Source organism: Chamaea fasciata, unplaced genomic scaffold (genome assembly GCF_029207755.1).
Source record: "Chamaea fasciata isolate MVZ Bird 193981 ecotype frontalis unplaced genomic scaffold, bChaFas1.0.hap1 SCAF_27, whole genome shotgun sequence".
NCBI lineage: Eukaryota > Metazoa > Chordata > Aves > Passeriformes > Sylviidae > Chamaea > Chamaea fasciata.
In genome coordinates this window covers 1,071,594-1,291,112 of record NW_027094112.1, presented here as the reverse complement: position 1 = coordinate 1,291,112, position 219,519 = coordinate 1,071,594, and the positions used below count along the sequence as shown (strand labels likewise).

At 51.9% G+C, this 219,519-nt stretch overlaps 4 protein-coding genes across 5 annotated transcripts; 1 reads left to right on the top strand and 3 right to left on the bottom strand.

The window, feature by feature from the left end:
• Positions 1-27,728: 27,728 nt before the first annotated feature.
• On the bottom strand, positions 27,729-28,838 carry LOC136301908 (histone H2B-like). 2 transcript variants are annotated; one of them, XM_066205159.1, is made up of 3 exons: positions 28,744-28,838; positions 28,302-28,510; positions 27,729-28,013 (listed from the first exon to the last, which is right to left on the bottom strand). In XM_066205159.1, the coding sequence occupies exons 2-3, from the start codon at positions 28,467-28,469 to the stop codon at positions 27,813-27,815; spliced, it is 369 nt and encodes a 122-aa protein (XP_066061256.1). In that variant the 5' UTR covers positions 28,470-28,510; positions 28,744-28,838; the 3' UTR covers positions 27,729-27,812. The 2 variants fall into 2 exon arrangements, with proteins under 2 accessions (XP_066061256.1, XP_066061257.1); XM_066205160.1 differs by having other exon boundaries at positions 28,302-28,513; positions 28,744-28,816.
• Positions 28,839-31,953: 3,115 nt separating this feature from the next.
• MYO1D (myosin ID) lies at positions 31,954-189,511 on the top strand. Its single transcript, XM_066205256.1, has 22 exons — positions 31,954-32,128; positions 67,454-67,662; positions 68,500-68,593; positions 69,427-69,592; positions 71,310-71,363; positions 72,235-72,330; positions 73,431-73,547; positions 74,721-74,924; positions 76,084-76,229; positions 76,312-76,426; positions 77,053-77,223; positions 81,770-81,840; positions 83,659-83,733; positions 85,175-85,307; positions 95,567-95,733; positions 100,548-100,755; positions 116,021-116,244; positions 117,448-117,592; positions 118,059-118,163; positions 125,108-125,221; positions 131,250-131,404; positions 187,108-189,511. Exons 1-22 carry the CDS (start codon positions 32,034-32,036, stop codon positions 187,262-187,264), a joined length of 3,021 nt encoding a protein of 1,006 aa, XP_066061353.1. The 5' UTR covers positions 31,954-32,033; the 3' UTR covers positions 187,265-189,511.
• Positions 189,512-189,782: 271 nt separating this feature from the next.
• On the bottom strand, positions 189,783-192,201 carry CDK5R1 (cyclin dependent kinase 5 regulatory subunit 1). Its single transcript, XM_066205257.1, has one exon. The coding sequence runs from the start codon at positions 192,127-192,129 to the stop codon at positions 191,236-191,238; it is 894 nt and encodes a 297-aa protein (XP_066061354.1). The 5' UTR covers positions 192,130-192,201; the 3' UTR covers positions 189,783-191,235.
• A 2,769-nt stretch (positions 192,202-194,970) lies between these two features.
• Positions 194,971-214,179, bottom strand: PSMD11 (proteasome 26S subunit, non-ATPase 11). Its single transcript, XM_066205121.1, has 14 exons — positions 214,046-214,179; positions 212,233-212,334; positions 207,164-207,288; positions 205,000-205,071; positions 204,632-204,689; positions 202,571-202,765; positions 201,940-202,084; positions 201,643-201,703; positions 200,043-200,105; positions 199,340-199,465; positions 198,771-198,806; positions 197,464-197,515; positions 196,336-196,478; positions 194,971-196,212 (listed from the first exon to the last, which is right to left on the bottom strand). Exons 1-13 carry the CDS (start codon positions 214,134-214,136, stop codon positions 196,336-196,338), a joined length of 1,269 nt encoding a protein of 422 aa, XP_066061218.1. The 5' UTR covers positions 214,137-214,179; the 3' UTR covers positions 194,971-196,212.
• Positions 214,180-219,519: the final 5,340 nt, after the last annotated feature.

Sequence of the window (219,519 nt, the reverse complement as noted above, 5' to 3'; positions counted from 1 at the left end):
GCATGCGCGTTCGGTCGCGGGGGGCGGGGTGGGGAGTGGCCGCCGGTTCCCTCACGATCGTCCGCCATGTTGGCCGTGACTCTAGCCGGTGCCGGGCCCCGCAGGGTCCCTCGGTTCCTTCGGGCAGGGGGCGACAGACGTGTTGAGATCACCTCGGAGTCACCTCGGAGGTACCTCGGTGCCGCAGTAGCGCGTTTTCCCTGTCAGCAGCCGCTCCAGAGACACGCCCATTACGTTGCCACTGCCTCCCGAAGCTGAGACTTGCTGCTGATTTTATTTTTTTTCCTTGTCTAAGACTCCATCGCCCTTTCCGGTGAAATGGCAAGGGAAGAGCCGCAGGAGCCATGCCGGCGCTCCTCCCGGTGATAGGGAGTGGGAGGTGGCAGACCTGCTATGGGGAGGTTTTCGAGCAGTATAAGTTTATGGTACCTTAACTCTAATCTCCCCAATAAACGACACTTTATTATTCGGGTCCTGCTTTGCCCAAGTACGGTTATGTTTTGCTTTGACACTAAAGGAAGGGGTGGGTGTGGATGACTCGGTCCTTGACTCAGTGAGCTGGGGGAGCCATGGGAAGTAGATAATTTCAGAGATAGTTTCAGAGCTTTCAAGAAAGGATTCTAATGAACTTAGAGAACCATAGAAACATGGGATGGATTTGATTGGAAGGGACCCTAAAGCTCATCCAGTCCCAGCCCCTGCCATGGGCAGGGACACCTTCACTATCCCAGCTTGCCCGAAGCCCTGGCCAGCCTGGCTTGGACACTTCCAGGAGCAGGCACAGCTTCTCTGGGCACCCTGTGCCAGGGCTTCACTGCCCTCACAGGGAAGAATTTTTTCCAGTGCTTATTCCTTTTGGATTTGGATTCCTTGTGTGGCACACGAGCAGGGAATGATTCACAGCTCTGGCAGAGTCTGTGTGTGAGAACCACAGGGATGGTGCTTGGAGCAGCCTTGGAATGGGCAGTAGTGGCAAGACCCCACATCCCTCACCTTCAGCACACACTGGCTCTGCACAGGGGCCTTGTGCTCAAACTCCTTGAATAGTTTGGACAGAAATTTTAATTCCCAACAGCTCTTTCATAGTACTGTGTCAGTTGATTGAGTGTTGGTTGTACTCAGTGATCTTAGAGGTTGTTTCCAACCAGGATGATTGTATGCTTCTGCCCTTTGTTGGAGAACGGTCCCGTGTTGCCTGTTTAACTCTGGGTATGAACCCTGAGTTAACAGAACTCATCACAGTAGGTTACTGTCACTCCTTGTGTGTTGTAGTTGGCCGGATTTTCTGCAGGTTTCTCCAGAACTTGTGGAATTGGTTAAAGTGTGCATGGAAAATATGGAGAGTGGGGTTGCTGTCATCAGGTCAGCCCTCCAAGGAGAGAGCCAGTGGATGAAGGTGGGTTTCAGTCCTCCCTGGAGCAGCTCTGGGTTGGGTGTATGGAGAGAGCTGAGTTTTGGGTTCGTGTTCCGTGTGCTCTCATGTTTGGGCAGAGCATGTTAGAGTCACAGAGCCTGGGATCCACACTACCTCCAACATCTCCGAGTAAAGAATCATCCTTATGGAGTCAGAGACTGGTTTGGGTGGGAAGGGACGTGACAGTTCCTCTGCCTTGGGCAGGGACACCTTCCACTACCCCAGGGTGCTCCAAGTTCCATCCAGCCTGGCTTTGGACAATTCCAAGGATCCAGGGGCAGCCAGAGCTTCTCTGAGCACCCTGTGCCAGGGCCTCACCTCCCTCCCAGGGGAGCATTTCTTCCTAATTCAAGCTGAAAGAAACCTTGAAGTGGGGCAGGAGTTATGATAATAGCTGGTCACAACATTTGACACCATTTGCCTTTAGTAGTCTGAGGTAATTTTTGGCAGAGTAGTTGAGGTGATTGTGGTGTTGCATTTAGGGGTATTTATGACTAATTTATGATATTTTTATCACAGTGGAGAGAGAAAAGCAAACAAAGCTTTTGACAAAATATAAAAGACCTTAATACCCATGTTGTGGGTTTGAGCAGGCCACACTTTCCATTGGAGTTATGTTCTGTAGTTGTTGGAGAAGAAGGAAGACAGGAGGTGGACAGGACTGAGAAAAACACATGTGGAGCTTGTCACAAGCCCAGGTTCAACACTAAAATCCAGAGCACTCTGCTTTTCTCTTGTGGTTAAATTGTGCGAAATGAATCAGTGGTCTCAGTGATACTGGCAGAGAAGTTTGTCACTCTTGGAGCTGTAAAGAACGTCTTGAAGGCATGAATGAAGTTTGATGGGTGTAACAATGAAGCTGCAGTCAGCCAGCCACGGTGGCAGCACAGGTGCAGCTCAGAGATGGGAAGAGCTCTTTAGCTGGGAGCGGCAGGAGCATGTCCGGATCACTCGGGGCTCCCGGCTCTGCAGCCCCAGCAGTGCTTGGAGCAGGGCGAGAGCCCCGCCTGTCCCACCCACCGAAGCAGGAGCAGCACTGGGCCCGGCTCTGCCGTGTCCCTGCCGGCTCTGCCGTGCCCCTCCCGGCTCTGCTGTGTCCCTCCCGGCTCTGCTCTGCCTCTCCGTCCTGGTTCCACGGGCTCCTGTGGCCAGCTTGGGTTTCTCTTGTGGCAATCAAACCCACAAGTAGCTCTGAGCACCAGCACACATGGAGAGAAAGCAAATACAGCTGTGCTGCTGTTTATGGAAATAGCACAGGGCGTATCTGTACTTGGTTTGGAGAGTTAGCACAAATAGCTGCATTAATAATTGCTGTGAAATATGCAGTGTCCTCCTTTTGGGTGCCCCAGCAGTGTCAAGACCTGTGATTAAAGTTACAGTTCAGAGAGCACCCAGAGCCTCACAGAAACCTTTTGTTCCTGCCTGGATTGATTATGATGATCCACTCTGGCACCACTGGTCAGGAAAAAACTCTTAGCTGGGAGTTCCTGATCTGTTGCTCCACGTTTGGTGCTCATTGCATGTGTGTGAGCCAAGAGCAGCATGTTACAATACAAGGACTCGAGCTAGGCAGGGCTTTGGCAGCTTCAGTCCGGATCCAGACATGGAGACAGCTCATTCTACCTTGGCTCATCTCCAGCATCATCCCACCAAATCCCAGTGACATGGCACCATTTTAACAAGGGACAATTCTGACCACTTTGCTCCCCTGCCACTCCAGTCCATGCTCTCTTGTCCTAATCCCTCACCTAGAAGCTGAGGGCCAGCCCTCATTGGTGCTGCTGGGCTTGGAGCACAGGAGGGGTGGGGGCCCTATGCCTTATGTGCTGGCGTTCCCAGAGTCTCTGTTGTTGGGTCAAGGTCTCCCCTCCTTCAGGTTGTGTTGGAGTTTGGTTTGTGGCCACGGCAGCTACACTGGAGAATCTGTGTGGAGGGTGACCCTCACAGGGAGCACTGGGAGCCGTGTCTGTGGGCAGAGCTCCTCCACCAGCACTGTGGTGATGATGGCAGGGCAGTGGACATGGGAGTGACATGCCAGCTGCACAAACCCTCCCTGCGAGTGGGCACTGGCACTGGCAGAGCCGAGGTGGCCCCATTCAGACCCCGCTGCTCTCACTGGGACATTTGGAGCCGCCTCGAGCCAGAGTGACAAACGGGGTGTCGGCTGTTCCGTTCTTCAGAACTTCATCCTGAAGCAACTGCTTGAAAACTTCACCATTCAAAAGTTTCACTTCCCAAATAGTGCTGTGCTATAAATACCCTGTGCAGGGGGATATGACATTTACTCCCACACGAGACACAGCGGGCTTTGTGACTTGCAGACTCCTTAACCCTTGAGTGAACACAAGGTAAGGAGCCTGTGGGACGGACTCGTGTTGCAGCCTGTGAGCTGCTGTGGGCTGCTGGAGAGGAACCAGGAGGGGAATTGCACACAGAGTTACTGCAGTTAGACTGGAAAAACTCACTTCTTCCAGCTGTTTGGACATCACGAAGTGAAGATGGTGCTTTAGGAATATTAGTGCTTTATTCCACTCTTATCAACTGATCTCAGAGCACTTTCCTGTCCAAACCAAAGTACTTAAGTTAGTTTAATATCTGATTCTGCAACTGATTTATGATCCTTGACAAATTTCTTAGTTCCTTGGTTTCATTTCCATATAAAACAAATGGTAAGTGCTTTTCTCTTGTTCTTTACATGTTTTGTATATATATCATGGAATGGTCTGGGATGGAAACCCAAAATAAGATGGAAAGCCCATCCAGTCCCCCATCCTGCCATGTACAGGGACATCTTCCACTATCCCGGGGTGCTCCACGCCCTGTCCAGCCTTGCCTCAGACACTTCCAGGGATCCAGGGGCAGCCGCAGCTGCTCTGGGCCCCCTGTGCCAGAGCCTCCCCACAGGGAACAATTTCTTTCTTATCAGAGAATGGTTTGGCATGGAAAGGACCTTAAAGATCAGATATATATGAGATAGATAGATAGATAGATAGATAGATAGATAGATAGATAGATAGAATAAAGATATATACTAGAAATTCAATCATTAGGCTCTGTAGGGTGCACTGACTGAAGTGCTGGGGTGTTGGTGTTTTATAAATATACCATAGAAATATATAAATATACTCTCTCTCTGTATACATATGTCTCAATAGGCACAGGTTTGTAATGTTTGTATCTTTCCTATTGAGAAAGAGCTGAAGTCACCTAGATGGGTAGATTTTAAAATTAGTGGGTCATCTTATCTCATCCTCTTGCATAACCTCACCTCAAGCAAGGTGTGTCAGGGCAAGTCAAGAGTGTGATTTTCAGAGCAGCCCAGTGCTGCTGCTGCTCCTCCGCAGGTAATGCAGCCCAAGGTTTTAAAAGTGTGTGATGTTGGCATGTGAGTGTTTGTCTGGTGCTTAAAAGACTTTGCATAAAGGGTTGATGTGAAGCTGTGTCTGGGAGGTTTAGGTCAGAGATCAGGAGAAGCTTTTTCCCCCCACAGGGTGCTGGGCATTGCCCAGGCTCCCCAGAAAATGGTCGTGGTCCCAAGGCCAGAGCGTTTGGACACTGCTCCCAGGGATGCCCAGGATGGGTTTGCTGGGGTGTCTGTGCCGGGCCAGGGGTTGGATGGATGGTCCTTAGGGGTCCCTTCCCACTTGGGGTATTCCACGATTCTATGGGAATGTCTTGGGATATTTATGGCTTTGTAAGAGAACTGAATCCTAGCATTAGAAATGGGCTGGTTTCATCTCCCTGGGGTGGGGGATACAAAAACTAAACAAATTCAGGCCTTTGTAGAATGGGTTTGATTCAGATTCTAATCTCAGTTACATGACAGAGATGTGATCCCTCCCAAGTGCTTGTGCCAGTGAAAATGCCTCAATGGCTTCCCAAAGTTTTTCATCAGCTCTTCTGAATGCCAAGCAGTTCCAATTAATCAGAGATTGGTCCTGCAGGGAATACGCTGCTGCACAGCTTCCTCTTGTCTTTGCCAAGGCACAATCCAGCCGCTTGTGTTCCTGCTGAAGTTCTGCTTTGGGCTCTCGCTGCGGAGCTATCACCAGGAAACATACGGCAGGACTCTCCCTCGGCACGTCCTGTCAGGAGCCACAGCGGGCACAGGAGCGGGGCCACAGCTCCTTGAGGGTGCTCATTTGTGGGCAGGACGATCAGTAAACATTGATTTTCCCTCTCTGCTGCGATCTCAGCTGGGGATTTCAGTGCTCCTCTGACCAACCTGTGTGGAGCTGAGTCTTGGTCCGGTTCTGCTGCAGTGGCACCGGCACTGCCCTTGTCAAAGAGGAAATGAGCACTGGGAAGACAAAGCTGAGATTATTAAAAGTAGCCTCTTATTTTGGGTCGTGCGTGCTCAGTTTAAGAAAATTTGAATGTTCTTTTTCTTGTAGATTATAGGATTTCCCTGGTTGTGATCATTCCTTAAAGACTGTCCAAACTCAGCTCCCCAGAAATCCCTTTTCTGGGAATCACAGGTTGCATCAGAAACAGATGTAACTTACCTCAGGTATTTAGGAATATATGAGAAAGTAAGCCCCAAGACTTTGTCAGAATATTACAATAGACATGTGGTGGTTTTCTTTTTAAGCCCCAGCTCTGATAATTAAGCAGTAGGTGAAAAATTCAAATACTGCTTTTTGAAAAGTAATTGTTAATATATAGTTTGTAGAGATCAGGCTCGTAAATTGTGAGAAGTCAAGAGGCTGATATTTCTATTTGATTGAATACTCTTTGGTTTAACTGATGACTATTAATCCAAAATGAGCAATACGTTCCTTCCAGGGAGCTGGTTCTAATTGAACTCCTTGTAGTCATTTGTCAAAAATATGTCTCAGCTACAACCTGTACTCATTGTCACTTGGATCTACGTATCCGTCCATTTGGGAGGGAAAAGTGTGCTGGATTTTGTGACCAACATCTCAAGGGATTTTGTCTTTGCTGAAGAGATCAGGAATGGGAAGTCAGTGGAGATTCCTGTGCACATTATTTATGGAGTTTTCATACTCCATGGAGTATTTCAGCAGCAGGAGGGGCCAGTGCTGACATTCCCTATAGGTTTGGTCTGTGTACAAAGAGGACTTTGTCCCTAGATAGCTGCTCTGGTCACATCCCACTGTGGTTTCACTTTGAGCAGATAAAAAGTTTGCTGTTAATGTCGCATGCAGCTGAGCTGAGAAGTGCCAGGAAGAGTCCAAAAGCCACCCTGGCTTGCTGGGATTCCAAGCTGAGGTGTGCAGGTCATTCCAAAATAACCCACGGCTTGCTGCAAGCAAGACACCTGAAAAAAGGAATTTGGCTTTATGTTTCAGCTGAGTGAGCTGGTGGCTGAGCTTCCACTGCAGGGTTATGGCAGCACTTCACAAAATCCCAGAATCATTCATGTCAGAAAAGACCTTTAGGATCATCGAGTCCAGCTATCAACCCCACACCACCACCACGGTCACCACTAAACCGTGGCATTAAGTGCCACATCCACACACTTTTCGAACACTCTGGGGATGGTGACTCCACCACTGTCCTGGGCAGGTGGTGCCAAGGCTGGACAACCCTTTCTGGGAATAGCAACCTAAACCTCCCCTAGCACAACCTGAGACCATTCCTCTTGTCCCATCACTTGTTACCTGGGAGCAGAGACTGATCCTTACCTGGCTGCAGCCTCCCAGTTTTGCAGGGCTCCTTGTGTTGGACAGCACTGTGTTTATTCCCTACATCTGTCTTGTCCCTTCCACAGCACAACACAGCACTCACTGGGCAGGCTGGGTACAATGGGCACATTGGATTGCAAGAATCAATCCAGTTAGCGATTTTTAAAGGCCACAGGACAAGGACACAAACTGAGTGGCTTACTTGGGTTTCAAAGTTTCCTCTTCCCCAAATTGCAGTAGTCTATAAAATCATAGAATGGAATGGTTTGTGTTGGAAGGGACCTTAAAAACCATCTCATTCCAACCCCTGCTATGGGCAGAGACACTTCCCAGGTTGCTCCAAGCCCCATCCAACCTTCCAGAGAACTATAATATATGAATAAATGGTTATTTATATGAGTAATGTGACTATGTATTTATACATGTCCAAATATGACGATTTATATGAATACATATGACCAATAATGACACAACATATTAATAAACTACCATTTTCATGTCCATTTCTCTCCTTCCTCAGTGCAGAGGGAGGGCAGGAAGGTGAACAACATCACATCTGTGCTCCTGCATCTTAGACAAGACTTTGTCATCATGCTGTGACTGATTGTTGCTGGACAATGAAGCCAAGGGCTGGGACACTTCTGCTAGGAGGACAGGCTGAGAGAGCTGTGGCTCAGCCTGAAGAGGAAAAGGCTCCAGGGAGGCCTCAGAGCCCCTTCCAGTGCCTAAAGGGGCTCCAAGAGAGCTGGAGAGGGGCTTGGGGTAACAGCTTGGATTGACAGGACAAGGGGGAATGGCTTCCCACTGCCAGGGGATATCCCAGGGGGCAGGGATAGATGGGATACTGGGAAGGAATTCCTCCCTGTGAGGGTGCTGAGGCCCTGGCCCAGGTTGCCCAGAGCAGCTGTGGCTGCCCCTGGATCCCTGGAAGTGTCCAAGGCCAGGTTAATGGGGCTTGGAGCGACCTGGGATAGTGAAAAGTGTCCCTGCCCATGGCTGGGCGTGGGACTGGGTGGTGTTTTAGTTCCCTTCCCACCCAAACCATTCTGGGATTTTGTGGTTGGCAGGATCCCAGGGACAGGTGTGCAGGGCGTGTGTTACCTGGCGCAAAGCCCCAGCACAGGGGCTGAGGGAGGCAGCTTTGGGCAGTGTGGGGTGACTGGGGTGTCAGACCCGGCTGTGTCTGTGGGGCAGGGCAGGGGGGCTGCCCTGGGCTGGGCTTTAGGCACCGTGACCAGAGCCCACCATCCCTGTCACTGCTGTTCCCTTCCTGGTCAGGCTGAGCTCAGCCCTCACTCATCCCCTGCTCACACCGGTGAAGCAGCAGGGCTGGCTCCGGGACAGGACGTTGGGAACCCCTCTGCTCCCAGCCCTGCAGATGTGGACTTTGGAGCAAATCTCAGATGGACAAACAGCGCGGGAGTGAGCCCACGCAGCTCCAGACATTTCAGCTCTGCAGTCGCTGTCGAGTGCCAGAATGTGGGATCTTGTTGCGAAACATCCTGAGTTCGGTGTCTGCCAGGTGTGCGGGATGCCCGGCGTGTGCACAGCCTCTCACCTTGTCGGGGAAACCTGCCCCAGGTTCCTGGAATCCCTGCTCAGCTTCCTGCGAGGCTGGGATGCTCCGAGCGCTCACACACGGTGGGCAGCAGGACACGCTCCCTGCGCCGGGCACGACCCCAGCGAAGTGGAACAAGAGCAGAGGAAATCCCGAGAGCGCCGGCACAGGGAGCCCTGCGGGGGCTCAGCTGTCGGCAGCTGCTGTTGTGCGGCCTCCCTTCTGGAATGTCCCCTTTCATCCCAGCCTCTGGCCTCCACTTGAACCGTCTGAAATCCCGAGCAACCGAGAAGCTCTTTGCTCTTACAGGCATTCAGATGGTCTCAGCTGAACCCTAGCAGCTGCTGCCTGTGTGAGGAACTTCTCCGCCGTTTCTGCCCCGTGCTCGTCCCCTGCCTTGGGAGGAGGTCGGCACATCTTTGTGTTCCCTGCCCGCACCTCCTCCGAGCCCCTCCCGGAGCTGCAGGAGGGGCGAGGAGCTGCCATGCTCGGTATCCTCCGAGCAGATTTCTTTACCTGGCTGCTGCATCCCGTTCCCAAGAGATGTCACCTCCCTGAACACCTCTGCCTCCACCTGGGACCTCACTAGCACCGTTTACAGTTCTAATGCCAGTCATTCATTTTCTCTGATTGGAAATACGAGAAAATGTTGGAAATACAAATTTTCTCCTGTTGCTTATCTGTGGTGGGAAGGACTAATGAGAAACAAACAAAAAAAAAGGCAGAGGCTTTTCCCTTCCTCCCAACTACAGTCCTGCTAGAGACATTCCAGCTCCAGAGCTTGAGTCAGTGTTGACTCTGAGTATCCTGTCCCTCTCCTGATGTCCCCAGCCTCCCACACAGCTCCTTTGTCCGGTGACACCTCCCTTGGTGCTCTCTCCATGCTCTCTCCCATAGCTCTGCTGATCTCCTGCTGGTAAAGTCTTAGGTCCATTCATCATCCATCCATCCATCCATCCATCCATCCATCCATCCATGCATCTGTCTCTCCCTCCCTTTATTTCCCAGTGACCTCCCTGCCCATAGACAGAATGCCCTCACAAACCTCAGAGCTTTAACTCCTTGTGATTCATTTTTAACTTCCCAGGAGAAGGATGATCTTGGTGGAGGGAGCACAGCTTGGCATGGTCCTCATTTCTGCTGTCACGTGTGAAGAGAGATGGAGAGAAATACATCCAGAGGCCCAGAGCTGGGCCACAGAGCTGGAACACAGGCAGCATGTCCAAAGTAATCTCATCTGCAGGAGCCTACAAGAAGCCATACCTTCTCGAGCCTAAAAAGGAGAATGATTTCCTTCACCAGGTTTGACAGCAAGATGGGAGGTCACTGGGGAAATATCCACAGACAGATCCATCAGGGCCGAAGGCAGAACCACAATTAATACTAGGTTGCAAAACCCAACACCTGGAGAATCTTTGCTTTCCTAACACCAAAAATGTCCCTTTACCAAAGAGCCTGAGAGCTTACAGGCAGCATTATCTGGGCTGAGAAATGCAGGGCCTGTGAGGCACCTTCAGCTGCTGTGACAGTAAATCCTGGTGAGAACAATTCAGCAGAAGCCTGGTCAGCCAGAGGCCAGGATGGAGCAGGGGCATGGCACAAAGTCAGTTTTACACAGACCCCTACAGCAGCAGTTCTCCAGCAATAGCAGCCAGTTCAGCCTTGGCTTTGGGAGTTTATTAAGATAAATCAAGTCTTAGAGACTGCAATTTCTAATGAAATTGAACTAGACTGTAAAAAATGTGTAAAAATAGAAATGGGCTAAAAATGCCATCAGATATTTGATATTAATCCAACAGACAAATTCATGTGATGCTTTAAAGGGGATTAAATAATAATCTGGTCAAAATAACAAAGCCTTTAAAGCATCCTGTGGGATGGGGATTCTGTTTGGAGTGGGATCTGTAGGGAGATGAAGAGGAAATTCAGCTAAACGGCAAAGGTAGCATGGAGCCACCTCCCTGTGATTGCCCCTCTGGGACTGCCTGCCCACACCTGGGCTCCCACTGCCCCACACCTGGGCTCCCACAGCCCCTCACCTGGGCTCCCACAGCCCCACACCTGGGCTCCCACAGCCCCACACCTGGGCTCCCACAGCCCCACACCTGGGCTCCCACAGCCCCTCACCTGGGCTCCCACAACCCCACACCTGGGCTCCCACAGCCCCACACCTGGGCTCCCACAGCCCCTCACCTGGGCTCCCACAGCCCCACACCTGGGCTCCCACAGCCCCACACCTGGGCTCCCACAGCCCCTCACCTGGGCTCCCACAACCCCACACCTGGGCTCCCACAGCCCCACACCTGGGCTCCCACAGCCCCTCACCTGGGCTCCCACAGCCCCACACCTGGGCTCCCACAGCCCCACACCTGGGCTCCCACAGCCCCTCACCTGGGCTCCCACAACCCCACACCTGGGCTCCCACAGCCCCACACCTGGGCTCCCACAGCCCCTCACCTGGGTTCCCACAGCCCCACACCTGGGCTCCCACCGCCCCACACCTGGGCTCCCACAGCCCCACACCTGGGCTCCCACCGCCCCACACCTGGGCTCCCACAGCCCCACACCTGGGCTCCCACCGCCCCACTCCTGGGCTCCCACAACCCCACTCCTGGGTTCCTGCAGCACTGGCACAGGGTGCCCAGAGAAGCTGTGGCTGCTCCATCCCTGGCAGTGTCCAAGGCCAGGTTGGACAGGGCTTGGAGCAGCCTGGGACAGTGGAAGGTGTCTCTGCCCGTGGCAGGGGGATGGAACTGGGTGGTGTTTAAGGTCTTTTCCCACCGAAACCATTCCATGATTCTATTCTATGATTCTCATGCAGTTGAAGTTGTCCCTGCTCTTTTCAGGGGGTTGGGTCCTGCCTGTGGTGGGTTGGCCCTTGGCTGGACACTGGGGTCCCCAAAGCCACTCTGTTGCTCCCCTCAGCTGGACAGGAGAGAGAAAATAGAGCTAAAGGCTCATGGGTGCAGATAAGGACAGGGAGGTGTCACTCAGCAAGGACCACCATGGGCAAAACAGACTTGACTTGGGGAAATGAGTTTAATTTGTTACAAATCAAATCAGAAATAAAAGCAAATCATAAAGCACCTTCCCCTCACCATTCCCTTCTTCTCAGGCTCTACTTCACTCCTCAATTCTCCATCTCCTCCCCTCCAGCAGCGCAGGGGGATGGCGAGTGGGGGTTACAGTCAGGTCATCACACGTTGCTTCTGCTGCTCCCTCCTCCACAGGGGCAAGATTTCTCACACTCTTCTCCTGCTCCTGTGTGAGTCCCTGCCACAGGAGACAATCCTACAGGAAGGTCACTTGCTCTCTGGAGCTCATGTGTGACATTCTGACCTTGACGTTGGTAGAACGGATGAGAGCTGGTGGTGGGAGCAGTGTGTGCGCCGGAGAGGTGATTCCAGGACCTGTCATGCTTCCAGGGAAGCTCGGGGCTGGGTGTGCCTCTGAAGAGTCCTGCAATCACAGAATGGTTTGGCTTGGAAAGGACCATAAAGTCCACGCCCCTAATGGGTTAAAGCTGCAGCATTCCAGCCCACAGTTCCAGTCCAGCCCAGCAGGGCTTTGCCCAGACTACAGTTGTTGATTTCCCACAGCACGCTCAGGTGAAGTCACACCTTTCCCTCTGTTCCCAGCTTCGCAAAGCCGGGGTGTTTGTGTTCACAGGCTGTGCTGCTCACCCAAGGAATCCAGTAGCAAGAGCAACAGAACAGTAATGGGCTGGAAAAACACAACAAGGACCCCTGTGGTGAATCTGCTGGGTCTCCGGACAAACAAATTCACACTCGGCACAGGACAGAGCGTCGGCTCCAGGGCTAAACCAGCCCGCTCCAGGGCTTCTGCTGTCCTAAACCCATGTCCTTCTGCTTAGACACTCCTCCCCTCCCCAGGGAGCTCTTGGTCAGAAAAATATTTCCATCTGTCATCGGGAGGTTGCCTGAATTGTTGGTTACTTAATAAATGCAGGGAAGAGTCAGCTCAGACTGTTACAAATCTGAACTCTTCAAGTATGGAGCCAGGCTGGGAGAGCTGGGGGTGTTCAGCTGGAGAAGAGGAGGCTCCAGGGAGAGCTCAGAGCCCCCTCCAGTGCCTAAAGGGACTCCAGGAGAGCTGGAGAGGGACTTTGGACAAAGGCCTGGATTGGCAGAACAAGGGAGAATGGTTTCCCACTGTCAGGGTAGATGGGATATTGGGGTGAAATTAGTGGGCAGGCCCTGGCACAGGGTGCCCAGAGCAGCTGTGGCTGCCCCTGGATCCCTGGCAGTGCTCAAGGCAGGAGTGGAAGGTGTTGCTGCCCATGGCAGGGAGTGGGAACAAGATGATCTTTAAGGTCCCTTCCAGCCAAACCATCCTATGATTCTAGGCTGAGTTCAACTAAGAAAAGGTTAAGCAGTGACTTGATCATGTTCTCCAGTGGAGATTCTGATGTTAGAGGACATTTATTTTAACAACAGAAACACCAGTGCCAACAGCCAGCAGGATGAAGGAGGCAAATCCAGGGTGGCACAAAGAGCAGGAAAGGCTCATTGAATCCACTTTGACTCCATCAGTGAACCAAAATTAAGGGTCTGTCTCAGCTTGACAACCTCCCACAGTAATTCCTGCATTAAAATAAACAGCTCCTGCCACAACATGGAATCGCAGCGCAGGATAAGCTCACGGTTGTGTCCCTTCCCCACCCGTGTCGTGTTACACTGTCACTGGTTTGACTCAGAGACGAACTCTCCAGTTCGGCTCATGTAACACCAGACACAAAAAGAGCTCATTCATCAACGGGATCCCAAGATGCTCTTGCAACATCACGGGGAAAAGCTGCTGCTTTGCCAAGTTTAGTCGGGGACCTGATTCTCTTCTCTGTGCACCAGGCTCAGACATGTCTTAACAGATCAAAGAATTGTCATAGATAAGAACAGACACTCTTGTATTGGATAGAAGCAGCTCCTACCCTGTGAGGCTAAGGAAAAGGTTCTTCTTTTTTTTTTTTAATGTAAATGCACACTTAAAAAATCACTTCTAAAAAAAAAAAAAAAAGAAATCAATGTCTTTCTTAAGAAAAACGGGTGTGAGGAGAATCTTTCATCCCCTCCTGCTCATAGGACACTCAATTCTCCCCCCCTTCCAGAGGCGTTTGTAGACAGCTGGGTAAGGAGCCTGGACAGGGCTGTGTCATCTGGAGCCACATGCATTGTCCCATGTTCCTTGAGCAGGATACAAAATTTCTCTGCCTGTCTCACCAAAGTTGCACAGGCGATTTTCCAAAATTCAAAGATCACTTTTGCCAGTGATACCATTTTTAGGACTGTACCCTCAGCTCCTGGGCACTGGGAACAGCATCTCTGTTACCAGGTCTGTATTTGCCCAGTTAAGAGTGAGCAGTTCAGCAAATACCTGCAAACAGCTGCAGCCATCAGGATGGATCCTCTTCCCAGCCTCCTGCAGCATCATCCACCGGGATGTGTTCGATTCATGAGCTGGTCTGGGAGCCTGACCTTTGAATCACCTGTGCTGTGACCATTCCAACCTGCACGTGGCATAAGGATTTGTCCAAGGGTTATCTTGAGTTTTCCTCAAAGAACTGTAGAGGGTTCATCTTCCAGGGAAGGCTTTCAGAGAAAGGAACAGAACTGGGGAAGGGTCTGGAGCACAAGGAGTGGCTGAGGGAGCTGGGAAAGGGGCTGAGCCTGGAGACAAGGAGGCTCGGGGGGGACCTTGTGGCTCTGCACAACTCCCTGACAGGAGGGGACAGCCGGGGGGGTCGGGCTCTGCTCCCAGGGAACAGGGACAGGAAAAAAAGAAACAGCCTCAGGCTGTGCCAGGGAAGGGTCAGGTTGGATGTTGGGGAAATATTCATCATGGAAAAGTTGTCCAGCCCTGGTACAGTCTGCCCAAGGCAGGGGCACAGTCACCATGCCTGGAGTGACTTAAATGTGTGTGAATGTGGCATATGGGGACATGGGTTAGTGGTGGCCCTGGCAGTGCTGGGTGAACACTTGGACTCAGAGGCCTTTTCCAACTGAAACGTTCCTACGATTCTGTGATCCTTAAGGAAGATTTGGGCAGGAGGTGCTGGAAAATCTGCGCGAGCTTCTGAGATTGTTTCCACCCCAGCTCTCAACCACAGGTCAGCTGGAGCTGGCAGGGCTAATTCAGCTACTGCAGGTTTGTTTGGTGGCTGGATAATGAATTTCTGGACACTGTAATGGCTCTGGCTCTGGGCCAGAGAGAGGTGAAGGATGGCTGGTGGCTGTCCTGGACATGCTTCCCTATGTCACATCTCAAGCAGGCGAGGACAAACCCATCCAAATACCCTGGGAGCTGTGGGCAGAGATGGATGGGGGGCTGTGCCCCAGTTCATATTCTTTGACATTAAAATGCTCATTAATGAGGCAGCTTGAACCAGATCCATTAATGGGGTAGATCAGTGATCATCTCACAAAGCATCTTGGCACCAATGGGCATCAGAGCAAGGACTCCCCAGCAGAACCTGGAGCTGAAGTCACTTCTGGAGCTGCTGTCCCTGGACTGGTGCTGCCCCCAGGGTAGCTCCTGCTTTGGGGACAAGTGCACAGAGGGGACTCATAGGTCACTGTGACCCCCACAGGGGGGTTACCCCTGTGGCTCTGCACCCACCAGTCCCTCTCAGCCATTTCTGTAGGAATTATTGATGCTGCAAATGAGTATTTGGATATCTGCACCCAGCAGTGCCTGGGGGTGGCCGGGCTGGTCCTGGGCACTCTTGCCCCTGCCCCACATCCCAGTGTGCCTGACAAAGCAGCAAACCCAACCAGCGCCCAGGTCTCTTCCAAAAACAATTACCTCATGTTGAAGCCATCGAGCATGTGATTTCCCAGCCCGACACTGAGAGCCTCCCTCCTCCAGAGGGAGAGGAGCTGTGCAGGAGCCAGCCGGGATTCAGCAGGAAAGGCTTTATCCGCTCTCCAAGGACATGGTGTCCAAGTAGGACTCTGCCCAGGAGATGGGACTGCCAAGGCTCCATGCAGGAAGCAGACTGCACCTTCAGAGAAGGAAAGCCCTTAAAACTTCAAATCTCTCTGAATTTTGAGCACCTTAAATCTACAGACCTGCCGGGATTTTGAGCACCTTAAATCTACAAATCTGCCAGGATTTTGAGTTCATTTCCTGGGGAATTGGCTTATTTCTCTCAGAGCTGTAAAGATGTGAATGGATATTTCCAAAGAGGGAGTTTGAACTGGGGCAGAGGGGCTGCACCTGCCTGATTTGGCACACTGAGGTGGGGGAATGTGAGGAAATCTCGCCTTGGTGAGCCCCAAACTCCATACAGCGCCTAGCACCTGGCTCTGATGGGGACAGGCAGTGTGGCTGAGCTCCATAGCAGCAGGATCAGGCTTTGTTCTGCTGCCAGGTTCTCGCCAGCACCTCATTCGTTGTCCCATTTTCCCTCAGCCTCGTGATTTGGGGAGGGAAGGGGGGAGCAGCTCTGCTCGGTCATTGAGCTCCTGGCCCAGCTCAGGTCCCACGTGGATGTCTCACAAGGATCCCCTTTGATCCCAGCACAGCCAGGAGGCTCCAGGAACGAGGACAGAGGCCACGCGCACTGCAGAATAATTAATCCAAGAGAGGGAACCTACTGGGAACTGCTCTCTGAGACAAATCCCAGTCTCGGGAGTCTCAGGTGTGCTTCTTCAGCCGGGACAGGCAAGTTTGTGACTCGCAGAGCCTGGCTGGGAGCAGAGTTTCCCTGAAACCCTCAAGCTTCTCTTTCCTGAAAGCTCCTCTCTGCAGATTAGCAGATGTCTTTGTTGGAGCCCTGGGTCCCTGCCAAGGATTACTGTAAACACTTGGCGAGGTGCAGCCTCTTGGCACCCGCTCCGTGTGGGGGGAGCACAGGTCACCTCTCAGTGGCACTTGTGTGTTCACACTCACACAGAAGCTGTTGACTGCAAACAGCCCAGGCAGGGCCAACACAGCTTCAACTTGCATCCCTGAAACAACACCAATATTTTGGTTTTCCCACCTTTCTTACCAGGGAGGAGTGAAAGGGTTAACTGGGAGATGCTGTTCCCACACCTGTGAATTCCAAATACTCGATGGCCACCGGGGTAAAGACAAAGTCTGCTGGTGCCAGGTGTAAGACATGCGAAAGACCACAATAGAAACTGGTGTATGATCAAGGGTCAGTCCAGGCCTGAGTGGCCAAGAGTTCCTGCTGTGGCACTGGGAGCTGCTGTGTGCGGTCAGGAGAGGGAGGTGAGAGAAGACCCAACCTGTCGTGGGATCCCAGAGCAGTCTGGGTGGGAAGGAGCCTTAAAGCCCACCCAGTGCCACCCCTGCCATGGGCAGGGACACCGTCCTCTATGCCAGGCTGCTCCGAGCCCTATCCAACCTGGCCATGGACACTTCCAGGGATCCCGGGGCAGCCACAGCTGCTCTGGGCACCCTGTGCCAGGGCCTGCCCACCCTCCCAGGGAACAGTTCCTGCCCAATCTCCCACCCAGCCCTGCCCTCTGGCAGGAGGAAGCCATACCCTGAGTCCTGTCCCTCCATCCCTTGCCCTCTCCAGCTCTCTTGGAGCCCCTTTTGGCATTGGAAGGGGCTTCAAGTTCTTCCTGGATCCTTCCCTTCTCCAGGCTGGACACCCCCAACTCTCCCAGCCTGTTACTGGGTAAGGATTCAATTGCAACCACACAGGGACTAAGTGAGCGCTCCAGAGGATTCCCTCACTTAGAGATGGAGTTTGCCCAGAAGTCATCACTGGAGGACCCTGCCCTCCCAGGTGTGACACCTTCAGGACCATCATGGTCAGCTCTAACTCCCCAGCTCCTAAGGCCACGCTTCAACCCAGCATTCCAACACAGGACTGACTCTGAAGAAAACATTGAGTGATGCAGGAGGACATTGAAATGACTCATTTGAAGAAAAACCTTATAGCAAAGGCCTGGAGCCCCAGTTGTGACTGTTAGTACTGAGTCTGCCAATGCCTTAATGAGCAGCTCCAACAATTAATTACCTCCCCTGTAAAGAATGTGCTGTTTCCCAGTTCCACATGTCTCTGTTGGCCAACAGCTCTGGCGTGTGCTCTTCCTTCTCCCTGCCGGATGGAAGAACCCTCCCATGTCAAACTTCTGCTCCCCCATGGGAACTTCCAGGGCTCCAGTCTTTCCTGAGCCGTGGGTGGCACCACAGGTGTGGGATCCCAGTTTTGCTCCAGGTTTCCCAACCTACTGACGTGAGCTCCCTGAGGCCGGCTGTGGTACCTCATCCCATTTCTGGCTCCTGATTTTCCCATCCTAAGGCAAATTCATAACTCTGATCCTATACATAGGAACTGTGTGCAGTTCTGGGTCCCAGCATTTGAGAAGGATGGGAAACCCCTGGAATGTGTCCAGAGGAGGAGAACCAAGCTGGTGATGAGCTGGAAGACATGGAGAGAAGGGGGCTGAGGGGTGACCTCGTGGCTCTTTGCAGCTTCCCGAGGAGAGGGCGTGGAGATGGAGGTGCTGAGCTCTCCTCCTTGGGATCCAGGGATAGGATGCCTGGGAATGGCTCAAAGCTGCACAGAGAGAGGCTCGGACTGGACATTGGGAAGCATCTTTACTGAGGGGGTGGTCAGGCACTGGGATGGGCTTCCTGTAGAGGTGGTCGGTGCCCCAAACCTGTCAGTGTTGAGGCATTTGGACAGTGCCTTAACAATGTACTGTAACTTCTGGTCATCCCTGAGGTAGTCAGGCAGTTGGAGTAGATGGTCACTGTAGATCCTTCAAACTGTCCTAGCCTAGCCTTGCCTAGCCTAATCTTCTTTCCTGAGCTACAAAAACATGTGTAACCCTCTCAAACACTTTCTCTTCATTCACATCCAGCTCCCAGAGTGACAGCAGTGGCACTGGTCTCATGCACAGCCTCTGGCTGCCTCCCAGCATGGATTCAAACACAGCCCCAGGCATCCCCATCCCCACCGGCCCATCCTGCCCTGGGCTGCAGCCCCCTCACTGGGGCTGAGCTGGAGGACATCCCAGGGTAGGACCCCAGCCCCATTCCCTGGTGGAGCAACTCTATCCTGTGCCATCCTTAGCCAGGTGGGACAGCATGAACCCAGCCCTGCCCCAGTGCTGGTGTCAGGGTGGGGTGGCCACGCCAAGGCCTGGAGTCAGGCCAGGACATTCAGCACCTCATCCCCTCAGAAGGTCCCACTATCCATGATTTCTACCCCTGCAGGCATCAGGGGTGTCAGAGCAAACTGGTGCCAAGGAAGAGGCTGCACAAGCCTGTCCTGACCCTTTCAGTGAGGATGAAGGCCACCAGCCCTGCAGGATGCTCTCCTGGCTTCCCTGAGCATGGAAGAGTGTAGGGAGAGGAGATCAGAATGCTGTGGAGCAGTGCGGGGGGGTCTGAACCTTTTCCAGTCGTTGCTGCCTGGTGGCACCAGGAGAAAGGGGACAGCAGGAGGAAATAACCTGAGGAGAAACTTCCTGTGTGTTTGTGTTGGGAGTTAAAGCCTTCCTGAGCTCCTTGGGTGGCCTTGCACTGACCAGAGCAAGGCTGTAGGCAGTGAGCAGGGATGGGGACACCAGGAAGAAGTCACTGGTGGCAGGGCACTGCAGTGTCAGCTGCCCATCCTGCCGGTCCTGCCACCAGAGCTCGGCAGATCCCAGCCCTGTAACCCCAAACACCCGTGGGAGTCACAGGGAGGTTGCAGGAGCTGCTGGCTGAGCCACCAAACGCTTGAATGGGTCTGGCTTTGTTTGGAGACCAGCAAGTCAGTACCTGCCTCTTGACTCCTTCCACCTTAAACATCTACCTGCTGCCCTTCCCCCTGTGCTTCCTGCTGGGAATATCTCTTCATTAATGATCTGGAGATGGGACAGAGCATTTGCCACTGAAACAAATCTGGGTGAGCCACAGATGGAGCAGAGGGTTGTGCTGCCATCCAGAGGGACCCGAGGAAATGAGCTGGCAGGAACTTTGTGCAATTCAACATCTTTTATTTTCGTCTGGCCCTTGGGTTCTTCCAGGTCAGACTCACCGTCCTTGTGTCTTTTCTGTGCCACACTGTTCTTGCTTAACCTTACTTCAGCAAGCTCTGGCTGCCTCATGCACATAGAGACCTGGGGAGGTTGAGCCCAGCTCCCTCTCAAACAACCGCCCTCCATCACTTCACTTTAAATCCACAAAACTCTTTTCTGCCTGGGCCCATCAAATATTTGCTGTTCATGAATTCTGGTAGCGGGAAGTAAAGTCAGACAAGTCATGGACTTCAGGGTCCAGGCAAAACCCTTTCCAGCCAAGCTGATTGGAAACCACTCAAGAGGTCAGCCAGGACCTCTGCTTGGCTGTTCTATTTCTTTAGAATCTCTGCTGAGCTCTGCCCACAGAATCCCAGAATGATCTGAGCTGGAAGAGACCTTAAGGATCAGCAGTTCCAGCCCCTGCCATGAGCAGGGACACCTTCCACTAGACCAGATCAGTCAAAGGCCCGTCCAGCCTGGCCTTGAACACTTCCAGGGATCCAGGGTCAGCCACAGCTGCTCTGGGCACCCTGTGCCAGGGCCTCCCCACTGTGGATGCCACACGATGCCACACACCACCCTTGATCTTGGGGTTTTTTGGCCCTTCTGCACAGCCATTGACGGTTTTCCCAGGAACTGGAGCACAGAAGAACTGAAGGTTCCGGTGCACTTGGCCATGTTCAGCTCCTGTCTGGGACTGTTCTCAAACAGCCAGGAGAGCCCCAGGCCCTGGATGCTGCACTGAGGTGGCTGGGAAGAGTTTTTTAACATTTGCAACACATTTTTTAGTGTCTGATCGGGAAAGTTCATGCCCGCAGGAGTCCTTTGGCTCAGATAACACGGTGTTGGATGACGAACGGATGGTTGTCACACTGAGTTCTGCTCATATCACACAGCTGAGCTCAGGGCGCCAGTTTGTGTTAGATCCAGGGATTTTGAAGATTTTGAGATAAAGAAAATGCCTATGTAGATTTTTTACATTCTTTTGGCATTGGGAGCCCAGGTGTCTGTGAGGGATTTTCCCAAGCATTTCACTGCATCTTAGATAGCTGGAAACCTGCCCCTTAAATTAGCATTCCCACTTGGAATGGCACATCATTGCAGCTGGCCTAACCTGGGATGGGATGGAACAGAACAGAATTAAATAGAAGAGAAATAGAGAAGAGTAAAATTAAAATTAAAATTAAAATAGAATAGAATAGAATAACTTTCAGGGGGAAAAAAAGCAATACAGGGAGACTATAATTATTCTTGACCTTTTTACCGATAGATAAATTAGGAGCTGATTTTTTTTGTTTATGGTCACGATAAGCAGCATCATATCCAGAGGCCATGGTGTGGTCTGGCACCTCCTCCCTTGGCTCAGGGGAGGGCAGGGAATGTGGAGGCTGCTGCAGGTGAAGGTGTTCTCTGTTATTGCTTGAGGCATCTGCAGAAGTAAGAGAGCTGATGGAAAAGGAAGACCTAATAAATCACCTATTCCATGAAAACCACCAAGCTCAGAATCCTTTGGGACACATTGGTAGGGGTAAGGAATTCTGGATATTTATATGATGCAATATTCTTGGTTTCTGAAGCTTGGACAAAGGTGGTTGGTCCTTCCAGAACTGCTTTGCTGCCTTTGCTTCCCATTGTGTGCTTTTCCAAGCCTCACACAATGCCAGGTGGGTCCGGAATTCCTCAGTAGATCCCAATGCAGATCCCACCTCCAAGCACTGGGATGGGAACTTGCTCCTTCCTTCTTACAACCTATCCTGAAAAACCTCCCTTGTCTTCCTAGCAGTGAGGATTAGAGGAAATCTAGAAAATGTGATCTCTGAGGGAAGAGTGAAAGATTTGGGTTGTTTGGTGCAGAGGAGCAGAGCCTGGGACAGCTGGGGCTGAGCTGACCTCCTGCCTCCCCTTTGCAGCTGCACTTCCTGCCCTTCTGGGATAACCCTCCTCCAATAAATAAAAGGCTGCCATGGAAAAGAAGGGAATAAACTGCTCTGTGTCTTCCTGGAGAGGATGAGGAAACACAGAGTGAGGCTGCAGTGAGAGCTTTAGTCAGACATTGGGGACTGGCCGAGTGTAAACACAGCACTGGGCCAGGACAGAGCGGCTGCACCAGGGTTCCGTCAGTGAGAGTTTTAGGAGGGAAGAGCACAGATTAAACAAACATCCATCACGAGGGGTTTAAGCTGCACTTACCCTGCACTGGATCGGGGTGAGCAGCAATTGCTCCAGGCACCTCTCCAGCTCTGCTGCTGTTCCCAACAGTCTCGTGGCTCCAGGCAGGTGAAAGCTGCCCCCGGCCTGGAACCGGATCCTCCTCTCCAAGCCTGGATGTTTGGAGAAGGAGTTTGCTCCCATCCCTGTGACCTTCCAGCTGCCTGGATGCAGGAGCAGCACTGCTGGGCCGCCTCAGGCCCACGGCAGGTGGGGAAGGACGAAGAACCATGCTGGGGACAGTGAGGAGAGACCAATAGAGCTGGGTGAGTGTTGTCAAAGATCTTCACACTATAAAAACTTCCTTTTTGTTCCTTTAAGGAATTTTAATGGATGTTACGCACTGGGCTAACAGGGTAACAACTCTTCAACACTCTGCTGTGAAGCCAGAGTACAGGAGCCTGAGATTTCAGTGGTCAGCCTGGGCTTCCATCCCTTGTCACAGAATCCCAGGATGGTGAGGGTTGAAAGGGACCTGGAAGATGATCCAGTCCCATCCCCTTGTCATGGGCAGGGACAGCTTCCACTATCCCAGGTGGCCCCAAGCCCCATCCAGCCTGGCCTTGGGCACTGCCAGGGATCCAGGGGCAGCCACAGCTGCTCTGGGCACCCTGTGCCAGGGCCTGCCCGCCCTCACAGGAAACTATTTATCCCAATATCCCACCTGAGCCTGCTCTCTGGCAGTGAGAAGCTTTTGTCCTAGCACTCCATCCCTTGTCCAAATTCCCTCTCCAGTTTTCCTGGAGCCCCCTTAGGCACTGGAAGGGGTTTCTAAGGTCAGCCCGGAGCCCTTTTCTCCTGAACAGCCTGTTTTCTGCTGGTTTGGGCTGGCCATGGCTCAGCACCACATCTCCAGGAGAGCAGGGATGGATTTTTATCCAGGAAGCTGCAGAATCAGCTGCAGTCAGACCTGGTGAACATCTCAAGATGTTTCCCTTCTGTTCAACTGAGTCTGGTGGTTTTGGCTGGACTCCCAGCCCTCCTCAGCCTGGGGAATCACAGATGTAAATAGAAGTGGCTCATAGTGAAGCTTTGCCATGGGGCAATTCCTTCCTTGAGAGGAAACAAAGCTGTGGGATGCTGCAGAGGGACATGGCAGCTCCACAGCCCTGCATGCTGCCTCAGGCTCCTCCACCCTCTGCTCCCAGGAAGACAAACATCCTCAAGAGGATTCCCAGGAACAACCTTGGGAAAGATTTTCCCTTATGAGAAGCAAAGGCCTTGGGGACTCTGCTTCATCTGGGTTCTTGCACAGGGTGTGTGGCTCTGCACACACTGACCTCAGAGGGGATGTTAATGTTCTCCCACTGTAAATGTTCATGTCTTTGTGCAACAGGCACATTGCAGTCTTGGGAAGGCTCGTTTCGGTCTTCATAAAACTTCCTGGAAAACTCCATAAAAGAAAACACCGCAGCCACTTGAATTACAAAAGCCTGGGAAGTGAATATTCAGTTTGTTTACAGTTTGACATCCTCCTCCTTGGCTCGAGACCATAACAGCCATGTGTGTGCGTTGGGCTGGAAATTTTGATGTGTTGTCTAATTTTCTTTATTACTTCCCTTTTTGAAAAAACAGAGAAGAGGGAAGGGCACAGTTATCCCCTCACAAACGGTTACTGCTGGGGCAGCCCACAGGGCCATTTACCAGCAGGGGAATTGTGGAAAGGAGGAAGAGGCCCTGCCTCATGAAATAGAAATACCAGAGGAAGCTAAGAAAGAAGAAATGAAGAATCAATAGAAGCGACCAAAAGCAAAATTCATGTTTTTGAAGAGAGACCAGGCAGATGAGCAGTTAAAGCATCAGAGAACAACCTGGTAAAATCTCAGCATGGTTTGGGTTGGAAGGAACCTTAAAGCCCACCCAGTGCCAACCCCTGCCATGGGCAGGGAAACTTCCCACTGTCCCAGGCTGCTCCAAGGCCTGTCCAACCTGGCCTTGGACACTTCCAGGGCTGGGGCAGCCTCAGCTTCTCTGGGCAGGCTGAACCCCCTCAGCTCTCCCAGCCGGTCTCCAGAGCAGAGAAGCTCCAGCCCTCAGAGCATTTTTCAGAAAAATCTCTGTGTTTATCTGTTTTGTCCTTGCTTCCACTATTCCATCCCAGGCAGAAGCTACACCCCAGAGATGTCTGTGCAAACCTCGTGCTCCAGAGCTGTGATTTGGAGGTGGCCAGACCCAGCTGGCTGGCCCTAGTGGCCGATGTCCCCCTGAACTCGGGCACACCCTGGCACAGAGCTGCCATCATGTGCCCAGCCCTGTGCTGCTGCAGGGCCCTGCTCAGCCCTACCAGCACCTGAACCTGGTCTGGGGGGTTTCAGTGATGAGAGTCGGGGGGATGCTGGAGCCCCCACAGCCCTCCTTCGGGCACACACAATGGGGACAGGGTGCCCTGGCTGAGCCAGGCTCCCATTTCCATTGCCGGGACATCAGCCGTGTCCCTTTTGCTCTCCTCAGTGACCTTCTGGCCGTGCCACGGCTCTGTGCCACACCTGGAGCTGGCATATGGCCAGCACATCCCCTCCACACTGACCTGCTCTGGCTCCCAGAGCAAGCCCAGCCCCAACCCCACCCCACTGTTTTTGGGATCAGGTAAAGCTCAATCCAACAGCTAACAGCAAGCCCTCGAGGATTTGGACACCTGGCAGGTGTCCTGCCCGGGCACAGGGACATTCTCCACAGCCCATTTTCAGTTCATCACTGGCAGCACCCCATCGAGAGGAGAGCTGCTCATCCCTCCTCACACCTGGGACAAGAAGCAGCAGCTTCTAACGGGCTTTTCCTCCAGTTTGCACAAAGCAGCTCCACTCCTTGTTTTCCAAAAGCTTTTAGGATTGTGTACTACAAAGTCTCCAGCCAGAGCCATAAATCCCACACTTGTGTCCTGCAGATGAGAGACTTGGTTTGGGTTCAGATTTGGGGTTTAGAAAGGCCAGGAAGGAAGATTCCTTCGGAGGGGAACAGCACCCTGAGCACAGGCAACAGGAATGGCACAAGTCCAGCCTTGAGGACAGCAGACTGAGAGCCCTGGTCCTCCTCCAGGGCTCCCAAAGGAGCTGGGAAGTCTTTGGTTTATTCTGGATCCACAGACTGATAAAAGCACCAACCCTTCCACTTCCTCCGCCTGTCTGGGCTTCTATCTTCTATTTCCAAGAGAGCTAAAAAAGACAGTAGAAGAAATGAACAAAAAATTAAATCATCCTGAAAAGCCCTTTCAGGCCCAGCTGCTTGTGGGTTCATCCTCCTGCTTCTGCCAAAGCTGCCTTTTGGGGTGACAGATGAAAGCAGTTTTTTTGAAGGGTATCCACATGGTGTGTGCAGCCTCAACAGGCACTTCCCCTCTGGGAATAAATCACCATTTTTAGTTTTTTAACCCGGGATTTTAAGCCAGGTGTTTCCCATAGGTTGGAGGAAGAGGTTGAAATTGTGAACAGAAAGTGCAAGTGCTAAAGAAACAACAAACACAGACTTTTATGGGGGCCTGGCACAGGGGCTCCTGCCCGTCCCTGTGTGTGTCAGGAGGTGCACAGTCATAAGAAATTCATGCTCCACTGATCCTGTGGCAACAGATTTCCCTCTTCCCCCAGACTGGACTCTAGAAAACCTTTTGAGAGGTCACTCGATTCTTCTTGTGCTTCAGATCCTTATTTAGTAACATTTAGATTGCAAAAGCCCTCTGAGATATCAGGTCCAGCCATTCCCCGTGGCACTGCCAAGGCCACCACTGACCCATGTCCCCAGGTGCCACATCCACAGGGCTTTCAAAACCTTCTAAGGACTCCTTCACCACCCTGGGAACAGGATATTTCTTGCACAAGAACTCTCAATTCCAAAATCAGTAGGACTATCAGGATAAAATAAAGGGGAGAGGCAGGGGATGTGCGGGGAAGGAAGGACGAGATAAACGGGAAAAAAGACCAAATAAAGATACTGAAGAAAAGATTCTGGGGAGCTGAGGGTCCACTGAGTCAGTGGTGGGGCAAAGTAAGATCAAGCAGAGATGCGCCTGAGACACCAGAGAAGCCCAGCAGGGTTTGGGTTGGAAAGGCCTTTAAAACCCACCCAGTGCCACTCCCTGCCATGCCAGGGACACCTTCTACTATCCCAGGCTGCTCCCAGCCCCGTCCAGCCTGGCCTTGGACCCTGCCAGGGATCCAGGGGCAGCCACAGCTGCTCTGGGCACCCTGTGCCAATATTTTGCCTCCCTAGAGTGCAGTTAAGCTACAAGTTTTCAGGTAGGAAAAGGTCCAGTAATAACACCAAATCTCCTGCCCCGGTGATCTCTCCCAGCACCTCCTCTGCTCCAGCTGCTTCCCCTGAGAGCTAGTGATGGCTCCAGGCTCAGTTTCCCTTCCAGGCAGTGATCCCACACAATTACTGCAGGGGTTAAGAGGTCAGACAGCCACACTACACAAGAGCAGCTCCACATGTCACCCTCTCAGCAGCAACTGGGGCTCCAAATACAGAAATAAAGAGGAGAGAAGGAAGAGGTCAATGGCTTCAGGCTGTCTGCAGGGACGAGAAGCACTGAATGAATGCTCTTCTTGGTTTTTTCTTGCTGTAACACAAGAGAAAACACTGTCAGGATGATGAAGCTCCCAACCAGATATATCAGAGGCACAGAACCCTCCTCTTGTCCTCCCCCTGGGCTTTTGGGGCAGGTTGAACAGAGCCCAGCCAGGAATGCTGGAGGTGAAAACATCACCTGTTCCTGTGCAGGAGCCTGGGTGTGTCCTCAGGTTCAGCTGCAGCTCTTATTTCCACAAAGGCTAGGACTTTCCTGTAGGATTTGGCTCCAAACCCATAGATTTGAACCAATCCTAATCAACCTAAAGAGTCAGGGCTACCAGAAGAGGGACTGGACCGAGCTGAAGCTCCTCAGCAGGGGGTGTGACAATGGGGCAGTGCAGGTGTCAGGGACATCAAAACTCAACCCTCAGTCCTTGGGCAGGACTTGCTCCTTGAGGGCAGCCGTTATCCTGATATTTAACAGGGAAACAGCCAAAGGACACTGGGAGGTGACAGTCCAAGCACTGTACGGGTCTTGGGTACACCCAGGAGAGCAGAGAGAGCAAACAGGAGCACCTTGGGGACACAGCCAGAGCCACCAACAGCTGCAGCCAGGAGCTGCTTCCCACCAGCGACAGCCACGGTACCTGTGTGGGTGTCACTGGAGAGTCACTGTACCACATCTGCCACCACATGGTCCAGCAAGTCCCCCCAAAGCCCAGTGGTGCCCACCAGGTGAGGCAGCCACCAGGGTGGGCAGAGCTGTCACCTCTGAAGGTCCCCTCACAGCTTTCAGCTCATACCAACATTACACGGCCCAACCCCTGTGGAAGGATCCATCCCTTCTCCAGCCTCCTGCCCGTGCTCCTGGGAGGGGAGGGCTGCAGCTGGAGAGGCTGCCCCTCCTTGGGTGTCCCAGTGCCGCCAGGAGCTGCTGGCACTTCACTGGACTGAGAATCCTCTCTGGGAAGGCGGGTGGCTGGGCACTGCCACGTACCCTGCCCGTCCCCATGGCAGCATTTGGAGCTGAGGACACTGGAGCCATCCCTGGGACTGGCACGTGCAGGGGCTCCATGGAGAGCCTGGAAACAAAACGGGTCATTCAGTGCCAACACCTGGCACAGCATCAGCAGGAACGCTGCTGGCTCTAAGGCTGCCATTCCCCCAGGGCTCGGAATAACATCCACCTTTCCTCCTCCTGCTTTTCTTGGCTAAAGAGGGTGCAAAGACACACCCAGCTGCCCGCTCCTCCAGGGCAGCCTAGGCTGACAGAGCCAGGAGACTGCCCTGGGAGCGTTTCTTGAGGCAGGTGTGTGTGACCACCCTCATCCTGCACCCCTTCCTGGGGCACACGGGCACCCAGCCCTGCACCTGCTGCTCTCACTGCCAGCCCAGGGAGGAGGCTCCACTAAACAACGCCAAAAAACCACTTTATTTACTAAAACCACATTAAAATACTATGAAGACTGTCCCATCATGCTTCAGCTCACGGCTCAAGATCCTGGAGGAGGCTTGTAGAGCTCACGCAGCAGCACCAGCTTTGTGGCCAGCAGGACTTCACGGTGGCCAAGGTGGCTCCTCCTGCCGTAGTGGGACAGGCGGGAGGCCTCCAGGGCCACGTCCCCGAGGAGCTGGGGGCTGCCCAGCCAGGCCAGCACAGCTGGCACCAGGCAGGAATCCCCGGTGGAACACCTCTGTGGGGAGAGCAACCAAAAGCATCAGCACAGCAAGGCTGGCACTGCCCAGCCCCAGCTTCAGTTTGGGGTCACAGAATCGTTCAGGTCAGAAAAACCCATAAAGATCAAACCCAAACATCCCTCCAGCACTGCCAAGGACATCATCAACCTGCCACATCCACACACGTTTTAAACCCCTCCAGGGATGGGGCCACCACTGCTCAGCCACCACCTAGGGCCCAGCCGGGGGTACACAGGTGGGACTTGGGAAGCAGGAGGCTGTTCCCCAGCCCAGTGAGGACTCACCCGGTTTAGGAGCTTGCAGATGTGAGCAGAGTAAGCCACTTTCTTCTTCTGCCTGGGGAGACGGAGGCAGCAGAGGCTCTGCCAGGCACGTCCCCCTGCTGCCTTCGGGGCCTCAGGGAGGGCAGGAGGATCCGAGGGGCTGTGCAGGGCAGGGGGTCCCGGCTCCATCGCTGCTGGGGTCACACACACTCCCCGTGGCTACAAAGCCTCTGCTGAGAGAGAACCAAGCAGGAGCTGAACACGCTGCTGCCCGCACTCTGTCTTTGCCAGGGCGCTAATTAGCGTCAGGCAGATTAGACACAGTAACACCAATGCCATTCAGCACATTGCACAAACAAGGCCAGAAGCCACCCCCACCTGCAAAGCTAAACACTTCAGAAAAGCAAAGCACAAATAAAGCATCTTAAGAGGTTTTGTTTTTTCTTTCTTCTTTCCAGCTCACCTCTGAGAGCTCCTCTAGCCTTGTCCTCCCCCAGGAACAGAGAGAGAGCTGGGATCTGCTGCCTATAACCAGGGGGATCATTGCCTTCAGCTGGAGGGGAGGGGCAGCTGCGCAGGTGGGGATGGAGGCGAGACACCCTGTCTCCTACACCCAAACCAGCCAGTCTTGCCCAAAATTATTCTAGATGAGGCTGCATTTGCTCCCAGGTCCCCCACCAGCCCCATAGCCCGAATTAGTATCATTAATAATTAGCCCATGATGCTGGATTTGGGGGGACTTTCTGTGTGGTGGTTTATTCTGCATTAATTTGAGGGGATTACAGGGTTTCACCGAGCACCAGAGTGAGCAGGGTTTGGGGGACAGCGGGGGATGCTGGGGGCAGGACCTGACCCTGCTGGGTGGGGCCCTGGGGTGGGGTCACCGTGGGTGCAGGATCTGCCTTCTGCTCACTGTCCTGGTGGGGTCTCAGTGCAGAACCCTCTTCTGTGGTGTTTGTGACATCGGGGTACAGCGAAAGGGGGTCAGTGTCTTCTGGATGTGGCCCCATCCTCAGGGAGATGAGTTTTTGAAGGAGAGATCCCTCAGGTGCGGTGTCACCCCGCAAAGTGTTTGTGGGGAGTCCCTGGGGTGCAGCATCTTCTCCTGCAGGATCTGGGGTGGGGCTGGGTGTCCCTGCAGGACACTGGGGAGAGGGGTGGGGAGTCCTGGGATACAGGATCTGTCCTGGAGGGAAGGGATGGAGAAGGTGTCCCCTGAGTGCAGGATCCAGCCCTGCTCTGGGCTGGAGATTCCATGGGGCGCAGGATGTGGCCCTGTGGCACATCCCAGTGCAGGCCCTGCCCCTGAAGTAGGAAGGGGGAGTCTCTCCAGATGAAGAATGAAGACCCCTTAGCACCCTGTGAGTGGGCTGTGGGGTCTCCCCTGGGTGCAGAATACACCCTAGGAAGGAAGATTCCTCCGGGGGGGACAGCAGCACCCTGCAGCCTCTTGTCCTGGTGCAGAATGTGGGCCCTTAGCACCCTGTGCCGTGTGAGGGGGCCTCTCCTGAGGTGCGGATGTGACACTTTCAGAGGCTGTGTTGGAGAGGGGACGCTCCTGGGTCCAGGATACATCCCGGGAAGAAATTGTTCCCCTCCCAATCCCATCCTCCCCTCCCTGGAGCACGGTGCAGCCCCCCGCCCTGGGGGTGTCCCCGTGTGCAGAGCAATGGACGTAGCCCAAGGCTGCCTCTGGTTCTGGGGTGCCCGGGTGTTGCAGGGGGACTTCTCATGTGGTTTATTCTGCATTAATTTGGCAGCGTTCTGGGGTTTCAGTAAACGCTGGCGGGAGCAGGGTCTGGGGGGCCACCCACGGGGGTGGGAGCAGGACTGACCCTGCCGAGTGTGGTCATGGGGTGGGGTGTCCCTTGGGTGCAGGATCTGCTTTCTCCCCGCCCTCCCGGCAGGGCGTAGAGAGCACCCTGTATTTGGGGTGTGAGCGGGGGCTCCTCTGGGTGCAGGACACACCCCAGGCAGCGCAGAGCGCACATCCCCATCCTGGGGCTCCCGATCCCGCTGTCCCGGGGATCCCGATCTCCTATCCCGGAGCTCCCGATCCCGCTATCCCGGGGCTCCCGATCCCGCTATCCCGGGGCTCCCGATCCCACTATCCCGGGGCTCCCCATCCCGCTATCCCGGGGCTCCCGATCCCCCTATCCCGAAGCTCCCGATCCCGCTGTCCCAGAGCTCCCGATCCCGCTGTCCCGGGGCTCCCGATCCCGCTATCCCGGGGCTCCCGATCCCGCTATCCCGGAGCTCCCGATCCCGCTATCCCGGGGCTCCCGATCCCGCTGTCCCGATGCTCCCGATCCCGCTGTCCCGGGGCTCCCGATCCCGCTGTCCCGGGGCTCCCGATCCCGCTGTCCCGGGGCTCCCGATCCCGCTGTCCCGGGGCTCCCGATCCCGCTGTCCCGGGGCTCCCGATCCCGCTGTCCCGATGCTCCCGATCCCGCTGTCCCGGGGCTCCCGATCCCGCTATCCCGGGGCTCCCGATCCCGCTGTCCCGGGGCTCCCCATCCCGCTGTCCCGGGGCTCCCGATCCCCCTATCCCGAAGCTCCCGATCCCGCGGTCCCGGAGCTCCCGATCCCGCTATCCCGGAGCTCCCGATCCCGCTATCCCGGGGCTCCCGATCCCGCTATCCCGGAGCTCCCGATCCCGCTATCCCGGGGCTCCCGATCCCGCTGTCCCGATGCTCCCGATCCCGCTGTCCCGGGGCTCCCGATCCCGCTGTCCCGGGGCTCCCGATCCCGCTGTCCCGGGGCTCCCGATCCCGCTGTCCCGGGGCTCCCGATCCCGCTGTCCCGGGGCTCCCGATCCCGCTGTCCCGATGCTCCCGATCCCGCTGTCCCGGGGCTCCCGATCCCGCTATCCCGGGGCTCCCGATCCCGCTGTCCCGGGGCTCCCCATCCCGCTGTCCCGGGGCTCCCGATCCCCCTATCCCGAAGCTCCCGATCCCGCGGTCCCGGAGCTCCCGATCCCGCTATCCCGGAGCTCCCGATCCCGCTATCCCGGGGCTCCCGATCCCGCTGTCCCGATGCTCCCGATCCCGCTGTCCCGGGGATCCCGATCCCGCTATCCCGGAGCTCCCGATCCCGCTGTCCCGGGGCTCCCGATCCCCCTATCCCGAAGCTCCCGATCCCGTTGTCCCGGGGCTCCCGATCCCGCTATCCCGGGGCTCCCGATCCCGCTCTCCCGGGGCTCCCGATCCCGCTATCCCGGAGCTCCCGATCCCGTTGTCCCGGGGCTCCCGATCCCGCTCTCCCGGGGCTCCCGATCCCGCTCTCCCGGGGCTCCCGATCCCGTTATCCCGGAGCTCCCGATCCCGTTGTCCCGGGGCTCCCGATCCCGCTCTCCCGGGGCTCCCGATCCCGCTCTCCCGGGGCTCCCGATCCCGCTATCCCGGAGCTCCCGATCCCGTTGTCCCGGGGCTCCCGATCCCGCTATCCCGGGATTCCCGATCCCGCTATCCCGGGGCTCCCCCTCAGTCGTGCCGCGATCCCCGCCTGCAGCGCGCGGCTCCCGCCGCCAGGGGGCGCTGGCGGCCCGCCCCGGGCCGGGGGCGCGGGGCCCGGCGCGGCCGGCAGGGGGCGCTGCGGGAGGCGGCCCCGGCCCCGCCCCGCCGCAGGTGACACCCCCACACCCCGGCCGGGGAGCGGCGGGAGCGCTCCCGGTCCCGGTCCGTGCTCCGCTCCAGTCCCGATCCCGCTCCTAGCCCGGCCCACATCCCGGTCCCGGCCGTGCCAGTGGCCGCCATGGCGGAGCAGGAGAGTTTGGAGTTCGGCAAAGCCGACTTCGTGCTGATGGACGCCGTCACCATGCCCGAGTTCATGGCGAACCTCCGGCTGCGGTGAGTGAGGGGCGGGCGGCGCGGCGCCCGGCCCGGGGCTCGGCGGGTCTTCCCCTCACACACGGCCCGGCTGGGATGGAGTCTGAGGGGGGCGAAGGAACCGAAACCCTCCCTGAGCCTCCTCCGCCTGCTGCCCCTCCCTGCCCGAGCAAACCCGCACAAAAGTGTGGATTTTTCTATGAAATTGAAGAGTCGGGTAAAGATGAGGGTGCTCAGCGTGCACCAAGCCCTGGGGGCTGCGGGGGCTTTCCGTGCCCCCTCTGGAAAACCTCCCTCCGGAGTCACCTGCCTCCGTGCCACCTCTTTCATTGGATCGTGGAATGGTTTAGGAGCGAAGGGACTTTAAGGACTTTCCTTTAGAACAATAAGTTGTTGATCTTCCCCTGTATCACAGAAACACAGCGTGGGTTGGGTTGGGAAGGGACCTTAAAGCCCACCCAGGGCCACCCCTGCCATGGGCAGGGTCACCTTCTTGTCCCAGGCTGCTCCGAGCCCTGTCCAACTTCCAGGGATCCAGGGGCAGCCACAGCTTCTCTGGGCAGCCTGTCCCGCTCCCCCTGCCAGGTTTCTCGCCTATGCTGACCTTCTGCAAAGTTGCTTTGGAGAAAAAAATTTTAAAAAGAGCAATAAAAGTCACCAAGTCCAAGGTTGCTCCATCCCGTGGGGGGCATTGCAGCCGCTCGCTGGCGTGGATTTGCTGTGTTAACATTTCGTGATTTTTATGGTTTTATTTCCCTTGTAGACGTGGTGGGTGCTGGGAAGATCCACATTTCCTGCCTGTTCCTCTCAAGCACAACTAAATCCTGGGCAGCACTGATAGAGGACAGCCGGGGGACCCTAAGTCTGCAGCTGCTTTTCACTTTCCGTTATAAAACATTCATGGGAGCTCCTCCTGATAAACTCGTATGCCCCTGCTTGTGCAAGGATTTGATAATTGCCAAAGGGGGAAGCCTTTGGCATAAAAACGTGACTTCTTGGCTGTGTCCCACCCCTGTTCTGCTCAGGTTTTCCCGCCTGTTCACTTGTGTTCTGTTGATGTTGGAATCAGTCACTTGTCAGGCCCCTGGTGTTGTTGGATGCACCCGAGAGTGGCTCTGGCAATTAGATGGGAGGTGTGCTAAGTTCCCTCAGCAGGATTCAAACTATTGAGGAAGGTGAATACTAAACTTTTTCAGATAGTTGCGTTGCCTCCTCTGGATGAAATCTGCAGATTTTGAGATCTGGCTGCTTCAGCCACTGAGTGCTCGGGAATTCCTGTGCTACACCGCTACAGGGTGTCCCTGTGCCCTGAGATGCTGCAGGGTGAGGGCTCAGATCCTGTGGGGTGTAATAACAGCCAGCATACTTTATGGTTTTTCCCTTTTATATTTTGGATTTCTGTTTGGGCAGAGAGAGCATTTGTGTTTGAATATAAGAAAATTGCAATGAGAATGGTTGAGCTTTGAAGGTGATTTCAGATTAAAATGGATTTTGTAATACCTCTGAAAGTTTAAATTTGTTTCTCATTTGTACACTCCATGACATTGTAATTGTATTAGAAAGGGCTTGCATGCAGTATGGTTGTAATTAGCAGGAAACCTGTGTGTCATGGTTTATTCTTGGGGTTTTATTCTTTGGATAATGTATACTAGAAATCTAAATGAAGTACTGGAAATGGATTGACAGATTAAAAATCAATGTGGCATGTTGGTTGCCTCCAGGAATCCATTGAGAGATGCCTTGCAGAGACAGACTTTGCTAATTTTCTATGAAGGGATGAGAAGAACAAGCCAGCAGTCCTGGCTCCTTACAATAAATGTGCAACTTCTTTTTTTCCTCTCTGCGGTTGCTGGTGGCACCTGAGGGTGTTGCCAGGACATCCCTGCTGTGTCTGATACACCGTGGAGGCCCCATTTAACTGCAGTGCCTTGGTCACTGGCACTCAAACCTACCCAGACCCAGGCTTATCCACTGACAACAGCTCAGACTTGAGTTCTTCTCACCCGGCCGAGAGCTCTGCCTGAGCTTCAAGGTCATCTGGTGTCTGTGCTGTGGGCAGAACAAGCTTTTGTCAAAAGCTAATTGATACTGTTAATTTTTCTAACCCTGGTGCTGTCATCCCCTGCCTCTAGGTCTGTCTGCACTGGGACATTTGGGAAAGCTGATGTGAATTTCCCAAAGGTGTGGCCTGTCAGCAAAGCTGCTGAGCTCTGCTGGTGCTGGGCGCTGTGTGGTGGCCCTGGGCTGCTGCCCCGGCCCCGCTGCTGGTGTTTTACAACACTCAGGCAACACCTGCTGCTCACATTTTACTGCTCTGGAGAGGACAATTGACTCTCGGGGCTGACACGTGAGACCTGCGTGAGACCCAGCTGAGGCCCTGCCCAAGGGTTGGTTGTGTCACTGTGAGATGGCAGAGTCCCCTTTGTGCTGGTCGTGTGCTGAGCAGAGGGAAGGAGCTGCTGCTCCTCCGTCCCTGAGTGCCTGTGGAGGGTTTGTTCAGTTTACACTTGGATGGGCTCCACCCTATTCCATAAATCCAGCTTTCTGCCAGAGCTATTTTTGTTTGGGGTCACTGGCTGACCCAAGACGGGCTGTGCTGGATTTAGTTCCCAAGTGAGCCCAGATGTGGGTGGAATTGAAATCATACCAGTTTCGGTGCATGCAAGGATATTTCCCCGAGGATGTCTCCAGTGGGAAAAAGAGGAATGGTGAAGCTGCACTTTTCATTAGTGTAGTGTTTGAATTTAGTGGTGTTGACATGGGCCAGACGAGTGTGCCTGGGTAGGTGGGTGGATGCAGCGTGAATTTACTACCTCATCTCCCTGCCCCAGTGCTCGTGCCTGGTTATTTGTAGATTTGGGTGATGATTCAGCAGGGATATCACCGTGTCTGTACCTTTTCATGGCTGTTTCTTACAGCTACTTAATGAATGTTTCTTTGGACACTCAGCAGTTACTGTGTGTTATGCTTCATTGTAAATAAAAATCGTCCTGTCCTTGAATTCCTTAGTCTTGAGTGCGCTTCATCCAAATGTCTGGTTGTGATTCTTAGTCATCAGAATAATTAAAAAAAAATAAAGCAGGACTATGGGAATGGTCTGTGTGGACTCAGTAGCTTTGTTTCTTTATAATAACCTCCAAAACTGTAACAGACAATTGTTTCTGGAACGCTCATAAATCGCAATTATTAAACCAGCTGTACTTGCGTGGTTTGTGTGTCAATTGGCCATCATCCTTTCAGTGAGTGCCTGCTCGTCGCTGCACTGCTGCAGGAGTAACTGGCAATTCCAGTCCCAGGACATCACATTAATTGAAGGACTCCTTAAAACAGGGAATCTTTTTGTGTCCAGCAACTCTCAGGTCCTGTCACTGGCAGACAGGTATTTATCTGTAGTCAAGTGTTACCTGCTGTAAATGATGGGAGAACACTCTGGACTTGGTAAATTCTTTATTTCACTGCTTTTGACTTAACATGACCATGCCTGTTCCATGACAGGTGGAGTGAGATGGTGCTTATGGAAAAGGAGTGTTGGTCTGGCCAGAGCTGCTCAGCTTTTGCAGAAATTGTGGTGTAGATGAAACTGTTGAGTAAGAGAAGCAGGAAACTGCACCGCCTCATTTTCTTCATGCCATAGTGAAAATTTCAAGTAATAAAAGTTACAATTTTTAATTTACTTCCTCATAAGGAAGCCTATTTTTCAGAAGCATGAAATATTCTGGTTTATCAGGCGGTGTCTTGTATTACACTGCAAAGACGACTCAGTTCTGTGCAGCTTGCATTTGTCTTGACAAACAGATCAAACCTCAGAGTGTTAAAAGTAGGATCTGTGGAATGCAAAGAGGGAGTTTTTGAATTATCTGTTGTGCAGCCTTAGCGATGCTTTTGGGTAACTTTGGCAGAGCAGTTACTCCTCCCAGGGTCTCAGGTGTGTGCCGGGACAGTCAGATGTGACCCATCCACCCTGTGCTGGGCAGTAGGATCCTGTGGGGGCAAACCCAGCACCCCTGAACCACTGGGAGTGGGAAACCACATGGAAATGCAGGGAAAAGCCAGCAATTACACAGGACAGCATCAGGGCAGTTTGGGGTGGTCTGATGTGAGCTGTGTGCCCGTGGTGTTTGTGTTCCCACATCTGCATCGTGAGCAGGTGTTACCTGACTCATCCTCTGCTGATTTCTTGTGAGTTGCTCATTTTTCATGAGCATTGTGCAAATCCCCCTGGGAACACAATAGATCTGTGTCACCGATATTAAAGAATTCAAGGATGTGTGAAAGGAAGACAGCGAGAGCACCTGGCGACGTGTAATGATTGTAAAATGAATTTGGGGGTGTTTTCCTCTTCTTTTAAGTACTTTCAGCATGAAACCAGCTGTACTTGCTACTCAGATAGTTCCTGGTCATCCCAGCCCACCTGAGCCTGGAGTAGTACAAAGAACTGTGGGTTAATAGTCCTTGCAGTTGTCTCGCTGTGCACGTGGTGACTTCTGGCATTTCATAAAAACACAGTTCTGTATTCACTTAAAAACACATAAAAGTGATTTTTCTACTGTTTCTCAACTATCTCACTAACCCAAGCACTTTCAGATTAAGGCAACAGTTCTTGATCTGTATTTATTGCAGGTCCATTTGAAACACAGATATTTCCTATGATTATTAATAGTTTTGGCATCAAGAATCTGTACTGAAATCTGGTTCTCCTGAGAATGTGCTGAAAGTGTTTGGTGCTGAGGGAAGTGTTTGCTGTGCAGGCAGGGCTGAGGCGTGTGCTGGAGTCCTAGAAAAAGGTTGGAGCAAACCGAATGGGGAATTGGGCTTTAAATGCTGCAGAGGGACATCTCAAAGGGGTTTTCTTGAGGTAGTTGTGTGGAGGTTGTACCTTTTGGTCCTCTGTCAAAAAAACTCTGTTGTTTTTCTGGATGATGTGGCGAGTTGAGGTCATTCTTTAGAATCCTAAAATCACAGAATAGTTTGGGTTGGAAGGGACCCTTAAGTTCATCTGGTTCCACCCCCATGTCCCTTCCACTGGAGAAGGTTGCCTCAAGCCCCTGGCCTAGGACACATCCAGGGAAGAACTTGAAGTTCTGAAAGACCAAACTTCTGCTCTGCCATTCAGTATCCCCTAGATCTGCAGACTGGCTTGTTTTTGTTTTTCAGGTCTGGAAAAGCAAGCACAAGTTTTGGGGTTGAACAAATGCTTTACTTTGTCCCTATCTTCAGGAAATGGAAGTCCCTGTGACCCATTAGGAACAATTCTTAGCCCAGCTGTGGGTCCCATTTGTTCTTGCCCGGTGCCATGCCCTTTCTGCTCTTCCCCTGATGAACCTCAGTTGCAGTTTTGGAGGGAAGGGCGCTGTCTGTATTACACTGATGTTTTTGCATTGTCTTCCTTATCTTTTGAGCACCATCTTAAACATTCAGATTTGGGTTTGAAATTGCGGTGGGAGAGGTTTGGCTTCCCATGAGGTAATACACTGTATTTAATGACAGCAGAGGAAATATTATGTGAATGCTTGGTTTCATTTGTGCTTTTCCTAATAAAATATTCATGCTTCATAAACAAGCTTTCATGCCTTTAAGCCATTTTAATTTCCTCATTTTAAATAGTTATAAATATTTGAATTGTTCATGTGGTGTTGGATCAAAGAGCTGCTGGGAGGAGGCTGCTTTCTCCCTGGAGAGGGGCATCTGCCTCTGGGTGCTGCAGGACACTCCTTGCTCTACTCAGGCCAGCAGCAGTTGAGTCTCATCAGCCCTTCTTGGCTTCCTCAGAGTTGCTCAACCTGCAGAAGCCGTCTCGTGTCACAGTTGGGAATGAATGGAATGAAAATTCCCCTTAGTCCATCAAAATTCGACTTATGAGCTTGGCCTGGGGCCAGCCTGATCTTCAGGGATGGAAAAGGCCATCGATCTCACTTAAAAAGCAAATCCCAACCAGACAAGTAGCAAAGGGAGAATCCAGGCCAGCTCCCTGACTCCACAGGGACTCTTCAGCCCATGGACACCTGGAGCTTTTGCAAGTGTGCTCCAAGATTCCTGACCGGAATTCCCATGAACCAGGCTTTGAATGCGGTGATGTCCAGCCTGGAGTTTGTTTGGCCTCCAGATGTGCTGAGTTTATCTGGTTTCACTGGACCTTCCTTAGCACATGTGCCCTCCCTGCCTGATGAAAGCCTCCTTAGAGGGAAGTTTTACAGGAGTCTTTTTATAGCGGCTGGGTGGGGGGAGTGTTTAATAATTTTAGCACCTGGGTGTTGAATAATATATGAGGTTAGATTTATGAATGAGATCAGTCTTTCAGAGTGCCTTGTACTTCTAAATTCTGGGGCTGCTGATGCTGTGCCCCAGACCTGCTGGTCCTTCCTCCGGCTGCCTGTGGTCCTTGCCAGAGCACAGATGACAACATTTAATTGTGAGTGGGTTCCAGCAGCTTGGGGAGGGACATGCATGGCACATGGCATCAGGTGTGTAACAAAAAGCTGATAGAATCAATCAGGACTATGGGGGATTATCTCAATGGGAAATGCTCTTTCTTGCATTTTTAAAGTCGTTTTTCCTGCTGTTTACACAAAGTATATCTACAAAAGTCAGCTGGTAATTTAGGAATTCCTCAGCAGCCTTTTGGCTTTCATCCTTACTCTGCAATAATTTTGTAGATTCTGATGAAGTGCTGTGGGTCCTGAAGCTCCTCAGAGTTGCAGTGCATCTGTTTGGGATGCTGTCAAGTGGAATCCTGTTCTGGTTTTTGACTACCCCATGTTTGAGGTGGCTTGTGTAACCTGCATCATCTTAACTGAAGTGATTTGTCATCACCTGCTGAGTTTCACCGGCTGCACGTTCACTCCAAGATCTGCTAAACTCCTACAGTAAATATTTGCTAATACTTCCAATAAGTCTTGTGGCCTCCTTTAGTCAAGAGTCCTTTGCATTGACTTCTGTTCAAAAATCTGCCTCTCCAGGTGGCTTTGCTGACCCAACCCTCACCGAGCCCTTGCATTTCTTTGACTCTTTGCATTTCTTCTGGCTGAGCAGGCTTTGACACCACCTGAACTTAGTGGTATTTACTGGAATTCCTTTGAAGATGCAGATCTCACGAAGTATTTGGGGTTATACCATCTCTCTCCGCGTCACTTGGTCATCATTGCATCTTTTTATGGAATGAAGCAATTCTGAGGAGGGGAGAAGGAAACAGATGTCTGCATATAGTTTTGCCTTGTAAGTGTGAAGCAGGGGAGCTGTGTGTCACCTGGTGGCAAATGCTCATTTCCAGTTCTTTGAAGCAAAAATACAATGCGTAAAGAAGATTTCTGTTTCTTTAACAGCTTTTTTTGTGAGATGTGAGATCTCAGCTCCCGATGCTGCTGTCACATGCTGATTTTCCTGTATTAAACCAGGTGCAAAAGTGTTCTGTTGTGCTGTTTTCAAGTTCTGAAGGAACAACCTGGCTGTGAGGCTGTTCTGTCCTTGGGAGTGAAAAAGGAGCACTAGATAGACTTAACTTTTGTGAAAAAGCTTCATTTTTCTTCAAATCTAAGCCATTAAACTGTTCCTGAGGTGATCTTTGTCTCTGGCTTAGAATGAGGTTTTTCTGGTCTCTGAGATGTTGTGTGTGGCACCCAGAGCTGTTCCTTTGGGTGGTGGTTTAGATGGACACCAGCTACTGTCCTGTCAGAGCCCAGCTGAGGTAGGAGGAGAGAGATACTTTGGAAAGACTTTTTAAATAAAACAGCTGTTAATGATAAGCCAGAGGACCCACTGCTGGTCTTGCAGTGCCCAACTTCTCAGGCTCAACAGCAGAACTGCTTAGGACATAGCAAGCCTGCTCTCGCTCTAACTCTTGTTGGTGGTGGTATTTTCCATTCTGCCCACAACAGTTTCTGAGCATTTTTCTGCGCAGACTTCAAAATTTCTCCTTGAACAGTGCTGGAATATTTGTTCATAAATTCTGTCGTGCTCTGCTGAAGCTGCCCATGTTTCCTGGCTGCCGGGATGCTGCTGACCTTCCCTTCTGGGTTTAAAAATTGCACTGACCTGCCCTATGGCTGCCACTTGCCCAGTGACACTTCAGAGAACAGTTTCTGTGTGACTGTTGGGCTGGTCAGATCCAGAGCTCTATTTCCAAAAAAATGTACCATTGGGTGAAAATGTGGCATTAAACCAGTTCCATGTCCCTGGGCAGCCACGGTGTCATTTCTCAGCCTTGGATGTTTCTTGCTCTACTCTGGCATGTCAGGCACTGACTCCCACTGTCCCTCCGAGAAGTGTTGTCCCACCTGACCTTCCTTTCTCCTGCTGCCTTCCCATATTTCTGTAACTGCAGTACCCTCCTGTCATCCTGAGTGACTCCTCTCTCCTCTCTCAGTACCTTCTGTGTGGACACCTCTGCCCAGCTTTCCCCCTTGCTGTTGATGTCCCTTCAGCTCCCCAGTGTCGTGTCTGCTCTTGGGCTGATCTTCCCAGCCTTGCCCTGCCTGTCAGCCAAAATTCCCTGGGGCTGGAGTGAGTGAGCTCCTCTGGACGGCAGCTCCCTTGTTCCACCTGCACTGTTGGACTCGGTCCTTCCCAGGCTTTTGCATCCCAAGTCAGGTGTTGTTATTCCCCTGTGGTGTGTCAGGCCCAAGCCTGAGCCATACACAGAGCCCAGTCTTGCCCAGAGTCACCTCACACTGATTTTTGTACTCATTCCTTCCCTTGTGCCTTGACAAACCCCCTTTCCCACAGAGCTTGTTCAGAATTATCTACAAAGATTGCTTTTGCTGTCAGTTTTATCTCCTTCACCTATCTCCTTGGCTCCTTCCTGTTCCACCTCAGAACGCAGCTTATCTCCTCGCCGTGTTTATCAGTTTCTCCCACAGAACTGATCTGTGCCATGTCTATCTGAGACCTTCCTGACCAGCATTCCTGTGCTTTTCCCTCAGATGCTCCTTTTGGCATGCAGGAAACATAACTTCCAGCAAAGACACTGCCTCCTCCTTCCATGTGTAATTTATGGAGCCCACACAAAGTGTGCCATGGCAGGAGGTTTGGAGTGCTGCAATCACCGATTATCGTGTTCATCTGCTCAAGTAATTTCCTGGCTCCACGCTGGATCCCAGCCCACTGGAGTTCTTTTTCTCTTGGGTCTGGACAGAGCCTGCCCCGATGTTATCCTGCCTGAGGTTGTTCAGGTAGAAAATTATCTAATCGGAGTATCTTGATATGTTCCTGTTTAGGGTTGATGTAACTTAACTTGGGAAACCTGAACGCTCATGACATCTTCCTGGGAAATGGAAACTGCAGGTCTGTGGCAGGACTCTGCAGTATGTGGGGGGTGTGTGCTGCTGGGGCTGGATGTGCTGTTTGGGGTGGTGGGCTTAACTCCATCTCCAGACACAAAGGATTCTTGCCCTTGCCCCTGCATCTGTATTCATATCAAGCCGACTCAAGCCGTGTTTCACTGGAAGTTCTGACAGAATTAATCCCTTTGTTCGGGGGCCCCTGACAAGAAGGTTTTACGTCCCATTCTGATGGAGAGCGGGTGTGCATGGCTACTCCTCAAATGAATTATGCTTTGAGGCACCAGCTGAAACTTTCAGGGCAGGTTTCCTTTCAGTATCTGCCTCCCATTACAGCATCGGTGCCTTCATCGTTGTCCTGGGGTTTGTTTATGGTGCCCGGGACAAACTCCCAGCAGGGGAACTAAAGGGAACTCCAGCACTTCACTGCAGTGCAGGGAATTCAACAGCCGGGTAGGAATGAGAACCCATTTTTTAACAGCTACTGGATGGCAGCAAAGGCTGTCTCACCATGAATAGCAAAGAAAAACAAACTGAAAAAAAAAAATCCCCTTTCCCACTGTAGGAGCTGCACGGCTTTCTGTGGGGAGAGCTCCTCCGTGGCATTTGGAGGGGTAAAAACCGCGGTGGCTGTGAAAGCCTTCACACCACGGCCATCAAGGGCACAATGAAGCTTTCATTCTCCACATCACATCACCGAGATGTTTACACTAAAACTTTTGCTGAAATTCAGATTGCTAAGCTGCAGCTAAACAGGTTATTTTGTTTACAAGAATGAATGATAAAGTAAATTTCACCTTCAAAAGAAAACTCCAGCTATGGTTCTTTGGAGGCCTCCCCTCCCCTGCACTGTTTATAAAGGAACTGGATATGGAGTTTATAAACTTCCGAGGCGGGAAATGGTGCCTCGCACTGCTCCTTAATACCAGCTTCTTTGTGTGTTGTTGCTTCTTGATCCCGGGTGAACAGACCAGGGGAGTGAATGAAAACAGGCCCAAAGAGCTGTAAATACATTTTAGGCCCCAGAGGAATCCCAAACCACCAGACCTGGAGTACCGGAGTCTTCCAGTGAACTTGCTTAGAAAAATTGTTGCCCCTGCACCGTACAGAGAGTGTTCTCCCTTGTTTGCTTCTCAGACTGTCAGAAGGACACCGTGCTGCTTTTCCTTGTGCTTCCAGGGACAGAAGAACCCCCAGATTCTTTTAAAGCTGGATGTAAACACCTCCTTGGAACAGTAGCTGTTAAACTTTGTTGAAAAGTGCTTAGCAATGACAAAAAAATGTTATTTCCGAAAGGATCTCTGTAGCATTGAGGAGGTTTTTTTTTTGCAAATGAAAGTCCAAATTTACCACAAAAATGTCCCTGTAACCTCTTATAATTCAAAACATATTCCTTGCTTTTCAAAAGCACAGGCAAATTACCAGGGAGCCTTTCTAAAATAAGCCCGAGGTTGGATGTTTGACTTTGCGGACAGTGCTGCTTGATAATCAGCGTTTCCTTTTTTGAGTTTGCCTGTGTCGCAGTCAGAAAGGAGCTTTGCTTTGTGTGGTTTCTGACCTGTTCCAGGTGAGGAGAACACAAACAATGCCTGTGCTGCAGCACTGAGATCGAAACAGGAGTATCCCTTTCCCTTATTTTCCTGATAAATGTAGCGTTTGTGTCTCCAGCAAAACAAACAGTGGAAATCTTGTCTTTGTTCTTGTTTTTTGGGCCGTGCTGCATCCTGGCTTTCAAGGATGCAGACATTCCTGAGCTCGACATCTCCAGTGTCTGGCAGCTGGTTCTCTGACTTCGCGTTGGTTACGGAACTTAAACCCCTCTGAGGAAACGCCAGGGAAAAGCAGATCTGTGTGAAGTGTAAAGCTTTTAAACCTGGTATGAAACCCAGAGAGCTGGGCTTGGTAGGAAACTGAAGGAAACCTAAACAATTTTGAAATTATTGGGACTATTTGGCTTCATTTTCCCAATCAGTCGATAGGAAACATGTTTTCCATTACGGACTTACATTTTTGGAGACTTCAAGGGGGCGCTGCTTGTTGTCAAAACAAGTTTTGTTTTTCACCAAATATCTCGGCTGTCTGGTTTGATTTTTGATGCTGTCCCTGCATCCCTGCAGGCAGTGGGGGGCAGCTGGTGCCAGGCTGTCACCTGGAATGCTGGAATCATGGGTGCTGTGGAGTTTGGATAAGAGTGCTTTGTGCCCTGAGGAGCAGTGCCAAGCTCCACAGGGCTGGCAGGAGTGGGAAAGCCAGGGAAGAGTGATGTGGGACACCCAGCTCCTAAAAGATGCTACGTGTATCATGTCCTGCCATGCAGGAAACCTCAAATCTTTCATAAACCTAAAGAATGCCTGATTGTTTCTGTCCTGGTTTTCTGCTGGGTCGCTGGATCTTGGATGCTCTCCTGGAGGAGCCAAGGTGGCACCCGCTGCCCTCTGGATGAGCCGTTGGAGCAGGAAGATGTTCACTCTTCCCAGGGCTGCTCTGAGGGGATAACGTGGGTTTGGGGATCTGCTCTCACACCACAGGCTGTGATTGACTTCAGGGCCAGCCCAGATGTGTTGTTACTAAATTTAGGGAGAAAACTTGTGTCAGCCTTGGTCTTCTCCCAGGAGTTCTGTCCCTAACTGATTGGTAATTGGCTGCTCAGCTGCTTTCCTGAAACGCTGTTTATGAAAGTTAGTGAGCAGACCCAGTGCAGATGGACAGATCACTTGTTCTAGTGGACAAACAAAAATGTGTTGTGTTGCAAACTTTGTAGCTGAATCATGGAAACTGTAGAATTGGGACATAATATTTCAAAATATTAAATTCCATCTGACACATTTTAACCGTCTGCCTTCCCGGACTGTCCTTGTACCCAGAAAAAATGACAGAAGTTAAATACAGTAAACTTGATGAATTTTGAAGGGGTTCTGTGGCACCTTGACCAAATGAAAGGAATAATTTGCTAGGGTTACATTTATTAATGTGGACTTAAACCACGATAAAAAAGGAGGGATAAGTGAACAGGTTCTCACAGAAAGACTGGCTCGGTCAGTGTCAGGTTTGTGTTGTACAAGGGATGTGGGAAGATCAAACAGTTAAGTACTCGGATAGTATTTGTTGGTGGTTTTTTTATCATGACAGCTTTGCTGCCTTTTTTGAAGGCTCCTCTTTACCTGTCCCTGGTTGTGTGACATAAATCTTGTGCTGGCAGTAATTCCAACAGCACCTTCCCATCCTTTGTGCCGAGCCAAAGGATGTTTCAGCTCAAGTGCCAAATTCTCTCGAGTCTTGATGAGCAGGGTAAGCCCCAGAACCAATCTGGGAAAGCTTTCAGGGGAAAATATCCCCACCTCCTACCTTTCATATGTAGATGTACTGGCTGGCCTTGTTTAAGACAAACTGAGCAGCCTCTGTTTATCCTAATGAGGTACTTGATGTGGAAACTGATAGCACTAATGGCCAGATCCCAAATAATTTGCTGTGTAGGAAAATTGCCCAATTGTGCCCACCCATCTGGTCATCCCTGGCTGTCACGTGGAGAGTGGGAGCCTTTGATTCATTCCCTGAGTAAGGGAGTGCGCTGGATATTTTGTAAACTGAAAGTTTCTATCACTGAGGACAGAGATTTCTTTGTGTTTCGACCTGGGTTTTGATGCTCTTTGTACCCTCCACTGCTGTGAGTGCCAAATAGTTTCTTTTTTTCATCGAGGGAGAAAGCGACTTGAAAAAACATCGAATCCCACATCAGCTACAAACCATCCATTTTTCCATGAGGGCAGGGGAGGAACAGTGTGATGGAGCAGCATGGGCACGTGCAAGCATTTCATGGTTTTGTTCTGCTCTCTGGTGTTTAAACCTTTCAGATATTCTCTGGTTGCTTCCAAATTCACAGTGATGAATGCTAAAAACCCCTTTATGAGGGTGAGGGTGGTTGTATTCTTTTTACTCTAACAGAGTGTATTTTAAGAAAAAACAATAGTTATCATGATACACATGGAATACATCACAAGTGGTGAAATTTATTTCTCAGACTTGTTTTTCCCTCCCTGCTCAGTGTTGCTGCCACTGCCACTGTCCCCTTGAGTTGTTTGGGATTAACTTCTTCTGCCATGCAGTTTCTACACCAAGGATTTTGACTCTGAAATTGCATCTTTCACTCAGAGTGGAAAAGTGGAGTAGTTTTCATTCTCACGGAAATTTGGAATGAACACTGAGAAAGTAATGGCAGCAGATGGGTTGTTATGGAGTGGGGAATATCAGAATTGCCTTTCACGGGAATTGTATTGTCACACAAGAACTGAGGGGTTTCAGGAGGGATGTCCCTGCCCTTAGGTGCTTTCAGGTGCTGGTGTTAATGCCTGGGAACTGACTTGCCTGGAGGAAGAATCCAGAGTTGGGGAATCCACAACCTCCCTGGGCAGCCTGTTCCAGTGTCTCATTATCCGCAAATAAAAAAAGTCTTCCTAATATCTAACCTGAATTTCTCTTTTTTCAATTTGTACCCATTCTGCCTTGTCCTGTGACTGCAGTTCATGACAAAGAGTCTCTCTCCAGCTTCTCAGTAGCCCCTTCAGACACAGGAAGGTGTTGTGAGGTCTCCACACAACCATCCTTTCCCCAGGCTGTGTTAATTGTGTTCAAGTTTCCTTTCCAGCATGATTTTCTTGGTTCAGCCTTGGAGGGCTGAAGGGCCCTGCTCTCAGCCAGCCTCTGCTCCTCTGGGAGCCAGAGAGACCCACCAGTCTTACCCCAGTGCCAGTCCTTGCTGTGCTGTTCCATTCTATAATTATGCTCAGGATTAATCACTTTCTGGTGCCGCTTCTGGATGCCGCTGCAGTGTTTGTCACTCATTTGCTTCGGGGGTTTCACATTTGCAGTTTAACTGGCCACTCTTAAATGTGCCTTGGATTTTTCTTGTTAGATTTGCCTTGCGTGGCATCACAGAGAAGTTGAAATAGCAATAAAAACCACTTCCTATTGAGTGGATACCATCTTGTCTCGCTGTGCCTTGCTTTCCTACCAAGTGTATCGTGGGATCTCACGGAAACTCATCTGGTAGATCACATTTAGGAAGATACTTTAGGTGCTTTGTTCCTGTAATTCCAAATGTAATCGTCCTGTGATCTTAATCAACATTTGCTTTATATTTTTCCAGCTGGAAATTACCTCCCTGGCAAATTTGGCCAACACCAGTGGCAATGTGAAGGTGGCTTTTTTTTTTGGTTATGGACTTAGTTCCTTATTTTCTGTGTACAGATATGACTGGTAGGGGAGCACTTTGAGATTTCCTCCCAAGGTGATTCATGTTGGTCAGATCCACCTATAGCAAAAATAAGCCAGGCCATTATAGTGTGTACTCTTTAGGCTACTGAATATTTTATCCAGTAGTCTGAACTTTCCCTGGTAGCCTCTCTGGGTTAGTTTGCCTTTCTTCACTATTTGTCCACCAAAGAGCATCAAAACCCCGGTGTGAGGGTGGAGGGTGTCTCGGTTCCAAGTTTTGAGGCTCCCCTGCCCTCCCTTCTGCCTTGGTTTTGTAACTGGGAGTGGAAATTGCCCAAGGTCACCTTTGAGAAAGCAGCGCTGTTATTGCTGCCAGTCCTCTGCCTCCTGCCTTGTTTCTGTAGGCCCCGGACTCCTGCTCGCAGCAGCCTGTGGGAATCCTGGTGGTTAATGAGTGTTAATTTCCTAGATAGTGCCGAGTTATCTCCAGTGAGAGTTTCGCCTTGCAAAACCTCAGCTGCAGCGAGGAGCTGGTTGTGGGCGGTGAACTGGTGGTGGTTGCGTTTCACAGGAGCCGTGGAGCTGGTGGGATGGGACTGACAGAACCGGGGGAAACGCTCTCAGTCTGCAGTCTGTGCAGGGTGGATTCCCCAGAGAGCGAGAACTGCTCGGATCAGGGGCAGACAAGTGTCCCCAGCTAATTAGCACTGCCACCTTCTCTGAGAGGACATCTCCTGAGGCACGCAGAGGTGGGGGCAAAGGTCCTCATGCCTTACCCAAAGCAAGATCTTCCTGCAGAAGCTTCGTCACAGTAGCAGCATCTGCAGTTGGGCCTGGGGTGGCAGCTGTCAAATACTGCTGTGATGAACCTCACACAGCTGGAATAGAAGTTGAAAAGATTTGTAGCTGCAATTTTTTTTTTTCAGCTCAAGACACTCTTTCCGCTATTTCCACTCTTTTCTATTCACCAGCATTTTGTTGCTGACATCTTTGTCCACCGGCCTCTGGCCCTTTTTAAACAGTGTGTGTGCAGCCAGGAGCAGTTGCTTTGCCGTGTCTGTATCACGGCTGTTTACGGAGTTCCTTTTGCAATAAAGGCAAGGTTAAATGGAAGACAGTTGTCTCCATATGTGGATTCTGTGGGTGAAGTTAAACACTTGGATCTAAACAAAAGCGTGAGCTATGCATTTCCCAGGATGAAATTGCCCTGGTTATGGTGCTTTTTTTTGCTTCCCCCCTCCTCCCCCCCGCCAATTTATAGAGTTACTTCCTAATATTTACAGATATTACTTCCTAAAAGGCGATTGTTATCAATGCTTTAGTGCCCCCTCAGGGCTGCAGCAACAGGGTGACCTGACTGGGTTCATTCCTCCCAGTTTAAATTCCTTCTGTCGAAACAGCAATAATTCCTTGGCTAGGGAAACGTTCCTAGCAGGATCCCACCTGCCCGGCGGTGGTCCGGCTTCCCCGGGCTGCGGTGGCGGAGTGCCGGGGAGGGAGAAGCTCTGCAGCCCTGGCACCGAGCTCCACTCCACCCTTGGAAGCTCCGGCTCCTGCCGCTGCCCTTCCCTGGCGCTGGCAGGGCCGGCTGGGTTGTGTAACGTCCTGCAGGAGAACCGGCTCCGGGACACAGCTCCGCGGCAGTGATTAATCGGGGAAACATCCAACAACCTTAAATGGCAGCAAATTTATTTTGGCAGGTGGAGACTGAGAAAAGTCCCCGCTCCACGGAGGGAGCGTTGCTCTGAAGCGCTCGGATCACATTTTGTTTGTCCTAACACTTTCTCCGGTCTCAAACTTCTGCCACTGCACTGAAGTCTCCTTTTTACACATCTTTGTGCCATGGTCAGGGGTGACGTTTTTTCAGGCCCTCAGTGAACAGCAGAAGTGCCATTGCTTCTTGCCCCAGAGAAGGCAGCGCTCGTAGCTGTGTGTGAGGGGTGAAGTGTCCCTCGGCAGTGATGTGGGCACAGCCACAGCTCTGTGCTCGGGGTTGTCTCTCCAAGCCTCATGAACTGGCACTGCAGATAATCCCCGATGTCCTCTGGGAGACCGGGCAGGATGAAGTCACATACCAGCCTGCCAGACCAAATATTTCAAATATTCTTGTTACAGTCTTTCTGAAGGTGAATAAGTAACTGGGTTCATCTGAGAGAGTTGTTTAGGAGTGCCCTGGATTAAGATTGGGGTTTGGATTTAGTGAGATAATAACCCACCTTTGAAAGATCTTTGATAAGGCAGTGATAAGGGAGAATTGATTACTCTGAAAATTTTAATAAAACTCAATATGTGAATTATTTTTTTATTCAAAAGCTCCAAATTCTCAGCACTTTTTCTGTATGTTTTGAATTGGAATTTAGCTTTGACTTGAGGAAGAGTTTGCTGGATTTTTTCTTCTTTAATCTCGTTGGCCAACATGAGTTTTGTTGGTGTACCCATAAATTTCATGGAAGTTTGTTTATTTTACTGAGGCTCTGTTCAGGGCAGAAAGTACATACCTAAACCCTAATTTTATATGCTCTAGAAAACTTTCAGCCTCTCTTTCAGATTGCAGTGGTTAGGTAGGACTAAAAATGGCTGTTTCTATCATTCTGCTATTGCTCAAGATGTCATTGGCTGCACTGGCTGTGGTTATGGGGGTGTTCTTAATTATTAAATTAATTTTCTCTTTGCCAGCAGGAGTGGTAGTGGTATTGTTTGCTTCCAAGCCTGTGCTAAAGCAAAGACCTCAGCAGGCAGGAACTGCACACCACCGAAAACCCTGTGCTGGTGTTTGCCTTTAAAAAACCCAGCAGCACAGATTTGAGACAGTCAATCTCTCTGCACACAGACGAGCTGTTAGTCTGGCAGGATGTAATTCCATTTTCCTGAGTAGTTTGATTTCCTTTTGGCCTGTCTGCGCTTCAGCTCGTCACTGCTCTTGCGCTGAATTGATATTGACTCTAACGTTGTTTTCTGAGTAATTCGAGCAAACGGTATTTGTGAAAAGATTGTGATTTGCTTTTATCTATAGCAAGTACATGCTATCAAGAGAACTTATAAATGCTAAACTTCTAGGCCCATCTGTACATAATTCTCCAAGTCACATTTTATGGCTGCACATGATGGCTGCAGCTCCTAGTGCAGAGAACCAGCTGGCAGACACTGTTGCTTGGTTTTTAATAGGGTATGGAGGCACAGCCCACGTCTGACACAGCCCACAGACTGTCATGGCTTAAGAGTTCATTCAGTTTACTTAAAATCCTATGACAAGTCTAATTTCAGGCATGTTGATTTCCTCAGAAAGCTTTTGTTAGTTTGGCTAGTGGCCACATTATGTAAGATATAATTATTTGGCCTCAAAGCAGTGATTTCAGCAAGGGAACGGTGTAAAGCTGGCTGTGGGCTGTGTCGTGGCAGCAGCATTGCAAGTGACACAGGTGAGGTGTGGCCATAAAGGCTCTGGCTCCTTGGTGTCTGGATCCTATTCCCCTTCAGGTGCCTGTGATTGTTCCCAGTGCAACCAGGGAAATCAGAAAACAACCAGGAAAACCTTTTTTCGTGTTTTCTGAAGGGCTTTGTGGCTGCAGCTGCTAACTCCCATGCAACTCTTCTTCTCATGGTCTTGCTCCAAGAGGTGCCACAGCCAGGGTTGACTCCAGAGCAGCCCCTGGGGAATGTCCTGGGTGGCTTTGCCACCCTTTTGTCTGGGTCTCACCAAAGCTGTCTTCAGAGAATCAAGCACTCTGGTTCTGCTGGCACAGTAGTCACAGCTGAGGTGTTTTTAAATCTGTTTTCCTGATACTGAAAATAACTATTAAGAGCCTCCTTAAATTCCCTTTAAGCAGCTACTTCATTTTCCTTGGGTTTTTTTTCCTTTGCCCTAGATGGAGTCAGTCGAGGCAGTCTGGAATAATGTGTGTGGAATCGACAGGCCATGTTCTGTCACACACAGCTTTCCTTTGAGATGACCTTTAAGCCTTGCATTAGTTGCATTTCCATTTAGGGAATCCTTCAGCTATTGGATATTATTGTGGGGGGGGGAAGGCTGAGATAGAATCAGAAATTTCAGTGTTTGTTTTCTGATAGTAAATTGCCTTCTTGCGTGTCATCCAAGAGTTCACACAACTGGTACTCCAAAGTGGGCCGCTCTCAGAGGTGACAGCTCTGAGAGGAGCTGTGTGGGGCAGAGCAGGGACACCCTGAGCACAGTGACAGGACACAGGAGCGGTGCCCTGCTCACGCCCTGCTCAGGCTCTGGAGAAGGCAGGTCCCTGTTGGGTCATTCTGTCCCTCTCCCTCAAACATGGAACTCTGGGACAGCAGAGCTTGGCAGGAGCTTGATTTTGTCGGGAGCTTTGGCCTGTGCTTGTCAGTGCAACTCCGAGTTTCACTTTAGTGTCTAATCCTGTTTTGGAAACTCACTTCCTTTTCCTCCTCTTGTGCCATTTTATGGTTTAGACGCACTGTTCTCATGATGTTTCACTACTGTGTTGAGAATAAACTGTGGTTTCCTCTGAGTTCTCCAGCGTTCACATCCATAGCAGTGAACAGGGATGGTCCTGGGGCCCAGTGCTGCTCTCCCTGCAGCTCCTCTCAGCCAACCCCTCCTGCCCCTGCACCTTCCTCCCTGGCTCTCCTGGCAGGAACAGTCCCGGGGGATGCTCTGGCACAAAGATCCCTCTGTCCTAACAACAAAGAACAGTCCTGCATTCCTGGATGAACGTTTGAAGCTTCTTGGTCCTAAGACAAAGCAGGGGATGTTACCAACAGTGCAGGAATTAACTTGCTTTAAAGTGTTTTTCCCGTCTGAAGTGTTTATGGCTCTGGGAGGTGGCATCAGCTCTCGTTTTGGGAAAGCTCAGATTAGTATTATGTGGTCTAAATACTTTGCATGTATTTACTACTGATTCCTCAGGTACTGTAGGGATGAACCAAACCAGTGACTGCTGCCAGACCACCCTGGCCAAAGTGGCTGAGGGGTTAATTTTCAAAGTCACATCCCTTTATTGAAGGTACCAGCCTGACACTTCTTTTGCAGTGGAGGAAGGTGCAGGTCTTTCTGCTGGAGGGTTTCGTGGTCACAAGTCACTGAACATAGTTTTCAGCTATTTTTATTGTCTTCGTTTCCTTCAGATCTATACAGGATGTTTGTGCACTTAACGTCCTAGTTTTTGTTGTGATTCTGCGAGTGCCAGCTGTGAGGGTGGCACTGCTGTAATTGCAGCTCTGCCTGGGGGTGCCAGCGCCTTGTGTCCTGCTGCCGTGTCAACCTCTCTGTTTGGAACAGGCCCTTGTTTGGATGCCTCCCGGAATGATCTGTCAATAGCTGAAATAATACCTTGATCCCAGAGCGAGTGGTGCTGCCAGAAATGCCTCTCCTGGCCTGGCCGGCCCTGTGTCACAGCTAATAAATCACCTGTCCCGGGGCTCGCAAACTGCCCTCCCCGCGCCTTCAGAGGGCCGGTGGTTCCCTCTGCTGGGGTGGGCACAAACCGCGGCTTCATGGTGGACCACCAGCACACACAGCGGCCCAAAGTCTGGCTGACTGTGGTTAAAATCGTGGCCTAGCTGGACTGCTCTCTTCGTGGCTGTCAGCTGTGGTGTGAAGACAGTTGTCTCTAACCATTTTCCTTTTTTTTTTTCTTTTTTTTTCCTTTTAATTAAGCTTGGGTACAATGTGAAAGAGGCGGGAACATGAGGGGGCCACGAAGCAATTCAGGGTTCAAGAAGCAGCAATAAAAGTGCTATTATGAATGAGCAATGGCTTGTAAAGGGCTCCAATCTGCTAATGTAGGTTACTGGGTTGATACCATTGCTTTAATAACGGTTCTTTAGTCTGCTTAGATGTTTTGACAGTCCTTTCAGCTTGACTGTGAGGGATTGGTCCCTTGTGAATTTTGGATTATTTCTCCAGGTCACTTTTCTAGTTGTAGAACCTGTGCAATAACACTGAGCTTCAGAGCACACTCCTGTGCACACTGGGACGATCACAAGCTCAGTAATTGCAGTGGTGTTGATGTAATTATCACCCAACGAGCTGTAATTTGAAAATGGGCCCCACTGCTTGGCCAATGTGGTGCTGTAGTTTGGAAGCTTTTAAAATACTGATCCCTTTGTTTTGTTATACGCTGCTTATATCTGCTCAGCCTGTGATGAAAACCTCCCACGTGCCCTTTGCCTTGTAATTACACATTTACAAACATTACAAACAATCGATGCTGTGGGGAAAGTGCAGCAGGAGGCTGTGTTTAAATAAGCAGTCCCGCACTCGGTGCAGTTTCTGCACGTGCCATATGTGTGTGCTGGGCTGTGTATCAGCAGCTGGTCAGTGTTTTATGAAGTGCTGTCCCAGCACTCAGGGGTTTTCCCTGTGGAGGCTGCTGGAAACAGAAGGAAAAAGGACTTCGATGCCTTTGGGGACACAAATGTTGCACAGCCAGGGCAGTCTCACCTTGCTGCTCATACCAGAGCATCTTAGGTACCTGTTCTCCCAGGTCTCTTTGGAAACAGGGTTCAAACAGGTGATCAGGAAGGACTTTGGGAGCAAAACAATCTGAACCCACCCAGTTAAACCAGGGATACGAGTCCTGCCCTGCCCCTTGAAGCAGTGATCGGTATGTGAGGAGGCAATAACTGATGAAAAAGGATCCCGCTTTTCTGCAAGTCCCCCTGTTCATGGAGCCGATGGTTTATGTTGTGTGTGTCATTACATGCTTGAAACTGAAATGGTGTTTTACATTCTCAGTAACACCTGGGTGTCAGCACTCTCTTCTTTCCTGACTTAGTGAGGAAGCTGAGGGGCTTAAAACAAGATAGTCCAGCAGCAAGTTAATGTTTAGTTGTAGTAAAATCTGGTTTATTTCCTCTACATTTAATCCTCAGCTGCCCTGGAGTGGGTGTTCTGGTTGCAGATTAACCACAGTGCTGATAAAGGTGCACGTGAGCTCCATTCAGAGGCAGCTGGGTCCTGGCAAGGCGCAGCAGCCCAGGTGTGGAGCTGGGAGAACCTGCCTGTGCTGCTTGCTGGTGGGAGCTTCTTCCTCAGCCTGGGGAGCTCCAGCTCATGAGGTTGCAGAGCTGAGGGGGCTCTAGGCAGAGGTTTTGGCCTTTTGCCACTATATTCCCTGAGCAGGAACCCTGGAGAAGAAGCTGCAGAAATCTGTCAGGAGGTGATTCCCACTTCTGCAGTGCGGGCACTGTACAGGAGTTACTGGTGTTAAAATCTCTTTATCCAGTCAGTGGGAACCTGGTCAGTTCAGGTGATGAATCAACCCCAGTATTTCAGCTGCCTGAATGCAGGTACCCCAGGGAGGGTTTGTGGCTGGTGAGCCAGGGGCAGGGCTGGCAGCTGGGAATGCAGGGACTCAGCAGAGGTTTGGTAAACCAGCTGTGGCCTGCAGGGCTGCTCAAAGGGCAGAGATGTAACCTGGCCTACACCGGTACCCTGTGGGAGCAGAGTGTGAACAGAGCTCTCCAACAGATCCCTGTCGAGGACTGCTCCAGGTGCTGGGCAGTGGCTGCTGAAACCTCTTCTGGGCCGGGGGCTGGTCAGGACACTGGGCTTGTGGGGAGAACAGGAACCTCCTGCAGCGATCACAAAGCTGAGACAGCTTTTGTAAAAACAAGGCTCACAGCATCAGCGGTGCCCCTGGCGAAGATGCTGGATCCCAGTGGATGCAACTCAATTATCCAGAACGCTGAGCCATTCATTTCCAGCTGAGTAATGGGCTGTGAATGGCAGGGTCATGGATCAGCGCAGAGGGTGATGAGAGGACACCGCAGGAACTGTGTGACACCAGGCACCAGCTCAGGGAGCTGCATGAGGTGCCTGGATGCTCTGGGAGGAGATGCAGTCAAAAAAGTGGAGGAAATGTTGCTATGACTTCACAAGATACAGGCAGGTTTTGTTAGAATAACTATAAACAGGTTTGTGTCTCTGTATTTAATACAGGATAAACGAGAAGAAATGGAGATGGTTAATGGGGTGGACAGTTAGGAGTGGTTTGTGGAGGACAGTAAATCGAGTCTGAATTAATAAACTAAAAGTGGAAGTAAACCCCCAAACCTGAGCTGATGGAATTACACCCTGTCTGTTATCTCCTCTCCCCCAGCCTTCCTTCTCTCCCCACTTCTGCTCCCTCCCCGTATCCCCACCAAAAAAAGGAAGGAGAAAGAATTTAAGGCCTAACACTGGTGAAGCAGCATTGGGTGAGAGAGGGGAAACGCTCAGCTCTCCTTGCTGGCTGGGTGCACAGGTGGGTTGGTTGTTTGGACAGACTGACCCTGTGTCCTGGGGCTTCCACTCAGTGCTTGCAGAGGCCACACAGGATTCCTTCATCCTCGGCTAGTGAGGATCTGTTGTTCTCTTCTCTGGAGCTGGATGAGCCACAGCCCAGATGAGATAGTTCCAGAGTCCTCTTCGAGTGGTCTTAAACTGTTTTGGATCCCTGGTCTGTCTTGCTTGAGGTTACATCAACAGATCTGGACTAAGGGAAGGATTTTTCTTGTCTCAGGTTACTGGACAGTTTAGGAGGGTTTTTGCATGGCCCATTTCCTGAAACTGTTGGCATTTCCACTGCTGAACTGCGGTTATTTTAGGACTGAGACAGACATTTCACTCGTCAAGCAAATACCTTCAAAAGATGACTCATGCTTGCATGAGAGAGAAGGAGGAGGGACAGTTAGCTGGGTTTTACCTCCCCTGGCCTGGGACTTTGAAAGAAGTGTAGATAAGGTGATAGTAACTGTCCTTATCAGCATAACAACCTGTGCAGCTTATCAAAGCTGCTGATTTTCTATATGTAGGAGCATTTCTGTGTCAGTGTCAGTGCCACTCTGTACCCAGCTAGAGGCCAAAGAATGGTGTTTAAGATCAGTGTAGATATGAAGTGTCAAATTCCTTTGTTCTCCTGCTCAAAGGACAGAGATGTGAACAGGAAATAACTGAGCTTTATTTCTTTTCCTGTAAGTCTCTCTTAAATATATTTAGGAGGAAAAGAGTAATTTCATAAATACATTCCACTCTCCTTTTGACAAAACCAGGATTTGTAGTAATTTTATTGGCACTGCATGAAAGTGCTGTGACTGAAACACTTGAACCCTGTCTTTATCTGCAGGTCCATCAGGCCGTGCCATTGGATCCAAAGCTACACATGCATTTTCTGACTGGATTTTTTTCAGTGACCATTTTATTCCTCAGATTCAGTCAGAAGAGCGTGGACAATATTTGTTAGGAGGAGCCTTGTGTAAATGTAAACATTTAAAGTTAATTTTACATACATATATCAAAAATAAAGAATCATGGATTCACAGGATGCTTTGGGCTGGAAGGGACCTTAAAGCCCATCCTGTGCCACCCTTGCCATGGGCAGGGACACCTCCCACTATCTCAGGGTGCTCCAAACCTGTCCAGCGTGGCCTTGGACACTTCCAGGGATCCAGGGGCAGCCACAGCTGCTCTGGGCACCCTGTGCCAGGGCCTCACCTCCCTCATAGGGAGGAATTTCCTTCTTTCCATCTAACCCTGCCCTCCTTTACCTTATAGCCAAGGCTACATTAAACAAAAAGAACATGAAAATACTATAATCCTTGAGGATTGGGATGTGTGAGGGAGCCATGTATAAGTGACTGCTGCATTACATTTTATGCAATATCTAAAATTGCAAGCAGTAAGAGTTCTGTGTATTGTGGGTTCAAATTCTTGCATTCGAAGCAGAATTTCTTAAGTTCACCAAAGGCTGCTTTGGGGTGAGGGTGGCAGGTTTTTGCTGGTCATGGATAATCATGGATAAGCTGATATCATGATGTGTGTGCTGATACATAATGATTAGCAGTTGTATTCCACTGTGGGTTGCCACCTAAATGTATGGATTGTCAGTGCTTTCCCACTGACACAGCAAAATATTCTGAGAAACCTGGAGCACTCCATTGTTTCCAGAAGTCCTTGGAAAACTGGCTGTGGAGCCATTCCTCTCATTTGCTATTGCCTACTGGAGGCTGACCACTGAGTGTGTGAGGAGCTGATAGTGACCCTTCCTATATTTATATTTATTGGTAATTCAAGAAGATCTTGATTATTCCAATGACATTAGTATGGGTGAGATATCCATTCATCTTTTGTGCAGCAGGGATGAGTGTGAGAAAGGTAACATAAACCTCTTAACTTAAAAAAAAAACAACTTAGAAAATAACGTAGAAAATATGTTTTCCATCTAGTAGAGTACTTTCACTGTTTGTAAAAGGTGTAAAGAGATTAACAGTTTGTGACTGCCAGACTTGTTGATTCCAAGTGGTTTCTTGTGTTTCATGCTATTCTGTGAGGACTCAGCAGCTGATTGCTCAGGGGAGGGAAGGAGGGAGGGAGATAACTGTGTTTGGAGGAGGATGTGTCGGCTCTGAACTGTTAATTAGGCTAATTTCTTTTTAAAAAAAATCTAAATAAAGCGGATAGCAAAATTAATTTAAAAACCTGTGCTGTTCTTCCTGGAGATGGCAGTTCTGTTCAGCTGTCACCCGAAGGTGCCCGTGTGTGTCAGAGCTTGGCGGGGGCTGTTGGGGAGCCCCAGGGGAGGCTCCGGTGCCCGGCCCTGCGCGGCTGCTCCGGGGATGTGTCACAGGGATGTGATCGCCCTGCACAGGAGCAGCAGCTTCACTCCGTGCTGCTCTCGGTGTGTAACTGGGTCTGCTAAAGCTGAGGGTCGCTTCACCACCACCCCAGGCTAAATCAGTGCTTTCACTAAATAATTAGTGGCCGAAATATCTTTATTAAACTTCTTGATAAACTGTGGCACTGATCTGACTTTGGAGATTGTCATTAACTAATGCTCATTACCTGGCAATTGATACATCACAGAAGTAGACGCCTGCCTGAATCCTTGGGCTGATTTGTCCTTCAGAAGATCCTGTTTTAAATAATTCCACGAGGCTCTGAATTCCGCTGGCCTGGGATTAAAAATTTGATGGTGTGGTCAAAGCCAGCTTGACTTGTGGCAGATAAATTGAAGATGCTTTTCAGGTTAGCTGTAAGTTAATTCTGATTTGTGTGGTATTTGTGCTGTCTCACATTATTATTACTAGAATAGTCTTTCAGCTTTTGAGTGGGAGCTGTCTTTGACAGAAAAAAATATGTCAAATGTAAGGGAAGTAAATGAACCCAATCTTTCCGGTGATAATTTGAGCCGATAAACCAAGCAGCATGTAAATCAAGTAATCTGTTTTACTAATCAAACCTTTTAAGTCCTTTTCCATCTTGCTAATGTTCCCCTGGGTTATCTGTGTACAGTTGCCATTTAGGAATTCACTCCTTTTGCAGTGGATGATGAATGCATAAATAGCAGCTCTCTTGCTGTTCAGCTGCTTTTCCATGCAAAGAATGTAAAGTGAGGTACTTGAGGCCACTGTGCAAATTCATTTGCTTATCTTGCCAGTTCTGCCCTGCACTTCCATACCCCACAGGGGTGTTTGAAGCATTCCCTGAGTTGTTCCTTCTCTTTTTGCCCTTTTGAAATTGACTTTCAGTGAGGGGGAGAAAGATCCTGATACTGAATCTGCCAGCTCAGTCACACTCATGAATTTAAGTGAACCCACTGCACCCTTTTGTTTCCCACCCAAACTTTCTGTGTAAGACTAGTTGCTCTTCAATTGGAAGAACAAACCTTCTGTGTTTACTGGGCCTTTTCACACTGACATGATCTGGTCCCTTACAGAGCCTGAGGTTTTGTCTTCCAGGGCTCCTTTCTTGGTGATGTGGCAGACTTGGGGATGGAGAGGAGGGGTTTTGATGCTGTTCTGTTCAGGTCTCCATTAGGCACATGAAGCTTTTGCAGTACAAAACAGAAAATACTTGAAAGAAAGCCCCAGAACAAACCTGAGCCAAATCCGTATCCAAACTGGGAAGCTTTTCCTGACTAGCCATGCTTTCAAGGGAGCACGAGGAAAAGTCCTTTCAGCCTGAGCAGTTCATGGACATCTTGTTGAAACGTACTTGCTTTGTGATTTGCAAACTTAATTTTCCCCTCCACTGCTTGTGATTCTTTGTCCACGTGCTCTGGCTGAGACCGTTGGTGTCTGAAAGGAGTTGGTGGCAATCTGGGAGTGGCCGAGGTCACAGCTGTCCCTCATTGTCCCCGCAGCAGACGTGGCAGAAGGGATTCTTTGCCTGAGGGGCAGGATGGGCAGCTGGAGGTGGAATGTCCTCATCTGCTGCTTGGAGACTCCGTGGTTTGTCCAGCAGAGCCCTTGGCTGGCACTGGAAGGGCTGGGACAGCTTGTGGGCCAGACCACGGAGCTGAGTCACCACCACGTGCTGTAGAAGCCGGGGTGCCTGGAGAAGCCCAGTGTGACATCCCAGTGTCACAGCCAGTGTGACATCCCAGTGTCACAGCCCAGTGCGACATCCCAGTGTCACAGCCCAGTGCCACTCACAGCCCGGTGTCACAGCCAGGCTACACACAGGCCTGTGTAAGGAGTGTCACTGTTTGTTTTGGGGTGCCATGGTGCAGATCACTGTAACAACTCCAAAGGAAGCCACAGTGCAGAAGCATGAGTCATTATTTGCATGTTTTGCATTATTATTTTTGCCTAGTTTGTGTGGCCTGTGTTTGTATAAATAAGGCACCTAGTTTTATTTTAAATGTAACGTTACCAGAGCACGGAGCCATTCTTTTGGAGTGCTGGCAGATGGGCTTCTGTATCTTAATGCTGCAAGATGATTCTTGAGTTTTCTGAGCCCTGTCCCAAACAATGCTGCATTCAGGGGCTCCAGTAGCATCCACGGATCAGCAGTGGCCACGAGCTTAACAAATCAGAATATTCCTTCCCAGCAGAACAATGAAGCAGCTGAACATCAGCAGCTCCCAGCCAGCTGACTGCTAAAGGAGTCTCCAGGCATTTCCAAAAACATGTGGAATCCTGCGACTGTACCTTGGCACTTGGGCTTGTGGAGTGAGAAGGGGTGTAGTTATTACAAGGTTCTGTTAATTGAGCAACGCTCCAAGGGCTCGAGGGACAACAGGAGGAGAAGGGGCTGAATCTGTCCACGGCTTCATGCGGTGCCCTCCCCACCACACAAATCCATTCCTCCTTCACCTGCCCGCCATGGCTTGTCCCTCCCTTTCTCTACAGCTTGGTTCTTACTGCAGCTGAAGACCTGTCTGGGTTTCCCCTTCATCCCCTCTAAACCAGATAGTTTAAAACCAAACACTCCTTCCCCAGTTCAGCCAGAGTGTGGACAGAGCTGGGGAAGTGCCACACCAGGTATGTGTTAGAGCATGGCTTAGAAAATAAGGTTGTAAATCATCAGTACAGGGGCTGATGCAGTTTCAGGTGATGTTATTTGTGAATGGTCGTTGTTTCCTGAGTTACCGGAGAGTTGGGAGCAAGGGATAGGGACTCAGTCATGGACTTTGTTTTTATGCATGTTTCTGGCTCTTTCTGCTGGTTTGAAGAATTTTATAGCCCTCCCAGCATCCTTCACAAGAAGGTTATTTAGAAGCATCAGCTTGCCTGGACACCACTGGGACAAAGCCACAGCTGCAGAATTCACACCCCACTGAACCAAGCTGAGGGAATCAGTCAGGATCTTCCTCATGGTGCAAATCTATCCATCCAGCAGGCAGTGCCCTGGTGTTTGCCTTTTGGGCAGGTGTTTTTGCAGTTTTGTCCCCTGAAATGCCTGAAGGTCGCAAATCCTTTAACACAAGGGTGTACAGTCCAACGTGCAAAGCTGAATTCCCAACATTGGAGGCTGGGATAACCGTGATGTGGCAGCTTGCAGTTAATATGGACATGGGGTTTGGAAAGAGGAGGTGAATGGAGGTAAAATGTCCTTTTAAAGTAGCTGAGTGCTGTAACATCAGAGTGGAAGGAACATAACGGATCATGAAGTCAGTTGTTGGTCAGTGCAGGAGGCCAAATCCTCTAAACACATCCATAAAATAAGCTCAGCCATATCCATCAGGGCTCCCTGGTCCTTGCAGCTGCCACTGATCTGCTCTGCAGCTTCCACTGAACAGTCTCCAGCCTGTGTTGGCCAGGGTCCTCCATTCCCATTTTCCCTTTGTACGGGCCTGTGTTGTGTTTAATATTTTCTTCCGGCTGCCTGGCAGGGTGATTCTCATCTCCCCAGGGATTTATAGGTGATCACTTCCACTTTTTCCTCCTCCTCAGTAGTTTTGTGAGTCTCATTTCAATGAGTTCCTCTGCATGACAGGCTCAGTGCTCCAGCTGGCTCAGGGTGTGATGGGAGCAGAGAGGAGAACCTACCTGACTGCTGAGCTTTCTTTTGCTTTTTACTGTCCCTTTAGAGGTTATGTGCTTTTATTTGGCAGATAAAAAGCTAGAGATTCTGGGCAGATGGCAGCCTCTTGTTTGCTGCTCTCCCAAGCCTGTTCTGCCCCTTCCTGGTTAGATCTGGGCTCCCAGGACAATTCCCCCTCAGGACAGCGCTCAGGGCACTGTCCTGCCCAGAGCACAGCATTGTGCTTACTGCACTCAGACTTTCCCATGTCCCAGGCAGATTTTCACGTGGAAACTGGGAGTGTTTTACTGCTCCACACGCAGGGAGCAAACTGCTTCCCTTACCTGTGCTGGCAGCGACTTCCTCCCTTGTGAGGGTTGGAATAAACCACAAAGCATTGTGTGGAGGCTTTTCAAAGAACTTCCCTTTGACTCCTTATCCATCTGGAGTCTGTTTGTGCCTTCTGCTGTGCTCCAGAGCTGGGAAAGGAGTGTGCAGGGCTCCCCTGCTGCAGAGGGAGCTCGGACGTCTGACGCAAATAGAAATGAAAGTTCAGTGACTCCTGTGTTTAGTGGTTTGGCATTTTTTCAACGCAAGGTTAGCATTTTGTACTTAAGGAGAGGGATTTTAATATTATTCCTGGTCCTACATCTCCTAGTTTCAGACTTTTTTCAGTGTTCATTAGGACTGGCTTATCATCCATCTCCCATTTTCCTTCCCCTGACCTTACCCAGTGGGTTTGCAGAGCTGGTGGATGACTCAAGGGTCAGCTGGGTTGGAGCTGAATCAGTCCCATCAAATTACAGACAAGTTGCTGGAACCTTGGTTTGTTGAGGAAGATGTGGCAGTGGTCACTCGTAGTTTGCTAATTTTATTTAGAAAAAGGTGACATCATTACAAAGAACTCTTTTAACCTAATTTCCAAGCTGGCTGGAGGCTGCAGATGAATGGAGTATTCCTCACCCTGCCCTGTCTGCTTCCTCCATACAGGAAAGGAGTGGTGCAGAACACATTCCAAATGGCATTTCCTATTTTGTTCAACTGGCAGCATCTGAACACCAAGTCCATGCAAGCCAGCTGCAAGCAAAAACCTCACCTGCACCCGACACGAATTTAATTGCAGTTTTTCTGGCCCTCAGGGTGGATCAGAGCCTTGTAGACATGCTTATTTTGAATACTGTAGACATGCATATTCATGATCAGGACAGACTTGGATCGTTTTCCTGGTGCAGGGAGGTTATACTGACTGGACAGTTTTTTGGTCTGTTTTTCCAAGAGCAGCAGGAATATTTTAGCCATAGTTCTGCCAGCGCAAATCCTGTTTATCTGACTGCTCTTGTGAGAGGCTGATCTGCTGTGAGACACTTTGTGAACAATTTACTGAAAGACTTGAAGTCCTGCTTGACAGCTGAGTTCATTTTGAGATTTACATAAAATAAAGTCTTTAAGCAGCACTGAACTCTCAGCAGAGAGACCTGGTATCACACAGCAAAGGCCCAAGTACCTGAGGCACAGCGTGAACTTTGCTTTAGGAATGTCACTCACTTCCCAAAGCACGAGGAGAACGGGGTTGTTCCCTTGGGTGAGTACAGGCTACTCATTCTTGCACTTACAAACCAGGTAAATATGGTTTCACTGCCAGAAGTCTGCTTAAATTCCCTTCCTTAGTGAGCACATTCTAAAGGCCCATCCTTTGCCCGTCGTGAACACAGGTTTTAATTAAATGTCTCCGTGCAGGTTTGCGAAGAGAATGGACTCAAAGCCTGCAGTCATGGATTTTTAATGTATATATTTAATGGAAAAAAATAACTGAGCCTTGTTACCCCATTTGGGGGAGTAACCCAAACCACGTGGGGTTTTTACAAGGGGAAAAGAAATTGTCCCTGCTCCACATTCTAGAGGTGTGCAGCTCCTGGATCATTCTTCCCAAGCACAGAGGAGGAAGAAAAAGCTGTGTGCTCGTACTCAGTATTTTGCTTTGTGCTTTGGAGTTCACAAATAAGCTGGAAATAGGGTATAGTTTGAAGCCATCAGTTTTGATTCTCTTAATCTTCAGTGGGACTAGCTTTGCTGCTGACTAGCACAGCCGAGGCTGCTGTACCACTCTGGATTCTGTCCTGAATTATTTGCTTTTCCTTAACATTTCCTGTCTTTTAAGGCACTGCTGCACAGCCAAACTGAAAGCCCGTCTCAATGGGTGTCTGTGACTGAGCAGGGTCTGTCCTGGGGGGCCTGTGGAGCATCAGGAAGGGCTGAGCCCACGGAGCTTCAGGGCGCAGCTGCTAATGGGTAAAGCTTTGGTGTGCCTGTAAAGCAGAATGTGCTGCCAGTGTATGAGCAGAGCTGAGAACGGAGCAGTTCAGGACCGGAGAAAGGCTTTTTCCAGTAGAAAATGATGCAGAATACCAATTCCTACACTTCGGCTCTCCTAAAGGAGCAGCAAACCGGCGAGTGGCCGTGTTTCTCCAGCAGAAGCTGTGTCTGAATGTTGGACAGATGGGCATGGAGGGGCAGAGTGGGTTAGTGAGGAGCCGTTTGCCCAGCTCAGGGCTGGCAGTGCTCCCCCCAGGGCTCTTTGGCTTGTGGAGCAGAGGAGTTACATGTCAGTGATTAATTAGGAATTCCCTGTCTGATGTGAGTGCCGGAGCGGGTGGCCTGGAGCGGGTGGCCTGGTGGGGTGTCTTTGTGCAACGGTCCCGTCCTGCAGGTCCTGCAGATGTTGTTTGGGAGTGTGGCTTCCAAGTCTTGCCAACTAACTTTTCTTTATTTGTACTGAGTGCATTTGAAGTTGCATCATTTCCTCGGTAAGAAGTTTTATTTTTGACTGGAGTTTTTGTCAGGTGGGGGAAATCCTAAATGTGAGTGCTCTCTGGTGGTGGAGATTTCTGCTTCAGTGTTCCCATTTCTGCAGTGTATTTTCCAGGAGCAACTGCATGTGAATATACCTTGTCTGGACTTTAAGGTACTTTGTTTTTTTCAACTCCTTTCCCTAAAAATAAAAACTACAAAACAAAGTAAAAGCTTTTTTCTTGCCTTAGTGGACTTTTTTCCTAGAGAAGAATTTGTCTCCCTTAAAATGATTTATATTCTGTGACTCACTGGTTTTTATTTTCTCATTATCAATTGATGTTTTAATGAGGTAATAAAAACTTCTCATGAAAGAGTTGTGATGTTCCTTCTCAAAATAACCCACAAGGATTAAATACTGTGAATTGCTTTTTGGCTGCTGAGCTATTGGAGAGAGGGGACTGAGGGGAGACTCAGTGGGGCTGCCGCTCCTCCCCAGGGGCAACTCCAAACTCTGCTCCCTGTGACAGGGACAGTGAATGGCTGGAGTTATGTCAGAGAGATTTGGTTGGGTGTCAGGGGAAGGTTGTTCCCCCAGAGGGTGCTGGGCACTGCCCAGGCTCCCCAGGGAATGGTCCCAGCCCGAGGCTGCCAGAGCTCCAGGAGCGTTTGGACAGCGCTGCCAGGGATGCCCAGGGTGGGTTGTTGGGGAGTCTGTGCAGGCCCAGGGGTGGGACTGGGTGATCCTGGGGTTCCCTTCCAGCTCAGGATATTCCAGGATTCTGTGACATTGATACCAAAATGATTGAAAGGGAACTATTGCAGGGAAATGTTTTGTTGCAGCACAAGCTGATGTTACTTCCACGGGATACGAAGCAAGGTTTGAGCATAGGGGTGTCGCCCCCAGAGCGGACCCTGGGGTGACTTTTGTTAAGGAACTTTTTTTGTTCAAGGAACTTCATTGTTGTTGCTTTGAGTAAGGAAACCCCAGTTCTGCGTGTTACACCTCAGCACTAAAATGCCTGTGCTGGCTGTGAAAAGCACCAAATGGATCAGTGGTCTTGTTCTGTGACGTTCCCCTGCAGAGGAATCGTGGGTTTAACACAGCTCAAAGCTCCCCATTTGCACTGCCTTCGTGGGTTGTTTTCTTAAGCTTTCCTGAGCTCTCCATGGGCAAGGCAAACGCAGCTCTCCCAGCAGAGCTGTGCAGCCAGAGAGGCCCTGCTGTTCTTGGCCTGCTGCTGTGCTGAGCCACGCTCAGGGATGAAAAGGGGCTTTATCAGCAACGAAGGGCGAGGAGCTGGAGCTCCTGGTGGGAACATCTGAGCACAGCTCTGCAGTTTGAACTCTGGTGCTCGGAAGTAGAGAAAAATGAACTGAACTGTAAATGGGGGCGTCACTTGTTCAGAAACTCTATCCCCAAAGGCAGGCTGGAGTGGTGCCCTTTTGTCAAGCCTGGAGACAGATCCTTCTTCCCCCTCATCTCCATCTGCCTTTTGCCACAGAGCTGAAGACACAGCTTATCAGAGCCCAGTGAAACCTTTCAGAACTTGGCTTGGAGGCCCAGTGTGGGATCTGCCATCTGAGCTGAGCTGTGGGGAAATGGCAGGCAGGATGTGAGCCTGCTGCCTGTGCCAGCATCCCAGCTGGAACCCCTCTGGAGCGGGGGCTCTGCAGGGACAGGCTGGCAGGGCCAGATCTGAAGGTTCTGCTTGGAGGCCGAGGGTGCTGGGCACTGCCCAGGTTCCCCAGGGAATGGTCCCAGCCCGAGGCTGCCAGAGCTCCAGGAGCCTTTGGACAGCGCTGCCAGGGATGCCCAGGGTGGGATTGTTGGGATGTCTGGGCAGGCCAGGGGTGGGACTGGGTGATCCCTGGGGTTTTTTCCCACTCGGGACATTCCCTCATTCTATGATTCACTCAGGGACACTGAACTGTCACGGGAGGAAACTTAAACTGGGCTCTGGTAATGCAAGTTTACATAATTCATTACTTAAGGAAGAGGTCAGAGTATTGGGTGCTGTGATGGTGGCTTGGCACGACACTGCAGCAGGAATGGCCTTTATTTCTTTATTTCTCCTCAGCCCAAACAACCCCCCTCACCCTCTCTGTGGCCATGAACCCTCCAGCTGCTCATGGGGCTTAAAACCTCATCCACAGTCTGCTGGATCTTTATTTTCAGCATCAGCAGTGCCTTGAGCAGCAGTTCTGTGCTGCTGGGCAGGGCCTTGGGAGAGCAGGCTCGGTGTTCTCCATTGGGTAACTCCCCTTTTTCGGGTGTCCATCTCCAGAAAGGGGAAATGATTCTGCTCGTTGTGATGTCCTTGTGGTTTCCATTACATGTTGATGTCCCGGTGTGACTTGATCTCCTTAATACCAACAGTGTTGTGTGGGTTTGTTTTTTCAAGCTCTCCTCTGTGGATGCAGAGTCCCTCATGGGCTCCCAGCCTGGTATCCGATCCCTTTGCACTTCTATCTGTTCAGGATCTAGCAAAAAATTAAAATTAGGCGTATTGGTATTGCTAATTATGTTGATCTTATCTTTTCTCAAACATTACTGGTACCTTTCAAACAGCATATATCTCAAAAATGTAAAATATCTTTGCATTTTAAGCTCATTATTGTTTAGGGAAATGTGTATCAGGACACTTTCAGTTCAAAGTGATGTAGGAACAGGAGGATGTTTTGCAAGTCTTGTGTCTTCCCAGTGCAGTGTTCTAGGAGGAAGCTGGAGTGGGAGGCACCAACACTTCTAGAAGGTGGAATGCTGGTTGCTGGATGATATTTCTTGAGTTTTATTACACCTGCTAAAAACTGACGCTGCCGAGATGCTGCAGAAGATTCTCAAATGAACAATAGAAAATGTTAGGGCTGTCACCACATGGGGGTGGTAATAAATTCAATAAAATAATGCTGGAGTTTGTGCCGGAGTCCGTCAGGATTCGAGGCTCCCGGGCTCTATGGAGGGGTTCTGGTGCCATCTAACGTCTTGAGGTTTAAATACAGCTGCACACGGGGATTGGCTCTATAAATCCAGGGTTTGTGTATTGATCCCTAAACCTGTTGTCCTTTCTCCTCCTGACAAGCAAATGCTGTGTGAATTCCTCAGCCATTAATCTGGAATTACTCTGAGTTCTCCTCATAGGTAACTTTCAATAAAATGGGCGTTTGTTTGGAAACATCCTCTAACTTAAACTTTTTTTTTTTTAAACTAACTTTAAGTTATTTTCTGTCTTGTTTCCAGAAAAAATTGAAGAGCCAGGTATGGATCAGAATGTAGTTTAGGGTTGTTTGCACACATTCTTAAAAATTTTTCCTCTCTGGTGTGGCAGCTGTGATGATACCAAAGTGCCTTCCAGCAAAAGGACTCATTGCTAGAGCTGAGAGGCTGCAATTCCCTCCTGGGCTGCTGTCTTTGTTTCCTTTCAAGAGTGATTAGACCTCTCAGTGAGGGCTTCAGAACTTCTGCTCCTCTGGCCCGAGCTGGGCCACGGGCAACTACAGAATGTGAAAAAAGATTTTGCCTGTACATCCCCTTCAGGAAGCGGGTTAGATTTGCTCCTCACTCTCGTGTTCACTTCCTGTCAGTTGTAGAAACTGTAAATTCCACAGCACGAATCTGGAAGTGAAAGAGAGATAAAATGGCCTTTGTAGGTGGTGGAACTGCAGGCCAGCCCTGGGTCGTTGTCGTTGTACCCTCAGGTCTCTGCTGCTGTGCCATCCGTGCTCGGGGCATGTCCAGAGCCAGGGTTTTATTGTCCTCTTTCCATAGGGTGATGGATGGAAGAGTTCAGCCCCTGGTCTGGGCAGTCCTGAACCTCTGCATTTGTCTGATCTCTGCCTTTTGTCTCCTCTGCACAGGTTCGAGAAGGGCCGGATTTACACCTTTATCGGGGAGGTGGTTGTTTCCATGAATCCTTACAAGAACTTGAACATCTACGGGCGGGACACCATCGAGCAGTACCGGGGCAGGGAGCTCTACGAGAGGCCTCCCCACCTCTTTGCCATCGCTGATGCTGCTTACAAAGCCATGAAGAGACGATCCAAAGACACCTGCATTGTCATCTCAGGTAGGCTGGGAGGGCTCTGCATGGTGATGAGCACTTGATCTGTGTGAAATTCCAGGCGGAAGGAGAATAATGGTTTGGCTAATGACAGCGTTTTATAAAAGAAACTTCATTAATCTTAAAGCTGCTCATTTGCATTTGAATCCATACGTGGAGACCGGCACAATTATTTCTTATCTCATTCAAGAGCTGGTGCCAGCCAGGAGCTGGATCTGTGCCTGCAGAGGGATAATGTGAGCAGAAGCCCTGTGTCTGCTCCAGAGAATGACCTGGGCTCAGGAGAGCTGCGATCAGGAGAGATTGGGATCAGCAGAGCTGGACTCGACTCTCCTCAGGAGTTGCTGATTTTTGCCGCTGCCCTGACTGTCCGCTGCTTGTTCCCTGCTCCCCTGGAAAGGCCATGGCTCCCGCAGTGGGAGCAGGGCTGGTACCAGAGTGAACCCTGGCTGGATCCTGGCACTTTGTTTCCTTGATGTCCCCGTGCTCGGGCAGCTCTGAAAGGAGAGAGCCCCGGGCTGGGGTGCTGAACAGTGGCCCCTTGTGCTGCTGCAGGCCGGGCTTTCTCCTCTAACAATATTCCTTTGATCCTCTGTGTGCCAGCCCTTTTCCCGACCTGTGGAATCTCACAGCACAATTGCTCAAAGTCAGCCCAGCAGCAGCAGCAGCCGGGCAGGGTTATGGCTGTGTTTAGAAAACGTCCCAAGTGCACACAAAGATTGCTTTAAAAAGAAAAAAAATCAAACCGCCCAGGCACTGTTGGGGTAGAATTGAGGTCTTCTGTCCAATGATTTGTTTTGCTTTTTAAAGTCTGTGTGGTCACCGTGGTGTTTCTGCCCCCAGGTGAAAGCGGGGCTGGGAAAACTGAGGCCAGTAAATACATAATGCAGTACATAGCAGCCATCACCAACCCTGGGCAGAGGGCTGAGGTGGAGAGGTAAGGCCTGGGCTGGAAAAGAAGGGAAATTCTCCTGCTTGTGGATCTCTTTCTGTGGGCTCTGTAGATCCACTTTATCAGATGGTCTCTTGTACATGCTGATTGATACTTAACTTTTTCAGGTACTGCTGGTACTTTGGGAATTTTGCAGTATTACTTGCTGAAACCACATTGAAAAGTTTATTTTGAAAGTTCAAACTTTCATAATCAAAACAGCATCTAGAGTTCTCATCCAGCCAGTATCAACCATCTAATGGCAGGACTCAATGATCTTAGAGGTCTTTGCCAACCTAAATGATTCTAAATTGCTTTTCCTGGGGCAAATTGCCTGAAATTTGGGTGGGCTAGAACACACCATGTGGAATGCAAGGAGTGTATTCCATGACCTTCCAGGATCACATGATTCTGAATTGCAAAATGTCCTTCTCTGTCCTGGAGTAGAAGTTTTAGAGCAAAGAATGTGGATTTCTGCAGAAACAGACTTTTAAACCTACCCCGAATGAACTTCTGAAAATTACTTGAAAAAGGGTTTAGAAAATTGGTTTCAGAAATCAAATGTGTATAGAAACTGAATTTCTGATGCTGATTTCAGGGTGGGGGTCTGGTCTTTGTACCAAAGAGCATTTGCTTCCTCTGAGGAGCGTTGCTGACAGCTCCCAGCTGATTTCCCATGGGATTGCTGATGTCATCCACATCTGCCCAAATCTGCCATCAAAGAGCATCACTGCTGTCATTGAATTTTTCTGAGAAATGGCTGTGAAAAAAAAAATCCCGTGGTGTGAGTGTCGAAGTCTTATCCTGCTCCCTTTTCAATCCATCCATCCCTGCTGCAGAGTGAAGAACATCCTACTGAAATCCAACTGTGTGTTGGAGGCCTTTGGCAACGCCAAAACAAACCGCAACGACAATTCCAGCCGGTTTGGAAAATACATGGACATCAACTTTGATTTCAAGGGAGACCCCATAGGTGGGCACATCAATAATTACCTGCTGGAAAAGGTAAGGCACTCTCCCTTCCGCGGTTACAACCTTTGCTGGAGTTACTTTTGCAGTCTAGGGTTTGCCAGTAGAAAGTTTTCCGTTCAAACATGTACAGCAGGTGAGGTATGAGGGCATGGAAAATAAATCCAGAGCTTAATTTTCTCTCAGGAGTCAGGAAAGGCACTGCAGTGCTGGCAGCACCTTGCTCCTGGAGCACCACGACTTCCAGAGCTCGCCAGCAATGGAGCTGTGTTACCCAAAGGATTTTTCGTGTGTGGGTGTGTGAAGTTTAATCTCAGTTTTTCTTTTGGATACAATTTACCCTCTGCACAGCTCCTGCTTTGTAATTCCTGCACTGAGCTCCCCCTGGAGAAGATCTCCAAGGCTGTAGGGAGCAAGTGTGCTTGAGAAGTGTTATTTTGGAATGACGCCAAAGCCTTGGGTGAGCTGTTGGTAGCATTGTTTTTATATATTCTGAGTGATCCTGAGCATAATTATTTTTTTCGTGTCATTAAGTGGTGTCTGAAAACATTGGAATATGCAAAACTGGAGAACTCAGGCGTGAACCATTAACAGTTCTGCTGTGTGAGACACGTCTGGCTTTGATTATGTGTTTGACCACATCTGCCAACACCCTTTTTTGTTTGTGTTTCTTTTTTACTTCTCCCGTTATTTCCCTGAAGTCTATTTTCAGAATAAACACTTTATTTTAAAAAACAAAACAACAAACCCAAACATTTAACTTGGGATACTTTGATGTAAAAAGAGGACTGGGACTGCAGCTGCAGTGACTTAAATCCTGATGATTTATTTATCCTGATTGTATATTTCATATTCTTGACTTCTCCCAAGTTAAATTTGTTTCCATTTGAAAGCAGTGGAGACTCTGGCCCAAGTACAAGTGGTAACAGACAGTGACTTTGCAGCAGGAACACATCAAATCATGGAATATCCCGGGCTGGAAGGGACCTACCAGGATCACCCAGTCCCACCCCTGGCCCTGCACAGACGCCCCAACAACCCCACCCTGGGCATCCCTGGCAGCGCTGTCCAAACACTCCTGGAGCTCTGGCAGCCTCGGGCTGGGACCATTCCCTGGGGAACCTGGGCAGTGCCCAGCACCCTCTGGGGGAACAACCTTTCCCTGAGATCCAACCTCAACCCCACCAACACAGCTTTGTTCCTCATCACTCTTCATAGTTCAAACTTGTAGCATAAAATAAGGACACGTTCATTGTTGACTGAATGTCTGCTGCATTTAACCCTTTCTTGTGCTGTTTTACTCTGGAATGAAGCTACAGCTCCCTAAAACAAGGCCCTTGTGTCAGAGCAGCGCATCCCCTTGTACAGCTGGCTGCTGTGGGCAGCCTGTCCTGGGGGTGTAGGAGTGGTGACCACCAGGCCCTGAGCATTTATTTGTAGTCACAGAGTCATGGTTTTCATTTCCAGTGATGAAATCATTCTAAAACTAAAGTGATGTTTTATTTGACTCTTCCATGAAAGCAACCCTGTGGTTCCCACGTGGGATTCCTGGGTGGAAGTAGGACATTGCAGCTGTTACACAAGCTGGTGCTTTTGACTGTAGACATCAAGCTCCGGGGTCACACGTGTGTGATGGTGTTCCCAAGAGCCTGAGTCTGGGATGGGATGGGTTTGGGGTGTCCTGGTGATGTGGGTGTCTGAGGGGAGGTGCTGATGTCCCACTAACACCCAGCTCTGTGCTTTGTTCCCCCAGTCCCGTGTGATTGTGCAGCAGCCTGGGGAACGAAGCTTCCACTCCTTCTACCAGGTTTGTGTTCCTTTGCTGGAGCAGTGACTTGTCCCCAGTTTCCCAGACACTTTGGGCAGGGCACTCAGGGCTTTCACCCTCTCATGTGTTTTGCAGAGAATTCCCTTTTGCAGCATCTTGGGTGATCTTGGGCTCTTCAGTTCTCTGCGGGGGCCTGGGCTGGGAGGGAGCCTGGGAAGATGGATTGTTTGCTGTCCTCCAGTCCCATATTAACACATTTCTAAACTTAAAGGGAGGCTGACTAAACAAATATGGTAGGACATTGGACTTTGACTCACTGTTTTATTTGTAGCAAGTCTAATCCCTCTATTTTCTCTTGAGGCCTTTAGGCCATATGGAAGTAATTTTATGACACCAAGTTGACTTTTTTTTGGTTTTTTGGATGTTCTTTAATGTCTTCCACATTGTGTGGTGGTTCCCTGTGTGTCCTTTGGGGGATATGGTCAGCCAATTAGTGTAACCTTGATTCTGCACTGAGGGAGGGGGAGGTTTGTTTATTTTTTTCCCACTTTTTCAGTACTCCCCGATGGCATGTTAACACTTTCCTCACGGATGTGTCATTTCCAGGAGGAAAAGTCTCTGTGTGGGCAGTGTGCTTTGCCAAGGCACAGCTGTGGCCTGGCACAGGTGTGACCAGGTGTGTGAGGGATTCAGGCTGGTTTTTATACAGTGGTTACTATAAAGGACAGTGATTTGCGGTGGCAGAGCCCTGCACCAGTGCAGGCCCTGCATCTTGCACATTGTGCTCCAGATACTGCAGCAGTAAGTAATATTCTCATTATTTTGCTTGTCAAGCAGGTGAATAAGAGACAGAAAAAAAGAAGGATTTTATATTTTTCAGTCACCATTTCTTAAAACTCTCTTCACGCAGCTCCTGCAGGGAGGTTCTGAGCAGCTCCTGCGTTCCCTGCACCTCCAGAAGGATCCATCAGCCTACAGCTACATCTGCCCTGGGGCACAGCTCAAGGTGAGGGGTCTGAGGGACCCAGGGACAGCTTAACATTGGAAGTGCCGCTGGGAATGCTCCAAGCACTGCTGAGCTAGGAGAAGTTGAGATCAGTGGGGATGAATATGGAAAGGTGACACTGGTGTGCTGTTTGTAATGAAGTTCCTGGCACTACAAGATAAAGCATGAGTGTACTTAGAATCATAGAAAAGGTATACCTCTATGCTGCTTAAAATATACAAATGTACCTGTGCATGCTCTATGTGTCTGCTTAGAAACAGCCATAAAATGTTCCAATGATAAACGCAGGTGTGGATATTTGACCCATTATGAGTGGCAGAAATTCCATGCTCCATAATGGGTACCTTAAACTGCCTTCTGGAGCAAAAAGCCAGAAGGACTCATTTTTTTCCATCAGGATCTTTGAGTTACTGAAGCGCTGAGTCTTCATGTCTGACTTGTCCTCAAGGAGGAACTCTGAGTAGGAAAGAAGGGAGCAAACCCATAAAGTTTTAGACAACAAGATCCTGAATACTTCAGATACACCTGGAGTTGTCCCTGGTGTTGTCCCTTTGAAGCAGGGTCCAGACCAAAGGCTCCTTGGTTCCCTAGGTGCTTTTGTGAGATGCACTTGGGTACAAAAACCCAGAGACCTTCTCCCATGGCAGATGATTCTTCCATGAGAGAGAAAAATGTGCATTGAAAAGAAACCCAGGAGGCTGCAGGGAGGGAGGGAGGGAGAGGCTGATCTTGAGAGAGGTGGAGAACAGAGATTTCCTGCTGGTGTTCTGCAGCCTCTGCTCAGAGGGTCTGTGACTGCATAGATTGTCCCTGTTCTTCTGGGATTTTTTAATGAACTCTTTCTCAGCAAATTCCACTGGGAAATTTATTGTGCTGTGGTGGATTTCTGTGTCTCCTGCTGCCAGAATATGTGTGTGCAATGCAGGGTTCAGTGTCCAAGCATGCAAGATGGCATTGGAATAACCTGGGAAACCTCATGACAGTGTCTTGCCTCTAAGAAACATCAAAGGGCATCTGTTTCCCATGGGCTTGTGAAATCCTTGCATCCTCACAGCTGACTTCCATTAAACCCCCCATCCCAAACTTCTCTCTCCCCTCAGTGTTCCATCAATGATGGGGCTGAGTTCAAGGCTGTCGCTGATGCCATGAAGGTGATTGGCTTCAAGCAGGAGGAGATCCAGACTGTCTACAAAATCGTGGCAGCCATTCTGCACCTGGTAAGCTCCCTGCCCATGGAAATCCATCCCTGAACCTGTCCCTGGGCTGTTCCTCAGGACGGCTTGTACAGCCAGCAGCTCTGATTTTCCTGCAGCTGAAGCCCTTGGAAGCTCTGGTGGCAGGGAAGTGTGTCCAGTTCACGGCTCCAGTGGTCAGGGAAGGTCCTTGCTGGAGCAGGGCACTGCAGTGATGATCACATGTATTCCTGCATGTTCCAGATCCCAAAACAGGCACAGCACTGAGTACTGGGAGCTGTTGAACGTTCTGAAGAAGGAACTGTTGGGGTTTGGCAGTGAGGGGATAGGGAGCTTCTGTCTCTTTGTGGCCTCACAGTCTTCTTCACCACAGTGATTCTGCTTCACTTCATGGTGAGGGCTGAGCACAGGAAACACAGGAGACCTCTTAGATCTTTGTATTCTGAGGCTAAGGAGATCCTTCCTTCTCGTGGATCTTCCTGGAAGCCACAGAGCCTCCTTCCCTGCACAATGTCTCTGTAGCTCAGCTCTCGTGGTTCCCTGGGGAAAGAGGTGGGCAGGAGGAGCATGCCAAAGAACAACTTTGTTCCAGCTCCTTGTCCTTGGGATGGCAGTTCTGGGAAGGAAGAGAGCCAGAGCAGAGTGGGGCCATGCAGGCAGGCTGGGGGACAACCCTCTGCTGTGGATCACCAAGGGGTGCCACTGCTTAATCCTGGCACAGAAGGTTCCCAGGAGCAGAGCTGTGGTGCTGGGGTGCTGCCGGTCCAGTCTCACTGGCACTGACCTCTCAGCTTCCCCATGTCATTCCCATTCCCTCTGTGGCAGCAGCACTGTCAGGGGAACTGCAGCCAGTGGTTTCATGGTGAACTGCAGTGAAGAGAAATGCTACATCCAGCCTTTGCATACATGGTGCAATTCCCTGTCCCTGGACTCTGAATCCTGGGATGGTGTTTGATTGAACCTCGGGAAGTCGTTCGTCCCAAAAGCTGAGCTGAACACTGAGCAGGAATGCTTTGCTTTGAGAAAGCCTTTGCTGCTGCCACTGACGTTGGAGGTTTGAGGGTGTGGATATGCACGACTCACCTTCCAGTGTGGCAGGAGATTTCCAGCCTGGAATAGCAGGTAGAAAATGGATGGACTTGGGGTGTGCTGATCCCTGTTAGTAAAGGGCAGACGGAGAAATGCTGCTGATTGCAGGGGAACCTGAAGTTCTCTGTGGATGGAGACACTCCCATCATCGAGAACAGCAAGGTGGTGTCGGTCATCGCTGACCTCCTGTCCACCAAGGCCGAGCTGGTGGAGAAGGCGCTGCTGTTCCGGACGGTGGCCACGGGCAGGGACGTCATCGACAAACAGCACACGGAGCAGGAGGCCACCTACGGCAGAGACGCCTTCGCCAAGGTCAGTTCAGTCGCCTTCCTGTGCCCAGGTGTGTCACACCCACCCAGACACTTCTCTGCTGCCTTGGCCCGTGGGTTGAGGTGTGCGGCAAAGAACGGCCGTGCCCAAGGGAGCCTTTGCTGCCAGAACGCATGTTTTGCAGTGCTCAGTCCCAGGAGGATTCCTGGGTGGGTCAATGAGCACAGGGCTTGCTGTGCATCCTGCAGATTTCTCTCTGAACCTACGTGCTCCTGAGTTCTGTAGGGGTCTGTGGCACCTCCCTAGCACCTTCCAGCAGGGATCCACTCGCACAGCCAGCAGTGCCAGGCACACCGAGGAGGGGACGGGCTGCAGGCTGGGCTGGCACCTGCAGATTGGTTATACAGGGAGGGATTTGCTGTGAAATGGGATCCTCAACTTCATTTTGAAGTTAAATTCAAAGAGCGGAGAGTGGAGCTGTAACATCTAGAATTCAGGTTGAAAACACAAAGTGTTATTTTTTAATTTTTTTTTTTAAGAATTATAGAATGGTTTGGGTTGAAGGGACTTTAAAGACTATCTTGTTCCAACCCCCTGCCATGGGCAGGGTCACCTTCCACGGGAAAAGTGAGTGCTGGTGGCAGGATTGACAATTGTTCCTCCTCTGCTAAGAAATCAAATTGTAAGGGAGGAATGGATGAAGTGATGAAGGTCACTGATTATTAACTTGACTTCTTTTCCTGAGATCATGTATTTATCCAGCTTCACAGCACATTTTGAACATGAAGACTTTGAAGACACCTCTGCCTACAGAACATGATCTTTGTGAAAGGTGAACAGGATTATTTTCCTGTCATTGTGTTCAGTTGTTGGGTTTCTGTGACTGATCTCTCTCTTGCTCTTCACTATTGTTAAATAATTCTTAGGAATGGTACTTGTTAGGCAGCTGAAAAGCTGACTGGAATCAAATTAGGGAACTGCTGCACCCAGTGACCTCACTGGGATTTCTACTTGGGATAAATGAGTTTTGGAAGAAAGAAAAGAAATACTTCCATAGAATATTTTCTGCAGTCAGTAGCTGCTGATTTTCAGCAGAACACGACCTGCAGCTTTGGTGGAGGCCTGGAGTGAGCTGTGTTGAATTTCCTGGGAAGAGCTGAGGCAGGTACAGGCAGGAGCCCTCAGTCTGTGTTCCCTGCAGGCCATTTACGAGCGTCTCTTCTGCTGGATTGTGACACACATCAACGATGTCATCGAGGTGAAGAACTACGACACCACAGTGCATGGCAAGAACACAGTCATCGGGGTCCTGGACATCTATGGCTTCGAGATATTTGACAATAACAGGTGAACCACCTTCTAAAGCCCAGTGTTGTGCCCTTGACTTTCCTAGGACACTCATCACCTTTTCTTCTCATGTTTTTTGCAGTTTTGAACAATTCTGCATTAATTACTGCAACGAAAAGCTGCAGCAGCTCTTCATTCAACTGGTTCTAAAGCAGGAGCAGGAGGAGTACCAGCGAGAGGGAATTCCCTGGAAGCATGTGAGTGCTTTGGCAGGGGAGGGAGAGGTCGGTGCGAGGTCAGTGTAGCAGCACAAGTCCCAGATCTGAAGTTGCTGCACATGCACGCTCCAGTCGTTGGGACATCCGTGTTCCTGCCAGGCCTGGGATCAGGCTGGAGCAGGAGCTCCCCAGTCACCTCACCACGTGTCTCCTTGGGAAAATAAGGGACTCCAGGACTGAGATGAAACCTATTGTGGCACCTCTGTGATGACACACACGTAACTGCGTTTTTGTGCTGAGTGCTTATGGATTTTTCTAGTTGTTGATAGTAACACGTAAAAATCTTGACTTCTCCTGTTCTACTCTCTTCAGAATGCCAAGGACAGGATGTGCAGTGTCACTGTGGTGACTGCACTCAGCTGAATTTTAAAAGACATTTTAAAGGGCATTCTGCAGCAGAGGTCTTGAGATGTATCTGACAGGTTTGAAAAATCACTTTCTTTGCTGTTCAGTGTAGGAGAGCAGCCTGCTTTATCAGGAATCAGAGATGTGCACACTCAGAGCTGATTGCTCCTCGCTGTCACCCTGGCTGCTATGACCAGCACTGGTACCCTCCCATTTCTGCAGCCAAGGTCACCAGCACCCCTGTCCTTTGTTTCCTGCAGATTGATTACTTCAACAACCAGGTTATCGTGGACCTGGTGGAGCAGCAGCACAAAGGGATCATTGCCATTCTGGACGATGCCTGCATGAACGTGGGGAAAGTCACAGATGAGATGTTCCTCGAGGCCCTCAACAGCAAACTGGGGAAGCACGCACACTTCTCCAGCAGGAAGGTAACCCACAGAACCTGCTGTGCTCTGCCATCCCTTCCGCACGTCCTGAGGTGGAATGGAGTGAGGAAAAGGGGCTTAGGGGTGGCTGGAATCACTGCAACTGAGTGTGAGATGAGGAGCCCGGAGCAGCTCCGGGCGCAGAGGAGCCCGGCAGAGGGAGCTCCAGCACATCCAGTGCCTCATCCCTTTTATTCCGGGATAAAAGGAGCCTGAGCTCGTGCCTTGACATACCATGATGTCATCTGGAACCAATCGATGCGCCGACTCGGCCCACGTGTTGTTCTTCCCAGGCTGCTCTAATACATAGTGACAGTGAAATTATTCACACTCCTGCATTATTACAGCGCTGTGATTTGGGCTTTTTTCATCGTCATTGGCTGCAGAACGTGCTCGTCTCCCACTGCACCTCAGAGCACCCAGGCCCCTCGCCTGGCTTTGTCTGGGCTACAATGGGCGAATTAAAAGGCTTCATTTATTCCTCACTTGGCAGCAGATTGCAAAATGGTCACCAGCCTGATTAATCTGAGAATCTTTCACACTGAGTAATCAAATAAGGGCCTTTAGTTTATTGGTGTCTCTCTACTCAGAAACATTGTCTGAAATGTATGGCTCAGAGTGCAGCTTCCCCCTGCTCCCTCCCACCCCATCACAATATTTTATGTAGGTCAGAAATACCAAATTAGCCTGGTTGTGTAAGATATGTGCTAAAGGCTGCCTCCGGGAGGCCTGGGATAAACAATAGATCTGGCTGGGGCTGTCTGAGAAGAGGCCAGGAGGAAAGTAAACCAGTACCACTTTTTTCTCCCAGATGTTGCTTTCCTTAAATGCCCTTTTGCTGCAGCACACCTGATGTCTCACCTGCCACGTGCACCCGAGCTCAGGGAGGGGGACAGGGAGCTTGATTCCAGTGTTGACCCAGATTTCATGTGCCCAAGCAGTGACATGGAACACTGTGAGAAAACCCACCTGAAAACAAGTGTGAGGCCTGGCCTGGGTTTCTGTTTGAATGCAAACTGCTTCCTTCAGTGCTAGTACTCGTGGGCTGGAGTCTGGGATCCTCTGCAGTGGGGTGCTGGGGGAGTGGTCCAGTTTCTGGGGCTGGCTGGTCAGTGGATGTGGAGAGAGGAGTTTGGTTTCTGTTCTGTCTTTGCTCCCACATCTGCCCAGGGGAAGGGGCTGTGCCACAGAGGGAGCAGGTGGTCCTTTAGTACAGTGGCAGAAGGGGATGGAATTTCAGGAGGTGCTTTGGGAGGCTATAAAATGAACATTTAAAAATAAAATCTGCTCGAGTCTTTGCCTTCAGGAGTCCCCTCCCAGCAAGGAGACATTAAAGGGCAGCATTGCCAGCTGCAGCGTTCCTCAGCAGGAGGTGGCGTTGTCAGAAACTGCCTGCACAGGCTAAGAGGGAGACAAGGAATCCTGCTATAAATAATGTATATGGAGGGGCTGATGGATCTGCCTGGCTTACTAATTTCTAGTTAAATCAATAGAGCCTCGAAAACACTGACCCATAAACCTCTCAGCATAATTATTATTTTTTCTCCCCGTGGCATCTCTGCAGACGTCCCAGCACCTCAGAGCTCTTCCTCAGTCCCACTCAGAACTGCTGTGGGAAGCCTGAGCCTTCTGAGCCAGCTCTTCTAACTTGGATTAAAACAAAGGGCTTGATTCCATCTCGTGCCCTGCCTTTGCAGACTGCAGTGGTTCCATGCAGATCCTGTGAAGTTCCACACAGACAGGAGCTGCTCCCGAAGAGTTAAAGCGCGTGTGTTGGGAGCAGCTCTCGTCCCTCAGCCCAGTTCATGCTCCACTGCTCCCTGCAGAGCCTGCTGCACACAGGCTCCATGTGGAGAAGCTCTAGGGGGCTGTGGTGCCCTAAATAGTCGTGTCCTACTTTGTGTACTCCGCGCTGCCGGCGCCCTTGTCCTGGGGAAGGCCAAATGAGCCCAGGGAATGCTGGTGAACACTTCCACCAGCAGAATTTGTGGCACAATGTTGTGTTCCTGGAGCCTGGGGTGTCCTCCTTGGGTTTGTCGAATGCCAATCTGGATGTGCAGATGTGCCAGCTGTTCTGGTGGCCTTTCCCAACATCACCATTTGTATCCTCAACCTCTCCAAGTTCCATTTCTTTTCTGTTGATATTATACTTTGGAAGGATCAAGTGCAGTGACAGACAGTCTATGAATGCCTCAATCTTCAAGTTGTGGAGAGCATCAATCTCAACAAACTGGTTGTGAAAGGAAGAGTATCAGAAGGTCTGTTCCAGTCCACCTGATGTTGTGTCTCCCAAGACACTGGACAGTGGTGAATGCCCAAGTGAGAGCCCCATATGGACAGATGTGTACTGTTAACTGTACATGCTCCCTTTCTCCAGGGACCTGCAGCCCAGGAACCTCCTGGTCTCCTTAATAAGTTTTTTTTTTTTTGCGTGGTCTTAGTTTTCAAATCGACAAAGAATTCCACAGCTCAAATATTCAAGTGAAGAACTCCTTCCTCCCTGCTTGCCTCCCTCCTCCCTTTTCCATTTTAGATTACACCTCTCACCTCCTAATTTTTAAATGGCAGAACACAGTTCTCTTTGTCTTCCACTACATCATCTCCACTTCTTTTGCCATCATCCCTGTGCATTTCTTTCCTGCCCTGGGGAAGCTGAGTTCGTTGGCCCATCCTCCCGGGGCAGTCCGTCAGCAGGGGATGGGTTTTGCCCTTTTAGCCTCTCCCAGTTCTCCATGTCCTTTTTGAGATGAAGGAGGGTAGTTAAGATCTCTGTTGCGTCAGGAAGGGAAGGTTTGGGGCCCATCAGTTCCTGTGAACTTTGCCCTTTCTCAGTGGGGATCCCTGCCCTGCTGGGGAGTTTCATTTGCTCTGCTTTGCCCTCATTTAGCTCTTCCCAGCCAGCCCTCAGTGATTAAGTGCCCCCACCCAGCCCCACGACCTTCCCATTGCCCTCAGATTATGGCTCATTTCAGATGCTGTGAAAGCACAGACTCAGGGCAGGCTCCCACAGGATTCCCATCTTTCCAACACCTTTCTCCTGTCTTTACTCGAATACTGTGAGCTCTCAGTGAGGAGCCTGTGGAAGGGCTCAGCAGATGATCCAATGGACTTGCTGGTCTTTTTTTTCACTAATATCAACTGCTTTGTCCAGGAAACACGAGGTTTGGAGAGAATCAGTCCTTTGGAAGACGCCAAACCAGCAAAGAACAAAATCCCTGGTTGTTGTGTTACGGCTCCTTCCAGCCTCTCCAGAGCTGTGTGACCTTTAGGAGGAGCTTGTGCTGCCAGCTGCGCCCTGGCTGGTAGCGCAGACACATTTCTTTTGCCATTTGGTATTTACCCCTTTCATTGACTTGTTGGTTTGAGCTGTGTGTTTGGGTGGCTGAAAAAGGCACTCCCCAGCCCTGTGCTGGGAACAAAGCTGCAGCAAGAAAAATGGCTTTGTTCTCCTGGTATTGCCTCGTTTCTTCATTTTCTCTGTGTTCTGCTGCACCTTGGTCATCCATCAGCTCTGCAGCTCCTGGTGCTCCCTGCTCCTGCCATGCTGGACTTTGCACACCTCTGGGACCTCCTGGGGACCTTGGTGCTCACACTCCTTGGGTTCCTCCTTGTGATTAGTTTTGTGTAAAATAAATTCTGTTTTTTTCACCTGTTCTTACAGTTCGAGCCAATCTATTTTGTGTTCTTGGACACAGGTGAACTTTTGGAGTGTATCTCTCTGCTCCTAATCATTCCTCCTGCTCTGCATTTCAACCATGCTAATTTCCTCTTTTATTTCTCCAAGACCTTTTGTGGATAGCAGATATCTGCTTATTGCCCTTGATGTTGTTAAATGCTGCTTGCAAAGACTTAATTCATCTCCTGCTCCTTTTGCCTAAAACAAAATCCTCATTCTTATCTCATACACTCTTTTTAATTAAGCCAACCCTGATGGATTTTTTGGCTCCTGCTACTCCTGAAGGGATGAGTGTGTTACAGCCACTGCTGCTGAACAGCTGCCACGTGGGCACTGGACATCTTCTGTTGTACAGAAGGAATGGGATGGGAATTTGAGCCTGGAGCAGTGGATCTGCAGAGGGGTCCCTGTTTGAGGAGTGTCAGATGACCAGGAGGGATCTGGGACCGAACAAGCCTTGCTGTTGTCACAGCAGTTGGCCCATTTCTCTGCAGAGGAGTTACACTGCAATGGCAAAAAAAACATAAAGGAAGACTTAAAAAAAGTCATCAATTAACTCGTGGGTGCAGTGTTTCTCTACAGGCATGAGTATTCTTTTTGCATAATGGTGTTTCTGAGATAATATCAATTTCTTCATTAAATTATAGGCTCTTGCTGCTTCATTTGTACAAGCACATGTTCTTACAGTGCATCCATGAAAACATTTTCCAGCAGTGGGTTTCACACCAGCACACGCACATAGAAAGTGGAGTTCCTGTCGTTCCCAGTGCTATTTTGAGGGCACGTTGCTCTTCCATGGAGCTTGTAAATCCAGGGGTGATGTTTTAATATCAATCCATGGGTGGTATTTTAATGTATGTGAATTTATTTCAGCTTTGTGCCACGGACAAAACGCTGGAGTTCGACAGAGACTTCCGGATCAAGCACTACGCTGGGGATGTGATGTGAGTTTCCTTCAGAAATAAAGTTGTGCCTTCTATTTTTGTCTTCCCAGCAGCTCTGAAGTGGTACAATATTCTGATTTACTGCTGCTTCTGGTGCAAGCCAGAATAGCTGTCACACACAATTACAGAGTGCAGCCCTTGCTTATCAATTAAATCTTCTGCTGGTGCCTTGCTCTACAGAGTGGGAATTTGTACTTGGAGTGAAACAAAAGGAGAGCGAGGCGTGGGGGGTGAGGGGAGAGCAGTGCTCCAGGGGAAAAAAAAAGGGTAAAAAGGCATCAGTGTTTATGCAAGAAAGCTACACTGAGCTAATAAAATCTGGTGTAGACATCTGTTTGGTGTGATTATATAACTCTGGCTTTAAATTCTCCAATCAGTTGGAGCAGGCTGGAAGCACAGGGGAGTGATAACCTGCAGGAGGGATCAGGGCAGGAGGCTTGGGAAGTGCTTGCCTGGAGCCTGCAGGAACAAGTGCAGGAGGTGACAGCAGTGGGAAGGGAGAGTGAGTGGAAATGAAGGATGCACATGGTAGAAACCATTTGCTTTAAAGCTGTTGTGTGGAATATCACTGGAGTCATTTATAGGTTTAGGATTTGTGTAACTTCCCATGTCAGAAGAAAGGGAGTTACTGAGGGAATAATTCATGGGGGTTTTTTAACCTTGGGGTTAATTTTACCTTTAATTTCCAAGGACAACTAATGTGATCAGACTGGAGCCCCTGTAGCACAAACAGGTTATCTTCTGGAGTCTTTGCTGAGCAATTCCTGACAGACATCCCTTATTTCAGGGGGTTTTGGAGGAGAAAATAAAAGATGCTCTCTTAGTGGTTGAACCTTCTGAACTGCCAGTGGCTGACAAAGGATGTAAAAGAAAACTGAAATGTGAAAGGAATCACAGATAGTTCAGGCTCATATCTTAGATGGAGCCCTAAGACTTGAGAGTAGGGAGGCCCTCCCCTGGCACAGGATGCCCACAGAAGCTGTGGCTGTCCCGGCCCTGGAAGCGTCCAGGGGCTTGGAGCAGCCTGGGGTAGGGGAAGGTGTCCCTGCCATGCCAGGGAGTGGAATTGGATGCCTTTTAAAAGATGCTATTCCGTGACTCTGTGATTTGAGGGTGGCTCTGTGCAGGGATTTGCAGCTTGTGCGTTGATCCCAGACAACTTCCAGGGTGGGATCTGAAGCTCAGGAAGCATCTGTGTGGGAGTCACTGAATGGGGAGATTTTGGACCTTTTCTGTGAGGACAGAGCACTGCCTGCCTTGAGATTTGGAGAAGAGATGAGACCCTAAAACGCTGACCTCCTGGAGTGGTGTTCCTGCGGGAATAGAGGAAGAAAGGAATCTAAAGTGTGTGTTTTCTGTGTGTGTTGATTTCCAGGGGAGCTCCCCAGTCACTACTCAGAAGCTGCTCAGGAATTCAGACTCTCTCCACCAAGAGAGGGGCAGACTGCACAGATTGTAAAACAAACCTGAATTTCTCTAGCATTTAACACACACACACACACAATCAGTTTGGAGACTGAGTGTAACTCCTGAATTTGGGCCATCCACCCCCTGTCCAGGTGCTGTGAGGTGTCTCAGCCAGCACCTGGAGCTCTCTGAAGCCAAGTGTGCTGCTCCTGTGCTGGAGGTGGGAGCTGGGCCCAAGGATCCAAGTCTCACACTCTGCTCCTGCAGCAATTAGTGATAGGCTGCGAGCAGGGCTGGATTAGCATCTGCTGTGTCTGTAGGAGGGCAGGGATGCTGATTCCACAGTTACCAGCAGCTCACAGAGGGACTTTGCTACTTTGCAATTAACTCTGTTTTTCCTTTATTTTTTAGTTACTCGGTCACTGGATTTATAGACAAAAACAAGGACACTTTATTTCAAGACTTCAAACGCCTCATGTACAACAGGTAAGAATATTAATGAGGTGAATTTTAGTCTGATTTGTCAGAATCCTTTTTTGTGGAGTGATGCTGTCAGAGACTCAGGTTTTCAGTGATTCTGTCTTCAGCGTGTGTGAATAAACACATTGCTTTGGGATTTGATCTTTGTACATCTCCCATGACCCAGAGGTTGTTAGTTGGATTTTTCAGGTTAAAGTCCCTACTCTGTACGTGTTGTTTCTGTTCTGATGCAGCCTTTAATTGAACAGAATTTAAAGTGTTTTTTTTGAAACCAACTGATTGTGCAATCAAGATAGTGCAGAGCTTGCTTGTGCTGCCTGATTTGTCATTAACCCATTGCAGATTTACCATCACTGCTCTGTCTGTAATCAGTGCTAAAGATATTGGGGAGTTTTGGTCAACAACAGATATCCTTGGCCTCGCCTAAAACACCCTGTTTAGAAAGAAAATGGGAAGGGAGATAGGTTTGAATTCTTTCATGTCTGCAGTGATGTGAGAAGTGCAAACCATGAGGTCACGTGTTGGGCAAGCAAAAGTTGCCTTGAGAAGCAAATTTGGAATCCTATCAGAATGTGGGTGGAAGTGCCCACGGAGCTGTTTCTCGTCACCTGGCATTAAACACGTCCTCATTTTGTAATCTGCAGCTTTCAGGGGCTCTGCTCAGAGGGCAGTGGGCACAGACACCCTGCAGTGGTGGGCACTGTTGACCTGTGCAGGTGTTAAATTGGTCTGCAGTCCCCTGGGTTGACTGGCTGTGCTCCTCTGAGTAGTCCCACTGTTCCTGTTTTCAACCCTTCCCGTTGACCAGAAACCTTGCAAAATATTTGCTGTGTGGTTTTATCAAATTTAGCCTGTTTTCTGTGAAGTCTCTGGAAAATCCTGTTCCCAAACACCACTGCCAGCACATTAAAGCCTGTGACAGATTGGCCATTGGATTGCTGTAAATGTGCTCATTTTTTGTCTGTTCCTGAACTCTTGCCATCCATCAGGGCCAGTTTACCTCAGCCTGAAACCTTCAAAAGTACAGGCTAAAGTGTATAAATTACTTTATATATCAAGAAAGGTGGAGAAATGCTGGTGGAACACAGGTGACAGGTTCTAAGGGAGGGTGGTGTGGGTCTCTCTCTCCTCTGTGTTGATTAAATTCTTTCTGTTGTGCCAGTGAGGCAGCCCCTGCCTCTGATGCATCACTCTGGGGGATTTTCACTGTCCTATTCCTGCACACCCTGATCTGAAGGGAGAATGTGCTGGTTGTTTTTCCAGAGTGTTCAGTTGTAAGCTTGGATTTGCTCCTAAGAGCATGAAATGTTGTGCCCAGGAGTGTCGCCCTGGCTTGGGTGATGCCCCGTGAGCTGGAAGCTGCAGTGGGCCTGGGTAGAAACCAACTGTTGGATGGTCAGTGGGGTGGAAATGCTGGGAGACTGCAATTAAAGAGACTCTCTTGTAGCTCCAACCCTGTGTTGAAGATGATGTGGCCTGAAGGGAAACTGAGCATCACTGAGGTCACCAAGAGACCTCTGACAGCAGCTACTCTGTTCAAGAACTCCATGATTGCACTGGTGGACAACCTGACACTGAAGGTAAAGATTCCAGTTTCAAAATTGCCTTTGACTTCTGAGGAGAAGAGTGTGGCTTCTCCCTGGAGAGATTCCCACCTTCCCATTGCTGCCATCCATCAGGAGCTGAGCTGATCAAAGGCTGAGGAGCCTTGTCTGTGCCAGACAAGCTTTTGGCTGGGCAGGACTCGAGGGAGGGTCACCTCCATCCCCCATGAAGAAGGTGGATTTCTGGTTCCTCCATCACCAGTGCATCTTTCACTCATAGGAAAGCCAGTCTGTCTTAGGTAATAATTATTGCATCAAATCACCTTTAGCAAAGCTCCTTGGGCAGAGGGCCCAGAGGATGCTGTTCATGGTGGAGAGATTCTCTCTGGCTTTCCATGCCAATGGGAACACAGTACAGACACACTTGTGTGAGTTCCTTCTTTCCTCCTCATTGCTGTGCCAGAGGGTGAGGAGGGAAAGCTTTTATTTCACCAAATATTTCAGTTTTATGGTGGGAAGGCACTGCTTGGGCACGCACCACATTGTGTGATGGAAGGTGGGAAGGGAGTGCTCTGGGAAGGGGCTGTTGGAGCAGCACACCCAAAAAAAAAGTGAGCACTGGGATCCCTCATGTGAGCTGAGATCCCTGAGGAATATTGGGGTGGAGCTGGGTGGCCTTGCTGGAGTCCTGGCTCTGGGGTACAGCCCACAGGAGATGAACAGAGAGCCCAGGGTGCTGGGGTGTGGTCACACTCAGAATAATTGAGCAATAGAGAGCGAAGTGCTCTGAGTGTCTGCTCGGGAGGTGTGGGAGCAAAGGAAATAGGTCAGAGCGTGGCCACCCAGTGCTGGCTGTGCACAGGGAGAGAGCTGCCCTCACTTCTTGTTTCCAGAGTTAGGACATAAAATCACACCTGGTTTGCAGGGTCTCCCCAGAGGGTGCTGGGCACTGCCCAGGCTCCCCAGGGAATGGTCCCAGCCCGAGGCTGCCAGAGCTCCAGGAGAAGTTGGACAGTGCTCCCAGGGATGCCCAGGGTGGGATTGTTGGGGGGTCTGTGCAGAGCCAGGATTTGGACCGGATGATCTCTGGGGGTCCTCCCAACTAAGGATATTCTGTGATTCCATGATTCTGTGTTTTTGCACTCCTGTACTGGGTGGGTTTGGTCTGAGCTCTGCAGGAGGGTCTGGGACCCCCCAAAGCTGCCTGAAGGTGCCAGCTGAGCCACCCCAGTGGGGAGTGGAACCCCAGGGATCCCCACAGAATGTTTGGCCTCGGAGCACGCGAGAAGATGCCCCTGTGAGTCCAGCCCAAGGCCAGGCCTTGCTAAAACAGGCACCAGTAGTCAAAATTGAGAGAGTGCCTGTGTAGGCAGAGAGGAGCTTTCCTGAATGGCAAATCATGAGCTGTTGGAGCTGGGAAGGTGGCTGTGACCCTGTGGGGATGGGGACAGACTTCAGTCTGCTTCCCAAGGAGTCAAGATTGATCTGATCAGTCCAGATTATCAGGAGTCAGGATTATCTTCCAAATAATCTGCTGGCTGGCCCTGACCTGACTCTGGTACAGGTGTCAGGAGCTGCCAGGAACCCAGGGACCTGCCTTGTGTTGTGAGGGGAGCAGTTGTGGAAGGAGAAGTTTCTCCTTGGTGCTGCTGGCTGTGTCATTGCAGGTCTGGTCCTGCAGCGGCACAGTGTGGGGAGCCTGAGGCAGCCCAGGAGGGGGTTCAGGAGAGCAAGAATCACTGGGAGTGTTGTGGGGAGGGCTGTGATCAGGGCACAGCAGGGAGCTGGGAGTGGGCAGGTTCAGCAGGCATCTGTGGAAAAACTTTCTTTCCTTGTTTATTGGAAAAATTAATCCAGGCCACCTGGCAGGTGTAAAAATAGGAAAGTCCAGAGAATGCTGTGCACTGTGGTGGTTTGAACAATCCCTGCAGCTCCCAGCAGGGCATGGAGAGTTTAAATCCCACCTTATCCATCTTGAATCAGTGGGGTACCAGCATTGCTCACTAAAGGCTGCCTGGCTTGGGTGGAATTAATTTACTTCAGTCCATTTATCATCAGCATCTCCATCACAAATACCAGCCTTTTCCAGGGGTAGGCACAAGCAGGAGCTGTTTCCAAGTCAAATTCACTGGGAGGTTCCTGTATGAGTCTGTGTAGTCCTTTCCCGTTCTTTACCTGTCCTAAACTTTCGTTGAGAAACTTGTATTGAAGCTGTTGGTGTTTTCCTGATTTTCCATTGAATAGCAACAGTGAAAAGAAGATTTCACTGGAATTGAGATATCAGTGCTGATAGGCATGATTTAAACTCATCATGCTCCAAAACCAGATTTCATGAAGTCACAGAATTGTTCAGGCTGGAAAAGCTCTCTGAGATCATCGAATCCAGCTGATCCCCAGCGTGGCCAAGGCCACCACTGACCCCTGTCCCCAATTCACACCTTTTTTGGACACTTCCAGGAATGAGGACTCCACCGCTCCCCTGGGCAGCCTCTTCCAGGGCTTGACAAACCTTTCCATGAAGAAATTTTCCCGGTATCCAACCCGAGCCTCCCCTGGCCCAGGCTGAGGCCGTTCCCTCTCCTCCTGTCCCTGTTCCCTGGGAGCAGAGCCCGACCCCCCTGGCTGTCCCCTCCTGGCAGGGAGTTGTGTTGGTGAGACCCATCCTGCAGCCAGGCTTGTGGCACTTTAAAGGTTCTAAATTTTGGGGAGGCTCCTTAGATAAGGCTCCTGAACACAACCTTTGTGTACTTCAAGCAGTAAATCAGAGTGCAGAGAGCCTCTGTCTGGCTGCTCCACCCAGAGCATCTCTGTGAGGTGAGTTTTGGGACAGTTAATGATATGCAGATGTCATTAGCAAGCCAATAATTGGGTATTCAGGCCACGCCAGCAAGATGCTGGTTATGCACAAAGAGCTGGATGCTCTGCCTCAGGTCACTGCCAGTTGGGATACTTGGCTCTTCCTTCTGCTGGGCTGGAAGCACTGCTAGTGAAGCCACTCTGTGTTTTGGGGACATCATCACTGCAGTTCCAGGCGCTCTCATTCTTCCCTGGGGCTGTTACTCCTTTTTCCTGTGCTGAATTTGGGAATGAAGTTGCACTAGTGGGGAATCAGCAGTAACGCTCTGTGTGTCTTGGCTGTGGCTTGGACCCTGCAGGACTTTTTTGGGAAGCCTGTGGTCACAGCTGGTGGAAACAGCTCTGAACACAGGGTTGCACAAACTGCTGAGATCTAAGGGATGTTAGAGGAGTTAGGTTCCTTAGGGGAGGTAACGCCAGGTCATGTTATTCTCAGCTGTTTCTCAAAAAACCAAGTTGTAAGATAGGCTCGAGTTTTGTGCAGCTTGAGCTGATGGTTTATTGACATCGCCCGGTGTGCCCAGTGCAGTCAGTGCTCCTTGTCTCACCTGGGCTGTTCTGTCTCAGTGCTTCTCTGAAGACTCCTTCAGACCACATTCATGTGCTCAGTTTCTGTAGTCCTCAAACAGGATGCAGCCCAAGAGCTCCTCTATTGATTCCCATGCTTGGCCTCCCTGGAAAGCTGCAGGGTTTGTGGCTGTAACAAGAGTATCTTTAAACCTGTTCTTTGGGGGAATAGCCTCCAAAAGTGCCAGTTTGGTGGGCAGGAATAACAATAATCTTGGAATTTTAGAATTGTTAAGGCTCAAAAAGACATTTAATTAAGATCATTGAGTTCAACCATCAGCCCAGCACCACCAGAATATCAAAGTCTGTGGCTACAGTGGCTGCAGCATTAGTGATTATTTAACTTTCCTGCTGTATAAAATGACAACCTTTAAAATTCTCTTTTGTTGCAACTCTGGTTTAAACCTGGAATTTGGTGGTGAAGCAGAGCTCTGCAGTCTCTGAGGGTAGGGGCAGAGGTTGTGGTTACTGGGATGTCTCAGGAGCTTCCCTAGGGTCAGTGCCATGGCACTGGTGTTGTTAACAGTGCAGGGGCTGTTCTCAAATCTGCTTTTAATTTCAGCTTCTGTGAACACATGTCTGTGTGGAGACACTGAAAGTGTGGCTGGAAATGCCACACCTCCAGTCCTGGGGCAGTTTAGGGGCTCCCATAACAACAGAAACATTGAGGGGCTGGAGGGTGCCCAGAGAAGGGAATGGAGCTGGGAAAGGGCTGGAGCCCCAGGAGGGGCTGAGGGAGCTCAGCCTGGAGACAAGGAGGCTCGGGGGGGACCTGGTGGCTCTGCACAACTCCCTGCCAGGAGGGGACAGCCGGGGGGGTCGGGCTCTGCTCCCAGGGAACAGGGACAGGAGGAGAGGGAACGGCCTCAGCCTGGGCCAGGGGAGGCTCGGGTTGGATACTGGCAAAATTTCTTCATGGAGAAGGGTGTCCAGCCCTGGAAGAGGCTGCCCAGGGCAGTGGTGGAGTTCCCATCCCTGCAGGGATTTAAAAGCTGTGTGGATGTGGCACTTGGGGACAGGGGTCAGTGGTGGCCTTGGCCACGCTGGGGATCAGCTGGATTCGATGATCTCAGAGAGCTTTTCCAGCCTAAACAGTTCTGTGACTCCATGAAATCTGGTTTTGGAGCACGCTGAGTTTAAATTGCACTTATCAACACTGGTGTCTCAGTGCTACTGAAATCCTCCAGATTCCCGGAATCTTTTAGGCAAAAACTTCCCATAGGTGGAAAGAAGTGCTGTGTTTTTTTCCAAAACCAAACCACTCTAAACAAAAACTGGCTTTTCCAGTTGCTATGTCCCATTTCTCAAGAACACGTTTTACTGCCCAAGCTCTTTTCTCTGTGGTGGATTATTTTGGGTGGCCGTTTTGTAAATCCTGACAGGGGAAGCCCTGTGGCTGCCCCAGCTGTGACTGATGATCTTCTCTGGGAACTCTCTGGACATGCATCTCCTCCTTGATTGTTTCCTTTTTTTTCCTCCTCCTCTGTAACTCCTTTTGTTTGACTCTTCCTTCCACCTCTCCCCTCCCCTATCCAGGCTGACAGGCTTCACCTCTGCTGAGTTACAATGTCACCACTGTGACGGATTGGACACATCCAGCACAGATTTGTCAGTCCTGTCCCATCCCTTCTCTCATGTAAGGAACTATAAAGGACAGAAAAGAAACCCCTCAAGAAAGAATTTGTTTAGCTTGCTATGGTTTAAAACTGGTTTGGTTTCTTTCTAACACTTAAAAATCTAAAAATCGCTCAGCTTGACTGAAAAAAAAATAAAATTAGCTGCAATTAGACATCTAAAGAGCTTTCAAAGCTGGGGCCTTTGTGTCTCTGCGTTTCAGTTCTTCCCTTTACAAAGTGCAGTTCTCTGACAGCAAGAATGGGAGCTGCATAATTATCCCCCTGAAGAGCTGGGGCTGGGGGGATTGGAAGCATGGAATAATCTACTTTAGAATTTACTCCAGGAGCTGTCGTTTCTGAGAGGCTTTAATTACACTGTAATTGCTCTGATAGATGATCTCCTGTCTGTGCAGGCACTTCCAATTCCTGCTTTCCAAAGGATTTCTGCCTTTTTATATCAAATGCAGGCACAGTCAGTGCCCTTTGTGCTGGACCTGAAGTCACAAATTTCAGGGGGTTTGAGGGGTTTTGCATTTTTGAGTGGCAGAGCTGTGCCTGACAGCCCAGCCTGTGCTGGGGGGTTCCGTGGCAGCACCGAGGAACAGCTGAGAACCGGCTACTGTCAGCAGTGAACCATTGACACTGCCTGGAATTCATGCTCCCAGTGACATGTCCAGAGAAGCTGTGGCTGCCCTGTCCCTGGAAGTGTCCAGGGGGGTTTGAAGCCACCTGGGATTGTGGAAGGTGTTCTTTCCCATGGCAAGGGGTGGCTCTGGGTGATCTTCACAGTCCCTTCCAACCCAAACCATTCCATGGTTCCTTAATTTGGGTGCTCTGTTCCCAAGGCAGTGCAGTTCTGTGGATTAAATGTGGAATATTTGTGATATCAACCCCCTGAAGGGATTTAGATGATTTATATTCATCATGTCACCAGATGCAGCACAGGGCGGGTCTGATCTGGCCTGGCACCATCTGGTGTTGGTGACCCTGCTCCTGACATGGGGAGAGGTTTGTCCCTCATGGTGTGGATGGGGAAATGGCCCAGGGTGAAGATCAACAGGAGGGGAAGGAGAAAAGTGCTGCCCATTCACATTCACAGCTCTGGCCTCTTTCCCAGCATCCAGGTCCAGGTGTATTTCCCACATTTCCCTAACCAGCTCATTCCCAGTCAAATGGGAGCCAGGTTTTAGCAGATCAGGGCAGCCACACACACAGCAAGTTCTGAGAGCTGCCAGGAGACTCTTGAATGAATGAAGAGCCTTGGGAACCTTCTCACCTTCCGTGCAAAGAGGATTTCCAGCAGAAAGCCAAAAAAGTGAACATGGAAATATCTTAGATCTCTTAAAATGGTACCACCTTATTATGTGTCACCTTTCCTTAAGGAAAGGAGAACAAGTGTCACTGGGATGGGCTGAGTGGAAAAGAATGATCTCTGCAACTCCCTGACAGGAGAGTGCAGCCAGGTGGGGGTCGGGCTCTTCTCCCAGGGAACAAGTGACAGGAGAAAAGGAAACAGCCTCAAGTTGTGCCAGGAGAAGTTTAGATTGGATATCAGGAGAACTTTTTTACTGGAAGGGTTGTCCAGCCTTGGCACAGCTGCCCAGTGGTGGAGTCACCAACCCTGGAAGTGTTCAATGTGTGCATGTGGGACATGAGGACATGGTTTTGTGGTGAACTGATGGTGTGTGGGAAGGAGATTTGTAGAGAAGTCTCAAAGCCTGACAGAAGGCTCACATAAAATGTATCTGTATGCAAACTCTGAGATAAAATATGCTGACTTAGAAAGGCCTTGGACTAGGACTGACATTGTTGAGAGAGAAATGGAACTGTAAACAAGTTTCAAATGATGGCCTTGCAAATAAGACCAGATACTTTGGAGAAACAGAACTATGAAAGATGCATTGTAGTAGGACCCACGAGGGGTGATTTTAGATGTTTGGCTTTAAGGCATTTACAGCATTGTGTGGCAAAAGCTGATTGGCCAAGAAACGTTTATAATGTAATTAGGAAATAGTTTGACTTCTGATTGTGATGGCGTGAATTGTAGCACCTGCACTGTCTCACCCTTCACATGAGACTAAAAATGGAATAAGAGTCTTTAAAACTCCTCTCCAGAGCCCCATCTCTGGGTCAGAAAAAGGGATAATCCAACAGTGGTGGTGCTGGGTGAGCAGTTGAATTTGATGATCTTAAGGGTCTTTTCCAACGTTAATGATTCTGTGAGTCTGTGGATTGCCATGGCAGAGGAAAGTGCTCAGTGGTGGTGACCTTGGAGATGACCTTGCACAAAATGGAGCTGTCCCTCAGCTGCCTGGTGTCACGTCAGGGAATCATCATGGAATGGTTTGGGTCGGAAGGGACCTCAAAGCTCATCTCGGGCTCAGCTGGGAGCTGGGCACTGCCTCCCTGCGTGAGGGACAGGAGCCAGACAAGGCTGGGATGAGCAGGTCTTGGGGAGCGCTGGAGTCGCTGGGAGAAGGGAGCTGGTGCAGGAAGGAGATGTGTGTGATGCTGCCCGCACATCCTGCTGTTCCTCCCGCACTCCTCACACCCATCCCTGCTCTGGGCTGCTGCCGGGAGGGTGGGCACTGCCAGGATGCTGCCAACTCCTTGTGGGTGCTTGGCTCAGCTTCCAGGACAGGAGGCTCTGCTTTCCAAGGCCTCCCTCTCTTGGCCTGTTCATGGCTCACACTCATCCCTGGGCTGGTCCATGGTGCTGCAAAGCTTCAGGTTGTGTCAGGACTAGCCAGGAGAGGCACGGATGATCCTGTTCCCTCAGCATTACTGAAGGGAAATGGCAATTTGGGGCCTTTCATATTATCCTGACATTGGATAAGTGACCTCAAATCACAGAAATAAGGCTGAATAGACAAAGCATAGAAAATAGGGCTGGGGGGGACCTTGGGAGTGCACCTAATTCACCTCCTGTTGGAGGATTCCTCTGCCTGTATCTTCCTTTTGCAGGCTCTTCTCCCCACTGATGGATGTTCCCTCCTTCCCACGGGCATTCTGTTCCCACTCCTTGTTTTCCTGGAGCTTAATTTGAATGTTTATACCATGGCTAAAGCCATGGCTTCTTTGTCCTAAAGGTGCATGTTTGCATTCCTCATATCTATCCTTTAAATACACGAATTCTTCCACCAGGGGGGTTCTGTGCCTCCTTGGTCCTTCTAGGCTAAACCCACAGCTCCTCTGAGTCACCTTTGCTGGATTTTTTTGATCTTTCTTCTTCTTTCTTGCCCTGATTCACATTCCCACTTGAACGGCAGTGCCCTGGCTGCATGAGGTGCTCAGAGAACTAGAAATGTGTTGGGTTTTTTTGTCTTACAAGTTTCCTGTTCCTGTGCCCTTTCCTAGAAAAACATGGAAACATCAGTTGGAGCTCCTGGATCTCTTTAGCACCCGGGTCAAATCAGTTTTTCATTCCTTATTAGCCAACTATTTCTGCTGAATGTGGAACTTTGCATTTGTTCTCACTAAATTAATCTATTTTTCCCCTCCAGACCATTCCTCCCCTTTGTTACCACTGTGGGTTCTTGAGGCCATCCAGGTGTGCTGGAACAGACCAGGCTCCTCTGGAGAATTCCTGGGCTTTCCCTTTCGGGATCCCTCAGGTTCCTCAGAGCAGTGTTAGAGGTTTCACAGCCATTTGCTGAAAGGTCATTGCTGGTTATCAGTTGTGGTTATCAAAGGTCACATTTTGTCACCTTAAGATGTCACCCAGGCTGTTTCTCTCCCTTTATTCCCCATGTCAGAACTGCCTTTGGAATGCTGCATTTGTGTGTATCTGTGATGTCCTCTGGGGGTCTCTGGCCATACTGGGATCTTCTGAGCTCACTGGGATCCTCTTGGAGTTCTGCCGGAGGCTGGGTGGGCTCTGCCAGCCTGCAGGATGTGCCACTCCTTTTGCAAGGGCTACTTAAAAAGTTGTATCTATTAATGTTAGAAGAATACAATTTGAAAAGTTATGGTGGGTTTTGGATGATGCTGTGCCAGGGCAGGTTTAGGTTGGGTCTCAGGGGAAGGTTGTTCCCCCAGAGGGTGCTGGGCACTGCACAGCCTCCCCAGGGAATGGTCCCAGCCCGAGGCCGCCAGAGCTCCAGGAGTGTTTGGACAGCGCTGCCAGGGATGCCCAGAGTGGGATTGTTGGGGAGTCTGTGCAGGAGTTGGACTGGACAATCTTTGGGGTCTAACTCCAAGTGTTTTGTGATTCTCTGATTATTAATTGCTTTTCCACATACCAACGAAGGTAGAAGTGGGATAGCAAAGGCGGGTCATGAAGGGGAAAAAAACGAATGAATTCCAAAAGCCAGTGGGATGAAAATACAAAAGTTTAAAGGCTTTGTAGCCACTCCTTACCCGCTGGTGCTGGTTACATATCATATTGGCCTAAACAAAAACTACCTTTAACCTCATAAAAATGAAAGGAAATGTCAAAATGCTCCAACAGACCTGTGTGGGGCTTATCTGAGTGTGCAGGAGGGCTGGCAGGGAAAGGAGTGTGACCCCGTGGGACTCACCTGGACATCCAGGGTCAGCCCCAGCCACGCCGGGCAGGACCTCTGCAGGGTGGAGTAAAGCCACCCATCCCCATTCCACCTTCCCTGTCCCCGGCAAGCCCAGATGGTGCAGAAAGAGGAACCCACGTGCTGGTGGCCTATGTTTGTTCTGAGGAAAGGGTGGGCTGGAGGCAGCTGTGTTTGGGGCTCCATCATTTCCATCATTCAGCCATGTTGGAATTGGGGGTGTTTGACTTGGCTCAGCACAGGTAAAAGTGATGGAGTGACCAGACTGCCTTCGGAGGTGCTGCAGGCAAAGCCATATCCAACAGAGCAGTGAATTCCATGAATTCCACAGGTTTGATATCTTCTCTGAGGACTGATGTGGTTATCCTCACAGTAGGGGAGGAGGGGCATGTAGTGCTGGGTGGGTGAGCTCCGGTGGGGATCATGTGGCCCCTGTAAGGAGTGATGGCAGGGTGTGAAGGGGGAGAACGCTGAATCACAGAATCAGCCAGGGTGGAGAAGACCTTTGAGATCATGGAATGCAACCTGTGACCTAACATCACCTTGTCACCCAGACCCTGGCACTGAGGGCCACACCCAGGCTTCCCTTAAACACTGTCATTGTCACTTCTGTTTTAACCTTGTGATTCCTGCTGAGCAGCCAGGCCTGGTGGGCTGGGCTCCCAGCAGTGCAGGAAGGCTTGCGTCTGCAGTGTCGTGCCGGGGTGACAGTGCTGTGATCTGTCCCCAGGAGCCCTACTACGTGCGCTGCATCAAGCCCAACGACAAGAAGTCCCCGCAGCTGTTTGACGAGGAGCGGTGCCGGCACCAGGTCGAGTACCTGGGGCTGCTGGAGAACGTGCGCGTGCGCCGCGCCGGCTTCGCCTACCGCCAGACCTACGAGAAGTTCCTGCACAGGTGAGAGGCTGCCAGGCCCTGCCCAGCTCCTGGATAAGCTGAAACAGATCCCGCAGGACCCTGGATGCTCTGGTTCACCTGTGTGCCAAGGTGGCTGCTCTGGTTCAGCTGTGCTGAGGTGCTTGCGCTGCTCAGGCTCAACTCCTTGTCTGCTGAAACTCACTGGCTGCGTTACTCTGCAGCAGGAATGTGTAATGAGGAGCTTCCCCTGGGTATCACCCTAAAACCTGAGCTAATTAACTGGTGTTTTCTCTCTGAATTGTCTAATTGTTGCAGCAAGACGTGGTGTGTCTGGGGGAGCACGTGATGGCACACGGTGACATTGTGTGGGAAAAATCCCTGGACTTTAAAACTGGAAGTCTGAAAAGGGGGATGGTATCATGACCCCATTTAATGTGTTTTTGATTCTTCTTGCCCTCTTAATTCCTACCAGACTTGTGACAAATGACATGTTTTAGACTGAAATTTGTCTTAAGGCTTCACTAAATTGACGTGGGCCCTGTGAGTTCAATCTGCTCTGATGGAACAGTGAATGGAGTTTTTGTTCTGTTATTGAACCAGGTGAGAAAAGGGCTGTGAGAGTAGAAAAAAATTAAACTATCCAAGCAGATGGGATGTGTTAGAAACAAAGTGCTGGTGAAAGATCTTTTACTGTTCACAGTGGAGATTGGCCTGGATATATCGTAATACCCAAGGTGGAATGAAAGGCTCTGGCTTCTTAAATCCAGTCTGCAGCGCTGGGGATCAGTTTCCTGGACCAGTGGATAGAGTGTACTTTCACCTCACATGTGGAATTCATTACAATTTACTCTCAAGATTTGTGTAATCTCTATTAATATAAACAACTGCTTTGTTTTTAATGAATGTTTGATGAGCTCCTGTGAGCTCCAGCCCCACAGAGTTTGCAGCCAGGGAACCAAATCAGCACATGGCAACTGCTTCAGCTTTTGGGCTGCTGGAGCAGAAGTTCTGCCCAGCCCTGGAGTGGGATTTGACATCCAGAGTGAGGGATCAGACACTGTTTGTGTGTGTGGTGTTGCTCCAAGCCTGGTCTGCAATGGCTTTTCTAAATTAAAAAAAAAAAAGGAGAAAAATAAAACCAGAAAAATAACTTCTCTTTCTGCAGGAGAGGAGTTTGTTGATATTTAGCCCTAAATCCTGTATGGTAGTTGATATCTCCTCTCTCTCAGTAGGGAATGAAGTGAAGCACAGTTAAGACCATTATAAATGTCCCCCTCAAGCTTTCCTTGGATAAAGAAAACCTTCATTTGAGCTCTGTGCAAGCCAAGCTGCCCTTTCCAATTTGAAATATTTTCTGTTGGACCAGGAGAAGTTGTCCCTTCATGTGGTGATGGCAGCGTCCAGTTGGGTGACACACATGGCACTTACACAGATGGGATGCATTCTCTTGGTTTAATGTATAAATTACCATCAAAAAAAAGCTGATTGGGTTTCAGGAAAGGGTTTGTGAGTGTAATCCAACCCTTTCCACATGGAGGTATCCATATGCCTATCCCAGGCCATGTCAAATATAGCATGGAATCAACACTGAGAGCTGTGAACAGCAGGCTGCGAAGGGACCGTGGGGCCCAGCTGCAGCTGAACACCCAATACTGTTCATTAAAGCTTCACCATTTAGTGGCTTGCAGAAATCTTGGTCCTTAGAAGAGCTGGAGTGGGAAATGTTAACTCCAGGAGCAGCCTCATCCCTGTTGGGTGTTTCCATAGGAGGGTACAGAGGGGAAAGAGACACAAAGGTGTGTGGAAGGGGGTGTTCCATGTCTGAGTGACCTTGGAAGCTGTGGGGGTTCGCAGGCAGGGGAAGGGTAGGGCTGTGGTGTCAGGGAGCAGTTTTATTCCAGGCTCTGCCTGGCTATAATTAACACCAGGCCAGGACTGTGAGTGGCTGTGGCATCCAGGCCGTGCCCTGTGCCGCGGGGAAGGAGTTGGTGGCATTGTGTGACACGTGTGAGGACAACGGGAACAGCCGGACAGCTGGGATATTCCACCTGCTGTGGCTGGGAGGGAGGGGGGCATCAGCACTGGGGTGTCCGTAATGCCTCTGGAAAAGAGCAGGGGGGTTTAACATCTGGGGCAAGCTTTTGGTGCTATGACACCCCTTCTCTCCTGAGCTCCTTGGTGGGGCAGGCCTGATCCATAGCCTGATCCCAGTCTGATCCATAGCCTGGATCCCAGTCTGATCCATAGCCTGATCCCACTCTGATCCATAGCCTGGATCCCAGCCTGATCCATAGCCTGATCCCACTCTGATCCATAGCCTGATCCCAGCCTGATCCATAGCCTGATCCCACTCTGATCCATAGCCTGATCCCAGCCTGATCCATAGCCTGATCCCACTCTGATCCATAGCCTGATCCCAGCCTGATCCATGGCCTGATCCCAGTCTGATCCATAGCCTGGATCCCATTCTGATCCATAGCCTGGTCCCAGTCTGATCCATAGCCTGATCCCAGCCTGATCCATAGCCTGATCCCAGTCTGATCCATAGCCTGGATCCCAGCCTGATCCATAGCCTGATCCCAGTCTGATCCATAGCCTGATCCCAGTTGGTCCATAGCCTGGATCCCAGCCTGATCCGTAGCCTGATCCCAGTCTGATCCATAGCCTGATCCCACTCTGATCCATAGCCTGATCCCAGTTGATCCATAGCCTGATCCCAGTCTGATCCATAGCCTGATCCCACTCTGATCCATGGCCTGATCCCAGTCTGATCCATAGCCTGGATCCCAGCCTGATCCCAGCCTGATCCATAGTCTGGATCCCACTCTGATCCATAGCCTGATCCCAGCGTGATCCATAGCCTGGATCCCAGCCTGATCCATAGCCTGGATCCCAGTCTGATCCATAGCCTGATCCCAGCGTGATCCATAGCCTGGATCCCAGCCTGGTCCATAGCCTGATCCCAGTCTGATCCATAGCCTGATCCCAGCCTGATCCATAGCCTGGATCCCAGCCTGGTCCATAGCCTGATCCCACTCTGATCCATAGCCTGATCCCAGCCTGATCCATAGCCTGGATCCCATTCTGATCCATAGCCTGGTCCCAGTCTGATCCATAGCCTGATCCCAGCCTGATCCATAGCCTGATCCCAGTCTGATCCATAGCCTGGATCCCAGCCTGATCCATAGCCTGGATCCCACTCTGATCCATAGCCTGATCCCAGCGTGATCCATAGCCTGATCCCAGCGTGATCCATAGCCTGGATCCCAGCCTGATCCATAGCCTGATCCCAGTCTGATCCATAGCCTGGATCCCAGCCTGATCCATAGCCTTGTTCCCAGCCTGATCCATAGCCTGGATCCCAGCCTGATCCATAGCCTGATCCCAGCCTGATCCATAGCCTGATCCCGGCCTTGTTCTCACCTTGAGGGGTTGCACTGCCACCGCTTTGCTCTTTTATTTTTTCTTTTTCCTAACATAACTGTCTCGCAGTGAGCGATATCTCCCCGCGAGTGAATTCCTGCAGGAGCCTTTTCCTGATGAGAACAGGGAGGAGAATCCAGTGGGCAGCCCTGATGTCTCGTGTGTCCGTGTGGGTGAGAGCAGGAATGCTTTTGCCAGCACGTGCTAAATCTTCTCCTGGGAGTCTGAAGGGAAGTTTTTAATCCTGTTTATTTGTCAGTGAGTTCCCTGTAACCCCCGGGATGGTGTTCCCTGCTTAGGCACAGTGTGCACCTCCATTTTCTCCATTCTCCCCCTCTTCCACAGCGTTTTCCAAAGGCTGATTTGATGAATGAACGTGCTGGGCTGTGTTTCCATTCAGGCTCTTTGAGGCTGTTCCGAGCCTCCTGCGGTGCCGCTGCTCCCAGGAAAAGGGTGTTTGTGAGGCCGTTTAAGTGTGACTGAGAGTGTCTGAAGCTTTGAGATTGATGCCTGCCTTGGCTGGGGGCTTTGAAGTACGAAGTGGCTGAGCTCGCTGAGTGCTTGTTTTATTTAGAACACGGAGCTGCGGGTTCCATTCCGGGGGAAACGTCTATTTCAGCTCTTATTATGTCCATAAATCTTCTGCAGAAAATTCACTGTTGCTTTTTGCAAGCGCCTGTTCCCCTAATCAGCATTTGCTGGGTTGGTAAATCTTACAGAGCTCGGGCTGATCGCGGTACTTCGGGTTTGATTTGTAGATGTCTTAGTTCCAGTCTACATTTCTCTGTAGTGGAAAACGGAGTTTGGGTAGTGAGCATGGGAGGAATGGCTGGCCCACAGTTGCAGGCAGCGTTTGCAGACTGGGGCAGCCAAAGCTCTGCTGTGCAGGGAAGAGACAGAGTTTGTTAGAAATTACTCCCAAAGTGTTGCATGAGGAAAAAAATATTTGTAGAATTTTTAAATCCAGGTTTTCTGACAAAGCAATTGGTTGCGGGTGGCTTCTCATGCAGAATGTGAACAAAACAAAGCTTTCCTTCCTTACAAAAAAAAAACAAAACCCAAACCAAAACAAACAAACAAACCCCTAGCAAACAAATAAAAATCAAAATTGGATACTGGAGGTGTGACAAATGGAACAGACAAATCTGCAGGAGGCCGTTGCTGAGTTTGTCCCCTTGCATCACTTCAGTGCTGATGAATTGAGCTCCTCCCAATATTCTTTTGCAGCATCTCACAAAATCATGCATCTCCTTTAGTCATTTTCCTTGTATTTGGAGGATCACGATTCCTCCAGAGGACATCATCAGACGCTTCCATCTCAATTTTATTACAATTTAGTTGATATTTTTTTCTAAAACCAGTTGAAATTTGGCCTTCTCGGGCACCTTGGTGTCAAGTTCACATTTGTAAACGGTACCTTTTAATTCCAGGTACAAGATGATCTCTGAGTTCACTTGGCCCAACCACGACCTCCCCTCAGACAAGGAGGCTGTGAAGAAGCTCATCGAGTGCCACGGCTTCCAGCACGACGTGGCCTACGGCAAGACCAAGCTCTTCATCCGCACGCCGCGGACTCTCTTCACCCTGGAGGAGCTGCACGCCAAGATGCTCGTCAGGATCGTCCTCTTCCTGCAGAAGGTAAAGCTTCCACTGCCTCAGAAACTCAGCTCAAGCTCCTTAAAAACCACCCTTGCTCTCCTTTCTGGCTCACTTGCTGCACAGATCCCGGACTTCCTGCAGTTTGGTCTCTGCTGGATATTTTCAGGGCTCTTCCCGTGGTGCTCTCTGTAGCCTTGGTGTGATGGGAGCTGTAGCACCTAAAAAGTTCTTCATCGCTGTTTCAAAACTTGCTCTTTTCTCAGTGGAATGAGGATGCCCAGGAGCTTGGGGACTTTCATGGCTGAAGGGTGGAATCACAGAATTGCAGTCTGGTTTGGATCAGGAAGGGACCTTAAAGCCCAGCCCCACCACGCCCTGGCACAGGATACCTAGAGAAGCTGTGGCTGCTGTCCCTGGAAGTGTCCAAGGCCAGGCTGGACGGGGTCAAGTGGAGAGGTCAAGTGGAAGGTGTCCCTGCCCATGGTAGGGGATGGGGCTGGGGGAGCTTTCAGGTTCCTTTTTACTCAAACCATCCCATGATTCTGTGTGTCAGCATTTGCTGAAAACTGCGTCTGTACCAGCGAGATCTGTCTGGAAAAGAGCAGAAATGGTGGGGCTGACTTGGCCCTGTCAGGCAAAGTGGATTAGTTCAAGATTATTAGAAACAAGTTTCTTAAAATGCTTATCCTGTGAAGTTCTTGGAACCTGGGAGAGAGCAACCTCTGAACCCATTCCTGTCCCTCACAAATAGAAACTGTTGACAGATGGGTATAAAAACTCGACAGAGCAAAAGCTCTGCAGGGAACACAGGTTTGCACAAACTCTCCAAACCTGGTGGACTGAATGGGGAAGAGCCTGAAGGAGAAGTTCTCCCCTGGAAGCTCTGAGTTCTGTGGAACACTCACATTTGTGGTGTTCCCCTTCCTGGAAATCCAGCCAGTTTCACCAGTGTGGGAGCAGAAAGTGTCGAGTCTAGGTTTGGTCTCCTGGTGTTTGTTGTGCTGAGTGGTTTGTCTTTAGTATAGAATTCTGCAGCTTTTGTGTGCAGTGAGTTTTCCTGGAAAGGCCAAGCTCAGGCTGTGGAGGATGCAGGCCCTGCCTTTCTCTGAGCTTTGTGATTGAGTTTTGTTCCCTGTTCTGAGCATGTCCTGCTGCTGAGATTCCTTGGACTACTCAACATCTTCTCCTACCTTCCTTCCCTGGAAAGGGGAGCACTTTTCCAGAAGCTCCATCTGGCTTATTCTCTTGGGCTAATCTGTGGGGGCCCCACGCCCCCTGGGAGGTGTTCCTGGATCCTTAGCTGTGCTTCCCCCCTTGCTCACCAAGGTTCTGGGGAGGAATCTCCTGCCTGGAGCCACTTTGGTGCTTTTGGGGTGGTCACAGCTCTAACCCAGGGTCTCTTTCTTCCCGAGAAGGGGTGAGCTAATGAGCTTCTTGTGGAATAAAGCTGCAGGGGGGACTGCTTGCTCCCAGGTGACTCCAACTTTCATATTAAACCAGGGAGCAATTGAGGGGTGGCCTTTTTGCAAGGTGCAGCTACTGGAGAATAATTTCAGAACCCCAGGCTGTGTTGCTGTGGGAGCAGATCATGGCTCGGTGAACTCCAAACTCCTGCTTCAGATAAATCCGGTGAGAGGCACAATTTTAACAGCAACTTGGCAGTTTTGTGAGTTTGCTGCCAGCTCCAGAATTACATTGTCTGGGCTGGGATCTGGAGTGGGCTCAGCATCAAAGACAGCAGAGCAAAGGATTTCTTTGCTCCTGGAAGGTAAATACCTGCTTAGGTGTAATGGATCAACTCCTTTGCTCCAGGAAGGGTTTTGCTGCAGTGAGTTTGTGTGGCATCAGGTGTAGAATAACTGTGGTGCTTCTGGGGGTTTCCTTGATGCCACAGTCAGCAAAAGTGATAGAAATTAAAATGCTGGTGCACGTGGCCCTGTGGCTTCACAAACCTCCCTGCCCTGGTTCTGCTCTCCCTGGGGTGGGGAGGAACCAACATGAGTCTGCCTGAGGACTGAAGCAGGCATATTTTTGTTGTTTTTCTGTGAGAAATCTTCAGGGAGTTCTAACTTACCTCATAAAGGATTTGTGGGGAAAAGACAAACTCCTTCTCCAGTGCTCAAGGTACTGGGGACTCTGGAGAAATCTGGATGTCCTGCAGGAGCTCCTTTCCTGTAGCTGAGCCCTCTCTGCTTTCACTCACTGGAGGTTCTTCAACCGTGCAGAGAAGCTTTTCAGAGTCCTGGAACTTGCAGCTAAACCAAGAAACGCTCAATGAATCATTAAATGCTTATTAAGCAGCCCATCAGCTAAAGAGCAGGTGTTGAGCTGGTGTCTATGGGTATGGATTAGAGACCTTGTACAGTGTTAATCTACCTGGAAAAAGCTTGACTTTGTCTCTATTTTCAGTGTTCCTCTTGTTTCCTGTTAACTCTGCTGCCAGCCCTGGCTGGGATCCCTCCCGTGCTCTGCTGCCGGCAGATGGGGCCGGTGGAGTCGGGCAGTGCTGGAAAAGGTACAGTCAGCAATCAAAAATCAAACCAGAGGAGGGATCTGATGAGGCCTTCTCTGAGCTCTGAAAGCATCAAGGCAATTTTGCCTGTCATTTCTCTTCTCAACTTGCTTTCAATTGTTCGTTAACAACTCACAGGGAAATTTAATTCTTGCTCTTTTTTCTTTCTGTAGTTTTGCCTGTGAGCATCAAAGGCTGAGGGAGGCAAACTGTGAGCACATCTAGAAGGATTTGATTTTCTTTTAAATAACTGAACCTTCTCTTGCATTGGAGCTCCTCAAATTTGTATTTAGGAAAAGGGAAAGACAAGAGGAGGTGAAATGTGGTGTTGTAACAGTGGGCACTGGTGTGACACAAGCTGAGGCAGATATGAGGGGCAGCCTTAGGGCAGCTGATCCCAGCCTGGGGCCCAGGGGTGTTCTCCTCTGCACAGGAATGAGTGTAAGTGAAAGAATCCACATTTAGCAGTTCTTTTTCTAATGATGTGTATTCTGTGGCTTATTGCTCTCCTGCAAATCACGAGGCTTTCCAGGAGGGATTAAGTAATTATCTGGAGAGCTTCATCATCCAGTGACCCTTAACCCCCCAAACAGTGCTGCTGCCTTTGTGTAATGGTGCTCACGACTTTGGTCAAATTGAATTAAAACTGACTTCTAGTTTAAATAGATAATTTTACTTTCTTTTGTTCCACATCTCTGGGTGTCTTCACCTTTAGATTTATCTTTCACGCCTCTTTTTTTTTGCCATGATAAAATGTCAGTGAGATTCCAGGCTGTAATTTTCCTTCTGCCCCAACGCGGTCGGTGAGCAGATGTGATGTGATTTAACCGTGGCAACTTGCTGGCTCCAGGAGAATCCAGCAAGTGAGAGCTGTGTCCAGTGTCACAATCCCCGTATGGCAGCAGGGACATCACACCAAAGGGTCACTCCAGAAGCCCCAGCTGAGGTTGCTTCGCGTGGTGCTTTAGGGTTTATTTGCTGTACCTGTGCTCCTGCCAGCTCTGTGATTGTCACCCTGAATGCAAATGGAGCAGCTCTAATGTTAATCATGCAAATAAAAATAATAAAAAAAAAAAGCGCTGCCGTGAAGCTCTGCTGCTTTTGCTGCCCTTGGAAAGGCTCCCAGAGGCTCATTAGCTGTGCAGAGCAGAGCTTTGTTCGGGGAAGAAAGCCCGGGCAGCCGGCACGTGCGGGCTGCGCAGATGATGGCTCCTGTCACTGTAATTTACTGCACTATTTCGGTGTCATTTTATCAGGCCGGCACAGCTGCGTATGGAAATCGCTCCCGAAATCTTCCCGCCTGGCACGGAGGCAGCAGGAATGTCCTTGAGTGCAGCCTGGCCCCTCCTGGGACACAGCCCCGCAGCGGCAGCGGGGGGAGCCCGGGGGGAGTGGGGCTGGGAGGGGCAGTGCCGGCCCCGGGACGTGCCCTGGGCATCCCAAGGTGTCCTCGGGCATCCCAGCGTGTCTGTGGAGCCCGGCTGAGCTCTGCAGAGGCTCAGGAGCTGCCATCACCATGGCAACATTCCCCAGCCCGCAGGGAGAGCGGCACACAGCCGTGGCTGATGTGTCATCATTCGGTGTCATCGTTTCACCTTCCTGCTCCAGCCCCGCCAGCCCTGGGAGCCCGGGACACAGGGGAGCTCCTCCATGGACACGGGAGGTATTTCCTGTCAGGTTATGGAGGGAGAGAAGCAATCCAGTGGGGGCTTGGGCCAGTGACCCAGATAAAAGGGATGCAATGGATTTGCCTCTGCACTCCAGGCTTTTTCCATCCCTGTTTGTGCATGCCCCAGCTATCAGCGGGAGCAGGTCTCTAATGACATGTGGATTTGTATCCTGCACCCAGGCTTTAATCTGGAGAGGCTCTGGCAGGGAGGAGCTGTGACAGGAGATGCTGTGGCTCCTTCCTGAGGAGCAGGGGCTGGGAGCTGCCAGGACCAGGTGGAGGGAAGGAGGAAGAGCTGGCTCTGTCCCCTGCACTAACACTGACTGATCCCACAGCTCTTCGTGTGCTGCTCCCCTTCCCTGGGCCAGGAGCATCCCTGTCTGCTTCCAGTGAAAGCATTGAGGCAAAAAATCCACCCTGCCCACCCCAGAAAATGCCAAAGCATTTTAAAAATGCTTTTCCTCTTACCAAAAAAACTGAAAGAAAAGGAATTTTCTGGTAGTTTAGCCCCACAACGGCTCAGCTGCCTTCAGAGGAATGGTCATGCTGGCAAGAACTGGGGACTCGCCTGTGGGGGAAAAGCAGGAGAGCTGGATCCTGCCCTTTCAGCAGCAGGTGCCTGGAGACACCTGGATACCTTCTTGATGTCCTTCTGCTCCAGGAAAAGCTGTGGAAACGCTCTGTAACCTAAACAAGTGTAAATATCCATTCTTGCTGAACAAGAGAGGAGGAGAGAGGGTGCTGAGAGTGTGCACCACTGTGTAAGATATGGTCCAGCAGATTATGGAGAGCAGGGAAACAGCCTGTTCCAGGGTCTGGTGTCCCACCTTGGACACCTGGAGCTTCATGGCTGTTGGGGTCACCTTAAAGCTTGGCTTATTATTTCCAATACAGGTGGAGGAAAACAAAACACAAAGAAAACCCCGAGCTCTTCCCTGAGCACGTTGCCACTATCAGAGAGAACGTTTATGCTCTGATGAGTTGGCTAAAGCAACCTTTGGTGGCTCTGATCTTGTAAGTCATTCCAGGTTCTATCTCTGCCTTTCACAGTTGGAGAGGATTTTTCCCATGCTCATCCACGTGTACCACAGGCAAATCGGGAGGAGCAGATCCAGCCATTGCTGCTGATGCTTCCACATCGTTATCATGGGAGGGAATGAGCTTTTGTTGTGCCTGAGCTTTCCACCTTTTCAAAGGCTCTGATCTGCTGTACCTCAAGGTGTCTTTAAGCCTGTTTTGGGCTGTGGCAGAGTTGCCAGTGTGGTGTAAAAAAGGGCAAAAAGCACAATTAGGGGTCACTGACCTGAACTTGGGAAAGATCTGGACTCCAGGGGATAGCAAAAATACCAGGGTCACATGAGGGGGATCTGTAACAAGATCATTTCTCTGTGGTTCTTCATTCCCGACAGGACACTTAGGGATAAATCACAGTCACTGCAAGGGAGTTTGTCACTTGTGCTCATTATGGGGCTTTGAGGGAAAAATAAGTGTGTAGTGCTTGATCTGTGTTTGCTGAAGTGTTCCAGGGGGGTTGGACTGCATGATCTCCAGAAGGCCCTTCCAACCCCAGCTGTTCTGGGATTCTGAGGGTTTCATTTCTTTTTCCCCATGACTCAAACTGCTGTCCCCAGCAGCAGAGCGTGTCTTCGTGGTGTTTGTGTAACATTCCCCAGGTCTTTGCATGGTTGATTTCCCTGTGTTCGCTTTGTTCTGGAAAAGCTCTCCTCAGAGCAGGGCTGCCACTGCTCCAGAGGTGGAGCTGAATCCTCAACTGCTTCACTCAGGGCTGTTTTCACTTAGGAGATGTAGGGTTTGGTTTTCTCTCTCAATAGATGTAGGGTTTTTCCCTCAACAGATAGAGGGCTTTCTTTTTCTCCCTCAACAGATGTTTGGTTTGATTTTTCCCCTCAGTAGATACAGGGTTTTCCCCTCAATACATGTGTGGTTTTTCCCTAAATAGATGTAGGGTTTTTCCCTCGATGAATGAGGGTTTTTCCTTCAGTAGATGTAGGATTTTCCCCTCAGTGGGTGAGGGTTTTTCCCGCAGTACACGCAGGTTTTAGGCTGCTGCAGCTGCTGTCAGATGGATGGTCCATGGACACCATGGTTGTGTCTCCAAGAGGGACAACCAGGCTGTGCCTTAAGAGCAGCAGGGCCAGGGTGCACCATCTCTCCTGAGCACTTCCTCAGTCCCACTGGGTATTTGGGTTTGGGATAACGTGAGCTGGGGATGGGTTTTTCCATTCAACGACACCCCCTGGATTTCTCTTTGCCATGACCTTGCGGATGTGTGCCACCAGGTTTTAGGTTTTGCAGCCACGTTTAGCAAGCTCAGCTGGACACTGCAGGGTGGGCCCTGGCTGTGTTTGGGTCCCTGCAGGCACCAGCCTCACGTGACACCTGCTCAGTCCTGCACCAGCACAGCAGGATTCCACTCAGGACTGGAAGCTGTGAAGGAGAGGGGAGGTGGAGAGGGATGTCCAGCTTCACTCCCGCTGTGAAGCTGGAAAGGGCCTTTTTGCAAGAGCGGGGAGTGACAGGGCAAGAGGGAATGGCTTTGAGCTGAAAGAGAGAAGAATTATATTGGACGTCAGAAAGAAATTCCTCTCTGTGAAGGTGGGGACACGCCCTGGCACAGGGTGCCCAGAGAAGCTGTGGCTGCCCCTGGGTCCCTGGAAATGTCCAAGGCCAGGTTGGACAAGGCCTGGAGTAACCTGGGACAGTTGAAGTTGTGCTTACCTGTGGAACTGGGTGGCCTTTCGTGTCCGTTCTAACCCAAACCATTTTGTGATTCCATGTCTCTGTGGACATCTCTAACATCCCTTCTCAGTCCTCTCTGCCCGTGAGAAGTGTTCCAGGTGATTTAATTTCTCCAAGTTTGGAGGTTGTTCTGTGCTTCTGGTTGTCCCTGCAGCCTTTACCAGCACTTAACACTGAAGGTGAGGAAATGGCCCATAGTTCAATACCTTCAACAGGAAAAGCTCCCCCTTGAATTTTCAGGGGATGAGAGAATGTTCCTGCCTCATTTTAGTGGCAGCAGCTTTGTTCTGGTGATTGGAAACTTCTCTGCTTCCCTGACACTGGAGCTTTGGCAATTCCCATAATCTGTTGATGTAAAGTTGTCTTCTCCTTCCCCTGGCAGGGAGGAGCTGTGACAGGAGATGCTGTGACTCCTTCCTGAGGAGCAGGGGCTGGGAGCTGCCAGGACCAGGTGGAGGGAAGGAGGAAGAGCTGGCTCTGTCCCCTGCACTAACACTGACTGATCCCACGGCTCCTCCTGTGCTGCTCCCCTTCCCTGGGCCAGGAGCATCCCTGTCTGCTTCCAGTGAAAGCATTGAGGCAAAAAATCCACCGCATTTTCCTTCCTTGGAGCAGAAGTGGTCACAGCCCCAAGGCTGCCAGAGCTCCAGGAGCAGTTGGACAACACTCAGGGATGCACAGGGTGTGATTGTTGGGGTGTCTGTGCAGGGTTGGATGATCCCTGTGGGCTCCTTCAGGAGTTTCTGTGATTCCTGGTCTTGCCAGAGGCAGGAAATCCTGCAGGGTGCAGCCAGAATTAATGAAGTGCCCTGTCAGGCCCATGGGACACCACAAAGAGCACCCATGGACCAGCAGCTCCATGTGGAGGGATGGTTGGGAGCTTTCCCAGGGTTAGGAATCTCATCCCTGTCCCAGAGCACAGGGGGTGTTTGCTGCGGCTGGGGCTGAACTGCAGAAGGAGCTGCAGGAGGAACCTGGAGCTGAGATGTGGCTGCATCCCACACCTGGGACCTGCTGAAGCATGGCTCCTTTGGCGATTTTTGTGTTCGTTCTTGAACACGCTCTTGTTAGTGCCCGCTAATTAATCTTGGAGTGGACCCTTCTCCAGTTCCAGCCTGTGCAGTATTGTTGCTATTAAGCAAAGCAACAGAATGAACATTATTCTGCTGACTTCTGTGAAAAGAGAAAACAGCTCTCAGCAAATGCAGCAGCTCTTGCCCCTCGCTGCTCTCTGAGGTGACCTGGGAGAACAGGGAGCCTTTGATTTAAACCCTTTACCTCAAACCTTTATGGGATCCTCGTTTACTCAAAGTGGGAGAAGGCAGATCACAAGCTGGGGCTGTGAGTGAGGTCTGAGCCGCTCCATCACAGCCCTGCTCTGTGAGGAGGTGACCCTTTGGAGCAGTCAGGACTGAGATCACTCAAGATGGGAACGTTTCTCGAGGCCCCGTGGCCGCCACGTGTGGGGCTCCCCTGCACTGGCACATAAATATTTCATAACCTGGCCCATGTGAGAGCCTTCAGAGCTGAGCAGGGAGCTTCGTGCCTGCCTGAATTATGGGGTTTGTTTGATTCTCACCAGTTGGGCTGCCTGGAGGGCAAACCACGGGCTGGAGCACATGGAATATTGATCACGGAGCAGTCCAGGCTGGGCCGAAGGAGGGTGGTGGGAGGAGGTGTTCGTGGTGCAGCCGGGATGGAGGAGTTTTCCAAGGTTTGTTTCCTTGCAGAACTGCTCCAAAATAAAACTCTGGGGTTTAATATAGCCAAGCTGGGTTTGTTTGCTGCATCCTGGGCATTTGTTTGCTCGCTCATGTGTTTGGATTGGGAGCTGTGTGGGTTTTCTTCTGCACTCGCAGGGATTGCAGCATCTAGGTCAAATCTAGATTATCCCTTTTTCCATGGGAGATGGACAGGCAAGGCGCTCGCTGCATCCTGGGCCCACCCTGGCTGCTCTGCTGCCTTTCTCTCTTCTCTGCAAGGCCCATTTAACTGTTTTCCTTTCTTTTCTTCTTTTTTCTTTGTCTTTTTTTTAATGGCACATTCAGAGCAAGGAACAGCCTGCAGACAAGGCTGTAATGCATAGATTGGTGTGGAGGATTTACGTTCTGCTGAGGTGATGGATGTGATCTGGGTGAGGTTTCTTTAATCTTAGAAACTCCGTTGGAAGCTCAACGAGGTTATTTAGATACAGTCTAAAGGTGTGTTCAGATCTCCCCTGCCATTCAGCTGAGCTTTAATTTATTAAATTTTAATCAAAAAACACGTGAATTAAACATTCTTTAGAAAAAAAAATCAGTGCATCCCTTAAGCTAGGTTGTGTCTCCTGCTTTGGCTGAATGCTGTTTGTGCAAGTCCCTGTTTTAGAAGCTGCCAAAGCAGCTGCTGCACTGGGAGTAGTGGGGTCACGCCTCGGAGCACTGCTGGGATCGCTGAACCCAGGGCTGTGCAGGAGGAGGGCCCTTGGGCTGGAGCTTTTCATGTCCCCAGGGGTCACTTCCACCTTTGGGGTGGCCTTAACTGAGGGAATAAAAGGGGCTGGAAGAAAGCTGTGGCTGCCCCAACCCTGGGAGTGTCCGGGGCTGGGCTGGACGGGGCTTGGAACAGCCTGGGATAGTGGAAGCTGCCCATGGCAGGGGTGGGACTGGATGGGCTTGAAGGTCCCTTCAACTGGGGTTTGGGTTTCCATGGTTGATGCTTCTATGAAACATCTCATTTAAAAGGCTGTGGAATTGGTAGAGGTCTCTGGAGAGTGAAGAAAAAATAGCAAGGAACTCCCTCACTGGGAGCAGCTGTAGAAATAAATATTCTTTGTAATGGTCAGGAGTTTGAGCTGTGTTCAGATTTTGTTTTTCCAACCTTTTCCTTTCTCTCTATCCCTCTCTTAGCCCTTTAGTCCTGATTTCAATTTCCCTCTTAATTTTTCCTCCCCTGAAATTTAGGAGGACAAAGCATAGAGAAGGCAAAAGTATTGGAAGAGGTGAGGAGAGACCATGGGTGGGGGCTGGATGGGGGAATGTTTGGTTTGTTGTTTGGTTTTTGGTGCTCTTTGGGGGCTTTTTTAAGCCAAAAAAAACCCTCATTTTCTTTCCATTTTCAGCACAATCATCATTATGTCTCTGCTCTTGTCCGTGGTGTGCTCGTGGGCCCTTCCCTGCCTGCTCACACTGAGGAATCAGCACATGCTGCTGGTTATTCCCCTCCCCTGCCCTGTCTCCCTGGGCTCTCCTCGCAGGGACAGTCCGTCCCATGTCCTGTCCCTCTGCTCCTGCTCAGTCCCTGGGCTGGGTTCTGATCCATGGCACAATCAGCTGCCTTGCAGTCTGCTCCAGAGGGGTCACTTGCAAAACTGTCATCAGACAGGTTTTTTGGGAGCCGTGGCATCCTCCGCCCCGTCCCTTGTGCCCCACACACATTTCCACCTCCTCATCCCTCTGGAAAGCTGCCAGACCCTCCTGGGCTCCTCTGCCTGTGGTGCTTGGCTGGCAGTCGGTGGCTCTGTGTCTGCTGGTTGGGATTTGGGATCTGGGGAGGCAGATGGCTCTGGAACTGGAGCTGAAGCCGTTCCAGCAATGTCACTCTGATTTCAGGCTCCTTCTGCCCTGTGGCTGATTTTTCCCGAAAGATAAAGGGACTTTGCCTCTTGGAGGCTCCTGCTCCTCTGTCAGCTTGGGTGGGGGCTGGCTCAGGATTCAGGAGCTGTCAGGGCAATCTCAGGAGGTCAGGCAGGGACAAGGTGATCTTCAGTCTCATTCCCATGGGAAATCAGGTTAACCAGCAGGGAAAGCCACAGCAGGGGGGGAAAGGGAAGTATGGATTTATTGCTGCCTGTGGGAGGGATGACACCGGCCTCTGCCATCCCAGGCTGGTTTACTCTGCCTGTAAGGACTCTCTAAATGCCAGTTCTGAAGCCCCCAGCTGGCTGGGATGTGGCTGGACTGAAGTGGGATTTAGGAGGTGCCTGTGGCTGTCAGGTCTCAGAGGGATGATCTGCTGCATCCCTTTGGAACTGGGCATGAAAATCCCCTGGATCTTACCTTCGGTGCAGAGGCATAAAGGAGAGAAACAGAACCCTGGTTGCACAAATGCTGCCGTTGGGGTTTGGCCCTCCTTGGCCCCCAACACACAACTGAGCAGTCCCTTTGCAACAGGAGAATCTGTTACAGGCCATGTGAACTTCCCTCTGGAAATTTGATGTGTTCAGTTTCATTTTACAGGGCTCAGTGTTCTTGAGTTATGAACTGGAGGTGGGGGAGAATTGAAAAGTGCATTGGGTAGAGCTCTCCCCGTATTCAAACCTGAGGAAGGTGTGAGTTGGCAGGAGCACTCCAGCATCCTGGAACTGCTTGTTCTGGAAATGCACTGGCACAGGGTGCCCAGAGCAGCTGTGGCTGCCCCTGGATCCCTGGAGGTGTCCAGGGCCAGGCTGGATGGGGCTCGGAGCCACCTGGGGTAGTGGAAGATTGCCCAAGGCAGAGGGTTGGAACTGGATGATTTTTAAGGTCCCTCCAGCCCAAACCATCCTGTGATTCCAAGATTCTGTGATCCTTGTTTGTCTGGTCTATGTCATGCTGCTCGCAGCTACACAGAGTACCTGCCCAGCAGGGAACTTCCTGCTTTGACACCTCCTCTTATCCCTAGGATTGACCATTCCGTGTTTCTGGAAGGCTCCAGGAGTCCGTCAGCCGCGTCACCGTGGCAGCTCAGCATTAATGAGGGGCCGCTTTGAGCTGCAATAAGCCCTGCAGTGGAAAACAAAACCACCAAGCCAGAAAAACAGTTAATTAAAAAAAAATTATCCCTCATTCCCTGGGAGAAGTTTGTCCTTCCCCTTGACTGTTTCCTCACTTTTGAGGCGCTGCCGTGGTGCCGTGGAAGGTCCTCACTGGCAGGGGGTTCTCCAGTTATGACAACTCGATTTGAGAACATGCTTTTCATTAATAGTTTGCTGTGTGTGTAGCCAGGGGCATGCCTGGGCTGGATAATTGGATTTGGGAGGCCAGTGTTTGTACAATTGTGACACCTCTTGCTCTGAAGCCAATTTCTGCAGTGATGCAGCTGATACAACATCGGGGCAATCTGTTCCAGCCTTTGTTCCAGGGATGTCTGACTGGTGGAAAAAGTAACCACAGCGAGAGACTTCCCTCAGCAGCATGTGTGCTTCTTGCCCAAGGAAGCAAAATCAAGAGCTTGTTCTGTGTCTCAGATGGTCCAGGGAACAGCTGACAGAAGTGAAGCTCTGCAAAATCTTGAGCAGCTTACATGGATTTACTGTGCGTGTTCTTTTCTTGAGATCCTCTGTAATGCCCAAGGACTGTTTCACTGTGGCCTGGAGCCCTTTGATCCTCATTTCTGTTCTTACTAAATTCAAAAACGAGAAGTTGGCAGTAGGGTTTTGCCCAGGTGATTTTGTCTGTTGTCCATACGTCCCTTACATGTACATTTTATGCCTCTTCAGTCTATGCTTAACTATCTCAAGCAATCCAAACCTTCTTTGCTTTCCTTTAAAAAAACAAAAATTCCCCAGAACTCTTTGGATGCTCAGTTTTTGGATCTTAGCTGGTGATTCTGTCAAATTCAGAGTTCAGAGCCTGCTGTGCCCCCAGACAAGGAAATGTCAGCGTTAATCCAGCCTTACGCACTTTGGGTGAAATCCAGGCCTTGTGCAAGCCTGGTTTAGAAAGGAAGCTTTGAGCCTTGAGCTTCCCAGCAGCTCTGGGGTCCTCTGCGTGGCTAGAGCTGCCCTGGATCTGAGCTGAAACCACCGTGGTCACCGAGTGTGGTGGCAGTGACTGCTGAGCACAACACGTGTGCAGGGGCTGCTGCCTTCTCCCTGCCTAATAGCCTCAAGGAATAAATAAGGAACGTGTTGTTCATTATTTTATCTGCACACAGGGATGAGATTCTCAGTCCCAGCTCCTGGGTTTGCTTGGTGTGCTCAGTCCAGCGCTGCTGGTTTCTGCTGTGGTTTTGTGCTTCCTGCTCTTGCCTTTCCCATCACTGAGCCATGTCATGCCTTGCTTCCCCAGCTCTTCCCTCAGCCACTGAAATGCTCTCTATTCCCACACCCTCGCTGGGAGAGTGGCCCTGGCAGGGGCTGGGGCTGGGGCTGGGGCTGGCATGGAGCTCATTGCCTTCAGTCACCTTGGGTGTGTTGGGTTGTTCTCAGAATGCCAGAGTGGTTTGGGTTGGAAGGGACAGTAGAAACCATCCAGTCCCACCCCTTTCCATGGGCAGGGACAGCTTCCACTAGAAGGGATGTTCAGACTAGAGAAGGGGGGATTCCAGGGAGAGCTCAGAGCCCTTCCAGGGCCTAAAGGGGCTCCAGAAGAGCTGGAGAGGGAATTGGGACAAGGGATGGAGGGACACAACACAGGGAATGGCTTCCCACTGCCAGAGGGCAGGGCTGGATGGGAGATTGGGAACTGGGAATTGTTCCCTGGGAGGGTGGGCAGGCCCTGGCACAGGGTGCCCAGAGCAGCTGTGGCTGCCCCTGGATCCCTGGAAGTGTCCAAGGCCAGGTTGGATGGGGCTTGGCAAAATCTGGGATAGTGGGAGGTGTCCCTGCCCATGGCAGGGGGCGGATCTGGAGGATCTTTCAGGTCTTTCCCAACCCAAATCATTCTATACTGCTGTGATTCTATGTGGGCAGGATTGTGCAGGGTCTGGGCTCTGTCCTGGTGTGTGAGAGCAGAAATGGGCTCCACTGATGATGCTCCATAAAGTGCTGGGTGCTCGAGCCCAGGCTCTGCCAGAGCTCCATGGGTTGGGTCTGTAGGGAATGGGAGACGTTCCCCACAGGAACAGCACAAGGCCAAAGGAGAGCAAGAGGAGATAACTCTGACAGAGGTTGAAAGACGAGAGTTCTCTGCTTTTGAGGGGTTTGGGACCCAAAATCTCTGCACTGCTCATTCTTTGGAATGTCTGAAGAGGAGCAGCCCCTCACAGCTCTGCACTGGTTGCTGTTTGAGCTTTTCTTGGCTCCATAGCAGGATTGTCAGTGAAGCTGTCAGGAGAACCTCTGACATCAGCTTCACAAAGCAACTGTGGTGTTGAAAACTGCCTTAGGTAATTAATTAATCCTTCTGTAAATAGAAGGCTTGATGTGCACCAGCAGTGCTGTGGGATCTTTCTCAGAGGAAAATAAAGTCTGTGACAGGATCGTGGTGAGCAGGGAGGCTCTTGGCAGGTGCAGCAGACTCGTTATCCTTCCAGTTAAATTCTGCAAGGAAAAAAAATGCAGTCTTCTGCTTGGTGGGTTGTGTTGGAGGGTGAGTGTAGGTGGGGAGGAATCCCTGGGGAAGATGCTTGGGAATGCCCATTGCTCTGGGAACAGGATGGAAGCAGCACCTGCCTCCTTCCTCCTGCCTGGGGCTCCTCCTTGGGAGCTGGGGCTGTGCACTGTCACAGTCACTGCAGCAGCCTTCCAGCACCACTTCCCAGAGTGTCCCCTGGCAGGGCGTGCCAGGAGAAGCCCAGGAGCTGCTGTGTGTTCTGTTTGTGGTGCTCTCCAGGCATTCACACAACTCATTGTGACACTGGAGAACCTGGGCCCCATCCCAGAAGTTTGGGGGACATCCTCTGGTTTGCATATTTGGTTGTTTTTCCACACGTGACCAGAATCGATATTCCCCAGGATATTTTCAGAGCAATCTTTTTTTTAATCAGAGTTAAAATTGTTTCTCAGTAATTTTTCTCAATTAGCACAGGGTTGTGGAATGCTTTGGGTTGGAAGAGACTTTAAAACCCATCCAGATCCGCCCCCTGCCATGGCAGGGACACCCTCCACTATGCCAGGCTGCTCCAAGCCCTGTCCAGCCTGGCCTTGGGCACTGCCAGGGATCCCGGGGCAGCCACAGCTGCTCTGGGCACCCCGTGCCAGGGCCTGCCCACCCTCCCAGGGAACAATTCCTGCCCAATCCCCCATCCAGCCCTGCCCTCTGGCAGTGGGAAGCCATTCCCTGTGTCCTGTCCCTCCATCCCTTGTCCCAAGTCCTCTCCAGCTCTTCTGGAGCCCCTTTAGGCCCTGGAAGGGCTCTGAGATCTCCCCGATCTTCTTCTCTCCAGATGAACATTCCCAGCTCTCCCAGCCTGGCTCCATGGCAGAGGGGAGCCAGAGCAGCCATTTGATCATTCCCATGGCCTCCTCTGGATTTGCTCCAACAGGTCCATGCCTTTCTCATGTGGGGACCTCAGTCATAAACACAAAGTTTTTCAGTCGTGTTCTACCTGGATTTGATTGGCGCTGGGAAGTCCCTTCCCTGGCAATAAAATTACGAACCCATGTAGCACAGGAAGGGTCTGGCAAACGAGCAGCCGTGCTGCCGTCCGTGCTGAAGGCCGTGCTGTGTGTCCTGGCACAGGTGTGGAGGGGCACGCTGGCCCGGCTGCGCTACCGGCGGACGAGGGCGGCGCTGACCATCGTGCGGCACTACCGGCGCCACAAGGTGCGCGCGTACCTGCGCGAGGTGCTGCGGCGCTTCCGCGACGTGCGCCTGCTGCCCGACCGCGGCCGCAGCATCCCCTGGCCCGCCCCGCCCAAGGTGCTGCACCGCTTCGAGGAGGCTCTGCAGGACATCTACCGCAGGTACTGCCCCGTGTCACACCCGCTGCTCGGCCCAGGGCCGTGATCTGCGTGTCGCTGGCTTTGTGAGCTTGGCCCTGCAGATAATTCCGGTCCGGAGATTTATTGCTCAATCACCAGGATGGTTTGGATCTTAAAGCCCATCCAGTTCCATCCCGGATCCCCAGGATGGTTTGGATCTTAAAGCCCATCCAGTTCCACCTCGTGCCATGGGCAAGGGCACCTTCTACCAGACCAGGCTGTTCCATTGTGGTAAACATTGTGTTTCCTCCCTTGGCCCCTTCCTGGCCTCTCTGGCCGGTTTTGAAAAGAAAGAGCAGCTGCTCTTGGATGAGGGGGAGGAGAAAAAGAACCTTCTTGATTTCCTTAAGACTTCTCATAGTATGCTAGTGTTTTTCTGCAGTATAGTGAGCGATGTTTCCCTTGTCACCCATGTTCTGTGTGCAGAACAGGTGTTTGTACCTTCATTAAACCTTCCAGTATCTAAAGGATGGTGATTTTTTTTTTCTCTGGGAAGCTTTAGGCAAACTAGTTACAGTTCCAGTTTGAGAAATGATGACGTCTGAAAGTGACGGAAGAAGAGAAATGTTGGCTGGAGGGGCTTTCAGAGACCTCCTGTCCAGCCATCAGTTTACAGGATGGTTCCAGCAGCTCTAGATCAAGTCAGCTTTGTTATTTTCCCCAGCTGTCTCTTTCAGGAGAGACATCCATCCACCCACAGCCTGTCTGGGGAGAGAGTCCTGCTTTCAGAATTAGCTCCATTATCAGAACTACAGAATTTTAGTTGCTAAAAAGTCTTTGTGTAGCATTAATCCTGGAGCTCTGGGGCTGCTGCTGAAGGCTGGGGTGGGGAGCAATGGATGGGCTGCCCTGCAGTCTTCCATGGTGCAGCTGGAACTGAGGGGCCAAATTCAGCAGTTAGAGGAGAATGGTGCTGTAAATGAGCCCAAAAATCGGCTTGCAAACGCTTTCTTGGAAACAGATGCACCAGTGGTTGACTCGTGGGTGTGGGATGGGGAGTGTGGCACCCAGACTTGCCAGGGTTGTAGGTAAGATGTGACTTTAAACCATCAACTGACCTTCGCAGCTTTGGGAATGCCCAGGCAGGACTCGGAGGGTGCCCTTGTGGTGCTGCCCTGGCAGCAAGAGTCCTTCCTGGGCGAGCTCCAGGCTGTGGGGCTGAGCCGGGCCTTGCTTTGCTGGCAGGTGGAGAGCGGCTGAGCTCATCCGGAGCGTGCCCCCAGAAGTGCTACCTCAGCTGAGGGCCAAGGTCGCTGCCATGGAGCTGCTGAAGGGCCACAGGGCTGACATTGGCCTCCAGAGAGCTTGGCAGGGGAACTACATCGCACTGGTGAGTGAAGGGGACCTGGGCTGCGGGTGCTCAGAGGGGGAAATTTGGGAAAATGAGTGTTGGTTCCGTGGGAGGAGAAGTACTTGGAAAATTCCTCTGTTTATGTGGGTTCAAACCCTTGACTTCCACTGCACTAGAAGGGATTTTTGTGAGTCCTGAGCAGCACCAGCAGCATTAAAGCAGTGCCATCAGCTGGCTCTGCAAACAGGCAGAGCCAGACTTCACTGGGAGACGAAAATGCTGGGTAGAATGGAAAACAGCAGAGACTGAACAGGAGCAAAGAAATTCTCCTTAGGCAGGTTTGATTGCTTCCCTTTGCTCCATCCTTCCTTGGAGGTTTTTGGTGCGTCAAGGTTTGGATTCCCAAAGCACAGACGGGTGGAGGGAGCCATGTCCCAGCCATGCCTCTGCCAGCCCCTCTTCCTTCAGCCCGACGAGAGTCCTGAGCCTGTCTCTGCTCTTCCAGAAACCAGACAGCCCCCAGAGCTCAGGCTCCTTCACCCCTGTGGCCAACGAGCTGAAGCGCAAGGACAAGTACATGAGCATCCTCTTCTCCTGCCACGTGCGCAAGGTAACGGGGCTGTGGGGGCCTGGCTGTCCAGGACCAGGAGGTGACCCTGGGGATGCTTGGGCAGCAGTTCAGAGCACTTCCAAGGAGCTGCATCGGGGAATTTTGGGTGGAGCAAGGTTGGGTGGCTGCTGGGGCCTCATTGTGTCGGAGGCACAAATAAATTGTAGAGTCCCTGCCCATGCAGAGTGTTGGCACTGAATGGTCTTTAAGGACCCTTCAACCCAAAGCATTCCATGAATTCGTGATAAAATCACTTCATTCTGCATAACTGGTTTGGGTCTGACATTTTTCGTAGCAGAATTGGATTTTTTGTTAATTTGGTTGGAAGGTGTAAGCAACTAATTAAAAAAACAGGCTTGCTTAATTGTTGTGGGTAGCTCCTAATGATGCTGGTTTGAAATATCTGTCAGAGAGGGATATTTTGAATTTTACAAAGCCAACAGACAAACCCAATTTTAGTGGCAGGCCACCACTGTGGGTGTTCAGGCATTTTTAAACTGTATATTCTTTTTATTTGTAAATATTGCAGTTGGTCCCCACATGCACAGTTACTCCTTATCATTCTGCAGATCTACACAATTCATTCTGCAGCACAAAATCTCACTTCATAATAAAACTTTGCAAGTGGTAGTGAGTTGTATTGTTTATTCAGCAGTGATTCGTGTTCATAAAAATAGAAATCTCTAATTGCTTTCCAAGCAAAAATATTTCAGTGGAGTTTGGTGTTGCTGTGATCACGTTCTCTGTGAGGATGGGGCTCACTGCTGCAGTGGGTGGTTTGGGTGAGTGGTGGTGTCAGGATTAAAGGAGGAGCAGGGGAGTCTGAATCCAAACTTCCTCTTTACAACCTCACTGCACTTGGGCTGAACCTCCCTGAGGGACAGGGAAATGCAGAATTCCTCTAGCTTATTTCAGGTTAGACTGAAAACAAAGTAAATCCTCTTCTAAGTCATTTAATGAACTGATACCAGTTGCAGTTTCTGGCTAAACTGGGATAACTGTAGAAAGGACAGTATTCAGTTTTTAGAGATGTGATGATGGGAGTGGTGGGTTTGGATGGGAATGGAATGATGGAACGAGGGGAATCACTGGGGGTCTGTGTGTGGTGGACACTGTGGGAGTTTTATCTTGTTCACTGTTATTCAGCTCTCCAGCCTTTAAGTCCTTGTGTTTCTCTGGCTCCTGGTTCAGCTCTCAAGGACAATCTCCTGTGCAAGCACAGGGCAAAGCAGATTCACAGATCCACACTTTATCCTGTTCCCTAACCACCAGGACAGAGCTCCTGCCTTCAGACAAGTGCCAGAGCAGCGTTTGTTGGCTTTGGTGTATGGAGGAATCCCTGAGCATTCCAACAGGCCATGTTTCTATACTGTGACTGTGCTGGGAAAATCCCATTTTTGTGGGGTTTGTTGCATTGAGATGCCAGCACTTCAGTGGTAGAAGCAGAATGGGGATGGAGTAGGTGTTACCCACCATAAGGTGGATTCCTCCTGAGCCTGAAGGGCTTTCAGTGCTTTCAGAGGCAAAGCTTTAGTTGACTGTGGGTGCATTACAGGGGCAGCTCCGCTGAAATCACAGATATTGCAGGGTTATAGACTTGCAGCCTTGTGGGTTTAAAATGATCTTTTAACTTCTTTTAACTTCTGAAAGGTTAAAATGTTGTTGCTTTCTTCTGTGGAGAGGCAGGACTTGATCCCGTGCTGGCCTGCTCAGTTAGGGATTCCTGGCATGGCTTTGGAGCCATCACCTCCCATCCCTGGAAGTGTCCAAGGCCAGGCTGGATGGGTCTTGGGGCACCCTGGCACGGTGGAAAGTGTCCCTGCTCATGGCAGGGGTGGCACTGGGTGGTCTCTAAGATCCCTCCAAACACAAACCACTCCATGATTCCATGGCCTCAGCACTGCTGAGGACAAGACTGCAGCGCTGTGCCATCCTCGAGGATGTGTGAGCCTGGTGATTCCAGGGCATCTCCAACAAATGCAAACAATCCCATCCGAACCCACTCTGGGATGTCACCCCTCCCTTTGTCTTCCTGCTTGTACAGCCAGGAAATGTCCGAGTGAGCCTGACGTGAACAGAGCAGGGAGCACAAACACTGCTGAAATTTGAAGGTTAACAGGACAAAGATTTGACATTTGAGAATTTAGCATTTCCTTTTCCAGGCAAGGCACTTCCTCAGGTCACCTCTTCTGGCTTGAACACTGGATTGCAGACTGAGCACCAGTGAGAGCTGTTGGACCGGGGCGGTGACTCCGTGCTCTGACCGCAGCAGCACAGGCTGGGAACAGCCTCAGCCTCCCTTTGCCCTTCCCAGCAAACAATTCCCATCCTAAGCTGTTTAAAGTGAGGGTGTTTCTTGTCAGAAATAGAAGTTTTGGCATCGTGACTCTTATCCCAGAGTAAGGGGTGACCCTCAGTGCTGAGGCAGAGGGAATCTCTCCTCGTTGCTGCATTCTTCCCTTTGAATTTTTAACAAACAAATCATCAGGTTTCCTCTCTTCAGCCTTGATTTCCCCATGTCCTAACAAACCTTACTGGCCCAGGGTGGCACCGGGTGCTGCCTCGTGCAGCCTGGCCCTGGGCTCAGGGTAGATCTGTCACAACTCTCGTTAAACCTGGTTCCTTGTGGGTTTGCAGGTTGTGTTTGTTCTCTGCTGAAAATTGGTTCACGTGAAGCTTTAACAGGGGCCTGAAGTGTGAATTATAGAAATGCAATTGTAATTATCAGGTGATTTCATCACTTCCCTTAAATAATTCTCCTGAACAAAGCAGTAATTCACAAAAAAAAAAAGCTGCTCAAGTTCATCCCTGGCGTGTTTTCATGATTCAGCTTATTTGAGGATTCTTGAGCCAAAACTGTGCTGCTGCTGCTCTTCCCTGAGGCAGGAAGGTGTTAGTGGGAAGGTGTTAAAGGGCACTTTGGTGAGCTGGGCTGAATGGTTTATTTCTGAAGCAGCATCAGCCTTCCTTTGTGGCTTCCTTCAGGTACTGAGTCACCAAACCACATGTGAACAGCAATGTCAGGTGTCAGCTCTTGGAAATGTTCAGTCTAATGTGCTTCTTTCTTCACACAGAAAACACATTTAAAGCATAAATACTGGGCAACTTGATTAGACACAGGTTGAGCCCAGAGCTCACCTATTTGAACACATTTATGAGTAGAGCACACCCTGTGACCTGTCAGATATTGGTTCATTAAATGTGTTGAGACAGATTTTTTTTTTTTTTTAAGCTGATGACTGTCATTGATCTAATGAATTCTTCAGGAGGAATTTAGAAGATTCTAGATCAGGAAGAACTTCTTCCTGGGAAGGGTGATCAGGCCTTGGCAGGGGCTGCCCAGGGAGGTTTGGAGTGCCCATCCCTGCAGGTGCCCAGGGAACACCTGGATGTGGCACTCAGTGCTCTGGGCTGGTGGCAAGGTGGGCTTTGGGCACAGGTTGGACTCAATGGGCTGGGAGGGCTTTTCCAACCTCAAGAACTTTTATGTTTCTAAGTCTAAGAAGTAAATTTATTCCAGGAACTGCCCTCCAAGTTTTGAGCTGCTGGTAAAGTTTTCTTTGCCTGTGTAGGGGCCCGATTTCAGCAGCTTGAGCTGAATACCAATGGGGGGCTCTGTTTGGAGCAGTTTTTACAGAAGGGCTGTGAAGAGGCTTTGAAGCCTCTGTGGGGAGGGGAATGGACTGTGTGGTTGCTTCCCTGCAGTAGGTACAGGTAGAAGCAGGTCATTCCTGCCTACGGAAAAATCCATCTTTTCTGAGCACTGTGCTGCTCTTCACTTTTTCAAAGGAAATTTTCAAGATTTTTGCCTTAGGAGAAACCAAATTCATATTTCATGCAAACCTCCAGATTTTGTTGGATCACCTAGGAAACAACTCTCTCTCTTTATTTTCTTTAGAATAAGGCTTTTCTTCCCACTTTTCCCTTGTCACCTGTGGCACCAAGCTCCCTTGAGAGGCTCATCTCTTCCAAAAGCCAGTGCCCTGCAGTGTCCAGAGGCCACTGACAGAGACCTGAAAAACTGCCTTGAAGATTTTTCAGCTCTAGGCCAGACCTTCATTTCTCCCACGAGCTTGTCAGGAAGCTAAATTAGGACTGATTCACATTTGGATCAACAACATATAAATACAGAATGCCCAGAAGGTGCAGAGAACACAATGCTGGGAAGGGCTGTTCTCCACCAGGGAGTGAGCTGTAGCTGAGAACAGGCGGCCTGTCCTTACTCCTACAAGGCCAGCAGTGGGATTTGCACTGGTGTGAGTCCCTTCTGTCCCTGCTCCCCACTGGGGCAGTTTTTACTTTATCCCACAGCAGGCATTGTTTACATAAATGCACTGTAGGTGCACAAGGCACCTGAAGTCTCTTTTGCTTGGAAAGAGCTGGAAGGACGTGAGAATTTGCTCCTCAGGTGAGGTGAAGTGCTGGGCCTGTCCTTTGGTACATTTCTTTTAGGTGAATTTTAATACTAAAACCAGAGGGGAGCCATGAGAAAGAAGTGGAATTTAAAACATGCCTGGAGAACTCCCACAATATTCCATTGGCTTGAAGTACACCTTTGGGGTGCTGGTCAGCAGCGGCTGAAGGTGAGCCCAGGTTGCCAGAGGCCGAGGACACGTGGCTTGGATCAGCAGTGCTGTGGCAGCAGGAGCAGGGCAGTGACTGTCCCCTGAGCTGGCACTGCCGGGGCACCTCCCGTCCTGGGATCAGTTCTGGGCACCTCATGATAAGGACACTGGGGGGCTGGAGCGTGCCCAGGGAAGGGAATGGAGCTGGGAATGGGCTGGAGCCCCAGGAGAGGCTGAGGAGCTGGGCAAGGGGCTGAGCCTGGAGACAAGGAGGCTCAGGGGGGACCTGGTGGCTCTGCACAACTCCCTGCCAGGAGGGGACAGCCGGGGGGGTCGGGCTCTGCCCCAGGGAACAGGGACAGGAGGAGAGGGAACGGCCTCAGCCTGGGCCAGGGGAGGCTCAGGGTGGACATTGGGGAAAATTTCTTCACAGCAAGAGTGGTCAGGCATTGGCACAGCTGCTCAGGGCAGGGCTGGAGTCCCCATCCCTGGAGGGTTTCAAAGCCATGTGGCACCTGGGGACAGGGCTCAGTGGAGGAACAGTTGGACTCTGTGATCTCAGGGACCGTTTCCAGCCTTTCTGACTCTGTGAAAGCTGAGTGTGCTTCCCATGTCTGCTTCCCAGGCAGCAGCCACAGCACCTCCTGTCCTGGGGTGGCTCTGGTGTCACAGCACCAGAAATCTGCTCCCTTTGTCACCGGGGGCTCGGGGCTGGGGGTGAGCGTGGACAGCAGCCAGGCAGGGTCATGGCAGTGCACAGGGAGTGTTCACTGTGTCAGACCTCAAACAAATCACAGTAAATCAATGTCCCCAGCATTGATCTGAGCTCTGAGGGGCAGATCCAGCCCCAGGGACTGGACTTTGGTTAAACTCCCAGGACCTGGAGCTTGGAGAGCCCAGAGCCTCCCCAGGTCCTGGCTGAGGAGCCGGTGCTGCTCCAGCACCCGACATGTGGCACCAGGCACTCCTAACCCACTTTCTCTGGGCCATTCAGTGTTTCCTGGCCTTTAGGCTTTTTCTCCCATTCATCTGCTTCCTAAAATAATCCTGGTTACTCAGCATCTCTTCCTGTGAAACTTCCCAGGCCCTCAATCATGTTCTTCACCTTCTCTGAACCCCCGGAGTCTCCTTCACACTCACTGTGGTCCTCCACAGACTGTTCCAGGTGATCCCTTGGCTCCCAGGATGTTATTCCCATGTTATTCCTTGCCTACGCCAACATTCTGCTTTTTCCGAGCTGCCTCGTGTCGTTGTGCCAAGATCTCTCCAGAGCTGTCTGAAATCATCCTCGGTTCCTTTTTCTGAGTCAGTGCCGTTAATGTAAAGCTGTCACAGAGCTCCCCAATTTGCATTTTTTGCCTTTATCTGCTCTGAACTTTGTCACTCTGCTGCCTCCTGACTGAGGATATTTAAGTTCTCCTGTTGTCTCCTGATTTCACCCTGGAAAATCCTATTTATGTTCATCCTCCTCGTCACGTCTTACCCTTGCCTCCCCTTCTCAGTTGATTAATAAATATCTCAGTGATTGTGATACACCGATGACTCTGGTTTTGCCTCAGCAAGAAACTATTTCCACTTTGCGTCCTACTTTCTTTTGCACTTCTGACAAAACTTTGCATCCTTCCTCATGAGTGTTTAGTGCTCAGGGACATCCAACAGCCTGGGTGAGGTGGAGCTGCTGGAGCTCTCCCAGGCTGGGAGAGCTGGGGCTGCTCACCTGGAGAGGAGAAGCTCCAGGGAGAGCTCAGAGCCCCTGGCAGGGCCTAAAGGGGCTCCAGGAGAGCTGGAGAGGGACTGGGGACAAGGGACGGAGGGACAGAACCCAGCACAAGGATGCCCAAAGCCTCAGGTCTGGACTGTGCCAGCCCGTGGTGCAGCCTGGCTCTGCAGGGCAGGGATTCTCCGTGGCACCTTTGGGGTGCCAAAGGCTCAGGGATAATGTGGGCACAACAACCTGGGATTGGGCTCCACTTGGACAGGGCTTGAATGTGGCTGGGGGAAGCATCTGACCTTGCTTTGAGTGAAGCCCTGGAGTTTCCCAGGGTGCCACAGCTCTGCTGGATGCCTGGGAATGTTTTGCTTCTCTGTCACTGTTTGTAAAATGGGATTACAGGGACCATGTTCCCTTTTCACTGGTCCAGGACCTGAGGAGAAAACCTGTTTAGGAGCTGTATGGGTTTGGGGTATTTTTGTGTGAGTTTGGGGTATTTGTTAGTTTAGGGTGTTTGTTTTGTGACTTTGGGGTATCTTTGTACGAGTTTGCAGTACTGTTGTGTAAGTTTGGGGCGGTTTTGTGTGAGTCTGGCACTCAGCACTGCACAGTTTGGTTTCCTGTGTTCCTGCAGGGATCAGTGGGGCTGACAGGGTGTTTCTCTGCAGGTGAATCGCTTTAACAAGGTGGAGGACAGAGCCATTTTCATCACTGACAGACACCTGTACAAGATGGACCCCATGAAGCAGTACAAGGTGATGAAGACCATCCCCCTCTACAACGTGAGTACAGCACTGGAGATCCTCATCTGGGCTCTTTCAGGGCAGTGTCTTTACTCTGTAGCTCCATTTTCATATCCATAAAATGGAGAAAGTCCTTGGGTTGCAGTTTCTAATATATTTAATGTCTTTATAACAGTCACAGTGCAGTTATTGCAACACCAAAGTATCGGGGTGGGAATTTTGGGGTGTCCTGGACAGGGTCAGGAGTTGGACTGGATGATGCTGGTGGTCCCTTCCAGCTCAGGATTCCATGGTTCTATGATTCTATGATCATATTAGCTTTTAATTTTGGTGCATAAAATAAAAGCTAAACCCCAAACTGCCTCTTACACTTCTCTGCTCCCTCCCTGTTTCAGTTTTTTTTTGCTGTGTGCAGGATCTTGGCCCTGGAAGGGGTTGGCATCTCACAGCAGCTCATGGCACTATTCCTGTGTCTCTGAGGGTTTGTTTGATCCTTCAGGTCATGCTTGAATGTATTTTTTTTTTTATTTTTTTTTAATATTTGTTCATGTTTAATGTAAATCTTGCCAAAGCTAAACTCAGAATTACGGTGAGGTCTGGCCTTGGGGGTAGCAGGGTAGAGCTGCCAGTGGATTATCAGGGAGGAAGGGGGTGGGCAGCACCTCAGCTTTGCTCCCCAGCATCCTGGAGCAGGGATTCAGCTGCCTGCTCCTCTCCTTCAGCCCGAGGTGACAGTGCTCTGGTTATCTCCAAGCTCCAGAGCCTGCCTGGCTGCTGGGAAATGCCCAGCACGTATTTATTGGGATGTTTGCATTTGGAGAAATGACAAACCTAGCATTTCTGTACTGCTGGGAGGGCAGGCATGGGATTAGGGCGAGGGTGAAATCTCATCTGCAGATGTGGAGGGGATGATTAGCTCTGGCTGCATCCATAATGTTGGGTTGAGAGTCTGCTCCTTCCCTCCTTGCTGGGCATCAGCCTCAGCTGGGCAGCCAGCACAGCGTATCCATGGAGTAGCTACTCCCAGTAGGAATCCTGGCTACAACAGGCAGTGTCTCCATGGCAGTGCCTCTTGTTTTGAAAGGAAGCTGCCCTGAGCAGCTGCAGGAGCTTTTCCCGGCTGCTGTTCTGTCCCAGCACTGGTGTCTCCGTGCTCACAGGGGCTGGCAGCACATCCTACTGTGTGCCCAGGGGCTGTGTGCCCATGCAAGGCAGGGTGCAAACACCCCCAGCCTGGTGAAAACCGGGGTGCAAACACCCCCAGCCTCCCAGCAGAGCTCAGACACCCACACACTCACAGCCCTTTAGCAGAGCAGTTTTCCACACCTGATTTTCCAGGTGTTCCTAGACAGGTGACGTGGACAAGGTGGGATTTTGTCCATCAGGATTTCTCACTATTGGTTTCTCGACCCTTCCCTTAACCCAGAGTGTCCAGGTCACTGAAATTCGCTGACTGCAGGGCTAATGAGAGATAAATCTGTGTTTATCACAGGTTTAGAACCATGTCTGCTTTACCTGTGTGCCTGATGGGTGTAAAGGTGCAGATTGTACGTCTACAACAGCACAAGAACAGATCATTTGTTGGTCACCTGAACATTTCCCTCTGAAATCCTTAATGCCTTAAAAATCAGCGGTGAGCAAGTCAGGTACCATTTCAGGTTTCTCATAGAGTGAAATGTCGGTTACTGTTGCTTTTTCAGCAATAAAAGGTGTGTCTAAAATAGAATATCCATTCCTACAGAGACCCCTAGGGCAGGCTCTGGGGTGCTCCTGTGTTGGCTGTTTTGGCTGTATTTTGGCTTAGTGTTGGTTGTATTTTTGGCTCAATGTTTGTTGTATTTTTGGCTGTATTTTGGCTCTGTGTTGGCCGTGTGGCTGCTTTGCAGTTCCTCAGGACAAGAGCAGTTAACGGTCTGTGCAGATAGGTCTCTTGCTCTGAGAATTCTCACATTTCTGCAGCTATAAATCAGTTTTATTGGTAGATCTGCAGTTACTCCCTTCAGTAACCTACCACAGGGATTCTTGGCCAGACAGTTTCTTCAACCTGAGCAGGAGTCCTTGAGATTCCGGGGCTCTTGGAGTGCTTGGCACAGGAGGGATGGGTCCAGGAGATCCTCTGCTGACCCATACAGGTTGTCAAGGTAACATTCCAGGATGGAAATTTGATTAAAACAAGCTTTGGTAGATTCTGTGGTGTAAAATTGCAGCTCTGTTGGCCGCAGCCTCTCCCTGCACCTGCCCTGTGTCCTGAGGAAGAGCCCCGGCCCTGCCCGTCCCCAGCTGGGCTGCTCCAGGGCTGGGGTGGGCACTGATCCTGCTGATGGATCCAGAGCCCCCTGAGCTGCAGGAAGGGGACAGGAGGAGACTGTGGGGTGGCTTTGATTTATACACAGGACACAAAATATTTCATAGAATAATGGGATTGAGTTTGGATTGGAAAGGCTCTTAGAGCCCATCCAGGGCCTCCCCACCCTCACAGGGAAGAATTTTTTCCTAATATCCAATCTAAACCTACTCTCTTCCAGTTTGAAGCCACTCCATTTGTATTTCTCTTGCCAGGATTTCTCAGATATAGCTCTGGCAAACAGTCAATCCTATCGAGCGGTTGTTTATTCCTTGTTGTGGTTATGTTGTATATTTGTTACCTGCTATTTATATTTGTGTTGTCTTTCCACTCCTGAACTGCCTTCCACACTCTTCCCATTTTTCTGTGCCTGATCCCTCCTTTCAGGGAAGCCCTTCCACCATGTGAGAGAGACAGTGGAAGGAGTTGATCAATGGTACAGAAATTCCTTCTCTTTTGGGAAAAGAACAATGGTTTGAAATCCTCTGAAGGTTTTTTGAGGAGCAAATGGACAGTAATGGCACCAGTAGTGATGACTATCCATGGTGCAGCCCTGTCCTACGTGTGGATGAGCGTTCTGTGGGAAGAGGCATCATCCTCCCCATGCACAGAGGTGAACTGGGCTGGAATCCTGTGCCTGCTCCCTCTGCTGCTCCCTGTCAGCGTTCCAGAAGCACCCTGTCAACACAGCAGCATCCTCAGGGGTGGTGTTTCCATGGAGACCTCATGGAGACAGTCAGCTGATGGCTGCTACAGACACAAACTTGTTTACTTGTTTTCAGCCAAGGAAATCACTCCCCATCTTCCACAGCCAGGTTTGCCTGGCCATGGTTGGAGTCCTTCCTGTCCCTGCACTGCGACAGGGGGAAGGACTGGCAACTAAACCACGTTTGATTTGGCTCAGATGGAAGGAAAGAGGTTTTTACAGTGAGGGTGGTCCTGGCACAGGGTGCCCAGAGCAGCTGTGGCTGCCCCTGGATCCCTGGCAGTGTCCAAGGCCAGGCTGGATGGGGCTTGGAGCAACCTGGGACAGTGGAAGGTGTCCCTGCCCATGGCAGGGGTGGCACTGGGTGATCCTTAAGGTCCCTTCCACCCAAAGCATCCCATGGCTCTGGGTGAGGAATGTGTCATTCCCTACACAACCTGACAAACAACAGCTTCCCTGTCAGCCCTGCTGGTTTCTCCGTGTGGAGATGCTGCTTTGGGGGATTCTGTGTGGATTTCTCATCTGCCAGCACTCTGACATTGCCTCAGAGTGCCAATGCACAGTGACCTTTTTGTTCTTATCCGAATTAAAACCGAACAGGTAATGGCTGAGGGGAATTAAAAGGCACCCAAGCAGCAGAAAGACTCTTGCAGCCACGTCTCCCCTGCAGTGGTGAACGTAATAAAGGATGTTCTGCAGAAGCTGAGGATTTTTTCCTGCTCTTCAAGCAGGGCCAGTATTAATGTTGGTAAATACTGAGATAAGCACCTTCTCTGAAATGATTTCTTTTGTGTTGCACTTATTCGCTCACAGAGTCTTTGCTCACTGTGGGGAGGGGTGAAATGGGAAGATTTTGAAGGGCTCTTGGCCTCCTAACAGGGTTCTGTTGAATAATTAATGTTTAAATTGCCTTTTCAAATCCGACACTGCGACTTGTTCATCTTTCACACTGGCTGCACATTTAAAACCTTGATGGCAGCGGTCCCTGTGGTGCTATTGTGCTCACAGGAGGGTATTTAAGCATGCAAATTAATTTTAAGGGACACTATAAAGCCAGGCAGCTGTTAATGCCTGTGCATGAGGTGGAGCTTGTTTGGAAAGCATTTCATAACCCCAGAATAGCCTGAACAGGGAATAAACTCCACCTGTGCTGGTGCAACTGGTAGCAGAAGGGCCCTGCCCGGGGTTCCAGGATCAGCAGCTGCTGTCCTTCAGTTCCTGGGGTAACAAACCAACAAAATCCCAGGGACTGGACCCTGTGTAGAGCCTCATCCCGAAAATAGAGCGCAGACCACACTGCTGCGGGCTGGGCTTTTCTGGGATGTGTGAGGCCTCCAGAGCTGCTGGAACAGCTTCCTTGGGAATAACACGTTGTGACTGCTGAAGCAAACTCAGGGAGCAGCCTGAGCCCCCAGGATCTGTGGGCTGACAGGAGTCAGGAATCTCCAGCTGGATTGGTGCTCACACAGCTCTGGGGGGACACTGGAACCTTTGCCCCTAAACAAGGGATTAATGAGACTTTAATTTCAATAAAATGGTTTGTGGGTGCCTCTCACTTGTAGGGTAATGGGGCTTCCCTCTGCAAATCCCTGGGTGGCTCAAAGGAACCTGTTAATGGACAGGGAAAGTCCTCTGTGTTCTCTCTGTACTCATCGTTCTTTCACCTTTCTTGTTCTGTTTTATTTTATCCCATTTATTATATTCTGTTTACTTTATTTTATTCTATTTATTTTGTCCCATGTATTATATTCTGTGTATTTTATCCCGTTTATTATATTCTGTTTGTTTTATTCTATTTTCCTTTCTCTGTTTTGCTGTACTTGCCTTTTAAAGCGTTTTTTGCCCTCCTTACACTTTGTTTCCCGAGCACAGATCCTCTTTTTGCTTTCTCTTACATTCATCTGAGTAACCTGTGGTCCCAGATTGCCACTCCTAAAACTTCCTTTTTTTTCCTTTGTGAGATGACGACAAAGCTTTTGATGAGCCAAGTACAGTTACTTAACAGACAAAAAGAAAATGCAGAAAATTAAAAAAACAAGGAAAAAAAAAAACCAAACCTTTGCAACTTTTTGTCAGAACAGCCAGCCCTTTATCCATGCCTAAACATGGTAATCATTGTGGCTTTGCAACTCAAATTCTTCCTAAATTCTTGTGTTACCTGCACATCACAGGGGCACAGAGTTATTCAGGTGGAAAAAGACGTGTAAAATCATCAAGCCCAGCAGCAGCATCACCAAACCACATCCTCCAGTGCCACATCCACACATTTTTTGGACACTTCCAGGGATGGAGACTCCACCCCTGCCCTGGGCTGCTGTGCCAGGCCTGGACACCCCTTTCAGGGAAGAAATTCTCCCAGTCTCCCCCCTGACCCTCTCCTGGCACAGCCTGAGGCTGTCAGACCCCTTTGGTGACCCAGCACGTGTGGGTTTGAAGATGCTGTTGGGCAGACTCCTGATGAATGTGGGGTTAGGTGGTGTCATCCAGGGGAGGTTTTGGGGACAGCTTTTACCTGGGGCTGTTGGGAAAGCAGCTGGTGCCATCCTTGGTGGGTGCCCCATGGCCCTGGGGAGGGAGAGGGGCACAGCAGGGACACAGGAGCTGCTGGGAGCCAGCTCAGGCTGGGGGTGACACATCCAGGCTGGGTGGGGACACTCCCTCCCACCTCCCGGGCTGCTGAATTCCGCAGAGCCGCTGTTGTTTCACCTTGCTCAGGTGCTGGGGAGCAGCCACCCACTGCCACCCCTCAGCTCCATGGTGGAGGTTGGGAGCGTCCTGGGGAGGAGAGAACCAGCCTGGCAGTGGCAAAGGCACAGGGAATCATGGAATCATGGAATGGTTTGGGTTGGGAGCACCTTAAAGCCCATCCAGTGCCAACCCTGCCATGGGCAGGGACACCTCTCACTATCCCGGGGTGCTCCAAGCCCTGGCCAGCCTGGCCTGCGACACTTCCAGGGATGGGGCATCAACATTTTTATATCAGCACACCCAGCACTGTTCCCCCTTTCTCTCCACAGCTGGTGGGGCTGAGTGTCTCCAATGGGAAGGACCAGCTCGTGGTGTTCCACACCAAGGACAACAAGGATCTCATTGTTTGCCTCTTCAGTAACGACCCCTCCAACGACAGCAGGATCGGGGAGCTCGTGGGAGTCCTGGCCAGTCACTTCAAGAGGTCAGTGCTGGGGCTGGGGCTGCTGGACACCCATTCCAAAGTGCCTGGAGTCACTGGTGCTGGGCTCCAGCTGGAGCTGGGGTGCTCCACTGCAGCCCTGGGATACCAGAGTGGCCTTTCTTCCTGCCATTTTTGGGACACACTTTTTCCCTACAGCACTTTGTTGCCTCTTCTGCCTTCCCTGTATGTGTGTGACAGCCACAGGTGTTCGGGGGACAAATACCACTGAAGGTGCACTTGGAGTGTGTCACAGTGGCTCCCGAGGGTTTCCTACAGCAAACTCTTCATTTTTAAAATTAGGAACCCAGACTTCTTTGCTCAGATTGCCCCCCTGCTCCAGTAAAGCAGGTGGTTTGTTGCTTGAGCTGTGCAATGTCACCTCTGCTCCCTGAAGTCTGTCTGTCTTGTAAATCCCTGAGCCAAAGCTGGTGATTGGGTATGGGGATATCTGGGATCGAGCTCCTGGAGCAGCAAGAGTCACCTGGATCCCAGGGTTGAATTCCAGGCTGCCCACACCAGCACCTGGCAGTGGCTGCACTGCAACCACAGAAAGGAACTCCAGGGAGAAACAGGGTGTGGAGTGAGCAGACCTCTGGGTTGTTCCCTGGCTCCTCCAGAGGAGATTCCCAGCAGGAATGAAGCTGCTCAGCACGTGCAGCCTTGGCTTTGCTGTTCCCAAGCTCCAGAGGAGTGATAATGTGGAGTTTTTATAGGTAGATCTTCATACAGAGCTGTGAGTGGCAGCAAAATGAGAGGGGATTTTGGTCACTTTACGTCCCTGGGTACTTTTCCATGAATTGGAGAAGATTGTGCTGGTCCAGCCCCCTCTCACCACCGTGGTGTGAAGTTCAGGACTGGCTGAGCTTCCAGAGGCAAGGGCTGAGTCCATGGAAATGAATTCTCAGCATTGGTGTAATTTGTTTGGGGAAATTCAGCACTGCAAAGCAACAGAAAACATTCTCTGGTTTTGCTTTTACCGAAATATCATTTCGTGTCAAAGGCAGCTGCTCTTGCAGGCTCAGGAGGTTCTGTAATGCAATGCACTTTATTTGGGAATCCTGGAAGTCCCTGCAGTTCTTCAGGTGGCTGATGCTCCTCGGGGCCTTGGCAGGTCTCTGATGTGGGGACAGGCTGTGACACTGTTGGTGACGCTCCAGCTCCCATGTTCAGTGTCCAAATACACAAAATTGCTTTTCCTTGTGCTCAGGTGGGTCCCCCAAGCACCAGCCCTGGTGTCCCCTGGCAGAGGGGCTTCATTTTAACCAAGGATGTTGTGACCATCAGCCTGAAACATTGCGCCGTGCCCCTAAAGGTGGAAAAACGCTGATTTCAAGTTTCTTACACTGATGTTAACAATGACATTTCTATCTTTAAAAAGATTTAGGTTTAATCTAATGACTCTGTAGGAGAATGGAACTTAAATACGTGTCTGTGCTGATCAGCTCCACTTAACACAATATTAGTATTATTTTAGTGCTTCAAATGACAAATCTCAGCACAGCTGGGTAAATGGGAGAGCTGGTGCAGAAACCCGTTTTTCTCCAACACCCAATAAAAGTTCCTGGACCAAGGGCAATGCACAGGACAACTTGCGTTTAGTTTCCCAAATATATAAATGTCACGGTTTCTCTCTTCAGAGCAATAGCTGTAAATCAAACCGTTCAGGGATATATTCACGTTTTCCATCACGTTCCATTTTCCTAGCGTCGAAAGCTCCTGTCAGTGAATGGGATGAGCTGACCCCTCGCTGGAGAGGCGCCGGGGGGATCCCTCGTTAGGCGGGTTAGCCGCGGGCCGGGTGCTCTGTCCTGCCGCAGGAGGTGCTCGCTGTGAGCTAAGACCGGAGCCGGCAGGAAAATCTCGAGCCTGAAAGTTCAATGGTTTGGAGGATCCCACCCATGGTGGGGTTTAAAAGCTCTGCCCCACCCGGGGTGTGGGAGCAGCTCCCGTGGGTTCCAGGATCCTCTCTGAATATTCAGAGCAATTTGCATCGATCTCAGCACTCATCCTGAATCTCTGCTGGGAGGTTTCAGCAGGGCTGAGGTGTCCCAGGCACCTGTGGTTGTGTGGGGGGAGGCAATGATCCTTTTACCGTCTGTGTAATAAAATCGTGTGTGTTCAGAGCCTTCTGTGTTGGAGGAAAGGGGAGGGGGAGGCTGCTGGTGTCACCTGAGCTGGGGACACCCAAACCTTCTCACTCAGATGCCTTCTATCAGCTTTTATTTTTTTTTATTCCAAACTCTTTGAACTAGGAACTTCAGTGCTGACACATCTATTTGGGAATTTCAGACATTTTTGGCAGGAAATAGCTTGGACATTTTAGAGCAATTATAGAGGTGACATCTCTCAGTGCTGCATTCTGCACCTGCTTTTGGCACAAAGGCACCAAACATTTGGGAATGTTTTGTCTGAGTTCACGTTTCTTCGCATCACACATGAAAGCTTCATGAAGCTGTGTCTTTTTAAAGTTATTCCTCATAGGAATTGTCTTACTTTGAGATTGTGGTTCACAAATAAGTGTTTTACAGGGGAAAACTCACACGAGGCTTCTGTGGCTGTAACATTTTTAATGGAGTGAACAGGAGTTCAAGTCACACTGCTACTGAGTCAGCTGGATTTGGGGGTTTTTTACAGTGCAGCTGAATTCCCAATAGAAATGAGGGGGAGCTGGATGAGGTGTTGATGTAGTGGCCACAGTAAGTTCATGTCTGCCCCCTGGGCGTTTCCTGGCTGTCCCCACCTCAGGGATGAGCATCTCCTGCCAGAGCCCGGGAGAGCTGGGATGCAGTGAGTGCCTGCAGTAGCTGGGAAGACCCAGTGGTCCCTTGCAGGAGCAGGTGTGTGAAATCTGGAGCCTGTTCCTGCCCCTGGTGCCCAGCAGGAAGCCGAGGTGCTGTGCAGTAACTCAGAGCTCAGTGGTCCTTGGGTTACCAAGGCGGGGAGCTCGGGGTGTGGCCACGGCCTCCCTGCCGCCGCTGGGGCTCGGGAGAAAGGGATTGCCCCTTTCCATTCGACATCCTCACGGCCCCTGAGGCTCCAGAAGATGTCTGGAGTGATCAGTGCAGGGCACTGAGGACTTTCTGGGTGCCCTTCACCTGAGATGACCCAACCATGGTCACCTGCCTGTGCTTTCTCCGTGCCCTGGCTCCCACCTGTGTCAGGTCCTCCCCGTGTGGGTGATCTGAACCCTGGGGGTGCTCGGGCTGCTCACGTGTCCCCAGGGAGGGTGCCCAGGGCCCATGCTGTTCCCAGGGGTCATTCCCTGCCCGGGGGAGCAGGCAGGGTTTGTTCTCTCTGGCTGCCCACGCCTTGGGATCAGGGAGTCGCTGCCCTGCTCTCCAGTGCTCTCTGTTCCCTACTCCTCACACTGTCTGCAGCCACAGCCCTTGGGCTCCTTCCAGGATTCCTGGAGGGAACAGGGAGTTAAAAGAGCAGTCAAAAGCAATCCCTGCGGAACTCCAGCAGAAAATCACTTGCCTGAGGATAATTTTATATTTTCCATTGCGCTTTGGGTCCTGTCAGCCAATTTTAATCATTAGTGTGCCCTGGATTCGTTTTCCTTAGTTCTGGGGCCTTACCCTGGAGCGTTGGCTCTGGTACTGATGGAGCAGGAATTCCCACAGAGGGATCTCGGACTGCCCCAGGGGCTGTGGCTGCAGGTCCCGCAGCACACGGGGCTCCTGGTGATCCTCAGCAGGATCACATTCCTCCTGCCCTAAGTGCTGTCCTTGTGCTCCATCCCTGCATCTCACTGCATGAGTGAGGAGGCAGCAGTTTGTCTGTTTGGGGAAGGGGAGAGGTTGGGGTGTTGGATTTGGTGTCACCTGCACGTGTGTCACTGTAACAGGAATGTGGCTGTGCAGGTGGAATTAATACGTAAATTACAGACGTAACTTGGGGAAAACCCATGTATATACACAGGCAGGCACATATCCCAGAATCCTGGCGTGGTTTGGGTGGAAGGCACCTCAAAGCCCATGCAGTTCAGCCCCCTGCCATGGGCAGGCACACCTTTCACTGTCCCAGTGTGCTCCAAACCCCATCCAACCTGGCCTTGGACACTTCCAGGGATCCAGGGGCAGCCACAGCTGCTCTGGGCACCCTGTGCCAGCGCCCAGAATATCTGCAACAATTGGGAGAAAGATGTTTATAAATGTAGGAAATTCTATGTATGTACATCTATGTACAGAGGTGTAAGAAAACCTGGGGGAAATCTGTGCCCTCAGCCTTTCCAAACCAGGTGGAACAGGCCCAAGCTTGCTGGAAGGTGCCCAGCTTTCCCAGGCTTCCCTTCCAAGCCAGACTTGCCTGGGGAAGCACATCCCAAAACACCTCTGTGCCTCCCTCAGCACGCGGGGATACAACTGAGGTTAAAGCTTTTTCTGCTCAATTCTGAGCAGAGCAGGAGCCTGGGAGGGGAGAAGCGAGGTCACACCTCGGTGGGGTCACACCTTGGTGGGGTCACCAGAGGCTGCTCTTCCCTTGGGGTGAGTGTAGGGAAAGCCAAGGCTGAGCTGAGGCTGGAGGAGACACCTCAGGACAATCAGAAAAGCCTTTTTTTAGGGGAAAAAAAAAAATAAAGAGCACTTTCACTGCTTCCCTGGCATTCAAAACTTCAGCCACAGAGCTGGAGCTGCTGCAGACTGGGGATGAAGCGTTATTCCCCTCACACCCTGAGCTGCAGAAGTCACTGTCAGGTAAATCCTCCCCAGAACTGCAGCACTTTGGGGAGGTCGGATCTGTTTGGTACAAAGAGGAGAACTCATGGATGTTTTTTTCTGGTGTTTTGCTCTTTGCACCAGTGGTGGCAAACAAATCTTCTGCAAACACAGTGAAGTGTGAGGGTTTAAATGTTGCCATTATCTCGGAGGTGGTGTTTGGGGTGATTTTGTTATTTAGTCTGAAAGCAGAGGGGTTTGTCGGGGAGATGGAGACAAACAGCCCATAAATACCCATTTCTGGGGGTTTGTCAGGGAGATGGAGACAAACAGCCCATAAATACCCATTTTCAGCCCACTGTGCAAGAGCAGGAGCATTTGGTACATTTTTGGTCTGTAAACAAAGCCAGAGGAGATTCAACTTCGGGTGATTTTGATTGTTTAGAAAAAAAAAAAAAGCTCAGCTCAGTGATGAGCCTGGTCTGGAACACAAATCATTTGATTAAAATAGATTCAAGATTCTTTATTTGATTTTTTTTTTCCACTGATGTGGAGGAGACAAACCTTTGGCACAGGCCCAGGAATCCGGTGATCAGGGGTTAAACCTTGAATTTGTTATATAACGGTTCTTTTTATTAAAATTGGGCCGATTTTAATCAGTTTCAGATTGTGCCTTTCTTTTAAAGCAGTTTACCTTTCTCTGGTAGGAACCTTGATTAGCTGCTGAGATTCAGGGAGCTAAGCCAGGAGCATCTTCTGGACCATGGGGATATTAATGATGGATTTTTGGGACAAAGGAAGGAGGAGGAGCCCAAACTGGTTCAGGAGGACACGAGCTCCCGAAGCCTCTCCCTGAGGAAATATCCATGTCCTGGAGCACAGCCTGCCCTCAGAGGAGGGGGGGCATCCCTGGCATCACATGAATCTGTCACTTAAGCTTTGAGGAGATCCCTGAGCTGATGGGGTCACAGCCGGGGCTGAGGGCTCGTTTTTAATCATAATCCATTTTTAGGCAAGTTCTGCTGGGTTTTGGGGGGAGCCTGAACCCCCAGGTAGCAGCTTTTAAGCACCAAGTACTTGACCCTGCAGAAGGGCAGTGGCAAAGGGAAAAGTTTCCTTAGACAGAACAAATGGGGAAATAAACAAACTGGGGAAAATGGCCTAATTCTCTTGGCTTGTCTTCGTGACTTCAAAACAATTTCTAGGCTTTAGCTAAGATTTCCCTTTGATCTATGGTGTTTATAGAGTTGGACAGGGCTTGGAGCCACCTGGGATGGTGGAAGGTGTCCCTGCCCATGGCAGGGGGTGGCACTGGGTGATCCTTAAGGTCCCTTCCAAGCCAAACCATTCCATGATTCCCCAGTAATCATCTCTGGGAATTCTTCTGTCAACCTCACAGTTGTAACTTGGGTTACAGAAGTGAGAGAAATGAGAAATGAGTTTTCCTTGGAAAAACAAATTAAAGATTTGTTGTTTTGAGTGACTCCAGGGCACAAAGAGGTGGAATTACAGCACCCTGATGAGACTCTGTTATGGTTTAATTCTTTTACATCCTGGAAAACTCTCGTTGCAACTGAGTTTTTCCAAACACTTGTCCTGTGGAAGGGAACTCATTAAGGAACTTGGAAGAGGATCATTCTCTTCCTTAAAACTCTTCTTCCCACTGCTGCTGCTGCACATCCTCCTTCTCTGAGTGGGTCCCTGGCCAGGGAAGCCTCCCCAGCTCACGTTCCTGTGGAAAAGTAGTTTTTGTTACACTTCTCACTGTGTTCCTGACATGGAAATAAAAATTTGTCTCCCTCAGTCCTGGATTTGTGATGCTGAGAACACAGTGAGCCCAAGGGAGGGCTTTGGGCTCTCACCAGGCCGATGAGTTTGTGTGAATCCTTTATTTGAATTCCAGCCTCGGCATCTACAAGTCAATTCTTGTGTCTGATAACAGAAACAGTAACAATTAATTGTATTTCCTGGCCTTCCTTTGAGTCCAGAGAGGTTTATTGGTCAGTTTTCCTTCCCTAATCTGCCCGTGCCCTGCTACCGTTGTGTGTCAGCACCAATTTTGTCCAAAACCCTCTGGAAAGAGGATTTTGTTTGATTCCTTTTCATCTTTTATTCCAGCATCCCTGTGTAACTTTGGTGCTTTACCTTCTCTAAGCAGCTTCTGGATGCTAAAGCTCCACGTCCAGGGTCCTCCTGGGAGGGAGTTCTTGATAAAAATGAAGTTACTGGGGCTTGAGGTGCTGGAGGAGCTTGATATTCCCGTGGGGTCACATGGGGTGTCCTGGAATTGTTTTGTGTTCAGAAGTCTTCCCCAGGGCACTTCAAAATCGTGGATTACTTCGGGAACTTGGACCCAGTTTTCCTCAGTGACTGTAATTCCTGGGAAATAGATCTCCAGTGACCCCAAAATCCTCTTCAGTGACCAGAGGTGCTCTCCAGTATCCAAAGGTGCCCCCCAGAGATGCAGAAGTCCCCTCCAGCCCACCACCCCAGTGTGATATGATACAGATGATGTTTGCTCTCGCTGACCTTTTGCAGAGTTGAGTTTCTCCGTTCATTCCCTGGCTCTGTCTAAAGGATCTGCTGGGTTGAACAGGTGAATCCTTTCTGTCCTTGGACAAGCTGAAGCACTAGGGTGAAACTGGATTTTTTTGTGGATCTAGGGGGGGAAAAAAGCATTTAGACTGTTGGAAGAGGTGAGACAGTCCTAGAGTAGAAAATTCAAAGCCTCCTGCTCCTCCTCCTCCTCCTCCTCTTGCTCCTCCCTCGGGGTTTCAGAAGCCTCAGACCCCTAAATATGAACCTTTTATTTTTAGAGCCCTCAACATTTTCTGTGTCATTTTATGAGGCTCTGTCCAGCTCCCTGCTCTCCTTGAGACATTTATGATCAGCAATTAAAGCAATCAAGGTAATCACCCCCAAGGATCTGGAATTCCTGCGTCCTGCATCCCACAGCCGCCCGTCCCAATCCAGCTTCCCTTCTGGTCTGGGAACTGGGGATTTCCTCCAGCACAGGCAGTGATGTGGGCATAGGAGAATGGAAGTTTCTCATATTACAACCCTCTTTCTTACTCTGGGCTCTGTTCACTCTATTTATTCATTATCACTAATTATTATTTTCGATCTTGAGCCGCAGCTCTCGGCACTCATTCGACACTTGGAAAGTTTGACACGAATCCACACTTTTTTCTTTTCCTGGAAATGTTCAAAAGCCACGTGGATGTGGCACTTGACTGATGAACAGGGTGGTGGTGCTGGATTGACAGTTGGACTTGATGATCTTGAAGGTCTTTTCCAGCTTTAATGATTCCGTGATTCCATGAACCATCACCCCGCCCACATTAACAACCTGACAGAAGCAGGAAGTGTCTCCTAGAAAGTGTTGGATGGTACAAACACAGCCTCAAATCCTCTGCTGCATCCCAAAATCACAGAATCCCAGAATGGTTTGGGTTGGAAGGGACCTTAAAGCCCATCCATTCCCACCCCTGCCATGGCAGGGACACCTTCCACTGCCCCAGGCTGCTCCAAACCCCAACCAACCTGGCCTTGGACACTTCCAGGGATCCAGGGGCAGCCACAGCTGCTCTGGGCACCCTGTGCCAGGGCCTCCCCACCCTCCCAGGGAACAATTCCTCCCCACTATCCCATCCAGCCCTGCCCTCTGGCAGTTTGAAGCCATTCCCTGTGTCCTGTCCCTCCAGGCTCTTGCCGTCTCTCTCCATGTTTGCTGTTGGCTCCCTCAGGCCCTGCAAGGCCACACTGAGGTCACCCCCGGTCTCCTCTCCAGGTGATCAATCCCGGCTGTCCCAGCCTTTCCTCCCAGCAGAGCTGCTCCATCCCTGGGATCACCCTGGAGCCTCCTCTGGGCTCTCTCCAGCAGCTCCAGGTCCCTCCTGTGCTGTGCCCAGGGCTGGGGCAGCTCTGCAGGTGAGATCTCACCTGGGCAGGGCGCAGTCCCTGTCCCCTGGTGCCCAGGCTGCGGGGTCAGCCCAGGACAGGGTTTCTGGGCAGGGCCATGCCCAGCTGTGCCCCAGCAGCGCCCGGGGTGGGCTCTGCGTGCGGCTGCCCCAGTGAGGGGTGTCCGTGGGGCTCATCTTGGCCTTTGGTTTGTTCTCTCCAGCCCAGCTATGGGGCCTCTCCCTGAGCACATGGCCCTGCCCTGGCTGTCCTGCCCTGCCCTGCCTTGCCTGGGCTCTGGTTGCAGCCTTGCCAGGCTGGCGTAGCCCGGCTGGCACCACGGGCTGGGCACTGGGAGCAGCCCAAAGCTCAGCCACACGTGGACGTTCTGGGTTGATTCGGGGAGGGGGTTGAGGTTCCTGCCATGTGCCCCCTGTGCTGAAGCAGGGGGATGTTGAGCTGGGAAGCAGCTCCTGGAGAGGGGTAATCCCCCCTGGCAGCAGTCTGGGTGTGCAGCCCTGAGCTGCTGCTGCAAACAGCCAGGTTTGAACCCAAAACGGACACAGGAGGATTTTGGTGTCAACACAAAGATCCCAACTTGTGCGGCTTCTGCTGTGTTCAGTGCTCAGCACCTCTGCTGCCACTGCTGTGGGATCCCAACCCAGACCTGTTCCTGTGTCCTCCCTGGGGCATGGGAAGGGGCTGGGCTGGGCTGGCAGCACCAGGAGCTGCTCACAAAGCTTCAGGCACAAAAAAAAATGGCTCATGAGTGATGCTCAAATATTACCAGGAGTTGTGCAGCGCCTTTGTTCCCAGCGAGACACTCCAGGCTGGGTTTCCCACCTTGGCTTCCCACCTTGGCTCTCATTATTCCCCATAAAGGTCTTGGTGTGCTCCAAGGGTCAGAGCCTGAGCCAAGCTTAGGAAAAGCTTTGCCTTTAACTGCGCTCCTCCAGTCTGGGGAGAGCTCTCGGTATCAGTCCCAAAGAGGTTTCTGTAAAAACGAGGTCAGCAATGGTTTTCAAGGCCTTAATATTTTTAGGGACGTGGAAATTTAATAAAATAAAGAGGATCAGTAGGTTGGTCATGTTTGAAACAATAAGGAAATGATGCATTTTTCTCTTTAATATTCAAGGGAATATTAAATGTTGATATTAATTAATATATTGGATGTTTGATCCAGCCGCTTTTTACATTCCTACATAAAACAAAGTCTCATGAAAATACGCATTAACAATTGTTAAGCTTTCCTGCTCTTCTGCTCTGTGGCATCTTCAGCAGAGCCAAAACTGCTCTTTTCAGCTTCCTTTCCTCCCATTCTCCCCTGGCCCAGCTCATTGCATCTCCTGAGCTCAGCTTTGAGTTGTTCTCCAAAAGGCATTGGTGTTTCTGTGACTGCTCTGTCAGAAGTCATTGGGATCCCAGAAAATTATTCCATTTAATGACTTCAGTCTATTTAGTGGTTCTAATCAGTGATTTTTCACATGACTGAAGTGTTGTGCTGAGAGGGGAGGTTTGGGTTTGGGTTTTTTTCTGGATGGTGTGGAGGATCTCACTGATAAAATCTGAATGTGCTGAAGACCCCGAGCTTGGGGCTTGGCATTTGTAGAAATGCCTGAGGACCTTTTTAATCAGATACTAAATATTTGGCAAAAATACTGGCTTCTAGCAATTCCTTCTGAAGATCAGGTCAAACTGAGAATTTAAATGTGGCTGTACCGGAAAAACAAAGCAAAACCATTTATTGCTTGTCAGATTTTAGAGCTTTTATTTTGATTTTGCTACAGATAAAGAACTGAATCTGTGAGCTAAAGGTTTAAGGCTCGTGCAGGCTGGAAAAAAAATCATATTCCTGTAAACTGAACAGGAAGGTGTAAAAACTGAAGTAGATCAACTGAATCTACTGAGCCTGGAGTGCTGCTCTCTGTACAAATCCTCCTACACCAGGTTGTCATTTCTCACCCAGATTTCTGCGTGTGTTTGGTCCATGGCTCTCCTCTTTCCCCTTTGCTCTGCCAAATTCCTAAATTAAGCTGTGTTGGGTTTTTGATGTAATATAAGAAAGATTTGCATAAGTGCAGTTATGGTAATTTCGTGGTGAGTTTTAATGTGTTGGCTTCATTTCAGCCCTTCAGATCCTTAAATCACTTTTGATTTGCTGTTGCTTAAACATTGCTTTTTCCCCTCTTTTGAAAACAGATGCATTGAGGATGAGCCGAGGCAAATTTCTTGTAAATCTGCTTTGTTCCTGGAGTCGGGCTGAGAGCCTTTGCTCCTGCCCAGAGCTGGGGAGCTGGCTGTAATAATTTATTATCCAAATATGATGTTTTAGTGCTGAATTAAGTGAGGGGAGAAAAATAACAAAGGGGAGTGCTGGTGTGGAAAACCCAATTTTCCCCCCAGTTTTTTCCCCAAGTAAAGAAGCTTTTTACAGTGAGGGTGGGGAGGCCCTGGCACAGCTGTGGCTGCCCCTGGATCCCTGGCAGTGCCCAAGGCCGGGTTGGATGGGGCTTGGAGCAGCCTGGGACAGTGGGAGGTGTCCCTGCCATGGCAGGGGTGGCACTGGGTGGGTTTAAGGTCCCTTCCCATCCTGGGATTCTGGGATAATTCCCACTCAGAGCAGCCAATTGGAGTCATCTTCCTCTCCCCACCAGATGTTGTGGCAGGATCCTGATGGTGCTGTCTGTGCCACTCAGACAGGAAAAGCTCTGGGAACTCTGTTATTCCTGGTTTCTGCACCATGCTGGGCTGAGCTCTGGGATCCCTTCAAGGTGGTTTAAAGAAAAAAAATAAAAACAATTCCATGGTGGAAAATGTCACCTGAAAGGATCTGGCCTGGAAAAGTGCTGCTGGCACCAGGCTGAGGGCCAGGGCAGGGCTGGGAGTGATCCAAGTGCCAGCACAACAGGCTCAGACCTGAGCTGCTGCCAGGAGGTGCCACATCCACATCCTGGTGTTTGGTGTGGCTGCAGCGCTCATCTCCTCACCCAGCCCCATCTCCTGCTCTGGGGCAGCTCCCTGGTGTCCTCTGGGCACACAGGGACAACCTGCCTTCTCCTGGGGGTCCCTGTGGGGTTCCTGCAATCAGAGATGCTTCCAGCACCTCCAGGGTGCTCAGCCCTCAGCTCCTCCCCAGGGGAGAACAATGAGCCATTTTCTCTGTGCCACGGTCACTGGGTTGATAAGTAGTTGGCAAAAGGAAATTCTTGGGGTCACAGAATCCCAGAATATCCTGAACTGGACCCAGGAGGATCATCAGGTCCAACTCCTTGTGGAGTTTAAGGTTTGTTGCCCGTGCAGGCACAGGTATGAGTTTATTTGAGGGCCCCTCACCTCCCCACAGTCTGTGGCTGGAATGGGTGTGGGTGGAGGGAGTAGCTTTCATTGCAGATTTCATCCCATTTCAGTTCATCCCTTCCTTCAAGGATTTCATTTGGGAGCTGCAGTGCTGAGAGGGAAATGTAATTCCAGTGATAGAAACCAACTTAGGAAAAGCCCAAAGAGCACCTGGTGCTTCCACGTTCGGATCCATCCAGCCTGGGCTCTGCCTCGGAGGTGGATGTGGTTTTGTGTTGTCAGTGGCCGGTTTTCCTTCCCACCAGTGGGGAATGCTGGGGTGGAGAGAGCTCTGGATATGCACCAGGTGTGGAGAACAGCCAGATGTTCCAGAAAACTCCTGAAATACTCCAGCTTTCCAGCAGCATCACTTTCTGAAGGTCCATCTCTGCTTGTGTCCCTGAGGGCCAGCACGGGGCTGTTCACAGGCTCCTCCAGCCAAGGCTTGGAAGCAAAGAGCTGGTTGTGTTTTCAGGGCAGGATTAAGTGGGTTTAACTGGGGGTATCAAACAGCAACACGTGACAGTGACACCGAGCTGGTGTCCCCTTGCTGCTCCCTTTGTCCCCCCTTCTGTCCCCTCTGGAGGTCGTGCTCCAGCTGAGCCGTGTCAGGGCTGGGGGCAGTGACCCAGATGTGGGACCAGAGCAGCTGGGGATGGGGGTCCTGCTTTGGGGCCGGTGGGATCCTGTGCCACACGTGGAGCGTTTGGATCCAGGAGTGCAGGGGGCAGGGCAGGGGATGGGCTTTGGGAATGGGGCACTGCCCTGCTGGGGCTCTCTGCTCTGGTGGCACCCTGCTGCCCTTGGCCATCCCTCCCTTGGCCTTGCCTCCCACACAGGCATCTTCCCTCTCCCTCTGCCAGCTCTGTCCCATCCCTACACAGCACACGATGCTCCCCAGAGCTCCAAAGGGCAGCTTTTTCCTTCCTTCCTTCCTTCCTTCCTTCCTTCCTTCCTTCCTTCCTTCCTTCCTTCCTTCCTTCCTTCCTTCCTTCCTTCCTTCCTTCCTTCCTTCCTTCCTTCCTTCCTTCCTTCCTTCCTTCCTTCCTTCCTTCCTTCCTTCCTTCCTTCCTTCCTTCCTTCCCTCCCTCCCTCCCTCCCTCCCTCCCTGAGCAGGGAATCACTGGGGTGGGTGCTTTGAGGTCGATTTCCTCACCACAAAAATCCTGAGAGATGGGAAAAGGAATCTGAAAGGAAAGGGGATAATGCTCTGATTCCATTAAATCCCTGAGCCTTAAAATCCCAACCTGAATTTTCCCACTGTCCTTATCCTTCCTCTGAACACCCAGTTCCATACTGGGAGCCCAGAGCTGCTCTGTGTGGTGCTGATCCCAGGAGTACACAGCTGCTTTCAGGGAGCTGCCACACATTTTCCCCTGGAATTCTGCCCATCTCACTGCTGTTCCATCGTTTCTTTCCTTCTCCAGCATTTCCCTCAGTTAAGGGCCCCAGTGACTGACAGCAAACAAAAAAACAACAACAACAAAAAAAGCTCCATCATGATCATATTTACCGGTGACCTACTTAAAATGCTCTTTCCTCCTGCTTTGGTGTGTGCTGCAGTGCTGCTGGCTCGAGTCTCCAGGGAATTGCTGCTGGAATGATAATGAATGCACGACGTGGCCCCTCGCTTGTTTAACTGGAGTCTCTCAAAGACATGGTTTATTTTTTATTGCATCATGTAGACTTCCCTTTTCTCCCCCACTTGTGATGTATTATTCCCATTTTTGGTCTCCCTGCTTCGTGCTCTGACTGCAGGCAGTGCTATTGTTTGAAGTGATGCCATTAAATCAAGGGATGCCTTCATCTTTTGATAATTTTTCTGTTTGTTTTTCAGGAAAATGAGGCTCTTAGCTCTCTCCTGGAGAGTCTGGGCTGTGTTGTCAAAGGCTTGTGTTGAGCATTGGTTTTTTTTCTGGTGAAAATACTCTAGCAGAGGTGATTATTTATTTAACAAACCCTTTACACCTACTCTGGTATATTTTTGTAGGGTTGTTGTAAATGGGTTTGCAGTGCAGGATGGGAAGTCATCAGCATTTTGCATATTCATAGAATCATGGAGTGATTAGGGAGGGAAGGGAATTTAAAGCCCATCCATTCCCACCCCTGCCATAGGTAGGGACACCTCCCACTATCCCAGGCTGCTTCTTGGGCACTGCCAGGGATCCAGGGGCAGCCACAGCTGCTCTGGGCACCCTGTGCCAGGGCCTGCCCACCCTCCCAGGGAACAATTCCTGCCCAATCTCCCATCCAGCCCTGCCCTGTGGCAGTTTGAAGCCATTCCCTGTGTCCTGTCCCTCCGTCCCTTGTCCCCAGTTCCTCTCCCGCTCTCCTGGAGCCCCTTTAGGCCCTGGAAGGGGCTCTGAGCTCTTCCTGGATCCTTCTCCTCTCCAGGTGAGCACCCCTAGCTCTCCCAGCCTGGCTCCAGAGCAGAGGGGCTCCAGCCCTTGAGGCAGATTTGTCATCTCACCTGGACTCCAGCTTTTTAATTGCACCTCTCAAATCTTCCAGGTTTTCCTCTTTACCAATTCATTTAGAGGAAGGTTTGTATGTTCCTACTCACTCCCCAGTGCCCTGCACTGCTGTGGTTGGGAAGGACAGGGCTGTGTTGGCTCTAATTTGGGAATTTAGGATTGAGTGTGTCCATGGAATGGTAAATTAATCCTACCTTTGTTAAGAATATCATGCCCCTGGATCCCTGGCAGTGCCCAAGGCCAGGCTGGATGGGGTTTGGAGCAGCCTGGGACAGTGGGAGGTGTCCCTGCCCATGGCAGGGGTGGCACTGGATGGGCTTTAAGGTCACTCCCAACCCAAACCATTCCATGGTTCTGTAATTCCATGAATATCAGGATGCAGGAATGCACTGAACCCATGGAGAAGGGCTCACACCTGAAATGTTCTTTTCTGGTGACTCCAGAATCCTTCTGGGTTTATGCCCCTGTCATATGGAGCTGTGTTTCTGTGCCAGCCTAAATTCCCTGACCACGAATCCAAGCAGAATTCCTAAACACGTGGATAGAAATAAAATAAACTCTTCTTCATGTCTTCTGCATTTCCTGGCACCCAAGAACTGTGCTATTAGAGCCAAGCCCTGAGTTTAGGTGTAAAAAACTCAGGTTCTTGAAGTCCACAAGGATCACAGATTCAGGTTGGAAAATCCTCCAAGGTGTGAGTCCAGCTGTTCCCCCAGCACTGCCGAGGCCACCACTGACCCATGTCCCCAGGTGCCACATCCACAGGGCTTTTAAACCCCTCCTTGGATGGGGACTCCAGCCCTGCCCTGGGCAGCCCGTTCAGATATTCTCCAGGGAGTTCAGAGAATTCCTGTTCTCTCATCAAACACTCCTACCTCGGGGGTTATTTTCACAGGCTGGCCAGGGGATTGGAGGTGCTGAGGGAACATTTGCCACCCCCTCCCAGCCAGCTCGGGGTGACAGCCCTGTGCTCCCTCCCCAGGGCAGGGCTTTGGCCTGTGTCGTCCCCACGGAGGTGACAGTAATCACGGCGGAGGCAGGGCAAGAGGGGATCAGCTCCACTGTGAAACCACTGTGGAAATGAATTCAGTCTCTGGCTCCAGGGCACTGGCTCCAAATGAGGCTGTAAGTCATGTTGAGTTCTCCAAGTGATGAGGAGGAGCTGGTCAGGAGCATGATCATGGGAACAGCTCAGTGCTGCTTCAGGAGGAGGAATTCATCCCTGCTGTCTCCTCAGTCCATGGCCACGGGGTCTCCTCCAGCTGGGAAAACTCCGCGGTGACGGCTGAGCTTTGTAAAGTGAGCGTGGAGCCTTTGGAGTGGGTGTTGGTGCCTCCCTGGGGAGACTGGGGTGTGTGTGCCGTCCTCAGGCATGACAGCCCTCAGCCCTCGTCCCTCACTAACCACAGAAATAAACTGGGATTGGCTGCAGGAGCTGCCAGAGAAGTTCTCGCCGCAAAATGTGGCTCTCTGGCAGGAAGTTGGGATTACAGAGAGGAATATTGTCTGGCCAGGTCTGTGTCCATGGGAGTTCATCTGGGAGCAGTAAATGGAATATTTGGATGGACAGAGAGCAAGCAGGGGAAGGAAACCACGACAGTGTTGTTGTCCAGAGAATCTCTGTCACAGTCAGTGGATTTTAATGCCACCATCTCCACGCGTCCCTGCTGTCCCTGAGCTCCAGGGGCTGATTCCCCCTTACAAAGCACCCAGAGCCCGTTCCTCAGTTTCAGATATTGATCAGGGCTTGTGTCTTATCTCCTCATCTGCTTTAATTTCAGTTCATCCACCAGAGCCTGTGGTATAAATTAATATTCCCAGGCCACAGGGTGCCTTCCATAAAGCATTTTTACATCCAAATGGCACCATACATCCTGTAACAGAGCTGTGATTCATGGGCTGTTGCATGGCAAAGCTGAGGTGAAGCCAGCTGACTAATTTATGCCGAGTAATTAGATTCTGAATTAATGCACAAAAGATGATTTTATTTTTTTTTTCCCCTTCATGCTTTTCCTTGTGTGAACTCAGATGAGCTGATACTGGAGAAGGAAAGGTGGTTTTCATTCTGCATCACCCCAGCCTGAAGGGCAGTTATGGAAGATTTCCGGGGATGGCTCCATCCCTGTGCCACCTCCTGGGAATGTTCACGGGCCAGGCTCCCTTCCAGGAATCCCAGTTTGCAGCCAGGCCTTCCTTCAGCCACGACTGTGTTTGTGTTTGTGCTTGCAGGGATGGAGCACTCTGACAGTGATGTTTCCTTGATGTACAGCTAGAGAACAGCCGAGCAATCAAATAACCCCATCTGTGCTGATCATGGATCAGGGAATGGTTTTTGGCTTGGAAGGGACCTTAAGCCCATCCATTTCCACCCCCTGCCATGGGCAGGGACACTGTCCCAGGTGGCTCCAAGGCCCGTCCAGCCTGGCCTTGGACACTTTCAGGGATCCAGGGGCAGCCCCAGCTGCTCTGGTCAGCCTCTCCTTAGCCCACCTCAGTCCCCCCAGTCCCCCATCCCCTGGCACAGGAGTCATTCCTTTGCTCCTGTCCTCACGGAGATGCTTTTGGGAGCAGATTTGCAGAAGCTGAGCTGTGGATGCAGCAGGATCTGGGCTGTCACCTCCCCCAGGTCCCCCCAGGTCCTCTGCTGGTGGCACCTCTGCTTGTGTCCAGCTCCTGCCTGGGGGCTCCAGCCCCACAGAGCCGCTGCAAGTCGAGCCTGGCCCAGGGATGGTTCCCGGTCCTGCTGCGTCCCCAGGGAAGCTGGAGGGGCTGAGCTCTCCCTGGCCAGGCAGGAGGGTCGTTCTCCACCGTGTTCCACAGGGACAGCAGGGGTTTCCACAGGGCCCTCAGCACCGGGGGCAGCAGGGGGATGTTGGACCCTGGTGCCATCTCCAGTGCAGCCCCCAAAGCCCCGGCCCGGGCCCCCTCAGCCAGCCCCGCTATTCTTAGCCTGGTTTCCCAGGGAAACGGGGCTTTATGTGGCTGCTGTATCCTGAGATCTGACAGTGAGGGAGAGAGGTAGTGAAGATCATTCTCTGTGAGACTTTTTTTGTGAAAATTGCTCGTTTTGATTAAAGAGACAAGCCCTGAAATCTTCAGCCATCCAGGGGGTTTCAGTGTCCCCAGCCCTTGGGCTGTCACTGCCTTGCTGCTTCCTCAGCCCGAGAGGAGAGGAGAGGAGAGGAGAGGAGAGGAGAGGAGAGGAGAGGAGAGGAGAGGAGAGGAGAGGAGAGGAGAGGAGAGGAGAGGAGAGGAGAGGAGAGGAGAGGAGAGGAGAGGAGAGGAGAGGAGAGGAGAGGAGAGGAGAGGAGAGGAGAGGAGAGGAGAGGAGAGGAGAGGAGAGGAGAGGAGAGGAGAGGAGAGGAGAGGAGAGGAGAGGAGAGGAGAGGAGAGGAGAGGAGAGGAGAGGAGAGGAGAGGAGAGGAGAGGAGAGGGTGCTGAGGGACAGGGCAGGAGTGCCAGGAGTGATTTTTTGGGTTAAGTTTTTTGGGAAAGCACAGTGTAGTCCTTCCTCCACTCTAGAACATCTCGTGGGATGCTCTTCATGGAAGGATAAAAGATGCTTCTGTGGAGCCTCCAGCCATGTGCAGGATCCAGCAGCATCTGCTGAATGAATCCTTTGCCTTTTTTTGATGTGGAAAAGAGGAAGGCAAAGCTCTTTCAGTGCCTGAGCCCTGTGACCCTGGGCTGCTGCAAACTTTTCAGCCACACGCACACACACACTTGGGCTTGGTGTTCACATCCAAATCCAGGTGGTGACATTTCCTTCCCAGGAACTTTTGAAGAGAGTGAAATGGGTGATTAAAACACTTACTCATGAATTTATCACCTCAAAGACCAGCGCATGTTGTGTTTTGCCTTGCTCAGCATCAGCTGGAGAGCGAGGCAGGACAGGATCCTGTTTTCCAGAGCCAAGGAACATAAGGTGCATCCCCACGGCGGGCATGACTCGTGTGGAGGGAGGCTTTAAGTAAACTGAAGCAGGGGAGGTGATTTTTAAATCCCTTGTGGTGTGTCAGGAACCTGCCAGGGGCTGTGGGGGGGACATGCAGGAACCTCCTGCCCCCTGCAGTGACAGCTGGGGACAAGGGGTGTCCCCAGGGTCTCTGAAATGCCACCCGAGCTCTGTGTTCAGGACCTTCATTCCACCATCCACCTTCAGAGCAGAGCAGGAGATGTCTCCAGCAGCTGACGGGTCCCATTTCGGGGCAGGTGGGACTGGGGTGCCAATTCCCAGAGCCTTCATCCCTGCCTGGGTCTGCCTGAGCTGTACATTTGCAGTGTGAGGAACGTGTTTGCCCAGCTGCTCGTCAGGGCTGGGTTTGGCTCAGGCTGGAATTAAATTTGCTTTCTAATAAGGAATTATATGAAGACTTTTGAATGTTCATAATCCTCCTGTGCCTCGCTGACAGCTCCACTGGTGCTGTACCCTGCAAATTGGCCAGGAGAGTCCTGAACAAGAGAAAGGAACAGGAGGAGGATGAGCTGGGAACAGGGCAGAAAGCACAGTGAGAGAGAGAGCTTTAAAGGAGGCTCAGGCTGGTGCAGCCCTCACACCTGAGTGACTCAAGGAGAGTTTAGCGCCTGGTGTAGCTCACACCCCCCTGCAGCAGGAGGTGTTGGGATGTGTCACCTCACAGTGACAGCGACAGGATCACCCACTGCTGGGAGGGACCTGAGGAAGTGCAGGGGGAGGGATCAGTGCTGGTGACTCCTCTCTGCTGGGGGCTTCAGCATGAGGGTTCTCATCACTGAACGATAAAATCGAGGTTGGAAAAGGCCTCTGAGATGGAGTTCAGCCACTCCCCCAGCACTGCCGAGGCCACCACTGACCCACGTCCCCAGGTGCCACATCCACAGGGCTTTTAAACCCCTCCAGGGATGGGGACTCCAGCCCTGCCCTGGGCAGCTGTGCCAGGGATGGGCAACCCTTTCCGTGAAGAAATTTTCCCCAAATCCACCCTGAGCCTCCCCTGGCCCAGCCTAAGGCCATTCCCTCTCCTCCTGTCCCTGTTCCCTGGGAGCAGAGCCCGACCCCCCAGCTGTCCCCTCCTGTCAGGGAGTTGTGCAGAGCCACCAGGTCCCCCCTGAGCCTCCTTTTCTCCAACAACCAACAGTCCAGCTCTGCCAGCCTGAGCAGCCAAACAGGCTTGTTCAGTGCCAGCTCAGGGAGCCACAGGGCACACCGGAGGGGGAGGAGTGGTGTCAGTGTGACAGACCTCGGGGAGACACTGAGGTGAGCAAGGCTGCCTCATCGCTGTTATTCCTGTCTAGGCTGTGGCCACATTATTTACTTTGAATAATTTGGAAGGGCCGTTGTGTTCATGGAACCTGAGGCACCTGCTGTGATTGATGGCTTTGCGGTTACACCCCAAAGTGTTCCACCTCCTTTAGGTGGCACTGCCAGACCTGAGCTGCCTCAACTTCCCATGGGCAAATCTCCTTGGAATGACCTTGGTGCTCCTGATCCAACCCCCACCAGGGGAGCAGCAGTGACCGTGCTCAGCTGGGCTAGAGGGACTTTGGATTGACAGGACACAGGGAATGGCTTCCCACTGCCAGAGGACAGGGATGAATGGGATACAGGGGAGCAATTCCCTCCTGTGAGGATGGTCAGGCGCTGGCACAGGGTGCCCAGAGAAGCTGTAGCTATCCCTGGATCCCTGGAAATGTCCCAGGCCAGGTTGGACAGGGCTTGGAGAAGTCTGGGACAGTGGAAGGTGTCCCTGCCCATGGCAGGGGGTGGAACAGCATGGCCTTCAAGGTCCCTTCCCACCCAAACCATTCCATGATCTTGCCCACAGGATTAGAGGTGGGGTTTGTTTATATTTACGTGGAAAAAAACAGCAAAATGAATGACTGAACACAGAGGGGTCGGTGCTGCTGGCCCAGTGTCCATCAACTCCCGGGATTCTGGGTTCCTCGTGTGGGGTCATGCAAGCCTCATGTCAGTTGTGATCACACATCTCCTGTAGCTCGTAGCAATGTTGTGTTGTGGTTGTAGCTGGAGCTAAAAATAGAGTGGGAAAGGGCAGGATGGCCACCACTGACCTAGTTCTGGGGTTTGCTGTGCTTGGCTTTCTAAAAGTCAAAGAGATAAAAGCTGTCTGCCTGTCAACTTAGCTTCCAGTGGATGCTCTGTTTGCAGGAGATTGTTCCCTGGTCAGGTAACTTCCTCCAGGTTTGGTTGAAGATTTCAGCCACGTTTAGCTCAATGCAAACCTGGCTGCAGACAAGAAGGAAATCCCTGAGAGCTTTAGTGGTCTTCTGTCCTAGCCCCAGTTCTGCTTTGTTGTCACTGCTGGGGACAGGCTGAGCCTCTCTGAGACAGCCAGAATGTGCAGGACCCCACAGACAGCCCTGTGACCCCCAGCTGGGCACTTGCCCATCAGGGGCTGCTCACACTGGGAGCCTTGGAAGCTTGCAGTCAATTAACTTCCAACTGCAAAGCTTATTAACCCAGAGGAAAACATCTTCAGTCCTGGCTCAGAGGTGGATTTGAGGGAGGAGAGGAGGGATTCAGATGCAATCTGGAGAAGGCACGGGGCAGGTTGGGGTTAGATTTGTTTTGCTCTCCAGCAGAGCATCCCTCGCTCCCAGCAGCAGGGGATGGATGAAAGCACCTTGCCTGAGGATCGGATCCTTTTCTTCTAAAAACCACCCTTGGCACAGCAGCTGATTCCTCCTCCCGCTGGAGCTTCCTAGGGAAGAGTTGGTGCGTTTGCATTCTGTGGTCAGTGCAGAGAAATTCATATGTGACAGGAGCCACGAGCTGGGTTTGATCTGCCTTCCCCCCGAGAGGGGTTTATTTGGCTATCCTGGCACTGCATTTTGCATTTGTTTTCTTTATTAATGTTCTCTCTGTCTGTGAGGTTTGGGGGTGGAGTGGGGACAGCAGAGGGAACCAGGCTGAAATGCACCTCTCTTTTCAGAAGACAGAATTCTATTTCTGCCTTCAGTCCCAAATAGCAACCATCAGCAGAGGAAGTTTGGGGTGGCAGAGGTTAAGTCTACATCAGCCTTGTGGTTTTTACCAAGAACTTATTTTTAACCATAAACTTTCCAGGGGAAGGTTCTTGACTTTCCTCTGCACTTAATAAAGGTCACCCCTCCTGTCCCAGGCTGTGAATCCACTGCAGAGTCCTCCTCCCAGCTGGAGCCTTCACCAGCCTTGTAGCTGCCCTTGACTTTTGGGGCAGCCTGCGGGTGAATTCCCAGGGGTTAAACTGAATTCCTGCCCATTAGGCCTTGCCTTACTGCAGTTTTCTCTGTGCTTTGAAGATCCTGTCACTCACAGCTTATCTCCTTTTCTCAGAGCAGAGATCTGACAGGGACTGGGCCTCCAGGCTGGGATTCCATGTGACTTAGCAGGTGTAAATGTCAGGGGAGCTGGAGGCTGGAAGCTATGGGGTGGAAGGGGACAACAACCACCCCTCTCCCTAGCTCCATCTCTCACCCTTCTTTCTCTTCTTGCCCTTTATCTCTGAGGACAGGTGTTGAACCCCACATCTCCCTCCTCCTCTCCAAAAAGCTCTGCCAGTGCAGCTGTGTCTGGATCAAAGTCTTTTCTCAGCACGGCTTCGGTCCCTTCCCACCCCTTGCTGAGAGCTCTTCCTGGGAAAGTTTGTCTTTAGCCTGAGCCTTCCTGAGCTGGTGCCTCCATGGGTTCTGCTGGTTCCAGGTTGAATAAACCTGTTTTTTGTGTCTAGACAGGTGAGTGGGGTGGGTTTCAGTGTGAGGGCAGTGGGTGAAGGACCTGCCTGCAGCTCTGTGCGGTGACAGCCTCGCCGCGGCTCCTTTGAGCTGTGCCCTGCTTCAGCCAGGCCCTGCTGACACAGCCCACGTGGGCTGGCTTTGCTTGTTTCTCCTAAAGCCCTGTCATCCTCCTTGTTTTGTTTCCAGCAGACTCAGAACTGCTTTTTCAAGGTACTTGCCCAGCTGGAATATCCCTAAATATGCTTCGAGTCCCAAGCCACATCTCTGCAATCCCTGCAAGCAAAGCACGAGGGTTGTTTAAGCAGGGCCTGTATAAATTTTTAAACAGAGGTAACAAGCCAAGGAAGAGGTGGCAGGTGATGAAATGAAGGTGAGCAAAGAATCAAAGAGATCCCTGATGTGTGAGTGCGCCTTCTCCAGGTCTGAGGCACCCTCAGCGCTAATGAGCCAGTGTTGTTTTCTGTGTCACCCCGGTGCTGACTGTGGGCACTGCTGCTGCTGCAGGGAGGGCTGGGCTCTGCTCACCCCTCAGGTGTGGGCAGGGGACTGTGCAGAGCAGCTCTGCTGTTTAGCCAAGTCATGAATTTCAGACAGGGAAATAAAGAGGAGATTTTCTGCAGAGTGGTTGAAAGGAAAATGGCTTTTTCCAGGCACGCCTTCCTGCACACCTCCTTCCCAGACTGGCCATTGATCCTGGGGAGTGAGCCAGGCTGACTCTCCTCCTGCAGCTCCAGGGCAGGTCATGCCAAGTCACGGTTGCCCATCTGGAAGCGTCCAAGGCCAGGCTGGACAGGGCTTGGAGCAGCCTGGTTCAGTGGAAAGTGTCCCTGCTCATTGCATGGAGTGGGGATGGATGATCTTTAAGGTGACTTTCAACCCAGACCAGTCTGGGATTCCATGATTAAATGGTCTTGGACTTGAAGACCAATCTCTAATCCCATGTCTTTTCCCAGAATGCAGGACAGTTTTGGCACCACTGTGGGTTCCTGTTGGTCTGTGATACACAGTTCAGACCAGAGGGGCACAAGGACAGTGTCACAGGGAGGAGGTTTCTGCACAATTCCATGGGCCTGGCTGGGCCTGCAGGGCTCGCCCTGAGGTGCAGAGAGAGCAGTGGGGCCAGTTCTGCAGTGATTCAGAAATTGCTTTTCAACAGTGGCTGTTCGTCTCACAGGGTGTTGGAGTGGTTTGAGTGGGAAGGGACCTGAAGAATCACCCAGTGCCACCCCTGTCATGGGCAGGGACACCTTCAAATATCCCAGATTTCTCTAAGCCTGGTCCAGCCAGGCCTTGGAGACTTCCAGGGATCCAGGGGCAGCCACAGCTGCTCTGGGCACCCTGTGCCAGGGCCTGCCCACTCTCCCAGGGAACAATTCCTGCCCAATCTCCATCTATCCCTGCCTTCTGGCAGTGGGAAATCATTCCCTGTGTCCTGTCCCTTCAGGCCCATGTGAAATGTTCCTCTCCGGCCTTTTTGTAGGTGAGGATACAGAATACCAATAAATCTGATTATCAAATTCAGAAGCTCTTTTCCAAAGAACGAGGAGGGGATGCAAAGGAGAGTGCCTGGAATGCAGGGATGGTGTGAGGTTCCCCATGGCAGCAGCCTCATGGACAGACTGACACTGGATCAGCACTCCTGAAATCTTCCTCCATGTAGGCTGGGAAATTCCACCATCATCAGCTCGTCCCTCTGCAGCTCACCCAGGACTCATCCCTTTTGGCATCCCTTCGAGGTCGGCTGCCAGTGATTTGTTACTGCATCTCCTGCTTGAGTTCAAAGGAATTGGGTTAATGAGCAGAAAGTCAGCCATCAAATTACACTGACGCTTGCTTGCTGCCTCCTGGATTTCCCACTGCAGCCCCTTTGATCCCTGGGATGCAGGCAATTAAATACAGCAGCATTAAACACAAACCACCTCACACGCTGCTGCCTTTAGTCCCTTGCTTTTGTGTAACGTGGTCTGCAGATGAGGCTGAAACAGGGTGAGAGTGAGGAGGTAGGGGAGGGAGGAGAGCACAAATTAGCGGAAAACCTTTTGTCTTGAGAAAGAAAATGGATCTGCAGACAGGCTGTAATATCTTTAAATCCTCAGGTACTTCAGCAGGCTGGGGAAAGGCAGCAGCCCAGCCTGGAGGAGGAGCAGCAGCTCGGGAAAGGACAAATCCATCAGGAATGACTGGAACTGAGGCTGGAGATTCCACAGTGCTGAGGGAGATCCAGGACTGGGCTCACCCAAGGTGCTGGAGAGAGGATCAGGGGAGCAGCATCAGGCTGGAGAAGGAGCTTCTCTGGGTGGCTGCTGTTGCAGTGTGTGGCTGCTGGCACAGGCCTTTGGGCAGGAAGGGATGCTCCCTCGGTCTGTTGCTGGAATAACAATCACAGCAGTACAGACCCGACCCGGGAATCAATCCTGGGCTTTCCAGGGCTTTAAATATTCGTTTGAAGAGGGTCCTCCCCCAGGAGCTGGGAGCGAGGCACAGATCCCTCTGGGAGCTCAGGCCAGCAGCAGCATCCTCGGGCAAAGAGCCCTGCAGCATTGCTGTGCTGAAAGGGGCCGTTCAGTCAGCGAGTGCCCAAATTCAGTGTGCAGAGAGAGCCAGGCTGAGGCCAGGCTGCTGCCAGCTCCTGCCTTGGGCTGGGGAGGGGCTGTCACCACCCTGGACAGCAGCACAGTGACCCCGGGCCCTGCCACATCTCAACGTTCCCTCCTGAACACCAACCTCTGAGGAATCCTGGGGTTTTTTTTCATTTCACCTGCTGACAGCAGCCACATCCTGCTGGGTTTGCTGAGTGTTGTCAGCTGAGCTTGAGAGAGCAGGAACTGGAGGTCAAGGCCTGCCTGACAGTGAGGATTAGGAATGAGGGCATCCTAATCCTAACTCCAGATCTAGTGATTCCTTTCAGCATCATTAAAAATATTCAGGGAGCTTGTGGAGTCGGGCACATCCTGTAACTGCATGTGTTGGGGAAATATATTTTTGCGAAAAAAGGCTGTTCTGTTCTGCCATGACTCAGGCCTGGGGACTGGGAGCACAAATAGGAATGATCCAGCCAGGAGAGGACGTTCCCGTGGTGAGGAGGGTGGCAGAGGGGGCGTGCTGCAGCTCCACAGCCTCGCACAGCAAAGGAGAACATTTTTAGCTCATGCGAATGTTTCACTTCCTCCTCATATGGTGACTTCACCGAGGCCGGCACCGGAGATGGTTCTGTGAGCAGCTCCTCAGATCCACTCACCGAGATGCCATGTGCCCTTGAGCTCTGGGAATAATCCTGGCAGGCTCTGGAGCTGTAGCCTGGCGTGGGGCTGGCTCCTTTGGTGTCCAAGAGACAGACAAAACACCTTCTTTTCATGCAACAAATAGCACCACTTTATTGTTCACATTTATATTGATGTGGCTTCTAAAAGCACCGTGTTTAATTCTAATTGGTTAGTAACTTTTTGCTGCTGAGTTCATTGGTTAGTAGTTGCTCAGGTATGTGCTTGCTAAAGATTTTCTGTTTTGAAGGTGTTTACATCCTTGTCTCGTGGTACAGAATCAGTTCTCACAGGTACCAGTCCCTTTTCACACAGGCTCCCTAAGGAGCAGGCTGATATGCGGGCTGCTGCTCAGGAGTACAGGCTGATCAAGTGCAGGTTCCTTGTGTCTGTGAGGCCTCCAGGCCAGCTGTTAGCTGTCACACAGTGTGTAAGGGCTGGGGATAGCCCCTGCAGGTGGGATCTGCTCTTCCTCTCTTGTGCCGAATTGTCTCTCACAGCCTTGACTCAGCTCAGAGACGGGAGCTGGGCAGGGGATGGGATGGAGCAGCTGCAGCCTGGCTCAGGCCCTGCCTGTCCCTACCTGTCCCTGCCTGTCCTGCCTGCACTGCCTGCAGTGTCCCTGCCTGTCCCTGCCTGTCCTGCCTGCACTGCCAGCAGTGTCCCTGCCTGTCCTGCCTGCACTGCCAGCAGTGTCCCTGCCTGTCCCTGCCTGTCCTACCTGCTCTGCCTGCAGTGTCCCTGCCTGTCCCTGCCTGTCCCTGCCTGTCCTACCTGCACTGCCAGCAGTGTCCCTGCCTGTCCTGCCTGCACTGCCAGCAGTGTCCCTGCCTGTCCTACCTGCACTGCCAGCAGTGTCCCTGCCTGTCCTGCCTGCACTGCCAGCAGTGTCCCTGCCTGTCCTGCCTGTCCTGCCTGTCCTGCCTGCAGTGTCCCTGCCTGTCCTGCCTGTCCTGCCTGTCCTGCCTGCAGTGTCCCTGCCTGTCCCTGCCTGTCCCTGCCTGTCCTGCCTGTCCTGCCTGCAGTGTCCCTGCCTGTCCTGCCTGTCCTGCCTGTCCTGCCTGTCCTGCCTGCAGTGTCCCTGCCTGTCCCTGCCTGTCCCTGCCTGTCCTGCCTGTCCTGCCTGCAGTGTCCCTGCCTGTCCCTGCCTGTCCTGCCTGCACTGCCTGCAGTGTCCCTGCCTGTCTCTGCCTGTCCTGCCTGTCCTGCCAGCAGTGTCCCTGCCTGTCCTGCCTGCACTGCCTGCAGTGTCCCTGCCTGTCTCTGCCTGTCCTGCCTGTCCTGCCTGCAGTGTCCCTGCCTGTCTCTGCCTGTCCTGCCTGTCCTGCCTGTCCTGCCTGCAGTGTCCCTGCCTGTCCTGCCTGTCCTGTCTGCACTGCCTGCAGTGTCCCTGCCTGTCCCTGCCTGTCCTGCCTGTCCTGCCAGCAGTGTCCCTGCCTGTCCTGCCTGTCCTGCCTGCACTGCCAGCAGTGTCCCTGCCTGTCCCTGCCTGCACTGCCAGCAGTGTCCCTGCCTGTCCCTGCCTGTCCCTGCCTGTCCTGCCTGTCCTGCCTGCAGTGTCCCTGCCTGTCCCTGCCTGTCCTGCCTGCACTGCCTGCAGTGTCCCTGCCTGTCCCTGCCTGTCCTGCCTGCACTGCCTGCAGTGTCCCTGCCTGTCCCTGCCTGTCCTGCCTGCAGTGTCCCTGCCTGTCCCTGCCTGTCCTGCCTGCACTGTATGCAGTGTCCCTGCCTGTCCTGCCTGCACTGCCAGCAGTGTCCCTGCCTGTCCCTGCCTGTCCTGCCTGCACTGCCAGCAGTGTCCCTGCCTGTCCCTGCTGTCCTGCCTGCAGCGTGCCTGGCTCTGGCCCTGCCTGTCCTGCCCAGCTCAGTCTCCTCTCCAGTGTAACCATTCCAGCATTTTTCCTTTCCCCTACCCACAGGGATGTGTTGGAATGGCCACAGCATCCCAGCACAGTCCAGGGGAGCTCAGGTTCATTGAGGTGACTCAGTTAAGGGTCCCTTAAGTGTAAAGACAAATTCAAGTTGTGCTTGGTTGTTTGGGTTTGTTTTTTTTAAAGCTTAGTATTGTGGAATATTTGAACCAGCTTTCCTGACTCTGCAGACACAGGAGATCTGGCCATGCCAGTTAAAACTCAGGATGTTTTCCTCCAGGTAGCCCAGTGGGTCAGATGGCTGCTGGTGGCCTTGGGGGTGACCCTGTCACTTGGGCCAAGGGTGATGCCCTGCAGGGATCTCCTGTGACAGCCAAAGCAGCTTTTGTTTCAACCTTTCTAGGAAACAGCTGGAGCAGAGCCAGGGAGGACGGGATGGGAGAGGGGACAGGGAGGGACAGCGGGGCTGGGGGTGCAGATCTGCTTCTCCCGTGGCAAAGAGGAGGGGAAATGGGATCCTTTGTGCAGCACACGGTGACAGGGGTGCCTGTGAGGACTGGTGGGGATTTTGGGGTCCCCAGAGCAGGCACAGTCACCATGGCAACAGCAGCAGCATCCCAGGCAGCCTCTGTCACACCACCTGGGTGGTTGAATGAGTTCATCTCCAAATCCTTAACAGCAGCAATGATAACAATAATAATATGGAAATGCTTGGTGGGCAAGGGGCTGGGGCATCGCTGCAGCCCCTTAATCCATGGGGAACCACACATGGGATTCCTAGAGCAGGGAGGAGGAAGAAGAGGAGGAGGAGGAGGAGGAGGAGGAGGTGGTGGGTGTCCTCCTGCATCCTCATGGGCTTCAAGGGAGGGCATTGTCCCTCATTTTTAGCTCCACGTGCTCAGCATGGAGAGAAACCCTGAGCATGCAGATTGCTCAGTGCTCTGCAAACTCCCCTCAGCAGAAATGGGGGAACAGCCCCAAAAAGCCCATTTCTGACAAGTCCCAATGATCTGGGGAGGGCTTTGTGGTGTGTGATTTAACAACAAAAGTAATTTTGCTTTTCAGCCCCCTGCCAAGCTTTAGCCATGGCTCAGGCTGTGCAGCACCACAGTGGGACAGGTGAGGAGGGATTTTTGGTACAGAAAATTTTCCAAATTGAAAAAAGAACCCTCTCTTATCACGAGGGTGAAGCATCCTTTCCAATTACTGTGTTCCCCCCCCTTATCTCCTGTATTTTCTCTCCCTTGCTGGCCACATCTACAGCAGGGGAAGCAAATCCATCTCTGCGTCTATAAAAGTTGAATTTTTTATAGACAACTAAATATTTTAACACATGGAGACAATAACACTCTCCTGTTAAAAATAAGCGAGCTCCTCCGCCTTAGTTATGTGGCAGTTCCCAAAAAATAACATCCACTGGAGCACTCAGCTGCAATTTAAAAGTAAAATTAAAATTTCGTGGTGTTTGTCTGGTTTGACAAGATTTATTGCAATCTCTCATTATGCGGCAGGTTCAAGGGAACCTCTCCAGAGGACACAGAACAATTTAGAAAATGAAAGCCTGAAACAGTTTATTATTAGAAGGTGGGTTGGAGTTTGTAGGGCTCCTACACGGAGTTATTTCATCTGGTACATTGGAGATATTTTTGCTGAAGCCATTAAACCCTTGGCACACAAACCTGTTATTAAAACTGATTTAGGCTAAGACAGGATAAATACTTTGAACTCTGTTTAATTGACTTATTTCACTTCAGAATTCAGTCTCAGGCCTAAGACTAAAGAGATTTTAATTCACAAATTTCCCCTTCCTGCCTGTTTGTGGGTGCCAGCTCCAGGACCCCAGTGTCCCCTGCCATGGCCCAGACCTCACAGCACGTTGCATTGTCGGAATATTTCTCTTTTTCACTTGGATTCTGAGTTTCAGGGTGGAAATATTTTCCTCCCTGTGTTGCTGCTGCTTCATTCCATACATGTGATGCCCTTGCTTAGGACTCAGAGTGCTCCCTGCCCTCCCCCAGGGAACAGCTCTGCCCAAGGTCTCGCTCAGTGGGAGCTTTGTGTCCATGAGCAGCAGGAAACATGGGCCAGGAGGAAACTGCTGCTCAGATAAACAGAGATCAGGCTGCCCAGGGAATGGTCACAGCTCCAGGGGACTCCAGGAGCCTTTGGACAGTGCTCTCAGGTGGGATTGTTGGGGTGTCTGTGCAGGGCCAGGACTTAGACTGGATGATCCTGATGGGTCCCTTCCAGCTCAGGATATTCTGTTCTGTGAGATTAAAATCTGCTTTTATATAGTCCATATTATGTCTCTACTGTCCTGGTTTTCCTCCTGCTCATGGCTGGGGAGCTGGGGAGCTCTCTCTACATGATTTTCATGTCTGATGACAGTTCTGCCTCTGTCTCTCAGCCCTGGCCAAGCACTGCTTTTTCCTGGGTGATTTTCTGTGTCCCTGCAATTACCTCGGCGTGTTTGCTTGGACCTGAGGTCTGACATGAAAGCAGGCAGGGTTTGCTGGAGGGGAAGGGATGCACCTGGGATGCATCCTAATTCCTGCCTGGAACACTTGGAGCTGCAGGTCTGGGCACGTCCTATGGGGAGACACAGGACAGGCTGGGCTGCCTCAGACGTGGCTACAGTGGCCCTTTGGCCAGGCCAGGGCCAGGGGACGGCTCTTGGTGGAAGGTCCTTCCCCAGCAGAGTGTTCTGTGTCCCCTAAAGCTGAGCCAAGTTCTCTTTTTTTTTGTGGTTTTTCTCCTTCGTGGGCAGTGCTCGTTCCCCTCCATCACTGTGATCTCTCTGCAGCTGTGCCCTGCTTTGGGTTTATTTTCTCCCAGGAAGGATTTTGGTGGGACTGTTCCTGTGTGCTCCTGCTCTGGAGCCTCCCTCCTGGCACAGCCCTGGGGTTTGTCCTTGTCCCTGGCACAGCTGCACTGCCAGGATGAGCCTCACCTTGTGTGTGAGGAGCACCAGGGGCCACCATCGTGTTCCAGAGCAAAATGTCCCTTTGAGAAACCCCCAAAATGAAATGGTTTGAGACACCAGCGGCCAAAATCTGTTTGGTTGCTTGCCAGTGGAGTAAGGCTTAAAAAAACCACAATAAATTATTTTATCTTGGATATTTCGTTATTTGCTTAGCAACAACTCACATGAATGTGTAAAAATGACTGAGTGTCGCAGAATCAGAGAACAGTTTGGGTTGGAAAGGACCTTAAAGCTCATCCATTGCCAGCCCTGCCATGGGCAGGAGCACCTTCCACTATCCCGGGCTGCTCCAAGCCCTGTCCAGCCTGGCTTGGGACTCTTCCAGTGTCCATTTGTTGTTGCAAACAGGAGCTCAGCTGGTCGAAACAGGATCCTGAGCTTCCCAAAGAGCTCCCAAAGTGTGCTCACACTCCCACCTTCCCCAGATCCTGCCTGGGGGAGTTGTGGATGTGCAGTGTTCGGAGCTGGGGTTGCTCGGGCAGCTCAGAAAAGGCTGAAATTCATTTCACATCCTCAATTCTGAATTTCTGCTGGAAACAAACCCAGGCTGTTTGCAGGGTACACAACAGTCCCGGCTTGGATTAGCTGGGATCGAGGTTGGAGGTTTCCTCTTCCAAAATCCCGTGTGGGTGGTTCAGGGGTATCGTCAGGGCGACTCCACAGGGAGCTGCTGCTGGAACAACCTCAGCTCCTGGCACTGGAGGTGGTTGTTTGAGCTGAAGCAAAACATGGCAGAGAGGTTCTCTGCAGTTAATATGATACATATTAATTATCAGCATCAAACAGGAAGATAGGATAATAGATCCCCACTTTATAATCCCGCAGCATTGGGAGAGACACGTCCAGGAAGTGGTTTCCTCTCTCCAGTTTCTTCATAAATTCCAATTTCTCAGGTAACTAAGTGGGATAAGTTCCATCTTTGGGATGATGGAAATTAAAATCCATATACATAAAATATATAAAATACACAAAATCCTCCCAGGTTGGGCTGAGAGCCTGGTGAGCTGTCCCTGGTGGTGCAATCAGTGCAGAGTTTGTGGTACGGAAACTTCCCGGTAAATTAGAAGAGGAAAGGCTGAAAAATCCCAGCTGATGGGGGCTTTTTGTTCCTGTCCTGCAACTCTTCTCAAACAAATGGTAAACTCTGATATCAGACTGCTGGTGTTCCCACCAGGAGTTATTGCTTCAGCATCCCATCCCTGGAAATAGATGTGTTGGGGATGCTTGGGAAACATCTGGGCTTGGAGGAGTGTTTGCTGTACGTTGGAAAAACCCCTCCAGACTCCTTTGCCTCCAGAATTCTAACTGGGCTCCTCCAGGACTGAGCTTTCACAGTTCTGCTTTTCAGCCAAAATCTTTTCTCTGGAGTTTCCAAATTCTTTTTTATCAACTACATAAAAATCAGGAGCAAGTGTGGAGGTGGCTCCACAGGCATCAGGAAGAAGCAGCTGAGATCCTCTCCCAGGGGTCTTCCAGGCCAGAGAAGCTGCTGGAAGCATTCACAGGTGATTTCCATGGGGGAAATCTGCTCCCAGGCTGTGTTAAGACCCAGACTAAGGTGGTGGATGGTGCTGAGGTCCTTTCCCTGGTGCTGAGCTCCTTTCCCTGGTGCTGAGGTCCCTTCCCTGGTGCTGAGCTCCTTTCCCTGGTGCTGAGCTCCTTTCCCTGGTGCTGAGCTCCTTTCCCTGGTGCTGAGGTCCCTTCCCTGGTGCTGAGCTCCTTTCCCTGGTGCTGAGGTCCTTTCCCTGGTGCTGAGGTCCCTCCCTGGTGCTGAGGTCCCTTCCCTGGTGCTGAGCTCCTTTCCCTGGTGCTGAGCTCCTTTCCCTGGTGCTGAGCTCCTTTCCCTGGTGCCAGTCCCCTGCAGCCCCTGGCTTTGGTCACTCGTGTCCCTCAGCTCGGGGTGGTTCATATCCCATGTGTGGAGGTGATTCAGGGTGTGCAGGAACCCAGGCCCTGGACTGGGTAACAAAAGCTTCCCGTGGTTCAAGCAAAGCCCTTCCAGCGTCCTTGGCCTCCATCCTCTGCTAAAGCTTCAGCTCCTTGAAAAGCTGAGCCCCAGCCAAGGCCTTCAGAAGCAGCTCCTGCCTCATTCTCAGGCTGATTTCATCAAATTCTAAACCTGCCTGAGTCAGGGCTTGTGAGGGGGAACCTCTCGGGGCTGTCTGGAGGCAACCCTGAATCGCTCTCCAGGATCACAGGAGGATGTTAAGTAGAACATCTCCTTGAAGCATGTGCTGTTTGCAAGGATAAAACCAGGGAGGTGCTGCCAACAGAGCTGCAAGAACTTGAACACATTATCCAGAGAGATCCCATCAGAGAAAGATAATTCTGGGAAGATGTGTGGTTTGGGAAGCCCTTGGTAATCGTCAGAGAGGAAAATGGTGGCAAGTCAGAGATCAGTGATCTCTCAAACCAGCAATTCCCCATCACAGCGTTGTGCCCGTGCAACTTCAGGGTGCAAAAAAGGGTCTCCTGACAACATGACCAAAGAAATTCTGCATACTCATGGAAGGGGGCTTTTTCAGAGTATTTGATCCCAGTAACGTTTCCTAGAGGATGGGACTGACTGCTGCTCTTCATAGAGCGACACAGAAAAGGATGTGATGAAAATGCTTTCACAGAAGAGCTGCAAAAGTGATTTCAAATGCAGAAAACCAACCCATGTTAGCACTTGGTCAGGTCAGTCTGTCAGTTTATGGCTTCCTCTCCCAGCTGGGCTGAATATAATCTGTGAGCACACGAAAACATCCTCCCCTTTTGTCCAATATTTGTCACCATTTCTTCAGGGCCGTGGTAGAAACTTCGACACAAAGTCAAGACATTTTTGTTCACTTCCCAGTCTTCCAACCTCAAACCATCCCATGTCCCGTTTGTCCCACATGTGTGCTGCTGCTGTTGAGGTGGAGAAGGGCTTGGGAATGCCAGGGAATGCCAGACAGCCCCAGCAGTGAGGATCACCCTGCTGAACCTTGGGGCCAGACTCCAGCAGAATTTTTTTTCAGTTCATTCAGGTAAAATCTGCCTGAAATGCTGAGGGATGGTGACAAAGGAAGGGTCTTAGAAGTTTCCAGGGGGTGCCTGGCTCTGGAACAGGCACCAAGAGCCAGGAGGTGCTGCCTCACCAAACCTCCCCTGGCTTGTGTTTGAAACGGGGCTGTGGGGAAGAGCCATCACTGCAGGAGAGGTGGGATGGGGGGAGCAGAAGCTGATGGAGCTTCACAGCTTTGGAGAATAGGGATAAAACTGTCCCTTTTTTCTTCCCTGGTGCCATCTGAGCGGTTCCACAGGAGCTGAGGGTGAATTACTCTGGCCCTGCACCCATCAGGACGGCAGAGGGGGAGGATGTGGGGTGGAGCCCACCCAGGTGTCCCCCTGTCCCTCTTCCCCTCCTTCCCACCACACTCCCACTGCTCCATCTCTTGCTGGCCAACAGCCACGTCCACTCTTTTCTTTAAAACCCTGTTTGTTTTGTGAGTGTTTGCCGCACTGGCCTGGGCTGGCAGGAGCACAGATGGACCTGAGCAGTGTCGGGGCTTGGCTCTGTGCCTGCTTTCATTTTCACTCCGTGGAGGAGCTCCTTGGGCAAAGCTCTTAAGCCACGGCAGCGCTTTAGCACTGCCCAGAGCAGACTCTGGCCACAGGCTGGATTGGTGCTTGGCTTGAGCAGCTCTGGGCAGAGCCAAACACGAGCCTGGCCCTCTCACCTGTGAGCTGTCACCTGAGGCTTTGCTCACCTGAGCAGGGTTCGTTTGGCTCCCGGGCAGCACCATGGAGTTTTCCAGCAGGAAAGGAGTGGAGCAGTTAAATGTTCCTGCCCCATGGGGTGTATCCCTGGGAGCACTGGCTGCACCATCCCCTCCCAGTACCCCCAGCAGGGTTTGGGTGAAGCCATCCCAGACCCACGTGCCGAGAACCCCGTAATTCCACTGGGTTTCTGGCAGAGCAGATGGGTAGAAATCGTGCAAAGAAAAAAGCTGCCTGCTCCCCCCCTTCCTTCAGCCAGGGGGATCAATCCCCGTTGCTACAGCAACTGATTATTGACATTTATTAACAAAAAAAACCCACTTATGACTTGAAAGTGCTTATTCACAAAATCTGTTTGCACTTAAGATTATATAAGGAGGCACAGTCTGCGCTGCCTGACATTATCCAAACCCAACAACTCATTAAATTCAACCAGAGCTTGGGCAGAGCTGTGTCAGAGCCCTTTCCACTCCCGACCTGCCAAGCCCTGCTGGGGCTGATGACCCCAGTTTTCAGCTCTAAATATCCACTTACTCATTTAATTTCTCCTGACTGCTGGCACAAGGGCAGAGGGGCTGGAACAGATTGTTTGGAAGATGATTTTTCTGGACTGTTGATTTACCAAAGGCTTTTTGCACCAGATAATGAGCATTAAACTTTCACAGAGCCACAGGGGGTGGGAAAGACCTCCAAGATCATGGAGTCCAACCATTGGTTTGGTCTCTGCTTTAAAGGATATTCCCCTTATTTTGAGCATTTTCTGGTTTTCCAAAGTAAAAGCAGAAATGTTAAAAGAATGACTTGAGGTGGGATTTCAGCTGCATTGTTTCTAGGCTGAGTTCAGCCTGTAAATATAGTTCCCAAACACTAAATATAACTGCCAACACTTTGTAATTGTTCTTGTTAATACTTTGTGAGCTGCCAGTGATTTTACTAAATCAAGTCATTGATTTAATAATCAAAGTAACGACAGTGCTTCAAAATTCTTTTAATTTGAAGTCACTTTGGATGCTGCAGAGTTAAGGAATAATGCTGGAAGTTTATTGCCAGTGGAGCTTTCTACAGACTTATCATTTTCAAACCCACCATTTTGAGTTTGTGTTAGTGAAATGGTAGAAAAAGGCCAGTAAATCTCTATGGCAAATTGGAAATGTTATTTTGGATTTTGAGAACAATGGAAATGGGGAGTATTGACTAGGCCTACGTTTAATTTAGGTTTTAATTATCATTTTTGTGTAAGTAGTCTTTAAATCCTTCCTACAAAGCAATCAACACTCCAGAGGTAAAATTCCACCCCTAGGAATTGAGGAGGAGGCAGCTCAAAATAGCACAGCACCCTCTTCTCCCTTTTCTCCATGTCCTTGTGCAAGCAGACAGCTCATCCCTGGTTTTTCTCTCCTTTGGATGCTGCAGATGAGGAGAAAAGGGTGAGGAGGAGAGGCAGGAGCAGCCCCGGGCCAGAGTTCCACAGGCAGGAGGTGCCACAATCCTGTCCCAGCAGCACCATCCCATCCCCTGCAGTGCTCCTGGAGCCAGAGGCTCTGCCCTGGGGTTTGGAACCAGGGCCATTCCCTGCCCCTGCTCTTCCTGCTGCTCTTGCTTCAAGAGGAGCTCAGGGCATCAGGAATGAGCACTGGCACCTCCCTGGCTCAGCAGTAAATCCATCAACCATTTCCATGTTCCCAGTCTCTGCTGTTCCCTGTGTCCCAGGACTGGGATGTGGGAGGTGCTGCCCTGCACAGCTGACCACAGTCCCAGGTGCAGTGGGGTGTTCCTGGAGCTTTTCTCTCCATTCTGATTCCAGCATTTGTGGGGCTGTAGATATCTCGTGGTCCTGTGCCTGGAAGCCTCTAGGAAAATCTTAAATTCATCTGGATTAGGATTAACATCTCCTTGTCCCTAAAGGCATCTCACAGGCAACAACTGCCCTTCAGGAGCTGCATTCAGACACAAAAGTCAGAATTTTGGGAAAATCCTTTTCAAAGTTGTCATTCTGTTCATGGCCAAACCATCCCATCCTTTGCCTTCTGGCTTTCCCTCGTCAAATAAACCTGAGGAGGAAAAGCAGGTGGAGGCAGTTACAGTCGGAAGCAGCAGGAGTTTGACCAGCTCACATCTGTAGTGGGGTGATGGTGATAAGTGAGAGCGATAGTGCAGTGTTCACATCTGTAGTGATGGGACAAGGGAATGGCTTCCCACTGCCCAGGACAGGGCTGGATGGAGATTGGGCAGGAATTCCACCCTGGGGGGGTGGGCAGGCCCTGGCACAGGGTGCCCAGAGCAGCTGTGGCTGCCCCTGGATCCCTGGCAGTGTCCCAGGCCAGGCTGGACAGGGCTTGGAGCAGCCTGGGACAGTGGGAGGTGTCCCTGCCCATGGCAGGGGTGGCACTGGGTGGGCTTTAAGGTCCCTTCAAGCTCAAAGCATTCCATGATCTCACAGTGCTCCTGTACAGAAACACACCCAGACAGTGACATTTTGGGAAGGTGGGACCGAGCTGCCTCCAGAGGCTGCAGCCTGCGAGTCCATGGCCAGGGCTGGATCTGGGTTGTGGTTTCCTGTGTGAAAGGGGACACAGAGGTGCTGCTCGAGGGGACAGGAGCTGCTGTGCAGCTTCTCCAGGTAAAGCTGTGCAGCGTGGGAGGCTCCAGTTCTCCTCTCAGACTCAGCTTGGTCAGCAGGGAACATTGGGGATTTTCCAACAGCCCAGGAGAGAGCGATGGGGATGGTTCTGGCTGAGTAGGAGAGCACAGGGACCTTTCAGGCCGAGACGAGCTTGCCGCACCCTCCTGCACTCCCTGATGCTGTTAAATGCCGGTGGGAGCTGAAGGGAAGCCTGAGGTCCGTGCAGAGCCCAGTGCTGTGTGACAGCTCGGGGGGGCCTTCCTGCCCCTGGCTGTGAATTTGAGACAGGCACCAGGATAATTCCACGGGGAAATCCTGCCTGCTTTGGGAGCTTCCCATTCCCAAACAGCAACTGGCTGCGTTTGAAATCGATAGTGCATGGAAAGAGGGGCTTTGCATAAAGTGAGTTTTCTCATCCTGCCTTCTGGGGAACGGTTGGGTGGGGGGCTGGGGGCTCTCAGACCTGTCTCTGGGGCAGAGGGGCTCTGAGTTAACCAGTAAGGTACCTGTGAGTTCCCTGTAAATTAGCAGTAAGGTGACTTTTCTTTCCTCTGCTCCCTTATTTCACTGCCTTACACGATCCGATGGGATCGCAGATGGGAACGGCAGCCCGGCCTCTCCTGCTGCCCAGCCCCATTCCAGCCAGGATGCCTTTGAAATTCAATACACCCCTTAAATGTGCTTCCTGACCCTGTTGTTAACAGCTGCTCCAACTGTTGGGTCTGCGGGCTCCTAGTGCGGTGTGTAAATCCCGGGACACCACGCTGCCGCTTGGATTTCCATGTGCGGCTGTTAATCAGCTCCTGTTACCACTTGCTGCTTTATCTCAAGTGGGAGTTATCTCCGGAGCAGATCTGGAGTGCTCAGGGTTCAGCTGCACCGTTTGTCTTTGGAAGGGGAAATGTGATAATTAGCCAGCGGTTACCCAAGGGGCAGAGCAAAATCACAGAGTCCTTCAGCTTGGAAAAGTCCTTTAAAATCATCAAGAGCAACCATGAAATCCTCAGGGAGAGCCTCCTCCTCCCCTCACATCTCTGCTTTCAAATGCCTAATCCCAATAATGGGAAGAGTTCGGATGTGTGACTCGTCCTCTTGGCACAAGAGCATCGAGTACCCGATGGATTGGAGTTGGATGGATTTGGAGCCACAGGACTGATTTGGTGTCACAGGACATGGTATTTATGGGGTGAGGCAGAAGTACCTGCAGACAGTGAAGTGAAAACATCAGTGACTGCAGTGATTGACTCAGGCTGGGGAGCTTTTCCCTGTGTGCACAGCAGAGGTTAAAATCAGGACTCGGTATTAAGTTAAATATCATATTAAGAAGAAAACCCAAGCTTTTTAAAGTCATAAACATACTTGCAGGCTGCTGAGTGTTGGCTGCAGCCTTGCTCCATGGCATCCCAACATTCCCAGGTCCTGCTCCTACATCCCCAGGTCTTCCCCTAGGACCGAACTCTGCTCTCATCCCTGCAGCAGCACACGAGGGTCACACTTCCAGAGAGCTCACAGGCGATGGAGGATGTGAAACATCACAGATTTATTCTGGTTGGAAAAGACCCCCCAAGATCAGGGAAGTCCTTGCAAAGGTTTCAGCACAGAAGTGCAGATTAATTATCCTCAATTACTCCGCCTTTTGCTGGCAGCAGCTCAGCTCTTGTGGAAGGGACAGAAAGAGCCAAGAGCAGCTCCAGTGAGTGACCTCAGTGTTTGCTCTGCCCAAGGAGCTCAGAGTTACCTGTCAGCAGCTCCTTTCTCCTGGTCACAGTGTTTACACGTGGAGCCAGTAATTCCAGCTGTTCCCCTCTCATGCTGCAGGAATTCTGCAATAATTACAGACAGCAATTTAAGGGTAGCTGGTTCTTCCCTGAGTGGAGTCATGGGAAGATGCATCCACCCAGAGAGTCAGGTGACTGTCATCACCTTTGGGAAAGGCTGGTCCAAAAAGATGCAGTGACAGGACACAGGGAATGGCTTCCAACTGCCAGAGGGCAGGGACAGATGTGATACTGGGAAGAAAATCTTCCATGTCAGGGTGGTGAGACCGTGGCACGAGATGCCAAGAGCAGCTGTGGCTACCTCTGGATCCCTGGAAGTGTCCAAGGCCCGGTTGGAGCAACCTGGGCCAGTGCAGGTGTCCCTGCCATGGCAGGGGTGGGAATGGATGGGCTCTAAGGTCCCTTCCAACCCAAACCATTGAGGGATTCTGTGATCTCCTTCCAGCATCTGCTGCAAGGACGATGCTGCACCACAGGTGTGACCTCCCTGTGAGGCTGCGGGGCAGCGTCTCACCAAAGCCCAGGAGGGATTTCTAAGCTTCCAGGTCACTCTCAGGTGGGTTTTTCAGAGCCTGGCTCACTGAGCAGCTCGCCTGGGCTGGCAGCAGGAGGTTTCTGTGCCCTCTGTTCCTCAGGAATCCCAAGAAGCTATTGGCTCTTGGGTCTGGGACAGGATTTTAGCACTGGAGAAATCTGCATGACTTAAGGAGGGTTTTCCTGGCTCTCAGGGTCTGGCCGACTCTCTCTAAGCATCTGAACAAATCATTTGCCCTGCCAAGCCGTGGAGGTTCACCCAGCAAGGCGGAGCATTGCTTAATTCCCAACTCGTGGTGTAACAGAACCTCACTCCGAGTGTTTGGCAAGAGCAGGATCTGTGCCAAGAGAGCACTGCCCTGCGAGGCTCACACCTGGGCTCGCTCCCTTTGATCCTCTGCCCTTTCCCACTGGGTTTTTTGTTTCCATGCCCTGTGCTCGTGTGTGTGACAGGTCTGAGCGTGATGTCACCGTGTCCCCGTGTCCCCTGCTCCGGGGTGTCGTCAGCTCTTCTCCCATCACTGAGTTCTGCCTTTGGAGCTGCCAGCAGAGAAGCTCTGGGCTGCCAAGGGGAAGAGGTCACTTCACTGTGCTGCACACAGGAAGAGAGTCATGAGACAGAACCGTTTCGCAAAAAGATTGGGTTTATCTTTATGTTTTTGGGAAAAAACAAAAACATCAGCCACCTCTGTCTGCACCGAAAAACGCGAGGTGTGAAAGGCCGAGATCCTGAGGTGCAGTGGTTCAGCTGGACTGAGGAATGCTCCATGTCTGCGATGTCAGTGGGAAGTGTTTGGAAGAGCTGTGATGGGAGGAAGATGCTCCCCATGCAGGTTGTGTCCAGCTGAAGGGTTAATTTGGCATTTGGCCCCCCCAGCTCTGCAGCCCCCTCAGCCCCGTCGGGGCAGAGCCCTCAGGCAGCAGGGATGGCTCTTTCCCCAGAGATTATTTCACAGTGGGGGCGTTTTACCTTGTCACTGCAAAGGCTCTTCAGAAAACATATAGGGAGCAGATGAACTGACGTGACAGCCTTGGAACAAAGAGTTCATCTGCTTCTGGGGGAAACATTTGCTCCACAACTCCTTTGTCCCTGTCCACAGCTCAATTTCTCAAGTTTTCAGGAGCAGTGTGAAAGATTTAACTGTGGTCAGCCTGGAGGAGGATGGAGGCTGATTAGGAACTGGGGTAGAGGGAGATGTTTTGCTCAGCTGGAATGACTGCAGCAAAATAAATTCATGCTGAATGCCCGAGCCGTGATGTTTGATTTGTTAATGGCTTTGGCTTTGCAGGCATTTGGTTTATGTAGCAAATTTCTCGGTGCCATGTGCAGAAGTGCTGATTTCTCCCAGCAGTGCTTCAAAATATGGAAGCAGAAATAGTGATAATTCTGCCTGCTGAGAGATGGAGCTGCTGATGGGTACCAGCAACTACGGACAAGATCCAACACCGCTCGGGATTGTTGTCACTGTCCTTGCCACAGCCCTGGGAAGTGGCCAGTGTCCCTCTTGGTCTGGAAACCTTCAGGATATATCCTGCCATGTCGTATTCTTAGATAAATTTATCTGTGTGTGGAGGAATTGATACAGGAGCATAGAACCCTGCACATCACCAAGTCCATTTTCTTGCAACCTTGGCAGCAGCGCCGAATCCCTGTGAGGTGTTAGGGAAAGGAGTGGGATGAATCCAGAGGGATTAATCCAGAGGGCCAGAGGGTCCCAGGTTGTTTGGGATGATGCCCGTGCTGTTGGAGTTGCAGCAGTGGCACTGCCAGGAATCACAGCCTTGACTCTGATCCACAAGGAGCAGCAGGTCCCGTGTGGGAAGGGAAGAGGCTCAAAAATAGCATTTCAGGGAAAACTTGCCCTCCCTGCAATCAGAGATAGGAAGAAGGATCAATTCTCCTGCAGCTGAGGATGCAAACTGTGCCAGACAGTCATTAAAGGCATTTTCCTGTGCCTGGTGACGTGGCTCTGCTCTCAAGCTGCATCCCAAGCCTGCTCAGGAGCTGTCTGTGGTTATCCCAGGGACATGGAGGATCCAGTGGCCTCACTGCCAGGTCACAGGCAGTCACCAGCCCTTCACTGTCCCTCTCCCTTCAGGCTGAACCCTTCTAGCACCTTCCTGAGGCATCACCTGGCCCCAAATTGGATTAAATTCTCCTTAGATCATTAAAACCCTGTCTGATAGGGCAGGGATGTGGATCCAGCCCGTGATCTCCAGCACAAGATCAGCTGCCTGCTGAGCCAGCTGGGTCTGGGGCAGATCCTGTGGGATTGGCTGTGATTCCAGGAGGGGCAGCTGGTGACAGACATGTGGGTGTTGTGTGTCCACGCTGTGTTTATGGAGCTGTTGTTCTGCAGTGACACCTCAACGTGAAAATTAAAATGTTGTGCAAATGCTGAGAGCTGGGGGTGCTCACCTGGAGAAGGGAAAGCTCCAGGGAGAGCTCAGAGCCCCTTCCAGGCCCTAAAGGGGCTCCAGGAGAGTTGAAGAGGGAGTGGGGACAAGGGATGGAGGGACAGGACACAGGGAATGGCTTCCCCAGGGTTAGATGGGAGATTGGGCAGGAATTGTTCCCTGGGAGGGTGGGCAGGCCCTGGCACGGGGTGCCCAGAGCAGCTGTGACTGCCCCTGGATCCCTGGAAGTGCCCAAGGCCCGGCTGGATGGGGTTTAGAGCAGCCTTGGATAGAGGAAGGTGTCCCTGCCATGGCAGGGGTGGGAATGGATGGGCTCTAAGGTCCCTTCCCAGCATTCTGTGACGGTGGGCACCAGGCTGGCAATGTGCATTTCCTCTCCAAACTCTGCACTTCCTTAAGCAAGAATCTCTTTGGTTATGCACCTGTTTTTCATGCCAGCTTTGCCACAGGGAAGAGCATTTTTCACACGATCCGACACACTTTTTCAGCTATTTCTGCAAATCCAGACTCCTCGTGGAGTGAGGCAAAGGAAAAGTAGAAATAGGTCAGGTATTTAAATAAGACGTAGTTGTCTCTCTTCACAGCAAGTTGCCTTTTTTCCTGCCTGTGTGAATTGTGCTAATGTATCAGGGAATAAAGAGAACAAAGGGAAGCAGAAGTGCCAGCGTTTTCATTCTGGGATTGCAGCTTCAGAGCCCTTTACTTTGCAGAAGTGATACTGAGACCACTCTGGAACATCTCAGCAAATGCTCCTGAAATAATAACCCCCAAATTGTCTGCTCAACCTCTCTGAATACACAAAATCCACTTAAAATCCTGCCTGTCATTCTGCTGTCACATAAAAAAATTGATTTCCTGGCTCCGAGCCTCATCCTTGGTGCCTTGCAGTGTTGTGAATGCATAATATGAAGAAAACAGGGAAATTTGGGTGCTCTCAGGAATTATCTGGCTTGAAATGCAGAGAACAGGCTGCCCTTGGCTGTTTGAGGTGGATTTGGATTTCTCAGCTTGGGTCTTTGTTCCAGGAGTGCCTGTGGCTGGTGCCACCCTCCTGCCACGCCGGCTGTCACCTCAGCTTAGGCTGATCTTACTGCTCCTGCTCCTTGGAGAGGACATTAGGAATCCACAATGAAATTCACCTTTTTAAATGTCTGCACTAATGGCAGGGCTTGGTTCCTTGACTTTGAAGTTTTGTGTTGGAAGGAAAATCTTCCCTACAAAACTGCCCCAGCCCCTGTTCTCCCCAGGCTTTGTGTCTTTATCCTGACTCACCCCAGTGCTCCCAAGCGGAACAGGGATGGTTTCCATCATGCTTGAGATTTGATTAGACTCCAAGTGTGTCATTGGGGTGCTGTAATGCTGATCCAGAGGTGATGTCAGTGCTGGTTCGAGCTGGGCTTTCCTTCATGGACAGTTTTACCTGGTGGAGGAAGCAACTTTTCCTTTCATTATAGGACCAGGGACTGTGCAGCTCAGTCATCCTCACTCTTCCTTCCTGCCCTTCCTGAAATCCCCCCTTTCCTCCTTAACCCACCCATGTCTTCACTCCCTGCTGCAGTTACTGCTCCTCTTCTCTTTTCTGCCGTGGGATTCTCCTTAACGACCGGCCATCCCCATCCTCTGTGTTGGGAAGGAGGCCAGATTTCCTCAGGACTGTTTACAAGCCAGCACTGTTGGGGAAGTTTGGTGTAGATGAGATTCATCAGCCTCCAACACCCTGAGAACAGACAGCTGTAACCTCTTCAGACATTATCCCTAAAACACCATCCCACGAGCAGCCAAACCCAGGTGCTCTGAGTCACCTCAAGATCTGGGTTCTTGTTCCTGAGACCCCTGGGCTCTGCTCAGGGACTTTTCAGCAGCACCAACCTCAGTCCGAGCTGCTCCTTGGCTTTCTTCTGACCTCCTAGTGTGTTTAACCCCCTTTTCAAGCCCTGCCCATCTGCTGTGTCTCTTCAGGCTTCTCCGCAGGGCCCTGGGTGTGCTCTTGCCCCAGGGATCAGAGGGAAGCAGCAGCAGGTTCAGAACTAAACCCTGGCTGCGATGATGGAGCAATGAGAAGTCTGCCCTGAGTCACCCTGAGTGCGCTGCTTCCCCTTCCTGTCCTGACCCTTCCCTGCCCTGTTCCGCAGGGTTGGGGCCGTGTTTTTGGCTGCCCTTGCTTTGCCAGGACAGTGTGTTTGCAGGGAGCACGGAGCTGCCTGCAGCGTCCCTGCTGCCGCGTCCTTCCCATCACACGGCTCCCGGGAGGGACGGCACAAATCCCAGGGGTGGAACAGTCCCTGTGTCCCAGCAATTCTCCTTCTGGCCGCGGCGAGGGGCGTTTTTAAGAGGAGAGACCTCAGCGAGGCTCCTCAACATCAGGTTAAAAGCCTGTCATTAATTGAAGGATGATTCAGCTCCCTCAGCAGAAGTGTCACCGTGTGGATGCTGGGAGAGGAGGAGGAGGAGGAGGAGGAGCCGCCTTCCTCGCTGGCACCGAGCCACGAGCACCCCCTCCCTCTGCGCTCCCATTCCGCAAGGATCCGTGGGTTAACACCCAGGGACGAGCTGGGGGTCGCGGGCAGGGTGGCCCCAAAGCCGTGGGGAAATGCCCGTGCGTGTCACCGTGTTCCCGTGGGCGGTGACCCTGTGCCGGGGTGGCTGTGACCGGAGTCGCGCTGCTCACGGGGAGGGGGCGCGGGGACGGAGCCGCTCTCTGGAAAAAGCCGCAGCAGGGCTCAGCACAACGGCCGGCTCTGTTTTCCCGTCGTTTCTGTGCCCCCTGAAGCTTTAGCTAATTTCTCTCTCCATTAGCAAAGGAGAAAAATCTGGGTTTTCAGATCACTCTGGAAACAGAGGCAGGAGCCAGCGCAGCTGTTCCAGGCCAGCGGAGGGGAGACGCGTCCCGTGCTGACAGAGCAAGGTTACCCCGGCGGCCGGAGGCGCCTCCTGGGCGGAACGTGCCCCGGGGCCCGCATTAGCTCAGCCCCGCTGCCGGACACAGCGGTGCCGGGGGCCGCGGAGCCGCTGGCCTTTGGACATGATGTCACCGCGTCCTGCGTTAAGTAGGTCACGGTGACAGTCGGCCGAAAGCGCCCGCGCCAGCGCTCTGCCGCTGCCGGGAGGGCCGCCCCCAGGGCACGTGAGAAACCCCTCCGAGAGGGGAGTTCGTGCAGGACTGTGCTTGTGCAGGGGTTAGCCGGGTGCGGGGAGCAGCGATGGGCGGCAGGAAATGAACCCATCCCGCTGCTCTGCAGCAGCCCCGCTTGGCTGGCGGCGACGAGGCATCAGATGGGATGAGGGATATCCAGGTTGCTATAGCGACCGGGAGCTGCGGCGCTGGGAGCAGCGGCTCTCCGTCATCCTCCTAGAGCCCTTCCTGCAGCCCCGAGCAGCCCTCATCACCGCCACGTCCAGCACACACGGCCGGCCCGTGCCCACCCTCCGGGCCCTGGATGTTCCCCAGGATGGCGGAGCCCTCCCGGCACGCTCCCAGCGCCTCCTTTAACGAGCTCAGCAGGGATGTGCATGGGATATGAGAGACCTGAGCTGTTTGCCCCGGCTCGGCACGGGAGCACGGCCAGGGACAGCGCCGGCCTGATCCCCGCACAGGCGCCCCGTGAGCTGGCGCCCAGCCGGAGCTGTGGCTGGGATGTGACAACCCTGCTCCCCATCCCCTCTGCCTGGCCACAGCCCTGCTGCTGTTGTCCCCGTGGCTCCCAGCCCCTGGAGCCAGGCAAGCCAAGCTGGTGACTTCACCATAGCAAATTGTCCTCTCTCTGCTGCTTCCCAGCAGTTTCACTGGCTCAGGTCGATCCCAAGGAATAATGAGGAAAAAACCAGAGAGCTTCAAAAGTGTCCGTGCTGTTTGTTCTCCTGTCGTGATTTTGGGTGATCTCTGGGAAGCTCAATGGCAGCTTCCCCCTTGTTGTGGCTCCAGACCTCTGCCAGGCTCTAAAAATACCCACAGCCCTGCAGTGGGAAAAGCAGAGCTGCTCATCCCTCGGGATGGCTGGAGGTTTTCTCTGTACCAAAGCACAGAGAGCAGAGCTTCTCTGTGCTGTCTTTTTCCAGTGTAAAGCATCCATCAGCTGTTCCAACCACTCCTTGCTACTCCAAAATTGTTGCCCCTTGTAAATTTGAGTGGAAAACAGACAAATAATCCCACACCTTTGTCCTCTCCATCAGCCCCCTGTACCTCACAGTCTTGCAGATGTTGAACAAACACATCCCAGATGCCTGAAAGGTGCTGGATTCCCTTTAAAGTATTTTGGAGGGGGAGGAATTTCTACCTTCCTTAAACTTCAGCTAGCAGAATTTGATCAGCAGCTGCTGTACAGGGTGGGAGCATCTTTTGAGGGGAAGTCTTTGCAAATGTGCCCCAATAAACGTGGGGTTGGTGAACTCATTCCCCCAGCTGGGCCGTGGCAAGGACCAGCCCCGGGAAGAGAATACAAGGAAAGACTTTTGCTGCTTCTCAACCTGCCCAGGAATTGAGTCCGTGATGTCCCAAACAGGAGGCGGCTCTGTGTTCATCTTCCTAAGTGCTCTTATTTTATTTATGTGCTGGTGCATTTCTAATGCCAGGCTCTTGGCATCACCCCCCTGTGCTGCTTTCCTCTGCTCCAGCCAAGGACTCGGAATCATATTTTTGGCATGGTGGTTTTTATAAAATATGTAACACTCCAGCATCTTGCGGCCGCAGTAGAGCCGGGAGCCGGATGAGCTCTGACTCCCCAAAGCTTTGCCAGGCTCAGAATAGCTCTGAAATGTGACTTAATTGGAGGCTGCAGAAGAAGCTGCAGTTTATCCCTGGTGCTGTCTGTGCTGAGGGCAGGGTGGGGTTGGGGAGGTGGAGGGGAGCAGCATGTGCTGCTGGACTGTGACGTGTCCCCTCATCCTCCCTGCTGTCACTGGGAGCCACAGGCCCCACGTGCCCTGGCCCAACTCTGCCCACCCTTTTCCTTCCCTTCGAAAATTCAAATTGCATCGAATTCTGAATGAATTTAATGGAACAGTTTGGATTGGAAGGGACCTTAAAGGTCATTTAATCCAATCCCCATTCCTGTGGTATGACAGGGATCAGGGAAGGAGCACTTTGTGGCTTTTAGAGTCCCTTCCAGAGGGGCATGTGGCAGGTTGGGGTCCTCTGCCAGGATGTTCCGTCCATCATCCATAAACCCTGGCTGCCATGGGGGCTGGGAGCTGCCTCCACCTCAGGGGATTGGGAATTTTTTGTTTTGCCTGCTGGAGGAAATGAAATATTTAACACACTATTGGTGCTTTTTTACTGGGTTTTTTTGAAGCTCCTTCGTTACTGCGGGTTCCTGGGAAATGCCCTGTTGAGTGAGCGTGTGTTTTTCCTCCACAAAACCCCTGACCAGCTTTAGGGAGTGCTCATGGGGGATAAATGGCATCTGGCACTGGAAGCTGATGGCACAAGGGGTGGGAAAACCTGAGACTTCTCTCCTTGGACGACAAAGATGAATTCCCAGCTCCCAAAGGAGCAGAACCTGGAGCCTCCTGTGCTGGGGTGGGCAGGGAAGGGGTAAATTTATACATGGAATGGTTTGGGTTGGGAGGGGCCTTGAAGAGCATCTCACCTTGGGCAGGGACACCTCCCACCAGACCAGGCTGCTCCCACCCTGTGCAGTCTGGCCTAGGATGAATTAATTAACCAGAAGGGTAACGAGGTCCAGGCATGGTTTCAACTGAGCTCAGGGCTTCCCATGCATCGCTCCCACCCCAAACCCCAGCAGGGCCAGCTCGGGGCCGGGGATTCAGGCAGGGAGGGCTGGCCCCGGTTCAGGAGGATGGAGCTTGGGTGGGGCTGTGATCCCTCTCGTGGATGTCACATGATAGGAGCAGTGACGTTCCCTTTGTATTTCCACACGTCCCAGGCTGGAGGAAGAGGAGCAGGGACACACCATGCAGTGACATACAGAGTGATGTCTCGAGCCACTTTTGGGGCTTCCCCACCATAAAATATTGCTTTGGGGTGCAGCCCCATAGCTGGAACCCGCCCCACCGAGCTGCCCTTGGGCTCTCCGGGTGTTCTACAGTAACCTGGCTGTTGGCCCAAGCTCCCAAAGCAGGAGAGCAGCTCTGGGAAGGGGAGGGGAGGAGCAGCCCCTGCCCCATCACCTCAGGATCCCCTGCCCAGGAGCACCTAAACCAAAGGGGTTTGCTGAAAGAGACAGAAATATTTCCCAGCTCGCTGGCATTCCCAGCTCTCCGTGGAGAATGGAGGAGGGATGCACAAACACCCCAGGTCCTAAATCAGTGAGGAAGGAAGTGCAGCTCACTGGCTGCTCTGGGACCTCCCAGCCTTGGGATCAATGGGAATAAATGCAATTTAAGAATGAGAGAGCCAAATACTTAATGGACTGGGTTTGCATCTCAGCCAGAGGGGAAGGGATACACCTGGATGTGCTGCAGACACATCATGGAAAAGGCCCAGCAGTGTTGTGGCAGCTGCTGTCGTCTCAGCAAAGTGGCTTTAATGGCTCAGACACAACTCAAAGGAACCACCTCAGTGCAGCTGGCTTGGCTCTGCCTTGCCCTGTGCCATGGGACATGTGTGACGCTCTGCACTGGGAAGAGATACATATTAACAATTCTTGCTGCTCATTAAAAGGGCAAAACCAGCGTTGTTGTCACAGCTCAGCAGCGTGATGATGAAATATGTGTCACTGAGCAGTTCCCAAAACCAGGCTGTGCTTTGCTCTGGTAATTCAGTGTCAGCGTGAGCTGCACTGACAACACATGGGCAAGGCTGAGCCAGAAAGGCTTGAAAGCCACTTCTTAAGTGGAGGGGCTGAGTTCTCAGGTCACAGTTTAGCCTGGTGCTTCTCCTGCACATTACCAAATTGCTTCTGAAGAGGTGATTTGCCTGAGCAGAACAACGAGGCACAAAAGAAATGTACTGTAAATATTTGCTGGGTTTGAAGATGGAAAAAATAAAATTCAGTGTCTCAACTGTCACTTGACTGCAGATAATTGTGAAAAATCACACGGTGAGGAAGGACCTGGCAGCTGTGTTCAGCTCAGTGACCTTTCCTAGCATCAAAATGCCTGGAGCACTTGGTCTGACCTTTGACTATGGAAATTCTCCTTTTGATCCTGACTTGAGATCTCCTTGATTTGTGTCTGACTTTCTTTGTAGTCTCTTTTCCATCACTTTGATCCATCTTAATGTCTGATCTCTGCCAAGGCCACCTGGCTCTGAGGAGCTCGACAAGCCCAGAGCTCCGAGAAGCCAGTGACGCTCAGAAAAACATCCTGTGAGCCCTGAGAGGCTTTCACAAGGCAGGTTTTGCAAAGCTCTTGTGGTTTCAAATGTTTTCATCTCCCTCACGGCACGTGTGAGTCACAGACTGCCTGTGTCTCTGTGTGTGTGTGTGTGCATCCCCTGCCTCCTCCAGAGGGGACAGATCTGCCCCCCAAAAGGGCTCCTGCTCCATCTCCTCCCCTCCCCAGGAAGCTGTGGGATGAAGGGAGCGGCCTGGGAGTGGCTTTGGGGCTGTCCTGAGAAGGGGTGGCTGGGTGCAGCAGGGTTCCCAATACAGCCCAGCTGTATTGATGTTAAAGTGGATGTTAAATCGTTTCTGGATCACACAGGACGGTAAATAATTGCTCTTAACCTCTTACAAGGGCCAGGGTGTTCTAACAAGAGCTGGATGGGGAAGGTGTTTCCTCCCTCTGAGAAGGATGGAGAGTGCCAAGGAGTCACAGGGATGATGCTGTCAAAACCAGCTGAGTCTTACATAGGGAAATTTATGCTCAGAGTGTGTAAATCTCTTCTGGCAGCAGGACCTGGTGCTTTGGAGATGCCACAGTTGAGATGTGACTGCCCTGGGAGAGGCAGAGGCACAGCTGCAGCTCTGGAGTGAAATATCCACGCAGGATTATTGACATGGGATGGCCTTTGTGTCCTGGCTCCCTGGGGACAGTGGCTTTGGGGATTCTGGTGGTCACATGAAGGGTGTCAGCCCTTCCTGGGAGCAGGGTGGGTGGTACAGGGGGGACACAAAAGGCACCCAAGGTTTCAGGGAGGGTTTTGCTCCCGTACCCCTTGGGAATCCAGTTATTCCCGGTTTTCCCCATTGAAGCTGCTGTGAGAATAGTTTTCTCAGTGAGGTCTGTAAGTTTTCCTTTGAGCCCATTACCCTCGGTATCATTGTCCTGCAAGCTGCAGAAACCCACAAGTGGTCGGGTGAGATACACCCCGATCCCTGCCCTGCCAGACACCCAGCCTGGGCCCTAAACCCTCTTGAGACAACACTTATCTGTCCCCAAATGACACTTGCTGTAACTCAGATATGTCCTTGTTTATTACCCATCTTATATCCGGTGTCGCTTTAGACCCTGCTCAAGAAATTCCTCCCTGTGAGGGTGGGGAGGCCTTGGCACAGGTTATTCCATGGATGCTCCATCCCTGGAAGTTTCCAAGGCCAGGCTGGAAAGGGCTTGGAGCCACCTGGGGTAGTGGAAAGTGTCCCTGCCCATGGCAGGGGTGCCACTGGATGTGGTTGAAACTTGATGGTCTTGAAGGTTCCTTCCAACCCAAAGCATTCCACGATTTTATGACTCCATGCTTGTCACTTCTCTAACACCACAGCCTGGAGTCCCCCCTGCAGTGACACCACACGGAGCCTGGAAAGCTGATTTAACCCTCCTTGAAATTTTCGGTGTCCCTGTTTGTCTCCTTGGCTCCTGTTAGGACGCAGAGCCTTGAAAACTTGCCTTTTTTTAGATCTCTTGAGTTTCTCCCTCCTCTCTTCCTGTGTATTTTCTTCATGCAGAATATAGCTGCTGCTTTTTTGGGCTCTTTTCTGCAGCCTCCCTTCATCTGGGAGCCTTTTAAATGTTTTTTTCATGGCTGAACCCTCTCAAAGGCTGCAGCCGGGATCCAGATGAGGCTGCAGCACTGACTTACATAAGGTGTTGCCATTATGGGGTATTCTCCATCCTGCCCCTCACCATCCTCACATCTTGTGTGCAGCTGCAGGCTTTTCCCGGAGCCAGAGAATCACAGAATATCCTGAGCTGGAACCCACCCAGGAGCCCTCCTGCCTTTCCAGAAAGAGGCCTTGGTCTAAACTCTGGAAAGGTTTAGCCCAAGCTTGATGGTTTAAAGCAATCCCCTCTGGAATCCATCCCAGTGGGTTCATTGCTGCTGAGCCCTCATTTCACACTCGGTTGCACACTTGGTTGGAATCCCTCTGGTTTGTTGTCATGAAAATCAGGCAATTACTTTGCTGGCTTTGCCATCTCTACCCAAATTCTGCTTCTGAAAAGAGCTTATTTCCCACTCTGTGATGGCATGGGCTGCATCCATGGGACAGCACCTCATTTAAAGGTCCCGGGAAAGCTGCACAAAGCCCTGTTCCATCAGAGCCCTGTCAGAGATGGGGCTGCAGCTCTGGAGCTCCCCATCCCTGGCTGGTGCTGCTGTCCCTGGGATGTTCCCAGCTCCCCATCCCTGGCTGGTGCTGCTGTCCCTGGGATGTTCCCAGCTCCCCATCCCTGGCTGGTGCCTCTGTCCCGGGTCATGGGGTGTTCCCAGCTCCCCATCCCGCTGTGCTCCCAGGTGGAGCTCACAGCTACCAGGGGGGAATACCTCATCAGTGAGTCTTTGCTGCGTTTTCATGCCTGTAACAGCTCCTTCCAGGGCATTCCAGGGCATCTGGGCTTGTTCTTAAGTGTGGAATTACGGAATGGTTTGGGCTGGAAGGGACCTTAAAGCCCACCCAGTTCCACCCCTGCCATGGGCAGGGACACCTTCCACTATCCCAGGGTGCTCCAAGCCCCATCCAACCTGGCCTCTCCTGTATTTACATTTATTTAACAAGACATTCATTCAACTTCTCCGCCTTACACCGCTTGTCCTCACCAGAGCTCCCTCTGATCTTTCTGCACTCCTTCCCTTGCCCGTTTCCTTCCCACCTCGTGTTGGTGCTGTGGATGTTTCTGTGCTGTGTGCAGCTCTGACAGATGTCTGTGGCCATTTCTGTGCCACTTGCCTTGTGTTTCCCCCGAGGTCCTGGATTAAATGCTCAGTCAAAACTCTCGTATTTCATGGGCCAGTGATCTGCTTCCACTTGGAGTCCTCCTTTCTCTGCTGGTTTCCCTTTTGCCAGTGTTCCTCCAGTGCCTGCTCAGCTCCTGCAGTGCTCAGGGGCTGCCCTGGCTGTGGGAAGTCTCCCACACACAGACCTTGCTCACGGGGGGCTCCCACCAGAGCCTTTAACTCCTCCTGTGAGCCAGGAGAGCCAGGGGAGCTGGGGAAGGCCCTTTGGGTGCTGGCGTGGATAGAGGAGGAGAAATGCCCCAGTCCTGCAGGGTTCGCTGAGCCAGGAAAAGGCAAAAGAGCCGCCCCAGCCTGGGATCAGCAGCTGTGGCTGGTACTGCCTGGCTGTCAGGAGAGGCTGTTTCCACCCAAAAATATTCCCTGTATTGTATGAAGACCCGAGTTTGCAGAAAGCACCAGCACCTTGGTGTTTATTATAAACAGCAATTACTCCATGGTTCATCACACACAGACGATCCCGTGTGGTTCCCTGGCAGACTGGGAGCAGTGCTGGGGTAGATCCCAACTTCCCACAGAATCTCTTTTCCCTGTTCCCCAGCAGCCTCACCCCGGGGTGCTGGGGCTGGGCCTCCTTCCCTGGCAGTGCTCAGGCAGCTCACATCCCGCTGTCACTTCTGATGGGATCACTGTTGATAAGAAGTGGGATTATTTCCCAGGAGGAGCCTGGCAGCAGCATCCATCACTTTGTCCTGGTGGACTTGACTTCCATCAGGGTTTGGTTACACCAGGGCTTGGTGAAGAGCCAGAGCTGCCATCAGCCAGGGCTGGCCTCAGCCACAGCAGTGCCTGGTACCCACAGGGAATCCCGGAGCGGTTTGGGTGGGAAGGGACCTCAAAGCCCACCCAGTCCCACCCTTTGCCACGGGCAGGGACACTTCCCACTGTCCCGGGTTGCTTCAAGCCCCAGTGTCCAGCCTGGCCTTGGGCACTGCCAGGGATCCAGGGGCAGCCACAGCTGCTCTGGGCACCCTGTGCCAGGGCCTGCCCACCCTCACAGGGAACAATTCCTTCCCAATCTCCCATCCAGCCCTGCCCTCTGGCAGTGGGAAGCCATTCCCTGTGTCCCGTCCTTCCATCCCTTGTCCAAAGTCCCCAGAAGGTGGTGGGACAGGTTTATACCATGAAAATTCCCTTTTCATCTCAAGTTTGATTGGAAGTGGGACTTGTCTCTGCCTGTGCTGCCGCCAGGGTCCTGCTGAGCGTCACTGATGTCCAAAGGGTATTTCTGTTGTGTGTTTGCCTTGTCTATGAGAGACTTTGTCGTCTTCCAGGATTGTTCTGGTCCATCTCCATCTCAGCCCCTTCCTTTGGGATGTAAATTCAGCAGGAGCTCGGGGAAGCAGCTCCCCAGCCAAGCCATTTGCAGCAGTGAGATTGGGAAGGTCTCAGTCCGGTTTCCAGCTGCTGCAGCAGCTGTTCCCTCCCTTGGGGCCCACAAGCAAACCTGAGGACCCCAGGGCAGCCAGCAGCTGCCACCCCTCTGCCACTGCTGCTCCAGGAGCGAGGCTGCTCTGCCTGGTGGAAACCAAACGGGAATTTCCTCCCCCCTCTCCCTCGCTGGCCTCAGACCAAGTGCTGGAGCAGCAGCCGAGAGTCCCAAGGTCCCAGCAGGTCCAGCTGCTCCTGGGGCTGGTGGCAGGGGTGGTGTCGTGGGGTGCCCAGCAGGGACACCAGGGAGGGCTTTGTCATCCCTGTGCACTCACAGATCCCTGTGGATTGCTCCGTCCAGGGGCTGCTCTGCTCCCCCAGCAAAAGGCTTTGAGGCTGAGCCCTCACATGAAGAAAAGCAACATGTGATGAGTGAAGGAGCCTTGGCAAGGTGGGATCTGGGAAGTGAGAGAGGGGGAGGGAAGCCTTAATTTAATGGAATTGTCACACGTGACAAAGATCAGAGCATTTTCTCCACGTCCCTCCATCCCAGGGCAGCATTAGCATCACTCAGACCTGTGTTCAGCCGACTTTCCTCATCCCAGCAGGAGCTGAGACCAAGACTGATGCAGCTTCCTGCAGGTCCCACAGCCACAGGGTATACAGGATTCCCAGGCCCAGGTCCTGCTTGGGGTCAGAATTCAGGTTATTGACGTTCCTCTCCCCAGCTCCTCTGCCTGCTCACCCAGCACTTCTGGTGGGGGAGAGGAAAGTCCTTCACCCTTATCCCTGTTAGGGACACTTGATGCTGAAGTTCTTCCCAAGGGGCAGGGATCTCCAAGAGGCTCCTCTGTGTGTGCGGCTCGTTTCACTAAGACACGGCAAAAATAGCAACCTAAGCTGGGATTGCAGCCTCCGCTCACCCAGGCAGGAGTAAATAACATTAAATACCTGGGACAACCCTGCCAGCCCCCTCCAACCAACCAAGCATTGTTACGGAAGTGGTGAAAATCTGAATTATTCGGGAACCACGTAAAAACGCAGCTTAAAGGATGTGACAGGACCTGAACAGTCTGTTAGTGGAAATGGAGTAAAAACTGCACAAAGGACTTGGGCTGTGGCAGTGGAAATGCTGAAATGGCTCAGACAAGGCAGGCCTTGGGGTCTGGGAGCCAAACACAGGGAATGGGATCTCAGCCGTCCCCCTGGGTATTTGGAGGATCCAGAGAGGCAGCAGAGTCAATGTCAACAATTCTAAACCACTCAGTATTGTACTAAAAAATGCTGGAAATACAGGAATTTGAAGTGTGGGTGAGGCCACAGGAGAGAATTCCCAAAGGCCAAGTCCCTGGATAGTTCTTCCCGTTGGTGGTGGCTCATGGGGACTGATCTGCTGCAGGTTTTTCCTATGGATCCCCTCTCCTGGAGGATCTCCAGGGGTTCTTGGCTGAGTCCCAAGGGATCGTGGCTGGATCTGGGGCATCGAGTTGGCGTCAGCTCCATCCCAGCCCCAGAGCAGCCAGGCCATCAGTGGGGCCGTGGCAGTGCTGGGTTCTTCGCTTCTTTCATGGAAGGGACTGTTCAGCCCTGATACAGCTGCCCAGGGCAGTGGCAGAGGGATTTTAAAGCCACATGGATGTGGCACTTGGGGACATGGGTGAGTGGTGGCCTTGGCAGTGCTGGGGGAACAGTTGGACTCGATGGTCCCAGAGGGTTTTTCCAACCTGAAGGTTTATGATTTCCCTGCTTATGGCACAAGGATCATTATTTGGGATTTAGAGCAGGGGCCTTTATGGCCTTTAGCAAAGGGGGATATTCTTTGCCAGGCATCCTGGACTTGCTGTCCCCATGTCCCCACTGGCAGCAACCCCAACAGCCGCAGACAAACCAGCGTGGGGGACAGAAACTCCTGATTGACTCATGGGAATGACTTCTAGTGCCAAAACTGGGTTTGGGGGCTCAAAAGCTGCAGGGACACAGTTTTGTCCCAACCAGCTCGGTCTGTCCATCTGAGAGGGAATTGGGAACAGCCACCACCCCACGTATGGTTGGTTCCTTTCACTGCTCCAGGCTGTATTTCAGTCTCTGAGCCCAGCCCAAGGATGTCACTGTCAGTGCTGCAGGCACAGAGCTGCGAGGGGTCACTGTGGGGTCATTTAGTGGGCAGTGGCTGAGCTGGCAGCAGCCCCTGGACCCTTTGACCCGGCCTGTGCTCTGCCCCTGGAGCCGAGTCCTCCCGCCAGATCCCAGAGTGCAAGGCTTCACTAGCAGCAGCCCAGAGCTGGGCTCAGAGCTCAGGCCTGGCTTAACAGAGAGTTTTGGGATGGCTGTGGGATGTGTCTGACCCAAAAACGCCTCTCCCGGCTGTGGCCATCCCATCTCATCCCATCTCATCCCACCCCATCCCATCCCACCCCATCCCACCCCATCCCACCCCATCCCACCCCATCCCACCCCATCCTATCCCATCCCATCCCACCCCATCCCATCCCATCCCACCCCATCCCATCCATCCCATCCCATCCCATCCCATCCCATCCCATCCCATCCCATCCCATCCCACCCCATCCCATCCCATCCCATCCCATCCCATCCTATCCCATCCCATCCCACCCCATCCCATCCCATCCCATCCATCCCATCCCACCCCATCCCATCCATCCCATCCCATCCCATCCCATCCCATCCCATCCCATCCCACCATCCCACCCCATCCCATCCCATCCCATCCCATCCCATCCCATCCCATCCCATCCCATCCCATCCCATCCCATCCCACCATCCCACCCCATCCCATCCCATCCCATCCCATCCCATCCCATCCCATCCCATCCCATCCCATCCCATCCCATCCCACCATCCCACCCCATCCCATCCCATCCCATCCCATCCCATGCCATCCCGTCCCGTCCCGTCCCATCCCATCCCATCCCATCTCTCCTGACTCGTGTCCCTTTCCCGGCAGGGAGAAGCGCGCTCTGCACGTCACTGTCACCAACCCGGTGCAGTGCAACCTGCACGGCAGGAAATGCACCGTGTCCGTGGAGACCAAGATCAATCAGCCCCAACCGGATTTCACCAAGCACCGCTCCGGCTTCGTCCTCTGCGTGCCGGGCAATTAACGGCCCGTCCCCTCGGACCGGGGCCCGCCCTCCCCGCGCCTGCCGCTCGCCGGGATTCACCGGGAGATGCTCAGTAGCAACTTGCCTAAAGCAGCCTCTGAAGCTCGAGGTTTGGGAAACCCAAATCCTGGGGGTTTAGAAAAGCCAAATTCACATGGAATGAAGGCTTAAAATAGCCGGTGACCTGTTCTCCACCTTACAAACCAGGCTGGAATATCTGGAAAGTGCTTCCTTTGGAATTAGTCTGAAAAAAAAAGTTTTTAGGTACTTCCACCCGTTCTTCCCTTTCCCACGTTGATTCCTCACCCCCTCTCCAATTTTCCCTTCCGTGTTCCTTTCCACGTGTCAGTTTTTGCAGTATGATGCAGCCTCCTCTGGAGGAACCAAAGATACCCGGCTCAGGGAGTCAGGTTCTGTGGGGCCAAATCCCCATGGAACCAGAGCCAGGCTGGGCAGGGAGGGCTGGCTTCCCCCGCCGGAGACACTCCACACTCCTCCAGCCCCTCCAGGCACACGGGGCTGGGAAGGTACATGGAGACACCTCCAGACCTGCTGCTTTCCCTCGGGAATCCATTAACCCATCGAGGCACCTTGGCTGGAGAGGGGACTTGCCAGTGCAGGGCCTGGTTTTGTTAATCCTGCATTGCTTTTTGCCTTAATCACCCCCGCCAGGAGCCTAAAGCCGGTGGGTTCCCATTGGGACCGTGTGGCCTTGCTGAATTTTTAGATGACCCACGTGGCTTCGTGTCTGTGCCAGTGCTGGGGCCGGGGAGGGCTAATTGGACCCACGGCAGGGGTGAGCCCAGGAACAGGGGGAGCTTTGGGGGGCCAAGCTTTGCACTATCCAACATTAACCTGGCATAGCCCCAGCTGCCAGCGCCCAGGCTCCTCCCTCCAAAGTTTTCCTGGCTCTTCCCAGCAGTGGGTGTTGGGCTCGTCCTGCCCAGCCCAGATAACCCCAAGCTCTGTCTTGATAGAGGGACGTGGATCTCCCCCGTGGTTTATTCCCACTGTGCTGGGCACTGCCGTGGTTCCTGAGCAGCCCAGGCTGTTGGGATTGTCCATTGGGATTGTCCTGGCACTGCTGGTCAGGTCAGGATTCCCAGCCCTGGAGATGGGGGAGCTGTGTGGTGACCCCACCTCGGGGTCCCAGCCCAGCCGGCAAATGGGGAGCGCTTGTTTGACGGAGCATTTTGGGAATTAGAAAGCCTGGAAGAGGCTCCTCACTAACAGAAGATTTCCTGAAGCCGTGCCACGGACAAGGGGCATGGGGACAGGTCGCTGCAGCCTCGGTGTCCCACTGCCACCCCCGAGGCCAGGGGGGGACACGGGTGTAGAGCAGCTCTGGCTCTGCATGAACAGGCACAAGCCCATGACGGGGAGGCCCCACGCTGGAGCTTTCCCATTCCCGTTGTCCCTGGCCTTGGAGCAGCCCCGGCACCATCCCAGCACCCCGTGGCAGCCCCCAGTGCCCCCTCCCAGTGTCCTGGGATGTCTGCAGGCTCCTGTGCCGGGGGCTCGGCCCGAGCCCTTGGGCAGGGGACGCCCCCAGGCACCAGCAGCGCTGCGCCGGGAGGTGACGCCGGCAGCCCCGACCCCGCCACGCTCGCACGACACCCCGGGACCACCACGGACCCTCCAGCGCCTCCTTTCACCCCACATCGGCTCCTCGGGAGGAGCGACTCCAACGCCAAAGCCACGGGACACCCCCGCCCTGCCGGGGCCGCTCCGAGGGAAGCTCCCGGCGTCGCTGTGCCTTTGGATTTGCACTTCTCGCCTTCCGTGTCCTGGTGCAAACGTCCCCCGCCGCGCTAACCCCGGGCAGGTGCTGGGGGTGGGATCAGCACTTTTGTACCCTTGTCCTTCCAGAAGAATGCTCGGATGGAATTGGGATGGACAGCAACAAATTGCAGGCTTGGGAAATTTCTCCTACCATGAGATGGCAATATTGTATGTGATGAGATGTGTCTTATGAAATATATTATCTGTTCCTGCTCTGGTTTTATATATATATAAATATATAAAATATATATATTCCTGGTTTTCCCATAAATTAACTATTTCTAAATTGAAACTTTGATTCTCAGCCGGGGGCAATAATGCAATGAACCTTTTTTTTTTTTTAATAAATCGCTGATATTTTATGTGTAAAAGAGCAGAAAAGGAAAAAAAAACCTACTATAATGAACCTGGGTTTTGTTTACATAATTCACTGTAATAAATAATAAAAGAAAGCAATTAGTTGCATCCCAGCGTGGCACTGCCCGTTCCTGCCGGCGCGGGGGCTCGGGGGTGATGATGCCCACAGGGATCGGTGTCCCAATATTCCAGTTTATCCCGGCATCCCGACCTTCCCCCTCCGGCTGCCGCCGGCCCCGCCGCTCTCCCACCACGGGGTGACCCCAGCGCCGGTAACGCGATTAAAGCGGCGGCTGCGTTAAACCCTCTGTCGTCAACACAAATCCCATTCCCGGCGTCCGAGGGCTGCGAGCGCAGGAAAGACTCGGCCACGAGCCGCTGCCGTGTAATGGATGGTCAGTGCATTTTTATTTAATCAGCACAGTACAAAAATAAATAAAAATAAGGGGAGGGGATTAAATTACAGGCACACTGAGCCCCATGACACAGTCGGTCGGGTTATAAACCACACATACTTACAAACACACTATACACATACATACAAAATGAGACAAATATAAATTAATAAGTAACAATACCCACCAATTTGGTCAACAAAGATCTACAGAAGAGATTGCACTAAAAAAACGTACGTACACATGTATCATTAGCAGGGTCCAATGTACAGCCATGAAGAGCTTCAAGTGAAAAATCAAAAATAAAAATAAATGGCACGTTATTTCTCCCTCTCGTTCGCCAGTTTAACGCCCGATGGACCAGAACTAAACTAGAACTGAGCACACGGAGAAAAGAAAACGATAAAACCCAAAAAGAAGGTCTCAGTCCCCAGGCCTGATACGGGAATACCGGCTCGAGACTGCGGTGTCGGGGTGGTGGCGGGTCTTTGTGCATGGGTGTAATTTTACAGCCATCTCTCGTTAAGGTTTTTCTTTTGATTATTATTTTTTTATGCATTTTTTTCCTTTTTTTTTTTTTTTCCCGAAGACACAAAATGCTCCTGTTTGCATGCGCAATACCACTGGAAAAGCAACAATGACAGAAGAAAGAAGGGTTTTTTTCTCTTTCCCCCCCGCAGGTTTGCAGTTCGTTGGGTTTGTTCTAGAAGAATTCATATAGCAGCATGTGGCGGCTCCCCTTGCTTGCACACTCAAGTAGATCCTTTACACAATACTCATGATCAGTGCACGATGGGAACAAGACATTTCACATTGATCTCATGAACAGTAGCGGTGATTCCCGTCACCCGGACCCGCTCGGGAATTCGAGTCTCTTCAAAGAAAATAAATAAAGGGGGAGGGGGGGAGGATGAGGGAGGAAGGGGAGGTGGGGGGGGGGCCCGGGCCGTGCCCGCGTCTCTGTCCCGGTACTGCCCGTGAGTCCCGACCGGGCCGGTTCAGCCGCCTCCGCTGGAGCCTTTACAAGAATTTTTTTCCTTTTTTTTTCTTTTTTTTTTTTTTTTTTCCCCTACCTGGGCTCTGCCTCGGTGATGCGGTGACCGGCCCCGCGGAGCCCCGCTCCGCTCCCGGGGGATATCGGCTGGGGGGGGGGAGGGGGGGAGGTTCTTGTCCCCCCATCCGTGAATTGCTGGGATCAATCCGGTGGCGGAGCCGCAGCATCCCCGGGCCCGCAGCGTGGGGAGGGGGCGGCGGCTGGAAAGCGGCGGCGCGGGAGGGAACCGGGGGTCTGCGCTCCGGTCCGGCCGAACCCCCCCGTGTCCCCCCAGGGGGGGCAGCGGCGGCTCCCGCCCTTCCCCGCCGGGCAAATCCCCCCGGGAAGAGGCTCCGGGCCGGGCGGGCGCGGCGTGTCCGGGGGGCGCGGGGGGCGGCGGGCGCTCACCGGTCGAGGCCGATGAGCAATCGGCCCTTCTCCTCGGAGCCGCTCTCCTTCTTGAGGTCGGCGAAGACCTGGGTGAAGTAGTGCGGGTCGGCGTTGACCTGCAGCATCTTGGGGCTCATGAGGTCGATGATGGAGAGGCAGCGGTCCCAGAAGGCCTCCTTACAGCTCTCCACCAGGAAGGGCTTCAGCGGGTAGGAGATCTCGTTGCCCATGTAGGAGTAGGAGAGGTACAGGCAGGTGAGCAGCACTGCCTGCAGTTCGTGGTCGCTGGCCACCTCGGCCGAGATGACGTCCCGGCACAGCATGTAGAGGAAGACCACGTTGGCCGGCGTGATGAAGCCCTGGTCCTGCCAGCCCTGCAGCAGCAGCGAGCGGTCCACGGAGCGCAGCCAGAGCACGGGGTCGGTGGGCGAGAGGTGCTTCAGGCGGTAGCAGCGGCGGCACAGGAACTCGCCGAGGCAGCGCAGCAGCTCGCTGGTGGACGCCTGCACCACGACCCGGCGAGGGGTGGCGGCGGCGGCGGCGGGCGCGGCCGGGGGCGCCTTCTGCGCCGAGGCGAGGGCGGCGGCGGCGGCGGCGGGGGGCGGCGGGGGGGCGAAGGTGGCGAGGTTGGCGCAGGAGAGCGATTTCTTCAGGTTCTCGTTGTTGAGGTGGGTCACGTTGCTCTGGTAACCGCCGTTGGGCTGCACCTTCTTGGAGCTCTTCTTCTTGGCGGAGACCGCGGCGATGCGCTTCCAGGGCAGCACCGAGATCAGCGAATGCCGCTTCAGGCCCTTCTCCTTCGCGTTCTTGCTGTTCTGCACCGCCGTGTAGTGCCCCACCGTGGCCGCCCCCTCCTCGAACAGCGGGGCCTTCCGGTAGCTCGGCGACAGCGACAGCACCGTGCCCATGGCGCCGGCCGCCCGGCGGGCCCCCGCCGCCCGCCCCGGCCCCGGCCCCGGCCCCGGCCCGGCCCGGCCCGGCCGGCCCCGCTCTCGCTGCTCCGCCGCCGCCGCCGCCGCTCAGCGCCGCGCCCGGACCCGCCCCGCGCCGCGCGCGCTCCCGCCGGCGCAGTGCGCGCGCCCGCCGCCCCCGCCGCCCCGCCCCGCGCCGACACGTGCGCCCGCCGCGACGGCTGAGGCCACGCCCCCTCCGCGACCACTGATGGAGACGGCCGCGCCCCCAGCGGCACAGGCCCCGCCCCCCCGCGGCCGCGGAGGGTAGAGCCCCGCCCCCAGCCGCCCTGGGCCCGCCCCCTCCGGGCCTTGAATGGCTTTTGCCCCGCCCCCAGCACACCAGACCCCGCCCGCTCATCCCAGGCCGCGCCTCCCGCGGTTTATGAATGACGTGAGCCACGCCCCCGGCCCGGGCCCGCCCCTCTCGCCCCGGCCCCGCGCGCTGCCCGCGTTGGGGTCCCGGCGGTGCCGCTGAGCCCCGGGCAGCGCCGGGCGCGACACGGAGGGGAAAAGAATAAAAAGCAACGAACATATATGTATTTTTAAATCCCCAAATTCAGATTTAAGTCTTCACCGGCATCCCGAAGCGGCACCCTGGGTTCGCACCCGAGCCCCACATCCCTCACTCAGAACCCCGCACCGCCCCCGGTCGCCCTTCACCGCCGCTCCCCCCGCCCGCCGCGCCTCCCCAGCTCCGGGCCGGGGGCCACCACTGGTCCCGAAGGTAGCGGGGCAGTGAAATGCCCGGTACGGCGTTCTGAGGCCGGGCCGGTTTGGGGGAACGCGCCGGCAGCTCCCGTTCCCCCGGGCTCCATGGTTCCGCCTGGAGCCGCAGCCCAGCGCCCCTCGCCCGGATCGGGATCCCATTCCCACTGGGAGCGGAGCGGCGCCGGCTGCGGCGGGAGGCACCGGGCAGCACCGGCCCCGCCAGGCTCTGCGAGACCTGCAGCGACACTCAGAGGCCGCCCCGCCACCACCGGGGCTGTCGGGACCGGCTCCGGCCGCGGAGAGCGGAGCCGCCCCCGGGGGGACCCTGTGGCCCAGGAGCTGCTGCCCGCAGCAGCAAGGAAAGGTCGGGCACATCCCGGCCCTGCGCTAATGACCCAAATTCATTTATATTCATTTATACCTATTTATGCCCTGCCCCGGACCTGCCGCTGCTAATCCCACTCCTACAGCAGGGAAATCTCAACCCCCCCCCCCCCCCCCCCCAAATCTCCCGTGAGGACAGACCTGTCCCAAAAACCTGCCTGTCCTTCAGAGCACATTCAATCCTCTGTGGGAGCTGGTTTTTAGGGGGTGGTCAGGACCCTCTGCAGGGCTCTCTCCTCTCAAAGGAAGGCTTTGCTGCGCCATGGGGACAGTGACAGCCCAGCCTGGGCTGTGCTGTCGCCGAGAATTCCCTTTGTCCACTAAAACGTCTGCCAGATCCAAGCAGCAATAGTCGGCTTTTAAGTTCAGCCTTATGAAGTTTAAGTCAAAAGGGTTAAAAACAGGCTCTACAATTTGAGGGGTTTGGGTCCTAATTTGAATGTGGTTGGAGGTGCCTCAGAAAACCTGTTGTTCCAAAGGCAATTGCAAGGACTAAACCTCCCTGATCCCACACAAGGCACCAAAGCTGGTGTCACCAAAGCCCTGCTGCATCATCCCTGCTCCTGGTCAGGTCCCCTCAGCCACGAGCAGGGTCCTGGCAGCCCCCCCCACTGTCACCTGTGGGGTCAGGATCAATGATGTCCCCACTGAGGGATGACAGCTGGAGCTGGACACAATCCCCAGCAAGGACACACAGGACAGAAGCTGAAGGAGGGCAGGGCTGGATGGAGATTGGGCAGGAATTGTTCCCTGGGAGGGTGGGGAGGCCCTGGCTCAGGGTGCCCAGAGCAGCTGTGGCTGCCCCTGGATCCCTGGAAGTGTCCACGGCCAGGTTGGACATTGGGGCTTGGAGCAGCCTGGGACAGTGGGAGGTGTCCCTGCCCATGGCAAAGGGTTGCACCGGGTGGGGTTTTGGGTCCCTTCCTACCCAAGTTCTCCTGGGATTTTGTGAATTCACGTCCATCTCCATCCCAGACCCTGCCTCTGCCCGTAGCTGCTCCATCTCTGCTTCCATGCATGAATTTCCCTTCATTCACCCACAATTAGCACCTAATTCAGCAAATCCCATCCAAATGACACATCCCTGGGGAAAGTACCACTTCAGGGGTATCACAGTGAATTGGACAGAGATGTTTGGGGAAGTATCTCAGGAATTAGAGTTTAAAACAAAAACTATTAAAATTAGAAATGCACATCCCTGCTGCCTGTGACGTAAGAACAGAGTGAAACCCATCACATTTTCCTGCCTCTGAGGGCAGGATTCTTTCCTGCACTACCTGGTGTCCCAGGAGTTTCAGACTTGAAAATTCACGTTATTGTATCAATGACACCGTAAACCTCCTCCCCAGCCTTTTGAGGAATCTGGGCCTGGCCTTGTGCAGTGAGAGACTCCAGCACAGCGTAAGGGCATGGTCAGAAAGGCTGGAGGGATGAGAGGCCACATTAAATCTATTCTTCACCGTAATACTAGTGCTAATAATTCTTATTATTACACATTCAGTAGCACTAGAACTAGTTGTGCCAGGAACACATCACAATCCATAAATCTTTGGTGATGCTGCCCCAAACATTCACATCTGGTGTCTCCAAAATATCGTCCCCAACAATGCTTTGGTGAGGGGATGATCCCACCCTTCCTTAAGCAAAGGGAGAGCTGCACCCAGCCCAGGATCTGCCCTCACGGCTGAAGACAGGAGACAGAGGTTTTTGAAAAAAAAAATTCTTTATTGGAACTCATCTGAACATCAGATATACCTGGTGTTGGTTAGCAAGAACCGTTTGTACATTTGATATTGATGGTGCCAAAAACCCAAACAGCGACTGACTGGAGGAGATGGAAATTAAAAATAATAAAATAAAATAAAAGGTCGGAGAGGTCAAGATGTGAACAGAAAGGGGAAAAAATCAGCCAGTCTAAAAGTCAGCGTGAAGGCAAAATATTTCCTGATAAAACAGAATCCTTTTACAAAATATAAATTTTGTAAGAAAAACGTGGAGAGGGAAATAGAGACAGAGAGGAAAGGAAAAATAAAGATGAGCAGGACAGAGATGCAGAAGCTTACACTGCCCAAATGGCGTTAAAACTTACTGGAAACCTCACCAGAAAATGGAGCATGCTGGAATACACCGTGCTCCCGCCCCAGGACTTTGGGAGCGAGGAGGAAGCTCCCACTGGGCTGTTCCAGAGGGCCAGGCTGTCCCACCTCGCGTGGGGAACCAGAGCTCAGCGCGGCTGCAGCAGAGGCACAGCGGGAGTCGGCTCCGCCGGTCACCTGCTCCTCCTACCAGCGCAGGTGGGGAGGGAGGAAACATTGAAAATCTAAGTCTATCTGCAAACAAGAGCATGCAAGTCAGGCTCCAGGGAAACCTGCGCCGTTCCCTTCGCCGAGAGCGGCCGGACGGGGCCGGGGCTGCTCCGGCCCGCAGGAAAATCATCGTGGAGCTGCTTTCGAGGGGGTCGGAGGCCTTGAGGGTGGAAAATAAACCAGCAGTCTGTACATTTTGGGTTTGTTTGGTTCAGTACAAATGGAATCGAGTTGGCTGCTTGGACACCGCCAGCACGTCTCCGATTTCAGGGCGGAGGAGATGAAACAAACTGGTTTTGGGCACCTACTGGTAACAAAACGCTGTCCCTGCTGAACTCTGCCGTCCCTCAGGAAGTGGAAAGCACATGTTTAGGTAGTGTAAGCCTTTTTCCTTTTATTTAGAATACCCTCTTTGTTTAAACAATATTCCCCCCCCAGATACAAAGTTCGGCCAGTAAAGATTACATGGAAACTGGAACACGCATCGTCTGGAATACAAGATGCACCGGATGAGGAAGTTTAAAAACTTTCCGAGCGAAAAGTAGAACAAAGAAGAAAAAAAAAAGTCTCCTAACATTTTCCCAAAGGTTTCACTCTCCTGTCACACACACTCTCCAAATGACAGCTAGCAAATTCAACTCTGCAAAGAGAAAACAGAGACACGTCACTCGACAGGAGAGGGAAGGAGGCTCAGGGACATGAAGCACGGCGGGGCCTGGCAGCGGCTCCGGAGCTCTGCGGCCCCCAGGGAGGCCCCACTCACCTATGTCAACTTCTTGGCTTTGTTGTAGAGCGAATCCACTACTTTGCTCATGTTCTGAATCGTCTCGAGGGCAGCCTCGTAAGTTTTGTCTACAGGGGGTTCGTCGAAGATGATCAGGACACCCTCGCCCTGGTCAAGGATTCCTGTGGGCACAAGCTGCTGTGAGCACTGGGATGCTCAATGGATCACAGCTCCCAGATAGAAGGAATTTCGGGATCAACCCCAGAAACACCCAGCCAGCTGTGCAGGGTTTGGGAAGGGCCCATGTGTTGGGCTGGACTGACTGATTTTGGTCAGGACTGCTTTAGCATTCCCAGAAAAAAATACATCCCAGAGAACAGCCTGAGAAGCCATCCAGGAGATGAGCATTCCTGCCCATCCCCTACCATCTCCCCGCCTCCTCAGGCCCTGTGCCCAGCAGGATGGCTCAGCACAGCTGGTTCATCCTGCAGCTGTGCCCAGGTGGGCTCCGTCCCCGCACAGCGCCCTGTGCCCAACGTGCTGCTCCCAGGCCTTCCCCTGGCTCAGCCACACCCAGGCACAACAGAACCAAGAGCACAGCTGGTTCCTGGAGCAGCTATTGGGGCAGCAGCTGCTGTGGGGCCACCCAAGCCACAGCACCCCACTGGGCCATGGGGCGCCCCACAGAATGCTCCAGACACAAACAGCTGGGAAAGGTGACCACACCTCTGGTCAGCTCCAAGAGGGAGAGCCCAGCCTGGCCAGCCAGCCCACCTGGGGGTCCCACACTGTCCCTGGATGCTGTCACAGCAAGAGGGACCCAACAGCATTTCTGAAACTAACCCTTGGGTTAAGGAAGGTGGATGGAGCAGCAGGAAGAGACTTCCTGACTGTCACTCCTGACTGTCACCTGTGATACAGCAGCAGGAACAGTATTCCTGACTGTCACTCCTGACTGTCACCTGTGATACAGCAGCAGGAACAGCATTCCTGACTGTCACTCCTGACTGGCACCTCCAATGGAGCAGCAGGAACAGCATTCCTGACTGTCACTCCTGACTGTCACCTGCACACCTGCTGCCTGAGCAGGACCGCCAGGTTCACAGGAGGGAGTCCAGCCACAGCTCGTGCAAACATGGGGCAGAGCTGAGGGATGCAGAGACTCACCATGAAACTTCTTGTCCAAGATCATCTGTGACAGTTTCCTTTCTACCTCAGCCTGAAATTGAAGCAGAGAAATTAAAAGTCTCCCAGAACACAAAAACACGTGAATTTTACTGCTGCACACTCGACAGCCCTGGTGGGACATGAGCACTGCTCAACAGCAGCTCCTCCTCCCTGAACGTGGCTTGGGCACCACCACCTGCTTGAGATGCCTCAGGAAATTAGGGAGCAGCTGTTAATGAGGGAGCACCAGCATGTCCCTTGTCCCACAGGTGACACTGTATCTGTCACTTCACACAGGCTTTACCTGCGGGGGTTCTGGAACTTTCTACCTCAATTCAGCAAAGATTTAGACAAGAGCTGGCCAAATTTTATTTAATCCATGCAGGACCCAGTTGAGCTCCTGCCCAGCACCAGAAAGGCCCACAGGAGGCACCTCCTCTCTGGGCAGAGAGGGCACAGAGCAGCTTTCACTCTGAATATTACGGATGTTTCAACACCACGAGCTAGTCTGGGAACAGACTGTGTGCCAGCGGAGGTTTAGGTTGGGTATCAGGGAAAATTTCTTCATGGAAAGGGTTGTCCAGCCCAGGGCAGAGGTGAAATCAGCAGATTGAACAGATGTGTGGATGTGGCACTTGGGGACATGAGTGGTTTTGGCAGCGCTGGGGGAATATTTGGACTCAATGATCTCAGAGGCCTTTTCCAATCTGAATGATTCGGTGATTCTGTGACCACAAAGGCTGAGCTCAGCTCACTTCCCACCTCTGGCCTTAATGCCAGTACAAGACAACAGCACTCTGGGGTGCAACTGGCTGGGATTACAGCGGATTTTCCCCAAACTGAATCTGTCTGGGATTATCTGTAACACGCAGTTACTGCAACAGTGAGTGTGACAGACACATCCCTAATGACACTGCAGGGTGATTAGCTGGATCCTGGATCTTAAGGGTCTAAGTAAGGTTCCCCTGGGAACACTCAGGGGATTAAACACAGGGCACGGGGGAAGATTGAGCTGGTCACAACAGAGGAGAGGAAAATCTGCCTCCAATAAAAAGTAAGAGCCAAGACAGGGAGTAAAACCCATGGGAGGGAAGGGGACAGCACAGCAAAGTCTGGAGCACAGGAAACCTTGATGCCTCCCAGGAGCTGCCTGTGTCAGAGTTTAGTTCCCAAAGGCGAGATTCACCTGGAAATGCTATGGATCTCATCTGTCACCCTTCATGTTCAGTTCCCAGTGACAAATGCCATTTAACCACAACTCCTCTGCCCTCTGAACACATGGCACTGATTTCTGGTGAGGTTCTTACCTTTGAGAGCTTGATGAGGCTGGATATGTGTTCAATCTATAAGAAAGACCAACATTTAGGTAAATCTTTAGCTGCACTTTGGACATACAACACACAGGTTTAGGGCTCTTCCATGGAACTGCTCAAGGAGCTGGAAATGCTCTGGCCTAAAAATCTCCAGTGGCTTTTCTCCATTCTGCAGCTTCAGGTCCTTCAGGTTTCACATCTGATTTTAACTAAGATGGACTGGACCCCTAAAACCATTTCACTCTGAAAGGTGAAATGTTTCTTCTCCAAGACTATGGCACAGCCTTTCCCTGTCAGAGACCTTCAAAGCCAAATGCTGTCACCTTCAGGGTTAAAAGCCAGTCATCTTGCAGGGAGCATAAGAGAAACAGGTGGAAAGGGCAATGACTCTGGAATGTGGTTTTCCAAAGGCCCCCTCAGCCTCCTCCTTTTAATTTTAACCCTGAGCTCTCCAAGGGCAGAACAGCTCAGAGGAAGAAATGTCCCATATGGGAACAATCCCCTCACCCCCAGCAGCAGGGACAGAGGGACCAGCCCATCCAGGTGCTGCTGGAAACATTTACCTGTACTCTGGAGAAGGGTTCGATGACTCTGATCAGGTTCTGTTCCAATAAATTATCATAGAGCTTGGCCAAGTGAGTGTTTATGATGGGGTCGTCCCTGAGCTCCACCTTGTAGTCTGTCAGAGCCTGTGGGGACACAGCAGGAGGAAATAATTCCACTAGCAACAGCTCCTCAAGGTCCTCTGAGGATGAGATCCGCTCCCCCCGCCCAGCCAAGTACCATGGCTAATCCAATCCCTAACTTAGCTAAAAGCCAGCAGGTCACGACAGCCCAGCAGCCTTTCCAACATCTTTTATCTTTACCCTGCAGGAGCTCAGCGAACCCTAGGCAGCAGAGCACAACAGGATTGGATCCTGACATGGGAATCCTCTCCCTGAGCTCTGCAGAATTCCTGCTGAAACCAGGAAACATTTTAGGAAGATACACATCCCAGTACATAGCACCTAAAAGAAAACTGCTTCTGAGTTGGCTGTCCAAAGGAAAAAAAAAAATTTGGAAAAAAACTGGGTTCAAGCAAGTTTACTCCCCACGCACTGAAAACGCAACCGGTTTTGGGGGGTTTCTCTTGATGCACTGTTGCTTTCTATCAATGTTTCCATGGTTTCCTGCTGTGGGATGTAACAGCTCCTACAGCTTTCCAAACCTGGCATTTCTGACTGGTTTTTGCCCAGCCAGGCCCCATCTTTTCTGTCCCTGACTCACCTTTTCAAAATCTGCCAGCGACCGGTTCTTGCTGGCCTGTGCCACACATTTTAGTGCTTCTGTCTGTGGGGAAAGAGAACCAAAGGAGGTTATTTTTTTCTGGATTCTCCTCTGAGGGTGAATATGCCAACTGTGCAGTACCCTGGGAACGTGCTTAAACAGCAAACCAGGAATGTTCTTTGTCACTGCCACAGGCAGAGGGAGAGCAGCTGCTGAGGGGAGAACAAGCCGGGCAGCTGCAGGACATGACCTGAAACATCTCGAGAGGGACAGAGCACCCAGGTCTGACAGCACCAGCTGCAGGCTGGGAGTGAGTTTGATGCTGTTTTTAAGGGAAGGGCACATTTTGGCACTTGCTTAATGAATGTGGCCATTCTGGGCCCTCCAGCTGAGTCTCTCCCCTTCAGTTTGGCCACTTCTCTGCTGAACGACAGGCAGCAGCTCCTATGGATACCCCACCATGGACAGCAACAGGGATGAGTCTCCTCTACCCCATAACTGAAATGAAGCAAAAGCCACATCCCCAAAGCGCATTTACAGCAACAGTGGTAATCCCAGCAGGGAATAGCAGAACAGAGCCCAAGGGGGGGGACAGGACAAGGATAGCCCAGTGCCTCTGGTGCACAAGGCCCAGGCTTCTGCTGCCCCCTCTTCTGGGACTGTCCCAGGCAGAGCCAGGAGCTGGACTTGATCCTTGTGGTCCTTTCCAACTTGGGATACTCTGGGATTGCCCCAGGGGTGCTCTCTCCATGCTCCCCAGTGGCTGGCTGTGGGAATTGCTGGTCAGGGGTTCAACAGCCTGGAACCCCTGCTCTGGAGAAGAGCCTCCAGCTGCCACTCAGGGCAAAGGGATGAGGCAGGATTGGGGCTGCCCTTCCTGATCCAGGAGGGATATCCCCACATCAGACCTTTCCACACACATTTGGTCACTGAGCTCTGCTAATTCCCAATCCCCCGTGGGCAGGGCAGCAGCAGCTCCTGCGTCACAGCAAAGCCCAGGCTGAGCCCCTGCCTGAGGGCAGCAGGATCCCAGCCTGGCCCAGCCCCTGGCACACCAGGAGTGTGGCCCTGCACCTTCTACAGGCAACCCTGGATTTAATTTGGGGGTGGCATTCCCAGCCTGGCATGTTCACATGTCAGAATAAGCAGTGGATTTAACACCCCCCTGACTGCCTGGCTCCCACCTCGCAGCCTTCCAGATCTCCACCTGCTCAGCTGCACTGCCAGGAATGGATTCTCAGGACTGGCTACAATGAAGTAAAAACAGTAACTGCGATTTAAACACTGCAGCAGCTGGTGAGAGTAGGGACACAGGACCTGATGGCATCAGGGAGTTTGTAGCTGAAGAAAAGCAGGAAGGAGAAAAACAGAAAATGAAGCGAGCAGCCCAAATTCTCTGGTTGTGAAAATCACTGTAAACCCTTTGAAGGCAACTGACTTCTGGCAATGACTCATGGTAATTTAGTCAGTTCTGGATCTTGTTCAGGACACTCAGGAGTGATGGGTATTTTGGTACGAAAAGAGCAAAGTGTTTGACAAAAAGAATAAGCCAGCATCGAGAAAAGTAAGAGAAAGATAGGAAAGGCTTAAGTTTCTGTACCTGTCTTCCTGCATACCGCAGAGCAAGCTTCCCACTCACTAATGCTTGCACATCTTCAGGGCTGCAGACAGAGGGAAGGGAGCAGAGCATTTATAAAGGAACATGGTCAACTTAAACCCCAGAGCACCTCAAAAATCCCCAATTGACAGCCAAATACTACAACCCAAATACCACCACACAGGAGCATCGATCAGGTGATAGAGACACTCCCTGAGCCCATTAGTTCAGTCCCATGAACAAAAAGCCCTTCCCCTGGAAATTCAGGCAGTGCTCTTCCCAGAACCATCTGCCACCTACCTGTTGAGCATGATTTTGCACAGCAACATGTATTTCAGAGCAGTGATGGCTTTGGGGTTGTCAATTGAATCATTGCCCTCAAACGCCTCGTAAAAATATGAATAGGCTGTTTTCCAGTCCTTTTCTTCTGCTGCGTGGATAATACCTGGGAGAGGCACAAAGAGGTTCATTCTGAGCAGGACTGGGAGAGGACAGAACAATTTGACTGTTCAGTGCTTTATCCGTAACTTCAGTGAAGGGAACCCTTTACTCCTGTGCCTCCTTGCCTCACCTCCATCAGAAGCCACACCCTCTCTTACGAGGACATTTTTAGACAGACAAGTTTGGGGCACTTCAGGTAAGTGCCTGCAAACTGGGTCAGGAGCAACGTGTAATGGGTCATGAACACAGTGTGAGGCTGGAACTGCAGTGCCTGGGGAGCTCATGGACCCTCCACCACTGGCAGCTTCCAAAAATGGGCTGAAAACACCAGTGTCAGGAACAATGTCATTGCAGCTGATACCACCTGAGGCAGAACTGGCAGTATCTTGAGCCCCCCCCCAAGCACCATTTTCCCTCAGAAAACACAAGTATCAGACAAGTGATGTGCCAGGACGAGTCCTGGGCGTTGTCCTTGTCCTGGAGGCCTCACCTGACTGCATGTCCAGCGCTGCCTGCAGCTTGGGGGGACAGTAGATGGCATTGGCCGTGGTACGTGCCGAGGTTAAGGCTGCTCTTGCTTTTGGCAGATTGCTCAGGGCATGGTAAGTCTTGCTCTCTAGGAGCTGCACTTCCACCAGCAGTGCCTTGTCATCCATCTTCTTCAACTCCCGGAGCAGCTGGGAGCCTGGCAGAGGGCAAGGACAAAACTGTGACCTGCTCTGCATCAGCATCCACACAAACCCAGCCTCTCCAGGGGCCACCCATCCTCCCCCAGCAGTCAGGGCTTTGAGAGAGGGACATGAGGCTCACACACCATGTTCTTCCAAGAAAAAGCCCAGGAGAGAGAATAATGGTGGGACAGTGCTAGTCCACAGCAGGAGGATGAAGCAGTTTTGTGTCAGAGGTGGTGTGTGGGCAGCAGAGTGTCCTGGAGGGGCTGGGCAGTTGGGATGGTCACTCTGGCACCTGTTCCCAGGTGATTTCCCTCTCCCACAGGGAGCTCCAGCAGAACTGCCCCTTCTGCATCACAGAGCATCCTCAAGAAACTCCTGAGAACATGGGATGAGGAAGGAATGATTTTACCACAGGACATCTACAGGTCAGGTTTAGGAGGCAGGAAGGGACAGCCTAAGAAATGCCAAGACAAGCTGCAACATCACGGCCTTGTGAGGACAGAATGAGTCAGTCCTAGAGGAAACTTGTCCCCTTTTTTACCCCCACTGAAGAGGTAACTTAGGGTAAGTAGATATAAAAACCTCCTCCTCCCTTGCTGTGCTCAGGAGCTGATAATCAGAGCTGAAACTGCAGAACTTCTCCCTGGAAACATCCCTGAGAGACTCTGCTTGCACCTCCTCCCCACAGCCATGGACACAACCACCTCCTCAGGCACACAGGAATGCTGTGCACAACACTGACACCCTGGCAGAGCATCAGAGCCTGCCCCAGAAGTACAGACCTTCCCAACTCCCCAGGCTGAACCACCACCAGCCAAGGGATTAAATTAATTGAGCACAGTTTTGGAGTGTGGCCTCTGATCAGTTTAAACCTGAGTTCATTACCTATTCCTGTGCAAACTAGTTCTAATTCCATACTGAATTCCATGAACCATGAACTCAGCATTCTGATGAGATACACGTCACCCAGGTGACTCTGGACACGACACAGGCTCGTGCTACCACACAGGTTAAGAAGTTCTGGGTCCCAGGTGAGCAGCTCAGGCTGTGTCCATGCAATTGCCCCTCAGTCCTGGCAGAGTAGGTTGTGCAAACACTCCTCAGACAGCTTCAACCTCACAGCTTAAACTCACTGACAACTTAAACCTCACTTAAAGCTTAAATCTCAATTACAGCTTAAGCCTCACTTACAGCACAGCAGTCACTTACAAAATGAGCATTTAAAAGCACCAGGGGAGCTGTAAGAGGTCCTGCTTTACTCTGCTTTGGGGCAGAGCAGGAGTTCACTAGCTCATTACCATCCCTCAGGTGGTGCAGGGGCAAATTCTTAAAGCCTCCATAAGGCCTTGGCTAATGGCACCCACCGAGGTTTTGCCATTTCCTGATTTTACTGGGGCTGTGTCTGAGCAAATTGGAAAAAAGCTGCTTTTTCCCTTCAGCCTCTGTGGCCACAGCAGAGTGTTCCAGCACGTTCCAGCAGGAGCCAAACCTGTGGCCTTCAGCTGGATACAGCTCCCAAAATTATCTGCACTGAACAAATCACAGAATCCCAGAGTGGCTGGGGTTGGAAAAGGCCTTAAAGCTCATCTCATCCCACTCTCAAATGGGCAGGGACACCCCTCAGTTGCTCCAAGGCCCATCCAAACTGGCCTTAGGCCCAGGTGAGATGGGTAAGGATGGTGAAACAGCGAGAACAAAGACACCTCTAAGAGCTTAAATCATCCAGCTACAGTAAAAGGGGGCAGAACTGGACGAGCACTGAGAAATTAAGACCCAAATCCTGCAAAACTCCTCAAGGAACATGACTCAGGCAATGGCTTTCCTTGTCAGGAGCAAATTAAAAGCAAAGATTTACCACCACCTAGTGGGAGCCTCACCTAGCTGCAGAGCTTCTTGGTACCTCTTGGTGTCGAAGTAGAGAGAGACCAGCCTTGCCTGGAGAACAGAAAAGGGAACTGCCGTGAGGAAAGCCAGAACAGATTTGTTTTGTAAAATGAAGCTTTCCATTCTTCTCTGCACAGACTTCACTATATTCATCTGTATTTGTCACATTGTGTGGTCCAGTTGTGCAAGGCCTATTGCACAAAGAGCAAAACCCTGCATTTTTAAGGAGAATTTCAGTGTAATCGATGCCCTCCCCTGGCACATGGAAAGCTCTGATCGGCACACAAGTGCTCTACTTTTACAGGTACTAAATGTGACAACGGGATGATGATGCTCCACATGTTTGGGATCTGAGACCTACCTCCAGAGCCTGGCGTAGGAAAGTCCTCTTCTCTGATTTGGCCCATTCAATACACTCTAAACACAGGTCAACCTTAAAGGGAGCAGAAAGAAATCAGTCAATTCTAGATGTTTTGTCAGTGCCCACTCCAAATGCCTCCCAACGACACCAGAGGTGTCAGATGGAGGCATTTGGGGTAGGCATTAATGCTTTCCCAGAGTTTAAACCCACAGTCATGGTGGATTTTCAATAAAGAAAAATAAATTTCATGTGCTTTAGGGCCTAGATAGATCATGTAATCTGTATAAAGCAGCAGAGGTGCTGGGCTCTGCTTTGGGGGCCTCATCTATCATTTCAAAGCACAGCAAAGAAACTCAGAATCTTCCCATATTTTTCAGGCTCAGACTTTCCTGATTGATAAAGCACAACTGCTTCATCTCAATTAGATATTATTGTATCTTGTCTGACCAATAATACACAGTAAGTCATCCTGTGATGCCAGGTTCAGGAATGCCTCTTCCCAAAACCTCTGGATTGCAGCTTAACACTGCAAGCCTTGTCAGCTCCTTCTCACTGCTGATTAAACGCGAACATTTTATGAAAAGCCATCATGAAGTTTCAATTTATTACAGGATGATAGCTGGAGCATTAGGAGCTGGAGAAATCTCCAATTTCACTGCTTTACTGCGCTCCTGGGAGCATTCTGGATGGGAGTTACCCCGAGGAAGCAGACAATCCTCAGAACATTTCGGAAGGATTTAAGATTGCTGCATCAAAGACCTCACAGGTTGATGTCATCCTTCCTTAAGGTTGTGGGTTTAGCTTCAGAATATGCTCTAAAGTGACTATTTTGACTGACTTTTTATTATTTCCATCACTGTTACTCCAACCAGTTCCTCCTTTGCAACTGCACCCGAATGCAGTTTACACCAAATTACCTTGAGAAAAGCCTGCAGCTGCTCATCTCCTCCTGACACTTTTAGGAGTTCTCCCTTCTCACCTGCACATCCCACCCCTCTGACCTCGTCTGCTAAAGAAAGGGGGAAAACATTCTGTCACCATTCATTACCCACAAGCCACAAGGAGTGAACAGCAAACATTGGCTGGACTACCTGTACTAGAGGATGACAGTTCTAATTTGGCTAATTTTGTGCTAATTTGGCTAATGAGAACGTCACCTGCCCCTCAGCACGGCAGAACCTCTCCAGCCTGCAATCTGCCAATCTCTGAGTGCAGGTTTCATGTGGCTTTTGTCCCTAACCTGCTGCTCAGACTCTTCCTGTGCCAGCACAACCCTCTGCAGGGCAGCACAGCCTGGAAGCACTCCCAAGGTGCTCCTGTCCTTATCCCACTCCCAAAAAACCAACAATTGAGGGAAAAAAAAACCCAAAAAACTAAGACAAACGTATCCTATGGAGCTGATGAGAATGGGCGCTATCTTAGACTGTCTCTGGTTTCCTGGTGGGGGAGCTCACCCACTGAAGCAGTTGACACCTGGTAGCTGCAAAACCCTTTCCACTCCCACTTCAGGAGTAACTTTTGTGTCTCTGCGCAGTAAAACACCCATCACAGGTGTGGCCATGTGCAATCCTGACCAGCCCCCAGCAGTAGCTCCTCCAGTTCTGTGCCATCCCACACCATCCCCACCATTCCTCCTCCAAGCTCCCTGGGAACACATCCCCAACAGTGACCACACTACAAAATACTCCCAATGCTGCACCTACAATCACTGAGACTGGAAAAAACCCTCTAGGATCATGGAGTCCAACCATTCCCCCAGCACTGTAAGGCTACCATTGACCCATGCCCCCAAGTGCCACATCCACACAGCTTTTAAATCCTTCCAGGGACAAGGACTCCACCACTGCCCTGGGCAGCTGTGCCAGGGCTGGACAACCTACTCAGTAAAGGGATTTTCCCTAATATCCAACCTAAACCTCCCCTGGCACAATTCGAGGAAGCAACATGAATCTAAGAGAAATGTCCACGGTGGGAGTCGCTCCTAACCTGCAGCAGGGAGAGGCTTGCAGAAAAACATGCTTATGAATTCAATCATCTGATGTTTTATTTATAAAACACATCCAAATGCATTAAAAGTCTGCTTCCTGACATGAATAATTCTTCAGTGAGAAGCAAACTAGGTCAGATAATGGTGTTGCAGACTTTTGAGGAACTGCAGCCTCACCTCCTGTCCTGTGGCTGCCTCCATGTCCAGGAAGAGGTCGAGCAGGGACCGCACCAGGCGCGCGGCCTTGGCTTTGCTGATGGAGTTCAGGAAGGGCCGGACGTACTTCAGGAGTCCTCCCAGCTCTGCAAAAACCCCAAAACATGAAACACAACCCGCCCAGGCAAGAGCTGCACCGACTGGAGCAGCCACACATCGCGTGTACCAGCAGGGCACGTCACACCAAACATTTCCCAGGTGGATTTTCAGCACCATCCACGGAACAGAGCAACAAATGTCACCTGCAGGGCAGCCCTGCAGCAAACACGGGACCGCACAGGGGACTGGGGGCTCCAGCCTCACCACAGCACTGCCCGTCACTGCAGCTCCCCAGGTACCATCAGCTGTAGCTGCCTCAGGCATATTTTAAAATATAAGGGTCTGGTAAATGGTTTGAGATTTTTCTGTTAAATGAGGGATGGAGTTCATCATTTAGGTGTGTTTTTATTTGCTCAGTTTCATGCTTTAATCTGCCCCACCTAGCCAAGCCCAGGATGTTGGATCCACCTTGTGCTCCCCTACATACTCCTTAACACTCCAACTTCACCATTACCAGACCAGCTCTGACCTCACTTAACTACATTTCTCCTTCTAAGTCTCCTCATTAATTCACAGTTACTAAACCTGTCTTTACAAGAGGTAGAAACACTGCAGTGTCATTCCCAGGGAGCAGAGGAATGTGGCAGCCACAGCACAGCAGCTCCAGTGCTCAGAGCCACTCAGGAATGTTGGACGTGCTGGAACTGCAGAGCACAAGTGAAAAGTCTCCTACAACAAACACCACGTGGTTTTGGGGAGGTCCCGGCCAGGGCTGCTCCCAGTTTGGGAAGATGATCCTGCAGAGGGGCAGGGTTCAGTGCTGACTCATCAGCACCGGGGCTGCACACTGAAATCACAGCTCTCTGCCCCAGATTTCCAAGTCTCACCCAAATATCAGGTGGCTCTCACACTACTGTGTTTACAAGATTCCACAGAAAAGAAGAATCAAAACAAAGCTGGTAATGAGTAATTCAGAAATCTTCTACACCAAACTGGTACCGAATCAAAACTAAAATAAGAGATTAGTTTAATGTTATTTCAATTAGTATATGGAGGAGTATCAGGAGAATTTCAGTTTGGAAGGATTCCAATAAAAACAAATGTAAACAAGGCTTCTTCTGTATTTCATTTAGCAGCAATGCTAAAGAATGCTAATGCTAATTGTTAAAACAACATCTTATTAATATCTCAAAATTTTTCTTCCTGTTTTTGACTTTTTTAACCTATTTACTTTAAGTTTAATCTAGCCTGATACACCTCATTTATCACACTCTTAACATGTGGAACTCACTTTTTTCTTAACACTCATAGTGATCACAGAATCCCAGGATGGTTTGGGTTTGAAGGGACCTTAAAGCCCACTCAGTGCCACTCCTGCCATGGCAGGAACACCTTCCACTGCCCCAGGGTGCTCCAAACGCTGTCCAACCTGGCCTTGGGCCCTTCCAGGGATCCAGGGGCAGCCACAGCTGCTCTGGGCACCCTGTGCCAGGGCCTGCCCACCCTCCCAGGGAACAATTCCTGCCCAATCTCCCATCCAGCCCAGCCCTCTGGCAGTGGGAAGCCATTCCCTGTGTCCTGTCCCTCCAGGCCCTTCTCCAAGTCCCTCTCCAGCTCCTGGAGCTCCTCAAGGCACTGGAAGGTTTCCAAACATCTCAAAGTGCAGATTTAGAACAAACAGAACTTATCTCAAGTGTGATCCTCAGCTTTATTTCCCAAACTGCAGTGCAGGAGATCCCAACCCCAGCAAAGCACAGATCCTGACCCCAGCAGAACACCTGGACTCAGTACAAGAATACCACAGGATGCTCTGACTGCCACACCTGCTTGCACAAAAGTTTGGTTTTCTCTCTGTCAGAGCATAAACAGGCAGCTTTTTCTACACTTAAGGTGCAACTACTTTAACATTTCAGACTGCAAACTGCAAGCTGACAGTCTTTACTCCACAAGGAATCTGCTGCTCCATGACTCTTCCCACACCATCCTGTTCTGGGGGCCATTTAATCTCCAGTACAACTCCTGGATGCAGATCCCAATCATTTTAATCCAAGGCAAATGCTTTGGTTTCACACACAGCAACAGATAAGCACAGACAATCCAACACATCAGTTCTGCACAGAACTCCTCCCCAGCATCTCAGTGGGAGCTGGGAAAGGTGAGCTCTGGATCTGTCTTATTGAGGCTCTCCAAGATCCATCAGCTCTCAAGCACTACCAGGAACCTTCCCCCTGTGCATCCCTGTGCTCCACCAGCTCCTCAGGACCAATGGAATCAGTGCCCAACACACTCTTTCCCACAGGAACTTCAGAACAAAGAAGGAAAGCTTCAGTGGAACACACTGCACTGTTTATCATCCCACTGATGTGCTCCAGAGCAGCCCCAGAACTCCCCAGAAAGCGGATCCCAAGCCGACAGCTGGAATGCAGCTGTGCATTCTGCAAACTCCACATTCAGCCAAGCAGGCTCAAAGTTCCCACAGAAATTTCTCTCTCCTACCAACGTAACCATCAACTATTTTTAGGATTTTATTTTTCTAAAGAAAATGCAATGCCTGGTAAAGGGGTGGGATTGACAGTTCTGCAGGAGTGATGAGCAGCAGCTCTGGAAAATGAATCCTGCAGCTCATCCTCAGGGAAGTGCTTCCACCAGCTAACACTCCACAGATCCAAATTCCTGATCTAAGTTATCCCAACCCTATAGTTCTGTGAAATGCTATAAAAACCTGAAACTGTCATAAAGAAAACTAATCCATCTACAAGTTTATCTGCTTGATAAAGATCAAGGATTTAAGGGGTCACTTGTATTATTGTTATTTTTGTAAATAAAGACTGCAGTTCAGTAGTCACAGAATCACAGAACAGTTTGGTTGGAAAGAACCTTAAAAGTCCATCCAGTGCCACCCCTGCCATGGGCCGGGACACCTTCCACTATCCCAGGTGGCCCCAAGCCCCGTCCAACCTGGCCTTGGGCCCTTCCAGGGATCCAGGGGCAGCCACAGCTGCTCTGGGCACCCTGTGCCAGGGCCTGCCCACCCTCCCAGGAAACAATTCCTTCCCAATATCCACTTCCAGGGACAGTGCAGTCACCACCTCTTTGGGCACTGGAACCCCTCAAACCTGTGCAAGAAGTTCCACTGGCTAAAACCAAACCAAGCCACAGGATGAAATCCCAGTGTCTGCCCAGCACTGGGGGCTCTGAGAGCAGCTGTACCTGGTGATGGTGCTGCTGCCCCTGACTTGTCACTCCTACCCAGAAAGCTGACAGGAGGAGAAGGGACAGAGCCCTTTCCATAGTTCCAGCACCACCTTAAGCCAGGGTACCCTTTCCTCCATCCCCCCGATCCACAGCTCCAGAAAACACCTCCAGATCCTGCTGATCTCCCTCTGGGCTGCACACACACACACACACACACACACCTGGCTTCTGAATGGCACTAAGTCCATTTTCCTCCATCCAGAACACACTCACTCTGCAGTTCAGTGGTACCTTTAATAGACCACAAACACATTCCATGTTTACCCCCTCACAACCCTGAGTTCGATGAGTTAACAGTGTTATTTTCAATTCCTCAGCCTTCCCCTTGACAGAAAATAACTTCATCAATTACCAACCTCTGGGAAAACCCTGGAACTCTTTATCCTTGTGCCAAACTTCAGCTTAAACTCAACACTGCCCCGAGCTCTGCAGAGGTGAGGAGGCCACAAGAAATCTGCCCTCAGTTCTGCTCACCAGCAGCACATCCACACTGACCTGAAGAGACTCAGATTTCCCCCTTTTTACCCAAACACACACGCCTCCCCTGCTGCAGGACCCAGCCACGTTTGGTGACCTCCAGTGAGCAAACACCAGGGTGCAAAGGGCACTGGCACAGCAGAGACACCCACACTGGGCTCCCTGACCTTAGCCAGGAAATGGGCACTTGCACAGCAGCTTCCTCTGTCCTGCAGGAGCAGTTGAATCCTGTGCTGGAAGGGTTTGTTTCTTCCCAGGGACCCTAAAAACAGCCCCCAGCAGGAATGAGGGGTGGACACTGACAAGAACAGCACGCTCTCAGGACCACTCACCCACTGTTCCCAGCCCTGTCCAGCTGCAACCCACAGAGGGAGCAGGGGCTGGAACGCTCATTCCAGCACGTGTGATGTGGGCACAGCAGTGAAACTGAGTTTGCCAAGCCCAGTGGGACACCAAGGGACATTTCACAACAGATACAAACTGTGACTTGGACCCGTGGCTAAGCCCTCACAGAGCTGTCCATGAGCTACTCGAAAATCAGGCCTGGTGTCCCACTGCTTCCAGTGGGATTGAACCTTCTACTGGGTGCCCTCCCCACCCCGTGCCACACTTGCAAGTAAACATTTTCCACCGCCCAGGGCTGCACCCAACCACAGAACACTCTGTGTCCTGAAATGCTCCACGGGAAAGGCACAGCACAGCCCTAAACTGCTGAGTGCAAAACAACCAACTGCTGCCTTGAGCTCTCCAGGAAACAGGAGACAAGAACAGACTCAAAATCATCACTGAACACAGAACTTGACTCCATCCCTGTCCCCTCACACACTCACAATAGAGAGACTGTCCCATGCAGAGCTGGGTAGGGGCTGCTGATGTAATGACCCAGCAGATAAATCAATTGATTGTGAGAGGAGCTGCTGGTGAGAAATTGTTTTATGGGACAGACTTCCCCATTTGAAACCAACCAGGAGACACCTGTCATGTCAAACATAACAACTTAGCAAAACTTTAGTCACTCATACTGAAACAGCCCCACATCAAAGGGCCACAGACTGAACTGTGCATTGTTTGGAACACTGGGCCAAGCAACACCAGATTAATATTCATTTTCTTTATTTGGTTTTTAGTTTCTGTCTTGTCTCTGAGAGAACATTTCCTGCCAAACGCTGTTTTTCCAGCTACCCCACTAAATAAGGAGACTAAATCTATTGGCTGCAGGATCTCCTGCCTGTTACCTCAGTTCCTGATTTCAGGCTCACCTTCTGCCTGCCCAGTCTTGGCCAGCAGTGACCCCAGCTCCAGGATGCTCTGCTCTTTGACTTGCACCGCCTCCTCATCATTTTCCTGGACATCACGTTTCACTAGGAAGAAAAAGAGCAGGAAAGTTGCCTTCAGTGGTGTTTCAGGTGGAAGATCGTCACTGCTGCTCAGCTCCCGAAGAGGGGCCCAAAGCAGGAGCTGCTCCAACAGGCACCAGGGACTCCAGTCTGGCCCAAGAGGTCTGGGAAGTTTAAATCCAGTGCAGGGAACTTTACAGTCCTTTGTCTGTGCTCCACAGGGGCTTCACCAGCCCACACACCCTTCTGCTCACTCCAGCCCCAGGTCTGAACAACCTCAGCTTGTCCAGTTGTGCAAGTGTCACCTACAAACAGCACCACACACCAGACCACACTGGAGCCACAGAACCAAACAAGAGACATTTAATGGCATTTCTGGGGTTGGACACTCCACTCTGGGATTGCTGATGTGGCTGCTTTGTGTATTAAGCTGAGATCCCGTGGACAAAATGCAGCACAAATCAGCAAAGCGAGGTGGGTACATCCCTCCCCACTCTGGTGTCACACCCTCTGCTCCAGGCAGTGACTGTGCTCCGAGGCAGATAAAGGGACAAATGACTGCCAGCAGCACAACGCGAGTGTGCACAGCACCAGTCCCATGAGTTATCCACCACACAGTGCCCTTCCTTCCCTGCTACCACCCTCCAACTTCCACATAAACATAGAAAAAATCCCGGCTCTAGGGAACTGAAACTGGCTCTCATCCCCTACAACTCCCTACCAAAAGCGAGGGAACTTTGCTCTCAAGGAAAAAAGCATCACAGCAACATTGTCCGGGCCACTGCTGATCCTCCCAAGTCACAACAGGGCCCGTGAGTCCCGCCGAGAGCTGCACCGCCCACTGAATAACCGGCAAAACACTGAGGGACGAACAACTCCGAAAGCCCTGACCGCACCTCCGAGGTCTAACAGGCACACTCAGAAAACTTTTCCCGACACAGCAGAGCGACAGCAGGTCAGAGCATCTCCGCAGAGGTCACCACACAGCACAGGAATCAAGACCTTCTGGTTTAAACAGCAGTTTGGAGGGCTGCACGCCCCAGCCGTGACCCTCAGGCCAGGCAGGGTGCCCCGAACGCCCCCAGAGCACCGACACCGCAGCCCAAAGGGGCCGTGCGGGGACACAGAGACGCGGACCCCGAGGGAACTCCGCCAGCGAGGAGCGGAGCTCGGCCGGGGACACCTCCCCGGCTCCGGGAGAGCAGCGCTGGGAGGGCGAGTCAGCAGCGGCGCAATGTCAGCGCTGCGGGAGGAACCACCGCCGCCCGGCCGGCCCGGAGCGCTCCCGGCCCCGGCACGGCCGCGACACCGAACGCCAAACATGCCGCGAACCGCCCCGACCCCCCGCCGGTACCGGCGCCGCCGCGGCCCGCACTCGCCGAGCGGGGATCTGGGGCCGGCAGGTTCGTTCCAGCCGGACGGGGAGGAGCGGCCGGCCCGGCTCCGGGGCTGCTCCGAGGGGCTCCGCGGACACGCACCGGGCACCGGCCCCGCCGCCGGGCTCCCGGAGCGCGGTCCCCGCTCCGCCCCGCCCCGACAGCTCCTGCCGCCCGTGCCCCCGCGCGCGGGGGCCGCTGCCGGTGCCGTCCCGGCGCGGTGCAGCGCCGCGGGGCCGGGCCCAGGCCGCGCTCCCGCCCGGCGCGCACGGTGAGTCAGCAGCGGCGGCGGCGCGGGGCTCCGCGCGACGCGAGCGGCGGCGCGGCGCGGGCGGCGCGGGCGGCGGGCCGGCGCTCACCGATGGAGTGCAGGATGCCGATGGAGGCCTCGCGGTCGGTGGAGAGCAGGGACTGCGCGCGCTGCAGCTCCAGCACCGCCGCCGCCGCCATCTTGCCGCCTCTCCGCCTCGCCGCCAGCACGGAAGCGGCGCCGCGGCCACGCCCCTTCCGCGCGCGCGGCATGCTGGGAACTGCAGTCCCGGCGCGCGGGCGGCGGAAGAGGCGGGGACTGCCGAGGGGCGGGGCTGGGGCGGGGCTGCTGAACGACGCCTGCGCCGATGGCAGGTGAGGCGTGGTCTCAGCTGAGGGCAGGGTGAAGGAAGGGGCGTGGCCTAATAAGATATTTTGGCAGTTGTGTGGGCGTGGCCTAAGGCGGGGGCGTGGACTGGAATATGTGAAAGGGGCGGGGGCTGTGAAGGGGCGGGGTTGTGGGCGGGGTCTGTGCCCGGCACATTGATAGGATTGGGGCGTGGTCTGGCTTGGGGACGTGGCTTTGGCCAGGGGGCGTGGCAGGCAAAGGGCGCGAGGACCATGGGGAGGGGCGTGGTGTCGGGGAGGGGCGGGGCCTTTGAATAGGCGGCAGAGCGGCCGGGGACGTGGGCGTGGTCTATGGGAAAAGTGTCGTCATTGTGGGCGTGGCCAATAGGGCGCGACCCGGCGGTCTGGCGGTGTCTCCCGTGGGGCCCGCGGGGGTCGCGTCCCCGGGAAGGAGCGGGGGACACCGGGCCGAGAGGCCCCGAGCGGGACCTCTGCGGGGTCTTGTGTCCCGAGAGAGCCGCTGGGGCTGGGAGGGGGCGTGGGGGATCCCACCGGGAACATTCCCCAGCTGTGGGCCCAATGCTGGAGAGCAGGGACCGCATCGATGACCACGTCCTGCCGGGGGTCCCCGAGGATCCACATCCCCCCGACCCGCTCAGCGCCCCAGACAGCCTCGGGAAGGGAGAAGAGCCCAGCAGGGCCATGGCACCCGTAGGGGAGCCTGTCCCTGTCCCCATCCCACTGCCCGATCCACACGGTGGGAAAAGCCCTTCCCGTTGTTCCCCCACTGCTCACACCTCCCATCCCAGCCTTATCCTGCTCCAGGAGCGCTGCCGGCAGCAGGGGGACAGATGGGCAGGGCTGGGGGGAAACCCGGCCTTGCACCTCAGCCGGTCAGTGAACAGCCCCCCAAATCACCACTGAGCTCCCCAGAGCCACCACGGCCCACCCTGTCCTGCTGCTGACCCCAGCAAGCCAGGACGAGCATCCCCCAGACCAGCACCTTTCTGTCACTGGAAAAGCCAGTTTAATGCCTGAAAGGACCAGTTTTATATTAAAAGGGAATAAAACCAGAACCCTGCTCCTGGTTGCTCCTGAGAAGTCATATCACAGTGGGATCCTCCCGGAGGTGCCAGCCCTGGGGACAGGCACAGGGAGGTGGCACGGTGACTGATGTCCCCCTCAGCAGCCAAGTTCTGGTGCCCAGCAGGTGATGTTTATTGGGTCAGGGGTGTCTGTGGGGAACTGAGGGGCTGAGGGGGCCGTTCAAACCCCTCCTCTGCCTCCCTGCAGTGGGAAAAGCCAGGGGAGCAGACACTGGGATCACTGGCACTGAGACCTGACCCACCCAACCCGAGCTCATCACAGTGATGGCAGCCAGATCCTGCAGCACCGGGATGGATCTAGCCCCGTGTTCCTCCAAATACCACTGAAGAAAACTCGCAAAAATTGAGGGATGATGCATAAAAGCCCCAAAAGGAGGCTTCAGGTGGGTGACGGAGCAGGGATTTTGATGAAGGAAAAGCCAGGGACCTGTGGGTGAACCTCAGAGTCCATGAGCAGGAGCCTGTGTGCACCAGGCACATCCTGGCATTCTGCCCACCCGGGCACTGAACCAGCCAGTGGATTTAATGAATCCACCCCAGAAAAGAACACTGAACAGGTTTTGAACGCCACATTCACCCCTGAAACCCAGTGGGCACAGGGTGAGTGGGGTGGCAGAGGATGGTGCAGACAGAGACACCGTCTGTCTGTCTGTCCATCCATCCATCCATCCATCCATCCATCCATCCATCCATCCCTCCATCCATTTACGCATCCCTCCCTTCCCAGAGGAGGCAGGCAAAGGCAAGCAGGTCATCTGCCATGCTGGGGGGTGATTTATTTTCCTTTATTAATAATAATGACAACAACTAATAAAAATATTGAAGAATGGGCCAAGCTTGGGAGATTGGGCCAAGGGAATAATTTGTCCAACCTGAACCAGCCGTTTTGGGATAAAAGCAGTGGAAACAGGGAGTGGGATCAGGCAGCACCATGGTCCTGGGAGTGCAGGGGTTAAACCCTGATGGGGAGATGCTGGTTTTTGGGGTGTCCTCTGATGGGTGGCCCCAGGTGCCATGGGGGGACACTTCCAATTTTCTGTTTTGAGGGTGCCATACCCCCCATCCCCTATCCCCACTGTTCCATTTCCAGAGGGGCAATCAGAGCTGGACATGGGGGGCCGAGCTGGGCAGGCATGAGGGGTTGCCCCCAAGGTCCCCGGTGGTGGCTCCTTCATCCATCCAGATGGGGCAGGGACAATCAACGGCCTTTAGACCTCGCTGGCCCCATGAGGCTGTGCTCCCCAAGAGCCTTCAGGGTGTCAGCAGGGACCGGAGTGAACACAGGAACCAGAGCTCCCCACTGGCACAGAGCTGGGGCCAGGCTGGGAACCCCCAGTGTTGGGGGGAGTGACCCCCGCAGGCCCCGGGGGGCATCCACAGCCCGAGGGTGTGAACGCGTGTCCCTGGCGTGTCCCTGGCGTGTCCCTGGCGTGTCCCTGGTGTATGGGGTTTGCACACACGTGTGGGGAGGGGGCACACGCGGGGTGCCTGTGACAGGACAGGTCGGGGTGGGTGGCACCCCACGTGGGCACGGGGGTGCTTGGAGACCCTCCACACACGCTCCACACAGGTGCGGAGCCCCCTGCACACACGCTCTGCTCTCCCTGCACATCCCTCTCCCCCCTGCACGACCCTCTCGCCCCCCCGCTCCCCCCCTTCCCCCTCCTGCTCCCGCCCCATAATCGGCTCCAGCTGCACAAACATTCCCGCACCCGGAGCCGCCGCCGCCTCCGGAGCCGCCCCCGCGCCCGCCCAGACCCTCCCCCGAACCCCCTCTGGGCCCCCTGGCCCGACCCTCCCCCGGAGCCCCCCTGGGCCCCACGGCCGGACCCTTCCCCGGCCGGGGCAGCTGCGGAAACGGGTGGCCGAGGGACAGCCCCAGGCAGACCCCCGCAGGACAGGGCGGGGAGGGGTCCTGGGGGGGCTGGGGGAGACCATGTCCATCCATCCATGTCCACGCGTCCATCCCATTTGTGTCCATCCATCCTGTGCCTACTTATCCCATCTGTGTCCATCCACTCCATGTCCATCCACCACATGGCCACCCGTTCCACACATGTGCATCCATTCATGTCCATCCATCCATCCGTCCGTCCGTCCATCCCTCCATCCATCCGCCCATCCGTCCATCCATCCATCCACGTCGTCCATCCATCCATCCAAACATCCATGTCCATCCATCCATTTGGTCATTCCATGTCCACCCATCACATCTGTGTCCATCCACCCTGTGTCCACCCACCATCCATGCCCATCCATCCCTTGTCCATTCACCCTACACTCTCTGGATGGGCCCTGGATGTTGGTGGGGTCCCTCTCTCACCCATCCCAGCTTCTCCAGGAGGTGCACCAGGATGGAGACAGGAGCCCATGCCCACCCATCCTTGTACACCCATCCATTATTTTCCAGGAGGGGCGCTGGGATCTGTCCATCCATCCCAGGTTTTCCAGGAGTTACCCAGGATGGAGGCGGGGTCCCACACCCATCCAGCTCTGTCCATCCATTCCCTGCCCTGCAGGAGGGGTGCTGGGATGGAGCCAGGACACCACACCCCCGGGTCCAGGGGAGGACACTGTGAATGACACAGCCCATCACACCCACCGATGCCAAGCTCTCCAGGACAATGCTGGGATGTGGAGGTGGCCCCGCATTCCCCACCCCCCACCCTTCAGGTGTGACCCTGCACAGAGCCAGGATCCACACGGCTCCAGGGACAGTGACAGGGATGGATCCCACCCCCACCGCACACAGCTGGGCAGGATGGCGGGGTGGGGACAGGATCCTGCGCCTGCCTCGAGAGACCCTCCCCGCCAGAGCCCCCCGAGGTGCCGGGTCCTGTCCCGCAGGTCCCATCCCGGCGGCTCCGTCTCCTTTAAGAGCGGCGCGGCCGGGGCCGAATTCAGCCGCCGGCCGCCTGTCCCCGCTGGCGTCCGGCCAGGGCTCGGCCTCGGCCGCAGCCAGATCCCGCTCCAGCGCCCGCCCGGCGGGGACAACGCGGCCGGGGGGGCCGGGAACGCCCGGGGCGCCGCCGGCACCATTGGGTGCTGGTGCCCTGGGTCTATGCTGGCTCTGTCCCCGTGGAGGTGAAGGCACACGGAGCCAGAAGAGAGATGTCCCCACAAAGTCTCAGACCTGTCATACCGAGTGATCATGGAGATACGTGAACTGCAGCAAAGAGATGTCCCTTGTCACATCCCTGCACCCTGTCACCTCCCTCTGCCACCTCCGTGTCACTGCTGGAGACCAGGACAAGTGAGGCAGTGGCAGGGGAGGGGACAGGGGATATGGATCCCACTGCCCTGAGGGAATTGAGACCCCGGGGCTGGGAAAGGGGCAATTTGGGGACAGAGGAATCTGGGGGCCATGGGGACAGGGGACAGAACAGCCCCAGGAGACAGGACAGCCCCATGCGGGACAGGGGACAGGAGAGCCTGTGGCCGGGACAGCCCATGGTCCAGAGGACAGGACAGCCAGCAGCAGGGGACAGGAGTGACCACGGCCTGGGTCCCAGGAGCACTGGGACAAGCAGTGCTGGGGACACCCCATGACCCATCCTTCTCCCAGTTCCTTCCTCCTTCTCTCCCTTCCCTGCAGGGGTCTCACCGCCGGGGCTGTGCCTGTGCCGGGACAGTCCAGGGCTGTCACCCCACGGCTGACCTGACCCCTGTCCCCATCCCCAGGAGCACGAGCCCCGCGAGCACTGGCGGCACTGGCAGCTCTGGCGGCACTGGTGGCATTGGTGGCACTGGTGTGACGAGTTGCGGGTGCTCTGGGCCAGGGCCGGGTTTGGGCGTTAATTGACTCCCGCGGCGGTGGCAGCTGTGAAAACAGAGCGGGGCTCATTAGGGGAGATCAAAGGACCCCCCCGCACGGACGGGCGGGTACAAGGCTCGACCCGCTGGCGTTTGCTCCCTCCTCACTTGGCTTAAAAGGGGACCGGAGTCACCGGCCTGGGGACAGCCGTGCTCAGCGAGGAGGGAGGGCCCTCGGCCCCTGCCCCTGGGGTTAGTGGCACTTGGGGGCACTCTTTCTTTGGGTGACATCCCCAAGGCTCCTTGCACATGAGGTGACCCATCCCTGGGGTTAGCTGGATTTGGGGTGATCTCTCCCCAGAGATCGACCACCTGCT

What these genes read in the sequence shown, in the direction of transcription:
- LOC136301908 (XM_066205159.1), bottom strand. Translation starts at nt 28,469, where the DNA reads ATGGAGCCGGGACCCCCTGCCCTGCACAGCCCCTCGGATCCTCCTGCC. An exon ending in TCTGCAAGCTCCTAAACCGG is followed by an intron (nt 28,014 to 28,301) that starts GTGAGTCCTCAC and finishes CTCTCCCCACAG; the next exon opens with AGGTGTTCCACCGGGGATTC.
- MYO1D (XM_066205256.1), top strand. Translation starts at nt 32,034, where the DNA reads ATGGCGGAGCAGGAGAGTTTGGAGTTCGGCAAAGCCGACTTCGTGCTG. An exon ending in ATGGCGAACCTCCGGCTGCG is followed by an intron (nt 32,129 to 67,453) that starts GTGAGTGAGGGG and finishes TCCTCTGCACAG; the next exon opens with GTTCGAGAAGGGCCGGATTT. An exon ending in TGGCAGCCATTCTGCACCTG is followed by an intron (nt 73,548 to 74,720) that starts GTAAGCTCCCTG and finishes TGCTGATTGCAG; the next exon opens with GGGAACCTGAAGTTCTCTGT.
- CDK5R1 (XM_066205257.1), bottom strand. Translation starts at nt 192,129, where the DNA reads ATGGGCACGGTGCTGTCGCTGTCGCCGAGCTACCGGAAGGCCCCGCTG.
- PSMD11 (XM_066205121.1), bottom strand. Translation starts at nt 214,136, where the DNA reads ATGGCGGCGGCGGCGGTGCTGGAGCTGCAGCGCGCGCAGTCCCTGCTC. An exon ending in CAAGACTGGGCAGGCAGAAG is followed by an intron (nt 207,289 to 212,232) that starts GTGAGCCTGAAA and finishes GGGTTTTTGCAG; the next exon opens with AGCTGGGAGGACTCCTGAAG. An exon ending in TCCTACGCCAGGCTCTGGAG is followed by an intron (nt 204,690 to 204,999) that starts GTAGGTCTCAGA and finishes TCTGTTCTCCAG; the next exon opens with GCAAGGCTGGTCTCTCTCTA.